This window comes from Caretta caretta, chromosome 1 (assembly GCF_965140235.1).
Source record: "Caretta caretta isolate rCarCar2 chromosome 1, rCarCar1.hap1, whole genome shotgun sequence".
Classification (NCBI taxonomy): domain Eukaryota; kingdom Metazoa; phylum Chordata; order Testudines; family Cheloniidae; genus Caretta; species Caretta caretta.
The window spans coordinates 55,056,407-55,312,311 of record NC_134206.1 but is presented as its reverse complement, the minus strand read 5'-3'; the positions used below and the strand labels follow the sequence as shown (position 1 = coordinate 55,312,311).

Below are 255,905 nucleotides of genomic sequence, written 5' to 3'. Positions count from 1 at the left end.
ATACAAATCACACAAGCACTCCGCATAGGGTTGCCAACAGTCCCATATTATAATGGATGTCAGTTTTTAAAATAAATAATCGCCTCTCCTGTACTTAATCAGTACTGAACATCTTTTATCTCTTGTTTCAACCAGAGGCTTTGAAATCCAGGCGTCCCATACCGATTTAGAGTGCTGACAGAGGGGCAGCTAGGCCAAATCTGAGTGGTATTGCAACCTGGTGCATGGGGTCACGCCACCACTCCAATTTGGTCCTGCTGCCCCTCCGTCATGCATGTCCTGTATTTCTGAAAGACAACATAGGCAATCCTAGCTCCGTATACTACAAATAGGTATCTGATCTGACATGCAGAAAATGGGCATGTGATTTATGAATTACGCTCTGTCAAATGACCAGACCCAGCAAATAAGATAATAGTATTTTGCAATACTGGCAGCTTGTGAGGCTCAATCTGTGCTTGTCAGGTACTTCAACATTCCTGTGAGGTAGATATCTATCAGATGCTTCAAAAGCCTGGGTGCCCAGGCAAGTAGAAATTTGCACTGGACCAGGAACAGAGTGCCTGGAGCCAATGACTCCTCACTCCTCTGGGCAAGCCAGAGAGCAGAACAGCCCAGAGACTGTCTTAAGTGGTGGGGAACAGGAGCCTGATGGAGGTGCATGTGGGCGGGTGCATGATGGTGAGGAGAAGGGAATCTCTTCAGTGGGTGAGAAAGGAGAAGAGCTTGAGGGGATCAATTTTAAAAGGAGGAATACGAGAGAGAGAGAGAGAGAGATGTAGAGAGAGAGGATAAAGGAGAGGAAGTAGAGAAAAAGAACACAATGTAGGGAAAGAAAGAGAAAAAGATACAAAGGGATGGAGGGAGAGAGAAGGAAACAAGGGAATAGCAGTCTCTGAACAATGCAGGGAAGATACTACATGATCTCTCACAGAAAACAGAGGGAGTGAAGCCAGGGAGGGAAAAGGTTGAACAACAAAAGCAAAAGGCACAGAATAAGTCACTTTTTTCTTTAAAGTTTATTAGTTAGAAAGTTGGTTGACAGTGCTACAGTTGCATACAATTCATACAGGCCCTGATGCTTTCAGATGTAGTGAAGAAGGGTATCCACAGGGATCTGGTTATGGCTTCCTGCCCCTCAGCTACCCAGCCCCTGGGGAAGTTAGGGCAGCAGGCTGCGTAGTCGACCTTATGGCAGAGGAGGATCATGCCCCCTCACCACAACCTTCCCCCAAAATGAACCTAATATGCCCCTTCCTTTCCTCACAAGCCTTCTGCCAGCAGAGAGTTCACCTGCACCAGGGGAATTTTCTACCAGCTGTCTCCAGCACTTTAAGGCCACTTTGTTTCATGAGCAGTCAGGAAAATCTGGCCCATAGTTAACCCCCCAATGCCCTGAAGTTTAAAGAAATAAAACAGTTTTGAGGCCTGGTGGCATAGAAATTCTTCATCTGCACTAGTTGTCATAGTCCATGGGCTAACAGGTCATAGAATCATAGAATCATAGAATATAAGGGTTGGAAGGGACCCCTGAAGGTCATCTAGTCCAACCCCCTGCTCGAAGCAGGACCAATTCCCAGTTAAATCATCCCAGCCAGGGCTTTGTCAAGCCTGACCTTAAAAACCTCTAAGGAAGGAGATTCTACCACCTCCCTAGGTAACGCATTCCAGTGTTTCACCACCCTCCTAGTGAAAAAGTTTTTCCTAATATCCAATCTAAACCTCCCCCACTGCAACTTGAGACCATTACTCCTCGTTCTGTCATCTGCTACCATTGAGAACAGTCTAGAGCCATCCTCTTTGGAACCCCCTTTCAGGTAGTTGAAAGCAGCTATCAAATCCCCCCTCATTCTTCTCTTCTGCAGGCTAAACAATCCCAGCTCCCTCAGCCTCTCCTCATAACTCATGTGTTCCAGTCCCCTAATCATTTTTGTTGCCCTTCGCTGGACTCTCTCCAATTTATCCACATCCTTCTTGAAGTGTGGGGCCCAAAACTGGACACAGTACTCCAGATGAGGCCTCACCAATGTCGAATAGAGGGGAACGATCACGTCCCTTGATCTGCTCGCTATGCCCCTACTTATACATCCCAAAATGCCATTGGCCTTCTTGGCAACAAGGGCACACTGCTGACTCATATCCAGCTTCTCGTCCACTGTCACCCCTAGGTCCTTTTCCGCAGAACTGCTGCCTAGCCATTCGGTCCCTAGTCTGTAGCGGTGCATTGGATTCTTCCATCCTAAGTGCAGGACCCTGCACTTATCCTTATTGAACCTCATCAGATTTCTTTTGGCCCAATCCTCCAATTTGTCTAGGTCTTTCTGTATCCTATCCCTCCCCTCCAGCGTATCTACCATTCCTCCCAGTTTAGTATCATCCGCAAATTTGCTGAGAGTGCAATCCACACCATCCTCCAGATCATTTATGAAGATATTGAACAAAACCGGCCCCAGGACCGACCCTTGGGGTACTCCACTTGATACCGGCTGCCAACTAGATATGGAGCCATTGATCACTACCCGTTGAGCCCGACAATCTAGCCAGCTTTCTACCCACCTTGTAGTGCATTCATCCAGCCCATACTTCCTTAACTTGCTGACAAGAATACTGTGGGAGACCGTGTCAAAAGCTTTGCTAAAGTCAAGAAACAATACATCCACTGCTTTCCCTTCATCCACAGAACCAGTAATCTCATCATAAAAGGCGATTAGATTAGTCAGGCATGACCTTCCCTTGGTGAATCCATGCTGGCTGTTCCTGATCACTTTCCTCTCATGCAAGTGCTTCAGGATTGATTCTTTGAGGACCTGCTCCATGATTTTTCCAGGGACTGAAGTGAGGCTGACTGGCCTGTAGTTCCCAGGATCCTCCTTCTTCCCTTTTTTAAAGATTGGCACTACATTAGCCTTTTTCCAGTCATCCAGGACTTCCCCGGTTCGCCACGAGTTTTCAAAGATAATGGCCAATGGCTCTGCAATCACAGCCGCCAATTCCTTCAGCACTCTCGGGTGCAACTCGTCCGGCCCCATGGACTTGTGCACGTCCAGCTTTTCTAAATAGTCCCTAACCACCTCTATCTCCACAGAGGGCTGGCCATCTCTTCCCCATTTTGTGATGCCCAGCGCAGCAGTCTGGGAGCTGACCTTGTTAGTGAAAACAGAGGCAAAAAAAGCATTGAGTACATTAGCTTTTTCCACATCCTCTGTCACTAGGTTGCCTCCCTCATTCAGTAAGGGGCCCACACATTCCTTGGCTTTCTTCTTGTTGCCAACATACCTGAAGAAACCCTTCTTGTTACTCTTGACATCTCTGGCTAGCTGCAGCTCCAGGTGCGATTTGGCCCTCCTGATAACATTCCTACATGCCCGAGCAATATTTTTATACTCTTCCCTGGTCATTTGTCCAACCTTACACTTCTTGTAAGCTTCTTTTTTATGTTTAAGATCCGCTAGGATTTCACCATTAAGCCAAGCTGGTCGCCTGCCATATTTACTATTCTTTCGACTCATTGGTCAATTTTTCAAGTTCTGGTAAGTATTGTCTCCATTTTACAAATCGGCAAAGTGAGGCACAGAGGTTAAATGATTTGCTAAAGGTCACACCGGGAATCTGTTGCAGTTTTGGGAACAGGACACAAGATCTTGCTCTTGCCATTAATCATGTGACAAAGCATCATTTTGCACAATCCAGTTTACGAAGAATGCCATGTTCTCTGGGACTTGAGAGAGCATGAGCTTAACTACACCTGAAGATTTATGGTCATGCCTGGGAATCAGCAACATGAAAGATCAAATATATAACGCTGAGTCAGCCACCTGGCCCAGGAGCTGGAAAACACGTGTATGTTATGGCTGACTGAAAACATAACAGATAACAAGACAATACATAATCCAGCTCATACCAAACCCATGAAGGGCCAGATCCTGTTTGCCTCATTCTAGCAAAATGCCTATTGACAACAGGGTCGTACAGTGCCAGCAAAGTGAACAGGATTCTGTCTAAAGTATATTTTTCATTAGATTTCTAGCAAACAGTGATAGTTGAGTTAACTACCAATGGTATAATGCAGACTACAGTATATTGCTGAAATCCTGGCCCCATCAAAGTGAATGGGAATTCACTCTGTTAGCTTAAAAAGGAGGATGCATTTTGGTTTAGTGGACAGGGTCCAGAAGTTGGAGTCAAGATAACTAGATTCTGTTCCTGGCTCTTCCACTGACAGCCTGTATGACCTTGGGCATGACACTTTACCTCCTTGTACCTCAGTTTCTCCATCAGTAAATGGAGATTATAATGCTCAGCCTTCTTTGTAAAGCTCACTGGGTATATGGCTAAAAATGCTACATAACAGATTATTATTACTATTTATCATTATTGTGTAACATTTAAGAATTTTTGCAGAAAGAGTAGATTCAGGACACTAATAATATGACATACCCTAATGGATATATCTTAGACTTAAAATTCTAATCTATGTTTGCACAGTGCCTAGCGTAATGGGGTCCTGATCTCACCTAGGGTTCCTAGTAGCAACAAAAACAACAATAATATTTAAATTGCTGTGCAGTTTCTTTACCTCGTCTGATCTGTACAAGATTACATATGTCAGATAATAAGAGATCAAAAGTAAATCAAATATATTTTATAACATACTGAGATCTGGTGTGGGGTCTGATCAACCACTTGAGCTTGAATTTGAAATCAGAATGGAAAAATTCCTTTTAAGGGCATAAGTTAACAGCACTTTTAACACACTTTAAAGACATTCACTAACCAACAGCTCCCATTAGTGTAAAGCAGCATGTCAGTATCCTACAATGGGAAAACTTTCAAAATCACTGTTCATATAGATGGTCCTATGTCAAATACACTAAAAGCTATGAATGCAACTCAGGTTACTTTCATTCAATGAGATCATGTTGGCGTAACAAGTCATACACATATTGCCAAAGACCAAGGAAAACTCAGACCCCTCAGACATCTGTCAGGGTGGATACAACCCGCCCAGGATGGGACTACCTAGTTATAGAGCTTGATTCCCTGTGTCCATTGGTCATTACTGTCCATTCCTTATCTGATGGCAGGGTGCTATGTATGGGTGCAATGCCATCTCCCCCATTTCTCTCAGGCACTGTTTTTCTATTGGTCTTTTTGGATATCTTTTATGATTCCTGATAATTTGAGGAAATATGTTTCTTGTCCCGTCTCTCATCTGGGATACGGGAGAGAAAGTGTCTCTTTGTCTCCATCTTTCCTCTGTCCCACTGGGCTGCACAGTGGCTCCTCTCTGTATTTAGACTGCACTTGGCGCCTCCCAGTTTCCATCTTTAGTTTGTGATTCTGTGTTTGGTGAGAGTCTGCCTTAGTGTTGCACATTTCATTGAGGTGAGATCTGCTAGATGACAGTTCTGTACAAGGATCTGTAGTAATTTAGCTGGTTGCTTACACTGGGGTATAATGCAACATCAGCTGATTTGAGAACAACTGTATGTTCTCTGGCAGTGATGAAAGAAACTCTCACAGCATCTACAGATACAATATTAATAACAAGAGAATTTCTAGCTCCAAAAGATGGATCGGAAACTTTCCTATATATTGCAAAATAGCAAGCTCCATATTGTTCAGTTCAGTTTGAATTGTCCCAAAATATCATAGTTCTGTTTATACAACACATACCACTGTCAGCTTTGCTTAAACAATGACATTTTTGAAGTTCAGTTGTGCATACATAATATGTATCTTGGAAAAAGTGAAGGTCAAGGTGAACAAATTGCTAGTTTGATTTCTTACTATTTCAATGTTAATTTTAGATATTGAGGGTGCCCTGCCTGTCCCTGTCCTATGTATGTCCCTTTACATGAAGAAGCTGTGTCCTCTAATAAGGTAGGTGTAGTCAACATCATCAAGGAGCAAAACCAGCCACAACAACCGAGGTAGCAGCTGCTTCAAATACCAGCAGCCCTAGGGGTTGGGGTAAAGAGCCTGTACTTCCCCTACCTGTATTAGAAAATATGGTGGGTAAAGGATAGAGCAAAGAGCATCTGTCCCCTTCCTTCACTGCCCTGCTTCATTGCCTTGGGAAGCTGCAGGCAGGAAATATTAGAATTCAAATCCAGTTATGGAGCTGGTGTTTCCTTGCATTGATCATAAAAAATAAAGCTGGATATTGTGTTTCTGCAATGACATAAGGAAAAGTATTCATAACTAGGTAAAATATTACCCAAGCAGTGCCAGTAGGTACATGACACCATCACCCAAATGCATATCAGTTTGGGTAATAATATCATACACTTGCAAGTTACACAGGTTAGAACTGCCTAACGGCTAATTTAACTTGCGAACCTGACTTCAAAACACCTTTCCAGTTTTTCATTCAAAAATCAGTGGCGCTGCCTAGTTCACAGCTGCTTTCCCATTTTCTTCATCTTCTTCTTCACCATCTCTTTTTTTAAACCTGTGCCTCCAAGTCTTCCCATTTTCTTCCTCCCATTCAAATCCACATATCGGGAGACATCTCACTCTGTGCCAAGTCACTCGTGCTGCTGAATAACAACATTTGCATACATTCTTCTTCTGTATGATGGGATTTAGCCTCAGGTCTTATTAGTGATAATGAGAATAATAATGTTACCTCTCCTTTTGACCTGAGTGGGTTGTTCCACTCCGGAGGAGAAATGGATGAAAGAGTCAGGTATTTCTATGATGCAGTTTTGTTTATTTACAAAGATTATATATAACATTTGGTTTCTCTGAAAACAGGAAGAATCTAACAGCAGGGAGACAGTTCCTTTGCTCGCTGATCCAAACATGCCTTTCCAGCTAGCTATCTTAAATGCTTTCCCTTTCATTGCCTTCCAGCCAGCTATCTTAATGAGAGGTGGGCGATCACACCCAACAGCTCCAACAAGGTTTAACCCAATTCACAGCAATATATATGAGTACCTGCAGAACAGTATAAGAATATAGAGCTTGAGTCTAATCCCTTGAAGTTAATGGTTGTTGACTTCAATGAAGTAGGTCCCCAGAGCTCAGTCCTGCAAAATGCTGAGCTGTATGGTCCCAATCCAGTAAAGCATGTGACCTCAACTGGATTACTCACATGCTTAAAGTTTAAATTTGTGCTTTAGTGCTTTGCTGGATCAGAGCCAGAGTGCTCAGCACTTTACAGAACGGAGGCCGCAATCTCTTATTTTTCACCCACCAAAATTACAAAGAAGTGTTCATGGCTTGATGTTCTTGTGTAAGTTACATTTTAAGCAATAGTTAAAGGGGATTGACGCAGAATCAGGAGCTCTCACAGCATCAACCAAAGAGGAGTGAAAGGATTCGGAGAACACTGCTTACCCAAGCTAGAGAGAAGAGAGGGAGCAGAGGGGCTCAGCTTCTTACCCCCATTCCCCTATGTAAACTCCAGATTTGAAATGCACATGGGATGCATACATTATTCATGATATGGTTTCTGAATATAAAGATGCCAATGGATTTTTCTCTCTTCAAACAAGCAATCAAAAATGGTTTAGCTGATATCTAACTTATTTTAAAGGTCATAAGTGGATATTTTGAAAAGAAAGCCCTCAGGTTCAATGGGTAATTTTCCTTGAAAATAATAAACTCCAAATTAAATGGCAAAAAGCAATTAATGATTGAAGTGATAATATACTCTGAAACCTTCTAAAGGTTAAGAGGTAATTTAAACTAAGTACCTACAAGCATATTAACTGAGTTACTATCTTCTCCCTTATAAATGATAACATTAATGACCTCATTAGTTAGCTTTTACATTGGGAAAGAAAAATACTGAAAAATGCAAATATACAGGAGAAGCACAATACATGTATATGTGATTTTGCTGCAGCATAGTGTGTAGTGAAAACTATTTCAATGATACACAATCAAATGTCCTTTTAAAGAGCACAGAAATTTAAGTACAAATGGGAACGAATGTATCAAAATGCCATTTGGAGAATGATTAAAATTTTCAAGGACAATGTTGGCCAACCCCAAATGTCATTGCAGATATTCAGTGACTCCATGAATAAACCCTATAACAAGAACTTACCACTGTGTTTATGTAATAATCCTTTATAATTATTATTACTGAGACATTGATAAAGTGCTCTTCATCTAAAAACTTTTCAAAGGGCATTATAAACTAGGAGTTTTGTGCTCTCCTATGTGAAACTACCCGTATAAGGCAGTAACTTAGTTTCCACATCAAGAAATGGGAATGACTTGAGTTTCAAATCAGTTACCTGGATTTTTTTTCCACTAAGAGTGGGGCCATGGAAGATTTCAGGGGTTTCAATTTCATAGATTTCCTGAGATCCATGCAGATCTCAGGGGAAATAGTGAAGGCAAGAAGCTTCCCCTTTTTAACAGAAACATCCTTTGTCCCCATCAAGAGGATTTTCATCTTTCCTTTTTTAAAATGGCACTCTCTAGCCGTTTTCCTTGAAGATGGCCTTGAAAATGTGAACCAAGATGACCCAGTGCAAATATTACTACGACTCCAGGGAACATGCAGCTTGGCTTCACTGCAGCAAGAGGCTGCAGGCGAGGAAACCTAAAGATTCCATTTATCCCATCTTTCACACACTTACACACCCCTTTTATGCATAATAAATCAATCAAGTCTGGGGTATATCCCACACTATCAGCTCGTTGACCAGCCTTCAAAAATCTTAGAAAAGCCCTAAACATGAGAATGGGATCAGGATTGTCAATAATTGGTTATATTTTATGTGTTGTTTTTTTTAAACCCTGTACCACAGGCCCATCCAAAATATTAAGGCAATTAAAATATTAACTTCTGAGTCTAAGACTGAGCTGGCTGCTGCTCATTCAAGGACTTGGCTGCATTTCTCCATTTCTGTAAAATCTAGGGTCTGAGCAGCAGGGACTACAAGGCATCTCTATGCCTGCAAAAAGGCCCTGTTTTCCCCTTTACATAGATGTCACCTCTCTTGATAGATACACCATCCATTACCACAATTCTCCAGCATCGGATCTGAGTTAATAGCATTAGTGACTGTCCAGTAGATGACAGGTTTCAGAGGAACAGCCGTGTTAGTCTGTATTCGCAAAAAGAAAAGGAGTACTTGTGGCACCTTAGAGACTAACCAATTTATTTGAGCATGAGCTTTCGTGAGCTACAGCTCACTTCATCAGATGCATACCGTGGAAACTGCAGCAGACTTTATATACACACAGAGAATATGAAACAATACCTCCTCCCACCCCACTGTCCTGCTGGTAATAGCTCATCTAAACTGACCACTCATGAGCTATTACCAGCAGGAGAGTGAGTTTGTGTGTGTATGGGGGTGGGGGGGATGTGAGAAAACCTGGATCTATGCAGGAAATAGCCCGACTTGATTATGTAAAGAGTTGTCACTTTGGATGGGCTAGCACCAGCAGGAGAGTGAATTTGTGTGGGGGGGTGGAGGGTGAGAAAACCTGGATTTGTGCTGGAAATGGCCCACCTGTTGATCACTTTAGATAAGCTATTACCAGCAGGACAGTGGGGTGGGAGGAGGTATTGTTTCATATTCTCTGTGTGTATATAAAGTCTGCTGCAGTTTCCACAGTATGCATCTGATGAAGTGAGCTGTAGCTCACGAAAGCTCATGCTCAAATAAATTGGTTAGTCTCTAAGGTGCCACAAGTACTCCTTTTCTTTTTGTCCAGTAGATGTCACTGTTCAGTAATGCAAGCCATAACCACAGGCTCCTGAGCAAAACACAGCCTCTCTCCTGTGCTTTGATAACCTGGGGAACAAGACACATCAGTCTATGATTCTAAAACAAGTCTCCCACTTAGGAGCCAACCTCTGATTGAAAATTCTAAATTTTAAACAAAAGATGCATTACTTCATAAGGTATGTGATGTTTCATTCATTAAACTACCGTATTTTTCTAGACATGGGCTCTCACAAAGCATATAAAAAAATCATTGCAAAAACTGAACTTTGTTATATCAAGTGGAATTTTTTTACACTGGCATCAATGTAGTATTGATGATTTATATGTATGTTACTCTGATGAACCTGAAACTTTGAATGAATGAACTAACTGTCCTGGGTTCGCTATAAGCAGAGAAACAATAGAACAGTTTTTACAGAAAAAAACACTCCATTTCTAATCCAACCATTCCTGTTTTAAAAGAGAATTTTTAAATGCAGTTGTCAACAATGGAAATCTTGCTGTCATGAGTTTCTGGCCACATTCAAACTAGAAAATACACACCTTCCATTTTCAGTTCTGACCTGGCAGCAAAACTATCTGGGTGTACTTGGATCTAGCAATTCAAATTTGGCTTTCTACCTTGCCCTGGCTCTGAAATTTGTAGGGGTTTGAATTCAAGGGTCTGATTTTGTCCTATTGCTATATAATTGGTTGAATATATTAACAGTAATTTATATGAACCAACCAATATAGTTTAGGATAAACATATTTGATGAACTACTAAAATAACTATCAACATTCTTTTTTTCTTAACTATAATCCGATTTCTTGTATATCTATATATTTAGCTATCATTTTACAATTAAGGTGAGGTTTTATTTGAATAATAGTGTATTATCTTTATCATGCCTTGAGTATATAACATCAAATCAATGGCTCCGTCTATACAGTTCTGTTGAACCTAGTTTTAATTCAAGTACAGGCCTGGCCTAAAGATCCAGTTCTGTGAAGTGCTGAGCATGTCCTCAAGGGGCTCAGAACCACACCAGATCATGCTCTAACACATGCTCAAGAGAAAACCAGATGAAGGTCTGCGAAGGAAAGACACTCCTTTATTTCCTGTTGTAGTTAAAAAGAGCGAACAGTCAGATACAGGTTTGTTGGAGACTTCATTTTGCTCTAAATTCTTGAACATATACTCCCTCTGTGGCACCTAATCTGACGGTGTAATATCTTTTGTTGTATGTTTTGACTAGACAACTAATCTGTCATTGAGTCTGTGATGTTTGTCCTGGCTTGGGTTCATTTACTATAAAGAAAGCTACAATTACATGATTTTCTCTGTTGGTTCTGCTGTGCCGATTAGCACAAAATAGTCTTTAATATGTCTCAGCCCTGCTGTTATGTATCATGAAAATCAGTTATGGTGAGAACTATTCTCATCTTGTCCCTTCCCCTACCAGTAAAGAATTGTTTCTTATAGTATACTTTTGAGTGTTTTGTCCAATCCTGCCTTTAACAACTCCAGCAATGGGGCTTTCATGTTGTGATTTGCCTATTCTTTGCCTTACTGGTGTTCTTTTACTGGCCTTCTCAGCCCAGGGGATATTTTCTCAAAATTCCAAACAAGCAGAACTGATTTTAAAACCAGCTGGAGCTTCAGTGTAGACAAGGCTTTGGAGATAAGAACTGTTGTTATAACTAGTTTAGTTAAATCTGCTTTGAGCAGGTCTTACTAAGCACGTTATAAGAATGGCGCCTGCTGCTGGAGACTTGTGTACCCTGTGCTTCCAAATACTTTTGAAATGGATTTGAATATTTTGATGAATTTCCCCCATGTAGACAAGAGTGGCAGTCATTCTAAAAATTGTGGAAAGAGCAGCAAATGTTGCCATTACAGTAGCATGTGTTGAAACATGAAAATGGAGCAAAAGTTTGCATATTAACTTATCAAAAGTGGTTTGTTTAAATTTAATTCAGGTCAAACCAAGACTCACTCTTCTCTAACAAAAAATGGATGGTGAAATATAGCTCATTTCCTGCAAGTGAAAATGCTTGGTGCACGCCTAGCTTAAGGAAATTCAGAGACAGTAGGCAAGATGATATGCTTCAGTATGGATGCAAAATCCTGGTGATTGTGGAGTCTTCATGAATGGAAGGTTGTATTGCAGCAGCTACCTCATGTGTACTTGGATATAAATGCTCCCTTCAGATAGAACATATAATGAAGGAGACTACATGCTGTTGAGACATGAGTAGCATACTAAGCAAAGATTTAGGGACCTTGGTGTAAAGGAGACAATTTCAGAGAAACCACTCAATTTCTAATCCAGACACTCCTGTTTTAAAAGAGAATTTTTAAATCCATCTAGGAACAATGGAAATCTTACTGTTTCCACAGTGAAGGGGAGAGACTACAAATGGGCTGCTCTAATAAATAAATGTTTGCGTACTTGTCCCCTGAAAGCTCTTTTATCTCCACCAGTTTTAACTAAAAATCGCCCTATATATGGGAGTTTAAAGGTTTTCTATTGACATTCTAACAATTTTTATGCATGTCTAATTCCATCATAGACATAATTTAGACACATTTATCACTGCATTACTCTTAGACCCAAACCTTGAGGTCAGTGGGAATTTTGACTGAGCAAGGAGTGCAGGGTCAGGCCGTAAACAATGGGAATTTAACAATAATGCCCTATAATAATAATAATTTGCATTTACAGAAGCTTTCAAACAATAATCTCAAAGCACTTTGCAAATGTTAAACCTCACATCTCCCCTATGGGAGTTGACCATCATCATCATTTCCTGGATAGGAAAAGCGAAGAACAGATAGATCAAAAACCTACATGTGCAAAGTGCTAACTGGACTGATGTCAGTAATATGGAGATACACCTATCTCATAGAACTGGAAGGGACCTTGAAAGGTCATTGAGTCCAGTCCCACAGCCGCCTGACCCCTCCGAGCCAAGCGCCTGGACTGAACCCGAGTCTTTGGGCTTGGTTGTTAAACCTTTACTTGTGACTGTAACATATGAAAGGTGGGCACCGAGGAGGACTGCCCCGGCAGGGCGGGCTGACAAAAAGAGAGACCTGTGGGGCCCCCCCCATCTTCACACCAAGACCAAGTACTGTCCCTTATTTTTGCCCCAGATCCCTAAATGGCCCTGTCAAGGATTGAACTCACAACCCCAGGTTTAACGGGCCAGCACTCAAACCACTGAACTATCCCTCCTCCCAGTTGTTGTGGAGATTTTCCTTGCTTGTCAGGAATTGCTCTATCAACTCATTGAAGGAATGCATTTGAACTGACTGGTGCAGTGTCACAAAGAAAGTCAGCGGCAGAGCCAGGGCTAGAACCAAAAGGCAGGATGGTCTTGCCCATAAGACACTGGACTGGGATTCTGCATTTCTGGATTCAACTCCTGGCTCTGCCACAGACATCCTGGAAAAGTCATCTGATCTCTTTGTGCATCAGTTCACTCTCTGTAAAATGAGAGTAACAACATTTCCTTTGCCTCTCTTGTCTAGTTAGCAAAGCACTTAAGCAGATGCTTAAACTTAAGCATGTGTCTGTGTTCTTCTGAAATCGAGGCTCACAGTTTAAGGCCAAAAGGGGCCTGTATATCATCTAGTCTGACCTCCTGTATATCAGACTGAACACTCTTTGGGTCAGAGACAGTCTGTACCATGCCTAGAACAAAAGAATCCTGCTCTTGGTCAAGGTCTCTTAATCATAGAATATCAGGACTGGAAGGGACCTCGGAAGGTCATCTAGTCCAACCCCCTGCTCAAAGCAGGACCAATCCAGATCCCTAAATAGTCCCCTCAAGGATTGAACTCACAACCCTGGGTGTAGCAAGCCCATGCTCAAACCACTGAACTATTCCTCCCCCGATGGTACTACTGTAATACAAATAACACATTAAAAAAAGAATAGCCCTGATTTCCAGTATCTTGTTCTTACCCACTAAACCGACTCCTCCTATTTCTCCTTGATACAATGTCCCTTACAAAATGCACTTTTGAATTGTATGATGAAAGGCCATTATTTCCATACATATTAAAGCTTGCTTTTATCTCTCTTGAGAAATAAACAAGCTTGACACTACTCTGATTTTAAAACTTTGCTGTTTGTAAAAAGAGTCTTACCAAAAAAAATTTTAAAAAAAAATTGCCAGCATAGCAGGTCTGTGATCTAATTCTGAACATGGCATTTCTTTCATTTAACATCAATAATATTCATGATTAGTACTTAGATCCCAAGCCGTGTTCCAGGATTGAAAAAGAAACGCTAGGAGGGAAATTTTGCATTTCTGCTGCAGATGTGATTTAATCCTGGCATCGAAGTTTCTTCTGTCTGAAAAAAACTTACTCAAGCTAGGAAAAAACAAAACAAAGCAGGAATTTTTTTATTCTCAGTGAATTAAAAAAAAGAAAAAAAAGTTTGCAAAAACCCCTTCCCCCTGGAGACACTTTAGGAAAATGTTGCTACCCCAGCCCTTGGCATAACCTATCCCAGCCCTGTGAGGCTGCTGCAGCACCATTAGCTAAACTCCCACCCTGCCTCCTCCGGTGGCTCCTCACGCCCTTGCCACATTTCTCCTCCCTGCAAAGCAGCTCCCAAACTGCCCTGATCAACATGCTGGAGCCTCGGCTGCACCCCCTCTCCCCACCACCATACAGCTGTCCTCAGCCCATCTTCTTCCATTTAAGGACTGCAGCCTTTACCCCTCTCCGATCCTTTCCTCCTCTCTGCGGCTGGCTTGTGCGCCTCCAGCTCTCCCTGTCCGCCTCCCTGTTGGGAACAAGCCTCCCCCCGGAAGAGACACAATCCAAGGCACCCAGGCAGCAGCAGGCCCCACTGCAATGTAACTTTCTCTGCTATTCCTCAGCTCACGTATCCATCCCCTTCTCCCCGCTCATCGTCCCCCCTCCCCCTTGAAGGGTCTTTGGGAGGGCGGAGCCTGGGCGGGGCTGATGCTTCAAGGGGGAGTTTGACACCCCCTTGCCTGTGCCGCCTCCCCCCCCCCACAAGCCTCTCAGGCTCCAAGAATGTCCCGGCCAGCCCCGCAATTGCTGAGCCTGCGGCGGGGTCCCGCCCGGTGAGCAGGAGGCGGTGGGAGGGGAAAGCAGCCGCGCGCCCTGCCCGCCTTGAAGCCCATTGCGTGGCAGCGCCAGCCGGCCGCCTCCCTGCGCCCACACAGCCCCCTGCCGGCAGCGCCCGGGCGCGGGGGGCCGGAGCAGGGGCCACGCGAGCCTCCCTGCCCCGCACCGCCCCCGCCTGGCTCCGCCAGCCCCGTCCGCCCTGCGCCGCTGCCGGAGGGGGAGTTCCCCGCGCGTCTGGGAGCCGGAGGATCCGAGCGAGCCCTTGGCACAGCGGGTCAGGACCCGCCTCTCCCGGCCCGCGGGCTGCCCCCCTCCCCGCTGCTGAGCGCTGCTGGCTGGCCGGTGCCTTTCCAGCCCCGCGGAGCATCGCCGCGGCTGCCTGCCCCGCTGCAGCTGGGAGCGGCGCGGCTGGCTGAGCGCCTCCGCCGGACTGGGAGTTGGCCGTCGGGCGGCTGCCTTGTGCCCGGCACCTTCTCACCTGACAAGGGCAACTTCCCCCGGCAGGCAGACCGGACCTGGCTCATCCCTGCCTCCAGCTCGCCCGGGCTTCGCCGCGCTGCCACGTGAACCAGGTAACGGGGGTCTTCTCAACGCGGGGGCTCCGCTACAGGAACTCGTGCTGGCAAGTTTCGCGGGGCAGCGTGCGTGGGAATGGGAGAGCGGTTCTGCCAAACCCCCCGGAGCAGAAAGGGCTTCGGAGACTTTGTAGCTTCTTGCAGGCTGGACGGGGTCAGATTTCAAGTTGACACTGACATGTTGGGTACATTGTTCCGCACGCAAAAAGTACAGTGCAACATAGGTTTGTTTTTTTAAACTAGCGAGTCAGGCTATGAATGAAAGCAGACCTTCCTAGGGCGAGATCCTGCTCCCGTTGAAGTCAATGGGAGCTTTGCTGTTCACTTCACAGGGAGTAGCATCTGGCACTTTACCACCAAAGTCTCCATATTGTCCTTTATTTTAAAGCACGTGATCTTTCCTAATAATCGGGGGGGGGGGGGAATTAAGCACTGTGATCTACCTGTATGTTGTTAATTATCATCATCGAGCTAGTGTGATGTGGACTGCATCAGCCACAAAGAAAGGACAACCTCTGGTCCAAAGAGCCTACCACCTAAAGAGACACAGAGGAGACAGGATACCTTGTGCACCACTTTCTAGGTTTTCCTCCTACGTTTTTGGTCTTTTGTAGGTCAGAGGTGATGTGAATACATTCAGATGATGGGTACAAATACATACAGACATACTCTTCTGCCAGAAAATAAGCTTCATGGCAGAGGATTATTTTTCTTAAATAAATTAAAAAAGTAAACAAACTTTAATGTGGTCTGCATGGTTCATTTCATTTTAAGACCGTTTCCTACATTCCCTGCTGGTAAAAATGCAGTATTAATTTTATTGCCTGAACATGAAGTGAATTCACTGACTTGGCATGTAGCCAAAAAAAAAAAGTAAATAGCTGTCAGAATTCATTTGGCAGCAACTGTGAGAAATGATCATAACCATACAAATGCTATTGGATTCAGACTTAATGATCCATTGTGGATTTAAAAAAATATTCCTCTAACTTTTGGAGAGTAGTGATTAGTTCTGTACTGTAATCGGAAGTGGGAGGATGCTACAGTGCTAGGTTAGAAATATGTAATTGTCAGAGAAGGAGGCTGGGAGCCAGGCTGTGTTCCTCAGGTCTTGCTGAGTGATCTTTAGCAAGTCACTTGCAAGCAAAATTTTAAATGTGGCTGCTTCTTTTAAGCAGCACAGATTTTGGGTACTCAATTTGGGATTATTTGGTACTAATATGTCTGCAGCTGTCATTGACTATAGTTGGAATTGTGGATGCTTAGCATCTCTGTAAATCAGGCACAAGGTGTCTCCTTTCGGGCACCTGAGCACTGATGCACCAAAAATCCCTGGCCATTTTTGACAAAATTTTAACCTCTTGATGTCTCATTTTACTCATCTGTTAATTAGATGTTTCAATACTACTTATGTAACTTCCCAAGGGCCTCAATCCTGCAAAGACTTATTCAGATACTTAACTTTAATGTGAGTTGTCCCACTGAATGCATAAACTTAAGCATGTGTAAGTCTTTGCAGGATCAGGGAACCAACTGGTAAGGATTAAATACATGTTTTCCTTTCCCCTGTTGCTGCTGTGTGAAAGACCAACACAAACAACAGAGGAAAATGATTGACTAACTTACTACATGGGGTGGGGGGGGGGAGAGGGACATTGAAACTGGCTATACAGTGCTGGCAAATGAACATAGTAAACAAAATGGAATATTTATTCTCTCATCTGTCCATTGTGGCAATTCTAGATACTATTTGTAATATTAATAGGGAAAACATTTTGAGGTAGAAGTGTGATTTATGTGAACAGTGTCTCATTGCTTTGAGATTCTTGGAAGAAAAGCACTACAGAGAGTGAAACTGATTATTATTTATTTTATTAGTTTAATATTATTGAATTTTTATTTTCCTCCTTGTTATGATTTAACCAGGGACCTTCATCTTCATGACAGAAGAGAGCGTCATGGCCTTTAGGATTCAAGTTTTTACTAGGCTGAGGATTGACCGGGACTGAAAGATTCTGGGTTACTCATAAATCTCCCCAAACTAACGCATACACACACACACGCAGTCCCTCTCTCCTTATTGCTACCGTTATTGGTTGTGAGTAAAAAAAATGGCATCCAGCCTTACTTGCACTGGGATGATATGGGCACTTCTCTCCTTCCTCTGCGCTGCTGCCTCCTGCATAGGATTCTTTATGCCCTACTGGCTGTTGGGGTCTCAGCTGGAGAAGTCAGTGTCCTTTGGCACTTTCCGGAGGTGTTCCTATCCAGTGCGGGATGAGAGCCGCCAGACTACAGTGATGGTAGAGCAGTGTGGTCGCTACGCATCCTTCCAGGCCATCCCAAGTGCTGAGTGGAGGATCTGCACCGTGGTGACAGGGCTGGGCTGTGGCCTCCTCCTTTTGGTGGCGCTGACTGCACTCATGGGCTGCTGTGTGTCCGAGCTCATCTCCAGAACTGTGGGCCGGGTAGCAGGGGGCATCCAGTTCCTGGGAGGTAAGTCACAAACTTCTGATTCCTGTACTGTGCTTGTACAGTGACTGCATTATTTTCTCCATTCTTACGATAGCACCTCTGCAAGTTGCAGTCAACCTTGTTCATTCTCATGTACTGAAGTTCCTGCCAGGCTGGCATTTAACCTTTCAGAAAGTATGCTGCATTAAATCACTTAAAACTATTATTAGGTTGTGAGAGTACAATTAAATTGTAAGCCCCCACTGCATCAGGACATGGGTGTACCCACTTGGATCCAACTGCAGGGTCAAACCCCAGATTCCAACTGGAGAATCTTTATTTCAGAATAAAGTGATCCAAAGCCAGAAAGAATACAGCTTGACTCTCAGGTTCTAGGTGGAGTTTGCAGTGCTGACAGTTAAGGGGAAATTTTTTTTCTTATAGATTGAGATCAAATTTGACCTCAAAGTTCCTGAGATATTAAACTTGGAACCCCACAATGCTATGCTTATAGAGTCATTTTTCAGAGTAAATCATCACTGTATTGTTGTAAGTGGTGCTGGAGCATTGCATATGTTTCAGCAACACTTTCCTCTTGAATAACCATTCAGATGAATGAGATTTTAGGCTGTACTATTTATAGTGAGGTTGTGTATTTCAGTGGCATTCAGTGCAGAAACCGTCACAGCTGCAATGTTTCACATGTCCTGTGATAGCCATTTCTAGGAGTGCAAATTCAGAAAGCATAGTTGTGTGCTTCATTGGGACTTGTAATTCCCTCCCCTCCAAACAGGGCTCACACAATAACGAAGTGGAAATAAATTTTTAAGTGTATCACTGCAAACAAGACTGCACTACACAGTTTAAAGTTGAAAATCAGGGGAAAGGAAAGGAAGACTATCTGGGCCTTGGCCTCAGCTAGTGTAAGTTATAGCTTCATTAAGGAGCTCATTTACCTCAGCTGAGAATCTGACCCAAAGCTTTGAAGTAATTTCTATACTCAGAAATAAACTGACACTGTTACTTCAGCCTTCTGTCTGCTGGTTGACCTACAGGCATTTCTGTATTTAATATGGCTCACAATCTGGAAGAAAATAGCAACGCCTTGAGAGAGAATTGTGACGCTAACGTACGGTTCCAAAAGCCCACTTTGTCATGAAATTCCACCCTCTCCCCCACCCGCAGGCAGAAAGATGGAGAGATATTTGATTAAATAATTAATATGTGTGATCCCACTCAGACTGGTTATTTTCACTTCCACCCACCACAAAGGCTTCACTCCTGCTTGCTTTTTAGCCACTGTTTTCTGTTTTCAATTTGTCTCTGATCAGATGATTTTAATTTTAGTTGATCCATTTTTTGTGGCAGCACTCCCCCTTTCTGCAGGCTTGCCGGCCGGGCTGCTCCTGCGTCTGATTACAACCATGCTAGTGAAATATGACAACCTCCACTGTCAATATTGAGGGAAGGGGAACAGGAGGAGTGGAAAACTCACAAATCTTTGTGGCTTTGTCTTGTGCTGTAAGTATGCCACCCCTCTCTGACTGCTGATGGAGACTTGGAATCAAATGTGATGAGGGAAGAGGCATCCTTAAGGTTACAGTGCAAGCCAACGGAATTTTCCAGCATAGACTGCAATACAGTTTTCCACGGAGGGGTGGACATAAGTGTTCAGAGTTTATTTTCAGTCGGTGCAATCCAAAAGATCAGTGAACTTGTGATACGAAACGAAAATCACAGAGAGCTTTACTTATGGTTCAGAAATTATTTACACAGCATGTGTAATTTCCTCCTCTACTGGGTTTTAGGGTTATCCCTAATATCGCGCAGCAATGCTGTAAAATGCGCAAGAAATGAACTAATTGAGAAACCATAACTTCTGAAGGTACATAAAACAACTTAAGACATTAGGGGTGGGGGAGGGTGTGGTGGGTCAGTAACTTAGACAAGTTAAAGGGACGCTGTCAAGGTAAAGAACATGGGTCAGATCCTTAGCTGGTGTAAAGCTGCATAGCTTCATAGTCTTAAGGACAATGGAGCTATGCTGATTTACACCAGCTGAAGATTTATCCCAATTTCCTCCCCCAAAACTTTACTATTACTCTACATATATATTACTAATCAAAACCTAGATTATTGAAAGGAAAAGTATGTTAACAGTTTTATGCTGTTTGATTATTTTTTGCTGTTCACTCAGTTTGGCAGTAATTCTAGGTCAGTCAGTTTCACTTTCTGTTTATAGATGCTTTCACCTTCTGATTCTCCTGCATCAGCACACTTGTTGTGTCTACTGTCAACAACTCAGGGGGAGTGTTTGAATGTAAAAGAATTTTAACTGACGTTAAACACAAACATAAAAACAATAGATTTTCTAGCTCATGGGTTTTGATAGGTACGACAGTTATGGGCACTAAGTGTTTTAAAATGCACTAACTTGGGTGAATAAACTAACTGGCCAAATGTCTTGTAGTGGGAGACATAAGGGCAGGTGAGAACACTATACAGTTCGGATACAGAGGTTGGGAGGGGGCCAATATTGACAAATTGATCTGATTGTCCTGCTCTGGTATTAGAGGCTTTTTCTCTGCTATTGAGATGATGTGGGTGGGCACTCGTAGACACAGGGCCTGATTCTCCTCTCACCTGAGTGCAAATCAGGAGTAACTCCAGGGAGGTCAGTGGAGTAACCCCTGCGTAAAACCAGCTAAGCCTTCCCTAGTGAAATGGTGCTAAGGTTTTACAGGTGGGGTTTCACAGAGTTGTTGCTGTTTGTGGAAACCAAGAGTCAGTTACTCATGGGTGCTTATTGTAAACCAAGTCCTCTCCTAAAAAATGAATGGTAGAACTTGTATGAAACTGCAAACGCCACAGACTAGGAACAGCTGTTTAGAAATTGGTTTGTTAGGCATTAAAGAGGCTCATTTACGGTTTCAGAGGATCCTGAGAGTGGGGTCTGTATATATTTTAAAACAATACTAGGATACTATGCTCTGGGGTTCTTTAACTTTTTCAGTCTTAACACAGAGATTGCCTTGTGGACTCTTCCCTCCCATTCTCAATCACATGAACCACTTTCCATCCTATTTACGATATCACTGCAGCAATTACAACAATTGCTTACATGGAAAAGTAACATTAGGAAAGTGTTTAATGTATATTTAGTTTCTTCTTATGCAATTAGCTGCCAGAAACAAGGAAAAGGAGCCAGCACCATTTGGCCAGCCAGTTCTCTGTTGACCATCAGTGGCCCATAGACCATAGTTTGAGAGCTGCTACTGCTGTAGCCCAGTGGTTCTCCAAGCTGGTCCGCTGCTTGTGCAGGGAAAGCCCCTGGCGGGCCAGGCCGGTTTGTTTACCTGCTGCGTCCGCAGGTTCGGCTGATCGTGGCTCCCACTGGCCGCGGTTCGCCGCTCCAGGCCAATGGGAGCTGCAGGAAGGGCGGCCAGCACGTCCCTTGGCCCGCGCCGCTTCCCGCAGCCCCCGTTGGCCTGGAACGGTGAACCGCGGCCACTGGGAGCTGCGATCGGCTGAACCTGCGGACGCGGCAGGTAAACCGGTCTGGCCCGCCAGGGGCTTTCCCTGAACAAGCGGCGGACCAGCTTGGAGAACCACTGCTGTAGCTGATACTTTACAAGCACTTTTGCTGTATTGCTTCTGAGTACTGATAACCAATGTGAAAGTTATACTGTTTATAACCTCTTGAGGGCACAGTTATGTAGATGCATACAGTCTTCACTGAGAACAGTAAGTGCAATGTATCTAGCTGGTTTACTGTGAATGTTTGGAAGATTGAGAAACATATCATGTACCTATAATAGACTGTATTGAAAGGTATGACTTGATTGGCAAAAAGTAAAGAGCATGATTGGCAAAAAGTAAAGTTTAACAAGTCTACAGCAAACTGTACTCTAATTATCGATCCTCTTTTCTTTTCTTCGCAATTTGGTAGATATGACATACTAATGTGATGAATAATTTCACTCTTTGAATGAAGAGCAATCAAATTAAAAGGAAAATGAACTGAAAGGTTACCCAGTGTTATTACAAGCAGTGTAGCAAAAGATACAAGTATTTCACATACTGTAAATTTAAAGACCATTATGCTAGCAAGGTGACTTCATAAAAAGGGTTGGCACACAAAAGAGAAGGACTGAAATCGGCTCTTACTTAAGCAAAACTCTCTTTGACTCTATGTTGAGCCATATTCAGGAGTGAGTGAAATGATTACCCACCATCTTTGACATATCTCTGAATTAAATCCATTGGTCTTAATTGATGCATGTTGTCACAGGTCCTGGCGAGCAACCCTTTTTGGCTGTCCACTAGGAATGCCAAAGGGACTCCAAGCCTTTGAACTCTGAATTGCCAAAGGTGTTTCAAGCTCCTGGAGCCTGAACGGAGTCCAGCCACGGCCCCAACCTTACGCATGCTCACAGGGCCCGGACCTTCTATCTGGCATTCCCCCTCTGCTGTCCAACCACCTACCCCTGCTGGCTGACCCTTCAGATTCCCAGTACTCAAACACACCCTCCCCCAGAACTCCACCCCCAAGGTATGATGCTTCTGGTTTACCATTTGAACTCCCTCAGGGGCACACGTATTTGTGAAGGTCTCTCTCTCTCAGTCACTCACTCTTACTTTGTTCAATTTATCAAACTTTATGCTCTTTATATTTCATCATGTAAAGCACAGGAGAATACAGATCACACCAAACAATAAAACCTTCTGCACACAATGTCCCTCATTAGCTCATCCTTCCCTTGAGAAATCATCTGTATTCTGGCAGGCGGGCAGAGTCCTCCACCCCGTTGCCTACCTTGCCCCTGCAGCAGCTACCTGCATCTTAATGTTTGTAGTGCAAGATGGCTCTGTCTCCTCTCATTCCCCCTTGTGAGTCCCTTTATAGACTCCTGGTGGGGTCACCTACTTCTTTTGTTCTGCCTTTTGGTAATTTTCCATTACTTTCAACCCGCCCATTCCTTCAGAAAAGAGGAGAAAGTGTCTTCTTCCAGGCAGAGCAAACCTATTATCCCAAGGTGTTTTACTTTGAATAACTGATCACTGAATAGTGATCATTCACCATTGTCTTGGGCCTGGAAGAGACATGACACAAGCCTGCTAACTCATGGGGGATCCACATACATATAGGCTTTCATGACATAGTAATTTCATAAAATCAAAATTCAGAAGTGGTCAGTAGAACCTCCCAGTTTGTTATGCATCTGAAAAGTGAGTTGATTTTCTGTAGGTAAATCTGATGTAACTGACTAGGTTGCACTGTCTTGATTCTCCAGTAGTTTTTACACCAGAATTCCATAAGTTCCGACAGGAATTCCTTTTGGCAATGGGAGGAGCCAAATGAGCAGGCCTTGCAGACCTGCTCTTGCCCCTATTTCTCTCTCTTCATTCCTTTGTGTCTACACCAGCAGCTACTGTAACCCATGAACTGATAGCCCTTTTATTGTAGCTTGGGGAATTTGGAACATTTGGCTATATGGAAAACAGGCTGAAGCAGTTTCTAAGGTAAATTCTGAAAACATCTTCAGAAGAAAAATAACCCTCTGGAAAAGCCACTGTAAAGTTCCTCATACCTTGTGCTGGGGCAATAGTCATGTATTAGCCTGCACAGATCCTTGCCTGCTCTTGACAAGCATTGGCTGGATGTGGAGGATAGAGCTGTTTGGGAATTTTCCACCGTAATTATTGTCTGATTGAAAACACTCTTTTTTCAAAATCAAAATTTTCAATGGGAACATTTTAATTAAAAAAAAAAAATTTAAAGTTTTCCATCAGCAAAATTGAAATAGTGGCTCTCAGGCTGCCTAGCTGGAAGGCTCTTGTCCACTTCAGTCTCTGCCTGCTGGGATACAGTGAAATTGACAAGAGGCTTCCAGATAAGAAGATGGCAAGCCAAAAAAATCCATTTCACTTGTCTCTAAGTGGAATTTTTCTGGAAATCCCTTTGTGCAATACATTTTTGCATTTTTGACTTTTTGGCACAATCTGCAATTCTCCCCACCCCTTCCAAAAAACCGTGACAATTTTTGACAGGAAGGGATTTCCATATTATGGCCTGCTCTAGTTGAGAACCCTACAGACAATAATCACAGAAGGTGTTTTGCCACTTTTTCCTCTCTCCCATTTTCTGTCAGATAGGAGACCTCAGTGACTTTCTCATGGGTTTGGGTGATCATCCTTGTTACACAAAGACAAACTACATCTTTTACACCCCCTTCCCCCCACCGTACAAAGACGAAAGCATGGAAAGGAACTTGTGCCTCCCCAGAAGACATAGGTGCTGACTGCGTGAGTGCCCAGCACCCACTGGTGGCCTTGTGGATCAGCTCTTTCCCCTCCCTCCCAGCACCTCCCAACTGCCACAGATCAGCAGTTCAGCAGTGGGCAGGAGGCGCTGAGGGGGAGGAGGCGGAGCGAGGGTGGGGCATGCTCGGGGGAGTGGAAGGGAGTAGAGCAGGGCAGGAAGAGGCAGGGCAGGGGTGGAAAGAGGTAGGGTGGTGGCAGGACCTGGGGCGGAGCAGAGTTTGAGCACCCCCAGGGAAATGAGAAAGTTGGCGCCTGTGCCAGAAGACATCAACATTGAGGCAAACGAGAAGTGTGGCATTGGTTGATGTTACCAAGTAGAATGTCTGTACAGTAGCTTTATGCTTCAATTAAGAGTGGCCTCACAGCTGCTCCAGTTCATTCCAGCTGCCCCACCTGTTTTATATAGGCAGCCATCCAGAGACAGAGTGCAGTGTATATTTGTGCAGACCACACCCCTTTTTAGCTTTGCTTCAGAACTCCTGGCTATTACGTCTCGGCTTGCAGAGCCAGCCACTTTGGTCACTAGTGGTAATGTTTAATGCCCATTTTACGCCAACTTTACACAGGTGCAGCTGCCTACAATAATGGAACACAGTACAGAACAAAACCCATTGACTGCAATGAGAGTTTTGCCTTTACAGGCAATGCAGGATCAGTCAGGCCATAAGTAAGGTGGTTGTTGTGGAAAGACATGATAAAAGGAAAGACACAAAAGGCAATGCCATCCTGAGCAGATTTTGCAGCCCATATGGTAGAACATTAGGTAATAAGATCCCCTGCTGTATGCTTGCAAAAGTGACAATTTAAGGACAGTTGGACAAATCCAGAAGCAAGTCTAAGATGATGTAATTTACAACTTGTGGGCTCCCTTAGTGTGTAGATTACATCAATTTCACCTCTCTTACACACACACACACCCTTAGCCAAGTGTAATTCTCCCCTCTTAATATTACCTCTGAGCCTGGCCCACTGAATATGCCTGTAAGGGAGTCTAAGTTAACATACACTTATATGGGTCAGAAAAAAATATAAATGTAGACTCTCCAGTTGTCACTTAGACTCACACTCCCCTCTAAATTTGATCCATTTTGTTGGCCTAAACCTTCTGTCTTCCTGCTTTAGTCAGCTGAAAGAGAAAGGAGCAGATCCTCAGCTGCTGTAAATTGTCCTCACTCCGTTGAAGCCAGTGGAATTATGACAGTTTACACCAGCTGTCCCAAAGTGTTGAGGCTGTTTAGTTGGAATACTCACCTAAATTGAGAATGGTTCCAAAGATGAATGTAACTGAAAGAGATGTTAATGGGTATCAGAGTGACAGCCGTGTTAGTCTGTATTCGCAAAAAGAAAAGGAGTACTAGTGGCACCTTAGAGACTAACAAATTTATTTGAGCATAAGCTTTCGTGAGCTACAGCTCACTTCATCGGATGCATTCAGTGGCCACTGAATGCATCCGATGAAGTGAGCTGTAGCTCATGAAAGCTTATGCTCAAATAAATTTTAGTCTCTAAGGTGCCACAAGTACTCCTTTTCTTTTTCTTAATGGGTATGTATTCATTTGTTTACAGTGAAGTGTGCTATTTTTGCAGCAATTTCTACTACTACAGTAAGCTTCAGCTAAGTAAGGAGAAAAATTCCATGCATGCCAAATTTCAGCCTGGAGCAAATTTTTAAAAGTCAGATTATAAGCCTCTGGAAAGCATGCATATAATGGAAATGCTGACACGCACAAAAAACGAAACAAAAAACCCTCCAAAAAAGAATGATGCTGCTAAAATATTGGGAAGAGTTGCTTTCCTTCTCCTTTCTTTGCTGTTGATGTTGAATATAAAAGTACTGTGTGATGTTTTGATTATTGTTGCAGCTGCTTGGAGTTTAAGCAGAATTTTGCATTAAGACCAGACTTTTTAATCTAAAGAAAACTCTGAGTGCTGTTTTATTTATATATAGAAATGCTTGTTTTTCTCATTTTTTAGCTCCTTTTTCATACTGGAGAGTAACAATACTTAGAACTTGCATGGGGCTTTACATTTCAAAGGGTTTTACAAACATTAACTAATTAATCTTCAGGAGAACTGAGGTTCATAAGGATGTATTATTTCCATTTTACAGATGGAGAAGCTGAGTCACTGATATGCCAAGTGACTTGTTCAAAGCCAAAAGGGCATCAGACCAAGAATCAGGAGTTCTTAGCACACAATGAATCTCATGCTCAGCCCATCACTAGGCCTTGCTGTCTTGTAAAACGAAGTCAAATGAAAGGGCTCATTTGTCATACTTATGAAAACCTTTGAGCGAGACACTGATTCACATTAATGGAGACTGGGGGCCGGATACTCAGCTGGCATAGATCAGCATTGCTCCATTGAAGTCAGGCCCAAGTTTGAGTTATGCCAAGAGAATTTGGCCCAGTGATTCTATCAAGAGGGGTCTCTGTAAATTTTGTCAATCTGGGACATAATCACATTTATAGGTATTATAGTACCGTTCTTTTTGGAGGTTACATTCCAGCCCTAGAACCCCATCCAGCAAAGCGCTTAGGACCAGATTTTGAACCCCTTACTCACAATGGTGCACAGTTACTCACCTGAATAGCCCCACTCACTCATGAGTTAATGCTTTGCTGGCCTGGGGTTGTAAGAACTTTGGTGGGCTGTGCAAGCCCATAGTATAGAAGCTAGACAGGGTCCTGGAAGGGTTGGCCTACTGCAGACCCAGCATTCAAAGCTTGATTGGAGCTTACGTTGTTCAGAAAGCTACCAAAATATTCTGCTGGATCAAGCCCCAAGAGCAATGATAGAGAATTACATGGTAAGAAAATTTATTCTGAAATAAAGATTATAGAAAATATTCCATGTTCAAGCTTTTAAAATCTCAACCGTTTAAATTAAAATTAATTGGAAGGAGTTGGGAAAATTCTATGCTCCTGTGCTGTGGTGTAAATCTGGAGCAATTCCAGTTAAATCAGTGGAATTACTCTGCATTTGTGTTGGAGTAAATGAGAGAAGAAATTTGGCCCAGAGTTAGTAATTTTGTTTCTGTGTGGAAAGACTCAGCTCGTTTTGCTTCCTGAACACATTTAGGTGTTTGAATGTTATTGGAAATTTCACTTAGTCACTGAAATGTTGCAGTATTTTCCAATTAGCAATGAGATCATGTGCCCAAGTCCTACAGACAGTGCAGGATTGTTCCCGACAGCACATTTTCCAGGGCTTTGTCCAATCCAGTTTTAAATGACTTCTTAATGGGACTTTTCTCACTTCCTTTGGGAGACAGTCTAATAGGAATTCCATTAGAAATGTTTTTTTCTGATATTTAGCCTACATTTTCCTTTACTTAATGTCCTCCTATTACTTCTCTGTATATACCTCCTTTTACCATCTGAGCTGGGGGCTTTGGTTTTCACAGGTCTCATGAAAACCTCTTCTACCTCCTTAATCATGAAGGTGAGGTCAGACACATGGCTTGCAGACTAGCAGTGCAGTTGTTTTCATATGGCTTGGCAAATAAGGAAGGGGTTTGACCTCATTTAGAAACTAGAAGTCACACAGGAAGGAAGGGCTAACTTTGCAGTCATGTGACCTCGCAGACCAGAGTGACAATGTTGCCATAATGGTCTATGACAGTCCCCTACCAGTCACTTCACATAGTTTTGTTTCTTTAGCTTAGGCATGAAAAGTTGCACACAATCAACAAACCTGACATTGTCAGATTATGCCATGGGCTTCCCATGATGCCATGGACTTGAGTCTGATCTCATTTACATTGCTTATACTGATGTAACTCCTTTTACTTCAGAGGAGTTGCCACTAACTTGCACTGGTGTAACAGAGCAGAACTAGGCTCTCTCCCGCCCACCCCCCCAACTGTGCTTTCCTTTGATACATCACTCAGGGTGGGCTCCTGTTGAAGTCAATGACAAAATTCTTCAACTTCAGTGGAAGAAGGAGGAGGCCTTATGGTTCAAACCTGGCAGTTCCTCAACATTGTCAATTCCTACTGAAGGTAATGAGACTCAAGGGTGCTCAGCTTCTTCGAGATGGTGCACAGAATTTTTCAGGATAGACCCTTAGACCCTGATCCTGCATGCTCATGTGCTTAACTTTAACTTCAGTGGGACCATTCATGTACTTAGCATGTGCTTAAGTGCTTTGCTGGTTCAAGGCCAGAGTGCTGGGCGCCTTGCAGGATTGAGCAGTAGATGCCTGAAAGTGTTTTTTTTATTATAACTGACTATTTTGAATATTGATTTGTAAGTAAAATTTACTGCTGGGCTGACAGAGAAAATCTTTAACTGAACTTACTACTAGTTTGTAGGAATTTCATGGAAATCTCATAAATATATAATATATAAACTTAAAAAAAATTATTATAAGACACTCTTATTTCTTGTTACATGAACCAAAATCCTCAAGAGAGAATGCAAAAGAAATGCACTGCCCCAATAAACATTCTGTATCGTTGCTGTGGTAATGTAAAGATTTGACCTTTCCTTTGCAATCTGACAGTTCAGTTGTCTGGTATTGTCCCTGAATAAAGATGCCTTTGTACTATAAAGTGGCATTGTTAATTCCAGAAGAATGGTTTTCTAATCAATGCAAAGGGATATGGAGTTTCTCCCTTGCTCTAAGGATAAAGGATTTGAGATAAAGCCATGAATGATCAGTCTGGAATGATAAAAGCTGCTTCCAAAATAAAGCTCTCAGTGAAAGGGTATGAAACCTGCTTATGCAGTAGAGTACAAGAAATAGCCCTGAGGTTTCCAAAGAAAGTGTGCTTTCTGACTTCTTCACAAGTTTGGGCTTTTGTCTGTGGCTGGAGCTACTGAAAGCCAATTTGGGACTAAGGTTTTTTAAAAGAGAATGAACTTGATATTTAGAACACCATGGGCAACTCAGTTTGGCCACAATATAGTGGAACTCCTATTATCCAAAGTGTTTTTTAAAAGCATTCAGATTAAAAGGGTTGCAGATACTTTGGGTAGCAATGCATTCTGCTAGGGGACCTTCGTGAGTATGTGTGAGTGAATTTGACGGTACTTTGGTTTACTCAGGACATAAAGGAGGTTAAACCCTATGTTTAATAGGCACCCCCCAAACACTGTAATACTTTTACAAGCTTTAAAAGTCATGAAGTGATGTTTGGAGGTTTATACATCTGCCTATGCAAATTTGCAGTTCAGTCCACAGTTATTTATTTTTATATTATTAATTTATCTCACAGTACAACCTAGGTGCTCCAACTGAGATCAGGGCCCCATTGTGCAAGGCACTGCACATAGAGTAAGAGACAGTCACTGCCCCAGAAATGTTGCAGTTAAAAGACAAAACAGGTAAAAGGTGGTGGAAAGGGATATGCAAGATAGCTTGCAAATGTTATGTTAGTTTTATGATTTTGATTTGTGTGGTTTAGATTTTTTTTTTTTAAATCTATCATGTTGGGGCAGGTTTATATAGTTTAATGTATTATAAATATAAGTAACCAGGCACTTCCAGCCACTATGTTCAGTGCAAGGTGGACTCCTGATACTGTTGTAGTACAATAATAATTATAAGTTTTCAAGTCTTTTAAATCATTTGTAGTGTGCAGTTTTAGTCCTACATCTGCTCAGATCTTAGCTCTCATGGCAGTCATTAGCTTTGCTCCCCATTCCTGGGGACTCATTATCTCACACATCACTCGAAATAAAGCAATACTTGTGTAAAGGTCTGTATTGCCAATCCCAAGCATTCAAAACCATTAAATTGGCCCCTCAAGATTACAGGATTGTCTTAAAAAATGGTAAATTGGGGTTCTTTATATTTGCCTTCTGGATTTTGAGCCTGTAGGATTCATGTTTTTCGCTATAACTCCGAGGGCTGGAAATTTAGAGGTTGCACGAAAAGGCTGAGATTTTCATGCAAACCCCTGACTTCAGGGCAGGGACTGTAAGGCAAACACTAAATCTCATGAGAGGTGGCTGCACTGAAGATTGGTGTGACAAATGAACTAATCCTATCTGTAGAGTTTTACAGAGCCATTCAGAAACACATGCTTTCAGCTTGACTTCAGATGAGTTACTCCAGATTTACACCAGTGTCACTGCCAGCAGAATCTGAGTTACTGGGCTATGAGCTCACACTGGTGGAAACCCCAGTGGAGTAACACTAGTATAAACTAGAATCAGGCCTTGCGGCCGAATTCTCAGATATGGCCAAGCTATGAAGGGTGAGGCAAAATAGGATGTATGTCACCTTTGTGCTCCCCTGATTTCCAGCACTGCTACAGGCCAGCTCATTCCCCTAGAGTAAATCAGAGCAGCCTTGGGGATGCTCTAAGAAGTTACACCAGCAAATAACACTACCCAAAGGACTGTACAGCTTTTCTGCCCCTTTGTGCCATTGGTGTTCAATGGGACTGCTCCCTTGAATAAAGTTCTACACCGGTGTAAGTGTTCGCAGGCCTGGGCCCTTACTTTTTAATATGTTTCAGTCTCCTTTGAGATGAAAGATCCTATCTACTGAACATACAGTAGAATTATTTATTAATGTTTTATAATGGAGCGCTGCTTTGCAAATCACTCATTTTGTGAGCAATGAGCCCTCCCTTGAATGGCGGCCATTAGTTTCTGATTATCTTATTTTATTTTTTATGCTTCGCTGGCAGTAACGCAGTCTGAATTCACTCACCACGTCAGCACATTTGAGTGTGGGGCTGCAGCTAACTTGTGCTGAACTGTCAAGAACTCCGGTTTGTTCGTCTTTTCCATAACAGAATGAAATAAAAATTATGTCAGGAAGGAGCGCTTCTGTGGTGCATTCAGTGACCTGAAAGAGCTGTGACAAACCTTAAACTAGGCAAGGCAAATTCTATATTGTGCACTAAGCCCTGGGATCTGATCTATGAACACAGGAAGTCTGGAGGATATTTTAACTTTTCATCTCATGCATAAGAATTACATTCTGTTTTGATCTCACGGCAGAGAAAAGTTACTCTGCTTATCTCATCTACCCTAGTGGCTAGTTTGATTATAGAGCCCCCCTTCCTGACACCTTTTTAAATTCAGTTTGGCTGCCTGTGTCCTTGGTACTCAGTGGGTTTCATTAAGTTTCACAGCAGTTAGTTTTCATTCCGTGTGTGGCACTTTTTTTTTAATCAATATTTGACTCTAGTGTAATTTCAGGCAATTGTGCTTTTTACAAAGCACTTGCACAATAATAATTTTGCTGAGCAGGTTTGGAAAGCAGATTCAGCTATGATTGCATCACTGTGTAAAAACGAATGAATAGGAAGTTGTTTCAGCTTCCAAAGAGTTTTTTTGCTTGTGATGGTAAAATAAAATATAAAGAAGCTTCTGCTTTTTTCAGTAACTGAGCATCTTGTCCCTTATTTCAAGGGGCGTAGATAAATAAACGGCCTAAAGGTTGATATCATTGATTTTGAACACTTGTTTGAACACTGAACACTTTGTCATACTTGCAGAGTAAAGTACTATACGGAGTCTGAAAATTTTATTTCCTTAGGGATAATGGCATTTTTTCTTTCAAGTGGAATAGAATATACTGAGCCAACACATTTCTTTGTTATTGTGGGTCAGACTTTTCTGAAACTGTAACCTGCGGTTTTGCTGGATGGCGACTGGATATGAGCTTCTTTAGCAAGACATAGGTCCAAGTTTTCAAAAATGTATGCTTAAGGTTAGGCTCCTGGTCTTACATTAGCCAAAGCGATTAGTGATTTGGGGATAACTTACTGGAGACAATATAAAGGGTCCTCATTTTCAGTGGGTAAATTGGGAGCTGCAGGCGGCCGTGCCTGTGGATGGTCAATGTAAACACTGTCTTGCGGGCCCGCCAGCGGATTATCCTGACCGCAGGTTGCCCACCACTGATGTAAATCCATGAGGTAAGCCTCCTGGGGTTTACTGCAGGAAAGGGCCACTCAGCTCTGCGTGTGGGAGACCGTTTTGAGTGTGGTTTGGGATGATTACATTTACTCTGCATGCAATAGCTGCAGTTCATGAGAAAGGAGCAGCTTGAGGTGTTCCAAAGAAGAAAGGAAGAATTTTACTATGATTGCCACAGAAACTAGGCCACTTTGAAACAAGGTACCCCAGATGCTCAGCTACTGAAAATCGGCATAGACTGAAATCTGTGGAGCTGTGTTGATTTACACTAGCTGAAGTTCTGGCCCAAATGCTTTTTTTCAGCCACTTCAGCTTTCTGAACCAGGGTTTTGATGGGCAGGCTTTTGGCTGCAGATTGAAATAGATGAGCTAGAAATACTCTGTTTACAGATTGACTACGTGTGACATCAGTATGAATTCAGACACAGCTAACAGGCACTATACCTCTCCTGCTAAACAGAAAGTAGGGACATAGAAAGTGTCATATTGGGTCATAGTAATTCCCACCGGTGCCGACTCCACAGGAAAAAAATAATGGGTGCTCAGCACCCCGCAGCCACTCGTGGACCAGTTGCTGGGTGGGTCAAGCCGATCAGCTGCTTGATGGTGGGTGGGAAGTGCTGGGGGGAGGGAGTGGGAGTGGGGATGGGATGAGGCAGGGCGGGGGCAGGGCCTCAGGGAGGGGGCAGAGTGGGGACGGGAAGAGGCAGAGCGAGGGTGGGGCTTTGGGAGAAGGGGCGGAGTAGGGGCAAAGCGGGGATGGAGCATCCACTCACAAAGAAACAAGCTGGTGCCTAAGGTAATACTCTTCTCTGGCATTGTCAATACCAGATGCTTCAGAGTAAGGTGTAGATCCTGCACAGCAGACAGTTTTGCAATAATACAGCGATGGAGGAAGGTTCTTCTTAGCTTGTGTCGTTAACGATTGGTTTATGTCCTGGAACATGAGTCTTGATCTTTATGTATTTCACAGCTAGTATAATTTTGGATGCTTTATTAAAAAGGGACCGCAAGGGATCATCTCGTACTTGCGTTCAATTAGGCAGTGTAACTGGAGGGCTGAAGCCCTGTAGCACCCTCTGGCAGTCTGCTGCAGAACTGCAGTTTTCCCTGCCTCGGTTTCCCTGAGTTGGTTCAGGGATGGAACCTATATCCATCAGATTTCATCTGTAACTTCAGTCCTGTGGCTAGGTTACTTGTGTCTCTCCTCTTTCAGGACTGAAAGGAGTCTGGCCCCAACCAAAGTTCTGCCTGCCCCTTTAGAGGGCCTTCATTCAATAGTGCCAGGAGTTTGGGCCTTTGGCTCCGGGCCTCTCCTAAACCACTTTCTGGTGCTGCCTCCTTTACAGGTTTCTTCCCTTTTTTCTTTAACAGGGCAGAAATAAAGTAAGTTAAAGCAGGAACACAAAGGCAATGTCCAGTATTCCTGTTATTGTTCCCAGCCAGGGACAGGGTTCTTCGCAGCCTCTACCTCATCCCTACAGGAGGTGCTAGAGGGACCCAGGCCCACCTTCTCCTTTGGTTCCCTGCTCAGGGACCCTGGGTGGAGAAATGAGGGAGTTTGTTTAAATCTGCTCTTTCCCTGGGCTGTTGCCTGTCTCAGGGGCTTATAAGTACCTCCTGCCTGGTAATCTTCTCCAGTCCCTTCTGGTGGACAAGTGGTTTCTCCAGGCAACTTCCTCCACTCTTACCTTATGGCACTTCCTCACTGTGGCTTTCTGTCTTCCAGCAGCCACCCTGGTCTAGCTGGGCTGCAGCCTTTTATCCTTGCTGTCCTTAGCCTGCCTCTAGGCTACAGCTGGGGAGATGATTGCTCCCCTTTTTAACCCTTTAGTATCCATTCCCTTGAAGGATCTATTCACCTCATCACAGGCAGCTTTATCATAGACAGCTAATCCTTTCTATAAGGTATATAAAATGTTTTACACTTGTGCTTGGTGACAGCCCTGTAAGAACCAATAATATAAGGGGATATTTGAAAATGCAGAAATTATGCTGCATATACCTTATAATTCTAGTACAAGTTTAGTAGAGGCTTTGTATTGTTCCAAGATGATCTCGGTCCTTATTGTTTTTCAGGAAAGACAAAAAGAACAGTTAGGTTACGGACTGTGACAGGCTGTGTGTTTGATGCATGTGCACATACACACATCCATATACAGATGGTGATTAATATTTTGGAATCGAAATACAGGTTAATACTTGACATTTCTATAGGTGTCAAGGTGAAATGAATCAGAACTCAAAGCTGTGTAGCCTTGTTATCATGCTGATAAAGGTGAACATATAACCAACCCATTTAGAAATAGCCCACTGAAATACAGAATGTAATTTGGCTTTGAAAGAGGGGTCTGTCAAACTAACTGCTCTGTGGATCAAACTCCCGGCTGGCGTTAATCAGAGTAGCGGATTTACACCATTTTAGAATCTGGCCCAAATGGGTGCAATACTCCATTCACTTAATAAGTTGCTTGGAAACCTTCTCACTTTAAAATGTTAATATTTTATACTCTATATTTTAAAGATGTAAAATAATCTCTTGAAACAGTTCAGATAAGCAGCCTCCTTCAAATATACAAACTCAGAATATTCTTAGTCAATGAAGCTTAGCGTGCAAATGCTTTCACTTCAATTGCCTTCACAAGGATAGTCAAAATTTACACTTGGTTGTGATTTTAGACTTTTCAGTCTCTCTTTGTAATAAAGATAAGATACCTGAATAAGTTTCTGTAAAAAATAAATTAAAAAAGCCAATGGTAATCTTTACACATTTCAAAAGATTGTAAATTCAGAGTGATTGAGAGGCTGTTTGAATACAATTCATGGCAAATCTACTGTGCAGTCAGATAAAGTGGGATGAGTTTTTTAAGAAATTGTGCTTTTATTTGTTCTTATAAAATGAAACCCTAAAGCAGGAATAAAATGCAGCATTGTTAAATCACTCCTCCTGGTCTCCAAGGGAAGACCCGATAGTGTATGTCTGTAAATAGATCATAATTGTCCCTGGTGGACATGTAAATTACACATTCTTTGTGTGATTCAATGGAGAGCTAACAGAAAGCCAGCTGTAGTTTTCAGGTGGTATTATACTTTGTGATTATTTTTATTTTAGTTTATTTTTTGGATCTGAGTGTCCTTGTGGACCTTTTCAAAATGGAGGACACCTCCTAGTAATTAAGCAATTCTAAATGAGGGCACCTGAATGCAAAGTCCTCCATTCCCAATCTGCAAGGATGGTAGATCATTTGTGGATATCAAAGTGCTGCAAAGTGCTTAGAAACTTCGCTCAGATTTTTTTTTTTTCTTGGCTTGTGTCAAGGTTCCTCCCCCACTCTGAACTCTAGGGTACAGATGTGGGGACCTGCATGAAAAACCTCCTAAGCTTATCTTTACCAGCTTAGGTCAAAACTTCCCCAAGGTACAAAATATTACACCCGTTATCCTTGGAATGGCCGCTACCACCACCAAACTAATACTGGTTACTGGGGAAGAGCTGTTTGGACGCGTCTTTCCCCCCAAAATACTTCCCAAAACCTTGCACCCCACTTCCTGGACAAGGTTTGGTAAAAAGCCTCACCAATTTGCCTAGGTGACTACAGACCCAGACCCTTGGATCTTAAGAACAATGAACAATCCTCCCAACACTTGCACCCCCCCTTTCCTGGGAAATGTTGGATAAAAAGCCTCACCAATTTGCATAGGTGACCACAGACCCAAACCCTTGGATCTGAGAACAATGAAAAAGCATTCAGTTTTTTACAAGAAGACTTTTAATAAAAATAGAAGTAAATAGAAATAAAGAAATCCCCCCTGTAAAACCAGGATGGTAGATATCTTACAGGGTAATTAGATTCAAAAACATAGAGAACCCCTCTAGACAAAACCTTAAGTTACAAAAAAGATACACAGACAAAAATAGTTATTCTATTCAGCACAATTCTTTTCTCAGCCATTTAAAGAAATCATAATCTAACACATACCTAGCTAGATTACTTACTAAAAGTTCTAAGACTCCATTCCTGGTCTATCCCTGGCAGAAACCAGCATACAGACAGACACAGACCCTTTGTTTCTCTCCCTCCTCCCAGCTTTTGAAAGTATCTTGTCTCCTCATTGGTCATTTTGGTCAGGTGCAGGCGAGGTTACCTTTAGCTTCTTAACCCTTTACAGGTGAGAGGAGCTTTCCCCTGGCCAGGAGGGATTTCAAAGGGGTTTACCCTTCCCTTTATATTTATGACACGCCCCCCAAATCTCAGCTAGGGTGAAACACTGGCTGGGATTTCTTCCTGGAGCTCTAGGAAAAACAGAGTTAATAAGACACATGCATCTCTAAATATACTACCAAGTACATAAAGATTAACAATATTTTCCACATCTCAAGGACGATTTTAACCAGTTGATTCTGGGAAACTTTCACGGGAGAGTGCATCAGCCACTTTGTTAGAAGCTCCTGAGATGTGTCGGATGTCGAAATCAAAATCTTGGAGAGCTAAACTCCACCGAAGAAGTTTTTTGTTAGTTTCCTTGACGGTGTGAAGCCACTTTAGTGCAGCATGGTCGGTTTGCAGGTGGAAACGCCGTCCCCAAACATATGGGCGTAGCTTTTCCAGAGCATAGACAATGGCATAACATTCTTTTTCAGTGACTGACCAGTTGCTTTCCCTCTCAGATAGTTTTTTGCTGAGAAACACTACAGGGTGGAATTCTTGATCAGGTCCTTTCTGCATTAAAACTGCTCCCACACCATGCTCGGACGCATCTGTGGTTACTAGGAACGGTTTGTCAAAGTCTGGGGCCCTTAGTACAGGGTCAGACATGAGTGTCGCTTTAAGCTTGTTAAAGGCCTTCTGACACTTTCCGGTCCACTGAACAGCATTTGGCTGTTTCTTTTTGGTTAGGTCTGTCAGTGGGGGAGCGATTTGGCTGTAGTGCGGTACAAATCGTCTGTAATAACCAGCCAAGCCTAAGAAGGATTGAACCTGTTTCTTTGACTTTGGGACAGGCCACTTTTGGATAGCATCCACTTTGGCCTGTAGGGGGCTGATAGTTCCTTGACCCACCTGGTGTCCAAGGGAAGTCACTCTGTTTAGGCCTATTTGACACTTCTTAGCCTTAACAGTTAGTCCTGCCTCCCTTATGCGCTCAAGGACTTTTTGTAGATGTTCCAGGTGGTCTGCCCAGGAATCCGAAAATATGGCCACGTCATCAAGGTAGGCGACTGCATATTCTCCTAATCCCGCTAGGAGACCATCTACAAGTCTTTGGAAAGTGGCGGGTGCATTTTGCAGCCCGAAAGGGAGTACATTAATTTCATACAGCCCGAGATGTGTGATGAAGGCTGACCTTTCCTTGGCAGATTCATCTAGCGGTACCTGCCAGTACCCCTTGGTTAAGTCCAAGGTAGAGATGAACTGGGCCCGTCCCAGTTTCTCTAATAGTTCATCTGTGCGTGGCATTGGATAGTTGTCTGGGCGAGTTACAGCATTTAGCTTACGGTAGTCCACGCAAAAACGTATTTCCCCATCTGGTTTGGGAACTAGAACCACTGGAGATGCCCATGCACTTTCAGAGGGGCGGATTACACCCATCTGTAACATATCCTGGATCTCCCGTTCTATAGCAGTTTTAGCTTGAGGAGACACCCGGTAAGGTTGGACCCTAATTGGGTGAGCATTACCTGTGTCAATGGAGTGGTATGCCCGTTCAGTCAGTCCTGGGGTGGCTGAGAACGTTGGCGCGTAGCTAGTGCACAGCTCCTGGATCTGCTGTCGCTGCATACGCCCAAGGGTCATGGAGAGGTTCACCTCTTCCACACCACCAGCACTTTTCCCTTCGTAGTAGACACCTTCAGGCCACTCAGCGTCGTCTCCTCCCTGGGCTGTAAACTGACAAACCTTTAATTCTCTGGAATAAAAGGGCTTTAGAGAATTAATATGGTACACCTTAGGCTTTCGGTTGGAGGTGGGGAATGCTATGAGATAATTAACAGCTCCCAGGCGCTCCTGGACCATGAATGGCCCTTCCCACGATGCTTCCATTTTATGGGCCTGGAGCGCCTTTAAGACCATGACCTGGTCTCCTACTTTGAAGGAACGCTCTCTGGCATGTTTATCATACCAGGCTTTTTGCTCTTTTTGAGCATCCTGTAAGTTTTCTCTAGCAAGGGCTAAAGAGGTTCGGAGGGTGTTTTGTAGGTTGGTTACAAAGTCCAGAATGTTAGTTCCTGGAGACAGTGTAAATCCCTCCCATTGCTGCTTCACCAACTGCAATGGCCCCTTAACCTCACGGCTATATACAAGTTCAAATGGGTAAAACCCTAAACTGGGATGTGGTACAGCTATGTAGGCAAAGAGCAACTGCTGCAACACTAGGTCCCAATCATTGGAGTGCTCATTTACAAATTTACGTATCATGGCCCCCAAAGTTCCATTAAACTTCTCCACCATGCCATTTGTTTAATGGTGGTAAGGAGTGGCAACCAAGTGATTTACCCCATGAGCTTCCCAAAGGTTTTTCATAGTTCCTGCCAGGAAATTAGTCCCTGCATTTGTGAGGATGTCGGAGGGCCAACCTACCCTGGCAAAAATGTCTGGTAGTGCCTGGCACACACTTTTAGCCCTGGTGTTGCTTAGAGCTACTGCTTCTGGCCATCGGGTGGCAAAATCCATGAAAGTCAGTATGTACTGCTTTCCTCTGGGTGTCTTTTTCGGAAAAGGACCCAGAATATCCAGAGCTACTCGCTGAAATGGAACTTCAATGATGGGGAGGGGTTGTAGAGGGGCTTTGACCTGGTCTTGGGGTTTTCCCACTCTTTGGCACACCTCACAAGACTGGACATAGGTAGAAACATCCTTGCCCATTCCCTCCCAGTGGAATGACCCCCCCAAACGGTCTTTGGTCCTGTTCACACCAGCATGGCCACTAGGGTGATCATGGGCTAAGCTCAAGAGCTTGGCCCGGTATTTAGTTGGAACTACCAACTGTCTCTGAGGATGCCAGTCTTCCTGGTGTCCACCAGAAAGAGTTTCCTTGTATAAAAGTCCTCTTTCTATAACAAACCTGGATCGATTAGAAGAGCTGAGAGGCGGTGGGTTGCTCCGTGCCGCCGTCCAAGCTCTCTGGAGGCTTTCATCTGCTTCCTGTTCGGTCTGGAATTGTTCCCTTGATGCTGGAGACATCAGTTCCTCATGGGATTGTGGACCTAGGCTTGGTCCCTCTGGAAGCGATATAGGGGATGGAGCTGTTTCTGTTGACTGTGAACCGCTCTCCGCTGGTGCACTATGTTGGGATTCAGGCTCTGGCTGAGCCTCTTGTGTAGGGTTATCGGCTGCTGCCAGTTCAGGTTCGGTGGGGCCCTCTGGTGTTGAGGTTGCAAGTACTGGATTCAGTGCTGACACGGGGTCTGGTGGTGGTTGTTCGGCTGGTTCCGGTTCTAGGACTGGTTCCGTCTCGGTCTCTGGGACTGGATCCACTACTGCTGTTGCAGACATTGGCCTGGGGTCCGGGTCCATCACCTCTGACTGGGTCCTGATAGAAGTTTCCGGAACAGAGCTAGGCCTCACGGCTTGTTTAGCCTGGCTGCGGGTGACCATTCCCACCCTCTTGGCCTGCTTCACATGATTGGCCAAGTCTTCCCCCAGCAGCATGGGGATGGGATAATCATCATAGACTGCAAAAGTCCACATTCCTGACCAGCCCTTGTACTGGACAGGCAACTTGGCTGTAGGCAAATTGAAAGAGTTGGACTTGAAGGGTTGAATCGTCACTTGGATCTCTGGGTTGATTAAATTGGGGTCCACTAAGGAAGCATGGATAGCTGACACTTGTGCTCCGGTGTCCCTCCACGCGGTGACCTTCTTCCCGCCCACACTCACAGTTTCCCTCCGCTCCAAGGGTATCTGGGAGGTATCTGGGCCTGTGGACCTCTGGTGTGATTCCGGTGCAATGAACTGTAATCTGTTGGGGTTCTTGGGGCAGTTGGCCTTTACATGCCCCAGCTCGTTACACTTAAAACATCGTCCAGCTGACGGGTCACTGGGGCGAGGAGGGTTGCTGGAGAACGGGGTGGTGGGACGATAAGGGGTCTGGAGGGTTCTTTGGGAGGTAGGTGGGGCTTTGGGCGGCCCCCAGTAATAGGGTGTGGTCTGGGGTGGTCCCTTCTGGTCTCCGCTCCAACTGCGACCAGTTTTCTTCTTCTCTGCCACCTCCACCCATCTGGCTCCAATCTCTCCTGCCTCGATTACAGTTTTGGGCTTCCCGTCTAGGATGTATCTTTCTATTTCCTCAGGAACACCCTCTAAGAATTGTTCCATTTGCATTAGGAAGGGCAAATTTACTGGAGATTCAACACTTGCTCCTGATATCCAGGCATCCCAATGTTTCACAATGTGGTAGGCATGTCGGGTAAATGACATGTCTGGTTTCCACCTTAGGGCTCTGAACCTCCGACGAGACTGCTCGGGTGTTATCCCCATTCTGACTCTCGCCTTGGATTTAAACAGTTCATACTTGTTCATGTGTTCTTTAGGCATTTCAGCTGCCACCTCAGCTAAGGGTCCACTGAGCTGCAGCCTCAGCTCTACCATGTATTGGTCAGTAGAGATGTTGTACCCAAGGTAGGCCCTTTCGAAGTTTTCTAAGAAGGCCTCAGTATCATCACCTGCCTTGTAGGTGGGGAACTTTCTGGGATGGGAAGTGGTACCTGGAGAAGGATTGCTAGGGTTTGTTGGTATATTCTGCTGAGCCTTTATCCTCTCCACCTCCTCCACATGCTTCCTCTCTTTTTCCTTCTCCTCCTCCACATGCTTCCTCTCTTTTTCCTTCTCCTCCTCCACATGCTTCCTTGCCTCCATTTCCCTCTTGTGGGCAGCCTCCTGTATCTCCTTCTCCAGCCGCATGAGTTCTATCTGTCTTTCATGTTCCCTTTGTTTTTCCTCAGCCTGAAATTTGACTAATTCCAGCTGTAGTCGAGCTGAGGATTTGGTCATTCTAACCTCTGTTTTTAACTAACTTTACACCCGAGGTTTAGAAATAAACAAACAAAACATGGCTGTAAAATTTTGCTGTGCTGGAATAGAATACCTATTCTCTGATAGTGACTGTCAGCCTACAGAAAAAGACAATTCCCTTGTCTCTGCTCTGGGCCCAAATTAAAGCAAAAAACCTCCAACTACTTGGAAACCTGCTTACCCAGCCCAAAGAAAAAGCAAATGGGTAGAACACACACCCCCTATTTACTTTTAGGAAGAAAAGAAAAAAAACCCTCTGGGTTGGAAGACTGTGAATTTCCCTGCAGGAGTTAAGTACCCTGCCTCCAGGCAAAGAAAACCTGCAATTCACAAGATAATCCCCTTTTGTCTCTGCTTGGCCACAAAGCAGAGAGAAACCAAGCTGCTTTCAGTTTCAAAGCTGCTTTCTGGACTTCCTAAAAATTCCTTTTTAAAATCTGTATTCCTAGTTCAAAAAATCTCAACTGGATCTCAAAATGATTTCAGGTTAATCCCACCACTGTGCCACCATGTCAAGGTTCCTCCCACACTCTGAACTCTAGGGTACAGATGTGGGGACCTGCATGAAAAACCTCCTAAGCTTATCTTTACCAGCTTAGGACAAAACTTCCCCAAGGTACAAAATATTACACCCGTTATCCTTGGAATGGCCGCTACCACCACCAAACTAATACTGGTTACTGGGGAAGAGCTGTTTGGACGCGTCTTTCCCCCCAAAATACTTCCCAAAACCTTGCACCCCACTTCCTGGACAAGGTTTGGTAAAAAGCCTCACCAATTTGCCTAGGTGACTACAGACCCAGACCCTTGGATCTTAAGAACAATGAACAATCCTCCCAACACTTGCACCCCCCCTTTCCTGGGAAATGTTGGATAAAAAGCCTCACCAATTTGCATAGGTGACCACAGACCCAAACCCTTGGATCTGAGAACAATGAAAAAGCATTCAGTTTTTTACAAGAAGACTTTTAATAAAAATAGAAGTAAATAGAAATAAAGAAATCCCCCCTGTAAAACCAGGATGGTAGATATCTTACAGGGTAATTAGATTCAAAAACATAGAGAACCCCTCTAGACAAAACCTTAAGTTACAAAAAAGATACACAGACAAAAATAGTTATTCTATTCAGCACAATTCTTTTCTCAGCCATTTAAAGAAATCATAATCTAACACATACCTAGCTAGATTACTTACTAAAAGTTCTAAGACTCCATTCCTGGTCTATCCCTGGCAGAAACCAGCATACAGACAGACACAGACCCTTTGTTTCTCTCCCTCCTCCCAGCTTTTGAAAGTATCTTGTCTCCTCATTGGTCATTTTGGTCAGGTGCCAGCGAGGTTACCTTTAGCTTCTTAACCCTTTACAGGTGAGAGGAGCTTTCCCCTGGCCAGGAGGGATTTCAAAGGGGTTTACCCTTCCCTTTATATTTATGACAGCTTGGCAACTAGTTCCTCCAAATCAGTCTGAAACATGGAATTCTGTGCTTGTTTCTGGAATTTTAAAATCAAGATTTCTACAGAGCAACGAGGTAAAGCAATTGATAGGAGAGTGCAAGGATTGGGTTATATTAGCCCCTCTTCTCCAGCTTCACTTTAACTTGTACCTTTTTCTAGCTTCTTGATGTGAAGATTACACTGGTTGAGACTTCTTTGACAGATGTTTATCTTTTGCCACTGTTTACATCACCTCTGAATTTGGTCCAATATGAGCTAAATCCTGGTTCATTGAAACCATTGGCTTTATTGAGACCAGGATTTTACTCTGTCTGGAAATCTTCTCATTTGAATTAATCCCTGATTTACACACTTCCAAATTGTGCCTCTTGCATTCTTCACAGAAGAATTTTTATTAAAGCAGTCATTACTATCACACATTCTTTTTTATTAGGCCTACACTACAAAGGTAGGTAGACCTATGTCAACTTGCAACTAGTTGTGCATGTGTCTACACCAAAATTTGTGTCCCACCGACATAAGCAACCCGTTACAATGATGCCACCTCCCTGAGTGACACAGAGCCATGGTGGAACTTCCTTGGGTTAGTGCGGTGTGAGTGTAGACACTACAATTACCTGTGTCAATCCTAACATTCCTCCAGCAGCTGTCCCACAATACTCCTGTCCCCACGACAGTGGTTGCTCCGGTCACAGTTTTGAATCAATTTTCCAGGGGCCACAGAGACTGGAAGCCTGCATCCCCCTCCCCTTTAAAGCCCCGTGTGTGTTTTTCAAATGCCTTTTCCTGATTGCCCACTTTAGTGAGCTCACCTTTGTTAGCCATGCCAGCTCCATGTGCACAGACAGCTATGAGACACACTGCTGCTTGGAGTAAGCAAAAAGTCTTGAATCTTCTCAGTGTGTGTGGAGAAGAGGCTATGCAAGCATTTTATATCGATACCACTACTTGTGGTGAGTATACAAAGTGCTGACACAAACATTCCAGCAGGCATGCGCCTGAGTGTTATACAGAAGTCGGAGGCTCTATGCCAATGTAGCTTGTGTTGACTGAACTTAGTAGGGTAGACATAGTCTTAGGCATAGTGCTAGTGCAGAGATTGGCAATGTTTGGCACGTGGCCCATCAGAGTAAGCCCCCTGGCGGGCTGGGCTGGTTTGTTTACCTACCATGTCCACAGGTTCGGCCGATCGCGGCTCCCACTGGCCGCGGTTTGTCACTCCAGGCCAATGGGGGCTGCGGGAAGCGGTGCGGGATGAGGGATGTTCTGGCCACCGCTTCCTGCAGCCCCCATTGGCCTGCAGCGGCGAACCGTGGCCAGTGGGAGCTGTGATCAGCCAAACCTGCAGACGCGGCAGGTAAACAAACCGGCCCAGTCCACCAGGGGGCTTACCCTGGTAGGCTGTGTGCCAAATGTTGCCGATCCCTGTGCTAGTGTTTGGTTTTATTGAAATCCAGACGGTGTGGACTGTTTTAAATGTCACAGAGATTACATAGACAAGGCGTGTGATAAAAGACAAAAACACCACATCACCTGTGGGTGAATGCTTTTCACAAAATGATCGCTCCATTGTGGACCTGTTAGTCCTCGTACTCAAAGGAAACCTGCACAAAACCTTCAAAAGATGAGGGTGGGAGCTTAAATTCTTGTTTTTAGTAGATACTAAAAATCATGGACTCAGTAAAGACACTGGATTTATGGCTCATTACAACAATCTGAAACCCATTAACCCTCCTTTGTCCTATGACTGTGGAGGTGTTAATTGCCCTCTTCACCTTGAATTGTCTTTTGCAACATGTGCTAACTCCTTATGATAAACAAGCTGTTCCACCTTGTATTTAGCTGTGGAACTCCAAGTACCTTTCCCAGACCTGAAGAAGAACTGTATTAAGCCTGAAAGCTTGTCTCTTTCACCAACAAAAATTGGTCCAATAAAATAATATATTTCACTCACCTTGTCTCTCTAATATCCTGGGACCAACATGGCTACAACAATACTGCAAACAGAGATTAGAGATTATTTTTAATTTTATACAGAGGATACAGAATTGAAAAAGGACATCTGAAAGCTCTTCTGTCCCATGAACCATAGGCACGGGAACTAGAAGTGCAGGGGGTGCTGCATCACTCCGGGCTCCTGGCCCTGCGTGCCCGGGTCCCGGCTGCCAGCCCCATGCACCTGGGGTCCCGGCTGCTGCTCCGCGCCCCGAGCTTTGCTCTTGGCCTCAGCTCTGGGGAGGGAGCGGTGGACAGGGGTAAGAGGGTTGGCTTTCAGCACCCCCACTATTAAAAATGTTCCAGCCCCACTGCCATGACTAGGTGGGACAGGTGTTTGCTTTGAGATCTCAAATACAATTTCACTTTTAAGACACACAAATTGTTTCTGTAACCTCCACTTTCAGGATTTGATGTAATCCGATGACACTTTTGAGCCAATGATAGCAAGGTAAAAAAGGAAGAAACTGGTAGATTACAGACCGATTAAGTACCAACTATCTGTTTTGGTATTCATATAGCCGCCGTTACTGTAGTATCTGAGCACCTCACAGTCTTTAGTGTCTTTATCTTCACAACACCCTTGTGAGGATATTGAAGTGCTATTGCAGCTGGGGAAACTAAGACACAGAGAGACTAAATGGTCACAGCCACGCAAGGAAACCTGTGGCAGAACAGGTTTAAACTCAGGTCTCCAACTCCTAGGTTAGTGCTCTAACCACCTGAACGTCCTTTCTATGAGTCAATACATGTACGTGCATCAGTTGTATTTGTCTGAGTGTATCCCTCTACAATGCCACTTGTCTTCTTAGAGCTAGAATATGACTAGCGCTAATGTGGTAGCACTGGGGAGTAGCATGGGGGATTAAAGATTTCCCAATATCCCCATTCTGTGACTGTAATAGAGCTTGCTGGATTATGGGGAACAAGGAGATGGTGGGTAGATTGAATCATGTCTCTGCTCCTCTTCTGTACACAGGAGGGAAAAACCTGCACTTTAGACTGGCTGTTATTCACCCGTCTACCCAGAGTGGCTCTGCTGTCCTGGGATGCGTTATGACTGACTGCGGCAATTATTCAGGGATATGCATAAAATGCATAATCGAACCCTTAGAGTGTATGTCCTTTGGGGTGGGGATTCTGCTCTTCATGTGTGTTTGTAACAAACCTAGCACAGTGGGTCCTGGACAGGATCTTTGGATGCTACTGCTTTAGGAATATAAACAAATAATATATGTAAAAAACGATATTTCAGTGTGTAAAAGAGAGAGTGTGGTAAGAGTATAAATTATACACTTGATAGAGGCAAATCCTCCTCTTTGTTCTGTATGATGGAGTCAGATTCTACGGCCAGAAGGGACCAGTGTTATCATCTAGTCTGACTTCCTGTATAGTACAGGCCATAGAACTTCCCCAGATTAATTCCTAGAGCAGAATTTACAGGACCACTGTAGTGCTTAGTGAAGATGCTACTATGCTGATGTGAGAGCGGCTCCCATTGGTGTAGGTACTCCACCTTCCCAAGAGACAATAGTTATGGTGGCAGGAGAAACCCTCCTGGATTTTCCACACCCTTGAGCGACATCACGTAGTTCTACCAGCATTAGCTGGGAGGGTAGACCAAGCCTGAATTTGTCTACCTTCAACTTCTAGCTATTGGATCATGTTAAACTTTCTTCTGCTAGATTGAAAAGCCCATTCTTAAATCTCTGTTCCCCATGTAGATACTTATAGATGGTAATCAACTTAGCCCTTAACTGTTTCTTTGTTAAGCTAAATAGATTGCACTCCTTGAGTCTAGTAGTATAAGGTATGCTTTCTGATCCTTTATTCATTCTTGTAGCTCTTCTCTGAACTCTCTCTAATTTATCTTCTTGAATTGTTGACACCAGACCCAGACACTCTGTTCTAGCAGCCGTCACATCAGTGTCAAATACAGAGGTCAAATAACCTCTCTACTCTTACTCGAGATTCCCCTGTTTACGCGTCCCAGGATCGCATTAGCTCTTTTGGCCATAGCATCATGCTGGAAGGTCCTGTTCAGCTGATTATCCATCATGACCCCCCACATTTTTTTCAGAGTCACTGCTTCTTAGGGCTTGTCTATACTGTCAACGCTAAAGCGCTGCCGTAGGAGTGCTTTAATGTTGCTTGTGTAGTCGTGGCAGAGCGCTGGGAGAGAGTCTCACCCACCTCCAGGAAAGAACCCACCTCCAGGAGGGGCATAGCTACCAGCGCTGGGACACCCCTGAGCGAGAAAGTTGCAGCCCTGTAAAGTGCCAGTGAAGACAAGCCCTTAGATAGAGTTTCCATCCTGTAAGTGTGGCCTACATTCTTTGTTCCCAGATGTATACATTTACATTTAGCCATATTAAAATGAATATTGCTTGTTTACAACCCATTTGCCAAGTGATCTCAGTCAGTCTGAATCAGTGACCTAGTTTCTTCATTTTTTGCACTCCTCCAATTTTTGTGTCAGCTGTAAACTTTATGAGTGTTGATTTTATGTTTTCTTCCAGGTCATTGGTAAAGGTGTTAGATAGTGTAGGGCCAAGCACCAATTCCTGTGGGAGCCGACTGGGAACAGACCTGTTCGATGACAATTCCCCACTTACACTTACTTTTTGAGACCTATCAATTAGCCAGTTTTTAATCCATTTAATGTGTGCCATGTTAATTTTACATTGTTCTCATTTTTAAATTAAAATGCCATGTGGTAACAAGTCAAATGCCTTACAGAAGTCCAAGTATATTACATCAATACTATTATCTTTATCAACTAAACTTGTAATTTCATCAAAAAAATGACATCAGATTAGTTTGACAGGATCTGTTTTCCATAAAACCATGTTGATTTGCATTAATTACATTACCCTTTTTTAGTTCTTTGTTAATCAAGTCCCATATCAGCCGCTCCATTATCTTGCCTGCGATCAATGTCAGACTAATCTCTGGATATCTGGATCTCTTCAAGGGGATTCTACTCTCCCCACATGCTGAGAACAATTTATGAAGAGCATAGACTAGATCTAACATGCAGATTGGAGAGAAGATTTTAGCTCATAGATCTCATGGACTGTAATAACCTTCAAAGCCATTATGCATTAATCTGTTGGGTAAATACACATTCAAAAGATTAATGTAATGTGGATTATTTGCCCATTTCAAAGGAGCCGTTAGTATGTGTGGTGTAAACTCATATTCAACCACACTTTTAAAAAATGTATCTTTGATCCCAGAAACTAATAGCTCCATGGATTACATGTCATTTAACATATAATGCTTTGCAGCAATCCATAATATACAATGTTAAGACAGAATGACGTGTTTTAAAAAGTTGTAATTGTGCATGAATAGTGGATGATTTTCAGTTTGGCATTCCAGCTAAAAGAAAGCCCCCAAAGCTTAACAGCCCCCCTCCGCCCCATCCTGGAACCTTCTTTCTTTCTTCATTGTGAACTCCAGACTTCCAAGAATTTGAGGTTTTTTTCCTTTTATGGTAGCAGTAGAGGTTCAAGAAATGAGTGATAGCCTCTATTTCAGTTAGCTGAGTTTATGTGTGCTCATCAAAATACAGAACTGTGAATTACCTGGTTCCTGTCCCCGAATCCCTCCCCTTGCAGTCTCCTGAGCACTCCCATGCCCTAACACTGGGGTTATTGTTGCACTTCTCCTCTTGAGCCCTAAGGACTCCAAGATAGGCAAAGTGCAAATAATCTGTAACAAAGGTCCGAAGCCATATCACCCCCAGTGCATTTAGTCCTTAGAATGCCACAACATTTAGCCCATCAGCGTAGCACATACCACACTCTAGCATCTTCCACCACATCTGGGCTTGTCTTTGGTCCTCTTCTGCTATTCTGCCAGGACAGCCACCCCAGCCCTTCCAGCCAGAGTGAAACCTCACTCTTGCTGGTGGGGAACCCCTCCTCAGCCTCTCTGTTGGGAATTAATCTTCACCAGGAGAGCATCTGTCGCTGGCCACATGTCCCATTGTCCTCTAAGCTTAGAGAGGCCAACAGGTAGGCCTTCCACTCTTCCCCTGGCCCTCAGCCTCTTGTTCCCGCTCTCCGATATGGAGATATCAGCAGGTAAGCCTATAGTCCTCTCCATCCCTAGCTCAGGAAGGTTGGCCAGCACATACCTCTGCTACTTTTCTGCCTTCCCCCAGGGACCTCCTACAGCTTCCTTCAGGTATCTCCTCCCTCCTTGAGTTGCCCTGATCCGTAATAGGCCCATATGCAGCCCCATCCTTAATTGGCCAAATGGGGAGCACCTGTTCTGGCATAAGAGATCTGGACCTGCTTCATTTAAAAAGGACCAACAACCCCCGGAAAATAACCTGTTTATCTCTTGCACAATGGCTGTATCACTCCATCAGTGCAAGGAGGTTGTAAAGCTGGCATATCTTCTCATCATGGACTTTCTCCAGTGTACAGGGAATGTCCGGGTGATACTGAATCTGTGCGAGAGCTCTACACTACCCCTGGCATTTTCCAGGGGAGGAAAGATCTGGTACGAGCACTGCTCCAGCATTGCAGATACTCCTGGCTGCTTGAGCATCTTTTTGTGGCCATTGGTAGCCAGACACAAGTTAGAGCAGCTATAGCTTGTGCTGAGATCTGAACTGATCCCTGGCATGTCTCAGAATAGGGGGAGTACAAAGTGGCTTTAATTAGAATTAGATACGTAGTGTGCTACCAAATGACACAAATTGATGCTTCACGGCTGTTTTCACAAATATACATGTGTGTTTACAAACCCAATTTGTACATGCAGTTATCAGAAAGTGCATACAAATAGAGGATTTGTATGTGCAAATGGCTAGTTAAAATGTTTCTTCATTTTTGAAAGTTATTCATATTTTCCCTTTTGTAAGTTTGCTGTACATATTTTGTCTTTTATAAAGCATTATTGATTATTTTAAGTTTCTAGACTTACTTTTTATTTAAAGCATTTGCATGAAAACATATTACAGTAGATGCTGGTACTCCTTTATTTATGCTGTAAGACAGTTACATTATACTCGTGAATTTTCAATAGCAATTGTTCAATGCCTCTTCCATCCTCTGATTTAATTATGACTTTATAGCTGTCTGTAGGCAGCAGTCACAGAAATAAGTCTCTTCAGGTTGCTCTATTGCGTGGAGCTTCTTCTGCATTTGTATAATGAGCTTGGTTGACATCTGACAATGACATAAAATAGACTTTTTGTCTCTACAGTTCAATGGAATTGTTGTGATAATAGGCATCAGGTGATGTAGCTCACTTCTTGCTTATGTGGCAGGCGGTCCATGGCATTATGAAAAAGAGCAGGTGAAATAAATGATAGAGGTACCACCTACTTTTAACATTCCTCTTCCAGCTTCATACCCAATCATTTCAGGCTGTGCTATTGCATGCATTTTTATCATGGAAACCTTCTCCAGCCTTTTCAACTGCTGCCAGACCAAAATGCTTACTGACCCTATTACAATTTAAAATTCAAGTATGCTTTCAGCTTTCAGTAAAAAAGGATTTTTTTACACAATAGAGATATTTCTTACAACATTGCTTTATTTAATGCCTCTTTGTTGCTCTGAGGACTGAATTCAGTCGCTGGAGTCCGTATTCCTCTCAGTGCAAATTCTGTTCTTACACCTATTTAACTCCATTGATTTCAAAGGAAATACTCCAGGCTCACATTGGGGAAACTGAGATCAGAGTCTGGCCCCTTGTAGTATGCCACTCTTAAATCGCTAAAGGGTATGCAGGCACAACTCCATTGACCTAGATGGAATTCATCCACTTACTCTGGTGTGAACTTGGCCCACCGTATACAGCTTTTTCTCCCCTTGCTCAGATTTGTTTGCTTTCTAATATTTAGCAGACTTGACTTTGATCTATATAGTTTTTAGCCCACTGAGGATTACTGATCTCATACTGGGATTTAAGTCACAATCCATAAAAGGCAACATTTTCAGCAGTGCCTAAACCTCAGATCCTAAATGATATTTTTATACACTTGACTCCCACTGATTTCAGTGGGGTTTAGACACCTAAATATGTTTGAGGATCTGGGCTGAAGTGATTTAGGAGCTTAAGTCCCACTGACTTGCAAAGACTAGACACTCCATATTCCCATTTATACTGAATGGGCTAGATTCTGCCACACCTACATACACCTTTTGAGTAACCTCACTGAAATCAGTGGTACTACTTTGAGCGAATGAAGATTTCCAAAGATGAGGTTAGATTTTCATTTAAACAAAAAACATTCTGATTAATTTAACAGCTGGTTAAACTAACCATTAAATTAGCTGAAGTCATTAAGGCAACAACAAACACAGAATTTACCTTGAAACAGTGAAGGACCTGTCTGTTTTTTTTAGTCGTCTCCAATGTGAATTTTTTCAGTCCTAATCTGCCTCATGAAACTCAGTTTCCCACTGGGAAGTAAAATGCTTTATCATTAAAGTTGTTGTTCCCAGAGAGAGAGAGAGAGAGAGAGGGAGAGAGAGAGAGAGAGAACAATCTTCTTTACTGACCCAAAATACTGAAACAATGAAAGGGAGTTCTAAGGCCTCTCTGGAATTAATATTTTAATACATATTTCCTACCTGATAAATATTTATTTGGGCTCTAACAAATCACTGCTTTTTTTTATCTGTAATAAGACAACTCTTAGCACTTACATAGGACTCAATCTCTTAAAAGCTTTGGACGACATTGATCCTGACCAAAGCAGACTGTGAAGGACTTCAGAAAGATCTCACAAAACTAAGTGATCGGGCAACAAAATGGCAAATGAAATTTAATGTGGATAAATGTAAAGTAATGCACATTGGAAAAAATAACCGCAATTATACATTATGATGGGGGCTAATTTAGCTACAACTAATCAGGAGAAAGATCTTGGTGTCATCGTGGATAGTTCACACAGTGTGCAGCGGCAGCCAAAAAAGCAAACAGGATGTTAGGAATCATTAAAAAAGGGATAGAGAATAAGACGGAGAATATCTTATTGCCCTTATATAAATCCATGGTATGCCCACATCTTGAATACTGCGTACAGATGTGGTCCCCTCATCTCAAAAAGGATATACTGGCATTAGAAAAGGTTCACAAAAGGGCAACTAAAATGATTAGGGCTTTGGAACGGGTCCCATATGAGGAGAGATTAAAGAGGCTAGGACTTTTCAGCTTGGAAAAGAGGAGACGGGGGGCGGGAGATGATAGAGGTATTTTAAATCATGAGTGGTGTGGAGAAAGTGAATAAGGAAAAATTATTTACTTATTCCCATAATGTAAGAACTAGGGGCCACCAAATGAAATTAATGGGCAGCAGGTTTAAAACAAATAAAAGGAAGTTCTTCTTCACACAGCGCACAGTCAACTTGTGGAACTCCTTGCCTGAGGAGGTTGTGAAGGCTAGGACTATACCAGGGTTGAAAAGAGAACTGGATAAATTCATGGAGGCTAAGTCCATTAACCAGGATGGGTAAGGAATGGTGTCCCTAGCCTCTCTTTGTGAGAGGGTGGAGATGGATGGCAGGAGAGAGATCACTGATCATTACCTGTTAGAGTCACTCCCTCTGGGGCACCTGGGATTGGCCACTGTCGGTAGACAGGATACTGGGCTGGTCTGATCCAGTATGGCCATTCTTATGTTCTTATCCTCACAATCATCCTGTATAGATAAGTGTTATCATAATTTCACAGATTGGGAGGTTGAGGCAAAGAGGGAGTAAGTGGCAGAATTGTGTTAGGAACTCAGGAATTTTTGATTCCCATTGTCTTGATCAACCAACTGAGTATGCATGTCATATGTATAAGTATAAAAGTCACCTTATTTTTAAATATGTACAAAGATGGACAGATCAGGCAGCTTTCCTTGGAATCCAGTACTTGCAGAGACGTCTTTTTAATATATTACATTTGTTTTTATAACCTTTCAATCAAAAAATATTCCTGCTTAAGCAGATTCTGTCTGGTTCTGACCAACAGCACAGTAGTGGTGGAAGGCGTATGGAGCCTACTTCCCTTGTGCAGCCCCCACAATTGCAGTCCCTGCATTTTCCCTACCCCTACTCCCATGGGCATGCACAGCACACTGTGGGTGTAATCCAAAGTCAACTGAAGATCAAGGAAGAATGGAGCTGGCTGCAAAGGAATCAGTGAGAGAGGAAGTCAGAGAGGAGGCCTGGCACCAGAGGCAAGAAGTCATGGCAGCATTCTGCATGGTTGGAGACAGGTGAGGATAGGCAAACTGTGGCCACCAGAGAGAAGAGAAGCAGGAGGAATCCCACACAGCTAGATGTTTCAAATCGATACCAGGACCTCAATGTGGAAACTATGGAAGATAACTGTGAAGATCCAGCAGGTTCACGGAAATGGAGAGATGTATAGGACACATGTGGATGGCAGCTTGGCCCAATCTGTAAGACAATCAGGCTTGCCCACAAAGAGTTCTTCAGACATCCAAGGAAGACGCATAATCTTTGCTGGAGACTCAGTTCTCAGAAGAATTGAAAGAATATTCTACAAGGGACAGACAGACAACAGGACAGTGTGCTGCCTTTCGAGAGCCAAGACATGAGACTTCACTCTAAGATTGCACAGGCTGCTGAGGTCTATGGGCAAAGATCCATTGCTTATGGTTCATATAATCACTAATGGCACTGCGTTGTGGAACATCTCACAGACAGTAGATGACTTCAGGGAACTCAGAAGCATACTGAAAAAGAAAAATGTCCAAGCAGGTTTTGATTTTGTGGAACATTGGTCCACTTCTCTGGGGAGAAAGGGTTATATAGGTAGAATGGCCCCCAGCTCAATAGAGCGGGGACCAATCTTCTTGGGGACAGGCTGGCTAGAGTAGACAGGAGGGGGTTAAGCTAATAGCAAAAGGGCAAGGTAAAAAGAGGGAAGATACGAGCACTCAGCACAAAATTGAGATGTTGACAACAAAATTAACCAAGGAACTAAAGGACATGGAGAAGACATTATTAAATTGCCTATACAGTAATGCTAGTAGCCTGACTAACAAACAGGAGGAATTGGAATTGCTCATTTAGGAGCATAAACTTGACCTAGTTGGTATTAATGAAACCTTGTGGGATGATTCACACAATTGGAATGTTAAAATCAAGGGTTATAACCTATTTAGGAAGGATCGAGTGGCAAAAGGGGAGAGTGAGTGGCACTCTATGTCAAAAATGGCATTACTTGTTTCCAAGTCACTGATCAGTCAGAAGAAAATGATCTTGAAAGCTTATTTATCAATGTCCTAACAGATAGAGCACATATTTGGGTATTAGTTGGTGTCTGACCACCAAACCACACTAGGGAACAGAATTACCTCCTCCTTATAAACCTGTCTATGTTGTGTAGGAAAAAAGGCTGTGTGATCCTGGGGGACATCAGTTTGAATGACGTATGCTGGAGGTCTTGTGCTGCCAGGACTAAAACTTCCTTGGAATTTCTAAACATTATAGATGACAATTTCCTAACTTAAAAAGTGTTGTAGCTAACATGGGGGAATTCTTTATTAGATTTTGTCCTAACAGATAAAGGGAACTGATCATAGAACTAAAAATTAATGGTAACTTAAGTACAAATGATCATGACTTGATCACATTTATACTGTGTAAGCAGACTAAAGTCCAGACCAGTAACATACATACTTGGTGCTTTAATAGGGTCAATTTCACAAAGCTGAAAACAAATATAAGCCAGATCAGCTGGGAGGAAGAATTTAATCAGAAAAATGTGAATAATAGTTGGCAATCATTTAAGAACAACTTACTAGGTGCCCCAAAAGCCACAATTGCAAAATTGAGGAAGAAGACCTGATGGCTAAAAAAACAACCTGCTTTAGAGCGGAGGTGAAGGCAACTGTAATATGTATATAAAATATATATGGAAACAAATGGAAGAAAGGGGAAGTTGGTACTAATGAATATAAATCAGAAGTTAGGAATTGTATAAGAATGAAAAGGGAAGCCAAGGGACCCAAGGAGAAATCTATAGCTAGCAGAGTTAAGGACAGTAAGGAATTTTTAAAATATATTAGGAACAAAAACAATCCTGACATTGGTATTGCTACATTACTATTACTAGATGAAAATGATAGAATTATCAATAGTAATGCAGAAAAGTTCAATAAATATTTCTGTTCTGTACTTGGGGAAAAATAGATGATGCAGGTTCTTCATATGGTAATAAGACTCTTTCCATTCCACTAGTTTTGGCTGGAGGATATTAAAAGAAGCTACTGAAGTTAGACATTTTTAGATCAGAAGGGCCAGATAACTTTCATCCAAAAGCTTTAAAAGAGCTGACTGAGAAGCTTGCTAGATCATTAATGTTGATTATCAATAAATCTTGGGGTGCCGGGGAAGTTCCAGAAGACTGGAAGAAAGCTAATGTGCCAATTTTTAAAAAGGGTAAATGGGATGACCTGGGCAATTACGGGCCTGTCAGCCCGACATCAATCACAGGCAAGATATGGAGCAGCTGATATGGGACTCAATTAATAAAGAACTAAAGGAAGGTAATGAAATTAATGCAAATCAATATAGGTTCATGGAAAATTGATATTTTTTTAAATTACAGGATCTAATTAGTCTGAGATTACAAGGTTTTGGTTAATAAAGGTAATAGTGTTGAGGTAATATATTTAGACTTCTGTAAGTCATTTGACTTGGTACCACACAACTTTTTGATTAAAAAGCTAGAACAATATAAAATTAACATGGCACACATTTGCATGGATTAAAACTGGCTAACTGATAGGTCTCAAAATGTAACTGTAAACAGGATGTGGTGGAGTATTCCATACTTGCCCTAAAAGGGTGAAGGTAGGCTAAGAAGGGGGCCAATTAACTAGACAGGCCACAGTTGGAGGGAATCAGGTGGCTTAAGTAATCCCCTGACTGAATGATGGAGTCAAGTTGAGGAGGAACAAGCTTTGTCTGGATTTATAAAGGCAGGAAGCTGATAGCAGAGGGGGCTGCTGGGAAGTAATCTGCAGTCACTCCCTGTCAGAAGGGACTTGTGTTTGGGGCTATACAGGCAGATAGCCTATAGTTACTCCCTGGGAGAAGGAAGCTATGAGGCTGGCAAACCCAGAGAAAGCCCCCAGAAGGTAAGAAAAGGCTCATGGAAAAGGCAGCAATGTTCAGGAGGGTGCTGATCGAGAGTCCCTAAGCTGGAACCTGAAGTAGAGTGCAGGCCTGGGTTTCTCTACCAGCCACAAGGGAGGTGGCACAGGCTGGACAGTGAATGGGAACACTGCCTGAGCCTGTTTGTAAGAAGAGAATTTGATACACCAGAAGGGGGAAACACATACTGTGACCTGGCTGGAGGGCCAAGCCACGAAGAAGGAGCACCCGGAGTCAGAGAGAAAGTGGCAGTAGGGTGTGCAGCGAGCAGCAGAAGGGGGGCCCTGGATGTAGCTAATCCCTAGGATGACCAGGAGGAGGTGCCCTAGTGGTGAGTGGACCCTGTGACACAGGGAATCATCATCTAGTGGGGTCCAGCAGCGATTGGTTCTTGGCCCTGAGTTACCAATGACTTGGAAGAAAACATAAAATCAGCACTGAAAAAGTTTGCAGATGACACAAAAATTGGAGGAGTGGTAAAAATGAAGAGGCTAGGTCAGTGATTCAGAGTTATCTAAATCACTTGGTAAACTGGGTGCAAGCAAACAATATGTGTTTTACTATAGCTAAATGTAAATGTATACATCTGGGAACAAAGAATCAAGGCCATACCTGCAGGATGGGGGACACTATTTTGGGAAGCAGTGACTCTGAAAAAGATTTGGGGGTCATGGTTGATAATCATCTGAATGAGTTCCAGTGTGATGCTGTGGCCAAAAGAGCTAATGCAATCCTGGGATGCATAAAGGGAGGAATCTCAAGTGGGAGTAGAGAGATTATCATACTTCTGTATTTGGCACTGGTACGACCACAGCTAGAATACTGTGTCCAGTTTTGGTGCCCATAATTCAAGAAGAATGTTGATAAATTGGAGAGGGTTCAGAGAAGAGCCACAAGAATGATGAAATGATTAGAAGACATGCTTTATAGCAATAAGCTAAATAAATATTTAAATCCAGAAGTACCTACATGGACAACAAATATTTAAGAATGGGTTCTTCAATATAGCTGAAAAAGGTAAAATACAATCCAATGGCTGAAGTTCAAGGTAGACAAATTCAGATTGGAAATCAGGCTTACATTTTTAACCTTGGTAAATTGTTCCAATCGTAAATTACTCCCAAGGACTGTGGTGGATTCTTCATCACTAACCATTAAAGTCAAGATTGGCTGTTTTTCTAAAAGATCTGCTCTATGAATTATTTTGGGGAAGTTCTATGGTGTGTGCTATACAGGATGTCAGACTAGATGATCACAATGGTCCCATCTGGCCTTAAAATCTATGAAGCTAGTACAAGTCTTTCCATGGATTTCAGTGGTCTTTGGATCAGGCTCCAAATGGTTTTGGGCCATGTGTACTCCACACCCCAATCCCTGGAGCAGGACTGATGTGCATGGGGACTCTCTAAAGCAGTGTGATAATGGACACACTCCCCTGGGCTATCAGGCTATTGAGTATTCTCCTGGGTCAGTGTGGCTCTGCACAGGCCCTGACCCTGAGCTGTGTATAAGTGGCTTGATCTAGTCCTATATCATTATTATTACTCTGTGCCATCACTGTTGTAATTACCATTCTAGTAAAGGTTTTAATTGCCTTTATGGGATCTTTTCTCCACCTCATGTTGTACAGTCCGTAACTCTGCAATGGGACTCTTCACAGAATAAGGTATTCCTCAGTGCAAGGGTGGCCCTTTGTGGTTTTGACCTTGGGATGAGCTGAACAGACTCCATACCATATTGGGTGGAAAGAGGGTTAAAACCCTGTGCCTGGCCAAAGGAATAACAAGTGTAAGCCTTAACATCTGGGATTGCAGAGAAACCCAGTCTGGTTGGGAGGCAGAAGGCCTCCTCCTGAGTCCTGATGATGATTTTCCCTTTTAGGAAGAAAGAATCTGGCACTGAACTGGAAATGGGCAGACTGTCATTGAGTAAGAGACTACTGACAGATGCTGGCTGCAGAAGCCTTATGCACAAATGAAAAATCAGCTGCAGGAGGCTTGCTTTTAGCTTGTTGCAGATGGACAATAAGCATGGGTCATTTATTTCCCACTGAGGCTGGATGGGGGACTGGTCATGCTGTAACATGAACCGCTTTCAAAGACTAAGATGTGTTAAACTGACAAGACATGCACACAGAAACACTGTGCTGCAGCTTGTGTGTGCAGCGAAACAGCCTAGAATAAGTAGATTTGAGAAACATATTTCAAATTATGTGCAGCCTAGGTTCCATTAGGTTTGCATTCATCAGACTATTTGCTGTATGTCCATGGTATTCTTCAAGCGCTTTGGGTCTTAATGGAAGATAGAATAGTCTGAGTAGCCGTGAGCAGAGGTATAGAGTAAGGAGTTACATGATCTCAGTATAACCATGACTTGACATTTGTGAGGAATTCTTTAGTATGTAGTACAGTATCATTATGACCTTAGTAAGCTGCCAGTGGACAGAAAAGTACTCTTGAACAATTGTACGGACCTTCTGCAGACTCTGACACATGGGGAATGTTCGGATGTCATTGATAATGACCTCTATGTCAAACTGGACAACGTCCATCACATTTTGCCACATGGGAAGCACTCTCCAAGTTCTCCAGTTCATTCATGATGCAGAGCTGAAGGACACTTTTCCTAATGTGTGAATAGCTTTGAGGCTTTTGCTCATGTTGTGAGTCACAGTCACCAAGATGAGCGCAGCTTTTCAAAGCTCAGGCTCATTAAAACATATCTTCGGTTGACAATGGCCAATGAAAGACTGACATCGCTTGTTATTTTATTGCTTGAAAATGCCACTGGCCAGTGTTTGGATCTCTCTGATGCTGTGCTTCTGTTCATGAGGGCAAAGGCAAGAAAAGCGATCTTTTGAACTAAAGGACGTGGGTTAACATCCTCAGGCGGTCACCTGCTGTAACACTATTTAGTACTGGTCCACCTAATGTTGGTGCACAGTTCAATTTCTTGATGTGAGTATGTTTCAGTTATTCTTTAAATTAAAAAGTTTCTGTAAGCTTAGAGAAAATGAATTTTTCTATTTGTTTATGTATGGTGTGAATAAATATAGATTTACAGATCTTAGCATGCAAGTTTATCATCTTATATGACAGGGATAAATCATGCATGCAAATTGTGCAACCAAGTCATGAAATGGGCTACAAATTCAATAAAAAAATAAGTTATTCAGAAGATTAAAAAATGAAGGGAGGGCGCCGAAGACGCTCTTTGCCTGGGGCGCTATTCGGTGTAAGGCCGACCCTGATGCCACCTCACTTTCCCAGTACACTCACCAGTCTTTTCAGACTATATTGTTTCACCTTGAGGCATCTCAGTTCCTCATAAAGAATTTTTTTTCCTGTGTAATTCTCCTTGCATTGCCACAGCAGAAGCTCAACTGTTTCTTGGACTTTGCATGTGTTGCGCAATCCATCTTTATGCTTGTTTAGTAAATATAAATTACCATTCAGGTCACAGTGATCTGTTAGCATTCAAAATATTGTCACTTCACTTCTTCTATCAGAGCTATTAAGTATACCATTACCCTTAAGTTTAGGACACATTTCATAGAGCCTTCATCCTTTTTTCTTTGTGGACCATAGTTCTCGCCATTCCTTCTTAACTTCTCTCTGAATCAAACATCTGAAGTCCTGGATCTTTTTATCAACCTTCTCATTGTTTAAGGCATTTTCTCCTGCTTTATCTGCCATTTTATTGCAGTATCCCAACATGCTCTGGAATCCACAGTATTAACATATATTATATCCTATTTTATTATTTCCGTAGTTAAGAACAATATTTCAATGACTAAGTCATTCCTGCTTTCTGAGGCTCCCTTCCTGATCACCCTTATACCCGATAAAGAGTCAGATAGGGTAACAGTCATAGCTGGGCGTACATCCCTTATCCAGGTCAGTGCCAACAGTATGCTCATGAATTTGGCTGTCATATTGGCCACAAAATTGGATAGTTTCATGCATCTCTTTATTCCAAATTCAAGGATACAAAAGGCCTTCCCACTCTACCTGTGTTGTCATCTCTCAAGAGCCATCAGTATATACATTTATATATTTGCCATGTATAAACTCATAAATCTTAGTTGTCATATTTGACAGTCCTGGTCTTCCCTTTGTTTTATTGTATAATTCCAAATCCATACCAGGAGAGACAACGCTCCAGCAATAGTTTGATTTCCCATGACTAAAGATTTTAATTTCTTCCAGCCTTCCTTTCCCCCAAGTCATTTACCAACCTTTTGACCCTGTTAGCCTATATGAGTTTGTGGCACCGAGTTACTTCTTGTGTACTTAATTCCCAACCGTCCTCGTATATTCATATAGTGCTCTTACATTTACTATTTCGTTTAACTGTAGCCCAAAAGTTTAAATCTAACAATTTCATCCTTACATTTATAGACATTTCTCCAGTTGCTACCTGCAGCACACACGACGGAGTCATAATACTCACACCCCATGTGATTCACAGAGTTTGGGTGTGGATCAACTCTAATTTTTTTAGTGTTGATTTAGAAGCTGCATTAGAGGCTTGACATCCATAATCTATAACTGGTCTTATTAATGCCCTATGCAGCGTCAGCAGTGTGTTCTTATCTGCACCCCATTTGTTCCCAGCAATACTTTTAAGCAGATTCATCCCATCTTTACACTGAGTCTTGATATTATCTATATGACCCTTCAAAGTTAGTTTGTTATTGAACACAACTCTTAAGAATGTAAAACGCTCAACTACCTTTATTTTGTCTATAGGGATATGGGTCCCAATCTTCCTTTGTGTGAAGATCATTCCCTTTGTTTTACCAAGTGAGAACTTCAATCCCCAAATAGCTCCCCATTCTGAAATCCCCCTGAGCATCTCATTGGTTCTCTCTGCAGCTATCCTAAGTCTTCTGTGTTTGGCCTTTAAAGCACCATCGTCTGCAAATAGAGTAATATGTATTCCTGCCCATACACTCTCTGGGAGATCATTAATCAGAACGTTTAACAGTGGTGAGCTGATAATGCTCCCCTGTGGAGTACCATTAGTAAGTTTATAAATATTTGACAATACTGCTCCCACCCTGACTTATATGGTTCTATTACTTGAAAAGTCTCTTATCGACCAGAATTGTCTTCCTCTTATTCCAGTTGTGGCTAGTTTATAAAGCAAACCTTCCTTCCAGAGCATGTCATTCTCTTTTTTTCAGTGTCCAAAAAGACAGCTATCAAACGCTATTTTTTTTTGTATTTCTGTTTCTAGTCTTAGAATATGATCACTGTGCATCTTCCTTTCCTGAAACCACTTTATACACAGTTTATAATTTCGTTTTTTCCAGGTATGCTACTAATCTCTCATTTATCATTCTTTCCATAATTTCGCCTATATATATTGTGAGGGCAGTAAGTCTATACGCATCAGGTCTTGTGTGTAATAAACCAGGTTTTCCTTTTGGTATAAATATTGCTTGCTTCCATTCTGCTGGTGGTATTCCTTTCCTCATATATTTTATATAATTTCAGTAAAACTCAAACTCCCTTCCAGTTGGTGCTTAACATTGCATTACATATGCAGGCTTTACCTGGGGCTATATTTTTACTTTTGTGTCTAGCTTTTTTGAGTTCCTGTATGCTAAAATTTTCATTCAGAACTCCATCTTTGTATTCTACCCAGCCATGTAAGAGCTCAGTTTTCTTCAGCAAACATTGTCTTTTTTGTGCACAAAACTCTTTACCTTGATTTGTGTCACTACTAACTTTTTGGAACTCTTTTGCTAAAATGTTCGTTTTTCCTAAGTTAGAACTTTCAACTTTATCATTTACTGTAAAACCAGGTATAAATTTGTTTTTACTCCGTATCCCTTTCATTCTTTTAACTTGTTCGTATGTCTCTGAAACCTGGGAATCTTTGTTCATTTTCCCACAATACTTTCTCCAACTCTCATTTTAGTCATTCCTTGTTCCACTGCTTTACATCTTTTTATAGTTCATTAAGTCCTTGCTATTCATTGTGCTTTTTGCTTGTTTGTATGCCTTACTACTTTCCTTATTTGCTGCTTTGCAATCTTCTTTACACCAGGGAACTGGAATTCTCAGTTCATGGCAATTCAATGTCTTACATATAGCTACATTGGCTGCTGTTGCAACTCCCTTTATTATATTATCATGAAATTCCTCTAGATGATCACTTACACAACTGGTACTTAGATACTCAGCACGTTTCCTCTTAAAGAGTCCCCAGTTTGCTTTTCAAAGGCTCCAGGTAGGAATTTTGTCAGTGTTTTCAACATTGCCTTGGTATGTAATTAGCATAGGGAAAAAGAAAAGGAGGACTTGTGGCACCTTAGAGACTAACAAGTTTATTTGAGCATAAGCTTTTGTGAGCTACAGCTAAAAAAATTGTGAGTCTCTCTGTGCCACAAGTACTCCTTTTCTTTTTGCGGATACAGACTAACATGGCAGCTACTCTGAAACCTAGCATAGGAAAGTGATTACTTCCCTTACATTATCTTTATAGATTTCTGAGCTGCATTTATTTGCTATATTGCTTGTTGCAATTCCCAGATCTAAATATGATAAGGTTCTATACACCAAATTAAACCTAGCAGGTGCACCAGTATTGAGCAATACCAGGTTTTACATGTCAATGAACCGTTCCAGGCATTTGCCATTATAATCAGTTTTCCTGCTTTCCCATAATTCATTATGGCTATTAAGATCTCCACAAATAATACATGGGCTTTTGACATCCTTAACTAAATTTTCCAATTCTAGATTTGTCTAGGCTTTTATATGGTTGTAAATGTTATAGATTCATATAAAGGTGCTGTTATTCTGCAGAGGAATGTCAATATACTCAAAACTTTAGTTCTCTACATCTATGTCAATGTAAGACCTTCCTTTGTAAATATACACATCCTTCCTCCTCTTGTTGTTTCTCTGTTATGTCTGATTACATCATATCCTGGAAGTCTAAACTTAAGTTCTCACAAACCACGTTTCTTGTACACATCAGGGTTGTCTTCCATTTAAAAAAAAAACAGTTGTCTTTAATTCGACCATGTGCTATTAAACTAGGTGCATTCCAACAAAACACTGTTAGAACTGTGTTGTTTAAGTACATTATTTCCTTCATTTAAAATCACATGAATTCAGTCTATCGAGAAATTGCCTATATGCAAATAGCTCCATTTCTGCTACAAACTTTCTCTCTTTATACTAATCCCCAGCTGGGATTCATCAATTATCGGGTGCAGGTGCCTAAATTGAGCTCTCTGTCTCATTAAGCCTTTTCTTGCTAGTACAGGGTGTACAACCCATCACACAGATTATAATGTATATATGTTTTCAACAGCAGTCTTCAGACTCTCTTGCCTTATAATATTTATGTCTGAATCCACCTTTCTGAGTCACTGCTCAAGACTGTGGAACATTGTCGTTATGCAATAGATAATGCAGAGGATTTCACTAATCCTTTTTTATTTATTTAAATGAACAGCCATCCTGCAGATGGGGTTCCGAAAGCCAGACTTTACGTACTGTATGTTTAGTGAGTACAACTAGAACAACTGCTTTGGTTCTTTCTGTGATGGTATCAAGCTTGTACTCTGGGTTGGCTGTCAACGCCACCATGGATATCCTATAACTGACAATTAAACTCTGCTGTCTGGAGGAAAGAGGAGGAAAGAAAATGGATTTGAAATTTCAAAATGAGGGCTCTTTCTAATACAGTTTTCCCAATTTAATTTTGCATGTAATCATGATGCAGGCTGGCTTCAGCTGTGATGCCTAATGCCATGCTACTTCATGCTGGTTTTGCCTAAAAACTGGTTGTTAGTAAAGGCTTGAGACCAGATTGAGAAAATTTGCACTTTTTCCATGTAAACCCATACAGTAGTAATGAAAGAACTCGTCAGACCATCATCAGTTAAAAAGTGTCGTTATTATGCTTAAATGCCCTTTGATGCTAGTAATATCCTAATTACATACGGTACTAAAATGAGCCATCATGTCACTTTTGTATCTTCACCACTTCTTACTTTGTCTGACAGTATGGAAGTAGGCATGTCGCATTTTAATTTCACACGTGCATTTCCAGATTATAGGAGCCTTCTGTTTTCAGCTGTAAAGCAAAGAGCAACCTTCCTTAAGACTAGTGTACCCTGTAATGATGCAGAAACCATCTTAAAATAGACACAGACCTATATTTTACAAGAGAAGAAACTGCAGAGATGCCTCCTCTGGAATGTGCTGCCAATGACTTTGACCTATTATAAGACTGTTAGTCCCAAACCTCCGTGCAGAAACAGTCAGAGACTCCAGAAATCTTACCAAATTGCACAGGGTTTTGTAAGGCACTCACCTGTCCATTAGTACTGAACTGAGTTCATCCAACATATTTCATTTAGGATTAGCTCGTGACTGTCCAGTGGTGAAAATGGGAGCCCGGTTTACAAGTAGCCAATCGGCTTCTAGTGAGACATTTTTTCTTTTGAAGCATACTGTATTTGTATTCATTTATTGACTCCTCTTTTTAGCCTGCAGTATATTTTCTGGCTTCTGATCTATTACAATGGTGCCAAGGTTTTAACAAGTACATAAATATCAAAACCACAGCACCAAAATTATAGTTCAGTTTGCACTATTTTAGCCCAGCCTTGTCATCTCAAATTTGTGACAGATGTAGAACAAAGAGAACCCCCCCACGTGTGTGTGTGTGTGTACACAAAGTCATTCTGATACAGTAGCATTTTGTAATGTATGGGTGACTTTTTTTTTAATTATCAAAGTCAGAACAGACACCTGCAAATGCATTCCTGTTTATTAGACATGGTAAGAATCACATTTTAATTCACCTTCTTATTAGTACATCCAGTTTACAGTACATTATATTCATAGCCAAATTTGTTAGCAGCTAGATTGAAAATACCCCGATTTCCCCCCTTCCACCCCCAATTCTTTGGAAACTAAACTTTTCAGATATCCATTATCTTTTTAAGAACATAGTGGCCTGACTGGCAAGGATAATGAAAATTCACATATTGGGGAAATATCTCTGAAATCATGAAAATTACGTTCTTTCCCAAGATTTCTCCAGAATTTGACCCTTTGTTTAAAAATCAGTTAAGTCTCTACTCTTTTTGGTTGCATATGTAGCCTTTATCTTATAAATATGGTTGCGTCTCATGACACAGTGATTGAAACAACAGCACCTGAGAACAGCAAATGTCCATATCCATCTTAAGGGAGTATTAATTCTATTGCCATTTATATAGTGCCACTGGAGTGCAAAGTGAAACTTGTAATCTAAATGAGCATGAAAACGATAGAAAAATAGATCATGATATGTAGGGAAGTTGGGGGCAGAAATTTGGAAACTAAATCAAAAGTTTTACATCTAAAACCTAAATTTGAACCTCAGTGCTAAATTATTATTAAAAAACCTCTTAAGATTAGAGTTAGTGTCATTTTCGACATCCACACAACTTCTCACGTTGTGGTAGCTCACCTATAGTATCTGGTTTAAAATATTTAGCGGGCTTTTCTAGCTCCTATTCTGCACCACCTTGCATCCTGACCGGGAGCAACTTAAGTTTTGGAACTAGGGGTGCTTGGATTGCTGCTGCATCCCCTGGCTTGCAGAGGTTTCCATCATAGACAGGGTTTACCGTTTGGTTCAATGGCTCTCAGCACCCCCACTATATACATTGTTCCAGCGCCCCCAAGTATTGCTGGTCCATCAAGGAATGATAAGGGGCAGTGGAATTGATTTTAAAGACATCCCCGCACAATCCTCCATCATGAGTTATGCTTTGATGCACTGAGTTTATTCCCTAGGACAAACTTTTGAAGGTAAAATTTGTGTCTTCTCAATGTTGAAGAGTCTCAGTGTTTCAATGATAATGATGGAGTATCCAACTGTGTTTCACTCTTCGGATAATCTGTGTGAATAACTATACTATATACTGTAGGCTGCATGCTTACTCAGCTTTAGGTCCTGAATTAGTAATTGGTTTACAGAGGATACTTTTGTGACAGACATGGAAATTTCTTGCAATATCTTTTGGAGATCTTCCTATATTATGTTTACGTATGATTGTGGGCCAGGGATTGTATGAAATTCCATGAGTGAAGGTCACCAGGAACTAAGAACTGGGTGTGTGTGTGTGAGTGTGTGTGTGTGTGTTGGGGGCGGGGAAGGGAGGGAGGGAGGGCGGGCGAAGGGCGTGATTAGGCAAATTCACTCCGTTTGTAACACATCCAGAGAGATATTGCCATCTGGAGAGGCTGGCTCAAACTGGATTCTTCAGAGACCAACAGACAAAGAAAGGACTTTTTTAGCTAAATAGTCTGAGTTCAAATTGCTTTCTGATCCATCAAACAGAGAGGATCTTCTTTCTTAGGGTGACCTGAATCCTTCCTGGGAAGCATTGGAAGGAGTTTGGCCTCTTGAAGCTACATAAGACTGATGGGTGGGTGACCTCTCAAAAGCTTGTAGCATGCATATAGGTTCTTCTGTTGTTTTTAATGTTTTCTTTCTAATGGTTTCACGTTAAGAATAAATGTGCTTGCTTAGAAAGAGCTTTGTGGTAATTTATAACAGGAGGCCATTACGTTGTTCATAGCCTTCAAAAAGTAAGCAAAGTGCAGATGCTGGCCTGGTTAGGCAGTCTGGCTTGCTGGGAATAACATAATGTAAGAAAGGAACTGTGGAGCCTGGAAAAACCCAGGTTAGCTGGGAGAGGAGACTAGGTCTCTGCCCAAGAGAGGTGACGGCAAAGGAGCTGGGAGCCTAGACTGGGTGCCCTTGATGGACCATGGAGGAGGAATACAGATATAGTTGCCCTGAATTGTGACAACTGTATCTTCATTGGACTCCTCCTTGTTTCCTGAATTTAGAGGAGGGAGACTCGGTGTAAAATCCCTAATTCACACTGATGACATGGGAGACTTAGTTAATCATCCAAGTTTACCAATTAAGGGTGAAAATCCGCCCTGTGCAGAGATCCCGCACAAAGCCTGTGCACCACTTAGGTCTCTGAGGAACAGCCGTGTTAGTCTGTATTCGCAAAAAGAAAAGGAGTACTTGTGGCACCTTAGAGACTAACCAATTTATTTGAGCTCACGAAAGCTCATGCTCAAATAAATTGGTTAGTCTCTAAGGTGCCACAAGTACTCCTTTTCTTTTTACTTAGGTCTCTGTTTCAAGTGGTGCATTGACCTCATGCTGGCCCACTGCACAGGGTGCATTTCACCCCTAAATGTGAAAAATAAAAACGGTCAAGTCTAGCTCGTCACCAAATGTACTCTGTTAATGTACTTGGATAAGTGTAGTTGAGTTTTAATTATTTATGATAACATCTTCTAGCCTGTCAATAAACATACCGTCCATCATAGGTTTTCTAAAAGTAATGAAGTCCTAAAAATGAGTCGTTACTCCTAAACTAATTACATCTGTGCCAAGAAGTGAAATGAAGCCACTAGGGTTTTGGGTGTGATTTTTTTAAAAAAATGTGTGTGGATTAGCAAAGTGAGACTTTAATGAGCTGTTATTTATAGAGGCAGCATCTGAGCAGTCTTTTCACCATAATTTACACCTCGCCCCCCGCCCCCCGAAAAAATCCCAAAGAACCAAAAAAAACCCTGGACACATTTTGCTTGCCCTCAGCTAGAGACTTTCAACTCAGTGGTATGTTTCCTGTGGAATAAAAATTTAACAGTACTTCAAATGTGGTCTTCCTACTGCCTCATTTTGTGCCAGAATACCTATGATTGATTTATGTCCTCTTTGTATAAAATAGTTTTCTATAATGGGCCACAGCCTCAGCTAAATGGTGTAGCTCCATTGACTTCGATGGAGTTACACTGGTTTGCTCCTGTTCAGAGGCAGCATGGTGCAGTGGTTAAGGTACTAGCCAACAATTTGAAAGACCTGAGTTCAGTTTCCTGGTCTATCACAGACTTCCTATTTACCCTTGATCAAGTCAGTTCCCCATCAGTAAAATAGGGATACTAGTGCTAATAATAACTACTTTAAAGATTGTGAGGTGCTCACATACTGTGGTGATGGGGAGCCATCTAAGTAAGTACTTAAGGTAGACTGCGGATATGACCCAAGCTTACAAGACATGGGACATGTTATTTAGTAGCATTCTATGTTGTGCTGTGGTATTTAGAAGCCATTTTGTATAGGAGCATAGGCATTGCCATACTGGCTCTGACCAGTGGTCTCTTTACCCTTGGATCCTGCCACTAACAGTAGTCCGTACGAGGTGCTTCAGAAGAAGGTGTAACACACCCCATATAGAACAATTACGCCCTTAGAGGAAGTTTCTTCCTCACTCCCCATTAGTTACTGGTTGACTATGCCCTGAAGCATATATACCCCTTATACATTTTTATCCTGTCTGCTGTAACCATTGATATTCTCATTATCTATACAAATGTCTAATCCTGTTTTCTGAATAGAATTAAGTTCATGGCCTGAATGACATCTTGTGTCAGTGAGTTCCACAAATTAACTGTGTGTTGGGTTAAAAAAACAAAACTTCCCTTTATCAGTTTTGAGGCCTCACTACTAAATTAAATTGCATCTCTCCTGAGAGAAGGTAAATCATGATTTCCTTATTCCTTTCTTCCATGACCTAAAAGTTCAAATATTTTGTTTCTGTCTGCAGGGCTGGCCTTACCAGGAGGTGAACTAAGGTGGCCGCCTCAGGTGCCAGACTTGGGGGGGGGGGCGCCACTAGGATCCAGAGTGTAGAAAATTGTGTCTGCTGCTGTTTCATATGTATTCTCTCTGCTCTAGATGCACAGAGATGGTGGAGTACTGTGCTGGAGGAAGGAGGGCACAAGAGACAAAACAGGCAGGCAGGAGAAAAGGTGAGAGAGAATAACAGAAAGCAGCAGGAGCTGCAGGGAGAGAGAGGAGGAGGAGCCTCTTATGTACCTCTCTAGCACCCCCAGGAACCTGGACTGATTAACACCAGCTTCTCAGGGAGCTTCCTGTTACCTGCTGCTTCCCTGAACCCACTTGAGGAGAACAGGCAGTCAACCGAAGTAGTAAGAGCCAGTTAGTCCCTTAAGATGCTGATATCTTCCCTCACTCAGGCCCTGCTACCAGCCTGCTTATTTGTCCCCTTCAATTGAGTGTTGAGAGCCACTATAGCTGGCACAGAACAGCAGTCATGAGTGAAAGAAGAAATTGCCTCTCTGGGGCAGCATTCAGAAAAAGAAAGAAAGCAAAGAAAGCTTTTCTATCTAAGCAGGAAGGAGATCTCCTGAGATACATAGACACAAATGTTCATGGTGAGCCTTCCAGCCCCATTGAGGATGTGAGTGGTGAGGAGATGCCTGATCTTCCAGTTAGTCAGAGTGCAGGGGACCTGGCAGCTACTGCAGCATCCATATCTCCATCTCAAATGGATGTAACCATGCACATTCCTGACGAAAAGTGTAGATCGGAGAAGAGTGTGGTGGAGGCGCAAGAAACAGATGCTGCTGAGTTTAGTTCCTTAAGTCTAGATGATCCAGGACTGTGGACCCACTTGAGCAGTAGCCTGAGGGACTTCCTTGGACTGCATGGGCCACAGCAAGTGAAAAACTTTGTGTTCCCCAAAGACAATGAAAATAGAAGTTTCCATCCAACACATTACTGGTGTGAAATCCGCAATGGTGACAAAGTGGAGAAGCCATGGCTTATGTACTCAAAAACCCAGAATGCTGCATACTGTTTTTGTTGCAAACTCTTCCAGTCTAATGTTTCAACCACACTGGGTTCTACGGGAACAAAGCACTGAAAGAATCTGGCTAGAAATCTGGCATGTCATGAGAAGGCAGCAAATCACCAGAGAGCATTCCATAGGTGGAAAGAGCTTGAGATGAGACTAAGGTTAAAGGCCAACATAGACGATCAGCATCAAGAGAAGATTGCATCAGAGTCTCTTTACTGGCAAAATGTTCTGAAAAGGCTCATTGCCATTGTGAGAATGCTTGCTACCCAAAACCTAGCACTGCGTGGCACTTCAGATCAGCTGTATGTGCCAAACAATGGAAATATCCTTAAAATTGTAGAGCTGATGGCTGCGTTTGATGATGTACTCCAGGAGCATCTAAGAAGAGTCACCACCCAAGAAATGTACACATACCGCTAGCTTGGAAAAATAATTCAAAATGAGATCACACAGTTACTGGCAACAAAAGTCGAACAGATGATTGTGGCAGAGCTGAAGTCAGCAGGATATTATTCTATTATTCTGGACTGCACACATGAAATCAGCCATACGGAACAAATGACTTTAATGGTGCGTTTTGTAACAACAACAGAACCTAGTGAAAATGTCCCTGCAATGGTGACTGTCAGAGTTTTTTCTAGAATTTATTGATATTGATGATACTACAGGTAGGACAAATTAATGATACTACAGGTAGGACAAATGTGCTTCTTAAAAAGCTGGAAGATATGGGAATTGCGATAGCTGACATGAGAGGTCAGGACTACGATAATGGTACCAACATGAGAGGAAAGAACGGAGGAGTGCAGACATGGATCTGAGAGTTAAACCCTCAAGCTTTTTTTGCCCCATGCAGTTCTTATTCATTGAACTTGGTGGTCAGTGATGCAGAGTCAGCTTCTAGTGAGGCTGCTACATCTATGACATGCATCCGACGAAGTGGGTATTCACCCACGAAAGCTTATGCTCCAATACATCTGTTAGTTTATAAGGTGCCACAGGACTCTTTGCCGAATTTTTTTAATGTAATTCAAAGCGTCTATGTATTTTTTCTCTGCATCAACTCATCAATGGCAAATTTTGAAGCAACATCCGGGAACATCATCTCTGACACTGAAACCACTGAGTGCCACACGATGGGAAAGTTGAGTGGAGATGATAAAGCCTATTAAACACCAAACTGGGAAGATAGATGATGCCATAGTTGCATTATGGAGGATAATGCTATGACAGGAACTGTTTGTGGGAGAACAGTGGCAGAGGGAAATGGAATCACCAGAAAAATACATAACTTCAAATTTCTGTGTGGCTTAGTGTTGTGGCATGACATACTGTTTGAAATAAATGTTGTAAGCAAGAGACTCCAAGGTGTTAATCTTGATATATCTGGAGCAATGGAACAATTGGACAAAGCGAAGTCATACCTACAGTCTTACCTGTGAGGGATTTCAAAGTATTCTGAAGAATGCACAGAAGTTGGCAGAGGAACTTTGCACTGAAGCTATTTCCCACCCATTCAAGAATACAAGAGTCACCGAAGAAGAAGACATTTTGATTACGAGGCACGGGATAATACCATAAGAGACCCCAAACAACAATTCAAAGTTGAATTCTTTAACCAGGTGCTAGATTGTGCAATACAGTCAGTTGTATATAGAAGATCATCTCCCTACTCCCACTCACTACTCCTGTTTCTACATCCATGGATCATATTAGCCTTTTTTGCCACAACATCTCAGTGGGAGCTCATGTTCTGTTGTTTGTCCACTATGACCCCTAAGTCCTTTGCAGAGTCATTGCTTTCCAGGATGCTGTCCTCCATTCTTTGTTGCTAGATGTATAAAACTTTTTGTGTGGCTGCATGAAGACACATTTTGTGAAAAAAGGGCCCAGGCTACCAAGCAATCCAGAGCTCTCTATATGACTGCCCCACCGTCATCATTATTTGCCACTCTGCTCGTTTTTGTGCCGTCTTCAAATTTTATCATCATTGACTTTATATTTAATTTCCAGATGATGAAAACCTTGAACAGCTTTGGGCCTAGTCCGATTTCTGCATAAACCCAGTAGAAGCACACCCACTGGATGATGATTTGCCATTGACAACTACTTTGTCAGTTAGCCAGTTTTTAATCCATTTAGCATGTGATTTATTGGTATTGTTTAGCACTAGTTTTTTTTAAATCAGAGTCAGAACTGTAGTATCTGAGTGCCATGTTTTTTCAATGCTGTTGTGCAATTTTCTTTGGCTATATTTGGATCCTTTTGCTGTGTTTTCTGTTTCTTAGTCCATTCCTAATCCATTGCAGAACTTTAACACTCACCCATGACTACTTAGTAACTGCACTATACCCATGATCTCCCAAGGTGGAAATGCAATACAAAATTACACATAACTGTACCTGCTGTGTTAATGATCATGTTATATATATATTTTTAAAACACACACACACACACACGTATTTTAAAATGCCTGATGAACAAAAAATGCCACTGTGACTGACACCCTCCTCTGGAAACAGAAGGTTGTATACCTCCTCTTCTGGGAACAACAGATTGTATGGCATCATATATATGATGTATGCCCGTCTGCACCATGTAAGGCCATCCCTGTGCTGTGCCTGTCTTTTTCCATTTTTCTGAGCCAGCAGGTTTTTAAAAATCACCAGAATTCTGCACTTGAGAGTACCCCTTTAATGCTGTTTTGTAAGCTTTAGCCTCTATGATTATTTCTGGTCCCCAATCTCAATACATAAACACATTTATTGAATGGTCTGAGTCCCTTATCAGCCCATAAACCTAATTTATTCCAGTCACTTTTGAATGTGTTTGCTCTCCTCCTTTGAAGGATGGGAATACCTATGTGCCTTTTGTCCCCAGTTTCAAAACAACAGCATGTTTAACTATATTTTTCAAGTGTCAGGGTCCGCTTGAGTTTCCCCATCCTTTTTCCTCAGATGGGTGGTTGCTGCTTTCATAGCTGAAAACATTCTTAATGTTTTTTCACTCCCTCTTTTGATTTTATTCCAAGTGTTAATTCAGGCTTTTCTTTGCCTGAATTTTGAGTAATGTTTTTGTCATCTCCTCCTGAAGTGAGATTTAATTGTTCAATAGATGGTTTCTTTCCCCAGATCATACTGAAAACCCCCTTACTCAGACAAGTAGGTTTCTTTCATTATTTTTACTATTATGCCTACTGCATTCATTACAAACTGGCAGCCACAAACTTTGTGCATAAAATATTTTCCCCTTTAATACTCTCTCCCCTCTGAAGTTTATTTTTCTTTCAGAACATGGGATAAATTAAATGCATAGCTGCTATTAATGGGAACCGCAAGTGTAAATCTCTCATGGGTCAACAGGAGAGTAGACCTCTGTGTCTTCATCTAATATCTCATCCTATTGAATTTTGCTCTGTACTTTTCTCCTATTGGATTTGGGATTCCACTCCTCTCCCCTCACCCCCCCGCCCCAAAACAAAACAAAAATGAACAACAAAAAGCAAGTTACTGGGAATTATGGGATACAGCAAGTTACAGTACACCAGATATCAAAATCCATATTGAAAAATGGATAAGCTAGAGCTAGAAAGTATAACATACAGACATTCACGGAGGAGGGGTGCTGAAGGTAGGCCATGCAGTGCATAATTAAATGAAACATAAATAAAGTGGTGTCATGATTTGTTTTCCCAGTTACCTCATGATATGGCCTGGAAATGCTGGCTGACTCTTCTCACATATGCCAGTTTATGGCAACAGGGGATGGATCACTTGAAGATTACCTGCTCTGTTCATTCCCTCTGAAGCACATGGCATCGGCTTCTGTCAGAAGACAGGATACTGGGCTAAATGGACTTTTGGTCTGACCCAACATGGCCGTTCTTATGTACAGTAGGAAACTGAGCTGACTTCAGTGGCATCATTCCTGGTCTGAAAAGATGAAAGGGAGAGGAAAATTGGGCTTATTTTTGATGATGACACACAGCAATCCTGTTGAGTGAAATGAAGCTACTGGGCCTCCCATCTGAAGTCTCCAATTATAACCTTGTGTATCTCTGGGCATAAACTCATGCTACCACCATCTGAGCAATTAGTATTTATCCTGGAATGGATATATCCTGTGGTATCTGTGTGTCTTGTGGGCAGGATGGGAGAAAGAACCATGAAGAAAAGAGAAATCAAAGGGAATTTAGCCATTTGGTATAATACAGGCGGCTGTATTGTGGAGGGTACCTGGATTTAATATAAAAGGATAGTGATTCTTAGGGTATATCTATGCTAGCAATGCGAGAGCTGCACAGCTTTAGTGCTGCTTTAGTGCTGTTGTGTAGACACTTACTACAGCGACAGAAGGGGTTCTTCCATTTACTATAGTAAATCCATGTCTCCGAGAGGCGCTAGCTAGGTTGGTGGAAGAATTCTTCCATCGACCTAGCAGTGTTGACACCGGGGCTTCGGTTGGCTTAATTACATTGCATAGGGAATGAATTTTTTCCTAGTCTTGAGCCAGATAGATAAGCTGACCTAACTTTGTAGTGCAGACCAGCGCTTAGGTAGTAAGCATCACCACGTGAGGAGTGCACTGATGTCCTTTAGTACACTAAACATTCTACTTTTTAAAAAATAAATGGGATGGATTAAAGGGATATAATGTAGTTATTTTACTTTTTAAAATGTATGAAAACTGCATAACTGGTGATTATTTTTGTATTTTAAAATAAAAACTAGAACCGTATGTTTACAGAAAATGGTCAGTGACATGAGCATTGTATAAAACACACTGTGGGCTTGAGCCAGCTCCCATTGAAGACTATGGCAAAACTCTCACTGACTTCATTAGAGCAGGATCAAACCACATGTGCTGGCTTTCTATGAAAGCATTATTCTTATTACTACTTGGCTATTTATTAATTTGTATAGCATCCTAACGGGCACTTTACAGACAGCTAAGAGAATGTTTTTACCCTTTAAAGATTGATTTCAGTGAGACTGTGGTGTCAAGGTTTTTATTTTGTCTATTGGGCTAAATTCTGTCCTGCAGCTTCCAGGGAAATCTCTGAGTCAAACTTAACAATGACTTTAATATTGGGGTGAGATATACGTCGGCTATTAGCTGTTTATAAAATAGGTGCACATAAATGTAAGTAGGTTTTGATTCTGCTCTCACTGGTTTTACACTGTTGTAGCTCCATTGACTTCACTGGAGCCATTCTCAATGTACACTGGTGTAAATCAGTGGAAAGTTAGGCCTGGAGATTACATTGTCAATTACAGGGATTATTGCCACTTCCCTTTTCTTCTGACCAAGTTAGCCCATGGCCATGTGATCCTTGTATTTTACTTGTGTAAAGAAATCGGTGACAGTGTTAGAGAAACCAAGACATACATTACTGTACTTGAAACTAGTTTAGCCAACTCTTGATCCTGGGAATTAAACTATTTTAAAGAGAACGATTAACATTACATACTACATTAAAACTTGTAAATAATGATGATAACAATATCCAGATTTTATATAGCCAGTATCTATTTATTAATGGTATTTTCCAGCTATGATAAGACTGTGTGAAGTCTTCTATGAATTCATGTTCTTGCTGTGAAAATATCCAGTTCAACCAGTAGTCTTTAATGAACACTTCGTTATAAGAAATCTTTATGGAAAATGGTCACTTGGGTAGCAATTATTAATAATTACAGAATCCTTCATCACTGCTTTTGATCTCCTACATGCATAGATCTTCACTCCTAATATTCATGTTGCTGACAGAACAGCACAATTCAACAATACGCTTTGATGCCAATAAGAACAAAGGGGCTTTTTAGAAATATTGAGTTCAGCAATTACTGTCATAGTCCCACTCTTCAAATAGAGTGTTGTATGTGTGTTCTTCGCAATTAATTAATTCATACTACTCTCATAAGTTAATACCGGGTTCTCAGTCCCTTGCAGTTTTCAAATGAGAATTGTTGAATAATAAAATCTACCATCACTAGGTGTTCGGGGTGTGTGTGTGATGTATACAATTACTTCTGAATCACAGACAAGATAATCGCTGGGTCATTTCCTGCCCCAGGCAGGGGATATCTGCCAAGCATATATTGTACCCTGCCAATAACACTGCAGCCTTCCACATCCCCACAAAATTAATTTTTCCCAAGGCTTTGGATAATTTGTCTTGTCTAATGAAAGTACAGTCATTTCACAAGCTACAGGCAAAATTATTCTAGAAACTTGCACTGTAGCAAGCATATGCCATTTTTTTAAACGTGGAAAGGAAAAGTTCATTCACTGAGTTGATAATAGTTGTTGTCAGTTTAATTTGCTTGAGAAGCTTGAGAAGGGAAAAGAAAATCTATGGTGGGGCAAATCCCCACACTAAGACCAGGGGTATTTGGAAGAGGCCTTGAAGTCAGAGAGGCAAAAAAATTTCTTTATCCATTGTTCACTCTGCTTGTGTTTTATATTCTTTTGCCCTATCTGGTGTCTGTCTTGTCTATTTTCACTGTAAGATCTTTGGGGCAGGGATTGTCTTCTATTCTGTGTTTGCACAACTCCTATCACCATGAGGCCCTGATCTTAGTTCATCCCTTGGCATTACAATATTACATTATTATTATTATTATTTATTAGCTGCTAACCAATAAGAGAAACTGCTCTTTAGCTGCTTTGCCTTTGACTCCATTGGCTGGTTTGGCTGGTTGATCCACCAATCCCAACCATGCTTGAGTCTGTCCAGGCCCAAAACGTCCACATTGGAATGTCCCTGAAAAGCCTGTATGTTGGCCCCCCATATCCACTTCCCTCTACTATAGGCAGGCCATGCTGGTTCTGCTGAATTCAGTGTTTTCTGTGGATGGAGTGGGATTTGCGCCCCAGTTTACTGTTTACTATAGATTAAACCACGAGTGTGGGTGTGCATGCATACCTGCCTAATACCTGAATCCCAAGGAAGCAGGGTTCATGGAAACCCTCTTTGGTCCTCATTGAAGCATAGGTTTGTTTTTGTTTTCTAGTCAAAGACTTTTGTTATCTTATATTTATATCAGTATAATTACAATGTCCAAAGGCCTCTGTCTGTCTAATCACCTGATTCATAAAATAAGGAAGACAAAAGTCACATTTGTAGTTCTTGTGTGAAGCAAACTAGCTGGTTAGTATAGCCTGAGACAATATAAAAACTGTAGGATTTGCCATACCAGATCACGCTATTGTTGTATCAGTTCCAGTATCCTGCATTTGGCAGTAACCGATGTCTGATTCTTCAGAGAAAATAGAACCTGCTCCTCACCCAGTACTATAATGCACTAAACAGTTTTGCTGCCTTTGGTGACATAGGAGGGTGGGATTCCTTTGTGATTAGTTTATGCTGTGGGGTATCATGATTTGATTTCCCATATCTTAGCAAATATAACCATAAATGTTCATTCAGTCATCTGGCTCATTGTATAATCCATCTTCAGTTTGAGGTGGAAGATAGTTAGCTGTGTGACTTCTCATACTGAAGACTGGTGTATGAGACAGAGGCTGTCTGTTGTGCATAGATGTATTTGTATTCACCTCACTGGCTCTTATCTTAGCTTGATCAATCTCTTTTTGGGACTGACTGTGTCTTAAATGAGAGTGCATCTGATATGCACAGAATACAGATGGGGTGTGTGTACAAAAGAGGTCGAGAAATGAACCTTTGAACTCCCCTGAATGTGATTCTCTGTCTAACTCCACACCAGGAGAGTGGTCCTAGGGTAGCCCTGAGTTTGCTCTAAATTATGACAGATGCAAATGGCCACATGGGATTAAAACCAGAGCTGAAGATCAGCATAGCATGGGAACATCCCAGCAACAAATTCTTCCCACACGATGCTGGCATCAGGAAGAGGGGAATGGGAAGAGCCCTAAAGCCGGCTCTACAGTTTGGGAGGTTGTCTCTTTGATTGGGTAGTCTCCCTCCCCTTCAGGGGGGTAAAATTGCTTTTGGGCTGGCTTGTGGTGGTGATGTGAAATAATGCAACTGTATTGCACTATAGAATCTGGCTCAAGGATGGCTGATACATCAATCTTTTCCAAATTCTGAAATTGTTTAGCATTATCTCGTATGGACAATATCTATCTTTTGGTCTCATTTGCTGAGTAACTGGAATACACATCACAGGGTGCACATCTTGCCAAGAAGGCCAATGGCATTTTGGGATGTATAGGTAGGGGCATAGCGAGCAGATCGAGGGACGTGATCGTTCCCCTCTATTCGACATTGGTGAGGCCTCATCTGGAGTACTGTGTCCAGTTTTGGGCCCCACACTTCAAGAAGGATGTGGATAAATTGGAGAGAGTCCAGCGAAGGGCAACAAAAATGATTAGGGGACTGGAACACATGAGTTATGAGGAGAGGCTGAGGGAGCTGGGATTGTTTAGCCTGCGGAAGAGAAGAATGAGGGGGGATTTGATAGCTGCTTTCAACTACCTGAAAGGGGGTTCCAAAGAGGATGGCTCTAGACTGTTCTCAATGGTAGCAGATGACAGAACGAGGAGTAATGGTCTCAAGTTGCAGTGGGGGAGGTTTAGATTGGATATTAGGAAAAACTTTTTCACTAAGAGGGTGGTGAAACACTGGAATGCGTTACCTAGGGAAGTGGTAGAATCTCCTTCCTTAGAGGTTTTTAAGGTCAGGCTTGACAAAGCCCTGGCTGGGATGATTTAACTGGGAATTGGTCCTGCTTTGAACAGGGGGTTGGACTAGATGACCTTCTGGGGTCCCTTCCAACCCTGATATTCTATGATTCTATGATCTTAAAGCCCAACTCTGAACATATGTGTTTCTAACTTTCATAGAAAATCAGTAGGAACTTTGCATCTTCAAGAACTGCAGGGTTGGGCCCTGAGTGCTGTCTTGCTTATATGTACTTTCTGCTGCTTTGTAGCAGTTTATTTCTCGAGGATTATTTTGAATGCCTGCAATTGCATGCTGGAAGTTTGCCACCATTGTTCTGTGTCCATATTCTCCAGGGATTTGATAATTGTTTTGGTTGAGTTAACTCCCATTTTAAATACACTTCCAATTTTAAAATGTGATCCCAGTAGCAGATTCAATTGTAACGACATAAGCAACCTCCATTTCCTCTCACTGAGCTCCTGTGCATGAACTTCTGGTACACCGTCTAAGTGTGAGGTGGCTGTGGAGTTTCAATGAACTAGTTTATCTTTCTGTCAACTTAAACAAGAAGAAACTCCTCAGTAAATCATGTAATTACAAGGTGCACAGAGATATAGCCTGCAGCCTGCTAGATTAGGGAAGATCTACCTATAGTTAGCTTCCTTTGTTTTGGTTATTTTGTTTTCCTTAAAGCCTTTACAGTGGGCTTGTGGATTTGCTTTCACATTAATCAACATGATTCTTAGCCCATACATGAATCACCTTTTTTATATAATGTGTCCTTCCCACTGTATTGAAAACTATACCTTCGTTTCTGTCTGGAAATGCCTAACACATTGTGGACATTGCCAGAGATGAGGTGTGTGGGTTGTTTTTTTTTCTTCAAACTTTAAAATTCCATATATTATTTTTATTCATAAAACTGATTCTTATTTTATAAATATAATTTCACGTTTTAAACAATATTTGTTGGCTTTTGCTGCTGATTAAAGAGGTTGCATCTAAGTTTTATATTCCCCCTTCATAGAGTATGCTGATAGTCATTTAAGACAATTGCTTGTAGTTTTTATGATCTCATGCCTTTTGGACAAGTGTTTCTAGGACAGGGAGAAAGCAAAATAAGACAGAGTATGGAAGGAATGGAGGATTTGGGATTTTAAAAATAACTGTATACATACACACTGTAGCGTGTTTGATATATCAACAGCCTGTAGGTCTGATCCTTCACCCTTTGCAATAGGAGGTTTTTGAGTCCATATGGTTTGCAGGAGCAGGCCCTGGACAGGTTATGGAGCAGCTGCTACTTTCTTGGTGGTTAAGATTGCAGCTAAATTCCTGTCTGACTGACTGACTCACACACACGCGCGTGCGCATGCGCTGTTGTTTTGGAAACTATGGCATGGAATGCTTGCAGTGTAGTAACAGGTTTCAGAGTAACAGCATGTTAGTCTGTATTCGCAAAAAGAAAAGGAGTACTTGTGGCACCTTAGAGACTAACCAATTTATTTGAGCATGAGCTTTCGTGAGCTACAGCTCACTTCATCGGATGAAGTGAGCTGTAGCTCACGAAAGCTCATGCTCAAATAAATTGGTTAGTCTCTAAGGTGCCACAAGTACTCCTTTTCTTTTTGCAGTGTAGTAATAGATCATGGTACTTCTGAGAGAGACCTTCCCCATAAAATATCCCGTAGGGAAGAGTGAGGTACATTGGACTGAAAAGACATGAATTCTAGGCTGACCTCTTTCACTGAAAGTGTTAGTATTTAATATTAAGGGTTCTTTTCCCGTGCTCATAGCCATGCTATCTGAGTGCCTACAGGAACTATGCTTGCCTCTTTTCACAAACTCCAGCAAAGAGTGGATTAATGTAATGTTCTGTTCCTCTCATTTGCTTCGGGCACCAATAAAGTTGGCAATAAGAGCAACAGTCAACTTTCAACCAACAAATACATTCCTCGATCCCTAAACTCATTGTTCAACCCCCAGTCAGAACAAAAGTCTGGATCTACCAAGAGTGAGAAATGCAAACCATATTAAAACAAAGGTGTGCAAACACAATAGTCTTCTTTCCTGGCAAAGGGAAATAACCAAACAAACTTTTGCAAACTTCACTCAGTACTAGAAACTGCTCCCTCTTTGCCCTCGCTCTCCAGCGCCAGTTTAAAACAGATGCATCCATCTCTCACTCTCTCTTTTCCTCAGTTTCATTAAGAGCACTGGCTCCAAATTCATAGTAACCCCTTTTTGAAGCAGAAGAATCTTTGAAAATTTTGCCAAACAGTGAGAATATAGTGTTATGTTACTGCTATTAAAATGACTGAAGAATATTAAACTGTGATTACAGGGAGCACAGCATTTTATATTGTATACTTCATTATGGGACATTTGATCTCCAGCATTTTGTCTTGAGAGATTTGCTCAAGGTAACGTTCCATCACCCATGAATGTTACAATGAGAAGGCTCCAAAAGATTGTGTGTTTTAGCTACATTACGTGTCCTTTATGTGACAATTTGAGTAACAATTTGCATTATATTAACTTTTATGATAATATGTTTACATTTTAAATAATTATGACATTTTGTAGAACAGCAAATATCAAGACAAAATTGATGCCCAGATTAAATATTGATGATGAAATGTGTAGGACAAGCTGTCATGAATCTGTATGTTATAACTAGGGTCCATGGAATACTGCAGCATCCTAGGGCCTGGATTCCTCTAGCATATTAAAGGGACAGCTGAGTTTTCCTCTTTCCATACATTGAACAAAGAGTCACTAACAGCTTAGCATCTGCAACATACCAAAATTTCTGATTTGCAACAGCAACATTTATAGGGCCAAATTCTAGCCTCGGATTGATTTTTAATGGAACCTCTACACATTCATCCAAGGGCAGTTGTTCTGCACCTTTCAATGCAAGAGTCTCCTGACTGCTGCAGGGCAGAGCTGGCAATTCAGTATAGCTGTTACAGAGGCAGGCCCACTGGCCGCTCTCACCCAGGGACACGTGTGTTTGTTTTCTGGTATACGTTTTGTGTCTTCTATATGGAATACACAATACCCTCGACTCTGGTATCCACCCCTACACACTTGATCTGTCAGAGCCTGAGTTTGTTGACTTGCCAGGCATGCCTATCTGTTTACCAAGGCTTTTTCTGAGGGAGCTGGTTGAGGGTAGTCCTTGTTTACATTCACTTTGAGGGGCTGGCCTATGTATTGTGTTTTCTTTTTACGGTTTCTGTTTGTATACGTGCCTCAGGGTTGATGAGAGGGGTCCCTCACCCATTTAAAAGTAATTAAATAAAATGTATCATCACTTTAGTAAGCTGAGGAGGCCTTTTGATCTTTGGGCTAAACACTTCCAGAAATAAAATAAAGTGTCCGGACACTAGAGGAATTAACTATATCACCAAGTCTAGCTGGAACAAAGCCAGCCTCTCAGACAGAGGGCACTGGATTCTCGCACTGATGGAAAATGATACCAAAGTAAAACTCATGAGCTGCTGTGTCACAGGAATCTGTTTGCCTATCATCACTACTTGAGCCTTGGTGCACCCACAATAAAAATAAATAATCATAACCAATCCTCCTAGTCATGCACAGGGGCCAAAATAGTCAAATCTGGGTGCCTAAACCCATACGTATTTGTTTAGATTTAAAATAATAAAGACATCTGTCCAGGCCTGGAGGTGCTGGGACAAAATTAATTATATAATCAGTACAATTAAATTATATCTCAGCAGCATTATAATGATCAGTTCCACAGGAACTCAGCCAGCCACCTACTGCCTTCATTCTCTAGGAAGCATCCTCAGTGCTCTTATTTAGATACCTAAGTAAGAGAGGCCTGACTTTTTTCCGAAGTTCTGTGCAGTTGGGGATGCTCAGGATTGCTGAAGATCAGGTATCTTGTATTCAGGGTCTAACTTTAGATAGCAAAGTTTGAAAGTTTTAACCTATAATTCCCATAATAGAATCAACACAGTCCCAACTCCCCTCAGAAGAACTCGTGGTGAAATCCTGGCCCCACTGAAATCAGCTGGATTTTTCCCATTGACTTCATTGGAGCCATAATTTCACCCGATGTGTAGAAGTCTCCAGTGGAGCAATGTGATAATACAATGCTGTGTGAGCAGAGAGAAGAGTGCAATGAGAATCCTTAAGGCTCTATTTCAGAGGGAGCAGGGCCTTACTTTTCAAACAGGCTTTAGTAAGGATGGAGACAGGTATAACTGGGAAAGAAATGAGCCTGTTCTCCATTTTAATGAAACCTTGGCTCCTCTCTTCCCTCTCCCCTGACCCCCTCCCCAAAATATATCAGGAGATACAGTGGCTCTGCTCCACTTCCTCATGTGTACAGGTTGAGGGATTTATAACTTTAAGAGTATACACACAGTTCAGTTCCTGGCTAGCTCGGAATCGTACATAGTAAGTAGCGGCCATCATTCTCTGTGTTTATATCCCGCAGTGAAGTGCAGCATTAGCTGATATATATTCCCTGGCCATACTAAAGCTGATTGTTGGTGTTCCAAGGGTACAGGAAGAAGCAAACAGGACATAAATTCTCCTTCTCTGCAAACAAATGCTCTAAGTGCCATGACTCATCTATAGGAACGGCATTCTCATTTCACCGGCTTTTGACGGTGCATGTTAAATGGCTACAATGCATAGAGGTCTTAAAAAATCTTATTTGATCTTCTTGGATATGCAACTATACTATGTTTTCTAAAACACCCTGAAGAAAATGGATTACCAAAAACATGTGAAAGGGAATAGAATTGAGGCCAAATTGCTCATTAGCCTATAGAACTAATCAGAATACTGATTCTCATTTGCTTATCTCACTAGTTCCCTCTTGGACTGTGTTCTGTCCATTTGGCATAGTAATACTCATTACTGAAGAATTATAATCCCTATGTGCTACCTTGAAGCCGCACACAGCCATTTTGCCCTAATCCATAGCAGTTTACATTTTCCAAGCACTTAAACATTAATTAGATAATCACCAGGACACCTCTATCAGACTCAGGGCCTAGTTTTCATTTTAGAGAAACAGGGCCTAGTTTTCAGAGGGGAGGGTGAGCACACACCTCCCCTGTTGGAGCCAAGGGAACCTGTGGTTCTTTGGCTCTAAGTGGTTTGTATAAGGCCACATAGCAAGTCAGTAATGAAAGTAGGATCAGAATTCAGGAATTCATGGCTCCCGGCTCACACTCACTCTGTTTTAACCTTGAACCTTTGACATTCCAAATACTGTACCTCTACTCAGACATATTTTTTTAACCAATTTTTTTTTTCAATATGCAGGAAGGCAGAAACTTGATTTTCCCCTCTCCCCTCAATCACCATCTCCATGAGTCTCAGTCAGGAGCCGAGCCTGTTTAAGTCTTATATAACGATGGATATTGTAAAAGTTTATTACAAAAATAATGCAATGGCTAGGAAGTAAAAGTCTGCAGGCTGAAGCATTTCATTAAAGGTAACCTTTTAATAGAAAATTTTGTAGCGGTGGTAAATTTAATCAGACTTTTAACTATCTTATTCTTCGCAGTGTCTTCCACAGATCTATGTGAGGTGGGGAGAAAACAAGCCTGACTCCCCACTGCCTTGCTTAGTCATTTATACTGGTGCAAGCGGGATAGAGAGTGCTCCTAAATACCAGTGGTAGCACTGTACACCCACTCGGCACAGATGCAAACAACTACACAAGGAGTGAGGCAATGGCAAATCAAGGCCAGTGTGAGTGATCTCCCCAGTTTTCCTCTTAGGGTATAAACTTCAACGGTATCATTCTCTGTTGGATGTCAGAGCTGGTCCCCTACGTTTCCATGGTTCTGTGGTCGAGCAAATCGATGACCAAGGACTAGCCTTTTCTTCTCCGGGCTTCGCAAGGAATCTGATGAGGTTCAATAAGGATAAGTGCAGGGTCCTGCACTTAGGACAGAAGAACCCAATGCACAGCTACAGACTAGGGACCGAATGGCTAGGCAGCAGTTCTGCGGAAAAGGACCTAGGGGTGACAGTGGACGAGAAGCTGGATATGAGTCAGCAGTGTGCCCTTGTTGCCAAGAAGGCCAATGGCATTTTGGGATGTATAAGTAGGGGCATAGCGAGCAGATCGAGGGACGTGATCGTTCCCCTCTATTCGACATTGGTGAGGCCTCATCTGGAGTACTGTGTCCAGTTTTGGGCCCCACACTACAAGAAGGATGTGGATAAATTGGAGAGAGTCCAGCGAAGGGCAACAAAAATGATTAGGGGTCTGGAACACATGACTTATGAGGAGAGGCTGAGGGAGCTGGGATTGTTTAGCCTGCAGAAGAGAAGAATGAGGGGGGATTTGATAGCTGCTTTCAACTACCTGAAAGGGGGTTCCAAAGAGGATGGCTCTAGACTGTTCTTAATGGTAGCAGATGACAGAACGAGGAGTAATGGTCTCAAGTTGCAGTGGGGGAGGTTTAGATTGGATATTAGGAAAAACTTTTTCACTAAGAGGGTGGTGAAACACTGGGATGCGTTACCTAGGGAGGTGGTAGAATCTCCTTCCTTAGAGGTTTTTAAGGTCAGGCTTGACAAAGCCCTGGCTGGGATGATTTAACTGGGAATTGGTCCTGCTTCGAGCAGGGGGTTGGACTAGATGACCTTCTGGGGTCCCTTCCAACCCTGATATTCTATGATTCTATGATCTTTACTCTCAAAACCTTTTTGCCATGTTTAGGTCAAAACCTCAACTGGCTGTGTTTTAAAAATGCAAATGAAATATTCCTGCAAAGTGCTGAATGCCTTCTTTGAGGTTTTGAGCATTCAGGATGTCCATTAAAAGCAATTTTCCCCATCGGGCTGCATCAGCATTGGATGCCCCTACTCTTTAATGGAAGGAAGAACAGCTAATCTCCATCACCAAAGATGAACCCTTTTAACTATTAAGGGTGCTTTATGGCATCCCTTGCACATGCCCACTGAATTAAATGGCAGTTTTGGGTACATAATGAAGGCAGGATCTGATGAGATCCTTAAAAGCTTAGTGAAGACATAAGAACCTAGGAATGGCAATACTGGGTCAGACCAAATGTTCATCTAGCCTAGTATCCTGTCTTCCGACAGTGGCCAGTGCCAGGTGCCCCAGGGGGAATGAACAGAACAGGTAATCATCAAGTAATCCATCCCCTGTTGTCCATTCCCAGCTTTTGGCAAACAGAAGCTAGGGACACCATCCCTGCACATCCTGGCTAATAGCCATTGATGGACCTATCCTTCATGAGCTTATTTAGTTCTTTTTTGAACCCTGTTATAGTCTTGGTCTTCACAACATCCTCTGGCAAAGAGGTCCACAGGTTGACTGTGCATTGTGTGAAAAAATATTTCCTTTTCTTTGTTTTAAACCTGCTGCCTGTTAATTTCATTTGGTGACTCCTTGCTCAAATTCTTCTCCAATTCCACACTATTTACTGTTGGAGGTGGTTAGCAATGATGAGTCACTGGCCTTACTTAGTTTGTGAGGTCTTTGGGGCAGGGACCATCTTGTCATTTTATGTTTATACAGTGCCTACCACAATGGGGCACTGATCCTGGATAGACACTACTCTAATATAAACAATCAAGCAATAATATCCTTGCGAAGGCCAGACTGGTAGGTGTCGGAGGGCATGCCTGCCCTTTAGCACCCTCTGTTGAGTAAGTATAGAGTTGTAAGTACTCCCTGACTCAGTTTCCCTCCTCTCAAAGCCAGTAATTCCATATCAGGCACTCTTGACATTTCTTTCAATAATATTCTTCTTAGATCTTATTTATTACAAAACCCCTTACGAAACAGCCATAATAGGAAGTCCCAAATAAACAAAAGGTATTTCTGGCTTTCAGAGTTTCTCTGACACCTGCCTTCTAAGCTCTGTTCCCAGTCCCCTCAGGGTCTTTAAGTCTCTGCTCATGGCTGGATCCTCAGCTCTCCTCCTGGAGCTGTGTGGAATTTTATCTCACTGGGCTGCCCCCACTTAGTCCATAGGCTTAGAGGGTTTCACAGACTTCTGATCTCTGCTTCCTGCTAACTCAGGGCCCTGCAGGAGCCTCCTTACTCCTTTCCGTATCTGCAGGAATCTGCCCCACTAAGAAGGAGGAGGCAGCGTTTATGCTGGCCCCTTCTCCCAGCTCATGCCTTGCTCGCTGGGTGAGAGGGGAGCCTTGCCAGGTGATGAGGAGGACTGACCAGTTGGCACTACTGCCCTTGAGGGGTCAACTACCCTGTCACAGTAGGTTTTAAAAAAAAGCTTTCTTTGCTTTTTGTTTAACATTTATTGTTGTTTTTTTTGCAGTGGCAACACATTATAGACAACATCTTACACACCAGCAAGAGGTCTGAGAATTTATTTTTCTGTGATGCTATTTAACAAACTTGTTTCATGAAACATCTGTCCCCTCCCATTGTAATGTAAAGAGGCTGTATACTTGTCCTGTTGGGAAATTCCCCATCTAAAAGGGGAATACTCATTACCAGTGCCACTTAGTGGTCAGGCAGAAGTGCAGCAGGTTGTTGCCCCTTTTCAGCTATTGTGCTGTCCTTCAGCTCCCCCAAGGGCATTACGGCTTTCACCTTAGTACGGCGACTTTGGGGTCTTGGTCCTTGAACAGTCCAGGTCTTCCGCAGGACTCTACCAAGGTGAAGGCTTCTGTTCATGTCCCATCTTTTATGTGTGGGTAGGGAGCCTGGACCCACCAGGCTGTGATCCCGGGTTCAATTCTGGGCAACTTTGTTCTACACCTTGGGGTGCTACACAACTGCCCCTCAGACCACTTCCCACTCATATTTCCCTTTTTCCCCTGGAGTAAATTACAGAATCGCAAATAAAGTTTCTGACCTTCCCAATCAGTCACCATTCTCTCCTTTGTAGGTCCTTTCAGGTCTGTTTTCCCAGTTCTCAGGCCCCAAGAGTCCTTGGCAGTGCTTCCCGAGACCAGAGGTCTGCTTCCTTCCACTGCCTGTCCCCTTCTGAGCTGCTCTGTTTCCCAATTTCAGCCTGGCCTCCAGCTTGTGTAGGCTTTGCAGGTGTGGCTGGGTGGGACCGCCTGGATCCAGGGCTGCTCCTTATCCCCTTGTTCGCTAGTGTGGGGTTTTGTACATCCCATCACACCCATGTAGAAGTAAGACTGCATGTGGTTTAACTTTCCCAGTGGAGAAGTCTTTCAGGATACTGCTGCGAGACATGTTTTAGTCTTAAAATCTGATTTAACAACGAAATGCTACGTAGTGATATCTTGAGAATATAATCATAACAGATAACTGTAAGGTAGAAAAGGAAAAGAAACAAAACCTTTGCTCTGTGGAATTTTCTGAGACAACATTTCAGGCTCCTACCCCCAGTACAAAAATTATGGGCCAAATCTTCAGCTGGTGTAAACTGGTATAGCTCTATTGACACATTTGACCATCACTAGTAGTTTCATTTTCCGTGTGTGGCTTTTAATTCAGTCCAGCGCTTTATTACTTTTCATAGACTTCTCCCACTCCTTGGTTATCCTTGGAACCTGTTCTGTGTATCCCATTACTGTGATGATACCTTCTGTTGAGAGCTGTTGTGATCCACTGCAGACATCTCCCTATCTCTGCGTGACAAATCCCCTTCGATTTGAGCCTGAGATATCACAAGGCCAAGCAAATGCAAATTATATAGTCCAAGAGCAAACAAGAACATTGGCCCTTGCCACCATCTTAAACAGTCACCACACACAGGACAGGATTCAGTTAAAAAAATTCAGCTGGCTTCCACACACAATTTGCCTGTGCTTCTTTCTGGAAGTCTTATAGAATTTCATAGGGATGAAACCAACAGTATTCCACAGCAAGATAATAGAGTTCTATAGACATTACTCTAAAATCTGTAGAATTTAATAAAAGGCGAGGTCCTTTCAATAGGTGCTTTGAACCATCCTATTTAATTCTGCAGAGGGGATATAAATCTATTCTATTCAATAGAATTTATTCAGAATAAAAGTAGCCTTAAGGTTTAGTTTAATTCACTTCCAAAGTGAATTAAGATACAGCCATTTTTATTCCAAATAGAGTGTCCACACATGGGTTTAATCCAGTTTAAATTCACAATTTCAGTTAATTCAAATTAATTTTCTTGAGTGTCCCAGGTAGGTGTCCCAGGTAGTCCCTGAGGGGAATCTAATCACAGTATGGGCATGCCTGAAGGGTCAAACAAGGACCTATGCAAAGACTTAGTCCGGCTTCAGGAAAAGAAGCAGACTGTGTGGTACTAACTTGAAGTTAAGGGGAAGACGGGTTCAGATCAGAAAGCAGGAGAGGTTTCTTCTCCCAGGTGGTTATAGTAATTTAGAATAGTACGGCTATGCATAGTGCAAGGACCTAGCAGTACTGAACAATTTATTGCAAGTATAGACATTCACTTCGTGGGCTATGCTTGGGTGAAAAAGAAGGGTCAGCAGCTAAGAGGCAGTGGAATGGACTGGGTGACCGTCTCTTCTCTCCTTAAATATTTGTGGAGTATATCTGTATATAATACATGCCATGTGTTTATACAGCACATTGCACAATGGGGCTTTGATTTATGATTTGGGTCCCTAGGGCACTAATGCAACACAAGTAATAACAACATCATCATGTTGGTAGACTCTACTGCACATTCAGTAAAACTTTCCTAGCGTAGGTTTCAGAGTAACAGCCGTGTTAGTCTGTATTCGCAAAAAGAAAAGGAGTACTTGTGGCACCTTAGAGACTAACCAATTTATTTGAGCATGAGCTTTTGTGAGCTACAGCTCACTTCAAGCTCACAAAAGCTCATGCTCAAATAAATTGGTTAGTCTCTAAGGTGCCACAAGTACTCCTTTTCTTTTTCCTAGCGTAGTCATTTGGCATGAAAAAAAAATCAGTGTATCATAGAGAACTCATTATACCAGAAGATAAGAACTGGACTGATAGCCACCTCCTACAATGTAGTAATGTTATGTATTTATGATAAAAGGAATATAATTAATTATTATATGCTCTTGTGAGAGATGTGATATTCTGCAAGTGAACAGGGCTCCATTTAGCTACCGTATAAACGCTTTATTTGCCGTGCCAATGGAAGGTCCTATCCAGCAGGGAACACATGTTCAGAACACATGTACATGGAACTCTACTTCATTTCCTACTTAGCCTGCAAAGCACATAATGTATCTGATAAGAACTGGTGCCCCTTGAGGGATTCCTTATCTTAATGTCACAAGTAGGGCTAAATTGAGTTTTCTGTTTGGGAGGCTTTTCATTCAAAGTGAACAGCTTGAAATGCGCTGCAGCTCTGAGTGGAGAGTGAACCCAGGTACCATAGGTTAAAAATTGATCCTGCTTAACAGGAATGAGCAGGAGGAACCCTAGAGGCACACTGTACAGAATTGTTGCTTGAAAACAAAGCATAATTTTTTCCCCAAGACTACATAAAACAATCGTCTTACACTTGTGCCATTTGGTAGCTGAGGAAGGACAAACAACAGTCAGATCACAATAAAATAAACAACAGTTAACAGTCTGGGCTCTGACCCCCGGGGAGGGGGGGGCAGATAAATAAGTAATTGTTAACCCTGACAGGTTTCAGAGTAACAGCCGTGTTAGTCTATATTCGCAAAAAGAAAAGGAGTACTAGTGGCACCTTAGAGACTAACCAATTTATCTGAGCATAAGCTTTAGTGAGCTACAGCTCACTTCATCGATGAGCTGTAGCTCACGAAAGCTCATGCTCAGATAAATTGGTTAGTCTCTAAGGTGCCACTAGTACTCCTTTTCTTTTTGTTAACCCTGAGTTTCCAGACTAGGGCTGACAGTAAGTAACAGCCTAGGCTCTAGCACTCTGGACGGGGCAGAGCAAGCATCCTGGCTAGAGCAGGCAGTGATATAACAGTCTATAGAAGGCCTTCTGATCTCAGGTGAGTAGGCCGCCACCCCAGGTGTGGGGTTGGCAGCAGAGGGGTAGAGGGACCCAGGCCCATCCTACTCCACCAAGTTCCAGCCCAGGGCCCTATCTGTGGTGGGTGGTCCTGCCACGCGTCAGTGGGGAAATCACTCTGCCTCGTCTCCCAGCAGCACAACAGAACCGAAGTCTGGTTGCCCTGAGCTACTTTCTACCCCACTTCGTTTGTGTTGCTCCATTGAGTGCTGCCTCTCAATCAGACAACAGCTACTTGCTGCCACTCCTCAGCGTCCTCTATCTCTTTGATCAGTAGGGCGCTGGTTGGCTCGGCTGTTGGTCTGGGGTCCTGCAGGGGTAGCAGCTCCTGGGAAGAGACATCTGCTCCCTCCGGTGGTCCAGCACCAACTGAGCTCCAGGGCTCTCCTCTGATACTTTCTGTCCCACCCTGGTATTTCCAGCGAGGGGATGGGGTGATTTGGCTCCACCCACCAGGGGGCGGGGTCTGGTCCCTCATTATCCAGTCTGGAGGGAGGCCCCTCTGCCTCACTAAACAGTAATATTCATATTTCAAATGCCCATTCATGAGTGTAGAGCCCGGTTTTCAAAGGTGCTGAAAACTCACTATTCCAGGTGAAGTTAAACAAACCTGCAGGTGATCAGCACCTTTGAAAACTGAAACGCTGAAATACAGTGTCACGAAAAAGTAGATATTTGTGTATATTAGAGTGAGGCCATGCTGTGAAGTGATCAGCCAAGTTCTCTAAATGGTTCTGTGATTGATTCAGGTGACCTGCTTTTCTCACACTTTTTCTGACTCTAGTGCACTCATGTCAAAAAGGATGAATTATGAGATTAAGTTCTGGAAAATCTTATTTGCACAGCAGAAGTTATTTACCCTTCCCTTGAATGTCTTGCTCTATTGATGCAGTCTTTGATCTTTACTTCCAGAGGTTTAAAAGCAGCAGTGCCACACAGTCTCTGGCAGGTTGGTGGCTGCGGCACTTTGTGAATAATCTACTTTCATGCCAACTTGCTTTGGCTGCCTTGGAGCTCAAGGTCTGAGGATTCCGAATTTAAATGGACAATTTTGTGGGGAGTACCTTTCCATTTTAATCTACGTTTTTAGCATACACCTTGCAAATCCATTTCAGCGGCCCGAATTCCTGGCATTGCCACAGAAGCCCAGTGTGTGATTTATCTTTCTTGAGTAAGACTTTCCCCAGTGCAGATTTAGTTTTAAAATTCTGCCTATCACAAGCAGAACAAAAGCAAACACAGCTATCTACACACAGTTAATACTTCACATCCCATTTGCTTTGTGCATTAAATCTGAATGAGCCACTGAATGAATGCCCAGAAACACTTCCATAAACATATCCACCCATGCTATAAAGAATATACTGTAATTATTTAGAAAAATGAAAATGCTGTAGGGTCCAATAACAGCCAATTAATTCCTCCTCTTCCCCCCTCAAGACAGATCATGCCTCAAGATCTATTTTAATACCTGCTGACACATTATTTCTGTACTTTTTTCTTCCTGCATACAACTTTGGACAGTTAAGAAACAATCTGAGTTACCATTCCTTTGCTCTAATGTCTTAGCATTACATGAGTTAACATTGAGTAACTTGCAAATAATTGCCCTGACAGGAGAGCCAGCCAGGTAAGTGTATTATTCCTAACAGTACAACGAGAGGCTTCATGAATGCTGCCCTTGTAACAATTTTTAATTAACTTAATATCTTCCCTATCTGCAGCGAGAAGCAGGCAGGTGTTTCAGTGGGAGTTATTGCCTCTGTGCTTTATCCCTCCCAAACAACAATCCTGGACTGGAAAGAGTTTGAAGATGCTCCTTTTAAAGGCCTCATATTGTTAGGAATGTCAGCTACACTGGCTCTTTTGCCATTCCCTTTCTACTGTCAGCATGTGTTTATGCAGCATTACTGATTTACCTTGACAGTTGTCACTTGTTATGTTTCCAGCAAAGAAATGTGTAGTGCCATGGATGACTTAGCAATTCTGGGTTTTCCGGGGGAGCAAAGGGAATTGACATATGCGTTGCCGTATGACCCCCTCGGGCTATGTCTACACTACGAACCTTCCAGTGGCACAGCTGTACCGCTGCAGTTGCGCTGCGGTAAGGTCTCTTGTATAGAAGCTCTATGCCGGTGGGAGGGAGCTCTCCTGCCGGCATAATTCAACAACTCCCAACTATCGGTGGTAGCTGTGTCAGCAGGAGAGCATCTCTCGCCGACATAGTGCTGTCCATACCGATGCTTTAGTTGGTGAAACTTATGTCGGTCGGGGGTGTTTTTTCACACCCCTGATTGACAAAAGTTTTCCTGACAAAAGTGCTCGTGTAGACATAGCCTCCTTAGGTATTGCATCTGTTCTGGCCGGGTGCTGAAAGAGGAGCCTATTCCGATTTTGCCATCTGCCTTAAATTGTCATAATCCTTCAAAGCTGGAGTCACGTTTTATTCCAGTCAATGTAATTTATGTGTTTAATTTGTCAACTGCTGCTGCTTGGAAAACGAGTCCAGAATATCTTAAATAAGAGAAGAACTCCCCTCTCCGCACCCCCAAACAAAGACTCTGAAACGCAATCTAATCCAGGTGGGTGGACTGTTGTACCTGCATTAATTCCCACTGAAGTCATTTCTAGTGGGACTCGGCATGTGCAGGGATCCAACCATGCCATTCTGAGTGCTGAATTAGACTGCATTAACTCTGCTCATCTCACTATTATGATTAATGATTAATTGTATTACAGTAGCACCCAGAGTCCTGAGTTGAGATTGGGAACTCATTGTGCTAAACACTGTACAAACACTAAGACTAACTTGCAGGGCTGGATCTTGGAGATATCTATATCTATATATATGAAATTAATAATAAATACATAACTAAACCTTCTTTACCCTGTTATGCTGTGTTGTAACCTCTTTATCTTGCTGATGACACTCCTGCCTTTCTTCCCGAGCCACTTCCTGTTTTCCTGTAACCTGCTTGTTTTGCAGTGTCTGAAACGAGTCAGGGGCAGCGATCCCGGGTTGTGAGCTGCAAAATCCAGCTCTAATTATGGCCTGTGCACTATCCTGGTTCCACCCCCAGCCCTGGCATTGACATCAATGGGAGTTGTCTGCAAAGCTTCTTAAATTAAATCTGCATGTATCCCTGCCCCTGGAAAGGAGAAGCCTTGACAAAAACAGCTCTCATGCTGATACCAGCTACAAGCAGTTCAAGTATTCAGTGTATGAAGTGAAACTGGAATCAATCTGTTCTCACCTTGGAGTGCTGTATTGTTTCTGTCTTTGGAAACATGATGGCTTCCTGTGGAGTGGAGCCATATTAGGCAGCACCTACTGTATCTGTACAAATCTAGGGGAGGGCGAAATGAAAGAAGTGCTGGACTTGTCAACAGCAATGAGACAAAGAGTATTTTTATTACTAACAACATCAAGAAAATCTTTACTACACAACCGACAGCACTGCGTGTGTCCAAACTGCCAATAACACAGACACAAGAAAGAAACCTTTTATCTACATTAGTTTGTCCCAGGAGGAATCCCATTTATTTGTCTTCTTGCTTGCTACTATATCAATGTGCCACAGCATTCCCCTCACTTATTGCCTGATATTATCTGGTGGCAGCTCTTCTGAGCAGGCTATCTGCAGCATGGAAAGCCGGTCACAGGCCGACATGATTTGGGGCTAGAAAGGGGAGACGGGGATTAATGTTGTGCTACCAAAAAAAAAAAAAAAAAATCATGTTTGCTCAATGGTATTGCTGGGATTTTTGTTTGGTCTCTATCCTGTTTGAATATTCATTCTTGTGAGTTTAGCATAAGGTGGAATTCTGGTTCCCCTGTTAGAGTTAGATGTCAGGTGACAAAAGAAGAAACCCGGAAAGGAGCTAAATTGTGCAGAACAATGGAACACAATAAAAGGACACTGCCAGGGTATTTTTCAACCCCCCACCCCTTTTTTTTTACTCCCTGCTTATAGTAACTTCTTGGGAACTTGAAAATGAAATCCCTCCATAATAGGGATGTGATCCTGCACGTGCCTGAGCACATGCTTAAGTGTTTTGACACAGTATAGAATCCTCTGGGCCTTGAGTGATAGAATCCTCTGGGCCTAGTCCCACATATCCTTATGCACATGAGTAGTTCATATGCAAATAAATCCCACTGGGATATATCCTGGGAGTAAGTGTAACGCCGACTTATTGGCGGTCACTGGCGGGCGGGATCGAACCTGGGACCTCTGGAGCTTAGTGCATGAGCCTTTACTACATGAGCTAAAAGCCAACGGGCTGTTAGCTAAGGCTGTAGAGCAAACTCATTAATCTCTTTTTTTAAATCGGGTGGGCAGACTATGGCCTGGGGGCCACATCTGGCCCTTCAGACATTTTAATCTGGCCCTTGAGCTCCTGCTGGGGAGCAGGGTCCAGGGCTTGCCCCGCTCCATGTGTGCCATAGCTCCCGGAAACAGAGGCATGTCCACCCACTGCCTCCTATGCGGAGGCACAGCCAGGAGGCTCTGTACATTGCCCCCACCCCAAGTGCCACCCCCGCAGTGCCCATTGGCTGGAAATCACAGCCAATGGGAGCTGCAGGGGAGGCACTTGGGGAGGGGGCAGCATGCAGAGCCTCCTGGCTGTACCTCCGCATAGGAGGCAGAGGGTGGACATGCTGCTGCTTCCGAGAGCTGCTTGAGGTAAGTGCTGCCTGGAGTCTGCACCCTTGATCCTCTCCCGTGGCCCAACCCCCAGCCCTGATCCCCCTCCCACCCTCTGAACCCCTCAGTCCTAGCCCAGAGCACCCTCCTGCACCCCCAACCCCTCATCCCCAGCCCCACCCCAGAGCCCGCACCCCCAGCTAGAGCCCTCACTCTCCCCACACCCCAACCTGCTGCCCCAGCCTGGAGCCACCTCCTGCACCATGAACTCCTAATTTCTGGCCCCACCCCAGAGCCCACACCCCCAGCTGGAGCCCTCACCCCCTCCTGCACCCCAACCCCCAGTTTTGTGAGCATTCATGCCACCATACAATTTCCATACCTAGATGTGGCCCTCGGGCTAAAAAGTTTGCTCACCTCTGCTCTAAGTGGTCTCAGTGCAACGTGATGGGACAGAACACCACACCCAGGAGGTGTGTGAGTTACATAAGGACTACTCATGAGAGTAAAGGTTTGCAGCATCAGCTCTTGTGGACGTAAGGAACATCAGTGGGAGCTGCACGCTAATACAGGGTGCAGAATATTCAGTACAGATTTGTACTGTAGATATGAGCGCAAAATATTGGCCTGCGTTTGTTTCTCCCTCATCCCCTTTTACACTCCCTTGTTAGTGGATGGTTGCTGATGAAGTAGCTGTGGGCATTATAGTTTTTTAAAATTTATTTTTAACAATGGGATCTTCTTCTTCTTCTTCTCTTCCCCTTCCTCCCCCCAAAATACATGCAAGCAATTATGTGGAATTTATTGTGGTAGGGCAAACTTTGGGACAGTATTTTAAGTATCCATTATTCATGCTAGATAAATTAGAAATACATATTTGGGAAGTTGCAAAAAGTTGACATGCATGTGAGGTAGTAATACAGAAGCCTGAGAGTAGGGGATGAACTGAGAGGCCCAGATCAGTCCTTCCCATCAGAAAATCCATGGCAGGATTGCAGGGAAAGGAAAACAAGCCTCAGTTTCCTCCTGAATTCTTCTGGCAGGGAAGAGCTGGGGATCTGACAGGGAGAGATGCCCTCCTTGAAAGAAGCAGAGGATTTGCCTCCCGAGAGCATATAGGTCTCCCAAAATCCACACTCCATCTGCGTGTGTGCTCTGTTCTTCCAAACTGGCTCTAGGGCCTCCTGATGCCTTGGCTCCTTGTCAACAAGCAGGAGTCGGCACAAATGATCTCAGGCAGTGCGACAATGCACACAGTGTAACCATTCCCTCTTGGACCCATTCCTAGCTTTGACCCTTCTCCTCTGTAGGATTCAGGGACTAGGGGGGATAATGCTCTGGAGAAACTCACTTTCTTTTCCACACGGGGGCAAAGAGTTCTGTGGAACCTTGTAGACTAACAGATGTATTGGAGCATAAGCTTTCGTGGGTGAATGCCCATTTCGTCGGATGCATGAAACTCTTCCCATACCTGGATCCTGCAGGGATGCATCCCCTCTCCTTCCCCCCCACCCCCTATTTATTATGGGTTGTCACCGAAGAAGACAGAGATAGAAGTTGACATAGCCATAGACCATTTGGAAACATTTGCAAATGACCTTTTTGCTCCCAAAGCTAAGTGCTAATTTGCCTGATGCATTTCATTTCACATTAATGTTTACTGTCAGCAATGCTGACTTAAGATGCCAAGAGGTGAAAGCACTGGACATGGCATTGTATGCAAAGATATTTAGGAAAGCTACCCAGGCTCTATTAATAGGACAAGACGGCTAAAAAAAACCCAACCCATAAACCCACAACTCTGATTAGAGGTGACATCATTTTCTTTAATATATTTTTTTAAAGCTTTCAAAGGGAGCAGCACAATACAACTCAGGGGTTCTCTGCTTCTTAAACCCAAGATGTTAACTGCCCCTCCCCCATGGATCGTACATTATAGATTCATAGGGTATGTCTACATTGCCCACAGATTGCCCATGAGAGAGAGCCTTCCAGCCTGGGTCAAGATACTTGGGCTAGCAGACCTCGCGCTAGGGCTGTAAAAACAACTGTGTAGACAGCACTCTGCAGTTGGGCTAGGGCTGGAGCTCGAGCTCTGAAACCCACCCACGCCCAGAGCTTCAGAGCCCTGTCTGCAGCGTCTACACAGCTATTTGTAGTGCTGTAGTATGAGCCCCACTAGCCCCAGTTTCTCAACTCAGACTGGGACCCTTGCTGCCATGGGCAGCGTAGATGTACCTATAGATTCCGAGGCCAGAAAGGGCCATTGTGATCATCCAGTCAAGTGACTCAACCTTTCCAGACTATTGTGCCCCTTTCAGGAGTCTGATTTGTCTTTTGCGTCCCCAAGTTACATCTCACTTAAAAACCACTTGCTTACAAAATCAGACATAAAAATACAAAAGTGTCACAGTCACACTATTAGCGAAAAATTGCTGACTTTCTCCTTTTTACCATATAATTAGAATATAAATATTGTACTTAAGTTTCAGTGTATAGTGTATATAAAGCAGTATAAACCAGTCATTGTCTATATGAAATGTTAGTTTGTACTGACTTAGCTAGTGCTTTTTATGTAACCTGTTATAAAACTAGGCAAATATCTAGATGAGTTGATGTATCCCTGGGAAGACCTCTGCATACCCCCAGGGGTTCTCAGACCCCTAGTTGAGAACCACTGATCTAGTCTGATCCCTTGTGTAACACAGGCCATAGGACTTCCCCGAAACAATCCATTTGAACCAGAGCATATCTCCTAGAAAAACATTGAAGCTTCACTTTGAAATGGTCAGTGATGGAAAATCCACCATGGCCATTGGTAAACTGTTCAAATGACTAGATAACCGTTGGTGTTAAAAAGTTCTGCCCTATTTCTAGTCTGAAGTCATTTAACTTCAGTTTCCAGCCATTGGATCTTGTTATGCCTTGCTAGACTGAAGAGCCCATTAGCCAATATTTGTTCTCTGTGTAGGTACTTACAGGCTATCATCAAATCGCTCCTTAACCTTCTCTTTGTGCCTAGCAGGATTTTCACAAGTTCCTTAGTGTGATGACTGGTGAGTGTGTGTTACCTTCCTGCTCCCTGTTCCTGGCTCCTGTTTGTTTTCTGCTCCCTGAACTCAGTGTTCCAGTTCCTATTCCTCTGTGCGAGCGTGTGTGCTGCATTTGCATTGTGTGAGGTCTGTGCAGCTACATAGGGCCTGCTGCTACGTATCTGCTGTTTGGACTTCATGATGTTTTGTTCAGACTGCTGCTGTTCTAAATGGTTCCTGGTTAGTGCATGTTTTGATTGACAACCCACCTGCATGTTTTGCTTAATTTTGTGTGTGTGTTTTTAGGATTGCTGTTTTGTGGTGCATTAGAGCGCAATGTTTTGGCAACGACGGCTTCTGTTCTGCAACCCAAGCTGCCGGCGCATCCTTCGGCTGTTGACTGATGATACTTTATTCAGAATTTCCAGAACTTTGTGCAGATCATGTAACTCTCCCATGCTAGTTACGCTTGCTGCAGATTTCAGAGGAACAGCCGTGTTAGTCTGTATTCGCAAAAAGAAAAGGAGTACTTGTGGCACCTTAGAGACTAACCAATTTATTTGAGCATGAGCTTTCGTGAGCTACAGCTCACTTGTCTCTAAGGTGCCACAAGTACTCCTTTTCTGCTTGCTGCAGAGCAGCTTAGGTTGCCATGGCTTTGATATTTATGATGGACTCCCCAAGCCCAACTCCTCCTTTGATGTGGCCATGCAGCACCTCAACGAGTATTTTTGGCATTGGAGAGTCTGTTCTATTAAAGAGGAAAAAGTTGTTTGAAGCTCGCCAGGAGCCCAATGAAACCATACATGAGTCTGTGTGGCATTTGCAGTGGTAGATTGAGGACTGTGAATTTGGGGGGGTTATGATAATCATGCTCAGGGATGTTTTTGTGACAGGCATAGCCAATGACCTCCTGGGCAAATGGTTACTAGCTGAAGGTGCTAGAATGCTAACTTTTGATGCTGTGGTTGCTAAGAATGAGGCACATGAGAGGGCTCGGGCAGAAAAGGCTTCTATGTCTCAGACTGCTGCAAATTTGTGTCTATGCTTAACCTGTCAGCTGCTCCTCCTGCTTCCCTCTCCCAGAGTCACATGACACTACTGACTCCCACTCCCCGGCCTGGTCAGTGAAAGTTTCCAGTTCCTCACTGTTTCTGCTGCGGTAGTACAGGCCCCTTGGCCAACCTCCCTGCCTGCCTGGCTAGTGCTGGCTTGTGGGAAGGAAGACATTTCAAGTGAGTGTGATGCAGTACACTAGTTCACAAAGCGTGCATACTGAAGTGCATATAGTGACTATGGGCTGCATGAGACCACCTTTACCAGGGACACTAGTATCTCCTTTGGTAAGATCTCATGTAGCAAGATGCTGGAGCTGGTATCTCATATCATGGAAATTAATGGTACTCCCTTAGTGGCTATGGGTGCTGAAGTGAACTTCTAGGTTAGTTCACAATCTGGACATTGGCCTAACTGCAGGGGTTATAAAAGCTTGGAATTTGTATGCTTGGCAAATGGGGTGAAGCTGTATACTCTGTTCTCTACAAAGGCATAGCCTTGACTACCAAGTTTAATACTGTTAAAGGTGCTGCTGCAAATGCTGCTCCATTATTTTCTTATGATTTGTGCCTACAGCTTGGTATTATGCATGAACTTGCACAGGATACTTCAGGTGTGGTGGTAGTAGCTAGAATAGAAGGGGATACCCAATGTATGGGTCAGAGACACCGTGATGTGTTCAGAACTGCAGCACATGAAAGATAATGGTATCATTCGGGAGGGGGAAGGGCCTACGGATTGTAGCTCACCCATGGTGATTGTATTCAAGAAGAGTGGCAACATTCAACTATGTGTAGACTTTAAGGCACATAATAAATATGTGACCAATGAGCAGTTCCAATTGCCAACCTTCAAAAAGATGACATGCCGGGTAAGTGGACCCCAGATTTTCTGTGTGTTGGATTACCAATTCGGTTATTGACAAATACCTGTGGCTGGAAGTTCACAGATGTTACTGACTTTCGGCACCCCATTTGCGAGGTATGGTTATCAACAACCCCCTTTTGGTTTAGTCTCTACTCCTGAGGTATTTCAGAGTGTGGTTTCTCAGCTCCTTGAGAATATCCAGGGTGCATGTTGCTATTTCAGATGACTTTCTCATCTTTTCTAAGACCCTTCCTGAGCATAATGCTATCCTAGACAAGGTGTTAAGTAGCCTCTAAAAATCTGGCATAAAGCTGCATGTGGCAAAGTGCAGTTTTGTAAAAGATGCTATAGAGTTTCTAGGGCATTCTTTGTTGGCCAGTGGTGTGAACCTGCCACTTGAACAGCTACAAGCTGTTTGTACTCTACCATTAACCACTGATCATAGCAGTTTACATTCATTCCTTGGCCTACCTCAGTACATAGGTGGCCATGTTCTGCCCCATTTTAGTACCCTTGCCAAGCTGCTGTGAGATTTAACCCAGGGCCAAGGACAGCTGGTTTGAACTAAAGAGGCAAAGCAGGCTTTTGAAACCCTGTGTCAAGCCGTCTGTCCAATCCAATCTGTTGCTTATTTAGATCCAAGGAAGCCCATAATGATTCAAACTATGTCTGGGTCAAACTGGTGCAATCAGGGTCTGGATGCAGTTCTACTCTAGGAGGGATAGCCATTTATATTTGCGTTCCATCCTCTCACCCCAATGGAAGCAAAGTATTCCCTAGTTGATCTAGAGTTCTTGGTGATGGCTTTTGCTATTGTACTCTTCAAAGTCTACTTAGTGGGAAGACATTTTACATTAGAAACTGGTCATTTGCCTATTCTGGGCTTCTTTTATAAGGCCATTGACCTGCTGAGCGTGAGGTTGCAGTGGTGGATTATTCAGTCATAGCAGTATGACTTTAATTGGATATATCTCAAAGAAAGAAGTAATTTACTTGCTGATGCTCTTTTTAGTAATTCTGCTGAGTTAGCACCCTTGTCTGCAGAAAAGGCAGAGTATACTGTATGCTTTTTTGCTGAAAGATAAGCCAGTTGACTTAGGGCAGATCGCTGACGTCACTCTTCAAGATGCTGAACTGTGCAAGCTGATAACGTATTGTACAAGCAAGTTGGATGGACGTGGTCTTTTAGAGAACTTTGTCTACATTCTGCAAAATTGGTTCTGAGCTCACAGTGAAGACATGTTCTACTTGGCATATCTTATGCAGATGTGCCCAAGGGATCATTCCAGCAGCATTGTGACAAGAAGTCCTGGATGTGGCTCAGGAAAGGCATGTGGGAGTTATGTAGATGATGGAATTTCTGCATAGTTATGCTTGGTGGCCAAGGCTGCACTCAGACTTTGAATAACGTGGGAAGGCATGCTCAGCCCACCCAAAGCATGGACTGATTGGTTCTCTGGCCCCTTTGAAACCAGTAGTCATAGACTTGGCAAAGAATTGCAGTGGATATTACTGGCCCCTCGATTGCACTGTGTGCACATTGTTGACTGTTATGGACTATTAGTCACATTACTGCTTTGCATTCATAATTTCACAAGGCCCCTCAAAGACCCTTATTAGCGACTTCATTTGTGATGTTTGGCCTACTAGAAAGCTTTGTTTCAGATAATGGAACACCTTTTGTATCAAGAGAGTTTGAATGTTTTCTGATGAGTATTGGTACAGTACACTATAAATCTGGTGTGTACCATCCCCAAGGAAACGGTATAGTGGAAAGACTGCATGGGTCTCTGGGATTGCTGCTCTGGGGTGCCTCAAAGCGTAACACTTAGGCACCTGGGTGCTTTTGAAAATCCTACGGGGCACCTCTTTGCATCTTTAGACACTTAAATACCTTTGAAAATTTGGCCCTTAGTTGCCTAGTTTACACAGTGTTACCATCTCCATAATTTTATTGCGAGCCTCATGAGAAGTTTCATGAGAAGTTTCTAGACTGTGATGGTGGACAAAAGCAGGAAGACATGACCTCTAATGGCTCCAACCACAGAAGGCCAATAAAAAAATCACAACACTTACTCTTGTCAAAAGTCTTGTTATTTTTCAGCCAATCCAATTAATTTGGGTGGGAGGCGGCGTGGGGGGCTGACACAGATTTTTTGAATGCTTGGGATGGGTAATACTGCTTTTGGCACCCACGTTTGAAAATTTTGGGTCAGATAATTGATACGTCTATTTACATTTCATTTTGGGATTACTTTAGCAAATGTATGGAAATACTGAGTATCAAGTGTGCATGCAACGAGCATATGTCAATGTTCTTACTGGAAACTGTTCGGTTGTTGCAGTCAGTAAAACTACAGTTCAGTTAGAAACTTCCTTTCCATTCTGCTAGCTTTGTTCTCCTTTCCTTTCCATCCATAATAATGCACACACACACAGAATAGAAAGCAAGATAATGATGGAACTTGATGTGACATAATATAAGGGAGTTGCAGAAAACTTTTTAAGTCCCACTTGCCATGTTTCTATTCAGGATGAAGGGATCATGCAGTCAGCACAACACATGGCAGTGGATTGCTTAAAAATAGAGTACTTGTGTCAAATGTGGAGGAAGTATTGCTTGAAGCCTGAGGAGGAGTTAGTGCTTCCTTCAGTGTTTCTAATCTGGCTAAATGACCCACACAAAGAAAACAGCTGCAGATTTCTTACATTGGCTCTCACCTGCAAGTGCAAGAGAGGAAAAGGAAATCAAAGGAATGGCAGGTGTACTGTGTAACTGGGTCAATGCACAGCAAATGGAATTTAATGTAGAAATGTAAAGAAAACAGCAGACTAAAAATGTGAAATGAATGGAACTAGCAAGAACAGCTTGGAAAAGGCCCCCAGAATAGCAGTGTCCTGGCTTACCAAAAGGCTTGAACTACTGAAAAATCAATTTTCAAACAGTAAATGAAAAGCTGGGAAATTGCTAACTTCTTTGCCTGGAGCAGTGAGATACTAGGTATAGGGGCATAGTTCTCAACAAGTGCATTATGATTTCCAAACTCTCTTTGTCAGGGTATGGAACCTTCTCCCATTTCCTGTCTCTAGGTTTCTTTGGCACTTGCAACTAGTCTTCTTAATGACAGGTTTCAGAGTGGCAGCCGTGTTAGTCTGTATTCGCAAAAAGAAAAGGAGTACTTGTGGCACCTTAGAGACTAACAAATTTATTTGCGCATAAGCTCAGCTCACGAAAGCTTATGCTCAAATAAATTTGTTAGTCTCTAAGGTACCACAAGTACTCCTAGTCTTCTTAATGTGCCAGAAGAACTCCATAAAGCACTCCACCAATTTCCATTGCATCTCATGTGAAGGGCTGCGGAATCCCGTGTCTCTTTAGAATAGGAGGAAAGAACTCTGGGGTGTATCTGAAGAAGATAGTTGTTAGTTAGTTGATAGTTGCAAGTTGTTGGATGTGGGGTATTGAAAACCCCTGTTTTTAGATATTCTGGTGATACTTAACATAATGCATAATTAAATTGTGAAACTAATTGCTACAAAATATCAACTGCTTGAAGTGAACCGAATAGGGCAACAAGCCAATTCTTATACAAAATGATTTAACTGGTGTGTTAGGAAAGACTAGTCTCCAGGAAAGAAAAGCTTGAGGATGCTGAATACAAACCCTTATATGGTAAGAAGAGGCAGTTGCAGGCCAAGTAACTGTTTCTGATTTGACAAAGGAGAGGGTGTGTAAAAGTTATTGCAAAGTCAATTTAGATGGGAGATTATGGATCATTTTTTTTCTGTTCTTCCCTGCACACCATTCAGGCGTAGGTAGTAGACCAGCACAATCAAAGCCTAAAGTCCAGGAGTTACCTCAGGACTCTTTCTCCTTCTTCCAGCCACACAGTGAAGGTAATATACTAGTTTCCAAAAGGTAATGAGAGGCTAGAGCAAGGATTGTGCCTACTGCATTGCTGTGAAATCACGCACTGCTAAGTGACTGCCAGGTTTGTATGGATACTGATGTTGATTCCAGTGAAAGTGCATATCCTCCTCTCTTGGCAAGGAGTACAATGTCAGGATAGAAGGTGGAAAAAGAAAGAGGCTACATGGCACAGACTGGCAGCAAAGAAAGGGGCACGTACGGAATGGGTAGAAAGACTTTGCTCAGGGGGTCCTTTACTGGCAAACCTAAGTCACTCCCCTTACAATACAATCAGAGTAAAACATGTATTCAGTTGGCTGTCTGCGCAAAGCCACTGACGTAGAGGAGGGGTTCTCAAACTTCATTGCACTGCGACCCCCTTCTGACAACAACAATTACTTCACGACCCCAGGAGGGAGGACTGAAGCCTGAGCTTGCCCAAGCCCCACTGCTCTGGGTGGGGGGCCAAAGCCCGAGCTCCACCGCTCTGGGTAGGGGGGCCAAAGCTGAAGCTCAAGGGCTTCAGCCCCAGGCAGGGGGCCTGTAACCTGAGTCCCGCCACCCAGGGCTGCAGCCCTCAGGCTTTGGATTTGGCTTTGAACCTGTGTAGTGGGGCTCAGGTTTCAGCCCCAGGCCACAACAAGTCTAAGTCAGCCCTGGCAACCCCATTGTAAGGGTGTCATGACATATTTTGGGGTCCCAACCCACAGTTTGAGAACCACTGAGGTAGAGCAGCACTGAGGTCATTCAATAAATCATAAGCTACCTTCTTAGGGGAAATAGAGCATTAAATAGAAAAGTTCAGTGAGCTTTGATGAACCAAATGGCTATTCTTGTTCCATCAGTTTTTAGTAATTACATCAGGTGGATTTCTCTGTGTTTGTGTTTATATTTGGATGCTGTGTTTTGTCTCCAGAAAATCACCTGGACTCTAACTTCAGAGAAACTTAAGGTAGCTGTCACAAATGGTCCTCCCAGGAGTGTACTTTGCCCTGGAGAGGTAAATGGAGAAGAAGGAACACCATAGACTATAAAGGTGTTCTACTAGGAATACAGGAAATCAAACCAGGATTTGCCAATGAATAGGAATGAAACCAGTAGGGAATAATCAGTATTTTAAAATATAAAACAGTTCTTCCAATAAATGATGGTGTGTATCGCTCAAGGGGCATGAATTACTCGCCCTTGGCCATCCCTTGCTGTGTTGTCTCTTCCCGAGGACTGTTACCTTTTACACAGATTCCTTGTGAGGAGTGGGGCGGAAGGATAATGAGTGTCATTCTCTCACCCAACCCCAGACTCAGTCTGCCCCCTTTTTAAGAAGTGGTCTTTTTGGCAGCTGGTTTTTCTTTGTACCCCCTGTTCCTACGTTACAGTAATCACAAAAGCCACTGAGGAGCTGAAAAGATGACAATTTGTCATATCGTGGTCTTTTGGTAGTGAATGTCAGCTTCCACTGGAAAATATTGATTTCTGCTGATCACTGATGAGTAGGTTGAACCTTAACCTTCCACAGAGAAATTGAGCTGATTCAGCCTGTTGAAACGGTCAGTTGGGTGGGTGGAATTTCTCCAGCTAGTGATTATCTGTAAGGTTAACCTGCAAAGGAAAATCCCCACCTCCTCTTTCTCTTCAACTGGACTCCAACACACTTTCTCCTGAGACAGCTGCCTCACCCCAGCAGAGTGAAAGCTGCTTGCGGACTGCACCATTTTCTTTAAGGGCATAACGAGTAGTCCTTAAATCAGGAGGTGAGCCTGGATGATCGTGAACATTTTTGAATGTCGCTACTTTTGGAATGGCTGAAGATCAGCAGCCTGGATGAGAGACCTCTGGCATGGGCAATGTCATGTACCTACAGTGTGAAGCAGTCAGCCAGACGGAGAACAATTTACTAAATAAAATTCAACTGTCGAACCTTCCTGCCCATCTCTGGGGATGTTTTATGTGTGCACATTGTTATCCTTTAAATCCTGACCGTCTTGTAAGAAAACATTACTGATAGGTTTTAAAAATTGTTCACAATTTTTATGAGGACCAATTTATGGGGGGACCCCCCCTCCAAAATGCCCCCCAACCCTCAACGCTAGGAAGAGTAGAAATCCATATATATATAGATATAAAAATGTTATAAGCTATGCTTTCTCTGCCACTCCCTGAGATTTATTCAGCTGAGGTTTGATATTTTTGATGTATCTACTTCATACGTTGTTACATTTTTCTCCAAGTCAGCAAGTCACACCTTAAGCACTGTCACATTTTTAGCAATTAACTATCATTTTGAAGAGTCACAATTCTCATTCCTCCCCCCCGCCCAACCCAAATCTTACCCAGTATTATTCTTGCAAAATCACTGGTAGCTGGAGAGCTAGTCCCTTTAACCTCAATGTCCAATTTCTGAAATTCACTTTCTAGGAAGGTAGTTCACTTTGTACTGCATATTGAGACTTCAAAATGACTCAGTCTCCTCTAGCTACAGCGCTTTGATATCCCAGTGACGTGTGCTGTATAAAACTTAAAACAGGTCCTAATATTAATAGCATAGATTACTTCAAAAATAATACATGGACATGGGAATTGCTATACTGGAGAAGACCAATGTTTCATCTAATTCAGTATCCTGTTTCCAACAGCAGCTAAGAAACCACCCTGCAAGAGTCAGTTAAGAGAAAGCTTCCTCTGAACCCACAACACCTAGAGGTTTGAGGTGTAGGCCTCAGTGCTTGAGGGTTTCTATCCCTTCCAAATCTCATGTTTATTATGTTTAATATTGACTGGTATAACTCTGTATATTCTTGTTATCCATATATTTTTTTGCTACCAAATACAATACCAAAAAGGGGATAGCCGAATAGCACATTAATTTTAAGACCTCTGCATGATGGGGTAGACAGCTGAACAGTCGTGCCACATATTGGGTCTAGGTACTTTTCATATGAGCTGTGTTATGTTGTCTATTGTATTGAGGAGATTAAATTGCCCTGGAAAGCCCGTGTGAATAAAATTAGCTGCAGCATTTTCTTTACAGTGAGGTCCTTCTTTTAGCCCATTTCATAGTTCGGTTAGCAGAGCCATAAGGAGGTCAAGTGACTTTGCCAAGGGCACGCAATGAGTCAACGTGTTAGCCTTGGAGAGATCTCTGGTCCCTCCAGCTCTCACTCCTTGCTTTACAGCTTTTTCAATCTGTTAATTAACACCCAACCCGCACGTGCTATCCTCCTGAAGAACGGGCTGCATTTAAGAGACGTTGTCACAAATAGGGGGGTTATGGAAGCTCAGTCTGGGTGTGCTGTATTTTTTTTAAACAAGAAAGTAAGAAACAGCTACAAATCAGAGGCGATGGTTTCTAGTGTGATAGATATCAAAATCAAAGGATGCGTAACCTTGTGCTTGTGAAATCAAGTCACTGCGTGGTCCAGCATACACACAAAGCATGTAGCTGAATTGATAAGTTGTCTGCTGTCTGGTATCTGAGGCATGAGCTGCAGAATGTGGGGTGGCTTGTAAATAAATTACCTCATTTCAGTGGTATGAAAGCTTTGCTGGACTGGAAATGTTTTGTAATCATTTCTTGGATGTACGGAATCGCTGTTGAGGTTCTTTGTGTTGTGTTGTTGCTCTAGGGCCTTTGCTTTGTTGATAACATATGTTAAGTGTGACTTACAGGAACAGAACAAGGAAGATGCACCAAAGGATTAAACAACATGAAAACATAATTAAACCTCCATAGAATTTGGTCTTTGGGGGGCATGTAGCAAAAAGAAAATGGTATGAATTTAATTTAAATATACATACAGTGGATAAAGCAATGCATATAATTAATTCCACAGGAGCCTCTGCATTGTGTAACTTGTTTTGTTTCTAATCTATGATTACATCATACAGCAGGGATACCTGATTGAGTGAAAGCAGCGAAGGTGTGTGTCGTGGGGAAAGCTTTGAACCTGCAGTGGTCTGTTTCTTTTAAAAAAACAGTCTTGGGTCACAGCTCGTTTAAACATTTCTTAGCTGGCTGACATCCCATTCTTTAACCAAGCCAAGAAAGAGTGCGCTCAATGGTAAGATTCCCTTAGCATTCACCATGGAGCCATGGGAGTGGAAGGAGCTACAGTGCAGAGCATTCATCAGGGAATAGGGGTGAACTGGTACCGCATCCCCTCTCCCCCACATACAGTTCTGTAGCATTCTTCCAACCCATCTGCCATGTCAGGTGCTGAAAAACATGTTGTGGTGGAGTCCTGGAACATGCTAAATTAAAATACCTGGCCACGGATGTGGATAGAAGGGGGCTTAAACTGCTGAATCACATGGAAGTGCTTCAATTTATGAGCGAAGGAGGCTCAGGGAAAGAGCCTGCCGTGGCCATCAGATGTGCAGCTCATTCATTATTGAATTTGGCCCTTAATAATCCCTGGGTAACTCATTTTTTCCCCTTCTATGTGTAGCACAGCAACAAGGAAGCCGTGGTGAGCCTGATGTTAACACACAGATAATCAGTGAACTAATTAATCATTCTGCATTGATAGCTCTGAGGCTGCTTTGCTTGCTGACAGAGATAAATAGAGAGGAGAGTGATGATATAAAACAATATTTTTAAATTATTACAAAAGCAAGGCTGGTGTTTACATATTTGCTGTTTTAGTTGCAACATTTGCAGAAGGTGGGGGGGAACAAAAAGGGACACAGTATTTTCCAGTCCTTGTGTATAGTTAGTAAGTAAATACTTGGTATTTGGTATATCAATAAAGGTGACTAAAGGCTAATTTGACCCCAAAATACATCTGTTCATTAACTGTAAAGTATGTAGTCCTGTTCTTTGCAACTGCTTTGTTGCTCAGTAGAACAAAGAACCTGAGTCTTGAAAAGGGATTTAATACTTCAGTATAGTGATGTTTTCTAGTAACACTTGAGTTTGTTGGAGATATGTCACATCTGGGTGAAACCACAGTTCAGATCCTTGTAGAATTCTTTTGTGAGTTTTTCTTAGTGGGACAGGCATCGTTATAGCCAGTGAAACTTGTCAGTACAAGAATAGAATCAAATAATTGGGGGTTTCAAAAGAATCTAACAGAGCTAGGGACCCAATCCCATGAAAAACTAATGGTTACTGAAATCCCAGCCAAAATCCTTTGTGGATTGAACTGTGCAATGGATTTTGTTAACTGTGAGGCTACTCCATCATATGGCAATGATGTCAGTATTAGTAAAGAACAGAGATTCTCCAGGAGAAAGGGAGTCTTGGTTCCTTGTTGGTGTTTAGACATCCAAATCATTCAGTGGTTGGATTTGTATCTCCGGGTACTCACTGGAGGTGAAATTCAAATCAAAGCTCCTTTCACTAGCATGTGCCAGTGGCTTCCTAGCTAGGAATTAGTCCATTGATCCAATTGACTAATTGATCCAATTAGTCCATGGATCCAATTGTCCATTGTCACATACTCTGTGTGTGAAATTCACCCCTGTGCAAAGGGCCAGAACAAAGCCTACGCACAACATAAGGCACTCTTGCACACACAGACAATCCTAGTGCTTCAGTGGGCTCAATTCACCTCATGCCAAGGTCGAAGCACACAGCCTATAAATCAGTAAGACCTACTCCGCATCTTTGGGTGTGATGTGTAGACTTCAGTACTCTGCACAGGTGTGAATTTCACACACAGTGTGCCTGACAGTGGAGGGGAACAAATACAAAAGCACACCTCAATTAAAACATTTTCTTAGTAGGACACTTGTAGAAAAGCTGCCAGACTTCAAAATATTGAATTCTTTATTTTCCTTGTTTTCAGAGCACTTGCAGTAAAAGGGTTTGTTTTCAGAATCGACAGGAGGCATCGTGGTCTAATCCAGGTGGATCAATGGACTTTTTCATAGCTCGAGAGCCACTGGCACATGCTAGCAAAGGAGCTTTGATGAGCTAGCTAGATGATTCCTGGGTAGATTAGCTTTTGCCTCTCATACCGTGCTCCTTGTTATATAGAACTGATGAAAACTGTACTTTTAAAAGGACTGGTGGCTTTAAAAAATAAAGACCTTGAAAGCACACAAGTCAGGAGCTATGAAAGAATTGATTTCTGGCAGCTCTGTGCCAACTTCTCATCTTCTGTGCTGGCCAGGCTATTGCTGCTAGGTCAGGGTGAAAGCTAAATTGATCTCACTTCCAGCCCAGGCCAGACAATCATTTACCTTTTCCATGCATTTACCTTTATTCTGTCTCCTGGTGCTCATATTGCTGTTGGGGGGGGGGGGTGGGTTGAGGTTGGGGTGTGTGTGTGTGTGTGTAGGAACATTGTAGATTGGTGTATGTGGAAGTAGGTAGGTTTAATTGCTACTATTAGAAAAAGAGCTAAGAAAATTGGGGCAGCCTCCATCACCTTTTCTTCCTCAGCTTGAACACTCAAGGAGCTTTGATTAGTTTTTCATACTCTCCAGCAGAAAGACTGAGAATTGAGGTCACCACTCTAATTTCACATAGGTGATTCTCATGTTGGAGGTGAACCTTGGGTCCCAATTAGTGTTATATAAAAGTCAGCCCCTACCTATTAGATGACTTATTTTAATTCCAAACTTTTTGGTCTTTTTAACCTTATATGCATGCAAGTCCCTCCTCTTCTGATCTTTTCCCCAAAATATGAGCATTTTAGTTTTTACAGTACACAGGAAAGAGACCAACCAAAACTGAGCAGGCATTAGCTGCTACGATGCTACCACCATGTAGACGAGCTCAGATTTGAAAGGTGGATGCAAGATTCCCATTGTTTGCTAAGACGATGGAATCCCCATTGTTTGACCATGGAGCATTGCAGGTCATAGGTTCCAAAGCGTCTGTTTCAGTTTTTAGGTCTTATTGGGCACAATCCTGAAACGCTGATTCAGGTTTTACTCAGGCAGAACTCCCTTTGACTTCAGTGGGAGTTTTTCTGGATTAGAGACTGAATAAAAACTGAGTAGGCCTCGAGGAAGTATGACTTGGATCTGCTGTGGTCTGGAACCTTCCAACAACCAGTTCTAGCAGTGCTGAAAAATTACACCATTCTCACAAATGACAGCTTTCTTGGTGACCTGATTATAAACCATAGGCTTGCTTAATGCCTACGAAGGGAGTTGGTGTGGTGTATATATGTATGGTATATAAAGAGGGTGAAGAACCTTGTTTATTTATGTCAAGACTTTAGAACACCAATTGTTTTATATCACCATTCCCTTCCTCCTTCAAAACACCATCAAAAGGGAAACTTAGGAAAAATTCTGGCGTGATGAAACTACAGAGTACCAGGTATGCTTAAAAATGAGAGATACTCAGTAATTTTAATGAGGCCTTAGTTATGTTACCAAATATCCCAGCCACTAGGCCCTTTACAGTCCCAGTGACTAATAAATGCTTTAAAACGGCCACATTTAGACTCATGACCTTTGAGATTCTTTTCAGAGTGGTTCATTTGCTACATTGCAGTCTCAGGAGATATCCTAAAAATCTCTCCATGGGGGACCAGAATAGCACCCTTAGAAATGTATGATTGTTTGAAGGGATTATAAAGATTAAAGAGTGTTCAGGGGTCTCTTTAGGCAGAAGCTGATTTGCAAATCTGAACAAAAAGCAGATTTTGAAGTAAGTAATTTTGGAAGCTTAATGTTGCCTTCCAAACTGTGTTCCTCTAGTGCTGCTGTTAATTAGTTTATAATCTTCTGTAAGGTTCTGTGCTTCTGAATGTGTCTATAAGGGCCTGATCCAAAGCCTTTTGAAGTCAACGGCAGTCTTTCCATTGACTTCAGTGGGCTTTGGATGAGGCCCAAATGCATATAATATTGGATTACATGGTACCTGTGCATTTTCCATAGTACTTAGCAACAACAAAGCCGCCTCCCACGGTGTGCTGTAGACTAAAGTGGGCTTCAAAGAAGAATGTGAGAGAAATGCCTCAGAAGCAGTTTGCTCATTCTTAGGCTCCGGCTGCTTCTGTTTCCCAAGAACTGCTCCCTTCACATTTCATGCTGCCAGTATCACCCCCTCACACTCGCTTACCTCATGATGTGCTGTTTTTAATAACCACGTGACAAAAGCAGGACAGAAATTTCGAATGTTTACTTTGACATTAGAGTCTTGCGGGCAGTTCTGAACTAAAGTGGAGTTTGGAATCATGTTACTGCGAGATGTGACTGGGTCAGGCTTATAGGGCAGAGAAATGCCCACATTTTCCCCCCAGCTGAAGGATGCATTACTTATTTGCAAGGAGCCTGGTGGGTTGTGCCTCAGCTACATAACAATTTGCATCATACTCATTGCAAATGTTCAGCCAGTAGCGCTCCTCCTAATAGGTAAGATATCATTATAATTATGATAGGTAAGAGTCAATTATGATGAATACAAAGGAGATTCTTTATTGAAGTTCTGGACCCAGACAAACCCACTGCGTCTCTGTGGCTCTTTTGCTTTCAGAGTAACCAAACACAGCCTTGTTTCATCACACAGAAGGTCTCCCCAAGCCCTGCCCCAGATCTTGCAGTCACAGAAAGGACCCTGTTGACTGCGCAATAGGACTACCAAGGACTACAGATTGCAGAATACAATGTTCTGTTTTGATGTGAGTGGAAGCTGCTCAGATCAAGCTGATACAATGCATATTGGGACCTGTAGTCTTTGGGCCTGTGATGGCTCATGTAGTAGGGTGGGCATTTGAGGCTGAATTATGGCCACTTCCATAAAGGGCAACCGCACACATAGTTGGGTAATGCGATTTTCCATGTCTTGCCAACAATAGATATGTCTGTTCAGGAAACAAAGAGGCATAACAGAACTTAAGTGTATAAATGAGACTGTATCTCTCCTCCTTATATTTACAGACTGGGTGCTCTGTCATCTTTGATAATACCAAAGGGACTGTTTGCTCAGAAAACAGTCTTGCATTGTTCAGGAAATTACCATTTCAATTTATTTTAATTTATTGAACATCTACTATTTGGCTACTCACAGCATGGGAGCATCAGAATGTATACAAAGCAACGAGCATGCTGAAGTCTAAATCAGACTGTAATAAGGGAATGTCATGTTTCATTAAAAAGCCTCTCCTCACCTTCCTTTTTTGTGCTGTCGAGTGAAAATAAAATGAGGGTTATAATTACATGGCTGCCTCCACTCTGCATTGTCTGTGAGATCTCTCATGTTTTTTCTCCCACACCTTTTCCCCAACTTTCTGACTTTGCCACTTACTTAAGAATCTGTCAGAGTCCGACCCAGCGCTCTGTTGAACAGGCAATTGACTACCTGTGGCCCTTGTTCATCAAGGGGTGACAAGCCGAAGGAATAAATGAGTACTCTGTGGAAAGTACCCTGGTAATCATCCTGACCTGGTTGGGTAGAAAATGAGGAGGTGGCTTTCGCTTCCCACCTTGCGCTCGAGCGTGAAATCAGACTGAGATGAACGCTGACAGATGCTCACACTCTTCCTTTGTGGAGCTTATTGCTGCTCTCAGCTCCACACTGCCACTTTGAGTTTGCCATATTACAGCCTACACAGCTCAAGCCTTGCTCCTCCTTAAACTGCTAAGCAAAGGTCAGGTGTAATTAGCAGCCATACTCTTTTTATATAGCCCCCCTGAGCCCCACACTCTTTTCATTCCCATTCCTCCATATTATCCCCTTTCTTCCTGCTTCTTCCCTTCTTTCTTCCACTTCCTTTGCACTCTTACTGCTATCCCTTCTTTCCTACTCCTTTTGCCCCTTAGTACCCTCCCCATGAGTAGCCCCCTCCCCAAATATCTGTTGCATCCATTTCCTCCCATCTTTGTCTGTCTTGGCTATCTAGGACCCCTGAGCCTGCACTGAGAACTACACAAGCAAACTCTTACACCCACGTGCTGTGCCTTTGACTTCAGTGGAGCCCACTGCAGGTGCAGGAATTGACTCTCACTGGTCTCAGTGCAGTTTCAGGACCTGAGATTGTAAGTGGTTTGGGACAGGGAATATCTGACTGTGTGAGTTTGGACACCACCTAGCACAGTGAAGTCCCAATCCTCACTGAGGCATCTAGGCACTACTATAATACAAATAAGTAATCATAATAAAAGATTGCACAAAATTTTGGAGATTTCTTTTGGCAAACATTTTTACCTCATGACACTCATTCAGGTACATTGCTGAGGGTGTTATGTCCACCATGGATTTTCCTTTTGAACATTAGAAATACCACTATGATGCTTAAGTCTTCACACTTAGGGGTGGAAATGAGCATAGCTTTTGACCCCAGAACACTTTTTGCTGTGTTTCGTCATCTGATGTAGCTTCTTCCCAAGACAAGGAGCACCAGGGCTGCTCTGGGTGGAGGGGGGCTGCAATTTAATGTGGAAAACAGTGGCTGATGGCCTGACCCAAAGCCCGCTGTAGTGAGTGGAATGACTCCCATTGACTTCAGTGGGTTTTAGATTGAGCCCAAAGAATGCACAGGTGCATAAGAGCTATATAACTCCATTTTGGGGGCTTTCGTACTCAGGAGCACTGTAATGTTACAGATATCCCCAGTCTCTTGAGAGTATAACTGTGACAAACAAACCACTTACCGTATACTGCATTTGCCTAGTGAAGTTAGAGATTTGTCATGTCCAAAATCTTCACCAGGATTTGTCAGAGATTTGTAATGGTTGTATTTGACTGGAGACCCAGAGAGCTAAAATAACTGCATCTGGTTGATAGCTACAGTAGCATTAGCTCCTGGATGCTCATATTTGCCTGAATTTCTTTGTGGGTGGGGGAGATCTGACCAAAAGCAAACTATACTTCAGTAGGGCTAGAATTTCACCCTACATTGGTTGATAAGGCACAAAGCTGGGGTGATACCAGCAAAAAATGACCAATAGAATAGCACAAAATATAGGATAGAGCAGTCTCCACTTCATCTTACAGTACATCAGTTGGTAAATTTTCCTGATATAACTTCATTCTTCCACCTATAACATATACTGATTTGCTGTCTTGACATTTATACCACCCTTTATATCACCTGTGAATTTACCCTTCCAAGTTTTCTCAAATGATTTAAAATCCAGGCACCACTTTTCAGATTCAAATTCTGGGAACTAAACCAATATAGGATGTAGCAGATAAGAACCAGTTCATTATTATTCCCTCGTATGAAGAAATACGAGTGCTAGATGTGACAGTTCCTGTTTTGAGTTATCAATTCTTCCCACAGACATTTTATGTCCCATGCAATGCATTGTGATTTTTTTTTCAGTTCATTTCCTGTGTGCACGTTTTTAATTGGCTAGCACTAGATATGAGTCAGTTTAGCACTGGAGGTTGAATGGAACGTGAAAACACAGTTGCCTGGTGGCACCAAACATAAAACTCATCATTCTTGGATCTAAATTTATGGATATTTGAAGCAAGTTCATACTATTCCATGTAGGTATATAATATGCAAATAGGTCAAGGTAGGTTTTAAACACATGATCAAAAGCAATATAACAAGTTTTTCTTGTCAGTATGTATGTGTGTTTTGGTCTTTTAATGTCCTTGTCTGGAGGATCATCACTTAGTATTGTTTTCTCCTTACTTATGTCTTTGAATAATAAATACAAGTTTTATTAACATAAATCCTGGTAGTTAGTTTTATTAAGCAAAATTGTTTCCGAAGTGTCAGTCAATGTGTTGCTGGTTGTCAAGGTTCCTCCCCCACTCTGAACTCTAGGGTACAGATGTGGGGACCTGCATGAAAAACCTCCTAAGCTTATCTTTACCAGCTTAGGTCAAAACTTCCCCAAGGTACAAAATATTCCACCCGTTGTCCTTGGACTGGCCGCTACCACCACCAAACTAATACTGGTTACTGGGGAAGAGCTGTTTGGACGCGTCCTTCCCCCCAAAATACTTCCCAAAACCTTGCACCCCACTTCCTGGACAAGGTTTGGTAAAAAGCCTCACCAATTTGCCTAGGTGACTACAGACCCAGACCCTTGGATCTTAAGAACAATGAACAATCCTCCCAACACTTGCACCCCTCCTTTCCTGGGAAATGTTGGATGAAAAGCCTCACCAATTTGCATAGGTGACCACAGACCCAAACCCTTGGATCTAAGAACAATGAAAAAGCATTCAGTTTCTTACAAGAAGACTTTTAATAAAAATAGAAGTAAATAGAAATGAAGAAATCCCCCCTGTAAAATCAGGATGGTAGATATCTTACAGGGTAATTAGATTCAAAAACATAGAGAACCCCTCTAGGCAAAACCTTAAGTTACAAAAAAGATACACAGACAGAAATAGTTATTCTATTCAGCACAATTCTTTTCTCAGCCATTTAAAGAAATCATAATCTAACACATACCTAGCTAGATTACTTACTAAAAGTTCTAAGACTCCATTCCTGGTCTATCCCCGACAAAGACCAGCATATAGACAGACTATAGACAGACACACAGACCCTTTGTTTCTCTCCCTTCTCCCAGCTTTTGAAAGTATCTTGTCTCCTCATTGGTCATTTTGGTCAGGTGCCAGCGAGGTTACCTTTAGCTTCTTAACCCTTTACAGGTGAGAGGAGCTTTCCCCTGGCCAGGAGGGATTTCAAAGGGGTTTACCCTTCCCTTTATATTTATGACACTGGTCCACAAAATGTTAAAAGTCTGTTCTTTCATTTCAAATTTCCGGAGCCCTTTAATGTCAAAGTTAAGGCCTGGAGCTTGGGCTGAGCATCTGCAGTAAAAGTTTGTTCCCTGCTGTGGAACTGCTAGCCAGGGTGGCCTACTCTGCTGTCTCCTAGTGAAATCAACAAGTCCAAATCCCCTTTTGATCTGTTTCAATTACAGTGGAGCATGAAAGCCCTGTTAATTGCTCAGCTTCTGACTCCTTTCCCCCTCCCTGCCCCCCGCTCCTCTTAGCAATATGTTTCTCCTCCCTTATTGACTTTGTGCATGCAAACAGATACGCCTTTGAACCAGTGGATAATATCCTTGCTAGGGATCTGTGACCATACTTGGAGCAACAATCCATTCTGCACACTCCATGTGGTCAATGGCATAGGAGCAGGCTGCAGAGATTTGGGTTTTCTTCCTGTTGGGTGGGAAATTTGTACAAATAACTCTCCTCTCCTAAGAGAAAGCTTATATTGTTTGCTGACTGTTGATTTTTTTCTGTCGATGTGAATATGTCTATTATGGACAATATTAATAATTGACAGAGGTCAGGAAATACAAACAATTTTAATCTGAGCTTCATACATTTATTTAATACAATGTATTCATTTTTAATGGTGTTATGGATTTTTAAGTGGAAAAAAGCATTCATTCTATCACCAGGCTGTGATCAAGGTCTTACATTCCTACCTGGGAGAAACAGTTCAGAGGTGACTTTGAGGCCTTTAAACACAATCTTAAATACTTATGACACTTCTGGAACTTACATGAACTTGTAAAAACTTTTTTTCAACGGCGGCTCCCATAGATGGGATTGCTAGAATGAATTCACACAGGTCTGTGACTTGCTGCTGTGTCCTCCATAAACAAAAAAAGAAAGAACTCCTCAGATGACCTTTATTAAATTATTAATTATGTGGAAGATTACAGAATTTGCTGCAATTTAACCTATTAATAGCCTTAATGGGATTATACTAAAAAATTTTTTTAAAAATCCCCTAAACCCAGGACCAGTAGGAGAGGAATGACAATCATAAGCCAAACCACTTCTGCCAGGGCCTAAATAATGACCTAGGGACCCAGGTTCAGGCACTTCTGTTTGAAAATTTTAGCCAAGACTTCTCTGTGGAATCTGTAAAATGGAGAGAATAATAAATACTTCCCTACCTCCAAGGAGCGTTGTGAGGATAAAATTGTCCATGATTGTAAATTTGAGATTCTCCGATGGAAGGTGAGAGAGTGCTCCAATGTATTGTTATCATAGAATTATAGAATGATTAGGCTAGATTGCCCTTCTAATTCTAGTAAGAGCAGGTCTGTTTTTTAAGGGCAGCCAGCATATTTGCATGGTGAGGGGCAGGGAGCAATTGGGTGTCCTCCTTTTTACAGGAAAACCTGAAAATGAGTAGGGAATGTATATAATGTTTAATGCAGGGGGCTGGGACTTGGAACTTTTGGGATCTCTGGCTCTGTCACTGACTTGCATTGTAACCATAGGGCAGTCACTTAGGACCAGATTTGCAATGGGAATTAGCACCTAGTGGGATTCTCAAAAGCTCTAAAGATGCTTTGGAGCCTATCTTCATCTTTCGGTGCCTAAATACTTTGAAAATCTGGCCTGTAGGACCCATTCTTACAAGGTTCCTTAATGCCTGCTCAAAGATTCTGAGTGCCCTCGACTCTTAGGGTGCTCAGCACCAATCGGGGTCGTGCCCCTAACCTCTCTGGATTTGTTGTCATTAGTATATTAGATCATGTTAGAACACCAGCTCTAGATGTCGTCTGTACTAACATGATGTTAAACACAACAACTCCAGTCAGTGTAGCCAGAGACAAGGTGTGTTTAACATCGTGCCAGCTGGTCGTGGTTAAACCTATGGCTCCACTGGGGTTCAACCATGACCTGACTTGATGTGAAACAGGGAAATCCCTGTCTTCAATGACTGCAGAGTCCTGTTTGACACCATGCTAGTTAACATGACTCTTCAAGACTGTGTTCCAATATGACCGAACTTTCTAGTGGGGGTAAACTCTGCTTGTGTCTCAGTTGCCTCATTTATTAAGTGTGTGTAATAGCATCTACCTACCTCTCGGGGGTGAGGCATAGTTAATATTGGTCTATGGATAAAAGGTGATACAGAAGTGCAAAGTATGATGATTGAAATGGCAAAATGTACTCAGCCGGCCACTGATTTTTCTTGATTAACTTCATCCAAGTGAGGTGTAATAAATGAATTTAATACGTAAGTGTTCTGAATTGGAAACATGTTCATGCATGTGGGCACAGGCTGCTGTAATGTCAGTGTGGTTCACTGCAGAGACATCCCTTGCTTATTTTGCATGGGATGCCTTAGAATTTAAAATCCATTGTGAATCAGATACTTTCCTAATTAGAGGATTAATTTTAATCAATTGTATGTGTGGGAATGCAATTTAACAACGTGCCAGGGAAGTTGCCAAGGTGACATGAAAGGTCTTATCCTTATTGCTCTGAGTAATCTTTCCTCATGCAAATAGTCCCATGGGGTTTCAGTGAAAGAGTGAGGATTACTCACTGGAGGAAGGTTTTTCAGGACCAGACTCAGAGTTATTAACCTACAAGATTGGCATTCAAATCCAATAGCAAAATACCGTTAGTCAAAGTACTATTCAAGGGAAGAAACCTAAATATAACAGTAGAAGTTATTTTTTCCTGGAATCGCTGCCCCATTAGTTACATGGTTGATATTATTCAAAATTGGTAAGAACAAGTGTATGTTAACTGGTGAATAGGTCTTACTCTCACCAAAGTAGTTCACTGCTGTATCTTCACATGAAATAGTGGGGATCCGGCCAACAATGGGGAACCACTTAAAAAAAGTTATATCATTGTTCCCAAAAAGAATTAGTTTGCCCAATCCTGGCTTTGCCAAAGAAAAGATTTCAAAGGGAGGAGCAAAAGAAAGAAAAGAAACCATTATCAGCATGGAAAGCATCCCTTCTCTTCATAAAAAGAAAAGGAGTACTTGTGGCACCTTAGAGGTGCCACAAGTACTCCTTTTCTTTTTGCGAATACAGACTAACACGGCTGTTCCTCTGAAACCTTCTCTTCATGCAACCCACTGAAATCCATGGAGCCATGCACACATATTTGATGGGAGAATTGGGTCTTATCATTTGTCACCTTTGTGTCTTTTTTCATTTTGAACTCTTCTAGTCATTTCAGCTTTTGAACGAAGCTGGTCTCACAATGTTAGGTAATAGAGTAGCAGCCATGTTAGTCTGTATTCGCAAAAAGAAAAGGAGTACTTGTGGCACCTTAGAGACTAACAAATTTATTTGAGCATAAGCTTTCGTGAGCTACAGCTCACTTCATCTGATGAAGGCACCTGTATTTTCTCTGTCTCCCCTTACCTCCATAACCACTGAATGAAAGTTATTTATCCTGACCTCTACCTATATCCCAGCCCAAAGTTTAAATAGGGCATTGACTGAAAGCACTTTTAGGCGTATTTGGTGGCAATTTACTTCTGTGGTGTGACGTTCAAACTGATATATGGCTCAATCTACACTTCCCACGAAAGGTGATTGTTCAATTTTATTTTTATGGTACTTCAATTTATAGCCGGTAGTTAGATTTTGTATAGGCTTATACATTTTAGATGGCAAAACCCTGTGATTTTAGTGTGAGGGTTTCACGTAACCCACCTGCGGACTGTATATTAAAGAGACTGGCAATTTTTTGTACTGTGTCTCTCGACAACTTTGTAGTACCTGTGGTTTAATATTCTAGAGTATTAATCATAATTTATAGGCTGCACCACATATTTCTCCATTACCTGCCAAATAAATACCTATAGGTGTCCAAGGCACTGAGAGGGAAAACATTATCTACATTGTTATTAGTTTACTACTTTTCAGCAATAGGTTAATCATGACTATCCCCTAAAGATTTTGCAGCTTTGGAAGCTGCATGTAAATTTCTCATAGGAAAGGTCTATTTTATTTGTAAAAATTATTTTCATGGGTTCTGAAGCACATTATGAATTTTAGAGAATAAGACATACAAATGTCGCAGCATGTCATGTGTTATTTTATTTACAATACATAAACATTATAACAAAGAAGATACTGGTTGTAATGAGTGCCGTGGACAACAGACTCCTGATTCTCTCTTTCCACACCTCTATTTCCCGACCAGTTGGCAAACAAAGAAATAGTGAGTTAGGCCTATAAAAGGAACAAAGCTGACCAGATTTTCGAAGTGCAGCACTTTGTGCAAATGTCTATTGCCGCCTGCCATCATAGTGCTGGGGCGTACAGGATATTTATGGTGGGGGTCATAGATTTTAAGGCCACAAGGGACCATTATGATCATCTAGTCTGACCTGCATAACACAGGCCAATGAAACTCACTGAATAATTTCTGCTTCAAGCCCATAACAGGAGATTTTATGTACGATACATGACCCCATCACCATAGTATCTGAGCACTTCACAGTCTTTAATGTATTGATCTTCATAACAACCCTGTGAGGTAGGGAACTATGGTTGTCCCCATTTTAGAGACTGGGATCTGAGGCTAAGAGAGGCTAAAAAGTTGCCCAAGGCCATACAGGAAGTCTAAGGCCAAGCAAGGAACTGAACCTGGGTCTCCCACATCCCAGGCTGGCACCCTGACCACTGGATTGCCTCTCAGTTCAGGGGGGTGCACACTGGAGGATTTTACCACCTGTGGTATTCTTCCTCACCACCCTCTCTCCTTTCAGGATAAAAGCTGGGACACGGTACAGTAAAGAGTGGATGTGAGAAAATAATATTTACCTCTTTTGATTGTGTTCTCCCTCTCCCGACCCCATTACTCCATTATCTACTCTCTATCTTCAGGCCCCACCTATTTTTAACATTTTAAATCTCTGAAGCACTGGGTCCTAACACATTTCTTCTTTTACTGACCCAGTGTGGCATTTAAATGGTTACATCAAAGCACATGAATTACCATGGTGGATAGGACCCGTCAGTCTAGTCCAGTGTCCTGTCACCAATGGTGGCCAATGCCAGAGGCTTCAGAGAAGAGGCGCTAGAATCCCTGTAATGAAGAATGATGTAATGACCTAGCCAGAGGGGAAAGCTCTTCCTAGCCCCTAGTAGTTAGTACTAGATTTATACCATGATGAAGCCTGAGAGTTTGTGGCCCTTATATATATGTTTAACCTTCCAAATTCTGGGTGCTGCTTTAAAGTTCATCTTAAATAATTTAGTCATTTGAAAATGTTACCACCTTGCTGCTCACCCTCTTTTCAAAATCATTAATAAATCTATTAAACAACACCAATTTTAACACAAAACTATGGGGCACCCCCAGTGTTAGCCTTTTGTCATACTAAAAATACACCATCTGCCCACTCTGTGGTTTCAGCCTCAGCCTCTTCCTAATGCATAACAGAATTTTACCGTTCACCCCTTAGCTACTTAGTCTCCATAGCAGTTTCTTGTGAGCGACTGTGTCAAAGGCTTTTTGAAAGTGTATACAAGTATCTCTACCAGTTACTGTGGGCCAGTGTGTTTCCAGTTCACAATGCTGGTCTGGCTTGAGTCATGTGAAGCACTTGGAGACTGTATGTTTCATATTTGAAGCCCAGTTTTATAGTGGATATACTTTCCCACCAAATTTTCCCCAAACATGTTTGTTCTATTTAGAGACGGGCCTATACCCCCCCACCCCAAAAAGGGGATCCAAATACCCCAAAGTGTTAGGAACTTGGGTACTGAATCCAACATTGTGGTGCAAGAGTAGCTACAAAAGGACACAAAATGAATAACTATGGTCTTCCTTGAAACATTGTGCCCGACAGCCTGCTTGTGCTAGCTAGGTTGCTGCAAAGGGGCTGTAGAGTAGGCCTAAGACTCACTGGGGAATATCCCCAACCCAGGGAGCCTGTATGCCATGCACAAAGCTGGTTCTGGCAGCTTTGAACTGCCTCCACAGATGCTTGTGACAATCTGGGGTAGGGATAGGTTAAAGGAGGAAGGGAGCAGGAGGTGGTGGGGGTTGGGGTGGGTGACGTGGCACAAAGGAGCCATGGAAGCAGGGATGCAAGTTAGGCTAGCTCTGAGGGCTGCCCTATCATACGTCAGGGGCTGACCTGCTAGCCCCCAAACAGGGAAGGCACAGACAAAACACCTCGTGGCTATACTAGCACAGGGAAGATTGTGCCTATATTGTTGAAATAGCTTTGTTTTTATTTGGGAGGCCTTATGTAATGCACATAAAGCAGCAAGGAACAGGGAACCATATCCAGCAATCTCTCCACCGCCTTCTTTATTCCCTCCAAGTGGATTTATGAAGTCGATGAGACAGCTAAGGGCTGAAAGAAGATGTATTAGAAACTAAGGGCCATATACAATACGCACCCTGTGGCAGTGTTTCCTTTGCTGGCAATGAGATACGGTCCGAATGCACTGTACAATTGTCCCAAATGTATTTGAGACCCAGAGTATGGCAATTATAAGAGGCTGCCCTTACGAGTTCTGAGGGCTCATTAGGTATTTCCCACAATATATCTGACTTAGTTACCTCAGTCCATAGCTCCAGCCAAGCATCTGCAATGATGCTATGCTTGGAAATATCAGCCAATTACTCTAATTTCCTGCTTCTAGTTCATTTAAGCAGTGAGTCAATGAGGGTATAATAAATAACATGGTAGTTTGGTATGCTCATATGCTTAGCCACTTATTTTAAAATAATGCAGGTAGCCAGAGAGAGCTATCCATTATTTATTAGTAGCACTTAAGAAGGCGTACACTATAGTAAATACTCTTGCAAAGCACTTGTGGCCATCTCACACGACTGTGGAATTAAACTCAGTAGGTGAAACTTTCAAAAGGTTGTGCCCAGAAAAGGAAGGACAGGGCAAGTTTCCTGTTTCAGTTCTGGGTGCGCCAATGCTTGCAGAGAGGCTGCTTTGCAAGTGCTTCCAGTGTTGCTGCCGATGGCTGCTCTAGGGTGGGACCAAGCTGCAAGCTTTATGTGTGACGATGTGGACGCTGGGCCCATACATACTCATTCTGGGCATATTGCTTCTAATATGGGATGGGAATGGCCAGAATATAGCCAATACTATAATACTAGAGTTTTAGGACAGGGCCAGCCAATATGGCCCAGGGGGTTTTGTGCATACTCATCCTGACCCAGCACGGCCCATGGCCCCACTTCTCTGTACTACCATGGGTATGCCTAGCTCCCCCAGAGGCTCTCCCACAAAACAGTCCCTCTACACAGACAGTCAGGGGCTGCAGATGTGGCAGATCACTATCTGGGGAAGATCCAAGAAGTGGAATTTCTTGTGCCTTCCCCCTGAAGATCCCCATAGGCGCTAGCCACAATCTAGCCTTTATTAAGCACCTGTTTTCTTGCCAAACCCAAAGAACACCAGAATTTGGCCCATGATTTGTGCTGTGATGACATAACCCAACTTCCAGGGTTTCTTTCTTATACTCCATGTTGCTAATGTCAAGAGGAGGTGGAGTGTACCATGTGTTATAAGAGGGGGCTCAAACACTGGACATAGACAGTGCTCGGTACAGTATAACCAGTCAGATCTTGTGGCTGGTATATTAGGATGTTAAGCATACTCTAGCTGTGGTACAGTAGTATTTTGCAAGTATACTGCTTTTCTGTGAGGGGAAAGTCAGGCTCTGTTGTAGCAATCTGACTGCTCCAACTCCAACCCAACAAGTGCAATAAATATTTGAACTCAGCTGCCTGACAGGAAATGAGAGAATTAGTATGTGGTTGGAGGAAGAACAGAAAGGGGACATTTTATTGCTTTAAAAGCACCTAGCCAAACTTAAAACAGCTGGGCTTTGGTCGAGGCTCCTAGAAAATAGGAACCGTCTGTTATTCCTAGGAGCATTTCACTGAAAGAATGATCTTATGGCCAGATAAGAGGTGGTACCCAAACTTGGTAAGCATGAAAAAAATCACTTTCTCTTTTCCAAAAAAAATAGCCAATGAATGAAGAGCTATGAGAATATTATAACCAGAGATGGGCCTGAATCGTGATGTTTAAAGCCGAGCCTTTACTTCCCCAAAGTGTGGGTCTTTCCAAAGGAGAATTCTTAGTTTGGGTCCATCTTTAATAATATAAAAAGGAAAAAAATAATTACCTTTCTCCCCATCTCTTTTCTTTTCTTTCCTTTTTTATTTTTTTCCTGTCCCTGGAAGTGCTGGGATCCCTGACTCCCAGGCAATCTGCATATCTGGCTGCCACAGAGCTCAGCAGGTGAGCTGGGAGGCAGCCAGGCAGTGTTCCATTGGAACTTCATCAGAATTGAAATGTCTCCATGAAATGTTGTGTGGAGTGTTGTTGTAGCCATGTCAGTCCCAGGATATTAGAGAGACAAGGTGGGTGAGATAATATCTTTTATTGGGCCGATTTCTGTTGGTGAGAAACACAAGCTTTCAGGCTACACAGAGCTCTTCTTCAGGGCTGGGAAACGTATTCAGAGTGTCACAGCTAAATACAAGATGGAACAGATTGTTTTGAATAAGTAGTTAATGTATTTCAAGGGACTTTTCAAGGTGAAGTGATCCAATAACACCCCTCTAGTCATAGGGAGGAAAGGAATGTGGGTGTATGAAAGCAGCTGCAAGGGGATGGTGAGTGGGTTATAGATGGTTGTAATAAGCCATACATCCTGTGTCTCTATTCAGTCCCATGATTTTTAGTATCTAGAAAAGTTGTGAATTTAAGCGCCCAGGCTCATCTTTTGAAGGTGTTGTGCAAGTTACCTTTGAGAATGAGGACTGTGAGGTCAGATACAGAGCGATCGCTTTGTCTTTTATCATTTTCCTGTATGAGTTCATTTGAGGGTGTAGTGATTTTCTGTTTCATTCACATAGTCGCTACTGGGACGTTTAGTGCACTGGATGAGTTACATCACATGTTGTGATAGGCATGTATCAGACCCATGGATCTTGAAAAGTGTGGTGTGTGTGCGGTGGGGAGGGGGGGCGTATTCATCACTGTAGCAGTGAAGATATGTCTTCAGGTTTTGCATCTGTTGTTCTGCAGGGTCTGGTGTTGCTTTGAGCTGGTACAAGCGTTCACCTTGAATGGTCCCTTGAAATATGTAACTATTTATGCTAAACATCTTCCGTCAGCAGAGTGTCTTCACCAGACACACTACAGCTGGGTGGGATGCAGCTGCACTGATGTATTGCCTCTAGTGTAGGCCTGCCCTGAGTGAGTTTCCCAGACCTGAAGAAGAGCTCTGTGTAAGGCTGAAAGCTTGTATCACCACCGGAAGTTGGCCCAATAAAAGATATTATCTTAACCATCTTGTCTCTCCATGAAATGTTTTGGCGTTGATGAATCAGCACGTTCCTATGGAAAAAATGTTTAGTTGGAATTTTTCCAGCCAGTTCTACTTTCTAGACTTTTCTGCCTCCTCCAGGCCCCCGGAATGTATGGCAAAATCCTGGGCCCATCAAAGTCAATGGCAAAACTTCTATTTACTTCATTCAGTGGAACCAAGATTTTCTCCATATTCTTGTTATTGGCATTGTAGTTTTGCTGGATTAACTTGCTATGAATGTTTCTAATGTGATAACTCTCATTTCCTCCCTCATTAATTTTGTAGGAAAAAGACCCTCAAGCATCCTGAACTGTGGTACAGCAGGTCAGTGAAATCGCTTTTAAAAGACGTTCCAGGCCTGTCATTGCCTGCTCATGTAATTAGGGCTTAAATAGTGCATTGCAGTGACCCCCTAGGAAGTGGAAAGGGAAGTGTTTATTAATAGGAACCAGTGGAAACAGAGTAGATTCCAAGGCAAAGTGGTGTGAATTTGCTAATCTGGAAGCTAATCACGGCTGCATCAGGCTTTCGGAGGTTATGACTGCGGGCGTCCCAAGTGATTCAGTGGAGTGTGATGCTCCACAATATTGCATTGCAAATGGCAAAATTGCATTGCACAGCCATTCCAAACTTGGACAACAAACCAAGATAATCCCACATGGATTGTTTCCAACCTGAAAGGCATAAAGCATTGATTCCCAGGATGTTTGTCCAAGGACCACACAATGTGCATTACTGCACCATGGCTAGTAGTATGGTGTCCTGGGAAGGAAACAGATTCAGGAGGTGGATGAAGATTGTCTTTGTGGCATTCTTGATTTAACTGGAGGAGCATAAACTGAAACTTGTCTGTGTCACCACCCAAACCAGCAGCCAACCCATCTCAGAATAAGTGTCTTATTGTTTGCTTGTACTCCTCTGCCTGTCAGTCTCTAGCCGCCTATTTTTTCTTGCTTTATACGTAGTAGATCTACATTAGAGACCTTACAGTGGCACAGCGGTGGCAATGCAGCTGCGCTGCTGTAAAATCTCTCATGCGGCTGCTCTATGCCGACGGTAGGAGAGAGCTCTCCTGTTGACATCATAAAACCACCTCGAATGAGTGGCGGTAGTTACGTTGGCAGGAGAGGCTTTCCTGCCGACATCGTGCTGTGCACACGAACACTTATGTTGGCAAAACGTATGTCGCTCTGGGGTGTGTTTTTTCACACCCCTGAGCGACATACATTTTGCCGACATAAATGGTCATGTGGACATGGCCCAAGATTGTAAGCTCTCTGGGGCACGGACTGTCTTTTTTGTTCTGTGTTCGTACAGTGCTTAGCACAACGGGGTCCTGGTCCATGACTGGGGATCCTAGGCACTATGATAAAACAAATAAATAATAAATAATAATAATAACAATAATAAACTCTGCAACCCAGCCCATGTCGAGCTTTAGCTGTCTTAGCAAGTCGATGCTTCATTTGTAACATAAATCACAAAAGTTTCCTCAACACCATTGCATGGTCTTGTTTTAAGCATTCACATATTAATAATTGGTGTAGGATGCTAAGGTTTCCAGGTACATTGAGACAGCTCTAGCACTAATACTTCTAAGACAGGCTTTCAATGATTATATGTGTGTTGCCTTGCTGAACACTGAAGCAGACAAGCCATGCCTTTGAGAGAAGAATGAGCTGGCCTGATAGAGAACCCACTCTAAGAAATACTTGCCATCAGATGGATGGTTCTATAAGTATTGCTGTTTATTCTCCTAGTACAGGAAAATGTCATGTGTATGCCAAAGTCTGCTTTATTGCTCTCAAATAATGTGTGTTTTGTGTTTCTATAACTGAACTTGCTTTGCAACCTTGAGATTGTGGTGTTGTCTTTCTTTTGCTACAAAGTTGTCCTCTGTACATTTATTTTATAGTTGTTGAAGCTTAAGGAGGATTTGGAAGGAATCATTTTCTTCCTACTGAATAAATATTGGCCTGCAATAGACAGAGTTTGTTAACCCTTCAGCTTAGACTGCAAGGCCAGTCATTTCTCCCTCCCTGAATAACAAGGTGGGCAGTGAGAAGGGCTGGGAACAGCGACTGTGGAAATCTAGTGAGGGCTTGTTGGATAAGGTTACAGCCATTCATTTATTTGAGTATTTTTCAGAGATGATCAAGTGTGCCCAGAGCTGCGGTTGGCAGCTCCTTTATTGCCAGATAGTACACATCTAAATAATTAAATAAAGACGAGATTTGCCCCAAGGACAGAGGCCATAGTATGAGATGGCAGGCAGCTATGGCACTCCAGGAGCAAGGGACTGTGACTTTCCCCCTTTGCTCCTAGGGGACAGTAGTTTGCAGCGTTGTTGAACCAGCAGTAAATACTTACCCTATTCTGCTGGCCACTAGTGGGGGTGGATTCAAGGCTCCAGTCCCAGCCCCTCTCCACCCACCTGATCTGAGGAGGGAGTTTGAGGATATGTAGCCCTAGGCCCTAGACCAAGCTCCAGGTAAACCCAGGGAGAGGCATAAGTGGGAGGTTGTTGCTCTGACCTCCATGCTTGAGTGTGTGGTCCGGTCACAATCAAACCCTATGTAAATACATTTTAATTGAGTTTTAACGCTGGAATTTGCTAATGAACTTGGTTAAGGATCTAGGCCACCTGTTTCCAAATTCCGTGTTAGTTTCTAGACTGTTTTTAGCCTATTATTTCTGTGATTGTTCAACTTTCTTTTGTGTATCAATGGGAGGCTGTGTAACAGAAACCTCAGCACAAGCCATGGAAGATGGGACCAGCCATAATTAAAATGTGCTATTTACCAACAATTAAATAAAGACAGGAAATAAATGATCTCATTTTTGGTATTTGGATCTAATTTGGCTGAGCACATTACTCAGTTTTGGGGAATTCATTGTATTCCCAAGGTGGATGGCACATACATTTATCACTATTAACAGCTTTGGGATGAACTGCATTCCAATAGCCTCTTCTTTTCTCTGTGAGATTAACTTGTTTTCAAGATTATAAACCCAGTGTGTGAAAAACAATTCCATACCCAGTCATTGGACAGCTAAAAGCATCTCTCCTTTGCACAGAAACACATATTGCACTTGCCATTTGAACCATATGATCTTCATATGTTACTGTTATTCTTTACTTATTTTCTAATAGCATAAAGGTGCATCAGGCTTGACATACAAAGGAAAACAAGGTCCTTATCCCAAGGAGCTGAAATGGCAATGCCTCTGCTATTGGATCTATCCTGGTTGTCAGTGGGAAGCATATGTCTGCAGAGCTTGCAGGCTGATGCCAAAATTTTCGTATCTCGTACCTACACTTTGGAATCCAAATCTGTATTTAGACACCCAAATAAAAGCTACTGAGCTTTTATATTTTATATAAAGCTATTGAGCTATATATCAGAGCTGCAGAGCATCCTCAGCTCCACAGCACCGCTGCAAATCAGGGCTCTTTAATTTTGGTGCCTAAATATGGATTTCAATGCCTGATCTCAGGCCCCCACTTCTAAAAAAGAATCTGGTTTACCCCAAAGGGAGAAAGCAGGGAGAAGAGAGGGAAAGGAGTAGAATTAATGAAAAAAGAGAGGTGAGCCAGGGTGAGCATTTATTCTGCTTTGTCCGGTGCGATGCTATGGCTGAGTTCTTATGTTAGATGGTTAAAAAGAGAGTCCAGCGGAGAGTCCCTAATAGCCAGGCCTGAGAGTGGCAGTGCGGAGACCCAATCAGGAGGTAGCAATGAAAAGCTAGCTGAAAGAATGGAGTCTGATTGGCATTTTAGACCCAATTCTGCACCATTGAAATCAAAAGGAAATTCACTATTGACTTCAGTGGTGCTGTATCAAACTCTTAGTATGGTTATTATTTTATTACTGATATTGCAGTCACACTGAGCTCTAGTCATGGACTAGGACCCCACCGTGCTAGGCACTGTACAAACACAGAACAGACAGTCCTTGACCCAAGAAGTTTATTATCGAAGTATAAGACAAGAGACAACAGATGAGACAGACAAACTGATGGTGGAGTACAAGGAAACAATGAGACAGTATTGGTGATAGGCGGTGGTCACACTACACCAGCAGCCTAATGAGGAAAGGAACATTCAGCTAACTACCTGAAGCAGTCAAACACTTTTGCAGTTATCTGTCTCTATGATTTTCCAGTGCCCACATCACTGTGATAACTAGTAACCACTTAGTGCCTTAGTAGCAGCTTCACATTAACTCCCGATGGTGGAAGGTTGTTTTTTGGCAAAATCTAGGTTCCTCCTGGAAACCTCTCTGATTTTTACTCCTGCTGCAATAAACAGTTTCCCTCAGCGATATGATAGTGCTGGTCTGCTGCTGCTGTGAATAGGGCACTGAGATTCCTGCTTCCCTCACTGAGCACCCTGTCTTCCACATGGGTGACAAACCTGTCCTCCAAGTGGGGAGGCCAGGTGATGGCTGCTTTACAGCTAGAATGCCTTCTGCCAGCTAAGGGACATGTTGTCCTTCCTATTGAAATTGATGAGCCAAAATCATGGGGCTTATGAAATATACATAGCAGCCAATGTGTGAAAACAATAAGAAAAGGAGAGAAAATCATTGCAGTATGCTAAAAGAGAAAAGTCCATTTTTTAAAAGAAAACATTAAATCAATTAAAAAGGAGGTAGTTGTTTTATCTCAGCAAAATCCAAAGGGCTTAGAGAATCCACTTTCATAATTAAGTCAGTTATTTGATCCTACGATGTGTTTTTTTTCCAATAGGTTTTATATAACAGCAGTCCCAGAAATAAGCCTATAGCTGCTCACAAGTGAGGAATCTCTAGCTCATAAAAGTGGAATGACTGTGGAATGCTTGTTTAATTGTCCTCTTCTAAATGAACATCATTAAACTGAAAAGAATACCTCATTATGCAGCCAGGAAGATAACTGACACTACTTGTTGCTTTGATCAGTCATTATGCCCATTATAGAGAGCAGGAGTTTTAGCTATCTTATGCTTAAATAACTCATTATAAACATTAACAGGAAAGTTAAATTGAAGTATTCAGCAGAAGCCTTGTTCCAGATCAAGTGATGGTCAAGCACAGGTACAGAAAGAAAATAGTTGTTAAATATTTTAGCCACCTCAGAGTCCTCAGTCAATACCCACTTTTCATTTTCAGCTTATTCTGCTTTTTTGGTCACTGTGCATTGATTAGTCCACAATTTTCCATAATGGCATGAAGCTGCTTCTACAAATTTCCATATATTTGTGTCTGGACCAAATATACTTTTGGCTGCTTCTCATTTTTTGGAGTGTTGAAATATTAAGGGGGGCCCAAGACTCTGAGGGTTAGTTTGGAATGTTCTGTAGCATTGCGTGCCAGATGTTTTCCTGGCTGCTTCTGATCAGGGCACTCTGAGCCAGCGTCTCTGCCCACTCCTCTAATGTGAAATGGATGAGGTATGGTGTACATTAAACTGACGGATGGTAAGTTCAGGCATGGATGTGGCATGAAACACTTTTAAGATTTTTGTTTTTACTTTAATGCTGTGTTAAGAGAAATTTTGTATCTTTAGCTAAATCATTTCTCACTGCTAAATATCAGTGACTTTAAACTAAACAAAATACAGTAAGAATTTAAATTTTTATCTTCTCTTGTAAATAACTATAATGGGCCAGAACTTTGCTATGATGGACAGATCTCAATGGGCTCCATTTCTGTCTACCAGCACCAGCTCAGGACACTTCAAATGCCCCTGCCCAGTGGTCTGTATGGAAGAGACTCCAAGGGTGTTGAAGGTCTAAGGCAAAGGAAGGAAGAAGTGGACCATGCAGATAGCTTAGTAGGAGTTAAGGCAACATGCAGCTGTATTAATTCTTCCTGGGTCCCTCCCATAGCTGCTACCGAGCAGGGCCTTCAGCCAGCGGAGGAGCCATATAATTATGAGGAAGGGGGCCTGTGCAGCCTGCTTGTGCCAGGAGACATCCTTGGAGAAGGATTGTGCCTCTGCAGACCTGGGATTGCCCTTCTTCAGAAGTCCAAGGATCCAGACTTCTCCCCTTCACAATCTGGAAGCCTCTCCAGTCTCTGCTATTTTAGGGGATACTTCATGGACATGTTGTGAAGGGCAGCTCGGAGGTAATTTGTTGGTCCCCCACATGGAATATTGCTGGTTAATGATTTATCCCCCCATGGTGCACACAAGCATCGCCACAGTCCAGGGAATGCCTGAAAAGTTGACTTGCAGAATGGAACAAAATTCTGTGCTAATTCTTGTAAATAAATGTTGGGAACTTTTCTTTCTTCTCTTTTAACTTCCCCTTTCCATGAAAAATACTATCAACTCGCTGCTGGCACTTGGTGAGCTAAGCATACTGAGCCTAATTCTCATCTACTCTGTTCCTGTGCTTGGGGCAGGGATGCAGTAGGAGGGAAGTAAAGGTATGTTTAAGCCACCTTGCAAATTCTGTGGCTGTGCAGGGGCCTGCTGGCTCCTCGTGTAAGTTAGGCAGCCTCAAGGCTGCTCTAATTTATGCTCAGCTTCCCATGCCCCCCTAGGAGCTCTGTGAAACAGAAGAGCCATCATGTAGTGCACTTCAGTTATGCCCCGGACCCATTCCCTATGCTGGAGGATAGAAGCAGGGCCATTACACCCTTATGCTATCTCTGCTTCACCTGGGGGGACAGCTCTGCACAGGTGGCATTTTCAGGGGACCCTTTCTGCTCACTTTAAGGCCCCTTTATGCTGCCTGAGTGGAATAAAAATCCTTGGTGTAAATGAGACTCAGACCCACTAGATTCCTGAAAGCAAATCAAGCCTCTTGTTTAGGACTTCCCAGACTCTTAGAATTCCTCCTCCACCACCACCGCTGCTGCTGCCTCCTCCCCATCTCCTCTTTATCATCATCCATGATCCTCATCCTCACTGTTATATCCAGCGTGGACTTTGCTAACTGATTAGCTGGTATGGTGTGTCCTCCCCAAACAGAATAAAAACAGGGGAACACAATGTAGTGGGTGTGGGGTTGTTTTTCTTTCAGAAATATAGTCATAGTTCTCCTTCATTCTGAGCCAGGGTGCAGGGAGAAGGCATTAAGTGCTCTGTCTTTAAATGATTAGTCTGTAAGTCAGGGAGGGCAAAGGGGTGGTCTCCTTAGCACAGTTGGGAATCGTTACTCCAGGTTAAATACCACGATATTTATATAGCAAGCATCAGTCAACTCTTTGGCTTGTGGGATCCTGTTGTAAAAACTGGCCTTTGTCCAAACAGCACGAAAAGACTTTTGTCTTACTATAGGTTATTTTGTCACCTCAAAAAAATATATATATATATATCCACTGGATGGAATGCTTAAGCAAAAATGTCAAAATGTTCCAGAATTCGGAATGGGGGTTAGTTTATGAAACAGAGTGAACTTGAGCTGCTAGGGGCTAGTCGTAGATAATAACAATTTGGCAGCGATGGGAGAGTCGGTTAGTAATGGATTATAACACATTTCCCTTGTTTAGGGTTACTGAATCATGTCAGAGAGTGATCCAGAAAAGGATCCAGAAAAGGATCCATGAGCCAGTTTTGCTAGTGGGAGTGAGGGAATGCATCAAACAAAAGCTGGTTTGTGGGCTAGTATTTTCTCTGTCAAAATAGAAGCTATTTCTAAACACTTTGTGAAGAACCAATTGAGGCTTCTCTCCTGGGACCGACCCTTTCAAAACTCAGTGTTGGCCAAGTGAAAAAAGCTCAGGCTGGAACATTAATAAATGCTGGTTTTAACCTTTATATAAAGGAAAGGAAAGCAATGGAGAAAAAACAATCAGTGGGAACTGTTAAGAAAAAGCCTTCATCTCTTTAAGACCGGACCTTGGACAAAGGATTTAAGGGCCAAGTCTTCAGGCCCAGATCATCCTTCACCCTCCAAAACATGCTCAAGGAAGGGACCCTTCACATGTAGATCTCCCACTTATATGCAAGGGATGGCTTCAGTTGCTTTCATGATCCGATCCACATAGCCCTGTGGAGGGCTCTCCATACAGTCCGGGGTTAGAACAGGGAATTAAGACTGACTGAGTGGGGAGGAGTGGATAGGAATGTGCATCATCCCACTTTGGCTCTGCAAAAACTAGTCAGGAAGAGAGTCCCAGGCCGTAGTTTCTTTCCCAAAGGCCCTCTCAGCCCCTGTTGGGACTCCTAGGGGGCAATGGTGCTCTGAGGGGCAAATCTGGTGTAGAGGCTTTGGGTCTTCCATAATGATGGCCCCTGATCTGCTGTGGTTCTGAAAGGTTGGGGCTGGGACCAGGGGCGCTGGAACAATTTGTATAGTGGGGGCCCTTTTTTTACTTCGGCCTTACTACTCAGGTAAATCTCTCATACAAGTGAATGTGAGTTTGGTCTGAGTCAAGGCCCGAGGGTTTCTGAAACCAAGTGAAAAGAATTGAATGACAACTGAAGTCTCTCTAAAAAACTGAAGAAGAATTTACAGCTGAATAGTTATATTGACCAAATGTGTTTAGAAAAAGAAAAGAAAGCCTCTAAGGCTATAAAAGAGGTTCACAATCACATCCTTTACCTTTAAAAACTATATTATTTAAACTTTTTATAGCATTTCCACAGCCCACAAGATGAAGAGTGCACAATAGCAGAGTCATAAAAAAGCATTGAGTGTACATAAAACATCAGCAAGCACAGGCTTTGTGACAGCAATTGCTTCATGCTATTGTGCTTTTATACAAGTCGATAAAACATCCAACATTTAGACTGTCCACTCCCAATCAATGAGTCCATACTGACAATCTGCATTCCACCAGCTCCATGTTCCAACGCTGCCAGCAGCCCAGAACAGAAAAGCTGCTAAATGTCTGTCTAGTTCAATAAGGTTTTCTTTTTAACATTCTTTCACTGGAAACCTTAAGGAAGTGGTACATATCCAGTGGGGGTGTAGGAGAGAGGAACAGACTCACATTATCTCCATAAGCAGAATGCATTCTCCAGCCCTGATCTGTGATGGTGGTGATATTTCCAGCATGCTGGGCCATGCCATCACAAGGATAGATCAACTGTTGGGTAGTAGGGAGATGAGCAGAGGAAGAACAACAGGGAAAGAGAGAAAGAAGAGTGTGGGATGGGAAAAGACAGACAAGGGGAATGCAAAATATTAAGAGGAGGCAGAGATAAGAGGGCCAGTTCACAGCTCATTTACACCAGGAAACATAGTGATTCCAGTGGAACTACTCATAATTTGAAAGTCAGTAGGGACAGGAATGTTGTATGTGAGACACAGAAGGTAATTGTCCCACTCTACCCGGCACTGGTGAGGCCTCAGCTGGAGAACTGTCCAGTTCTGGGCTTCACACTTCAGGAAAGATGTGGACAAATTGGAAAGTCCAGAGGAGAGCGACAAAAATGAGAAAAGGTTTAGAAAACTTGAGCTATAAAGAAAGGTTAAAAATACTGGGCATGTTTAATCTTGAGAAAAGACGACTGAGAGGGGACCTCATAACAGTTGCTAAGTGTTGTTACAAAGAAGCCTGTTGTTCTCCATTGTTCTCCATGTCCACTGAAGGTAGGACAAGAAGTAACTGGCTTAATCTGCAACAAGGAATATTTTGGTTAGATATTAGGAAAAACTTTCTAACTATAGGGTAGTTAAGCTCTGGAATAGGCTTCCCAAGGGAGGTTGTGGAATCCCTGTCACTGGAGGTTTTAAAGAACAGGTTGGACAAACACCAGCCAGAGATGGTCTAGGTTTACTTGATTCTGCGTCAGCTCAAGGGGATGGACTTGATGACTTGTCGAGGTCCCTTCCACCCCATTTCTATTATTACTATTACCACATCCTAATGTAGTAGTGAGAACCTCCAAAGTCATTAAGACAGCTCTGATGAGAGAAGACTGGGGCTTAAAACAAAGTATTGAGTCCTATAGGGATACAGGTGCAGTGGATGATGTGGGGTGGCCAAGTTGCTGCATCTTGTCCTAGACCTTAGGAAGAGAGAGAACTGAAGCTGCTGAAGTATTACACTGGAGTTATGCAGTGAATCCTCCCGTATTCAGAGAAAGGAAATGATGAGGTAGCTACTTGAATTGCTGGTGTTATGAGAAGTTGGATGCTTCACTGTCCTTGCTGATGAATCTACCATTTACTATTTCATATCACTATTGGTGAGAAGGAAAAACTAAACTACTGAAGTAGGTTCAAAGAGAACTGTAGGATCGTCTTTCGCTGGGTGTCTTGAGTTCTATAGGGAGGAATTTAGGCTGGGATCCTCAAGAAGGCCCGAGGGAGTTAAAGGCCCCACTCTCAGTGACTTTCAATGGGAGTTTTGCACCTAACTGTCTTAGGTTTCTTTGAAAATCTCACCCTCAATTACTGTGGGCCAACTCATCCCCTCTACTCTGCAACATGAGGGAGATCTAGATCAAGTGGATATGGTCTGGAGAAGAAGGGAGTGGGATAGTGTTGACTATTCTTCACTGTGCTCCAGGGGCCTAGCTGTGTGGGTTGGAAGGACTGACCCCTTCAGAGACATTTAGGTCTCCCTGCAGGGGGTTTACAGATATTGGCAGGCAAGAACTGCACAGAAGACCTACAGGAGCTGGGCAGCAATGAGTGCCACTGGCAGTGATGCGCCTCTGTGGATGTCCTGAGATCTGTAGGCTTGGGGCCAAATTCGCTGCCTGTTCCTTAGAGGGAGGAAAACTCCCCCTAACCTCATTACAACAATTCAGAAGAAACTCTGCAAGTTGAAACTCAGCTTTCTGTTCCAAAATGTCCCCCTGCCACCACCTCAAGTTGGGAATTACCTAACCTCATATGAACAAATATATTTACGCCCAATGCTTTGATTAGGGTAGGAAAAGAAATAGAGCAGACAAAGGTTTTTTACAATAAAGATGCTTATTATTAAAATGAAGTCGCTGTTCTGTAGCTCTGTCTTAGATCTGTTGTACTTAAAAAAACTGAATAAGCACATTGGGGACTTTTTCTCTGGCAATGAAAAATGACTCCACTAGTGGATATGGCGCTATGAATTGATTGTAGAGCTATAGGGCTACATTCGCTGGGGCAATGTGGCTGCTTTGCACCACACCACTGGAGTGATCAGACCCTAAATCCAGTGTAACTGGCCCAAGGAAGCTCACCCTAGTGCTGCGGTGACCCTTCAGTGGTACAGAACCAGTGTATGTGCTCCTATGCCACCACCCCTCTTGTTGATGGAGTAGCAGAGGAAAGGCGGTCTGGCTGGAAGAACAGGGTGTGGTTGGGCCTCCCCTGCACCCTCGTGACCCACAGCTGCATTTTTCAGCATTCTGGGGCTATTGCAGTCTGGTGCAAGCGAGAGCATTACTCAAGCTGCTCTAACATGGTGCAGAGGGACCAGCCTCGCACAGAGGTGTAAGCAGGATCATAGCAATGCAAAGGTGAGCTTTAAGCTTCTCCCACCCATCCCAGCTTCTTCTGAGTTCAATTCATCTGTAGCCAAGGATCTGAACCATTTCCCCTCATTCGATTTTTCTCTATAAAACTTAATCAAGATCTTTAACCATGTTGTGATTTTTGCCACAGTGGACAAGCAACATTTAAATACAATTTTAATATAATATTTTAAGACTGAATCCACAAATAGCCAAACAAACCCCAGATGGGTAAACTACATTTAGATGAAAGTGATCCATAATTTATTATTTCACTTTTTGTTACTCCACAGTTATGGTCGTAACATACGTGGCAATGGTTTTGTCCCAGAACATATGTGCAGGCTTCCTTAGTCTTCATACGATATGATTACTAATGTAATTAAGATAAAATCTTAATTAAAAACTGAAGAAAGGCGTTCTTCAATATTTTCCAGAAAGTAAGGCTGGTTTTTGATCTAGCTCTTTGTTAGGTCTGTGCAGAATATCTGATGCTTTTTGTTTGGGAGCAATATCAGTTTTGACTAAAACGTATCCACTTTTACACAACCACAACCCTGTTTTCACACCAACCCTTTATTGTTTTGAAAAAGATCAGTTTTTGCATAGAAACACAAGAAATTTTCACATTTCAAATGTTCCAGTGTGAAAACCACTGTTTCACAAAGTCAAATTTACTGGCTGATGAAGAGAACTGGACTGAAATTGAAGCCATTTTTGGTGAAATTTTTTCCAAAAACATTTGCTGCTTTCAAACAGCTGTAATATTTGCCCTTACTCTTCACAAAAATATGTTAATAAAATGCATCAGCTGAGTTCCAACCTGGTGATGGGTAAAGAAATCATCTGGATCTTATTCTGCTTCCAGTGTTGGTTGTGTAAAACTGGAATAACTTCACTGATTTTCCATTGAAGTCAATTGAAACTGAGCAGAAATTGGGAGTAAAATGGCTCAGTAGCTCAAACATTATGGGCCACATCCTCAGCTGGTGGAAATCATCATGGCTCAGTGGAGCGACTCTGATTTACACCAGAGAAGGATCTGGCCCTGTTTTTCTGCCAGATTCTGAAGTGGCTTTTGATGGAGTAAAATGCACGCATCAAATTCCTTTCAGAAATACGTAAAATGAATGAAGATGGCAGCAAGCGAAAAAACCTGTGTGATAGATACCCACTCATCTGAAGCTGGAAATAAAGTGATTGATATGTTGGGGTTGTAGGACAACAATGGGGCTCATAAAAAGGGTTTGGGATATGAAATGTCCTCACTGATGTTAGTGTCCCCCTTCACCATTATCTCAGAGCCTGGACCCAAATGTTTACCCAAATTATATTCTTAGCCTTGCCATGCGAGCCTAAGTCTTGCTGCCATGGGGTTTTGGTTTTTTTGGCTGTGTAGACATACCCTGTGTTAAGGTTCCTTCCCCACTCTGAACTCTAGGGCACAGATGTGGGGACCTGCATGAAAGACCCCCTAAGCTTATTCCAACCAGCTGAGGTTAGAAACTTCCCCAAAGTACAAACTTTGCCTTGTCCTTGACCAGTATGCTGCCACCACCAAATGTTTTAAACAAAGAACAGGGAAAGAGATGACTTGGAGACGTCTTCTCCCAAAATATCCCCCCAAACCCTACACCCCCTTTCCTGGGGAAGGCTTGATAATAATTCTCACCAATTGGTACAGGTGAACACAGACCCAAACGCTTGGATCTTAAGAGCAGTGAAAAATCAATAAGGTTCTTAAAAGAAGAATTTTAATTAAAGAAAAGGTAAAAGAATCACCTTTGTAAAATTAGGATGGTAAATACCTGACAGGGTAATCAGATTCAAAACATAGAGAATCCCTCTAGGCAAAACCTTAAGTTACAAAAAGACACAAAAACAGGAATATATATTCCCTTCAGCACAGCTTATTTTACCAGCCATTAAACAAAAGAAAATCTAACGCAATTTCTAGCTAGATTACTTACTAACTTAACAGGAGTTGGAAGGCTTGCATTTCTGATCTGTTCCCGGCAAAAGCATCACACAGACAGACAGAACCCTTTGTTCCTCCTCCCCTCCAGATGTGAAAGTATCTTGTCTCCTCATTGGTCATTTTGGGTCAGGTGCCAGTGAGGTTACCTTAGCTTCTTAACCATTTACAAATGAAAGGGTTTTGCCTCTGGCCAGGAGGGATTTTATAGCATTGTATGCAGAAAGGTGGGGTTACCCTTCCCTTAATATTTATGACATGCTCCCCAAATCACAGATAGGGTGAATCACAGATAGGGTGATTTCTTCCTGGAGCTCTGGGAGAAAACAGAGTTAATAAGACATATGCACCTCTAAATATACTACTAACTGTATAAAGACTAACAATATTTTCCACATCTCAAGGACAATTTTAACCAGTTGATTTTAGGAAACTTTCATGGGAGAGTGCATTAGCCACTTTGTTAGAAGTTCCTGAAACTTGTTGTATGTTGAAATCAAAATTTTGGAGAGCTAAACTCCACCGAATAAGTGTTTTGTTATTTCCCTTGGTGGTATGAAGCCACTGTAGCGCAGCATGGTCGGTTTGCAGGTGGAAACAGCGTCCCTAAATGTATGGGCGTAGCTTTTCCAGAGCATAGACAATGGTGTAACATTCCTTTTCACTGATTGACCAGTGGCTTTCCCTCTCAGACAGCTTCTTGCTGAGAAACACGAAAGTATGGAATTCTTGATTCGGTCCTTGCTGCATTAAGACTGCTCCCACACCACGCTCGGACGCATCTGTGGTTACTAGGATCGGTTTGTCAAAGTCTGGGACCCTTAGCGCAGGGTCAGACATGAGTGTTGCTTTAACCTGGTTAAAGGCCTTCTGACACTCTTCAGTCCACTGAACTGCATTTGGCTGTTTCTTTTTGGTTAGGTCTGTCAGTGGGGCGGCGATTTGGCTGTAGTGCGGTACAAATCGCCTGTAATATCCAGCCAAGCCTAAGAAGGATTGGACCTGTTTCTTTGACTTCGGGACAGGCCACTTTTGGATAGCATCCACTTTGGCCTGTACGGGGTTGATAGTTCCTTGACCCACCTGGTGTCCAAGGTAAGTCAATCTGTTTAGGCCTATTTGACACTTTTTAGCTTTAACAGTTAGTCCTGCCTCCCTTGTGCGCTCAAAGACTTTTTGTAGATGTTCCAGGTGTTCTGCCCAGGAATCCAAAAATATGGCCTCATCGTCAAGGTAGGTGACTGCATATTCTCCCAATCCCACTAGGAGACCATCTACAAGTTTTTGAAAGGTGGCGGGTGCATTCCGCAGCCTGAAAGGGAGCACATTAAATTCATACAGCCCGACATGTGTGGTAAAGGCTGATCTTTCCTTGGCGGATTTATCTAGCAGAACCTGCCAGTACCCCTTGGTTAAGTCCAAGGTAGAGATGAACTGGGCCCATCCCCATTTCTCCAATAGTTCATCTGTGCGTGGCATTGGATAGTTGTCTGGGCGAGTTACAGCTTTTAGCTTATGGTAGTGCACGCAAAAACGTATTTCCCCATCTGGTTTGGGAACTAGAACCACTGGAGATGGCCATGCACTGCCAGAGGGGCAGATTACACCCATCTGTATTACACCCATCCCCATAGCAGTTTTAGCTTGAGGAGACACCCGGTAAGGTTGGGCTCTAATTGGGTGAGCATTACCTGTGTCAATGGAGTGGTATGCCCATTCAGTCAGTCCTGGGGTGGCTGAGAACGTCGGCATATAGCTAGTGCACAGCTCCTTGATCTGCTGTCGCTGCATACGCCCAAGGGTCATGGAGAGGTTCACCTCTTCCATGCCACCCGCACTTTTCCCTTCATAGTAGACACCTTCAGGCCACTCAGCGTCGTCACCTCCCTGGGCTGTAAACTGACAAACCTTTAATTCTCTGGAATAAAAGGGCTTTAGAGAATCAATATGGTACACCTTAGGTTTTCGGTTGGAGGTGGGGAATGCTATGAGATAATTAACAGCTCCCAGGCGCTCTTGGACCATGAATGGTCCTTCCCACGACGCTTCCATTTTATGGGCCTGGAGCGCCTTTAAGACCATGACCTGGTCCCCGAATTTGAAGGAACACTCTCTGGCAAATTTATCATACCAGGCTTTTTGCTCTTTTTGAACATCCTGTAGGTTTTCTTTAGCAAGGGCTAAAGAGGTTCGGAGGGTGTTTTGTAGGTTGGTTACGAAGTCCAGAATGTTAGTTCCTGGAGAAGGTGTAAATCCCTCCCATTGCTGCTTCACCAACTGCAATGGCTCCTTAACCTTGCGGCCATATACAAGTTCAAATGGTGAAAACCCTAAACTGGGATGTGGTACAGCTCTGTAAGCAAAGAGCAACTGCTGCAACACTAGGCCCCAATCATTGAAGTGCTCATTTATGAATTTACGTTTCATGGCCCCCAAAGTTCCATTAAACTTCTCCACCATGCCATTTGTTTGATGGTGGTAAGGAGTGGCAACCAAGTGATTTACCCCATGAGCTTCGCAAAGGCTTTCCATAGTTCCTGCCAGGAAATTAGTTCCTGCATCTGTGAGGATGTCGGAGGGCCAACCTACCCTGGCAAAAATGTCTGTTAGTGCCTGGCACACATTTTTAGCCCTGGTGTTGCTTAGAGCTACTGCTTCCGGCCATCAGGTGGCAAAATCCATGAAAGTCAGTATGTACTGCTTTCCTCTGGGTGTCTTTTTTGGAAAAGGACCCAGAATATCCACAGCTACTCACTGAAATGGAACTTCAATGATGGGTAGTGGCTGGAGAGGGGCTTTGACCTGGTCTTGGGGTTTTCCCACTCTTTGGCACACCTCACAAGACCGGACATAGGTAGAAACATCCTTGCCCATTCCCTCCCAGTGGAACAACTTTCCCAAATGGTCTTTGGTTCTGTTCACCCCAGCATGGCCACTAGGATGATCGTGGGCTAAGCTTAATAGCTTTACCCGGTACTTAGTTGGAACTACCAACTGTTTCTGAGGATGCCAGTCTTTCTGGTATCCACCAGAAAGAGTTTCCGTGTATAAAAGTCCTCTTTTTACAACAAACTTGGATCAATTGGAAGAGCTGAGAGGCGGTGGGTTGCTCCGTGCCACCGTCCAAGCTCTCTGGAGGCTTTCATCTGCTTCCTGTTCGGTCTGGAACTGTTCCCTTGATGCTAGAGAATCAGTTCCTCATTGGATTGTGGACCTGGGCTTGGTCCCTCTGGAAGTGATGCAGGTGACGGGGCTGTTTCCGTTGACTGTAAACCGCTCTCCGCTGGTGTACTATGTTAGGGTTCATGCTGAGCCTCTTGTGTAGGGTTATCGGCTGCTGCCAGTGCTGGTTCGGTGGGGCCCTCTGATGTTGGGGTTGCAAGTACTGGATTCAATGCTGGCAATGGTTTTGGTGCTGGTTGTTCCTCTGGTTCCGGTTCTGGGTCTCTGTGACTGGATCCACTACTGCTGTTGCAGATGTTGGCCTGGGGTCCGGTTCCATCACCTTTGACTGGGTCCTGGTAGAAGTTTCCGAAACAGAGCTAGGTGTGACAGCTTGCTTAGCCTGGCTGCGGGTGACCATTCCCACCATCTTGGCTAGCTTCATATGATTGGCCAAGTCTTCCCCCAACAGCATGGGGATGGGATAATCATCATAGACTGCAAAAGTCCATGTTCCTGACCAGCCCTTGTACTGGACAGGCAACTTGGCTGTAGGCAAATTGAAAGAGTTGGACTTGATGGGTTGAATTGTCACTTGGATCTCTGGGTAGATTAAATTGGGGTCCACTAAGGAAGCATGGATAGCCGACACTTGTGCTCCGGTGTCCCTCCACGCTGTGACCTTCTTCCCCCCCACACTCACAGTTTCCCTCTGCTCTGAGGGTATCTGGGAGGCATCTGGGGTGATTCCGGTGCAATGATCTGTAGTCTGTTGGGGTTCTTGGGGCAGTTGGCCTTTACATGCCCTGGCTCGTTACATTTAAAACATCGCCCAGCTGACGGGTTACTGGGGCGAGGTAGGTTGCTGGAGAATGGTGTGGCGGGACGATAAGGTGTCTGGAGTGTTCCTTGGGGTGTAGTTGGGGCCTTGGGCTGCCCCCAGTAGTAAGGTGTGGTCTGAGGTTGTCCCTTGTGGTATCCGCTCCAACTGCGACCAGGGTTGTTTCTCTCTCCTCCCTCTACCTGTTTTGTTCTGGTTTGCCCCGCCTCTCTGGTGGTCTGGGACTGCTTGTATTGATCAGCATAAGAAGCAAGACTTTCTGCTGAGTTGGAAGGCTTGCATTTCTGATCTGTTCCCGGCAAAAGCATCACACAGACAGACAGAACCCTTTGTTCTCCCCCCCCCCCCGCCTCCAGATTTGAAAGTATCTTTTCCCCTCATTGGTCATTTTGGGTCAGGTGCCAGCGAGGTTACCTTAGCTTCGTAACCCTTTACAGGTGAAAGGGTTTTGCCTCTGGCCAGGAGGGATTTTATAGCACTGTATGCAGAAAGGTGGTTACCCTTCCCTTTCTATTTATGACACCCTGTAAAAATAGTATATAGTCAGAACTAGCTGCACTCTGGAGGCTAGGGTGATACATAGTAGGTATTTCTTCCAGCTGATATAATAGTTAAGCCATTACAAGGCAATCTGGGCATCTTTTAATATATTTTTGGACTTCAGCTGATGAAATCTCCAGAGGATCGTGAGCCTCAAGGTGATCAGGGGTTTGACCTTTCTTTTATTACCATAGCAACCAAATCTATCTTTAGTGTTTAAATTAATCAATTGTGGTGCCTGATTCACGGTAGTTGGCAGCCGCCATCTCTGAAAACTACTGACTCATTGTTCTTTCTTGACTAATATATGCCTCTATTACAGGAGGGTATTCCCGGAGATAAATTGAATAAAACTATCTGATAGAAGAATTCATTCGTCGTGTAAACCTAACATCTCATGCAGGGCTAATTAGCTTGAATAACTACTATGGCCATGTTTCTTTTTCCTACACTCAGTCTTTATTCTGGTTTTCAGCCACAGGGTGGAGGGAGGGGGTGCATCATTTAACGGCAAAGAGCGTGTTCCCCAGGGGCGGCTCTACCAATTTCGCCGCCCTAAGCAGTCGCCACAGAATTGCCACCTCCGCAAAAGCCACCGTGGTGGGAAGAGCAGCGGAGCTGCCGCCGAATTGCCGCTGCGGGACACAGCTGCCGCCCCATTCTGAATGCCGCCCCAAGCGCCTGCTTGGAAAGCTGGTGCCTGGAGCTGGCCCTGATGTTCCCTAATTACTTTAAGAAAAGAGGAAGATGCTCCACCTTTGAACTGCCAGCCTATGGCAAATTAGATTAACATGCACGAACAAATTATGCACTTAAAAGAGCTATTTTAAATGAAATCAAAATATGAACCATTTTGTGCCTAATAGGCATGTTCTCTTGATCCACTCTCTTCCTCTGAAAAGCAGTGTGAGATAATGGGTTGGGGACAGGGCCAATATCCAGGATACTTTAAGATCTAATCCCGACAGGCCACAGATTTACTCTATGGGCTTGGATAAAATAATTCACTTCTATGTGCCTCAGTTTCCCCTTCGTAAAGTGTGGATAGGAATACCTACCTTCCTGTAGTGTTGGAGGGCTAATTAGTTAATGTTTGTTCTAATTATTTAAAATGACAAGTAATTCGTCTTCTTCTCTAGTTCTTTTTCTCTATAAACTAACAAATTAAAGACTTGGAGTCATCCCTTCTACTGAAACAGCAATATATTAAAGTACATTCCAAATCTTTTTAGAGCTAAGACTTGTGATTAGTATTCTTCTTTCTTCTGCCACAGTTGATGTTGATATCCCTAACAATGACAAGTTTGGCATAGGGGTGGAAACATCCCGATGAACTGCCAAAAGGCAAAATACAGTTCCACAGAATTTTGTAACTTGGGCCAAGGTCTTCAAAGATATTTGCGCTCAATTTGAAATCAGTGGAAGGTAGGAGCCTAAATACCTTTGAGAATCTGAACCTTGGCTAATATGTTGCTGTTTTTCCTGTTCTCATTTTCCAAAATTCTGGATCTCAAATGCTGCCACCATATTTAATTGATACAGTGTATTTTCTCTTTCCTGTCATGCTTATTGACTTAAATAGGCTTTGGATCAGGCCCTACAAGAATATGGTACCTTAATGTAATGCTAAGACATAGATACTGATTCCTGAAAGAGCCTCACTGACTTCTTGCACTGAGGCAAAGGGAAGTGTGCCTTTTGAGAATAAATAATAGGACTGAAGCATTGGAGATGGGACACTGAATAGGGTGGGCCATGGCTCTAAGGAGGCACAGAGCATTTACTCTCTCAGCTTCTTGGCTGGCCGGTTCTTGCTAACATGTTCAAGGTCTAACTCAGTGGTTCTGAACCTATTTACCATTGTGGGCCGCATATGCAGCTTTCTAGGTGTTATGTGGGCTACATCCACACAAAATATATACTACCTGTATGTCCTTGAGGATGTCACATGGGCCACAGCTGTGTGCTGATTGGGCCATTGGTTGAGACCCACTCCTGATTGCCATATGTGGGGTTGGGGAGGAATTTTCCCCCAGGTCAGAGTGCCAGTGACCTTGGGGTTTTTTGCCTTCCTTTACAGTGTGTGGGTGCGGGTCGCTTGCCAGGATTATGTGGGTATATCTCACTTAATCATTTCCCTCCCACTACCAGGGCCTCAGGCCCTGGTGCACCTTGGACCCTCCTACTCTCTGCCTGTGGCACATAATAGTCTAGTCTCCTGTGGGCTGTAATACTTTGGTCTCATTTCCATTGCTGGGTTTAGTGCAGGGTGCTGCTGGTGGCCTGTGCTATACAGGAGGTCAGACTAGATGATCTGGGGGTCCCTTCTGGCCTTAAATTCTAGGACTCTATGAGTGAAGGCACTTGGTGGTTTAAAAAAATTCCCTGCAGTTCAACATGTTGATCTTTGTTGTTGCCTACTATGATGCCCTTAGGGATATGTTCTTCTGAGCTAGATGTTGGTGACATGACTTCATAATTATGCTAAATCCATGTTCTTCATGGCTTTACACAAACAGACTTGCAATGCAAATGAGAACACTCTCAGTTATTTTAAGGAGCTGCTGGTACCAAAGTGAATCATTTTTCTTTTGACAGGTTTCAGAGTAACAGCCGTGTTAGTCTGTATTCGCAAAAAGAAAAGGAGTACTTGTGGCACCTTAGAGACTAACCAATTTATTTGAGCATAAGCTTTCGTGAGCTACAGCTCACTTCATCGGATGCATATTGTGGAAACTGCAGAAGACATTATATACACAGAGACGATGAAACAATACCTCCTCCCACCCCACTACCAGCAGGAGAGTGGGGTGAGGTATTGTTTCATAGTCTCTGTGTATATAATGTCTTCTGCAGTTTCCACAGTATGCATCCGATGAAGTGAGCTGTAGCTCACGAAAGCTTATGCTCAAATAAATTGGTTAGTCTCTAAGGTGCCACAAGTACTCCTTTTCATTTTTCTTTTGATTAGCATTTTCAGAGAGTAACCTTCTTGCATTCTCCAAGGGGGCTGCGGCTGCTGCATGTCACGTATGGTCACATTTAAATCCTTTAATGTTCTCGGCCTCAAAATGCTGCTTTCACTGGGACTCCTCAAGACATTCACTTTTGCTACACAATGGCAAGCTGAGATTGTCCTTTTCAGCTTCTTAAATGAAAGTCTATGCATAGTCTGCGAGATACAATCCTCATTTTACATTCCTCATTCAGTGCCAACAAGGCAATTGTCAAGGGGGAGGTGACCTAGGGGGACAGGCATCTTGATAATTTAAAATGGCAGCCCATCTGTGAAGAACAAGGGATTGAGTTGCAGCTAAGAGAATCAATTAGATCTGAGTGATTTTCATATTCTTACTTAGATCCTTGAACCTATTTCCACTCTAGCACTAATAGGGTTTTCATTTGGGTAAATGATGGGAGCTTTGATCATGATGTTGAGCCTTTGCCACGTGCATGGAGGGCTATCAAAGGAGTTGACAAGCTCCATATCTGAAGTTCGACTGAACGTCACTGCCAATTTTCAGAGGGATTAATTAGTCATGATGCTCAGCGAGAGAATTTCAATAGCAACTCAAGGAATGTATTGCTTAATGTAAAATAAATGTGGTGGGGGATTGGGATGTGTCTGATTTTTTACTTCCATATTCTGTAGTGTTTAAGCTGATAGCAGGAATTTCAGAGTTCAAAAATAGCTTTGGCACAGGTTGGCACCAGCATGGGGACTTTAAATCTTGTCTTGTTGTCCAATTTGATGCTGTTGCAGACAGGCACACATCAAACCCTTTGTGAAAATAAGAAAATAAGACAAATCATTACAGCAGCATGCCAGTTTCCAAGAGATTAACTGCTGCAAGTGATCCTTGGTGTACTAACACCATTAACAGTTGCAACATGACTTTGGTTGAAGTAGTAGGGGCTCCATGTGGCCCTTAGGCAGTCCTGGCAGCATTTGAAAAGTAACTATAAAAACAGAAAGACATGGGCTTTGGTAGTCTCTGTACAAATAAGAGTGAACCAGAAAGATGTACAAGACAGGTTACCATTTGTTCATACTAAATCATATTTTAGAGGTAGTTTGTGTTTGACTCGCAGTCCTGCTCTTTGGCCTGAGAGCAATTGTGACAGATTCTGGGGTAAGAAAATATCATGGATATTGGGGGGGCAAAATACTCAGCTCTGGGGAACAAAGGGAGGCCTTTACATCACTTCCTGGCAGCCCCAGTGCAATAGGAACTTATGTGCATGAAACCTATGTGAAAAGGAAAGTCGGGTGGGAGGACTCAGTGGGGTAGGAGAAATCAATCCCCTCAGAAAGGGAAAATATTAGCAAGGTGCAGTGATCTTGCCCAGACTGCCATTTTAGATGGACAGTAGTGAAGCTAGGGATTTCATCTGAATGGTCAGAATAGTGAAGTGACATCAAATGAAAAGGATTGGGTAACAAATGCATGTGAAAGGAAATAAACTGGGGTGTGCTTGTGGGGCCCATGTTGTTCATGTAGAATATTTTAATTTGTGTGCAGATCAGGTAGATGATCAGGGAAGATTTTCTTACATGTTATTTCATATTCTAATACTATCCTTTCACTTCCTTTCTTCCTGTTTTCTCTGTTTATTTTTCTCTTTCTTCATATTTCTGCAGCTGCCTTTCCCTTGCCTTCTCTGCTTGTTTCTTTAAACTTGTTCTTTTTTTAAAAAAAGAAACAGTTTCCCTGTCTGCCTCACCATCTGCTCTCTCCCCTCTGAGGGTTTCCTGCTAGATGGCTGTGATTGGAAATACATTGCAGGTATAAACTGTTCCTGCAATATTTCAGTGTAAATACTACAAGAACAGCTGTTCCCACAGTGATAAAATAAACTCCAAAATAATGAAAATGGTACCGAACTGGACACAGCATATTTTAAAGCAAGATCCAGTCATACCAAAATCCCTCATTTTAAGATCTGGGGATCTAATGTAGAAGGTATCTAACTATTAGAGGAGTGAGGGTCTGGAACAGCCTTACAATAGGAGTAGTGGGGCTACCAAACTGACTTTAAGATGGATCTTGATAAGTATATGAATGGGATTATATTATTGCCTGCAATAGCAAGGGACTGGACTCAGTGACCCAGGAGGTCCCCTTAACCTCTCTGTTCCTAATTTTAGATGCCAAAACTTGTCTCTGCACAGTATTTCTCTCCATTTCTCTTCCATCTTTTCCTTTCCTCTGACATCACTTCACCTGCCAGTCAGCACACAGCAACATCCACAAAGTGCGTCCACTCCTTCAAGTGACATCACCAGATCATTCCAAACCAATCTACATTCCCAACAGCCTTGGAGACCCATCCACCACATGAATTTCTCTGAACTGGAGGTACTCAGTCTGTGCTTTGTGGTTCAGCAAGATCTGTATGTTCTGAGGAATGTTTAATGGATGCTCTGTGGCCATAGGAGAAGCGACTGCTGGGAAAACAGCACATAGGAGTCCTCTTTTTTGGCTAGCTAGAAAAAATGTCAGGAAAGTGACAAAGAAGCAATAGTGATGGAGACTGGGAGAGAATCAGAACAGAATAAAATGCAATAGAATACAATGATGTTTACTTTTGTAAAAGTTTTCACTTAAATATATTAACAAGGAACTCCCTTAGTGTTTGGCATCTCATTTGCAGGTACCTTCGGAGAGCTTATTATTCTGATTCACTTTAGTCATTCTGAATTCTCCAGCAAGGGCCCTTTCTACTCATGCAAACTTTAGAAAAGATCAATTTCTCCAAGGCCAAAGTGAGTTGAGAACAATTTTGTCCCAGAGCTAAAAACCAACCCAGGGTCAAAAAACATGTGTGAATAAGAACATTAAATTCATGCTAGCCACCACATTGAATAACATGCTCACACTCCTTCTCTCTTTGCTGAATGTATAAAAGTGTCTGCTAAAAACAAGAGAGGGAAATGCAAAGTCCTTCTTCCCTGTAAATACAGTAGCCAAGTTGTTTAATAATATATTTCACTTTGTATTTAATTTCCTTGATTTCTGCACTTTTCAACTGTGTTTTGCTCATTTGATAGAAGCTTTCATTTCATAACTCAACACCAGTAAAAATACTTTCATCTGCTTTCTCATTTTGTAATGCTGTTTGCCACTAATAACTCATGCAGATAATGTACACACTTCATAACATACAATAAATACCACTGGGTTTGCTAGAAGAAAGGTAATACAATATTTGACAGCCTCGCTCTCTGGAGGAAAGAAATTATAACTGTTTTCATAATGTGTTTGCTTTATTACTTTTGAGCTGTTGCTGTCTGTGGTGCTACATTCTTTCCACCCACTATTTGTACACAGTAGGCTAAATTCTACTCTGTGTAAATCTGGATTAACACCATGTATAGCAATAAACTACTTCAGATTTACACTGGTGTAAGTGAAAGAAGAATTCAGTTGAGCCTGGTCTTGTTTGTGGGGTGTGAGATAGGCATACCTGCTCAGGAGCTGGGGACAGTCACAGTCCTTTCACTGGGAGAGTAAAGACTACACAGCAGTAGCAATGCTGCTGGCCCAGAGGAGTAGGGAGATGAGAGCTCACCCCACAAAGGGAGGAAGTACACTCCGTACGTCAGTGGTGGGCAACCTGCGGGCTGCAGGACTGCTGTACGCTGTCAGACAGTGGAACTGTGTGGCCGCACTTGTCAAGCGCTTGGAGTCATTGGGTGGGATTCCTTGTGGTACCTCTAAGAGAACTCGCAGACAGTGGGAGCAGGCCAAGGTGATTTTAAGCTACCTTTGCACCCTCCCCAATGCTATGCTGCTGTTGCAGATGGAGAGGCCTCGGACATAACTTAGATGGCCCTGGGGGCCTAAATTATGGCAGCATCCTGGGTATGTCCTGTGGACTGCAAAGGCAATCTTACAGCTATCCTCCACAGTGCTTGAGCCGGGGGGAACAGGGGAGGAAAACCTCCCCCAGTTGGGTATACAGCTTCTACAGCCCCTTTGCCCATCCCTTTTACCTGATGTAAAGGGGCTAGACCAGGGGTGAGGATCACACACACACTGAGCCTGCTTGTGATTCCAGCACCATGCTGTAACTTAAAGGAGTAATTTGGCCCAAGGCTCCGTGATGCATAGAGTCTTTCCAGACTGTGTTTTATGGTTTCTAAGCCTACTTTAACCATAATTTGCACTCATAAAGATGAAAACAAAACCAAAAGCACCGCTGTTTTCAGCGAGGGACTCTCCTCATCATCAAAAAAAGGGAAGTGTGGTGCGTGACAAACCTGAAATTGCCTTTCACACAACAATATGTCAGTCCTTTTCTTCCATATCATTTTGTTCACTATGTTGTAAAAATAGCAACTGCAGTTTTATTCCCAAAATCTGGAAGTCTTGAACAATGGCTTACACATTTTCAAAAGGGGCCAGTGATTTTGGGTTCTGATTTTCAGACGGTGGATACTCAACACTTTCCAATAATCGGGCACCTTTAAGAGGTCGTGTAGAGGGGTGGCTGTTTATAATGTTCATGGCTAGGTATCACTTTGCAGACACCCTGATTCATTTAGCTCTTAAGAACTGCACACAGCCTTTCATGTGACTAACCACACAGCCTTTCATGTGACTAACCACACACCCTGCATAGGGCTCATCTTACAACAGAAACAACGCTTAACAAAGTCCATCACCAGACAACAGTCTGTACTTAGCACTAGTGATTTCTCTCCCAAGCCAGAGTGCTTCTTCCATCCCAGTCTGGTCTCACAGCCCATCTTCCCAGCTCTTCCTAGGTGGAGCGGAGCCTTCTGGCGAAGGCCTGTAGGCCCCAAATTTCTAGGCCCAAATGCCATCCAGATTTCTCCACAGGAGACTTCTGTTCCCTGGGCTCCCTTAGTCTCAGGGTCTTCCCTGCAGGAGTCCTTCCAACTACCTGCAGTCTCTCTACACTTCGTCCCTTCATTTCATCCTCCTGCTGCTTTTCATAGAGCAGTCACCCTGATGTCTCCCAGATGTGGCTCATACTGTAATCAGGTTGGCTAGCTTCGGCCCTTAAGGGCAAGCCAACCTCGTATAGGTCTTAAGTTATGCCCCAAAAACTGTTGCACCTAAATGACTAGTCACTTTAGAAAATGTTGACCTATAGTTACATAGGCCATTTCATTCTCTTTATTGAAAATTCTTTTTTCTCCCTACTTTGTGCATTTTCACAAATTGCTAAATCAGCTTCCAGCTAAAGATAAATAGTTTTCCAGTAATAACTGGAGATACTAAAAGCTATGTTTTAGGATGTCATAAAGCCTGCTGTCTGTGCTGTACTGCTTAATCCTGATGACACATCCAAGAGAGACAGGCAAGGAACAGAAGGGATGTAAAAATGTCTCATTCAGTATAAAGACAAATAACATTCGTTCCCTTTTTGCAGATCTTTTTGGAGGGTTAAAATTATAGCTACAATTAGATTAAGCAACATTTGAACCAAAATATTAGCTGTGGGTCCTTCAAACAGTGAGTCATTTGATGGATGGAGATAATTTAATAATACACCTACTCAGACTTCTTCATTTCCAAAAGGTGATCTTTAGATGTTTAACAACTCTCCAGCTTGTGCTGAAACTGAATGCTAAAAGAATGGTATATCAATTAGAGAGCAAGTGCTAATGTAGTCCTTTCTGTATTAGTAGCAAATTATCATCTAAAGATTACCTCGGTTTTTAAAATTTTACATTTAAAAAAAATGTAAAACTACATTTTTAGATGTACTGGACAATTTTCATCATCTGCATTTGACTGTGACGTTACTCTTGCCATGGATTCCATTCCTAAACCTCATTAACTAGGTCATGTGGCTTACTACTCATAGCAAACTATTGGGGGAGTCTGTGCGAGCTGATTCCTAACCTTGTCAGGGCCACTGATTTAGTATGTGTCTGGTCCCTTTTAACAAGTCATTGACACCTCTTGGTGCCTCAGTCAGCCCAGATGGAAAATTGAATGAAGCACAGGAATGCTGAAAACTGTATGCTATCTCTCAGCTGAGTTCTGCTGGGCAGAGGCTTTACATGAGAGAGAAATCTGCCTCTTACATGAAACTCCAGGTGATGCTAACCACTCTATTGTTGTAACTACAAGACCTTCTGTATATGACTCTTCATGGAAGCCAAAGTCTTTGTGTGATATAAAGAAATGACTTATAGAGGACTCCAAAAAAGCTGAGAACCATGTAGAAGACAAAACCCCTTAATAAAGACCCTTGTAGTGAGGAAGCCACTCACTAGCTAAGGGATTGTCTACACAGGACGATACTGTGCAGCAAGCCAGGGTGTGACTCTACAGTGCACCAGTGTGCCCGGAAGTATCATACCATGTGGACACTGTTACAGGGCAGTGAAGGTATCAGAGTGTGCTTTGACGTATTCCTGGTTGCAACTGGAAGGACTAGGAATAGAGGTTTGACTTGAAGCGCATTTATAAAACAACGAGGAGGTGTAATTCCCAGCTCGGGTGGATGGAAATGTGCTGGCTCTGCTCTAGTTAGTGCCTAAAAATAGAAGTGTGGCTTCAGCAGCATAGGTTTCGGCTTGGGCTAGCCACCTGTGGATGTACCTAGGCAGTCAGGTGGGATTGTACTCGGGCAGCTAGTCTGAGCTGCCACCTGTGCTATTTTTAGAGCTAGCGTGTGTACGTCTACTTGGTCTGGGAATTGCACCTCCCAGCTGCTACGCAGATGGACCCGTAGTGTCACTAAAGTGAAGAGGGGGCTTTGTATTAAATATCAGGGTAGAAGATTTTGGTCTGTTTAATTGTCTCTTCTTAAATTCACTCAGTGGCGTTGCAAGGCCTGAACCTAGAAGGAACACCTCCTGTGAGGAATGGCATGCACTCAACACTGGAGAGTTGCTGGGCTGGGTCCCCACTATATACTTTGCTGAAGCTAACCTGAAACAACTAACTCATTTTAGCATGGTAGATTCATTTATTAGCCGTAGGACAGGAGCTCAGGCTTGTAGGCTTTAGATCTTCTCTGGCAGCACAAAGCACCTGGAAAGATTTAACTGATCCCCTGAAGAATCCTCTTATTTAAAAGGAACACAGGGGGAAGGACTGTAGATGCTGTGTGCTAGCCCCTCCTCCTGGCCCAAGGCACGGGGGTATTCTGAGGACAAAGGGGTCCTCGGAATACCCCCGTTTTAGATTTAGTTGATTTAGTTGGGGATTGGTCCTGCTTTGAGCAGGGGGTTGGACTAGATGACCTCCTGAGGTCCCTTCCAACCCTGATATTCTGTGATTCTATGATCCCTATACTCCAATGATCCTCAGGTACTGGACCAGCCTTTGGGGCCAATGAGCAGCCAGGTGTAACAGAGTAACTGAGAGTTATTTTCACTCCCCCTGTCTCCACGGCTTCACTGAATGTGTACCAGGATCTAGAACAGGGGTGGGCAAACATTTTGGCCCGAGGGACACATCGGGGTTGCGAAATGGTATGGAGGGCCTATCCCAATTCCCGCCCCTTGACTGCCCCCCTCAGAATCTCCAACCCATCCAACCCCTGCCCCCTGCTCCTTGTCCCCTGACCGCCCCTGTCAAGGTTCCTCCCCCACTCTGAACTCTAGGGTACAGATGTGGGGACCTGCATGAAAAATCTCCTAAGCTTATCTTTACCAGCTTAGGTCAAAACTTCCCCAAGGTACAAAATATTCCACCCGTTGTCCTTGGACTGGCCGCTACCACCACCAAACTAATACTGGTTACTGGGGAAGAGCTGTTTGGACGCGTCCTTCCCCCCAAAATACTTCCCAAAACCTTGCACCCCACTTCCTGGACAAGGTTTGGTAAAAAGCCTCACCAATTTGCCTAGGTGACTACAGACCCAGACCCTTGGATCTTAAGAACAATGAACAATCCTCCCAACTCTTGCACCCCCCTTTCCTGGGAAATGTTGGATAAAAAGCCTCACCAATTTGCATAGGTGACCACAGACCCAAATCCTTGGATCTGAGAACAATGAAAAAGCATTCAGCTTTCTTACAAGAAGACTTTTAATAAAAATAGAAGTAAATAGAAATAAAGAAATCCCCCCTGTAAAATCAGGATGGTAGATATCTTGCAGGGTAATTAGATTCAAAAACATAGAGAACCCCTCTAGGCAAAACCTTAAGTTACAAAAAAGATACACAGACAGAAATAGTTATTCTATTCAGCACAATTCTTTTCTCAGCCATTTAAAGAAATCATAATCTAACACATACCTAGCTAGATTACTTACTAAAAGTTCTAAGACTCCATTCCTGGTCTATCCCCGGTAAAGACCAGCATATAGACAGACACACAGACCCTTTGTTTCTCTCCCTCCTCCCAGCTTTTGAAAGTATCTTGTCTTCTCATTGGTCATTTTGGTCAGGTGCCAGCGAGGTTACCTTTAGCTTCTTAACCCTTTACAGGTGAGAGGAGCTTTCCCCTGGCCAGGAAGGATTTCAAAGGGGTTTACCCTTCCCTTTATATTTATGACAGCCCCTTTCTGGGGCCCTCCGCCCCTAACCGCCCCCCGGGACCCTGCCCCCATCCAGCCTCCCCTGCTCCCTGTCCCCTGACTGCCCTGACCCCTATCCACACCCCTGCCCCCTGACAGGCCCGCCCGACCCATCCAACCCCTACGCTCCTTGTCCCCTCACCACCCTTTCCAGGACCCCCGTCCCTAACTGCCTCCCCAGGACCCCACCCCTTATCCAACCCCCCCGCTCCCTGTCTCCTGACCATCACCACCCCCGAACCTCCGCCCCATCCAACAACCCCGTCTGCCCCCCCGGGACCTCCCGCCCCTTATCCAACCCTCCCTACCCCCGCCCTCTTACCATGCCACTCAGAGTGGCAGGATAGGCTTAATTGGAAAGCCTGGGAGGTGGGAGAGTGCAAGCGTGCCTGCGGGGGATCTCAGGGGCCAAGCAGGACAGTCCCATGGGCCGGACGTGGCCCGCAGGCTGTAGTTTGCCCACCTCTGATCTAGAACTAAGTATAGTCACAAATGCTGGTGTTATTAATTATTATCATTATATGGTTTAAGTAGCTGACTTCACAGATGAGAAGTTCGTCAGGTGTTATTTACATCCCGCTGTATTTCACGTAATTGTCCAAGAGAATGGGGATACACAATGGAAGGCCAGAGTACAAAAGATGGAAGTCACAACTGCCGCATGCCAACATGTGCTGTGACTTTGGAATATATGTTCCAGGTTCTTATTTGAACAACCATCAGCAGAAAGAGTCACGGTACAAGTAAACAGACTTCCTAGTACTCCCCAGAATGAGCTGTTCATGTACACTCCAACGAGATTTAGGAAGGAATTAATTTAGCCTAGAGTACAGTAGTATGTAGATCATTAATGATGCCAACCTATTGTATGGTTGTTCTATCACACGTTTATTCATCCTCTTTATTTTTCTTGACATGTTGAGGTTGGTTTATTTCTGACCTTAGCATAGGCTTTGTGGGCCAGATTGGAAAACCTTTACTTATACCAGTGAACACTTACTCACCCAAGTAGTCCCACTGACTTCAGCAGGATTACTCAAGTGTGTAAATTCTCACAGTCAGGCCCTATGAAATCTGGCCACCACCTCAGTACCTTTGGAACCTTAAAAACAACACATTTGGCTTGCAAAGGATACTGATTTATGTAGCACATCTGGAAGAGTTGCAGAGTCTGACGTGTTTCCATGGCTAATAAATGTCTTGCTGTCATTGGAGAGTGTCCCACTCTTATTACCCAAACAAAATAATGCACAGAATCACTTCCTTCCTCAAACAATTATTTTAGTTTCATTGATCCTCCTAAAAGATTTTAACTTGCCCTTCCAGAGAGAAAGCCAAAGGGAAAATCAGCAGCAAGCAAGCATCTGTTTTCCTGTATTGCAGCCAGATCTGTGCCATGTTTCCAAAACAGAGCACTTTCAATTCAGTTTGTTTAAATGCAGTTTCCAGTGTAGTTTGTCAATTGGCTGTAAAATGTCAAAAAAAAGTTGGTTGAACTTTAGAGCATTGGATGACATGTGGTTAGTAAATCTGGGGCATTTCATTAGCTGCAAGTCAAACCATCCGAGTGTTACTAGCACACAGAGACCCAGGAACCCGCAAGGTAAGCTTCTTGGAGGTTTACAAAGGGAGAATGTCAGAAGAAGCATTTTAATTTCACTGTTCCATTCATATCCAAATATTTATACAGGTTTGCTGTGGGGGTGAAATCCTGGACCCACCAAAGACCATGGGAGTTTTGCCACTGACTTTGATGGAGCCAGGATTTCACCCCAGGTACTTTGTTGTTGCCTCTCAAAGTCCAGCTGTGTATTGGCTCCTTTTTGCTATCTCCATCCAACTGTGAGTGGTTAGGGGAAGGTAGAGGCAAAGGAAAGAGAGAATGAGAAAGAAGGATAGATGGTATTGATCTCATTGGAGACAGATTGTGGCAGTCCCTCATTCAGGCGTGTGGACAGAGCAAGGGGCAGCGAATGGCACGAGAAGCCTTCTTGCCTTTGCATAGACTGAGTGAGGGCCAGGCCTGACTGCCTTTTCTCCTTCTGTGTGCATTTGGGGGCTCACAGTGACACAAATGAGGGGGGGGGGGAGGGCATGAGGCCAGGTTCACTCACCTACACTCCAGCCCCAGCGCGGAGTAGAACAGAGCATGCTGCTCAGGGAGCCCCCCATAGGGAATTCTGGGTTAGTGCTATATATTTTGTTCAGGAGTGAGTCTTAAAGGCATGATCCAGCTTCCCTATATCACAGTGAGGACATAATGGCTATGGCTATGTTTTCTACTTCAGGAGATGTATTACAGTAGAACCTCAGCGTTACGAACACCTCGGGAATGGAGGTTGTTCGTAACTCTGAACAAAACGTTATGGTTGTTCTTTCAAAAGTTTACAACTGAACATTGACTTAATACAGCTTTGAAACTTTACTATGTAAAAGAAAAATGCTGCTTTTAACCATCTTAATCTAAATTAAACAAGCACAGAAACAGTTTTCTTACCTTGTCAAATCTCTTTTTAAACTTTCCCTTCATTTTTTAGTAGTTTATGTTTAACACAGTACTGTTACAATACTGTCTTTGCTTTTTTTTTTTTTTTTTTTTGGTCTCTGCTGCCTAACTGCATACTTCTGGTTCCAAATGAGGTGTGTGGTTGACCTGTCAGTTCATAACTCTGGTGTTCTTAACTCTGAGGTTCTACTGTACTCTGTCTTGAAAAGTTCTGAGATATATTGTCTATTCTTTGCTAATGTTCATTCAATTGACAGTACCTCCTTATTATCTCATATCTTTTCCAAGCACTTATATGAAAGATTTGTGGAACACCCTCACGAGTGCACATTCCTCCTTCAAAAAGTTCTCATTCAAAATAGCTGAATTCATTTTAAAAGCGACAGATGGAGGGAAAAAATATCACAATACTCAGCTAATTTCCCCTGTTAAGCTTAGTAATGGCTGATTGGCTGCCATTTTTCCTTGTTCCTTGGCCACGGAAAAGATGCGTCATTGTTGTATCCTAAGTCCTTGTATAAAATAAAATAATTAGGATCCAAAAGATAATCTTCTTGATCTATGCCTCGAAATAAAATCAGGAATAAAAACACTGAGATAAAACTCAGTCTTTGGTGCCTCCTTCTTTTTAACCCTACAATTTTAGAACTTGATATCAACATTTTTGTGGCCCAGGAAATTTCTTTCATTTAATTGGTCCTCCTGCTTTAACAAAGCATTTCCTTCATAATGTACTGGAGCTTAACAAAAAAGAAAAAGAGAACAACTTTGCTGTGTTTTAAACATAGCCCCATTGCTCTGCCAATACGATGGTTATCTTTATTTTCGCTAACTAGAACACTGAATTCCCTCACAAAATTGGCAATACAATTTCTGAGCTAAAACTGCAGCTACATCTTTCAGACTTTAGTAATCTTCTGTATATTGGGTCCATACTTCTTGTTCATGCTTTTAAGGCCCTACATTGCTCAAGCCTGACCTTTACAGACGACAGTCTCTCCAGAGCCAGTGAAAAAAATTTAGAATTCACAATTGCAAGTCGGGTTTTTTTTTTTTAATATAAATTTCAATTTTAAACAAACGTTTGAAATTTTCACCAAAAATTTCCACGATTTCAGCCTGTTTTTTCTGGCTAGATACAGGATTTGTCAAAAAAACCAAACAACCCCAAAATTCAAAATTTCAATTAAATTTCACCCAGGAAAGAGACATTTTTGCGAACGTAACCTTGAACATTACATCCCATTTTTTTGACCACCATTACATCTCCTTCCATGCTTCCCCCCACCTCTGAGCTGTGCGAGTGATGCTAGCCATGCTACCCCTTTCATATCCTCTTCTTCCTTCTATAGAGCTCCCCCATTCATGGTTACTCCCCACCCCCACCCCAAAACTTGTACATCAGGCCATTCATTGTCCTCCTTCTTGTTCCAAGAGCTCCTAAACAGTCACTTCTCCCATGCTGCCTACAGGGAGCGAACTCACTTAGTCATAAATAACAGGCCATCAAAGTGGATATAGTGAGTGTGAGATCTGATTATTGTAACAGTTCTCTTCCTTCTCCTCTTCCTTGCCTTTTGTTTGTTGATAGCCCTCAATTGTTCAATAAAGTAAACAGTAAATTCTTCTGGACCATGGAATCATCTCAGCTGGTGTAAATCAAAATAAACCAATTGAAATCAATGAATCTACGCTGTAGCTCCATTTACAATCAGTGGATTGATGCCAATTTATACCAGCTGAAGAGTTTTGCCCCATGTCTTTATTTGTTTCTGGAAAGCCCCAGTCACACTTTGGGTGTTCAATAATAAACGGGAACTTCTATGTTATACCCTTTTCACTAACACATATCTTGTAAGTTGATCTTGTAAGTTTGGCTCCTTTTCATTTTTGATAAGCCTAATTCTGACCTCAGGAGGGGTTAGTGGTTACTTTTCAAATGTGGGAGAAAGACAATTATCTGTAATTCATTATTTCTTGTATCCTGATCATTCTAAAAGGATCAATCATGGCATATTAGCATGATGGTTTCACTCATCTAAAAATGGGACCTTTGGCTGGCTACAATAGAAAGGGACATGTGTGTTTCACAGCAGAAATTCAGCAAGGCTCAGTAAAGTAAATAGAGTGTTTAAACAGCTGAGAGAAGGTTACATACGTTATTTGAAGACATGTAAAATCTTCTCTCTAATGATGATCTTGCCATTCCTTTCAAATTTCTCGGTGGAAAAATAACGGCAGGGCCAAAGTTTATATCTGTTTTGAAGTATGAAGAGCCATATATCACTTTCTCTCCACGTGCACTAGTCCCAGTGATGTCAGTGTGAATTTTTGCATATGGAGGAAGGGCAGTGCATAGTCTTAAGACTCACTAACATTGTGGAACTACAGGTTCCACATTTACTCATTAAGATGATTCTTGCTTTTCTTATCTTTGGCTATCTGTAAATGAAATGCTAATTATATAGAGCCATCTGTTGTATTTAAAGAATTCATGTTCAAAGCTGTTCTGTAGAAGTTTATTTTTCAAGACCTACTTTTCTGAGTAGGTCTTGTGTTTGTGTTCAGAACAAAGTTCAGGAATCCAGTGAAGTCTATGGGTTTCCTGTCATATGGTTTGAACCAGATCTTTTCTCTCTTTTGAGAATCTGTGACAAAGAATTTCACCCACCTTTGCCACAAATACTAGCATTCTTTGACATCTGCTACAAGCATATGGAATGTACATTCATTGGACATTGATAGGTCCTGCTTTCCCTCTCCCAAGTAAATTATAGCAACTGGTCTGGTAACCACTCACTCTGAGCGTTTCTACAGATTTATTTGCCACAAGTGATTTTCAGAGTATTTTGTGACATTCTCTGGCACTTTTGAAAGGTGGGGAAAAGGAAAGGAACATAGTTTGAAAGGGATCATATTCCAACCTGGAAGTAAGGCGATCTTTCTGGAAGTCTTTCCTGTACATCTGGACTTAGATGGAGTGAGAGGTTAGATTAAGCCATGATACAGTAGGAAATTTTTTTCATATTTTGAGCCTGAATTCCTGACACGGAAAAAAGGAGCCTGACGTGGAGAAGGATCCTGGACAGTCAATACTACTCAAAGAGGGAAGATATAAATCTTTAGAAATGTATATGTAACAAATAGGAACAATAAAACAGGATTTGGACTGCAAATCAGAGTAGTTTTTACCATCCTTATAATTTCTTCTAGCCAGTTGAAAAGCTAAGTAATGCTGGTTGGGTTGTTTCTCATGAATTCACTATTCCTAAGATATTTTTTGAATGCCACTGCTACTTCCATCTTCCTTTCAGTGAACTTGTCAAAGTTCAATATTTGGGCCAAACCCTGACATTGAAGGGAATGTTGACTAAGTTAAAACACAGAGCTTATCGGAACTTAGCACTACATAATTTTTAATAGGTAGTATCAGGGTCCACATGGCCAGTTAGTGCATGGCAGGCTAGTGCACTGTAGAGTCACACCCTGGCTTGCCACTCACCAAATCACTGTGTAGACAAGGACTTAGTTAAAATTCAGGATTTGACCCTTGAATGTTATCTTCTGCTGCACAAACTTCAAGAAAACTCACCCATCCGCTGACCCATTATGCACAAGTGAGATGCAAGGGGAGTTCCCCAGTTCTTTTCTTATTCTTTGCTGTTGTTTCATGAGCTGGTGGGTACGTCCCAAATTCTTGATCCTTGAGAAATATTTCCTGTTGGAGGTCAGCACGCAACAAGGTTCTATAGTTCTCAGTGGAGGCTGGCAACACCTGAGACAGCGTATACGCAAATCTGTCATATAAACAACTCAGAGCCAGGTTAGAGTGGTGGGTGAAGATGTGATACAGGGTAGGCCTACCAGAAGGACCCTCCTCTGCCTGCCCTACTGCATCCTAGTGCTCTCAAGAATGTATAACCAGGTCTGAACAGCTTCACTTTGTTAGGCAACAGCTATTACAGACTTGAAGGAATGCAATCAATTTGTATTTGCATATTGGCTGCCACATTTTCCAAGATGTACCTTTCAGTATTGATGCTGTCACAATCTATATTCCATCAGTGGTAAGACCTTCAGATCCTCTTCTGATAGATGAAGTACTGGATTTGTAGCAAAGGCTGGCTCACATATTCTGAAAGGTTTATCAGAGATTTTTTCCTCCTCCAGACTGGGATTTTATATAGAAGAATTTTTTTTAATATTAAAATATTTCCTCTTTTCTATTCTGTCTTTAAAATAAAACCTTTGGGGCTGTTAATATCTCTGATGTTATTGCTTTGAAGTCTGCATAAAAAAGATTCCAAAGGAGAAAAAAGCTTTTTAAGGACTCATTCAGAACATTCACAATCAGTCTGTGACTTTGTAGCTCTAAATATAAGTGGAACCTTTGACATAACAGAGATTCAAGGCTTAAGCTTTTGCATGACAGTTTGAGCAGATGTGCATTTCTGAGAGTTGAATTTTCATGTATTAAGATTTCATTTATTCAAGGATATTCAAAACTCCTCTATAAAACTCTCTGCAACTGTTTTTTCCCTGTGCATTTGACTATAGATTACTAAATGCATAAATGTGTCCTGCTGCCTTTTATATAGATAATTTGACAAAGAAAAAATAATTTTACATTCCCCTTTTTAGTAGTGAAGAATATTTCAGATGATTGACCCCTTCATTCATCATGCAGCACCTCTGAGCCTCAGTCACAGGCTAGGACCATGTTGTGCTGAGCACTCTACAAGCACAGACAGTCCCTGACCCCCAAGAGTTTCCAATTTGCCTACTTCTCTTTGGCTTGGAAGGAAAAACTCAGTGATGTCCTCATTAGGAAGCCTTTATTCAAATCAGTCTGTAGAGGCTAGTTTAGAGTCCCTGTCAAGGTTCCTCCCCCACTCTGAACTCTAGGGTACAGATGTGGGGACCTGCATGAAAACCTCCTAAGCTTACTTTTACCAGCTTAGGTTAAAACTTTCCCAAGGTACAAATTAATTTTATCCTTTGTCCTTGGAATATCCACTGCCACCACCAAACTCTAACTGGGTTTACTGGGAAACGTAGTTTGGACACGTCTTTCCCCCCAAAATCCTCCCAATCCTTGCACCCCACTTCCTGGGAAAGATTTGGTAAAAATCCTCACCAATTTGCATAGGTGACCACAGACCCAAACCCTTGGATCTGAGAACAATGAAAAAGTATTCAGTTTTCTTACAAGAAGACTTTTAATAGAAATAGAAGTAAATAGAAGTAAAGGAATCACCTCTGTAAAATCAGGATGGTAGATACCTTACAGGGTAATTAGATTCAAAACATAGAGAATCCCTCTAGGCAAAACCTCAAATTACAAAAAAGACACACAGACAGAAATAGTCATTCTATTCAGCACAGTTCTTTTCTCAGCCATTTAAAGAAATCATAATCTAACACATACCTAGCTAGATTACTTACTAAAAGTTCTAAGACTCCATTCCTGGTCTATCCCCAGCAAAAGCAGCATACCGACAGACACAGACCCTTTGTTTTTCTCCCTCCTCCCAGCTTTTGAAAGTATCTTGTCTCCTCATTGGTCATTTTGGTCAGGTGCCAGCGAGGTTACCTTTAGCTTCTTAACCCTTTACAGGTGAGAGGATTTTTCCTCTGGCCAGGAGGGATTTTAAAGGGGTTTACCCTTCCCTTTATATTTATGACAGTCCCACATCTTGTTCTGGCAACAGCTTTGTCATAATCACCTAAGATATAATGATTGTCTTCCTAGGTCAAAAAACAATATGTACTTTTGTTATTACTGAAGTAACATCACTAACTCTGCTCCTCTAGTCTTAAGCTCCATTTTTCAAAGTTCTACCTATCCACCTAAGGTGATCACATTTAAGAGTTGCTTCTCCTTTGAGAGATATCAGTAATAGAACCAGTTTTACCCATTTTAAGTACATGCAGGTGATAGAATCTTTCCAAGTGGAAGAAACATTTTAGTGAGCCCACTTTATCTATCTATGGCCTGTTGTGATAATTGGGCTTACAAATTTACCCTAACTGTGGGCTCCACTGTAAGAAGTACGTGAAAGTTCATAAGATGTCACAGTAACCTATAAAGCCAGGTATTGTTGGGGAAAGGTATGAAAGGGAGACAGACTGAATTAGTCCAAGTAAAAATGCCTACTGATGTAGCTCAAGGACTGTGTTAGAATTCATGCTTGATAAACAAGAAAAGTGTGGAACCAGAAATTAGTGAGCCAAAATTGGTATGTTGTAAAGTAGGCCCACCTGGTGGACAAAATAATGAGGGGATGGTCTATTTCACCCACCGTTCCCTCTGTTTGTCCTAGTAAAGGAGACTTTCAGGAGAAAAACTGAATCAAGCTTCACCATCTCCTGGGTACCCAAGCTTTCGTTATCCTGATTCTGAGAGATGTCCTGACCAGACCGCGCCAGAGAGAGGAACTCAGATGACATATCCACCTCAGCTGGCTGGCTCCAGCTGAACTCCAAACAGCATCTGGAATGAAATGGGATCAGATTTTAACAACAGTAACAGCAGCAGCTCTAGCCTATCTCAATTAACTACTCTTTCCCCCAAAAGGACAGATATAACCATCATTGATACCATCTAAGAGACTGTCAAACAAGAAGTTTTTTCCATCTAAAAACCTTCTCCAGCAAAAGGGAAAGGGAACAAGGGATGCTGTTAACATGAAAGCCTTACTTAGTACTTTACATTTCAAATGTTTTCATTGTTTTGCCTTCTTTTCTTTATCTTTAATAAAAGGTTAAAATTATTTTTAATTATATGTTTGCCATGGTACTAAGCAAGCTGAGGTCTCTGTGTCCCAATCCCTGATTTTGTTTAATACTGCTTATTATTGGACGGTGACTGGGTCATGTTATATCTTTAGCCCATATGTTCTATCTAACTTAATACAGCCCCATTATCTTAGTATTTGAGATTACTTTCTTTTTTCATGTGACTTGCCACATCTGTTTGGAGTTCTTCTTTCCTCCACCCATGTCTTTGAGTCACTTGCTCTTACACCCCTCCTTTCCCATTTAGCGTATGAGAGACTTTTTCTAAAATGCTCTCTGATGGTGTGTCTAAGGAAGGCAATATACTGCATGAATTCATTGTATTGTAATCTGAAAATTAATACACTGAAAAAAATGCCGAAATGCACTATGCAGGCTTTCTGGCTTCGAACAATTGACTAGCTAGTGTGCTCTACTTACTTGGTATCTCAGAAATTCAAACTCATAATTTATGCGTGAATGGTATGAGCATGAAATCTAGCTATATCTTGATCCATTATGCAAGCCTCCATTGTGCTATGGTCTTACTGCTGAATTTTTTAATTCTTTATAAATCCGATTTCAAGAGGAACTATTAATGTGGCTGCTACTATAACTAGTCCCTTAGAAAGGCAAGATATCCTTCTGAATCTACAATATATTTTAATTGTATTATAACAGTCTCACTAAGGAATTACTTCCACTAAAATATTAAGAAAACGCTGATTTGTGGTCACCATCAATGTGATATTATCCACTTAACCAATGTCACATGTACCTGGTCCATTTGAAAGGCCTGCATTCCTGCTGAATGCAGAGTTTGTAGTACAGCCTTACATTTTGTTCACTTCAAGGCAGCATCCACTGAACACCATATGGTGCATATAAGAGAAGGATCTAACTTTTAAAGACGTTGAGACTTTTAATAAAGAGTGTGTGTGTGTTTGTTTTTTAGGGGCAATGCTTCATCAGTGTCTGGGATACAAGTGGCGCAAAAGGCCAGTGGAAATAGAAAATAGAATTCCTAATGACATTTGCAAAAAGGAAAGGAGTACTAGTGGCACCTTAGAGACTAACCAATTTATTTGAGCATAAGCTTTCGTGAGCTACAGCTCACTTCATCGGATGCATTCAGTGGAAAATACAGTGAGGAGATTTATATACACACAGAACATGAAACAATGGGTGTTACCATACACACTGTAAGGAGAGTGATCACTTAAGATGAGCTATTACAAGCAGGAGAGCGGGGGGCGGGGAGGAAGAAAACCTTTTGTAGTGATAATCAAGGTGGGCCATTTCCCGGAGTTAACAGGAATGTCTGAGGAGCAATGGGGGGGAATAAACATGGGGAAGTAGTTTTACTTTGTGTAATGACACATCCACTCTCAGTCTCTATTCAAGCCTAAGTTAATCGTATCCAGTTTGCAAATTAATTCCAATTCAGCAGGCTCTCGTTGGAGTCTGTTTTTGAAGATTTTTTGTTGAAGAATTGCCACTTTTAGGTCTATAATCGAGTGACCAGAGAGATCGAAGTGTTCTCCAACTGGTTTTTGAATGTTATAATTCTTGACATCTGATTTGTGTCCATTGATTCCTTTATGTAGAGACTGTCCGGTTTGACCAATGTAATGGCAGAGGGGCATTGCTCGCACATGATGGCATATATCACATTGGTAGATGTGCAGGTGAACAAGCCTCTGATAGTATGGCTGATGTGATTAGGCCCTAGGATGGTGTCCCCTGAATAGATATGTGGACACAGTTGGCAACGGGCTTTGTTGCAAGGATAGGTTCCTGGATTAGGGGTTCTGTTGTGTGGTGTGTGGTTGCTGGTGAGTATTTGCTTCAGGGTGGGGGGCTGTCTGTAGGTAAGGACTGGCCTGTCTCCCAAGATTTGTGAGAGTGACGGGTCGTCTTTCAGGATAGGTTGTAGATCCTTAATGATGCGTTGGAGAGGTTTTAGTTGGGGGCTGAAGGTGATGGCTAGTGGCGTTCTGTTATTATCTTTGTTGGGCCTGTCCTGTAGTAGGTGACATCTGGGTACTCTTCTGGCTCTGTCTATCTGTTTCTTCACTTCAGCAGGTGGGTATTGTAGTTGTAAGAATGGCTTGATAGAGATCTTGTAGGTATTTGTCTCTGTCTGAGGGGTTGGAGCAAATGCGGTTGTATCGCAGAGCTTGGCTATAGACGATGGATCGTGTGGTGTGGTCTGGGTGAAAGCTGGAGGCATGTAGGTAGGAATAGCGATCAGTAGGTTTCCGGTATAAGGTGGTGTTTATGTGACTATCGCTTATTAGCATTTGGATCACTAGGTCAGCCTTCTTCAGAACTGATGTGTTTAAAAAAAGATAGAGGCCAGATTCTGTCAGCCTGACGTAGAGTAGTACTTTATTACTTGAACCTGGCCCACAGTTAGTGCCTGTGTTCAGACTGCTGTCTTTCCGCTCAGCGAGGGCTACGTTCTGAAATCCTCACTCACACTGAGCAGCCCTTACCTGTTTGAATGTTCCCCTGGACTCCAATGGGATTGCACACGGAGGTGCTGCATTTCATGAGTAGGAATTACAGAACTGGACCCAGTGTTGAGGACAAGTATGGGCAGGGTAACAAGCAAGAGACCAGCCCCCACTCGCCTTGTATGGCCCACACAAGGCTCTGTGGCAGTTACAGTTCCTGCTCCGGAGGGTGTCTGACATCCCAAAGGCAACAGAGAGGAAGCCCTGGCCCTGTCTATTACAGCCATTTTCCACACGTTACACTCATTCCAGTTACGTTTAATGATGATGATGATTAACTTTATAGATTCCTATCACATCCGCTAAACAAGCACAAACTGTAGTTTACTGTATGTACTACAAATTCAATCATGTTCTTAAGATTTTCTTCTACATAACTTACCTCCAGGGTATCATAATCCGAAATTTAAAGTGGCTGCAAAGAAAGATTTATTGAACATCAAGTCCTCTGTTCCCTTAATGTTCATTCTCTCCCCATTCATTGTATAGGAGCTTAGGCGCCTAACTCATACTTTATGCATTGCTGTGATCTTCTAGGCTACTATCTCCCTTTGTGCATTCAGGCCATTGTTTGAATAACAACGTCCTCAAAAGAAACTAGATGAAATTAGTACACTAAAAAAGAAAGTTGATAAAACAAACGTACATCTCAATATACCATTCCTATCTATGCAGAAATTAGAATTATGAAAAACAATGGCTGCCCCTGGATAACTCAGTTTTCGAAGGAGCATATGGAGAATGACCAATGATTTTAGCCTTTTGTTGTCATTTTCTTTCCTAGTTATCATTTCAGCTGCCCAGTGTTGATTGAAACATTGGAAATCCTTGATTTGTTATGAGAAAATCTGTGAGAAGAAGAGCATTAGAAGAGACTACATTCCAGAGATTAAAAATGGCAATTCTTTCATGGTTTATCTGCCTATTAAAGGCTGAGCAAAGAGCTGAAATAGAAAATGTAATGTCTCCTTCAGCCCTGAATAGTCATATGATTTGTTTAAAAAAGGAATACTTGTGGCACCTTAGAGACTAACAAATTTATTTGAGCATAGGCTTTCGTGAGCTACAGCTCACTTCATCGGATGCATGAAGCTCACGAAAGCTTATGCTCAAATAAATTTGTTAGTCTCTAAGGTGCCACAAGTACTCCTTTTCTTTTTGCGAATACAGACTAACACGGCTGCTACTCTGAAACCTATGATTTGTTTAGTGTCTGTCTGCCAAGTGAGAAAATGACACATTAATACCTTCCTTTGTCTGAAATACTAATGTTTGCACTGCTGTTTTTCAGACACCTGATCAGGGTGTACTGTACCAAAAATATCTGACTGGACTTTTTCAGTTTAATCAGAAACAGAGGCTATCTCTGTGTTTTCCAGACCAGCTGGCTCATTCTCTGTTCACTGATGTAAATGAACTTTGAGCCTGTTCAGTCATTCACCTACGGATGGAGCAAGGTTAATGTTCTGATGGAAATGAAAATAATTATGATTTTTGTGGATCAAATTTCTTGGAATATGAAATAAAATACTGAACAAAAGCTATAATTCACCTAGCAGAGTCATCCTGTAATGAAATTTCTGGGTTGTTTCCTAATTATTTCAAGATACTATGCCATCAAATCTTAATACATTTTATTAGAATAAGCATGTGTTTTATATGACATGAGCAGACAGCCTGAGGGAATGAGTGAAGCACTCTGGGGCTTTTCTTGCAGGGCATTCTTTCATTGTATGACTTATTGGGTCTTAAAATTATTTTTAAGAATCTGCTTCTTTGTGTTTTTTCATCCTGGAAATATGGTAGGAAACAAAAGCCATGCAGGAAAATAATATACATTGGTACCGTGCATGCACAGTTAAGATAATGTTACAAAAAATGTGCTCTCCAAACGACATTAATTACTTTCACAATATGAAACTGCTCAAGATGCCAACTGACCTTACACAAAGAGAATCCTATTGACAAAGGTTTTGATTGTTCTTGGATAAACTAAAGACATTCTATAAGGACTTTATAAAGGAATTCGTAATGTTGTTCTCTGAGGAAACTCTGGACCTGATTCTTGTTTACATTAAGACCATTTTGCACCACAGAGTAAAGTGGTTTTAGTGTAACAGACCTATGGGTCTATACACCTCCTAGAGTTGTGCGCAATTAGGAATAATGGGGGCTAGACATCTATGACGAATGGAGATAAAGCCCTAAAATATTCACATGTTTATCTGAACCACTTCAATTTTCAGAATTGGGATGGCAATTCTGGGACAGAGGGGGCAGGCTTTCATGTGAGATTTCCTGTACCTCCTGCTTCAGTCAGGCCACAAATGCACTAATAAGTCCTCTTCTCATGGTGTTTTTGACACTGAACCTTCCACAGACTCTTCCACAACAGACAAGAACCAAGAACATCAGGGGCCTGTGAAAATGAAAAGATAATGATGGTTACACATTACTAAATAGCAGACTAGATTTTCCATAGGTATTCCTCTGCTTTGGCAAGCCCAGATATTAACATAAAGTGGACACCCCAAAATGTTTGTTTTTTCCTTCATCAGGAATTAAACATGAATGAAGATTTGTGCAAATATATTCTCTGGCTGCTATTCTAATAGGGTGAATGTCACATGCACCACCTCTGCGCCCTCAAACAAATTAACAGGTTTTGTATAGGAAACAATCCAGGGCTGAGAGATAGAATCCATCCTACATCTATGTGCAGGAGATAGGACAGCTCTGCCAATCTGGTTTCATAATTGCTGTTTCAGCCCCTGTGCTGGAGTGGCAATTTCAGCCTCTGTTCATCTCCTACAGTGGCAGTTATGGAGTTGTAACTACTGCATCCATGTAACTGTTGAATCCAGTGCACCAGCCCTACCTTAAATGAACCCTCTGTGTCAGCCCCTATGGAGCTGGTCTGGAGCCTTGCTCTGGCACTCAGGGTGGGTAAGAAGTTCTGTGTGACCACTATGGTCATCATTCCTTGCACAGTGGAACTGCCCAACTTCCACTGCATTGAGAGCCTGTCACTGGGTGGCTCTGGCCCTGTAAGAGGGAAGAGACCAGCGGACTGTGACTTGTAGTTGACCTCAGTTGGGCTTAAAAGAGGGCTTCTGGGCCCTAGAGGGAGGAGAGACCAGGTGAGTCACAGCTGCCTGGGCCAGTCAGGAAAGAACAGGTGAGGGTTGCCTGGGAGTGAGAGTGTCAGATTGGCAGGTGAGAGCTGCCAGAGACCAGGAGGATGGAGGAGGTCCCTGAAGATGGTTGTGAGGGAACGCTGAAGGCAGGAGAGCAGGAAGAGGGGGTTCCTGGCTGACTCCTCGAGCCAGACAGCCGGTGCTGGAGGATGGAGAGCAGCAGAGGGAACTGCCTGCTGACTTCAAGCTGAAGAGCCAGAGCCAAAGGCCAGAGAGGGCTGAAAGTAGGGAAACGTAGGGAAAAGTAGGGAAACAGTGAGAGCTGGGCTCAGGGGAACATTGAGAGGGCTGGGGAATGAGGGCTGCTCCCTTGGTGAGGGTGATCTCCCTGCAGAGAGGCTGGCAGCGTGGGGCAGATTTCCTGCTGGGAAGAGCGGGGCTGTACTCCAGCTGGAAGGTCTGGGTGGCTGTTCTGACAGAAAAGGACTGACGAGGAGCCTAGGTGTGGAAGCAAATGTTGGAGTGTGACGTGCTGTATCAGTGGAGAAGAGGATGTCTCAGTTTAGGAACTACATGCACAGGGGGTGATAAATGGTCTGTGTTTGAGGGGGGGGTCTTTTGTTAGGACTATTTGCACTATGTTTTGGGTAATAAACCAGCATCAAGGAGGGGAACTGTTAGGCAAGAGAGCTGTCTTGGAGTTACTGGAGACTCTGACAGAGGGAATGAGGCCGGCATGCCTGTTCTGCTGTAGCCTGCCACTGGAGGGCACTCCAGGTGAGCTGCCCTGTGACAGGGCCTTCTATGGCCCCAGAATGGATGGGAGAATTTCATTCATAGCTGTTATGGGCCTGATTCTGATCTCACACTGCTTGTGCCCAAACATCATTTGCTTCTGGGGAGTTTTTCCTGATTTCTACCAGTATAAATGAGGGCATAGTTAGCTCCATATTACAGTGTTGTCAATTCCCACAATTTTCTCAGGAAACTTGGTGTTTCTGTTAAAGTTCTAGCTCCTGAAGTCAGATGATAAAGTTGAGATTATCACATAAGGGTTCCATCCCTTACAGTTGTGGAGAAAACCTTGAAAACCTGGATCTTAAAGGCTCAAAATCCAGAGAACAGATACCCCTACTCCCCCTGCATTTATTATGTGATAAACTCATCATTTTGCAAGCTAATCTCATGAATCATGACGGCCTCACTCATGATTTATGATTCAACTTGAGGTTGGCTGTACTACCGATATGTTTTGTCCAGCTCATTAAGGGCCTGCTCCAAATCCTATTGAAGTTAGTAGATGCCTTTCCACTGACTTCAATGAGGCTTGGTCAGGCTCTATCTGTCCTTTCTGAGACTGTTTACTGAAACAAATGTAGAAAAATCTAAAATAAAATGCATTTTAGAACTACAGTGTTCCACAAAACCTGCCAATTTTGGAAAGACAGGAAATGTGTTCTCAAGTGGAGTATTTCTGTTACGGTGAAGATGGCTCTGAAATCCATTCCCCCTAAGATCTATTTCATTGCCTATCAACCAGATGGGCCATAACCCCAGTCAGACCTTTACAATAATAATAATGTAGTTATTATTGATGGAATTTGATATTTCATGGGCAAATCAACTTCCTATCAAAATAAGCACATCACATCCCTGTAATAAAGCTGAATCTATGTGCTGGTGATTGTGGAATATCATGATCTAATTAAATCATATTTTGCATCTTTTTGCTCATTCATGTTAATCTCCCACAGAGCTCCGGATTAACTGGACTGTTTACATGCTGTAATCCCCACAGTGGGTTTTGCCATTGTGGGATTTTGATGTTAATGCCAAGGAATCAGTGAACACTGAAAAGCCAAAGCTGTTTAATTTTTACTTAGCTAAGACAATATTGTGAGGTTTCTGTGGCTAAATGAGATATTTGATTTAGATAACTCAAGAAAATTCACAGCTGTTATTTGGCGCTTCAAAAACTCCTGCATTAACAAAAGATTTGCAGATGTCTGTCATTCAAAGCATTGGATAATAATCAGTGTCTTGACAAATTCAAACTGATATTAGCTTCTGGTGTTTTTAATATGCAATTTCCACTTACCCCATCTGCCACTTGCGTTACAAAGAGGAGATGCTTTGATAAAAGAAGAGATTTACATGCTGTCTGAAAAAAAACATCAGCAATCAGTTTCCAGAGCCGGGGAAAGTGAGACCACAAGTCCTCTTACTTCTATAGGTGATCACTTAGGGCTTCATTCAGAGTTCACTGAAATCAACGGAAAGACTTGCACTGATTTCAGTGGACTTTGGATCATATCCTTGCCTTTAAACATCCAAACATGTCTCTCTTTTTCAGTTTTTGTGGGGAGAGAGTCCAATCTTTAAAGATTCTCCATTCTTATAGACAAGTTCTAGGTTATTGAAACCAATGGAAGTATTCCATCTTAAATGTATCTCTGTATCTCAGGTACTTACCACACTGGTGGGCAGCTGTATATCTGAGTGCTTCACAAGCATTCATAGATTCTAAGGCCAGAAGAAACCATTGTGATCATCAAGTCTGATCTCCTGTATAACACAGGCCATAGAACTTCCCCAAAATAATTCCTAGAGCATATCTTTTAGAAAAACATACCATCTTGATTTAAAAATTGTCAATCATGGAGAATCCACCACAACCCTTGGCAAATTGTTCCAATAGTTAATTATTCTCATCTTTCAAATCTCGACCTTATTTTCAGTCTGAATTTGTCTAGCTTCAACTTCCAGTCATTGGATTGAGTTATGCCTTCCTTTGCTACACTGAAGAGCCCATTATTAAATAATTGTTCCCCACATAGATCCTTATAGACTGTAATCAAGTCCCCCTTTAACCATCTCTTTGTTAAGCTAAATAGACTGAGCTCCTTGAGTCTGTCACTCAAAGGCATGTTTTATAATCTTTTAATCATTCTCATGGCTCTTCTCTGAACCTTCTCCAATTTACCAACATCCTTCTTGAATTGTGGGCACCAGAACCGGGCAGACCAGTGTCAAATACAGAGATAAAATAACCTCTCTACTTCTACTCTATTAATGTACTTCTCTTCACAACATCCCCAGGAGGTAAATTCTATTATTCCCATTTTACAGATGGGAGACTGAGGCAAAGAAACTAAATGACTCACCCAAGTCTCACATGAAGTCTGTGTCAGAATAGGAAATGGAACCCACATCTCCTGATCCCCAAATGAGCAACCTAACCACTGGGAATAAGGCCCATCCTTTCTCTTTCCCCTGTAATAATCTGGATTTTGATACCATTGGTTTGTATCTGAAATTGCATGTGTAAATTAGGCTACATAAATGAGTTTTTAATTTAATTTTGTTGAATTTTAAGTACCCCTCACAGCATTTTAAAATTCTATAAAAGGAAATTAGCATCTGGTTCAATTAATTAATGACCTTTAAATGTTCAGAGGGGAAAAAATAAACCACATTAATAAGACTCTTCAGTGTCACATAAATAAGGGAATTCATGCTTCTTCCCACAGCTGTGGAGCCAAAGTATCGAATGGCATTATCTGTGTATGATACAGAGGTGCCCTACATGCAAAGGAACACCAGTTACTCACGCTCTCTCTTCTGGTAATGCTTTCAATCTTCGAACGATACCATCACAATGACTCCAAATTTCTAACCCTTTTTTTTATGCTGTAGCGCTATCAATCATATTCAAATATGAGACCTATTTTACAGCATCGGGGCCTGATCCCACAACCTTTCAGCATCCCACTGTCTTTAGTAGGATTTCTGGCATAATAAAGGATTGCAAGATTTGGCCCTCTGTGGGTGTGGGTGGGGTGGAGGAGGGGGAAGTGTCTTCAGAATTGGAATGCAGTCCACATGAGAGCTCCTCTGCACCAGTTCTCTAGGCTGCTTGGCAGAGTTATAGTTCATTGACGTACTCAGTAATAACAAAGACGTGATTCTGTGTTGAAAAAAGTGGGGGAGGGAAGAAAAAGAATGAAGATGAGGACTGTTTAGAACAACTCATTCAACTAATGAACTTCTGCAGAAGGACTAACAAGCTTTGCTGTGCTGGTTTAAAACAAGGAAAGTTCTTCCTCTTCCACTTCTCAGCATGTTGGACATCTTGATTAAAGTATATCAAGATTTCAAATTAATAAGTAGCATTTTTCAGAGGTTAGACAGTTAGTGAAGTAAAAACGCCTTTTACCTTCCAATAAAATCTTTCCGAAATTTACTGCATCTCATTAACAGCATTTTCCCTGTCCAGCCTTTGCCTGGTTTTATGTAGCTTTCATGACCTAATTTAGCTCTGTCACTCAAACAGCTCCACACTAGTTAACAAGGCAGAGAACTGTATGGTTAAGTTACCCAGTTTCTTTTCCATAGCCATGACTGCCGGCAGACCTGTGCCCTTTAGGAAAGGTGCTTCAGTGCTCCCACATTCATAAGAGGATCACACTAATCTCCCTGCCTATGAACTGGATGGCATGGAAAGCAGTAGCGTTAATTCTTTTTTCCTGAGGGCCGGGGAAGGGACCCCAGTAAAAATAATTGTTAAATGGTTTTGAATTTTTTTCCGGAATAACGTTTACAGCAAAGACTGAGATAATATATCCTGTATATTAATGTATTATTGTTTGCCTGCAGCCTCTTCCATCTGTATCAAATAAAAAACGTCAAACAAGGTCCCCCTGCTCTGAGATCCAGAAGATGCTGACCTGGTTAAAATAAATAAATGGGGGGAGGGAGAGAGAACTGTGACCAAAAGCATCCCTGTATTAACACCCTATACATGAATGTAATAATCTTGTGGAAAATAAGCCTTGTGAGGGATCATTTTAAAACTATTAACACACTGATCATTAATATTCTCGTGTCCTGTCTGTTCGAAATGCATATTAAGAGTTATGAACATAAGCTGAAATTATGACTACGGTGTGTTTACGAGACAAGTCTGGGGAGCGGGTAAGCTGTTTCTCAAAGACAAAGGACAAACTGACACCTCTGGCCAGGTATCATCAAAGTTGATTGGCAATCACCTGTCAAATGGCCATTCTTTGGCAACGAAGGGGGGCAGGAGCAAATCGGTCTGCATTTTAGCAAACAGCAGCATGGAACCTCTTTCACCACGAGACTCCATGTCTCCATCCTTGCACTTGGAATGAACTTTATCTAGGGATAAACCTCAGAAAAATCTATTTCAGAGGTGACTGGACTATAGAAGTGAGGGGCAAAAACACCCCAAGAGTATATTGACCCTTTACAAGGGCAATGAACCTCTAATATCAGACCTGCCCAGGAGAGGGCTGGACAGTGCAGAACACACATTTTGTGGAAAATCCAGGAGTGGGAGTGTGTTTGGGCCACCCTGCAAGTGGTAACCAAGGATGATGGAAGCCAGAGTGACTGGAGTGTTGCTGACAGACTGCTGGGGTTAGAGCTGCTGGGGCAGGGCTGCAGCTATACACAGACACTCAGGGTGTGACCTGCATGCTGTTAGGCTGTTTGTGAGCGGCCCTGGTTGGGAGCTACAACCGCAAAGAATTGTGAGGCACAAGACTGGTGGGAAGACAATCTCTCATTGGTCTGGTTTGCACCCCGGAATGTGACAAGAACCCTGTGATAATTTTTTCTTACTATGATCAAAAATCCAGTCTACTTCCTGCAACTCTGTTACTCAGAGGGGTAACTGTTCCATTTTTTCTTCCAGGCTTTCAGAGGCAAATGTTGTTTCTGATCCTGTGAAAGGCAAAGACTGGTTCAGACTGTTTCTGGAAATCTCATCAGATGTCATCATGGGAAAGGGTTCATCTAGTTCTGTCTCACCTTTAACAGCTGATGAGTGTCTGTGAAAGCAGAGCAGATAGCCCCACAGTTAGAACCGCAGGGACATAGAAACTGTTCTTGTTTTCTGTTTGATCAGTATGTGTTAAAATCTTTCTAATGGGCTATCTCAGCACCTTGATAATGCAATGATGGACTCTTTAGAAAAACCCAGGACAGACAGACAGATCCCTCTACTTTAGAACTGTGTGAACTATTCATGGTGAACAATTTATCAGTTCAGCTCTTTCTTCTGTATCCAAATGATCTGCTAACAGACTTGGATTTTCACAAAGGTTCTCCTCCCCACCACCAAACAGCCACCATCTTTTTGGATGATGAGGTTAGGGATAGGATTTTCTTTCAATGTTTATGGCACCCAAGCAAAATGAAGGGCTCCCTGTGCTCAAAAGGCTGAAAAAGACCTGTCTTGTACAACATTTGCTAATCAAGAAAGAGAGAAACTAAGGGCACAAATCAATTTCAGGGTGATTATAGAACAAAACACAAAGCCCACCTACCATTCCCAGTCCGTACTTACTGGAGCACAGAGAGGGAACTATATCTTTACCATTACTTTATAATAATAACAATATTACTCTGGGAGGCATGTTAACACTATGGTGCTATACTGGAATCTAGAGAAACACAAAAAGAGACAGTCAGATGCAGTGACTGGCCCACACAGATAAAAATCCAACCTGACAACCTTTATAAGCTGCAATGATTATTATCGTTTATGATTTGTATTCACTAGTGCCTTAGGCCTAAACCAGATTTGGAGTCACATTGTGTTAGCAGGATACAGACAGGGTAAAAGACTCCCTGTTGCAAAGAATTTAAAACCTATGGGTTACATTGTGCTATTTGTACACACTGCATAGGTACATCATTCCAAACAGAGCACTGGGAAGCACTGAGACTGAAATACATGCCATAGAGAGACAGTTCCTCATGGTGCTCCTTGATAGTACTGGGGAGGAGGGATAAAATTCATCTTTATGGTGGCAAATTTATATTGTGCATTTACTTTCTGATATGAAAAACTTGTAAAGAGTATTGTTGTTGTTCCTAAGTAGTTCTGGCTTTGGAAAATGTCCAAAAGTCACTGTATTTGTGTCAGCTAAAGGGCACGGTAGTGATGGGAGAGTCCTTAAAAGGCCTGTCTCCTTCTAGTTCATAAACCATTAGACATGTTCCCATTGGCATAACTTAGCAGAGGACCTTTTTTATGGCACTTTTTTTAGGCACTAAGATGCAATGAATCCATTTCATGATTGCCAGCAGCCCGTTTTCAGATAATACTGATAGTTGGAAGAGCCTCCACAAAAACGGGATTTGGAGGGATTCTTAACTCTTGATCAGAGTAACGAGTTCTGTGTTGTGAAGATGTTCTTTGTGAGTGCAGTGCTTGTGTTCAAAAGGATTATTGTATGAAGACCAGCTGCATGAAGAGAGTTAAGCTCTCTTCAGTAGTATACATCACTCATCATGGCAATGGGAATTGAATTTTCTGCTTCCTGAGCTCTTCTGGTTACCTAAGCCAGCCTCATAGAACTGTAGCATTTGAAGGGACCTTGAGAGGTCATCTAGTCCAGACCCCTGCACTCATGGCAGGACTAAGTATTATCTAGACCATACCTGACAGGTGTTTGTCTAACCTGCTCTTAAAAATTTCCAAAGGTGGAGATTCCACAACCTCCTGAGGCAATTTATTCCAGTGCTTAACCACTCGGACAGTTAGGAAGTTTTTCCTAATGTCCAACCTAAACCTTCCTTGCTGCAAATTAAGCCCATTGCTTCTTGTCCTATCATCAGAGGTTAAGGGAGGAATTTTTCTCCCCTCCTTGTAACAACCTTTTATGTACTTGAAAACTGTTATCATGTCCCCCCCTCAGTCTTCTCTTCTCCAGACTAAAACAAACCTAATTTTTTCAATCTTCCCTCATAGGTCATGTTTTCTAGACCTTTAATCATTTTTGTTGCTCTCGTGTGGACTTTCTCCAATTTGTCCACATTTTTCCTGAAATGTGGTGTCCAGAACTGGACACAATACTCCAGCTGAAATCTAATCAGTGTGGAGTAGAGCAGAAGAATTACTTCTCGTATCTTGCTTACAACACTCCTGCTGATACATCCCAGAATGATGTTTGCTTTTTTTGAAACAGTGTTACACTGTTGACTTATATTTAGCTTGTGATTTACTTTCTGTAGTACTCCTTCCTAGGCAGTCATTTCCCATTTCCCATGTGTGCAACTGATTGTTCCTTGTTAAGTGGAGGGCTTTGCATTTGTCCTTACTGAATTTCATCCTATTTATTTCAGACCATTTCTCCCATTTGTCCAGATCATTTTGAATTTTAATCCTATCCTCCAAAGCACTTGCAACCCCTCCTAGCTTGGTTTGTCCACAGACTTTATAAGTGTACTCTCTATGCCATTATCTAAATTACTGATGAAGATATTGAACAGAACCAGACCCAGAACTGATCACTGTGGGATCCTACTTGATATGCCCTTCCAGCTTGACTGTTAACCACTGATAACTACTCTCTGGGAATGGTTTTCCAACCAATTGTGCGCCCACCTTATAGTAGCTCCATCTAGGTTGTATTCCCTAGTTTGTTTATGAGAAAGTCATGTGAGACAGTATGAAAAGCCTTACTAAAGTCAACGTATACCACATATACTGCTTCCCCCTTCCACAAGACTTGTTACCCTGTCAAAGAAACTTATTAAGTTAGTTTGACACAATTTGTTCTTGACAAATCCATGCTGACTGTTACTTACCTTATTATCTTCTAGGTGTTTGAAAATTGATTGCTTAATTATTTGCTCCATTATCTTTCTGGGCACTGAAGTTAAGCTGTCTAGTCTGTAATTCCCCAGATTGTCCTTACTTCCCTTTTTATAGATGGGCATTATATTTGCCCTTTTCCAACCCTCTGGAATCTCTCTCATCTTCCATGACTTTTCAAAGATAATCGCTAATGGCTCAGATATCTCCTCAGTGAGCTCCTTGAGTATTCTAGAATATATCTCATCAAGCCCTGAGTTGAAGACATCTAACTTGTCTAAGTAATTTTTACTTGTTTTTTCCTTATTTTAGCCTCCGATCCTACCTCATTTTCAGTGGCATTCACTATGTTAGATGTCCAATCGCCACCAACCTTTTTGGTGAAAACTAAAACAAAAAAGTAATTTAGCACTTCTGCCATTTCAACATTTTTTGTTGTTTCCCCCTCTTCACCCTGTCCTTCGTCTTCCTCTTGCTTCTAATGTATTTGTAGAATGTTTTCTTGTTACCCTTTATGTCTCTAGCTAGTTTAATCTCATTTTGTGCCTTGGCCTTTCTAATATTTTCCCTACATACTTGTGTTATTCATCCTTATAGATTCATAATTCATAGATATTTAAGTCAGAAGGGACCATTATGATCATCTAGTCTGACCTGCTGCACAACGCAGGCCACAGAATTTCATCCACCACTACTACAAAAAAAAACCCCTCACACCTGTATCTGTGCTATTGAAGTCCTCAAATCATAGTTTAAAGACTTCAAGGAGCAGAGAATCCTCCAGCAAGTGACCCGTGCCCCATGCTACAGAGGAAGGTGAAAAACCTCCAAGGCCTCTTCCAATTTGCCCTGGAGGAAAATTCCTTCCCGACCCCAAATATAGCGATCAGCTAAACTCTGAGCATATGGGCAAGATTCACCAGCCAGATACTACAGAAAATTCTTTCCTGGTAACTCAGATCTCACCCCATCTAGTAGCCCATCACAGGCCATTGGGCCTATTTACCATGAATATTTAATTACCAGAACCATGTTATCCCATCATACCATCTCCTCCACAAACTTATCGAGTTTAATCTTAAAGCCAGACAGATCTTTTGCCCCCACTGCTTCCCTTGGAAGGCTATTCCAAAACTTCACTCCTCTGATGGTTAAAAACCTTCATCTAATTTCTAGTCTAAATTTCCTAGTGGCCAGTTTATATCCATTTGTTCTTGTGTCCACATTGGTACTGAGCTTAAATAATTCCTCTCCCTCTCCGGTATTTATCCGCCTGATATATTTATAGAGAGCAATCATATCTCCCCTCAACCTTCTTTTAGTTAGGCTAAACAAGCCAAGCTCCCTGAGTCTCCTTTCATAAGACAAGTTTTCCATTCCTCGGATCATCCTAGTAGCCCTTCTCTGTACCTGTTCCAGTTTGAATTCATCCTTCTTAAACAAGGGAGACCAGAACTGCACACAGTATTCCAGGTGAGGTCTCACCAGTGCCTTGTATAACGGTACTAAAACCTCCTTATCCCTACTGGAAATACCTCTCCTGATGCATCCCAAGGCCGCATTAGCTTTTCTCACAGCCATATCACATTGGCGGCTCATAGTCATCCTAGGATCAACCAATACTCCAAGGTCCTTTTCCTCCTCCGTTACTTCTAATTGATGCGTCCCTAGCTTATAACTAAAATTCTTGTTATTAATCCCTAAATACATGACCTTACCCTTCTCACTATTAAATTTCATCCTATTACTCCAGTTTATAAGGTCATCCAGATCCTTCTGTAGAGTATCCCTATCCTTCTCTAAATTGGCAATACCTCCCAGCTTTGTATCATCCGCAAACTTTATTAGCACACTCCCACTTTTTGTGCCAAGGTCAGTAATAAAAAGATTAAATAAGATTGGTCCCAAAACCGATCCTTGAGGAACTCCACTGGTAACCTCCCTCCAGCCTGACAGTTCACCTTTCAGTAGGACCCGTTGTAGTCTCCCCTTTAACCAATTCCTTATCCACCTTTCAATTTTTCTATTGATCCCCATCTTATCCAATTTAACTAATAATTCCCCATGTGGCATGGTATCAAATGCCTTACTAAAATCTAGGTAAATTAGATCCACTGCGTTTCTTTTGTCTAAAAAATCTGTTACTTTCTCAAAAAAGGAGATCAGGTTGGTTTGGCATGATCTACCTTTTGTAAAACCATGTTGTATTTTGTCCCATTTACCATTGACTTCAATGTCCGTAACTACCTTCTCCTTCAAAATTTTTTCCAAGACCTTGCAGACTACAGATGTCAAACTAACAGGCCTATAATTACCCGGATCACTTTTTTTCCCTTTCTTAAAAATAGGAAGTATGTTAGCAATTCTCCAATCATACGGTACAACCCCTGAGTTTACAGATTCATTAAAAATTCTTGCTAATGGGCTTGCAATTTCATGTGCCAATTCCTTTAATATTCTTGGATGAAGATTATCTGGGCCCCCCGATTTAGTCCCATTAAGCTGTTTGAGTTTCGCTTCTACCTCAAATATGGTAATGTCTACCTCCATATCCTCATTCCCATTTGTCATGCTACCATTATCCCTAAGATCCTCTTTAGTCTTTGTAATTGGACCTAGTTTCCACTTTTTGTAAGACTCTTTTTTGAGTTTCAAATCATTGAAGATCTCCTGGTTAAGCCAGGGTGGTCTCTTGCCACACTTCCTATCTTTCCTCCTCAGTGAACTAGTTTGTTTTTGTGCCCTCAGTAAAACCTCTCTGAAAAACTGCCAACTCTTGAACTATTTTCCCCTTAGACGTGCTTCCCCTGGGATCTTACCTACCAATTCCCAAAGTTTGCAAAAATCTGCCTTCTTGAAATCCGTTGTCTTTATTGTGCCATTTTCCCTCTTATCATTCGTTTGAATCATGAACTCCACCATTTCATGATCACTTTAATCTAAGCTGTCTTCCACGTTCAAATTCTCAACCAGTTCCTCCCTATTTGTCAAAATCAGATCTAGGACAGCCTTTCCCCTAGTAACTTTCTCCACATTCTGAAATAAAAAAAATTGTCTCCAATACCTTCCAAGAACTTGTTGGGTAATCTATGCCCTGCTGTGTTATTTTCTCAGTGGATGTCTGGGTAGTTGAAGTCCTCCATCATTACCAAGTCCTGTGCTTTGGACGATTTTGTTAGTTGTTTAACAAAAGCCTCGTCCTTCTCTTCTTCCTGATTAGTTGGTCTGTAGTAGACCCCTACCATGACATCACCCTTGTTTTTACCCCTTTTATCCTTACCCAGAAACTTTCAACAAGTCTGTCTCCTATTTCCATCTCAACCTCAGTCCAAGTGTATACATTTTTAATATATAATTCAACAACTCCCCTCCTTTCCCCCTGCCTTTCCTTCCTGAGCAAGCAATATTTATACCAATATTCATGTAATATTATTGTGGACAATGTCATTGTGTCATTGAAATCTAAATGAATGAATAAATTAAAGCAAAGGCATTTTGGACTGTTGAATTGCATGCAAGTTTTTTATCAAAATCATGAACTTCTTTTCTGATGACAGATGTAATGATTTGTATTAGGCAGTGAAGCAGGCAATTATAATAAATGTATGTGAGAAGTACAATAGCTACCCTGTACATGAGAGAACTGAGAAAGAATTATCTCTTAAGAAATATCTTTCAACACCAATTGCCTTTTGACTGGAGAGCCTCCTCATAATACAAAACAGTTTATTCTTCCTTGGTTATGCAACTTTGGTCTCTATCCCACCCTTTTCCTCCTTGACCTTTTGGCTGCCTTTAACACAGCCAGTCACACCATTCTTCTTGAATTCTTTCCCTCCTTTTCATCCTCTCCTGGTTTCCTGCCTCTTTGGCCAGGCCTTCAGCATTGCTTTTGGAGGGTTTATCCTTTCCCCTACCACTTTTCATCATTGTCCCTGTGACAGATATGGCAATTTCCTTCAATAACCTTGAAAAACCTTATTGAATTAAGTTTAATTATCTTTGGAGTGCATTGTATTAAATGCAAAGGTTGTGTCGTATCGTGGGCCTGGATAATCAAAGGACTATATTGAACAATGTGGCAGACAAGAATGGTCTTTTGGGACAATACATGTAAAGTGGATTTCCTGGGAATTATCTAGAGAGAGATGAATGTTAATTCCCTGCCCCTGGATATTCAAAAACCCAGCCTTTTAAAGCTACACCCTGAAGAGTGGGCCTGCAACTGCTGGTCAGCTGTTACTTGAGGCCAGGATTAAAGGTGCAAGGTGCATAAAGGAAAGACTGAACTATTCATGGTTGCTCTGGTTCTGAGCTAAGGCTGCTGTGAACTTGTAACCACAGAAAAACCCCTTTGTGGGGTTTGAAGGACTGACTTCTAATAGAGCCCATGTTGAAGTTGCGGGGGGCAGGAGCTCTCTGGTATGCTTCTTTAGCATACATGTAGATTCTTTCATTGTTTTTAATATGTTTTCTGTAGCACTTTCACCTTAAGAATAAATGTGCTTGCTTATAAAGGGCTGTGTGGTAACGTAAAACTGCTGGCAATTACAGCTGTTCATAGCCTTCAGAAAGAAAGCAAAGCACTGGCACTGGGCCGTTTAGGCAGTCTGGCTTGCTGGGAATATTGCAGTGTAGCCAGGAAACCATGTAGCCTGGAAAACCCTGGTCAGGAGGGAGAGAGACATGGGTTTCCACTCAAGAGAGGTGATGACTAAGGAGCTGGGAGCCTACCATCTCTGTGTTGATGATTCAGAATCTGTTTCCCCACCTCTAAACCTGTTTCCCACCATCTAATCCAAATCTCTGACCACCATTCTGTCATCACATCATGGTTGTTTCTCCATCAGCTTAAACTTGGCATGTCCAAAACTGGACTCATGTGCCATTAAGGCAGTTTTCTGCTGCTCTGGTGGTATAAAGCAGTCTTAAAAGTTGGCTTAACCAGCTACCGGTTCGTTCCCCTGGCACAGGAGAATGCCTAGGTGACCCAGAGTTGTTTCCCTACACTGATACAGGGGATGTGCTGGGGCATGGCCAGAGAAAGTGGGCAATTCCTAGCTGCCAGCACATGTGTTGCAAATAGAGCTCTTGCAAGGTGCTGAGTGTCTCCTGAAGCCAAGGTGCTTGAGGCCAGTGGGACCTGACCTCTCAGGAAGTACCTCCGAAGATAAAGCTGTAAATCAGCTGTATAATCAGGTCAGATTACTCTGTGCTGATGTTAGTCATATCACTTAATGCATCATTGCTTGATGCTCTGACACCAGGATGATGGGCTTGACATAAGAATCCAGATAGCGTCACATCTCTGTTTTGACTCACAGCCAGAGCCATTTCATTTAGATGCTGGTCCATATGACTGGTTAAAATGCAGCCAGTTCCGGAATAAAGGGCTAACAGGGGTCGAACATAGAGATATCACGTAGGAATAGGGACGTGATATTATCTCTATCTGCAACATTAGTGAGACTGACTCTGGAGGACTGGGACTCAGTCCAGTTTAGGTGTCCACACTTTCAAAATGATTTTGAAAAATTGAAGGGACTCAGTGAGACGCTCCAAGGATTATTCTTGTTCTGCATATAGACCTATTCAAAATGTTGTGGCTTTGGGACAGATTAAATTAGACAAACTGCTCGTCAATTTGAGTAAGGTATTTATAACCTAGCCCTTTGTTTTAGCTTTGCACAATGAGATTAGGAATTGGAAGATATTAAGAAAAGTTTAGGCTAAGTATAATGAAACACCTCTTGGCTGGGGCCTTGATTCAGAAAAGAAACCCTTTTGAGGAAACCACTTATGCACCTTCTTAAAGTTAAGCATGTGCTTAAGTACATCCCTGTATAGGGATGGATTTAAGCAAGTGCTTAACTGTTTTCCTGAACTGGGCCCAGGGTGAATGATCCCAGAGGTGGTAAAACCTGTTTGCTTGGAAACTTTTAAAATTAGACTGTACAAAGCATAATGTTTAGTACAGATAGGAACAATCTACTGCAGGGGACAGCGTACTGTAAAGTGCTGGGATACAAGATTCCCCTGGTGGGGGAGTGGACTGGTTACAAATAAATGTTTTTCCATTTGTATTTTGATTGGTTTTATTGGCTTTTTTTGGTTGCTGTTGCCTGAGAGTTGCAAAAAGCACCTCCCATGGTACTTGTGGTTTCAGATGGGTTTTTCCTTCAATAAAAAACACAAATGTGCACATAGACTTGGAGGGTATGCTCTGAGTTGGGTTATCAGATCCTTAAAGGATACATACCATCACACTTCTACCTAGAAATTTGTTACCTGCTACTGTTACAGATAGAGTTTAAGATTACTGTAACAGAAGTGGTTACAGAAAACAAAAAACATATTTCCCTATTTTTGTCTGTGTTTGTTGTTTTTTTAAAAGAATGTTGGATTGTCACATTGGACCAGCCCATTGGTTGGTCAAGTCCAATATCCTGCTGGCAGGGGCCAGTATCTGATATGAAGCTAGTGCAAAGCATTTTCAGTCGTAGCTAACTTTTACCCTCATCTCTGCCATGCTTCAGACACAGTTGTGGCACAGAGGCAGTTTTAGTTACAATGGCAGATGATCTTTCCATAGCTATGGACAGTGGCAAGTCATATTTGATTTTCCTATTTGATCTATTTGCAGCATGTCACACATGAATGATCACTGGCCTGTCTGTAAAACCTTGCAGGACTCAATGGTACAGTGTCCACTCAAACAGAACTCAGAGGTTTGTTTCTCCTCTCCTTGATCCTCATCTGATGAGTCAGCCTGACAGGGCTCGGTCCTTTCTCCTCTCCTGTTCAACATATATATTTATCCCCTGGTGGTTTTAGTAGAACGCAACAAGGCCAACTGACAACTATATGCTAAGGATAAACACCTGGATGATTAACAGCTGGCTGAGTCTTAACCTGAGCAAAATGGAGAGAGCCCTGCTAGGCAAGGAGAAGTATTTCAAAGACCTAGCAGAATCTATCACCACTCACTTATCTGAGGACATTCAGGCACCAGTTGTCAGGCAGATGTGTAGTCTGAGAGTCATACTGAACTTGGGTCTCTCATCCTATATACTCAGGTTGTGTTAGAGCTCCAGAATGTCCTTTTCTGCCTCTGAATTGGTGAAAAAACAGTGCTTGCTCCTCATGGATGAAGTCCAGGCCAAAGTGGTGCACTCCTGTGTTGGATTACAGCATGTTTTGTACTTTAATGGGTTGCTCGCTCTCTTATATATATATTTTGCTTTTAAAACTGGATGGAAGGAAATGGAGTCCTAGATATTTTGTCAAGTCGATGGGAATTTGGGTTCAACCTGCAATAAAAGCCCAGTCTCCAGTGAATTGTTCTGTTCTGTTGTTGTGCCCTAGTCCGGTGAAGCAACAATTCATATTTTGCTTAATTAGCACCTTGCACCAAAAGATCTCAAAGCATCTTTCAGACCTGTATTAAGCCTGATACACCCCCATGACTTTCAGAAATATTATCCCTATTCCTCAGATGGGGAAGTAAAGGCCCAGAGAGACTAAATGACTCACATATGGTTACACAGAAAGACAGAGTACAGGCAGACCCAGGAGTAAATCCCAGGCCTCTTGATTCCCAAGCCCTGGGGATTGGCTGCAAGAACACCCTCACCCCCCTTGCAGCTGGGCCTTATCTTTTGTGAAATGTTATCCCTGGTGTAGCATACTGCTCAAAAGAAAATACTGTATTTAAATAGTTCACTGTGAAGCAATATGTTATTCTTTATTCCGTGTTTTCTCCAAGGCATTCCCTGCGCCTTTTGAGTTAAAGCAACGTTGCTTTTTTCCAGATCACCTTGGCTAGTGCAACAGCACTGTCTGAAAACTCAGAAACAGGAACCCAGAGGAGGGAGGGTGAAAAATGCTGTTTGGGGCTAGGCCATTTCTGCTTCATTACCCCTTAAAAGTAGGCCACTGCCTGTCTGTCTATTTGCATTCAACCTGTTAGTCCTGCTTCCAGGCCTTCCCTCTTTTCTGAAGCTGACAGGATGTCATAAGGAAGTGACAGGTTTGTCTGTCATGGTCCATGCTTATTTGAACTCGATTTTTGCCTAGCAATGAATCAAGCCACAGGAGACCAGTCTGAGAATAAAAATCATTTCAAAGAAGGAAACTAAAGCTGAATGGTTTTCAGCCCACTTGGAAATATGAACATGTTAAAACTCCACCCCTTCTTTCTTTCTAAAGGTAGAATGGGTATAAAAGGGGGTTTGCATTATTTATTACAGTGTCTCTGGTGCACATAATAAGGGCTATAAAGTATGTAAGAGTTTTTAATTGACTATCTGAAAGAAGTAAACCCATGGGGCCTGTGTAAGGATCAAATAAATTATGTTTAATGAAAGTGGTTATGCCAGGAATATTAGAAGATTGCTTTTGGTTGGAAGAAGAAAGGAAACCCTCATTACCACACTTTCTTCTGCCACAGATTTTACAGTTTTCAGCAAGATTTCTGCTGCCCCGCTTAAGATTCCAGACTTGTTCAAGTTGCAAAGTAAGCCGTTACCAAGATACTTATACAAATAGAAGCATAAATGGAGTTTATCTAAATTGCTTTATTAATCAGCTTTGCTAGAACCCTTCCATCCTATGTCATTTTGCTTTTAAATGGGGATCCCAGAGCTTCACTCTCCACCATTGATGCCTCAGCTTTCAAAAATAAAACCTTTAGTTTTTCTTCTTGGGGGATACAAAGCCATTTCCCCCTGAATCAAATTACTGGTCTGCTAAGGATTCAGTGATGATAAAATGTAACGAAAACAATGAATGCTGGACCTAAAAGCTGAGCTGGGATCACTTTAAAATGAACATGTATGTTCCAGAAAAGCCTTCATCAGGATGAGCTCTATGCTCCTGACTTGCTCTCCTGATGCTTCTGTGCATAATTTGTGCTACAACAAAGGTGCCCAGTGTGCAGTCCATAGGACAACTCTCTGAGTCACATAAGGCGCAGGTGGAAAAGACCTATCAGAACACGCAGTCGGGAGGAATTATTGGACTCATTCTACAGTCTGTGTCATGCAGGAAGTCAAACTAGGTCAGTGTCTCCCAGTGTGTGAGGCGGGCACTTTGATTTGAATAGAATTGGATCTGGCTCCTTATGTACACAAGAAGCCCCACTGAAGTCATTGGGTGAAGTCCTAGCTCCATTGAAGTCACTGGGGACAGGATTTCACCCATTTTGACGACTACTGTCACAGTTGCAGCAACTCCATAGGCTCCTGGAGGACTTAGTCTTGTTGGTAGCCTGGCTTGAACAAAGGAGATTCAATGTGCTGATGACTCCAGCAGGGGGCAGAGAAGGCCTGATAGACCTCATCACATCTGCTCTCATGAGTAAGAGCTGCAAGATCAGGCTCATCACTTGCATACATTGTACACTAATTTCCAGATTTTAGGAAGACTAGAAATATGTCATATGTTTTCTGGTATTTTCTCCTATTGATAAAAAGAAAAGGAGTACTTGTGGCACCTTAGAGACTAACAAATTTATTTGAGCATACGCTTTCGTGAGCTACAGCTCACTTCATCTGATGCATTCAGTGGAAAATACAGTGGGGAGATTTATATACATAGAGAACATGAAACAATGAGTGTTACCATACACACTGTAAGGAGAGTGATCATGTAAGGTGAGCTAGTACCAGCAGGAGAGCGGGGGGAGGAACGGGAACCTTTTGTAGTGATAATCAATGTGGGCCATTTCCAGCAATTGACAAGAACGTCTGAGGAACAGTGTGTGTGTGTGGGGGAAATAAACACGGGGGAAATAGTTTTACTTTGTGTAATGACCCATCCACTCCCAGTCTCTATTCAAGCCTAAGTTAATTGTATCAAGATTGCAAATTAATTCCAATTCAGCAGGCTCTCGTTGGAGTCTGTTTTTGAAGTTTTTTTGTTGAAGAATTACCACTTTTAGGTCTGTAATCGAGTGACCAGGGAGATCAAAGTGTTCTCCGACTGGTTTTTGAATATTATAATTCTTGACATCTGATTTGTGTCCATTGATTCTTTTATGTAGAGACTGTCCGGTTTGACCAATGTACATGGCAGAGGGGCATTGCTGGCACATGATGGCATATATCACATTGGTAGATGTGCAGGTGAACAAGCCTCTGATAGTGTGGCTGATGTGATTAGGCCCTAGGATGGTGTCCCCTGAATAGATATGTGGACACAGTTGGCAACGGGCTTTGTTGCAAGGATAGGTTCCTGGGTTAGTGGTTCTGTTGTGTGGTGTGTGGTTGCTGGTATTTGCTTCAGGTTGGGGGGCTGTCTGTAAGCAAGGACTGGCCTGTCTCCCAAGATCTGTGAGAGTAACGGGTCGTCCTTCAGGATAGGTTGTAGATCCTTGATGATACGTTGGAGAGGTTTTAGTTGGGGGCTGAAGGTGATGGCTAGTGGCGTTCTGTTATTTTCTTTGTTGGGCCTGTCCTGTAGTAGGTGACTTCTGGGTACTCTTCTGGCTCTGTCTATCTGTTTCTTCACTTCAGCAGGTGGGTATTGTAGTTGTAAGAATGCTTGATAGAGATCTTGTAGGTATTTGTCTCTGTCTGAGGGATTGGAGCAAATGCGGTTGTATCGTAGAGCTTGGCTGTAGATGATGGATCGTGTGGTGTGGTCTGGGTGAAAGCTGGAGGCATGTAGATAGGAATAGCGGTCAGTAGGTTTCCGGTATAGGGTGGTGTTTATGTGACCATCGCTTATTAGCACCATAGTGTCCAGGAAGTGGATCTCTTGTGTGGACTGGTCCAGGCTGAGGTTGATGGTGGGATGGAAATTGTTGAACTCATGGTAGAATTCCTCAAGGGCTTCTTTTTCATGGGTCCAGATGACAAAGATGTCATCAATGTAGCTCAAGTAGAGTAGGGGCATTAGGGGACGAGAGCTGAGGTAGTGTTGTTCTAAGTCAGCCATAAAAATGTTGGCATACTGTGGGGCCATACGGGTACCCATAGCAGTGCCGCTGATTTGAAGGTATACATTGTCTCCAAATGTGAAATAGTTGTGGGTGAGGACAAAGTCACAAAGTTCAGCCACCAGGTTTGCCATGACATTATCGGGGATACTGTTCCTGACGGCTTGTAGTCCATCTTTGTGTGGAATGTTGGTGTAGAGGGCTTCTACCTCCATAGTGGCTAGGATGGTGTTTTCAGGAAGATCACCGATGGATTGTAGTTTCCTCAGGAAGTCAGTGGTGTCTCGAAGGTAGCTGGGAGTGCTGGTAGCGTAGGGCCTGAGGAGGGAATCTACATAGCCAGACTGCTGTCAGGGTGCCAATGCCTGAGATGATGGGGCATCCAGGATTTCCAGGTTTATGGATCTTGGGTAGTAGATAGAATACCCCAGGTCGGGGTTCCAGGGGTGTGTCTGTGCGGATTTGTTCTTGTGCTTTTTCAGGGAGTTTCTTGAGCAAATGCTGTAGTTTCTTTTGATAAATCTTAGTGGGATCAGAGGGTAATGGCTTGTAGAAAGTGGTGTTGGAGAGCTGCCTAGCAGCCTCTTGTTCATATTCCGATCTATTCATGATGATGACAGCACCTCCTTTGTCAGCCTTTTTGATTATGATGTCAGAGTTGTTTCTGAGGCTGTGGATGGCATTGTATTCTGCACAGCTGAGGTTATGGGGCAAGTGATGCTGCTTTTCCACAATTTCAGCCCGTGCACGTCGGCGGAAGCACTCTATGCAGAAGTCCAGTCTGTTGTTTCGACCTTCAGGAGGAGTCCACCCAGAATCCTTCTTTTTGTAGTGTTGGTAGGAAGGTCTCTGTGGGTCAGTATGTTGGAAATATTCCCTGAGTCCAAAAATAGGATTCTGGGTCACCACAGAACTGTATCATGTTCGTGGGGGTGGAGGGGCAGAAGGAGAGGCGCCGAGATAGGACAGATTCTTCTGCTGGGCTAAGAGTATAGTTGGATATTTTAACAATATTGCTGAGTGGGTTAAGGGAACCACTGTTGTGGCCCCTTGTGGCATGTAGTAGTTTAGATAGTTTAGTGTCCTTTTTCTTTTGTAGAGAAGCAAAGTGTGTGTTGTAAATGGCTTGTCTAGTTTTTGTAAAGTCCAGCCATGAGGAAGTTTGTGTGGAAGGTTGTTTTTTTATGAGAGTATCCAGTTTTGAGAGCTCATTCTTAATCTTTCCCTGTTTGCTGTATAGGATGTTGATCAGGTGATTCCGCAGTTTCTTTGAGATCATGTGGCACAAGCTGTCAGCATAGTCTGTGTGGTATGTAGATTCTAATGGATTTTTTACCTTCAGTCCTTTTGGTATGATGTCCATCTGTTTGCATTTGGAAAGGAAGATGATGTCTGTCTGTGTCTGTACGAGTTTTTTCATGAAGTTGATAGATTTCCACTCCATACGGCTAAATTCAGTGCCTTGCATAATGACAGGTTTCAGAGTAGCAGCCGTGTTCGTCTATATTCGCAAAAAGAAAAGGAGTACTTGTGGCACCTTAGAGACTAACCAATTTATTTGAGCATAAGCTTTCGTGAGCTCCAGCTCACTTCATCGGATGCATTCAGTGGAAAATACAGTGGGGAGATTTATATACATAGAGAACATGAAACAATGGGTGTTACCATACACACTGTAAGGAGAGCAATCACGTAAGGTGAGCTATTGCAGCAGGAGAGCGGGGCATGGGGGAAACCTTTTGTAGTGATAATCAAGGTGGGCCATTTCCAGCAGTTGACAAGAACGTCTGAGGAACAGTAGGGGGGGGGGAATAAACACGGGGAAATAGTTTTACTTTGTGTAATGACCCATCCACTCCCAGTCTCTATTCAAGCCTAAGTTAATTGTATCCAGTTTGCAAATTAATTCCAAATCAGCAGGCTCTCGTTGGCGTCTGTTTTTGAAGTATTTTTGTTGAAGAATTGCCACTTTTAGGTTTGTAATCGAGTGACCAGGGAGACTGAAGTGTTCTCCGACTGGTTTATGAATGTTATAATTCTTGACGCCTGATTTGTGTCCATTGATTCTTTTACGTAGAGACTGTCCAGTTTGGCCAATGTACATGGCAGAGGGGCATTGCTGGCACATGATGGCATATATCACATTGGTAGATGTGCAGGTGAACGAGCCTATGATAGTGTGGCTGATGTGATTAGGCCCTATGATGGTGTCCCCTGAATAGATATGTGGGCACAGTTGGCAATGGGCTTTATTGCAAGGATAGGTTCCTGGGTTAGTGGTTCTATTGATGGATTTTCTAGATTGCTACTTCCATAGAAATGCATATAATAGCTTTGAAACAAGGTATAGGTGGCATTGTACCCTCAGTATTTCCAGTGCAATTCATCTTTTCATTATTGTTATCATTAAACATTCATATTACAGTACAGTTTAGAGGCCCCACTCACGGTGGGGCCCCATTGTGCTAGCTGCTGTACACACACACAGGATGAATTCAGTGTGCTTAGTTCATATTTTGAGGTGCATTAATAATAATTGTTGCAACTGGGGTAGAATCAATTTATATTTGCAGTACTCTAGGATCAAGTGGCAGGTAAATATTTGGCACACACTGAGAGGATCAGAAAAGACTGAGGAGAAAAATCTCAGAAGCATTTCTACTCAGCCAGAATTGTGAAAAGCCTAGGAAGTGGGAGCCAAATGCACTGATGAAGATAAATGGAGGCTTTGTGTCTGAACTTCTGGAAGTAAATCAAGGAGAGTCAGCACAGCCTGCTCACTGAAAGCCTTGTTCCACTGCTGGGCCTGGGCTAGCTGCACAATGCATGATTTTCTCAAATGTCACTGACATGAGACCATTTGCAGATGGTATGCATTTGCATCACAGTAAACACAGTGCCATGCACAAAAGCACCCATTTCAGATTTTAAGTATAAAAATGATGGGATTCATATTCGAGCAGAGATCAACAGCACAAGCAGCCAGTGAGCAGCTGGTACATAGCAGAGAAATCTGTGGGGTTTTTTGAGTGGAGAGGTTTTATAACACTACAGATAATGTTTACTAAATAAGAGGAGATAAAAGCCTAGTTTTTCCTCTGGAGGTTTCAAGGCCCAGATCATCAAAAGGTATTTAGGCTCCTAATTGCTACTGAACTCAATGGGAGTTTGGCACCTACGTACCTTTGTAGATCTGGGCCCAAGGCACTTACCAACACTTAGAACTCCATTACTAGGGGCCTCTAAGCTGATCTTAGAATCATAGAATATCAGGGTTGGAAGGGACCTCAGGAGGTCATCTAGTCCAACCCCCTGCTCAAAGCAGGACCAATCCCCAATTTTTGCCCCAGATCCCTAAATGGCCCCCTCAAGGATTGAACTCACAACCCTGGGTTTAGCAGGCCAAAGCTCAAACCACTGAGCCATCCCTCCCTCCGCTTAGTTTCATTTTACGGCTTATTATTTCAGGAATCAATCTGTCTTCTCTGTATGTCCTTTTTGAAGGACTAACTACTACTACTACTTTTTAACACTTGCTTGTTCAAATAATCTACAAATATTAACTAATTAAGACAATGATTTGTATATTGAAGGGTTTATTCATTGTTCATAAAGCATCATTTCTGAGAGGCTTGTAGGAAGCGAGAATAACAATGAGCGGTTGGAGCCACACACAGGAGCATACTGTCAACCAGCTGGATTAGTCACCAGCGTAAATGTTGGAGGTTGCACTAATAGGTCTACAAAATATCCCAACGTTCAGCTTCAGGGGCCGCATCACTGCCACTGCTGCTATGTGCTTTTTTGGAAGTCAATGAGATAACTCTCTGTGAGTGAAGTTAAGCATGTGCTGAAGACATTGCAGGGCCTGCAGTGGAACGTAATCTGAAATAGTGGGAATAGGAAAGGTGGGCTAGAACCTCAAATACTCTAAATTGGCACAACTTCATTGACTTCCATGGAGTTACACGGCAATTTACAACAGGTGAGGATCTAGCCCATTATAACTTCCTCCCGAGTCTTAGACATATTCCTGGACTATAGACAGACATGCACCATTGTCTGTTTGTACCTGTCTTTAGTTTCTGGATAGCTCCATCCTGAAACAAAATAAACCAATGCCAGTCAGACAGAGCAGGTTCTGGGTAATGTTCCCCATTGGTTATATAATTTGGACCAGAGTTCCAGTTCCACCATCATGAAAATGAGCTGACAGTCACATCAAAGTGAAGGACGTAAATAAGGAAAAGTTCTGCTGTGTAACTTCGGATGTGTAATGTGCCTTATACCCACCCCCTACTCTTCCGTCTGATCACCTTAGTGTAGCTTTGGTGTATGACAGATAAAGGAACCTAAGTGATGACTGGGACTGCCTACAATGGCATGTGGCCCGTCGGCGACTTCTAGGAGCAAAAATCTTCAACAGCCAGAGGCGGGACACTGGATGGGGAGGGCTCTTAGTTACTACAGAGAATTCTTTGCCAGGTATCTGCCTGGTGGGTCTTGCCCACATGCTCAGAGTCTAACTAATCACCATATTTGGGGCCAAGAAGGAATTTCCCCCCGGGTCAGATTGGCAGGGACCTGCTGTAGCAGGCATCTCAGACTATTGTTGCTCATAAATCATTTTGGGTAATCTCATGCAGTTGTCACTGTGAAATACCTTGGAACATCTTTAGGTTAAATATGTGGTATGGCAAGGTAATTCCAAGGGATAGTCTTAATCAGTGTCTGAAAACTTGAAGAATCAGGATGCTCTCTAGTAGTTAAGGAACTGGACTGGGATTCAGGAGATCTGTGTTAAATTTATGGCTCTGTAACAGACTTTTCCTTTGTGTCACTGGAGAAGTCACTAAGAGTATGTCTACACTGCTCACTAATCCTGGGCTCTGACTCAGGTCAGTAAGCACCCAAGACCTGGGTCCTAGGACCCAGCTAGGGGGATGGTGGAGAGCCCAAGTCCCACTAGACTCAGGTCCAAGCCCTGTCATTTTGCAGTGTGGATACAGCTGAAGCCACAGACCCAAATTAGAAGGTCTATGTCAGGGGTGGCCAACCTTTGGCTCCGGAGCCACATGCGGCTCTTCAGAAGTTAATATGCGGCTCCTTGTAGAGGCACCGGCTCCGGGGCTGGAGCTACAGGCGCCAACTTTCCAATGTGCCAGGGGTGCTCACTGCTCAACCCCTGGCTCTGCCACAGGCCCTGTCCCCACTCCACCCCTTCCTTCCCCGTCCCCTGAGCCTGCCATGACCTTGCTCCTCCCCCGCCCCGAGCCTCCTGCATGCCACGAAACAGCTGATCGGGAGGGAAGGGGAGGCACTGATTGGCAGGGCTGCCAGTGAGTGGGAGGCGATGGGAGTGGGGGTGGGAGCTGATAGGCGGGGCTGCTGACATATTACTGTGGCTCTTTGGCAATGTACATTGGTAAATTCTGGCTCCTTCTCAGGCTCAGGTTGGCCACCTCTGGTCTATGTAGTGCAGGATGGACACATTAGCACAGCTTTCGGACCTGGATCCAGGAATTGTAAACCTAGGTTTACAAGGCGGTGTGGATACTCAAACATGAGCCTGTCTCTAAAATGGGGATAATAATCCTTCCTTTAGTCTGCCTTTTCTACTTAGGCCCCTTATTGACTTCAATCAGGCTCCATACAGATGTAGGGGTCTGCCCTCATGGTCCTCTTTTCAGGATCAGGGCCTTAAATTGGAGCATCTTTGGAGGAGAGTCTGTGTCATACTATGTATAAGCACATGGGCACCCCAACCTCAATTGTGGCCTCTAGTTGCCATTGCAATTCAAATAAATAATGATAATAAATCTGCCTTTTTTACTTTCAAAAGTAGAACATGTTTTTTTTAAGGATTATGTTTTTTATATAAGGGAAAATATCTTATAGTTTGGCTCCATGAAGTTAGCTGTGAAACTTCTGTTATATCAGTGTTCATAATTATCCTCGTGAATTAAAACCCCTCCATTAATGTAAATACACTATGCCACATGCCTTATGCAGCTCTAAGCCTGTTTGAACTGTCAGCAATCTGGGTTTGAGCCACAGAATGTTGGGGAAAGCACACAGATGGGTTGTCACATAAAGAAGTCTGATGCCATGTGAAAACTTGCTGTATTTTTTCACAAGGCTAAGATTGTACAAGTGGTGAGCATGGCTCGCTGTACAAAATGAACTCCCCAGTCAAATTCCAGATTCCATCTGAGCATTCTTCATGAATTTTGGTTCCAATCTGCAACTCACCTTGTTGTTCCCATCCTAGCCCTTTTTAAAGCAAACCCTGCCAGTCGGACACAATTGCATGTTCATTTTGTAGCAGAGGAAACCTTTGCTGGGAACTAGCCAGAGAGACAGTTTGGCATGGATCCCTAGGGCCACGGCAGAGGCTGCTTTGAGAAGGCAATGCGATCTTGTTTCCTCAGCAATGACGCCCTCCTCAGATTTGATATACAGATCCAAAGTGGCACACAGGACTCTGACTGAAGCTGATTTGATCTGCTCTCATCCCCCAACAGTCACATCCTCCTGTGTGAGAATGGGTAAGATTCCTGGGAGATGCTGGAGCAGCTGCAGCATTTGGGCATAATGGCAGTATCTCCTTACTATAAAAGATAAAGCACAAAATAAAGTTTATTTTGTTTAAAAATCTGGGCGTTGGAAGAAGGGACAGCAATATAATGGAACTGGTGAGGGAAAGCTCAGCGTTAATACTGTATTTTCTTCTAATGCCCGCATGGTTTATTGAGTAATTTTTCTGAGTAAATAGTCTGTTGGTTTTTCCAAAGAGAAACCCAAAGCCCCACATACAACACAGATCAGTTCACTCCCATCTCTCGCCCCCTATGTCCTACCCACTGCTCTCACCCTGCGATTTCATTTGTCTCCTTCTCCCAGTAAGGCCTTTTTTCATGCTGCCCCTAGGCCTGGTAAAGCCTCCCTGGACCCAGGCACCGAGCAACCTCACTCTCCAAGTCCCTCCTCAGAACCTGCTTTGACGTAGCTTTGCTGACTTGCACTCCAGCTCCACCTGGTTCCTGTGCTTGTGCCCGACCTAACCCCCACCTCACATTCCCAAATTGGTAACTAACAGGGTGTATGTACAACAAAACAAAGCAAATCACATGGGCAGAGATCTGTCTTGGGAGATTTCTATAAAAAGGCCCACAGGCACCTATTGTGCTGTATAACAAATAATTCTGTCATGTAATGGATAATATACGATGATGTCATTTTATTTAAAGATCGCATAACGTCTCCTACTAGGGTTCTATTCTGGTGCTTAAGGTGATGCTTTGTAGTACCTGGAATCTGTTTACTGCTGATTTGTAGTTATAGGGCCTGATTTTCAAAGGTGCGGGACACCAGGGTGGAGGCTATGGGAGGTGCAGGTTCTCAGAACCTCTGAAAGTCAGGCCCCTAATGCACAGCGTTTTGAAAATTATGCTGGCTTTTTTAATCACCTTTCTGCATCAGCAGCTGCCTCTACCCCGGGAGTTTTACTTTTATTAAGTAGTAATCCAGCCGTTTACTAACTCCTATTCCATGTATTAGCATAACTGGGCTTTAATTCCCCTCCCCCGTCACAATATCTGAAGTATTTAATATTATTTTAGAAGCTGTCAGGAACAATTAGAGCAAAGGGGGCTGCTATCCCATAGGTAACAAGATAGCCTTATGAGGGAATTCCCTCCAGGAGCCTGGAGCTCCTCTGCAGTAATGAACATGCCACCTTTGATCAAGTGAAAATCAAAGTGAAATGAAGATTCTTCCACATCCTATGTCACAGACTGTGCATTTGTTTCCCACAGGCAGTTCAAAAGTTATGGTTAGGATTTTGAAAACTACATTTGATTCTCTTTTGATACACTCAGGCTACAGCTAAAGCTGCTGGCGAGGATCGCAGCTTTTTGCTGTGCGGGATGCTTGCATCTAAGAGGCATTTATAATGCCTTTCCTGTCTGCACCTCTTTATTCTTGCTGCCAGTGGCCTTCTTTCATATACTTTCTGAAAAGGGGGAGGGAGGGAAGAGGGAGCTACTCTTCCATCAGTAATCATTCTCTGAGATTTTCTCGCATCTGCTGCAAAAGGAAACTTGTGCTCACAATGTGAAAATGGCTCAGAACAAGAGGGAAAGTGTCCTTTGCAGGCAGGACACTGATGAAACAAAAGGAGGAAAGCTAACAAAGCTGGAGGCCTGCATGTATTTGTATGGAACCTGGGGATCTGGGCTTTGAGTGAAAACCTGGGCAGTTTGTGCTTTCTTTGAAAATCTGATAAGCTATTACCAGCAGGACAGTGGGGTGGGAGGAGGTATTATTTCATATTCTCTGTGTATATATAAAGTCTGCTGCAGTTTCCACGGTATGCATCCGATGAAGTGAGCTGTAGCTCATGAAAGCTCATGCTCAAATAAATTGGTTAGTCTCTAAGGTGCCACAAGTACTCCTTTTCTTTTTGCGAATACAGACTAACACGGCTGTTACTCTGAAACCTTTGAAAACCTGGGGACTAATGGGCCAAAAGAGAGAGCAGAATGTTGGAGGCAAGATCCCTGCAGAAACTAACAGCTTTTTTAATTTTGCCCCCCCCCTCCCCCGCTATCTGCGTGTTTAAGTTGAGGATCCTTCCAACATTCTGCTTGACTGTTTGGAAGAAAAATCCTGACCAGGCATGTTGTTTTTATTTCAAGGGTTTCAGTGGCACCAGGCAGGCACTGAGTGGCGTGGAGCTGCCCCACCTTATGAGGAGGGCTGGGAGGAACTCTGGAATTTGTGACGATTGCGACATCTCTTGAGGGAGTGCTGCATATTCCCCAGTGTGTGTGTCTGGCTCCTGTGCCATAACTCTACCCGTTAACATCCCCTCCCTATGTAGGGTGTTTTGCTAGGAGGGAACAGTTGCTGTGCTCAGGGGAACACAAGGGTGGTGCTGGGGTGTCTCGTGTCCTCACCGCCCCTTGTTGGAGTAGCACAGCACACTTGGCCCTTTAGTGGCCAGACCTGTCGGAGTCTGCAATAGAAACCACTGAACTATGTGTCAGTGCAATCTTCTCTGAGGTTCTCAAACACAGATTTTAACCCATAGTCCCTTAATGGGGGTCTGCAGACTCTCTGGGGAAATGGGAGGGGGCTGCTAAATTGTCCTTGTAATGGTTTGTGAATGTACACAAGAATGGAGATCACAAGTGCACTGTTGGGGGCTGCTCTGATCCTCCCTCCAGCCCCCCCCCAAATAATTAGAAAAGTTAGAGCTCTTGATCAAAAAGTTTGAAAACTTTCTATCCTGAGGCACAGTTTTATCTGTTGTCCAACAAGGCAGATACCAGAGATCACACTTGCAAACCTTACCCTTTTCTTATCTGGTGGAAAAAAACCTCCCGATTCACAGTTAAGGAAAAGTGGTTGAATTTCTGTGTGGGAGATCACAGGCAAAACTGGATGTTAGAACTTCTGCCTGAAGAGGAGTCCCTGGGGAACTACATACAAGAGGAGGGAGAATAGGAGTTCTAACTGTAACACCATAAAAGGAGAATTCTATGAGTGCCTGCAGATCCATATTTATAGGAGAACTGTTTCGAATGAGCCTGCATGACTAGTTATGCCAAAAACAGCAATGGAAGAATAACATAGTTTGGTGATCTGTCCTTATTTTTATGCATCCCTTGAATTCAGGGACAGTGCATACAATTTATAACATCAAGTGATCAGCAGTTATCCTCAAATCCACTTTGATTAAAATTGCATTTGTCTGAAGTATTTTAAATTTATTGTATGTAGTTGAGCCCTACTCTAAAATCATTATTCAGGCACTCCTCCCACTGAAGTCAATGGGAGTTTTGCCTGAGCAGAATTTGGCTACTCTGTCATATAGGATTTCACTTTAAATCCAGTTTAGTTGCAAGAGCACATCTCTAAGCCAATGACACAACAATCCACATCCTTTAGCTCAATCTCACTTTCATGCTGTAAGCTTCCTTTTATAATGGATAAATGCTTTGGAAACATTATGTCAAGGAGATTTTTCAAACTGCATGAAACCGAGAGTCAAACTCTGTGTTGCATTTGAACCTTGTTTTGGAAAGTACTGTAGCTCAAAGTGACAGATGGGAATGTGAAAACTTTGTCATCCTTGAAGTTTCAGAATGGCTTACAGACAAAATATGTGCAAGGGAACAATCATAATTAAAATGGTCTTGAAAGGAATGAGTTTCTTTCAGGTACAGTAGATGACCTGAATATTTGTCAATGGAGCAATGTTTGTTAGAATTGCCCAGAAAAAAAAACTTAAAGGATTTCTTTTTGATAATGTCCCAAACTATGACTTAAGGGGAAAAAAGCAGGAGATAGAAAAAAGACAAGGACATATTTAAAGGGGGGTTATTCTCTGAAAAAATTACTATAAAAATGGTATCATGCAGTTCAGTTTTTATTTTCTCTCAGTGACTTGCACATCAAATTTGCTCAAGTCAAGATGTTTTTTTCTCTTTACCCTGCAAGTTCAACCTAGGATCTTAAAAGTCAAGGTGGGTTCCTTTCATCTCATGCTTCACTGTCACTGATAAAGGTTTTTTGGGCCCTCAGTTACATCTGTGCAATCTGTTTGCTGTTGCCTTCAGAGTATGCCCTTAGTGACACCTGTGCAGTCCCACTGCTATCAGTGGGTTTGTGGTGTGTAACTGATTGGAATTTAGGAAACAATTCAACGTAGGATGCACAAAAGGAATAAAATCCCCTAACACCGCTGTGAAAGGTGTTATGCTCTTCAGTGACCACAAGTGGTATAGCACCATTGGCTGTGTATCCCGTTTGGAAAGCAAAGCCTGTTTCAAGAAGACAGAGTAAAAGGATAAGTCTGAAGTTAAGCACTCTCTCTGCTATCAGTACCACTTTCTTTCCCCAGTGATCACCATTAGTTTTTCCATTATACTCCATTGAATCCTGTACTGTGTTTAGGCTTCTCCTTTTAAAGAGATGGGATAAAGTAGTTAAAGATTTGGCTTTTCTTTACAGGCCTTAAATAAGACAACAATCAAATGGACCGACATCCTGCCACGTGTGTGCAACATAATAAGAGGGGGCTTCAAGGAGTATGATGATGGATCTGAGTTTATAACATAGTCAGAGCTAGTTAATGTCTCTCGGCTTATTAATCCACTCTATGTATTGTTTCAGACTTGTCCAGACCCAGACAATTCTCCACGATTTTAATAGATGTTAATATTTTACCTCTTAGTGGCGGTCTGGTTGCTTAATGCCACAAATCATCACTTTATAATTTCGTGATGAAACTTAGTTCTGTGTAAAGATGCTAGTGTAATTCCTGTCTGCCTTTTCCCTGCTTAGCAGTATCAGCCATAAGCAGCAACTATTTGTAAGTTAATTGGTTTTGAGTCACAAACTCCAGTCCATACGAACATAAAGCACTTTTAAAGTTCAAAGTGGGAGTTAAAGACAAGTGCTAGTCATGCCTACAACATGAGCAATAGTGATGCTTATTGTCTGTTTTGTAGCAATGTGTCTATAATGGGGGTGGATGAAGCTCACTCACTGTCACTCATCATTCTACCACCTATCACCCTGATAACTCGGTTTACTGCCATGTCAATTGTAGGACCCTTGATTGTGATCCAGGGGTCTGCCAGTCCATTCATCTCAAATTTTACTTGTGTATTTTTTATGTAGTTTTACAAGAAAAAGCAAATGAGGAACTTGCCAGCTTAAAGACCAACGAAAGGGCAAACCACAAGGAGCTATTGGGTTTGGAGTACCAGGGTAGTGAGGCTTGTTTAGGTTGAATAAAATGGGTAACTGTTGGAGTGGTGATGGAAATGGATTAGGAGCTTTCTAAAGCTTAACAGGCAGCATCATGTGTTTCTAGAATTAGATTTTTTTATAGCGATAGGTTGTTGGCCTATCGCTTAACCCCAACCTGGAAGACGAGTGGGTTGCTTTATGTCTGGTCCCTACCCTTTGACCTGTCTAGCTTAGGTGACCCTACAAAGAACTAAAAATGACATAGCTCACAGGGTCATTGGAACACACAAGCCTTCCCACCCCATCAAGGTGCACTCCCCCAGGAAGGGCCTAAGTGGGAAAGATTCACATTCCGGGCTCATCTGTCTGACCCACCTTCCCTTCTCCATTCCAGTCTGAGAATTTGGTAATACACTGAATCCTGTGCTAAGGAGCACTGCTATGAAACAGCCTAGCCTTAAGCAACCACTTAAAGTATCCCCAAAGTCCAGTACAATTTTATTCTACCTTTAATTAAGAAGTCATTGAAAAAATTCCTATTGATGTCAGTGGGGACAGGATTTCACCCCAGGATTCTAGTTTCTACCATAGCAAACAAGGAACTCCCACTGAGGTACTCGCATCCTATGGCAGGAGAAGGGATGCCTAGAAGACCCTGGGGCCCCAATCTCTTCTCTGGTTCCTTAAGGCCAATTTAACTGTATTAGGTTCTGCACCAAACAATGCATAGATTATATTCTAGGAACCAGATGACCTGATTGACTCATTGATGTGCAGCTGGAGAGGCTGGTTAACCATCCTAGCAAACTCAAGTACAAATGCTATCAAGAGGCCCTGCCTTCTGATTTGCAGGTGAAGGAAGGAAAGCAATCAGGCTAGGCCTCTCTACAGTCCTGCTTCTGGCATGAGAGAGTGTGTCAAGCCAGGAACTGCAGAGCTCACATGGTGAGTGTGGCCACCAAAAGAGGAGGGCCTAGGTGGCTGCTTGCTTTGCTTGTGTTTAAAGCTAGTGGTGACTATCAGAATGAAAGAAGTGATTCAGAGATTCCCGGCCTGTGCACAGAGTAAGAAGCCCTTCACTTCCAGTTGTGAAATCACTCCAGAGGGCTGCTTATACTGCCAGCTCATCCTCCATGACCCAGCATGTCATCCAAAATGGATTTAGATATGCTCATTACTCCACGGGTTTTGCAGTGACAAGCTAGACCTCTCTACTGACTGATCCCATCACATCTGAAAGCTGTGACTCTCCTTTTATCAATCTGCATTTTATGGACACATCTGCATGCTTCCTGTTCCTTTTTTAAATTTTCTTTTGATGATTGTAATGGGTACAAAAGATGAAAGATGATGGTAATTACAACTGGATGCTTTTTTCTAGAGAATGCCACAGGCATTCTAAGCATGTTAAGCAGCTGCATGGCTGGGTGTGGAGAGTTGGAAAGCATTGCAGGCTAAATACTCTAACTATTGGGCAGACCAGGATGTGCATGCTGGAATTAAATCAGTGTTGGCTCGCCACTGAACTTTCCAAATTAGGTTAGGGTTTTTCATTGCTTTCAGGGCAGTTTGATTTAACTTAGCTCTTAAGTGGAGGCTGAAGCCTTTCAGCACAACCAATATTCCTTGTGACTAGCTGAATTATCTGCAAACTTTTATGTTAAAATATCAGGGTTGAAAATAACTGGAGATTATAGTAAACAGGCTTGATGCTCATACAGCTCCTGATCCAGGTGAATGCTTACAACTATGCAGAGTCCCACTGAAGTCAATGGGGCTTCACTGGTGCCAGTCAGATTACAGGACAGGCGCCATAGGGCTGATCCAAAATCTATTGAACTCAATGAGAGTCTTTCCATTGACTTCAGCGGGCTTTGAATCAGACCCGTAATCTTCTTGGAAGTGTTACATTAAAAGGAGAGACAGAGATTTTCAAAGGAATCTAGAGGATTTAGACACCTACCTCCCATTAAAAATAATGGGCTCTGAGTCTAACTCTTCTTGACTACTTTGAAAATGTCAAGAAGACACCATCTGTATGTATGTTTGTAATTAAACCCCCTTCATCTTACTGTCATGTGGCTCCATGCACTGACCAGTCCATTTGGGCTCGGGTTGTTTCAGTATTCACTGAAAAGAGTGCACAAAGAACCTCTGTGCACCAAGCTGGCACATACATCTCTGCCTGTTACATCTTCCTCGCTCTCTGCACTCAAGCAGTTGCTGTCTGTGCTTCTGGGTCTCATCGTAAGCTTGATGTCTCAGAAAAGCTAATCCTATTTTGATTTTACAGAGTCTGTCAGGAAATGTGGAAAGCTCTGCAATATTGGTTGTTCTGGATGAATAAAAAAAATCAGTTCTTGGCTGAGAGGGGCCAATTTAGCTACATCAGTTTTTCACTAGGGAAGCCATGAAGTTAGGTGGCAGCTTCCTGACTGATCTCATTGTCACTGCCTGGAGTCAGAAGTCAGTGCAGATTTATAGATAAAGGAAACCACAGTGGCTTGCTTATACTCCACAAAAGAAACTGAATGTTTGCTTGTTGCTGAAAATATAACAGCTCATTGGGAGTGGGGGAGAGTGTGTCTCTTTGGAATGGGGAGTTGATCTGGTCTTCACACAATTATTTGCCATTTTCATTTTGGCTTATTAGTTCCTGGGTGACAAAAATAGTAAGAATCAGAAATCAGTGCAACGGGTTAGTTATTGGAAAATGTGAACTATTTAACACGGTGCAATCATTTGCAAGAGCACTGCTTGCTCCTGCTGCACGTCCTTTGGAGCAGCTTAACATTTCAAGGGTCATGCCAGCCATACCTTAGATTTTTTATCAATTAGTACCAGATTACAAGTACTGCGTGTACATGATGGGCTTTGTTTCTGATCTCACACTGGCTTCATGGTGTTTTCTTCCCATTAAGTTCAATAGAATTCCTCCAGATTTACATAAATAACTGAGAACAGAACCAGACCCAATGCCTTTGACTGTGTAGTCCTTCGCCATGGCAAGATGCTTCTTTTGATTTGTGATGTTTTGACTCTGCCAGGCCCCAGAATTTTCTAGTTTGTTGAAAGAACCAAAAAGGAAGCTGAAACACAGAAGCGGTATTAATTATATTATTCATTTATGTTGCTAGTGGTCTCATCTAGGTCAGTGTACTTTTGTGTAGGTAATTTACAAACACATAGTAAATGACAGTAGCTGACTTATACCAGGAAAAACTTATACCAGGAAAACTGAGGAGAGAGATATCCGCATACTATGAGCCACACTGGGCCCTCAAAAAGAAAAGGAGTACTTGTGGCACCTTAGAGACTAACCAATTTATTTGAGCATGAGCTTTCGTGAGCCACAGCTGTGGCTCACGAAAGCTCATGCTCAAATAAATTGGTTAGTCTCTAAGGTGCCACAAGTACTCCTTTTCTTTTTGCGAATACAGACTAACACGGCTGTTCCTCTGAAACTGGGCCCTCAGATATACAAATGGGGACGTTAAATACTTTAGTGAGAGATACATGCAGTATCTGAGAACAGAATATGTCCCTTTTTTCTAATGAATATATGGGAGGTGTTTTGACACATTTATAATAATAATAATAAACAAATAAAACTTTGAACTTGTATAGCCCTATCTATCTGAGGATCCCAAAATATTTTACAAACATCATTATTTTAGATTCACAACATGCCTGTAATATAAACTAGAATTATTATCCTCATTTTACAGGTAAGGAGGCTGAAGTGAAGAAATTAGTGTCACAAAGGGGTCTGTGACAGACCCAGGAGTAGAATACAGATAGCCTGGGAATATTTGAAAAGGTTGCTGTGGACTTGTGTAGGCTCAGAAATGCGGCTTGCTTGCCCTGGAATGTCCCTTAGGCTACAGATGTAAGGTTTATTTAAATCCACTGCTCTGTCAGAGGAATTAAAAGCCATCACACCAAAGTCAATAAATGAGTTCTGCCTGGTGCTCTGCAATACCTGTCTTATAGCCATGCACATGATGTCCAACATGTTGTGCAGAGACAAAAAACAGACAAAAAGAAGCCCATTTGGGCTTTTGCTGTATTAGGCATCCAGCAAAACATAATCCTTGTCAACTCAAGGACAAAAAGACCCAATCCTGGGTCTTTTGCCATCGACTTCATTAGGAACGGCATAAGCTCAAAATTAATAGGCAATATTCTTCCTTCTAGGAAGCTACTACAATTGAGAGACAAAATAAAGTTAAGAAATTAATTTATATATATATATACACACACATACTGGTTAACTTTGTTTTGTCTCTCAATTGTAATATATAAAAATATGTAATATATAAAATGATAGTATGTTCCAGAGCGGACACTTCAATAGTCAGCTTTCTGTAGCTGAGCTAGGAGTGTCGTTTTCCAGGTCACTGGTCCGTGAGAATTTTGCAAATATAAAATATTTGTGAATGCTGTTGATACAGAAAGCTGGCAGCACCGCTTATATAGTGTTCCCATCTGGCCAGTAGAGAATGTTATCTAGGTGACCCTCCAGAGAAAGCCATTCCCCCACCCTCTGTGTTGCAGTTAAGTTATGTGGGGAAATCTGGGTGAGGAAAAAACATTAGCTCCCCAAAGGCACAGAGTCACGGTATCCAAATGTGCGGTTGGAGAGAATACTCAGAACAGGACGTTCGGAAGAGGTTGGCCTATAAAAGGGGGTGGGTGGGAAATGTTTGGAGCAGTATTTGTGGAAAAAACACTGTCAACGAAACAAAACCTAAATTGAACTGGAAACAAACAGCCCTTTATGAGTTTAACAGGCAGCCTGTACGTTTTTACCACCTGATGAGAGTAACTGGCAAGGGCTGTCTAACAGTTTGTTATGCATTCTTGGCAGGAATAACATTGTTATGTTAATATTCCTTTCACTTGAATGCCAGGATGCTGAGCTGGCTTTGAATAGAAGGAGTTTTGAAGGAGGAGAAATTCCCAGGACCCATTTTGCTGCTTAGGGCTTTCTTTAGTATCTTGGTGCTTTCCCAGTCTCTTGTAGCTATCTGTTTTTTGAGAGGTGAGGTGCTTTCATTGACCTCACTCACAGCTATGGCTGCTCAGAACCTTTGGCAATCAGGCCATAAATGTTACAAAATGATTGGAAGACCTTTGTCTCTAAACTTTTATATATGTTGTAAATATTCAGTCCTAGTCTGAGAGGCCCTGTTTGGGCCTACATTACGACTGCGACTGCTTGGGGAACAACCTCTACTCACTACATGTTTAAAATTGACTGAGAACATAATTCAAAGTGGCTATTGTTTATGTCAGTCTACCTGCTCCTGCTAGCTCTGCAGCCTTGGATAAATATCAAACAATATCCCTAGAGCAGGCTGCCTGGGGCAGCGGGGGCAGGCTCATGTGATATGCTGAGCTTATCCGCTACTATATGTTGGAGGAAGCAAACAAAACTAGGTTAATTTTATGCTCCCACTATTAAAGTTGAAGTTTTCAAAAAAAAAAAATGGTCAGGAAGAGAAAATTGCTTCTCTTGTTCCCCCAACTATGTCTTCCCCTCTTCTAGGCCCTTCACTTGCTCCCTAGCGCTTTCTGTTCAAACTCCTTATTCCAGGTTCTGCCCAGCTCTCCCCCATCACATACCCCTGATGATGTTTTAGTCATTGCTTCAACAGCACCAGAACATGACTGATGTTCTAGTCCTTTGTTTCCTTCTTCCGCTCATCATTCTGTGACTTTTTTTTCCAGACTGTCCCATATCCCCAGAACAGCCTCCCTTCTCCTAGGTACCAAAGAACCACCTTTTTTTCCTTCAGATCTTACCTTAGAACACCCCTCCCCTTCCTTTGTTAATCTTCTGCCCATGCTAACCACTCCCTCTCTCACACCTGATATAATTGTTTAAAAACAACAGCACAAAACTTACAAATAAAAATCTGGAACGACAGTGAAAGAAAGAAAAACACAAAGGGCCAAATTCAGCCCTGTTGTAAACAGATGCATCTCCATTGATACCAGTAAAACTGTGCCTGCATGCACCAGAGCTGAATTTGGCCCATAACCGTGGGTCACACCTGATCTGAATGCTTATGTTCCAACAGTGCGGACTGTCCTCCCCCTTTATTGTCTATTGCCTCCTCTACCCCACCTCCATCATCTATTGTCGTCCTTTGTTTATGACGATGTGCCTTATTTAGGGCCTTTGTGCCTGGCTGCCCCAGGTTTATGCAAGAGGATGGAAAGACTCAAGAAACTTTGTGCCCTGAGCAGTGGCCAGGTACATCTGCAGCTTATGTGTTTTTTTCAGCACAGGTACTGCTCCCTCCTAGTGTGAAATCCTGGCCCAGGTGATGTCCAAAGTAAAATTTCCATTGACTTCAGTGGGGCCAGGATTTCACTCCTCGTGTGCCACAGGAAGTATCATGGCACTTCACAGAGGGCAAGCTAGGAAGGCTACAGCAGCTGTGTCCCTCTGTACCCACCTCACAGGAAGTAATGGAGCTCTGGGCTCATGGATGTGACGTAGTCTCAGGAGTTAGCTGAGACAAAGTAACCTGATTAGCAAACCTGACTGCTTTTCTGATCATTTGCCCTAAGGGGAGGAAAGAGGGTCTTGGAGCTAAGGCATGAAACTGGAATTCAGGAGATCCTGGTTTTATCCCAAACTTCCTGTGCGTTCTTGGGCAAGTCACTTCATACCTCAGTTCCCCAGCTGTAAAATGAGGATAACACTCTTTCCTTATCTCCCAGGGGTGTTGTAAGGCTACATTCCGAGGAGCTCAGATGCTAGGGTGATGTGATGAAACAAGTACCTCCTAGATAGACAAATAACTCCAAGGGGATCCTGAGTGAGAGTTCCTCCCAGAGCTTCCCGTGAATTAGTATAGCTCTGCACTGCCCCAACAGGAGCCAATGCCTATATATTAATAATACCTAGCACTTATATAGCACTTTTCATCGGTAGATCTCAAAGTGCTTTCTAAAGGGGATCAGTATCAGTATCTTCACTTCACAGATGAGGAAACTGAGGCAGCGGAAGGGCGAGTGACTTGCCCACGGTCACCCAGCAAGCCAGTGGCAGAGCTGGGAATAGAACCCAGGTCTCCTTAATCTTGGCCCAGTGCTCCATGCGCTAGGTAAAAGACATGATTACACCTCTAGATTGCAAGCTCTGTAATGATCTTGTTGACCTATAAATCTGCAAAGTGCCATGTGCCCCTGGGTTTATGTAAGTCGTAATCAATTATCAAGCTTCTACAAGGCCATTATCAAAATGAAGTTAAAAAATAAAACTATGCAGTATATTTTTAAATGCCCTGTAGAGTCTCCCCTTGTAAAGCTGCAACCAAAAGTTTACCATCACTAGCTAGACCAGGGGCAGGCAAACTTTTTGGCCTGAGGGCTGCATCGTGTTTCTGAAATTGCATAGAGGGCTGGTTAGGGGAGGCTGTGCCTCCCCAAACAGCCAGGCATGACCTGGCCCCCGCCCCCTATCCGACCCCTACTTCTGGCCACCCCGGGACCCCCACCCCATCCACCACCACCCCACACACATCCCCTGACCACCCCCTGGACCTCCTGCCCCATCCAACCCCCCTATTCCCCACCCTCTGACCACCCCGACCCCTATCCACACCCCCGGCCTCCCCTGCCCTCTATCCAACCCCTCCCCGCTTACCGCACTGCCTGGAGTACCGGTGGCTGGCAGCACGGCTGCACCAGGACAGGCAGCCTCACCGTGCAGCACAGAGCACCACCGGGTCAGGCCCGGCTCTGCAGTTGTGCTGCCCCAGGAGCTCGCAGCCCAGAGCATTGCGTTGGCAGCACAGTGAGCTGAGGCTGCAGGAGACGGGGAACAGCAGGGGAGGGGCTGGGGGCTAGCCTCCCGGGCCAGGAACTCAGGGGCCGGGTAGGACAGTCCCGCGGGCTGGATGCGGCCCGCAGGCTGCCCACCTCTGAGTTAGACGCTGCCCTTTCAGCAGCGGGGGCAGCAACAGCGGAGAAGAAAGTTTGATAAAAATGTTACATCTTTGCAATGATCATGACCTTGTGACGATCTTATGAAGAGATGGACTCTGGCAAAATACACATCCATTCTGGGTGGCATGAGGGGCTGACAAATCAGCACAGGTGAATGTTAAGCTTCCAGCATAGGTTCAAAAGTTCACTTGCTTTTGCCGAAATGGTTCATGAAAATCGTATGTTCTAGGTTCCGGAGATACGAATTCATAGACTTTAAATCAGTCTATTTTGGCCCTAGACTACGTGAAAGCGAGAAAAGCAATGAAGGATTAGAATGGTTAGGCTTGATGGTTGGTTTACTTTTTCATGTTGGAACAATTATAGAGCATGACTGATTGTTGCATTAATTAATCAGAAGCAGTCATCTTTTAAATGCTGTGATTAACGTGGCACCTGTTTAACCGTATGCTGAATTTTCCAAACAAAATATGTAGCAGTTTTGAAGCATAAAAAGGAAAAGTTAAATCCAAGCTAGCTACAGAGTTTCTTTTCCACTGGACTGACAGCGTATGTCTACAGAGCAATGTAAGCACAGGCGAGAGCCTGGGCTCTAGCCTAATCCGCCTTGCATCCACACACCAATTGTGTTAATCTGAGGCTTGAACCTAGGGATCCAGGACCATGAAGAGCTGGAGGGTGCGAGCCCATGTTAAGATGGGACCTAGGGTCTGAGCCCTATTGCTTTCCTGCCTGCACACAGCCCTGGATTGACTTGGGTCCTGTAAATTCTATGGATGTATCCCAGAGTTCCCTGGGGCAACTTTCTTAGTCTTCTCTATGCAACAATCTGTGGTGCAGTCTATTAAGGGCAGCAGCTCAGGTCAGCGTTAACCCATTGTCTGCTGAGCACCAGTCTGCAAGGGCACTATCAGAGAGCCTGCAGGGTTTTCAGTGGAGACAGATCAGAAGAAGCGTTTTGCAAAGAGAGCTACTTCCTGGTCAGAAGAGCACAGCCAGATTTTGGTGCACGCTGCCTGGGCACCCCTGAACATGCAGACCCAGGGAGCACGGTGTGGGGCCGAGAGTGGAGCAGGCACTAAGTGGTGCCCTGCAGGGATGGGGAGCAGCAGAGTTCCCAGCTCAGCATGGTTGGGGGAGGGAAGACCCCCAACATCCTGGCTGCTCCCCTTCCCTGCAGGGAGCCGCTGAGTCCCTGCTCTGCTCTCAGGCCCTCCCTGGGGCTGTGTGTGCAGGGACGCATGGGCAGCATGCACAGTCAGGGCAGCAAGCGAGAGCCAGCCTGAAACTTCCCCACAGCCTCCTGCAGCTCCAGCTCCTCCTCGCTGCTGCACAGAGTTTGCCTGCAACAGGGAGCAAAGCTGACAGGCAGGAGGTGGCTGCCAGGATGTTGGAGGTCATCTCTCCCCATGCCAAGCTGAGATGGAGGCTCTGCCGCTTCCCAGCCCTGCAGGGCAGCCACTTGGTCCTGCTCCACTCTGTCGCTTGCTCCCAGGTCTCCCTGCCCTCCCTGGGGCTGCACGTGCAGGGGCACCCACGCCCTGTGAGGGCCATGAATGGGAGCCGGCCCCAAAACTTCCCCAGCCTCCAAGGGAGCCTTATCTCTGGCTCCAGGGCTGAAAAGGGGGCAGGGAGGAGGGATCCCCAAGGGGTGCTAGAGAAAGAGAGAGAGTGTGATTTTCCTCTGAAAGCTACATTTTATGTCAAAGTTCAAAACAAACAGACAAAAATAAATAAAAAACCCAACCAAACACAAATACCTTAATTGAACGTCCCATTTTAAAAATGAAGAATTGCAAAGTTTCACTTTAATAGTTTAATAGTTTGACAGCCCTGGAGACTGATGTCCTGGTTAGCCTCAGAACAGGTGCACATGGGCATTTTCCTGCCCATGTGACTCAGCCTAGAGGCAGAGTGCCCACTTCTCAGATTAGATGGTAGTTTAGTATAAAACAGGGGTGGGCAAACTACGGCGCAGGGGCAGCATCTGGCCCTTCAGATGTTTTAATCTGGCCCTCGAGCTCCTGCCAGGGAGCAGGGTCTGGGGTTTGCCCCGCTCCATGCATGCTGTGTCTCTGCTCGGCTCCCGGAAGCAGCAGCATGGGCCCGCCTCTGGCGTCTACATGCAAGGGCAGCCAGGGGGCTCCACATGCTGCTCCTGCCCGAAGCATCGCCCCCACATCTCCCATTGGCTGGCAACCATGGCCCATAGATGCTGCCCCTGCAGCTCCCGTTGATGGGGCAGTGCACAGAGCCGCCTGGCTATGCTTCCGTATAGGAGTCAGAGGTAGGACATGCCACTGCTTCCGGGAGGTGCTTGAGGTAAGTGCCACCAGGAGCCTGCTCCCCTGACCCCGTCCAGCGCCCTAACCCCCTGCCCCAGCCCTGATCCCCCTCCCACACTCTGAACTCCTAATTTCTGGCCCCACCCCAAAGCCCGCACCCCCAGCCGGAGCCCTCACCCCTTCCTGCACCCCAACTCCCAATTTCATAAACATTCATGGCCCACCAGACAATTTCCATACCCAGATGTGGCCCTCAGGCCAAAAAGTTTACCCACCCTAGTGTAAAGCCTTCTCAAACTGCAGTCAGCCTACTGAGACAGCCACCAAAGGAGCTAATGATGCAGTTTACGTACCCATGCTCTGTATGGGTCCTGGAGTCCCATCAATGCACCGTCACAGTTAGGGCAGTAGAGTTTTCCCACAATGCAACACATTCATAGGACTAGAGTGTCCACCCCAGGGGAGGAAGGGCATTAGGCACTCTGACAGTTACTTTGACTCAGGTCTGTGCACTGTAGTGTGGACCTCAGAGCCCAAGGTTCAAGCATGGGTCCAAAAATCCTTACCTAGGGTTAAAAGGCAGTGTAGACGCTCAAGGTTCCCAGACACAGGTTAGCTGACTTAGGTCCCACTAACCCTAGGCTTACATTGCTGTGTAGACATACCCACAGTACAAGGTGTAGTAGAGAAAGCGATACATGCTTTGCCAGTGGTCCCAGCATAGGTAGCCTCATGATAAGAAGTTAATGTGACCCTTTCATGTAATTCCAAGTATTGATTTTACCTGCAGGCCTTAGTTACGGTAACGGTCGTGGATTGTATTAAGTCTTGTTTTCCTTTCTCTCCATAGGCTTGTTGATTGGCTCTGGCTGTGCTCTCTATCCTTTGGGTTGGGACAGTGAAGAAGTTAGACAGACCTGTGGTAACCTTTCCAACCAGTTTGAATTGGGTAAGTGATTGTCAATGGATCGGAGTTCCTTTAAATTCGAGCTCATTTATTGTCTCTGAATGTAGAGAGGGGCCTGGAGAACATGCTTACTGAGAGCAATCCTTGCATATTTGCCGGCTGCTACTGTGTATATTATTCTATTGCTTAATGTAGTGTGCTAGGGCATGGGACTCCTTAAATCTTTACTATTGATATTTTCCCCATGGAAAATCACAAATATCATCAAAAGGAAAACCTCTTTTTGAAAGCAGAATTTCTGAAGAGAAATTAGAAGCAGTTACATCAAAAGAGACTGAGGGATGACAGGAGACAGCAGATTAGATGTGAATTTGGCATATGGCAGCAAAAACATCAGTGGAAGTTTTAGCTGCATGTGTGTGTGGACGGGGGAATCCATGGTTTACATCTGAGAGGTATAAAGGGGCCAATCGTGGAGAGATGCCATTGGCTGCTCAGGTACATTGAACTCAAATGTCTAAATAAATGTGCAGGAACTTCTTCACTTCCAACTCCTTTAAGCAAATCAGCGGGGTCACTCTGTAAATTCTTTCATGACCGGCACTTGGTGGAGCTCGTAATTCCCTGACAACAGTTCCTCTCTAAAGGACTCTGGCATACTTATCAATCTCTTCTTGCCCGCGGGGGTAAGGACAAAACTAGAATGTTTCTTAATTTTGCACAAATATTTTAACCAGGTCTACAGCCAAACCATCCCTACCCGAGAGATGTTTGTCCTTGGCTCATAAAGCTTACTTAGGAACCTCTGCAAAGTTTTGACCTTGGGATGCAACAGATTGCCCTTAATGTCATAGATGGAAGAAAATATGCACTAAACATAGTAATAGCCAAGAATATTTGAATTAAGAAATTCATTTCAAGACAGGATAATGTTTTCAGAGGGTAGACTGAGGTATCCAGGCCAAGAGACTATTTTTGGCCTGGATACCTCAGTCTACCCTCTAAAAACATTATCCTGTCTTGAAATGAATTTCTTAATTCAAATATTCTTGGCTATTACTATGTTTAGTACATATTTTCTTCCAATGAAATATAAAAATTCCTTCAATTATTCTACGAATATTTGCTGTATGCAAACATTAAGGACAGAGAGGAATTTAAAAAAAGGAATACGTAGGTTAACAATGAGGGCAAAGTTCCTGAGAGCGAAATCAATCATACTGTGGAATGGTCTCTCAAAGGAAGTAGAGGAACTCCATTGCAGGTTAAGATGAGACAGAACACTAGAAAGTAGATTGCAGGGAACAATCCTAACAGGTCTTGTGCATCTCTGATTTCAATTATTTCATTCTAAGTACCACCAAGTACTTCTTGCCAAAGTACAGCAAACAGCTACATGTCTATGCTCTTTCTTGGGAAAAGACTATATAGATTGTTGTGTGGTAACTTGAGTTCTTTTTGATGGCAGTGGCTACAAGAAGTTCCTAGAATAATTTTATGTTTAAATAACTCCTTGGTGGGAGAGCTGTGAATTCAGCGAGTTTAGAAGCACCCTCTGCCCTTTCTTGTCTCCTTGATCATGACTCATGAGCCTGGCATGCGAATAAGTCAAGCTATTGTAACAATACATTCAATAAAAGAACCCTTCTGAAAATTCGACTGTCAGCTTTTTCTTCCAGGAATGCATACGGAATATGAACGGGGGACATAATAATAATTGTGATGCTTGATACTCTGACCATATTTTCTGGATTTCAAGGCTATTAGGCACCTATTATGCATACCTAAGTTTGACTAAGGTCCTGGTTGTGCTGACTGTTAGAATCTTATGTTACCATAGTAATTAACAGATTATAACGAGACCAGAAATCTGCTAAAAGTCTCTCGTCAGTATACCTTGCCTGAATTTAAATGCTTGGTTTTGTATTTTTATATTTAAATTGGCCAGCGGTGGTGCGGAGTTACCCAGGACATTGGCAGGGGAGAGGTGGAGTACTGGACCTGCAGATTAGCCAGGTTGCTCATTTCTTTTCATTTAAGCCTTACAATTACTGGTAACCCAAGCCTAGGCTTTAGTTAATCATTAGAGACTGGTGTTCTCATGATAGCTTTAGGGCCAAAGCCAGCGTTTCACAGAATCCGTCTCACTAAGTCTCAAGATGCATTTGAGTAATCATTGCTTTCATTTGAATACTTAATTGGATCAATCAGCATTCATTTGATTTTTCCTTTTGAATCAGTGGGACCAGTTGCCTTCAGAATTGCACACAAATTGCATTTAAACGCTATGCACAGAAAGAGGAGCAGTGAGTGCGGTGGGACAGAGGCTTATCAGCTTCTCATGGTGGGTGTGTATGCAGTTCCTGCTGTCACCTCTTCACCCTTGTGCAGGAGCTAGCTAGAATCACGTTGGAGCATAACTCCTGCTCCAGGCTCATACTCTCACAGGTGCTAGCTGTCTGCAAGGGCAGAAAGCTGGCCAGGCACTGAGCAGGAGAGCATGCTGCATCGTCTTCAAGCATGCTGCTCTAGTATGGGCACCCTAGGAGCACCTGAAAGACAGATGGATGGTCCAAAGGGGTGGCAGAATGGAACCCCACTGGACTCTGTATAAGATGAGCCAAGAGAACTCGGAGACCCTTCAGAAAGGAAAGTGTGGAACTGGGCAACAAAATCATCCACCCACAACAAATCACACAGACAAATCAGCAACATCATAGCAAAGACTACTGATAGCTCCAATAAAATGGACAGACACCTGGCATTCATCCTTCACTAGTAGCCATCAGCCAAGGTGGTTAACTTCATTTCTAGGACTGGAACTAGACTGACAGGGATTCAGGAAGTCAGATAGTTCTAGATGAACCCAGCATTACCCCAGCACAATCTTCTGGGTTACCTTCCCCCAAAAGAGAAAGCTAGAGGCAAAATGGTATTTGGCAAACTTGTCTTAGTTACACCAAGTGATGATTTCTTAGGCATAACCACCACTTATAAAATGGCTAACAGGCCAGTTCTGCTGGTTTGACGGGGCCAAGAATAAGCTATTTTTGGCCTCCACTACAGTAACATGTTAGGAATGTAAACTTCTCTGTGCTACATTTGAATGGGTTTTGAGTAAATTTTCTGCCACTGACCCATTAGTCTGTAACAAATTAACTAGCCAGGGAGGAGGCTATCTGTATACCTCTGAGGACGGTGAAGAGAAAGGTGGTGACAGGGACAGTATATGAGAAACCAAATAGAGAAACGAACGAGGAATTGAGTCAACACCCAATGGTGGCAGAAAACAACTGGAGCACTCTAGACTCTCCAGAGAACCTGCTAGGACTGACAGAATTGACATGGAGCTGCTGCAAGAAGCATGGGCCAGGAGATGAGCTGCAGGAAGCAGCAAAGGCCAAGAAGGATCTGTTGTGACCTTAGGGAGCCCCAGTTTCAGTCAAAGCCAGGACAGCAAATGGGTTAACTGGAAAGGGAGCTGGGAACTACATGGTGGAAGAAGGACTGGGGCAGTTTGGAGAAAGATGACAACTGTCCTGGTGCTGGATCTTTAGGATGGGTGTATGAGAAGAATGGGCTGGTGAGTCTGGGATTTCAAGTAATGAGATTAAAAAAAGTGGCTGAATTTTGCATCATATAAGACAAGGCTAGCCAGAAATCTTCAGGAATTAACAGTTGAATGTAGTGGGCTTAAAAAAAGAAACGCAACGCCCCAATTACAAAATGATATAGATGTACTTTGCAGACAGATAGGGAAAATAGTAACAGTGTATGATCCTTAGTGGGTGTGTAACCCACACACCTCCTGGGTGTGGTGTTCTGGCCTATCTAGTGACACCGAGACCACAGAAAGAGAGATAAAATGAATCTGCTCAATAGCCTTAGCTAACAGTGCGTTGGCTTTTAGCTCATGCAGTAGAGGCTCATGCACTAAGCTCCAGAGGTCCCCGGTTCGATCCTGCCCGACAATGCCTGGGGTCTGTCAGCGTTACAGGTACATTTGAGAAGTGCTTCTCCATGTCTGCAGGAACATTGACAAAGGCATCAGGCTAATTAGACACTCCAACTACAGCCAAGATAGGCCATATTGTGAAGGGACAACAAAACCCCACTTATATGTACATTTCAAAGTGGCATTTAATGTGGCTGCAGGAAAACTATTCATGCTTTTAATCTACATACAAGTGGATTTTTGTATACTTTTCCAGAAACCCTGACTTGGCACTATTTAGCATGCCCCATAGTTTGATGCTTTCCTTGAAATTTATTTAAAAGTGAACTGTGCATTTTATTCAGTTGGGTTTGACTGGTAACACAATGTACAACATCTACATTTTTAATCAAAAGAAAATATTGGTACAGATCAAGGCATACACAAATGGAGTTGTGTTTTAGCTGAATATATACGGCCAAGTAGAATTCATATAGTCCTATCACGGATCAAACATCCATATCGATAGAAGACCCTGCAATATACTAGACTCATGCACTAATGCTTTTTTTTGCCTGTCAGAAAGAAAGCTACAATAATAAATTATCTAAATTAGCATTTGGTTGCAGGCTAACGCAGTTGGCACAGATGATATGCCAGTCATAAGCAAGGAGCATAAGTACCAAGGGATTCTTATTCTTCCACAAATATATAGGGAAGGATCAAAGTCATTCCCATCTCCTGTTACAGCATATGCTGCTATTTATTCATTATTTATATTGTGGAGCTGCCCAAAGGCCCCAATCAAGATCAGAGCTCCATTGTGGTTCTGAGCTGCTAGTTGAAAGAAGTTAAGTTGATTCAGATATACAGGATCATATTTACAGCAAGAGTAATTAGCAAGTCATTTTCTCTAAATGGATCTCATCCAAACAGTTGTAGAACACATTTAATTTGGTCTGGGCTAGATGCAGTACTTCAAAAACACACCACCACATCACGCAGAAGTAACAGCTGAAAAGTGAAGTTCCCAGCAGAGAAAGGTTTGACAGGTTGGTGAGAGCTTGTCAAGAACCAAAAGGAATTTGCATCAGAATTAGGACTGTGCAAAAGACTTGCGACAGCTTTTAGATTTTGCAAAATCTGAGCCACCATTATGAAAAGTTTCTGAAATGCTGCCGCTTTACTTAAAAGCCGGGGGAATCTGTGTGGGTCAGAGGAGACTTTCAGAGACAAAAATAGGAGTAAGACGCCCAACTTCTTTTGCTGTTCAAGGAGAGTTGGGCCCCTTGAATAGCACACTGGATGGTGACTTAAGAGATGTGGGTTCTGTTCCCAATTCTACCACCTCCCTGCTGGATCACCTTGTCTCCGTGCAGTTTCCCCATCTGTAAAACGGTGGTGGTAATTCTGACCCTCCTTTGTAAAGCACTTTGAGATCTACTGATGAAAAGTGCTAGGTATTATCGTTATTAATTGCCTTGTGTGTTTGACAATCACCTTCAAGACCATTTCTGAACTGAATCTCTAGAGAAATATCTATAATTATTTATACAAATCCAGAGATGCCACCAAAATGTTTTTTACATCAGTTCTAAATGACTTTAAAATAAACATCACATATTAAGTTTGACTTACAAAACTGAGCCTTAGCTGGCATTTAGTGGGATAGTCCTGAAATGATAGGGTGACACCTAGAAAGTATATTTCTACAGGTCAGTATGTTATCAAAGGCTTAGTCCACTGTAGTTTTCATTTTTTCCAGACATGGGGCTCTCACCACTTTCCTTGGAAGATTACTGTACAATTGGCTCAATTTCATGGTTTCTTCCTGTGCTCAACTTTTTTCTGGTCTGTGATCATAGATATTAGAGCATCCTGCAGACACTCTTCTCCCATTCATTGAGGTTTGCTTGTATTTTACTACACCATGGACTCTAGTGTAACTTTTTGTTTTTAAATGTGCGAGGTTTAGCCTTTACATATAAAGGCAACAGTGATCTCAAACCTGCTGTGCTCCATTGCTTTGAGCATTCAGAGATTTAACTAAAAGAAACAGATCTTGAGGAGATGTTCTTAGCATCTTCTCTCTCTATTAGTACTCTGAGATATATCAGAGCCTCTACTTTTTGCTCACTTTGCTTTGGCAGATTGAACTCTTCAGACACAGGCATTTCCTTTTTGCGAGCCATATTCTGGAAGCTGCATGCTGCTGCAAAGGCTTGACGGGCTTTCAATGGAGAGTGTTACAATATGACCCAGTCCCCTTCCCCACCCCCGCAGAGTTTGTTGTGACTGGACCCAGTCACTGGGTTCCACATGCTTCCAAGCAAGTTGGGTGTGGGATAGAAGCTAGTCACTGTTTCTAGCTCTGGGACTCTTAAGGCATACTCCTGGGCTCAGACAGCTTATCTAACACCCTTCCTTCTGATGTGGGATGTTGCCATCAAGCTTTCCTAGACCCTGAAACTGTAGTCAGACCTCCTGAGCCCCTAGTCACTGACAGATTCTCCCCCTGAGTTCTACCTAGGTTGTGGGTTCTCTGGACTTACCAGTTTAACCCCTTTGTAGCAGGACAAGACTCACCAGTGCAGCACCTCCTGCTGGTCATCCTGGGAATTTGCTTTTTTCCCCCAAGTGTTGGAGCACCCTCTGCAGGCCGGTGTCTTGCCTGCTGCTGGCCCCATGTCCCTCCCAGACCCCAGACCCCCTTTCCCTCAGGGTTCTGCCCCAGCAGGACCCCCACTCTGGGTCTCCCTTCCCAGGGAGCCCCCAACCCGCTAGACCCACCTCACCTCAGTGGCTACTGCCAGTCATCATCTAGCCCCCACTCATTGGGACAGATGTCAGTCTAATGACCACTCATCATAGGCAAGGGGTTAGGACCAGCTGCCTCTGCCTACTCCCAGGCTGCCCCTCTGCAGCCCCAGTACCTTTCATAGTCCTTCAACAATGCCTGCAGCCTGGGGGTTTACCAGGCAGGAGCTCCCTTTTGCCCTTCCCCAGCACTGCTCTGTTTCAGGTACCTTACTCTCAGGCAGCTAGCCCTTCCCACTCCAGGACTAGAGTGAGACTCCTTAGCTTCTGGCCCTCAGCCCTCTTATAGGGCCAGCTGGACCCTGATTGAGCTGGCCACAGCTGCAGTCAGCAACTCAGTCAGCTTCCCCCAGCTGTTCTTAATTCCTTCCCCTGCTGCAGCCCTCTCCAGGGCTGCTTTTAACCCCTTTTCTGTAGGATTGGGGCAGCCACCCCACTACACCCTTTGAGGACAACATGTAGGAAAGCTTAGCAAAGGAATTTCTTAACGTGAGTTACAGATCTTTGAAAACAAGATAAGTCCTGAGGTGCCCCCTTCCCCAGTCTGGTCTCACCCCTCTTGTGAGTCTATCTGTCATCAGTGTTTCAGGCTGGGCAGAGTCTCTCCTTCCCTCTCTGTCCCCAAAGTCCTCCTTACATGTGGTGATGGTCTGCCCCCTGCAAAGAGCAGAAACCTATTCCCAAATAGGGCCTCCATCTCCAGGTCACGTGCTCAAACTGTCACCGCCAGTCATTGTTGCTTGCTCACTTGCAGGCCACTGTCTAGAAAGAGTCTGGTACCATGGGGGTGGGCCAGTAGTTGAGTCAGTCAAAGTGGATAGCCCCAGATTGCAGCTTGATGGCTCTCTGTGATGGCCTTTCCACAATGTGCCATACACCTTTCCTAAGCAGGGCAGTTATCTGGAGGCTGCAAGTCCAAACGAATGTGGTCACACTGCCAATATTTCAACACAGGTATAATACAGACTTCAGAATTTGATAGTCATATCTCACCCCTCTCCATCATGTCCTGTGCTAGGCATACATCTAAACTTCATTCTAAATATCTCAACATTTCTTTCTGTCAAGGGATATGTTTGTCTAAAAGCTTTATTATAATTTCCCTTTGCTGCTTCCAGAGGTTTGGAAGAGAGGATCACAAGAGAACTATTTAACTGATAGGCACTATTGCCTTAAAATAATTATTATAATAAATTGCCTTTATAAACAGTACAGTTACTAAAGAACACAAAAGTCATCTCTTTGGGAAAACTGCAAATATAGAACAGCTTTGTCAAACAGCTAGGTGGCATTTCAGCATCCTGGCTGAGCATCGACATCCAAAGGATAAGACTGTGGAGAAGAGATTTAGAAACCAGGATGTTTTTTAGAACACTATTAACTATAAAAGATTTTTAAACTATTTGTCATGAACAGTCAGAAATCTGACTTCTGTTCACAAGTTATCTACAAACAGATGGAGATTTTTTTCCTGGGGTGTGGTAGGACCGCAGGGCCTTCTGGAGGGCCTCAATGGGCCTGGTACACCCCATCACACCAGACCACACACTAACAGAGAGTGTGTCTCAAGAACCATCTCCCTTCCCATTTGCTATTGCTTTCTTTGAGCAACAAAGCATCATAGCTCAAGTTTCAAATATTAAATAGGGTGTCATCTTGTTAAAAATAAGGGGAAAATGTTCAGATAATTTTGAGAAAATCATCAACGTTCTCTGGACAGAGAGGAGCACACTTCACCAAATACATCATTGGTTCCAAATTACTCACTCAGCTGTAGTTTGTACCTTCTCTGTCGTTGTCTTCTTCCATGTACCTATCTAACTCCTTTCTGTATGCATTTCAGGATGTAACTTCTACTGCTGCCTTTTGTAGCTTATTTTACATGTCAGAATCGCACTGTGTAAAGAAAAAGAATCTTCGGTTCTTGAACTCTTCTTGGTTTCCTTTCAAAATAATCAGATCCTCTTATCATAGAATCATAGAATATCAGGGTTGGAAGGGACCTCAGGAGGTCATCTAGTCCAACCCCCTGCTCAAAGCAGGACCAATCCCCAATTTTTGCCCCAGATCCCTAAATGGCCTCCTCAAGGATTGAACTCACAACCCTGGGTTTAGCAGGCCAATGCTCAAACTGCTGAGCTCTTCTTTATTAGCTGATTATCTTTTCCGTTAGCTTTGTGGCATTCAGACCTGCAATTCCTGTACTTATCTCTCTCTTCATTTTTAGTCTCTGATTTAAAAAAAAATACCCTGGTTCATTAAATTATTTCACATTCCCTCCTAGTATTGGACTCTCATGCAAAGCTGGTTACTAGAGTTGCTGCACAAGGTTTCTAAGTAGGAGGGGTTTTTAGATGTGTGGATTAATCAGTGATGTTTGCCATATGCTTTTTAGCACTGTATTTCTCAGTTGGAATAATTCTCAACCCTTTTTTTCTTGGTCTTAGAAAATGGATCCTACTTAAAGCTAAGTTATTAGCATTTGCCAGGTTCTCCAGGCTTCTAGCCCAGTGCAAGTTTTATTGATTTCAACAGTAATCTTATTTTAGGTCTTGCAATTAATGTAATAGGTTCATATCCCAGACACTCCTATATTCTGGAGTTTTCATACATTTCATTTATTGGATATTTTAGATAAAAATCACATGTATTTCCAGAAATGCTTTAAGTACTTGTGATTTTTTTATAGGATGGTATGAGTTGAAAGTATACTACTAAAGTCCCAGGATCTATGTAAACAGATCCCATGTGGAGCTCTGTGGTAGATCAAGGATTAGCCACTCCTCCAGCTGCCTAAATTAACTCTGCTTCATATTTGTCGTGCTAAATTTTGGGGAAATCCATGGCATTATGGGAACAATATCATGCCCATGGAAATCATAGCAGAAATTAAGCAAATGATGTCTGTACCCCCATTGACTCAGCCATTCACTCAGTCACTTGTGGATTCATTCACTTGACTGACCATGTATTCACTCATGCAAAAAGCATGGAGATTTATTTCAGAAAGCTGTTAAAGTGATGCACTCCGTAACTCTCACGACAGCTGGGACACACCCGCAGCTTTGTGTTGTGGTTGCTTTTCCTATTGTGGGCCAAATTATACTGCTGAGGCATAGCTCTGAGTAAGGAGCAGTGCAGAGAGAAAGACTGCCCCAGGGCAACCACCAGGAGGCACTATACACCATGTCACTCAGAGATCCTGGTTACTGCAGCTCCAAGTCCACCCCTAAGGAGGGGACAGTGTGTGCTCCCTCTATAGCCAGCCAGCTTCACTGACTGGATGTGACCCTGACTCCTTCTTACCCCTCCCTGCTCCCTACAAGGATCCTAGTCCTAGCAGCCTTTGCTTCTAATGGAGCTTGGGCTGTAATTGTTTTTACGTCCTGTACTGGGGACAGGTGGTATGGAGGGAAATGTTCCATGCACCCACTCTGCCCCCCCCCCACTTTGTTCACCTGCAGTATATGTTTAAGGGCTGTGACTTGAGAGTTAATCCCCAAACTGATTTCTAGCCGCCCCCCACCCAAATATCAGCAGCGTTAAACCCCATTTTAAAAAATGTCTCGCTGGCTGTCTCCAATCTTGCCTGGGCTGTTGGGGGATGCTGCTGCCCCACTGACCAATCAGAAGGCCCGTAGTTCCAATTATTTATGCTGCCTATAAACTTCCTTGCCAAGAAAACACCAACGAAACCAAAAGCTTTCAAATGGCCAGTGAGCATGCAACACCAGCAGAACGATGAGTCCCCAGCTCCTGTTACTGCCAGAGTCCCTTCTTCTGTCCTGCACTGGAAGGTAAATACTGGTGTATAAAAACTAGTGTAGGCCCTGAGCACAGTATCATTCCAGAACATGGAACTATGATGCATGACAACTTACTTAGATAGGAAAATATTTTAGGTATTTTTAGATCCTTGGAGAAATTCCATTATCATGAAACTTAAACCATGCCATCCCCACATGGATTTTTTTCTCTCTCTCCCCCACTCTCTCACACATTCACTCTCTCTCTCACACGCACACAAGGATTTTGAGCACTGCCTAGTTATGTAATCGTGGACTTTGCTGTGCCTTTTAGAGCTTTGATTTCAACAACAGAGCATCAAATAAAAAAGCAATATTTATCATGCTTAGCAAGTCAGAGTCCCTCAAGGCAAAATACTGTACCCGATGGATGAATTTAGGCCCCAATCCAGCAAAGCACTTAAGCACATGCTTAACTTTCAGCAGGTGAGTAGTCTCATTGAAGTCACTGCGATAAAAATGAAGTATGTGTTTAAGAGCTTTGCTGGATCAGGGCCCTGCTGTGCTAGCTGCTGTTATAACTGCTATACAAATATAAATCAGGAGAACTAAATGTTTTTGCTCTCAAGTGTATAATTTCTGCTTGTGTATTGCCATTTGATTTGGCCTCTAGCCTAATCATTTGAATATTCTCTATCCTGCCCTTTACAAAACTTTACCACCTTTCTAAATGAGAGAATTTAATGCAAAAGTCATTTCACAGGTTAAACTGCAGCTAAATTGCCCAATTATTGACAACCAACAATCTTTCCTTAGGGTGCAATGGACTAAAATAGCTGGTACATGCAGCAAAATGAAAACACTGGAGCAAAAACATAAACTAGAGCATCCCCTCCACCATGAAATACAAGATTACAAGGGGAGTACCATTGTTTCAGTGTAACACTTGGCCATTTGTGGTAGATGATCGTTAATTTCAGCAGGTAAATTTGAAACATTTTATTGTTGGCTTGAGAACTATAATTAGAACACTGCAGAGAACACTTCACCCTTTCCAACAGCAGGCTCTTCTTCAGTGTTACAGCTCTGAATGCTGCCCCATTCTGCAGCCTCCACGTATACATCAAGCTATTTTAGCAAGAGATTCCCACTGCTTCTGGCACTCAATGGAACTAATGAGCAGGTTGACTTTTGTGTCACTGTTGCTCTAAGGTCAGTGTCCCAGTGTTCTTTCAACCACCCTGCTGTACTTCCCTGTCCCTTTACTTGTTCCTCTTGACCTTGCTCCCTCTGGCAAGCTTGAAAGAGCAACAGACTGCCTGCCATTCCTTATATGATCAAAGGGGGTGACGGTGTTCCTTGGGGAAAATGGAGCACAGTGAGGGGGGAAACCATGGCTTGCCAAGTCCAAGGTTGAATGTGCATCCTGTATTTCTCAAGCAACGCTGTGACACTGATCTAGCAGCTGGCTCATCATCCATAAACACATTCCTCACTATACATCTCTCCCTTGTCCTCTGCCAAGATACAAAAGTTGAATTCACCCCATGCAGAAGTCAAGTCTCCTTATTCCTTCCTGTTTCCCTTAGGGCATGATTGAGACATTCTGAATGATCCCAGCAGGTGAATTTTTGGTCCCGGTTCTTTTAAAGTAGCATTTCAGCCAGAACTTTCTGTATTCGGGATCATCACAGGAAAAAGTGACATATCTCAAGGCAGTGGTAGAATTCTTATTTTGTTGTTTTAGAAGACACATCCTGGGAGTAGCTAGTGACCAAAAGGAACTGTTAGATGGAGTCCATCACCCTTCCAAGACAGACAGAAACCCCCTGAAAGATGTGTTATGAATACAGGGATTTTCAAACCAGCTTCAGAGATTTAGCCACCCATCTTCCTGAGGCTTTGTGAAGATGTCTGGAGTGGCTCGTGAATGTGAGTGCCAACCTCAGGGCAGACTGTTACAAACCAGGGCACAACCCCCCAAATTGGTTGTTTGTTCTATAATTAGATATCACCAACCAGGTGTCAAGTGTGACTTCTTAAGTACTATAACAGCCTTGAGATGGAGTCAGACAGTCCCCTTGGGCACTTCCAGGCAAGCCTGGCTTTGTGACAGATGGTCCCCTACACCAAAACTCACAACAATATTCAGGTTACTCCCAGTCCCAAAGGACCAGTCACTGACCCCAGGTCAATGGTACCTTAGATACCTCACCAAAGATAACGCTTGTAACCAACCCTGTAAGAAAGAAAATAAAGATTTATTAACTAGGAAAAAGTAGTAAGAGTTATTTACAGGGTTAAAGCAGGTAAACATAAACACACAAATGAGTCACAGTTGTAGGTTTCAAAAAGTAATAGAAGCTGCTGTAATGTGCAAGCTCTGTATGTCCTTTAGGGCTAACCCAAGCTAAACAGCTTGGGGATCCCTTGCTTATGCTTAGAAATATTGCCCTCTCCAAATTCCAAGCAGCATAGTGTTACAGAGCCTTCTGGTCAGGGATTTTTATTCCTTTCGCCCAGCATTCAAACAGTAATGGGATGAGAGTTTGTATACATCCTCTCTTCCTGGGTGTGGGGAGAGCAATCAATAGTCTTTTGTCCACTGGCCTTCTGTGGGCCTTCTTTTGTTGGGCAGGAGATGACACCCGTTGTGGTAAACTAGTATTTCACACTTGGTAATGCTTCTCTCCTGACTCGGGGGTGTTTCCAGTTTCATAGAAAACACTACTATAGTTACAAAGCAAACACTTAAATATTACCTTACAACATGGGGTACAAATATTGTAAGTGAGATTATTGCATATAGCAATTCACAAGCATTTCATACAGTCCACACACTAAATGTCTCTATAAATCTAATACCTATTTTAACAGTACTAACACACAGGTGAGCCCAATTAGTTTCCAGATATGCATTTGTCAGTGTTCAGTGAGGCCTGGGGCCCTTGGCATGACTTGACACCTGGTTTGCCAGCTTCTTTTGAAAATCCCAGCTGAAATTGTTGTTATGCTTGTGTAGAGGCAAAAAGAATGGATTTTTCCATGTACAAGAAATATTTATTAGATAAGAGTTCTCTGTTGTAAAATCCAGCTATCTGCACCAATCATCATCTCTGGGCATGTATCCCAGAGCTTAAAAACATAAAGTACTACAGCAGAATATAATATATATAAAAAAAGCTTCCCACTTCCTCAATAGCCTGAGAACATAGCCTGACCTTAGTGACTGCGTTCTGCTTGCCTGAATTCCACCTGAGCTTTCCATTGGTTAAAGGATTCTTCTTCACTAACTGTTTTGTGATGTTGCTGTGCATGATTATCAGGCAGTAGATTCTCCCTCCGACGTGGCAAATAAGCTTATTCTGGTGGGAAGGTAGATTGGAAAGGAATGTGGGATCCTTTAGGAAGAAAGGGGGTATATCGGTGTTATAAATTGCTGTCAATAGTCAGGAACACATACTGGAATATGTCCTATACATTAGAGCACCGGCAGGCTAAACTCTTACTTTTGGCTCTGCACCAGCCAGACTTGCCATGCTGTAGGGGAGTTGAAGGATCTCCACACCTGCTCCACAGTGGGACTCAGACCTTTTCTAGGATTGGGTGGCTAATGACATAAGGTCCTGAAGGTCCTCCTTCAGCCAAGCTTCCCACCCTTTGGCAACACTTGAAGGATTCTGGTCCTGCACAGGAGCCACAGAGGCCACCACCAAAGGTGGTATTAATCCTTATGGAGTAGCCACAAAAGTGGGACCTAGCAAGTCGCTAAGTCTGGCTGCCCTCCCAGGGCTGGACTAAGGCGTAGGCTATATAGGCCCATTCATAGAGCCCAGCTCCTCAAGTCATTTGATTGTGTCAGAGTCGCAGCTCTCTTTCTTTTTTTGAAAACAGTTTCCAGGCCTCAGGATTGTGAAGAAAACCCCGAAAACATGCAACAAGTTTAACAGTGCTGTGGTCCTGCAGACAGCCTGACATAATTGCTCTCAGAGGTGAGAGCTTCCCATTCATCTTCACAGGTTCTGAACTCCAATATCTGCTGCAGTGGGAATGCTGCCAACACCACCCAACAGAGAATGAGGTGTGCCCAGAACGCATATGGCAGGGCTGTGGCTTGACACCCCACCCCACCTCCCCGCCTCCGCTATACCCCAGTGCCTGGGGGTAAGCAGCTTCCAACTCTGCCTTTCTAGAGGGCACAGGGGACACTTGCTGTCACCCCTGCTGCTCCAGAGGGAAGGATGGCCCCTGCTGCTGCTCCTGGAGGGAGGAAGAGGGCCTCATGCTGCTGCTCTTGCCTCTATGGGAGGGAAGGGAGTCCTCTGCCAACCCCATTCAAAATGTGCCACGAAAACTGAGCCACAGGGGCCACTGTGTCATGGTGTGCTTAGGACCCAGGATTGCCTCAATCTGGCCCAAATAAAAATGACCTGTGGGATGGGTAGGTGTCTTGAGGTGGGAGAGCAGATGTCTCCTTTTTCTCCAATAGGGCAGTTTTTCCCAGATAGAGGCTGCACCTTCTCCCATTGACTATTCCATTTCTGAGCTGGTGGTGATCTCAGGCTGCGTGGTCTCCTTTAAATTCCTCTACACAATACAGGGAATCTGCCCCCACCCCTCTTCCCAACCCCTGCAACAGAGATGTGATGGCTCTGTACCTGCAGTGCCTCCTATCCCCAAGGGCATAAGGGAGTGGGCTCCTGGGCTCTATCCCCTGAACAGGGGGAGAGGTCTGGAGAAAGCAGTGGACGTGTTATTCCTTGACTTTAGCAAAGCTTTTGATACAGTCTCCCACAGTATTCTTGCCAGCAAGTTAAAGAACTATGGGCTGGATGAATGGACTGTTATGTGGATAGAACCCTGGCTAGATCATCAGGCTCAATGGGTAGTGATCAATGGTTCCATGTCTAGCTGGCAGCCGGTATCAAGCGGAGTGCCCCAAGGGTCAGTCCTGGGGACAGTTTTTGTTTATTAATGATCTGGAGGATGGCGTGGCTTGCACCCTCAGCAAGTTTGCAGATCATAGAATCATAGAATATAAGGGTTGGAAGGGACCCCAGAAGGTCATCTAGTCCAACCCCCTGCTCGAAGCAGGACCAATTCCCAGTTAAATCATCCCAGCCAGGGCTTTGTCAAGCCTGACCTTAAAAACCTCTAAGGAAGGAGATTCTACCACCTCCCTAGGTAACGCATTCCAGTGTTTCACCACCCTCTTAGTGAAAAAGTTTTTCCTAATATCCAATCTAAACCTCCCCCACTGCAGCTTGAGACCATTACTCCTCGTTCTGTCATCTGATACCATTGAGAACAGTCTAGAGCCATCCTCTTTGGAACCCCCTTTCAGGTAGTTGAAAGCAGCTATCAAATCCCCCCTCATTCTTCTCTTCTGCAGGCTAAACAATCCCAGCTCCCTCAGCCTCTCCTCATAACACATGTGTTCCAGACCCCTAATCATTTTTGTTGCCCTTCGCTGGACTCTCTCCAATTTATCCACATCCTTCTTGAAGTGTGGGGCCCAAAACTGGACACAGTACTCCAGATGAGGCCTCACCAATGTCGAATAGAGGGGAACGATCACGTCCCTCGATCTGCTCGCTATGCCCCTACTTATACATCCCAAAATGCCATTGGCCTTCTTGGCAACAAGGGCACACTGCTGACTCATATCCAGCTTCTCGTCCACTGTCACCCCTAGGTCCTTTTCCGCAGAACTGCTGCCTAGCCATTCGGTCCCTAGTCTGTAGCTGTGCATTGGGTTCTTCTGTCCTAAGTGCAGGACCCTGCACTTATCCTTATTGAACCTCATCAGATTTCTTTTGGCCCAATCCTCCAATTTGTCTAGGTCCTTCTGTATCCTATCCCTCCCCTCCAGCGTATCTACCACTCCTCCCAGTTTAGTATCATCCGCAAATTTGCTGAGAGTGCAATCCACACCATCCTCCAGATCATTTATGAAGATATTGAACAAAACCGGCCCCAGGACCGACCCTTGGGGCACTCCACTTGATACCGGCTGCCAACTAGACATGGAGCCATTGATAACTACCCGTTGAGCCCGACAATCTAGCCAGCTTTCTACCCACCTTGTAGTGCATTCATCCAGCCCATACTTCCTTAACTTGCTGACAAGAATACTGTGGGAGACCGTGTCAAAAGCTTTGCTAAAGTCAAGAAACAATACATCCACTGCTTTCCCTTCATCCACAGAACCAGTAATCTCATCATAGAAGGCGATTAGATTAGTCAGGCATGACCTTCCCTTGGTGAATCCATGCTGGCTGTTCCTGATCACTTTCCTCTCATGCAAGTGCTTCAGGATTGATTCTTTGAGGACCTGCTCCATGATTTTTCCAGGGACTGAAGTGAGGCTGACTGGCCTGTAGTTCCCAGGATCCTCCTTCTTCCCTTTTTTAAAGATGACACTACTCTGGGAAGAGTGGTAGATATGCTGGAGGGTAGGGATAGGATACAGCGGGACCTAGACAAATTAGAGGACTGGACCAAAAGAAATCTGTTGAGGTTCAACAAGGACAAGCGCAGAGTCCTGCACTTAGGACGGAAGAATCCCATGCACTGCTACAGACTAGGGACCGAATGGCTAAGCAGCAGTTCTGCAGAAAAGGACCTGGGGTGATAGTGGACGAGAAGCTGGATACGATTCAATAGTGTGCCCTTGTTGCCGAGAAGGCTAACGGCATTTTGGGCTGTATAAACAGGAGCATTGCCATCAGATCGAGGGATGTGGAAAAATTGGAGAGTCCAGCGGAGGGCAACAAAAATGATTAGGGAGCTGGAGCACATGACTTATGAGGAGAGGCTGCGGGAACTGAGATTATTTAGTCTGCAGAAGAGAAGAATAAGGGGGGATTTGATAGCTGCTTTCAACTACCTGAAAGGGGGTTCCAAAGAGGATGAATCTAGACTGTTCTCAGTGGTACCAGATGACAGAACAAGGAGTAATGGTCTCAAGTTGCAGTGGGGGAGGTTTAGGTTGGCTATTATGAAAAACTCTCTCACTAGGAGGGTGGTGAAGCACTGGAATGGGTTACCTAGGGAGGTGGTGGAATCTCCCTCCTGAGAAATTTTTAAGGTCAGGCTTGACAAAGCTCTGGCTGGGATGATTTAGTTGGGGATTGGTCCTGCAGGGGATGGACTCGATGACCTCCTGAGGTCCTTTCCAACCTTGATATTCTATGATTCTAGGACAAGAATAGCCACATGTGCGCCTTCCCCCCGATCAGACTTTTGGTTGTACTGTTCATCTGTGGAATCAAACTGGGTCCCTGGTCTCTACAGGCAGCCTATGCCGCACAGAGCAAATCAACATCCGGATTTGGCCCACTGAGTATTTCTCCTGTTTGACTGGCACGGGGAAAGGCTGCTTGCAATGGAACCCTGGGGGTAGTTTTGAGTAGCAGTTTAGAACTTTGTTACAATTTTCAGACCTGTTATGATAAGGGCAGAAGATGATTCGTGCAGTTATTTCCGAGGAGGCATGTGAAAGTTCCAGAACGGAGTTATGTGCAGTGGGATCCAGTGCTCTACTACAACACCACAGAGTGACTCAAAAGCTTCCTGTAGTGCAGAAAAAGACACCAAGAAAACAAAACAAAATAAAAAACATCGACCCTTCTGATTTGCGGTCGCTGTGGAAACCAGCCCCACAGCCTCTCTCTCTCTCTCTCTCTCTCTCTGGACTTGGCAGGGAGTGGGGCTGTCCGCTCCACTGCTAACCTATTTTCAATGCCAGCAACCTCTACTTTAACTGTCAAGTGTAGTTTTCCCCTGCATTGAAAACAGCTATCTGCCAACCAAGTAAGCTCGGAGGCTTGTCTGACGAACCATTATAGACAGCAGGGGAACAATTTAAATAGTTTTGCTTCTTTCGTTTCTTGAAAGGGTTGTAGGCAAACTAAATCCTCTGAGTGTTCCCGATTTAGGTGAATTAAATATAGGTAGACAGAACAGAAATCAGACATCAAGAATTATAACATTCAAAAACCAGTCGGAGAACACTTCAGTCTCTTTCGTCTCTCGATTACAGACCTAAAAGTGGCAATTCTTCAATAAAAAAACTTCAAAACCAGACTCCAATGAGAGACTGCTGAATTGGAATTAATTTGCAAACAGGATACAATTCACTTAGGCTTGAATAAAGACTGGGAGTGGATGGGTCATTACACAAAGTAAAACTATTTCCCCATGTTTATTAGCCCCCCGCCCCCGAACAGTTCCTCACACGTTCCTGTCAACTGCTGGAAATGGCCCAACTTGATTATCACTACAAAAGTCCCGTCCCCCGCCACTGATAATAGCTCACCTTACCTGATCACTCTGGTTATGGTGTGTTTCATGTTCTCTGTGTATATAAATCTCCCCACTGTATTTTCCACTGAATGCATCCGATGAAGTGAGCTGTAGCTCACGAAAGCTTGTGCTCAAATAAATTTGTTAGTCTCTAAGGTGCCACAAGTCCTCCTTTTCTTTTTGAGAACTCTAGAAGGAGCACTGCACCTCAGGTCAGTAAAGAGCAGCCAGCCTCTTAGTTGTATTTGGAACTCCTCTGAAACCCAGAGGAATCCGCTCTGATGATATTTTTCACTTTTTAAAGTCTCTCTTCACCAGCAGCCTAAAACACTCCTGCTCTTTCATTATGCAAAAAGGTAATAAAGGCCCAGTCATTCGCAGCTGCTTGTTTTATGCAGTTTAAGGCAATGTCCTCTCTATTTTAGTGGAACTGTCCAAAACTTGTTGAGTTTCCTTCTTTGGGGAAATGGTGAAGTAGACAGGACATTTTTGCAGTGTAAATTTCACAGTTTTATAAATGTTATTTTAGAAGCATTTTTTTAAAGAAAGGCCCAGAAGCCCTGCTTTTTGTTATGACAGACTTGTATAACTACACTAGAGAAAGGGGCGGGGTTCTGTATCTTCATAGATTCACCAGTTTTGCTTCAGGTGTGAAAATTTCTAACAGGCAGACTCCACAGCTCTGTCCCTTCCAGCAGATTGGCATCAGTCTGAGGAAAGAGGAGTAGTGTACAGTGAAGTCTAAATATCTTTATTCATTGAGGTTTGGAAATGTAGGCTACAATTCTGCAAGAAATGCATGCAGGCAATCCCTTTACACATGTGCAACTGTAACACCAACAGACCCCGGTCGCTGGCGGGCAGGATTGAATCTGGGACCTCTGGACCATCCATTCACAACTACTCAGGAGGAAAAAAAAGTTTCAGAATTTAATATTCCCTTGGCAATAACCCAGATTCCCTGTTGGATTTGACGCTGTTTAGATTGGTAAAAGGACCCTAGAGAACCTATTTGGCTCAAGTGTACATTCCAACACAGACTTTCTGTCCATATAAACACTATGTAATAAATCCATATTGTAAATATCTCTGAGATCCTGAAGTGCTTATGCCAATTTTCTAATTAGCCATACTATAGACAGGATTCTGTGGATCTGTATCATTTAATGACTTGTACCTTTTTCAGGTGGCCATGTTCAGTGTTTCACTCATTACAGTAGTGCTGAGAAGCACCAGTCAAGACAAGTGTGTTAAGCACTACATAAATGCATAAGATGACGCAGTCACTGCCCTGAGATATTTACAGCCTTCCAGTACCTCGCATTAGCATTACATTTAATACCAAAAAAAAAAAGAGCAAGAAAGTTCCTGTAAGCTCAGACACCAAATTCATGAGCACCTAGATAGATTAGATAGCACTGATATCTGGCTGCCTTCTACCATAATAGGAAGGCTTTGGATGGAGGTGTATAAATATAAGTTGCTTACAAGGAGAATGAAACCAATAAGCTGATACAGAAGATAAAATGCACAGCACCATAAGCTGTATTTGGTTACTTCTGTTTTCATTTGCCTCCAAAAGGAAAGAGCTTATAAAGTTATGGTGAAAGCAAACCTTTCTTCTTGAATAAAACATGGTTTCCTTGGTTTGTTTGTTCATTTTAGGTACTTGTGAAATTGGCTGGGCTTACTACTGCACCGGAGGAGGAGCAGCTGCCGCTATGTTAATCTGCACTTGGTTGGCCTGCTTCTCTGGCAAGAAACAGAAACAGTACCCTTACTGAGGCTGGCGGCCTGAGAGTCCAGTTTAGAGAATGAATGAGCTTCAAGAGGCCGAAGTGACTTGCAGACTTCTTCTGAAAAAAGTGCTTTAGCTCCTAACTGCAGAACAGTCAGTGTGAAATGAGAATGCACCTGGTCAAGGACATGAGGTGACACTGAATTGCGGGGAGGGTGGGGAGTCTGGAAAGCTGGACCAAACACTGCGAATCTTGGAAGGCATGGGCAGTTCTTGCTTGACAGAGTATATTTCTGATCTGTTCTGGAAGAATTCAATTTTACGAGCTAGGAATGCTCCCCTTTGGTAAATTGTGAAGGTATGGGTGTACCAATGAATTGAAAGACTGGTGAAAATAATATTTTGGGTAGGGTATAATCTTCCAAAGTTCCCCTTCAGCACAACACACACACACACGTATAGACCATGGCACAGAACAAATAAAATGCAAACTTACTGGTGCATTTTTTCTTTTTTTTAATTCATTGGATGGTTTAAAATTCAATGTTATACCACTTTTTAAACTACACGTGAAACCTAATAAATGGACCAATAAGCCACTTTAACAGTATTTTGTATATTCTCTCTACTCTTTTTCCCAAAACTTTTATTCACTGCTTATTCAGCCCTATAGAATTTTTATTTAGCTTCTGTGTTTTCAGCATTATTACAAAAATGCGACATTTTACTCAGCATATATAGGGGCTTTGCCTATAGTACTATTATGAAGGGCAGTAAATGGACATCTTTCAGTCCATGGAGAATTCCACTCATGGCACTGTAGGATATTGTTGGTTACGTAAGACTAATGGGAAACGTCTTCCAGATATAGATTTTGTCATCGTTACGTTTAGCTCGTTGTTGTATTGTGCTGTACCATGTTTATCATTTCAATATTCATTTTTGTAAAAAAAGTATATAAATGTGCTATTATGTTTGTATTTGAAAATCTCTGTAAATAAATTTCTCTCTGATCAGTACTGGAAATGCATTATAGTGTCATCGGATGAATCGGTTCATTTCTTAGATCTCCATAAAAATTTCTTGCAAATAATCACATCCTTCATACTCCTTTTGGGTACATTCTGCCCCTAACGTGTACACAATTTAACTCCCATAAGAACCTGTCACAGTTATAGAACACCTTTCCTTCAAAAGGATCATTAACCTCGCAGACTGATATACAAACTATTCACAAGTGACTTCATCAGTCTTTGGGCTGAAACATAGCAACAATTGACAGACATGGCCACCCTACACATTTTAGGTCAGGAAGTGAAGGATAGTTGATCCAACCAAAAATGAAGTTGCCAGTCTCAGCTAGGCAGTATGCCATTTTGGAAGGTCATGGTCATGTGAATAAATCTAAAGACTGAGTGTCTGAACACCTGGATTCTAATATCTGGCTTTGCCACTGACTTGCATTGTGACTGTGGGCCTGTCACTTATCCTCTCTGGGCCTATCTATGACATGGGGAGAATAATACCCATGATGTGTACATGTGAAATATTATTTTATTTATTACAAATGATTACCCAAGCTGGATTTTGGCCAGGATACCAGAGCTAATGCCTTGCAGATATGAAAAATGCTGCGGGATCTATAATGATCACCAGTGGGGTAAGGATCTTGGTTTTGCATGTCATCTGAAAGACAAAGAGTCAAATTCTTTCCTCATTTATTCCAGATTTACTTTGATTTGACTCCACTGACATCAGTCGAGTTACTTCAGCTGTATACTAGTGTAACTGAGCAGAATTTAGCCAAGCGCCTCCAACAGCAGTGTCCCCCTAACACCATGTTGGTCTAATGTGAGTTATGCAGACATCAGGGTGGAAATCCTAGCTCCATTGAATCACAGAATATCAGGGTTGGAAGGGACCTCGGGAGATCATCTAGTCCAACCCCCTGCTCAAAGCAGGACCAATCCGCAATTTAAATTATCCCAGCGAGGGCTTTGTCAAGCCTGACCTTTAAAACCTCTAAGGAAGGAGATTCCACCACCTCCCTAGGTAACCCATTCCAGTGCTTCACCACCCTCCTAGTGAAAAAGTTTTTCCTAATATCCAACCTAAATCTCCCCCACGGCAACTTGAGACCATTACTCCTTGTTCTGTCATCTGATATCACTGAGAACGGTCTAGATCCATCCTCTTTGGAACCCCCTTTCAGATAGTTGAAAGCAGCTATCAAATCCCCCCTCATTCTTCTCTTCTGCAGACTAAACAATCCCAGTTTCCTCAGCCTCTCCTCATAAGTCATGTTGTCCAGCCCCCTAATCATTTTTGTTGCCCTCCGCTGGACTCTTTCCAAATTTTTCCACATCCTTCTTGTAGTGTGGGGCCCAAAACTGGACACAGTACTCCAGATGAGGCCTCACCAATGCTGAATAGAAGGGAATGATCACATCTTGGATGTTTTGCCATTAACTTCAGTGGGCTAGGATTTTACCCCGAGTGTAGAAGAGACCCCATAATTTTAATACTCTCTTTAGAAATATATGGTTGCTTTCTAAACTATAATTATTCATTTTGCAATAGTGCCTAGAGACGCCATCTGAGATTTGGGCCTCATCTGTGCTAGGTACCGAACAAATAACCTAGTAAAAAACAGTCCTTTCCCAATCTCCAATAGACAAGACAAGCAAAAATCTCTCATTTATTTCAAGGAAAGCAGCATGATCGTAGAATGTAATTCAGCATTTCCCAACTGATGAACTTGAACGTTTATTAATCATAAAATTAACTGATATTACATTTCAAAACGTATTTTTCTGTTCGTATATTTCCAATTGGTTTTTTATATACAATTATGTATGCCAAGGTTATGATGTTTGTTCTAGTTACCACTTTGTGGCTTAATAACCTCGGAAAATTGTACAGTGGGGCTGGCCAAATAAATTGGACAGAGTTCCAGAGGTGTGGTTGCTGTGGGAAGAGTTATGTCAGTTTTGAATGATTAATTCCGATCTTCCTAAACAGATTTGTATTGGGTTTTACTCTAGGATGAGTAGTGTTTATCCACTTTACAGTACCATGTGCTGAGAAGTATATTGTACCCTGTACTTTCCAGATTAGCCCATAATAGCCATATCATGTTTGACCTCGAGTTTCCATTAAGAACCACATCAGCGATATTGTGGAGACTTAGCGCCATATACTGGCCTAGATCCTCACATGCTCTTCCATTGGTATTAATGAGAGTTGTGCACAGAATGCTAGGGCCCTTCATATTTCTGTTTTTGGGTTTTCAGAGCATTACATTCTCACTACAACATAGCACCAAATTCAGACCTAGCGTACCTGTGAAACACAATTGACTTCAGCGGAGTTCCACCGATTCACACTAAGGCTGAATTTGCCTAATAGAGGGGTTGAGTGCAGCCTTTTTAACATTAAAGCTAAATAGTCACATCTCCCTATGTGGTGGTGGCTCCCTGGGTCCTTTGCTCCACAAAGCGCTCACTCGAAATTGCCTGCCTCTGCACATCACACCGCCACCGAAACAATGTTGTGGGGCTTCCTCTTAAACAGCAGAGTGATTTACAACGTTCCAGAGACTTGATTATGAAAATGTAAGTACTCTTCTTCTAAATGTAAAGAACCTTGCACACCCCCATACTCTTGGACTCTAATTACGGTATGACTGAGTTCATCCGAATTAGCTTGCAATTTTTGTTTTATTTGGAGTTGAATAAAACAGCAGTTTTAAATAATCTAGTCAATGATGCAGGCTGCACTTGCTCTGTCACTGGTTAGCATATAACTTTCAGCTGCTGAGACATGAATAAACCAATCCCAGTTTAATTAGGTTTGCCTGTATTCATATGTTTTGGTTTTGACATCCATTATGTATTATAATATAAATGCTGTTTGTTGTTTGTAACCAAGGGACTCCTCGATGCTGAGAGGAAGAGGGCAACATAGGGTTACAAGGATCCATTGCATCTGGTATCTACATACTAGTTCAGCAAAGCATGTTATATAAGGTCTCTACCGGAAGCCTGTGTCACACGGATCATCATAATCATTGTGAAATGTATGTACGGATAACATGTAAGGAGTTACGTATGTATGCTGAAAATTATATTCTTACAGTCTGTGAATTGGGACCCATCACCAGAAGTTGAAAAACCAGTTTCTTTCAGGCAGAAGATGTTTATCTATCGGTCTGTTTCCATATAAATTGAGTAATGCATCCTTTACATGAATGCCTATTTACAGTCTGAACAAAATGCAAATCAAGACCAGCTGACTGCTCTTGCCAAAGCTTTTGGACTCAGCCAAGCATTGACAAATTCATTGCTGGAAACCAGTCTGGTTTACCTGTATGTTAGTAAGGTTACAATGGTATTGGACTTAGAGCATTTAATGTTTAGACTTTATGAAATGCTTGTAAATTGCTGCATGCATTAATCTCACTTATAGTATCTTTATCACATGCTATAAGGCAAAATGTAAGTTTTTGCTTTATGACTGTAAAAAATGTTTGCTCTGAAACTATGAACCTAGTCAGGAGGGATCGTTGCCTAACTGTCAAGAAGGCTAACAAAACTAAATGGGCCATTATGGGACATCACAATACAAAGACTTTATTAATTTTCCTTTCCCACCCATGAAGAGGCTACGTACAAAAGGGCTCATCCCATCAGCTTGAATTCTAGAAGAAGGAAATAAAAATAGCTGACAAGAAAATTTGTCACCTCTTTTTTGTTGTTTGCACCCTCACAGGGCTGGAGCTATGAAACAGAAGCAGAAATCCCCAGAGACAACCTGGTGTAGCCCTCAAAAAGACATTCAGAGCTGACAAATTACTGCAACTCTACCATTTTTTAAAATCATAGACTAACTCAGTTGTGTATATGTGCTTGCCTGCTTTAACCATATCATAACTCTTTCATTTATTTTTCCTAGTTAATACATCATTAGTTAATGCTTATAGCCAGTCCTGTAATAAACTGTTTTTGATGAGAGATCCAAGATGCAAGTTGACATGAGGTAAGTGACTAGTCTCTTGGGGCTGGGAGCAACCTGAATATTTTGTGATATTTGGTGTATAGCAACCAACTATCACTAAATCCAGCTTTCCTGGGTGGCAAGATAGACTGGAATGCACAAGGCAACTGTGAATCTATGGTAAGACTGTTACACTGCTTCAGGAGTTCACATTTGTTTCTGGGTTGGTGACATCTAATTATAAAACACACAATCAGTTTGGAGTCTCTTCCCTGTTTCTTGACAGGTTGGCACTCATGGTTGCGAACCACTCCAGACAGCGTGATTCTCCAGAGGAGATTCTAGAACAGGAAAGCACAAGCAGCAAGGATCATCATGTTTGCAAGAGAAGACAATGGATTTTTGGACTATAACTGTAGGGACACAGACAAACTCTGGATCTTTCCACTGAAGAGGCAAGAAGACAGCGTGACTTGTCTTGTGAATGTAAGATCACAGCCAAGCCTGGGTGTAATACTCTGGAAGGATTTTGGGTGAACTTTTGCTCTATATGACATGACAGTGTCTTGGCAGATAAGTTTAGTATGCATGTTATGAGTGTATTTTATATGCAACCCTTTGATTCCAATATTTCTACTTGCCATGATTTGAATTTCTGTTCTTTGTTAAATAAACTGATACTTGCTTTCTCTATAAGCAAATCTAAGTGCCGTGCATTAACCAGAGCTGTGTTCTATGGTGTGACCGGTAAGCTGTAGTGTGCTATTCCTTCAGGAACAAAGGATCTGGGAATTCTGTGAGTGTCCAGTGGACCAGGGGCTGGGCAATCTAGGGAGATGCTCAGAGGACTGAGAGATTGGAGTGTATCTGCCATTAACCTGTAAAGAGAGAGCAGGGCTTGCAGAGGCCTGGAAGGCATTTCTTGTGTTGACAGAGACTGGTGGTGTTGGAGAGCTGACCCACAGCAAGCACAGACAAGGTTTCCTCATGCTAAGGGAAGGTGGGGGTGAGCTGCCTGCATTCCTATCACATTGTTACAAACTGAGGTCCTGCTAACCAGCTCATCTGAGTTCGTAGTCTGAGAACTCAGCGTAACAAACGTTGCTTTGAATTTAACAGTTTAAAATGTAAATTAGATATTTATGGAAAACATACTTGAAAGGCATTTGTGTAAATGGTTATAATATTTATCCTGGTGAATTTCCTATTTAGTTTTTTTCTTTTTTTTTTGGTTATTATAGGCTCAATCTTGCAGCCATTACTCAAGCAAAATTTCCATTGACTTGAGTCAGGATTGACGGATCAGCCCCTATTTTTATGTTTTGAAAGTTTATTACAGAAGAATCTACATACGAAACATCTGTTTTAGGAAAGTCCATTTTGATTATGTGCCACATTGAGTCCTGAGACCATAACACTGTCTGTGGTTCACAGCACCTCCGTAACAGAAGGACACCAACAAGATAAACCAAAGTCTGTAATACTTTGGTCTAATTTCTGTGGTTGGGTTTAGCCTGTGGATGCTGGATGGCGTTGGTGGCTTGTGATGTACAGGAGTCAGACTAGATGATCTGGTGGTCCCATCTGCCCTTGAACTCTATGAGTGCCAAAATCAACAAAGGAGCTAAATATGAATAGCTTAGCTCATTGTGGTTTTGGTGACCCTCAGCCCAGACCAGCAAAAGTTTGACAAACCTGGGACTTGATTGCTCATCCATCTGGGAAGACTGAGAACTAGAGATGGTGAAATAAGGGACCATTTCTCACAAAAAGTTTTAACCCTCTTGGCTAAGAACTCAGGGTGGGATTCACAAAGGTATTTAGATATCTAACTCCCACTGAAATCAATGGGAGTAAGGCACCTAAATATTTTTGTGAATCCCACCCTCAGTGCTTGTCTGAGAACCCTTTCTCTCCACATTTTCCTTGCTATCAATCTCCTATCCAGAAGATCCTAGCACCTGGCCTCTCATTGAACCTTATCAAAGGTAAGAAGGAGGAATCACAGAGTTTGTTGGGCTGATAAGACAGAGACTTAATGGTTTAGGGAAGGCTCAATCATGAAGGTTTTCCTTGGAGATTCAAGTTCAATAACCTCCAGCCTTCAGATGTTGATTCATGATGTTGATTCTCTCCCTGGGAAACCACAATCCAGGGTTCAGTTCACGAGCTGCTTCATGAAGTGAGCCTGTTATACTTGCACAATCTTAACAAACATGAGAGAGAAAAAGAACATGATTTGGGGGCTACATGGATGAGGAAAAGGAACACTTAAGCCTTTGTTAGACTTTAAGAATTGTCTCCTGAGGAAAGCAGTGGAAGCTCCATCCCTTAGACATTTAAAGATGGACTGGACAAAGCACTATGCTGTCTGGAACAAATCCTGCCCTTCTAAGGAAACTGTCACAATTAGCTACCTGTAATTTTTATGAAAAGAACAGGAGTACTTGTGGCACCTTAGAGACTAACAAATTTATTTGAGCATAAGCTTTCGCGGGCTACAGCCCACTTCATCGGATGCATAGAATGGAACATATAGTAAGAAGATTATATATATACACACACACATATATATACACATAGAGAGAACATGAAAAGGTGGAAGTAGCCATACCAACTGTAAGAGGCTAATTAATTAAGATGAGCTATTATCAGCAGGAGAAAAAGAAACTTTTGTAGTGATAATCAAGATGGCCCATTTAGACAGTTGACAAGAAGGTGTGAGGATACTTAACATGGGGAAATAGATTCAATATGTGTAATGATCCAGTCTCTAGTCAAACCCAAGTTAATGGTATCTAGTTTGCATATTAATTCAAGCTCAGCAGTTTCTCATTGGAGTCTGTTTTTGAAGCTTTTATGTTGCAAAATTGCCACCTTTAAGTCTGTTACTGAGTGACCAGAGAGGTTGAAGTGTTCTACCAGTTTTTGAATGTTATGATTCCTGATGTCAGATTTGTGTCCATTTATTCTTTTGCATAGAGACTGTCTGGTTTGGCCAATGTACATGGCAGAGGGGCATTGCTGGCACATGATGGCATATATCACATTGGTAGATGTGCAGGTAAACGAGCCCCTGATGGCGTGGCTAATGTGATTAGGTCCTATGATGGTGTCACTTGAATAAATATGTGGACAGAGTTGGCATCGGGTTTTGTTGCAAGGATAGGTTCCTGGGTTAGTGTTTTTGTTGTGTGGCATGTGGTCGCTGGAGAGTATTTACTTCAGGTTGAGGGGCTGTCTGTAAGCAAGGACTGGTCATGGCTGCTACTCTGAAACCTGTAATTTTTATGGTTTCACGATAATTGTCATCTACTGTAAGTCTCCAGTCTCCATTCTGGCATGCTAATTATTCAGGGACCTACTATTGACTAAAACATAGCTTTTACATTGTTTGTATGTATTTGTTAAATGAAAATATGAATAAACATTATGTAGATTGCTCCCTAAAAAAAAACTCTGAAGACGTAAATCCATAGAAAAACCTTTTAAAATCTTGGACTATCAAAGAAGGGTAAAGAGTTCTTTACAACGCTTAATCCTCAATTTCTTTTTTTCTTCCCTAGGTACTGCACAGAAGTCACTGGCCACTACAATTTACATATCATTCTAGAGCTGAAAATGCTCCATTGTAAATACCAAATTGAATGACAGACAGACAATCTACGTGTCAACATAATCGTTGACTCTCCTGCACATACTTAACCTCTAAGAGTCACAATGGTGAAATTAGATATAAATGCAAAAAGCCTATGACATTTTAATGTTATGCTTTCAGCAGAGAGGATATAAAAGATATAATTTCTAGTAGGTATTATGCATTTTTATTATTATTATTATTATATTATTCAAATGATGATGGATCAGGGAGAACAAGGAAGAGTTTGAGACAATTAGTTTAAAGATTCAACCATTTGAGTATCTGGTGGGATGATTAATACATTAACCCCAAATACAGGGTCCCAGTCCCACATTCCTTACTGAGGAAGAGTATCCCTTTAAAATCAATAGGGAGTTTTAGAAGTGTAAAGACTGCAGGATCAGACCCCTTTTCAGAGAAAACTTTTCAGGACATTTCATGCCACTGGAGGGTACCTACTGGGGATATAGCTATGTTAAGAACACCCCCCAACATCAGGTTTACACATCCAATCTAACACTTTAAAGCAACAAGATGGGTGAGGTAATATCATTTATTGGACCAGCTTTTGTGGGTGAGAGGCACAGAGCTCTTTTTCAGGTTCTGGGAAAGGTGCTACTTTCAGTACCTTTTCCAGAACCTGAAGGAGAGTTCTGTGTAGCTCAAAAGTTTCTCTTTCTCACCAACAAAGTTGGTCCAATAAAATATATTAACTCAATCACAGAGCAAACTCACTAACAAATGAGAACTTGGATTTTTCACTTCTGGAACTAATGTTATATTAGAACAATCAGTGCTCCTAGCATACATTCCATCCAAGGATCTCAAAGCCCTTTGGAAGCATTGATGAATTTAGCCTTACATATCTGTGAGGTAGATAACTATCCTTGTTTTAGTAACATGGGATAGTTATCTCAAGTCTCTCTAATATCCTGGGACTGACACGGCTACATCAACACTGCGTACTTTAAAGCAAGTAATTATAAGGGAAATGATCATTCTAGTGTGGGGCACATGCAGCCGATTAGGAGTTAAAAGATGTGCCATCTACATGAGTGTTTTAGGCCCAGATCCATTGAAATCAATGGATGTTAGATCCCTAAATACCTTTGAGGATCTGGGGCTTAGGCACTTTTGAAAATCTCATTAGGCACCTATCTGCATCCTTTGGCGCCTCAATACCTTTAAAAATCTGATCTACAGGTGATAGAGCTCAATTTGACCCATCCACACTGGCCAACAAAACCATTTTAGTAACACTGTGTAGCCACCCAAGAGTTTAATTATGCTTAAGAATGTTGTGAAACAGCTTGTTGTCCTGGGTAGACGGGGTCACACCAGGGAAGAATTTTGGTCCAACCAATCATTAAAGAAATCCACTTAGCAATATAAGATGGCTCTTGCTTTAAAAAATTGTCTGAAGTGTATGGCACAACAGTCTCAGAATTGTAGGCTAGTCTATTTAAATATCCTTCCAACCCCTTCAATCCCAGACTTTTACTCTGGTTACAAAATCTCAATCAGGGATCCCAGATGAACCACTCATATGTGATGGGCCCATTGCAAATACAGTAGCTCGTTAATGGAAAGTAAGCTGTTCACATAAGTTCTGTGTTGTGCATTAAGATTCCCATAGACTTCAGTGGGCTTTGGATAAGATCTTAAGCACCTAATCCAGTTCCTGTTGGAGCAAATGGCAAAACTCCCAGTGACCTAAACTGAAGTTGGATCAGGCCTTAATTCAACAAGAGAAATGCTATAAATATCTCATATCCTACATTGTGCTGTATCATGGTTAATCTTCCACTAATCGTTTCTATAGGAAAAATATATTAAATATACATACATCTATAAAGTATCTCAAAATATCTCTTTGGGTCTATGTATCCATCCATATTCTCTATAAACAATACGTCATCTGAAAATGAACATTAAAAGATGTCAAAGTCAAAAGACATGACATAATATTGCAAACAGGTATTAATTTGGGGATCACATTTTCATTTATTAATGTAGATTAAGAGTGTATTGTTATAAACCACTTTAAAATATTTTGTATTCATTTTATAATCAGTACAAGCAGGTGGAGTTTGGTAACAGAGTACACTTTTTACAGTGCAGGCCAGGTGGTGAGTCAATAACATATCCTTATCTTGCTCATTCCAGAGGGAAAATGTGAAACATGCATTAATTAAAATAATGAGCAATTGTACAAAAGATAAAGTAGAATGTGCAGTGTGATGAAAGGCTTCATTTCTAAATAAGTGTCACTGGGACAGAGAAAGTGCAGTCGGATTTGGGATGGGTGTTTTTTTGTTTTTTGGTTTTTTTGCTTGCAAATGAAAAAGACAAAGAACAGAAATTAACAGCAGGACTAGAGATGCAGTAAGTGGGCATGCTACTATAATGCGGGGTTTTGGGGGAATGATACCGTATTCTAGTGGCTGAGAATAAGAACTGGGATCTAGATTCTATTCCTAGGTCTGTCCCTAACTTACTGTGTAGGTCGTTTAAATTCTCTGCACCACAGATTAGTCTTCTGGAAAATGTATCTAACGATAAACAGTCTTTTTATTCTGTGTCTGTACAATGGGGTCACGGTCCATGACTGGGGCTCCTAAGTTCTACCACAATACAAAAGAATAAATAATAATAATATTTACCACACAGGAATGAAGTGAGGTTTAAAGGATCTTTGTAAGCAATGTAAAATAACCTCAGTAAGTAAGGAGATATGAAAAGGAAATCGGAGTTTAAAAGCAAGATATAATTAGGACGGCATAGTTGAAAGGGTAAAATCTTTGCAATTGCCAGGAGATAAGTGACCAGCCAAAGAATTTTGAACATCAGACATTAACAGGCTTATTTGTTTTCAAATAGCTGTCAACACATCGTTTGTCCTCTATGACTCTGGGATTAATATCCAACCATGGTGCAAGCGGGAGTATTACAACAACAGTGCAGTTTAGAATATTTGCTTTCCTCTTTCTAAAAATCAGCTGTATTTTTGCAAAGAACTTGTGACATCCCGTGCCCTATTTGTTGAATCGCAAGGTTGCATTTCTTACAGATGTGCCAGGGACTCCCCTTTTCTATTTCTTTTCATAGAGCATTATCTCAACTGGAGTAGGGTATTTCCCACCATGCTCACTGCCTCTCTGGCTGTTAGTGCCACTGTAAAGTATTTCAGACCATCTCATGCTTAGGCAGAGTTTTAAGCTGAACTCTCACTTACCAGTTCGAGCTTTTTCCCTCAGGTTATTATGCCTCTTTATTGCACGAGAAAGGTTCCAGCAGTACCTTGCTATAAGTCCAGTGGTTAATAATAGCTATAAAATCAACTCCCGTCACTGCTGATGTGGTTGCTACATCAAATTACCTTGTAGCCTATTCAAAGCCATTAATACAGTGCTAGTTACTATGAACGGTCTGATTTCATGCCCCGTAAGTTATAATTTACCAGCAGGGTTTCCAGTGAATGGGACAATATCTGAGTGTGTGTATAAAACTAATTCTGTGATACACAGATGTGCAGTGACATTTTTAAAAAACATGCACTGATGTTTTAGAGCTATGCCAGATGACTAGTAAACAATCAGCTCCGTGTGCCATTGCCTAGAAGAAGCACTTCATTCTCCCTCTCTCTCACTAGGGAATTCTTTTTCTCAATGTACTGGAGAATGGTGTCATGGCACCTCAGACTATAAGATGTTATGCCTCTGGGTATTGTCAGTATCTGCTACTGTACATTATGAGGCTGTTCTCTGGCACAATTAGTCTCTCCAGGGGAATTCTGGTGGAATTTTAGCTAATAGTTTCAGATCACTGAGGCAGAAATGTTCAGTAACTTGTTTTTGTTCTGCCTCTAGCCAGTAGGATAGCTGTGCACAACTTACAACCATTAAGCAAGTCATAGAGGCAGGGGTTGGAAAGATCAGAGAGAAAATATAATGACAACTGAAAGTGTTGGAAAATTATTGGGGTTTGGCTGAGGAATGAGTTTAGAAAAATTAACACATTTTTTGAAAGAAGGCCATTTTCACCATTAAATAAAGACCCTTGGAATTCAAATTCTCCCTAACCCCCCTGCTTTAATTCACTCAATGGAAGCAAGATTGAGCCCTTAAATAACTGGTTACTAAGCTCTTTTTGTTCCTAACTGCACTGCAAATATTGCTATTCCTGTCAGAATGAACTTTATCCACTGAAAGAAATACTCTATCCTCTTGCACGGTGACGGAAAAGGGCCTAATTTCAGGGCTGGATTATTTCAATACAAATGCTTTCTATAAAGGACGCAGTGGACTCTGCATCCAATCAACAGGCCCTTGCCTTTGTGAACTACAGTAAATCGAAGATGAATGTGGCCCTCATGGTTGAGAAATCCACTGACCTTCATTGCTGGGAAGCACCAGAGCTGGCACAATGCAGATGGGCGATTTGAACAGTGATGGGCTAAGTGGTACTATGCTTTTCAAACGAGCACTACTTTTACATTCCTAAAACAACAGAACCATGCAGCTTCATCGTTTTTGAATGTTTTAAATCCTACTTTGCGCTATGTTATGCCATGTGAATAATTGATCTTTGCCATTAGCAATGCACTGCTTACACGTGGTTGCAGTGCAAAGCACTGTGGGTCTTTGAACATGTTGCTCAAGACTACAGTGCTAATACATCAGTTGACAGCACAGATTGTGTTCTGGGACAGCAGGCTGTGGGTTCAAGTTTGAAGACTGCAGGCAACATAGCTACTAACACCCAGTGCTGACTTTGCAGTAGTGGTTTAGGCAGATGCAGCATTGCTGGAGGAGCTGGGTGAAATCCTGGCCCCACTGAAGTCAGTGAGAGTTTTGCCATTGATTTCAGTGGGGGCCAGGATTTCACCTGATATCTTTTGGAAGGGACATTTCAGGGAAGTCCTTTCTGCCCATTGCTGCTGGCTGCTCATGTAGGAACCTGGGGGCCAGTGGATACCCTCAGGAATGGTAATAGCACAGTGAGGCTTACTCGTCCATGACACCAGCTCAGCAATCTGACTTATGAAAGTCATTGCAATCTGCCAGTTGTTCAGTGGCCTATACAAAATGAGCTAGTGATCTCAGTCATGATCCTTGTGGATAAATGTCCACATTACAAAGAAATAATTGGGCACCTTTGATCATCTCAGCAGGTGAGCCAAAAAGGGAATGGGCCTTGAGGCTGAGCTACACTTACACCCATAGAGATGAGTTGAGGTACTTGGGTAAGAGAGGTTTGGGAAGCTTGCTCTGCCATTACCTGTGCTGGAGAGGCAGTAGGTCCTGGTTACTGCTGTCAACTTTTTAGTCTGCTACAGCTGTCCAAAAAGTTTTGGAACTACTGTACTCAAACCAGAGTTAGTCTATAGGATACACTCAAAAATCACCAGTTTACACATAAGGACAACCTTTAGATCAAGGCTTAGAAAAACCACCACTCGGGGAGGCGCTGACTGTAGAGATCAGTTTGTTGGCTGCAATCCGAGTGCCTGCCAATGTGAATGAGAAAGTAACAGCTCATTAAAGAGAAGTGAAATTCCAGTATTTCTCAGGAGTAAAGCTCATGTCAGGTTAATGATATGAGCCATACCCTTTGCCATTGGATGTCATGCTTCAAGTTCCTAGGATGGATTGAAGGCAGAATCTGTCCATGTATGTTCTTCATGTGTTTTAAATAAAATGAAAGTGAAACAGATGCGTCATGCTGCACGCCTACAGATAGACTTCATTGTATACCCTCTTCTCCCACAAAACCAAGGAACGATGCCCACTGCCACAAAGATCCTTCTAATGCCTGCAGTGCATGAAGCTATTGTTTATACCATTTTACTGTCTCTTAAGTAATGGAACCTGTGATCAGAAATCCTTTCTGTGGGAAAACAATGTTACCTCCATTACCCGAAGGATATCATTAATGGCTTTATCCCGTTGTCAGAGTTCTGTTGTATTGCTTGGCAATCCTGTTGGCGTCTTATTATCACACCGTTACGGGGAAGAGTTAATGGAATGAAATCAGAGAATTGCTGAGCATCTGTTAAACAAATTGTTTTTCTCTTTGTGTGCATGAATTTTAGTGATTTAGCTGTTGACTTTTCCAGGATTATGACTGCCAAGAATCGGGCAGAAGCCCATAAATTTTGCATGGAATAACTGAACCATCTTTAGGATGACAAACATTGCTGCATTATTATTCCACAGTGTCTAGAGGGATTCTTTTCTGGGACCTGACAGAACTTGAGCCTTCCTTAGAATACATCGGATTACAGGCACAGCATGGGTTCCCTCTTGCCTTCTATGTCTAATGAGGAAAAGTCAAAGAATTTTCAACTGTCATTTGATCTTAGTTCAGACCTATCCTCCCCCCACCCCCCCCCATAAGCTCCATAATGCTATGAGATTCTACAACTTTGTTAGACTGGCTTTATGGTGGATCAGCTGCCTCTGGCGAAGCAGCATTCAAAAATAGCAAAGTGTTCTGAAGGGACACACTGGAAATCTCTTAGGATGCACAGGCAATCTCAGGGAGATAACAAGAGAATTGAATTATTTCACTGCTTTCCATGTTATTCATATTAGTGACAAAATGCCGCCACAGTCTCAACTTCTTAGTAAGGAGGAGGCCGGTGGCACCTTAAGGACTAACAGATTTATTTTACTGTTAGTCCTTAAGGTGCCACCGGACTCCTCGTTGTTTTTTGTGGATACAGACTAACACGACTACCCCTCTGATACTTAACTTCTTTGTAGTCAACATTGTGACTGTATGATCAGTGTGGGATCTGGAAAGAGTTTCTGAAAGGGCAACAAGAAGATGCCACACTGAGTACTGACATCATGTAAGTCTTGATTAATTAAAATAAAGGTGTAAAACAAACAATACCCAGATATCTTAGAACAGTGGCTCCCAGCCTTGTAATGTATACCAGTAATCGTCCTTCACTCTTTTGTAATCAGTACTCTAGGTTTCCCCTCCTCCCCTTCTTATGATGGATCTCTGTATCTAGTGTATTACTGCTACCTGTCTCTCCCTCTCTTGTGCATACTCTGACTGGCAATAGACTAGTCTTTCCAAAGTCCAGTCCTGCCTTCATTGCAGGTCAGAGCATGCAGAGTAAACTAGGAGTCTGCAGGCACATGCTGATACAGCCTTAATCAGTAGCAGCCCATATCAGTAGCACCTAGGAACTACTGCATTTTGGGGCTCTATAAATACCTTAGATAGATTAAACAGAGACCTGAGTTTTCTAGAAAGGCAGAATTGTACGAAAAGGTTGAGACCCTTTGTCCTATAATACCTAACTCAGCAGTAAATCTCAAAGTGCTTTACAAATGAGCTCACAGTTATTTTGTAGAGTGGGAGACTGAGGCACAGAGCAGTGAAGTGATTTAGCCACAGTCACCCCACAGGTCTGTGTGGCAGAGGTGGGAATAGAACTTAGGTCTCCTGACTTTGAGTCTAGTGCTGTACCTGGTAGACCATACTACCTTTCTGTAAGCAGAGCTTCCTATTAGTTGTATCCACCAACTTTAACTAAGCGAGTCCTCGGCCAAAGTATTGAAAACATTTTATTCTAGACAGTTTGTCTGGGTTTGGAAATTGCCTTTCAGATGGTGTCTGATACCAGTTGACTGCCTAAGTGCATTTGCTATGGCAGGTGTGGCTGGTTCTGACAATTCTCCACAAACACAACTATTGAATATATATTATTCTCTGGAAAATTAATGCACTTGTTTTATTCTTTTAATTTTCTCTTCACTTCATCTCCTTTCATTTGAAATCATGGTAATTAAAACAGTGATGTACTGCCAATAGTTTAAAAAGGGGCCCTTACAAAAAATTCCCACCTCAGCTTGTGACACATCCCAGCTGCCAAAGTTGCTTGTACTGCAGAGAAGTGAGACGCTATTTTTATGGTTTCCCATTTAAACAAAAACACTTCCCATAATAAAGAGGGAGTCAACACCACTTGGCAAATACATTTATTTTAAGTGCACTTAGCTAGAAATACTGACAAACCTTGTTCCTGAAAAATAAACTGAGTAGTTATATGATGATCAACTTGCATAATCTCAGGTTGTGGGCACGCATCTGTAATGGGAACTTTTGCAGGATGGCCATGACACAATTTGGTAGGTGCAAACTGAACCAGGCAATATCTAGTCTCTGGTTCTCCCCTGAAACCATTTTCTAGTACCCCATACCCAGTTCAAATCTGCCCATTCCTCCCATCCAATGGCCTTCGGCTCCTCTGCTGAACCCAACTGGCCTGGAGGGAGGAGGGCAACTGCTGCTCCTGGGCTTTGGGCTCTTGCTGCTGCTGCTGCAGCCCCAACTGCTCCCTTGGCTGGGCCAGACACCACCCACCCCCCTCCCTTCTCTGCTACCTGGTTGCTGGCTAGCTGCTGCTCCAACTACAGCCCTTGCGGGGGGGCTGCTGGCCCGCTCCCCAGAGGGGGGGAGTGAGGGACCCCTACCTCAGCCGTTGCTACTACTGCTGTGGACACCACCACCACCTGTGAGGGGTCCTCTCTGCCTACCTGGCCACCAGGTTGTTGCCTGGGGCTGCTGCTGCCTTTGCTGCCTGGGAGCTGCTGGACCCCGACGGAGGAGGGGACGAGGCCATCTGCTGCTGGGGGAGCGCACAAGGACTCTGCAGACCACTGTGGAGGGGGCCTGAAGGCTGAGTAACTTTTGAACTGTGCTCTTGTGGTGGGGGTTTTGACTGTGTGTGTGTGGGGGGGGGGACAGGGGGTGTGGCGTGGAGCCTGCCTCCAAATCCATCTGTGTGTCCCCCCCAACACCACCGTCGGCGCAGCTCCCTCCCACCACCCCCCAGTGGACACTTGCCTCGAGCTCCTGCCTCTGGGACTCTGCTGCTTGCTTGGCCTGCCGCCCCCTTTCACCACCTTTTTGGGCCTGAAGCAGCAGCCAGCCTATACTGACTCTTTACAAGCGCACGTGGGCACATGTGCCCCATCCTGGACTGACCCCCTTCAGCAAGCCCCGAGCTTTGTCCCTGGCTCCCTGCCCCATTTTGCCCCTTGCAGCCTTTTTGCTCTCCCCTTTACCCCAGCACCTCGCTGGCTTCAGTTTGTTTGCCTGCCTGCCCCACCCTTTTCCCTCTGCAGCCTTTGTTTGTTTGCCCCGCCCCGCCCCTGAAGCTAGCCCCTTGGTTCCCTGTCCTGCCTCCAGCCTGGTTCTCCCCCCTCCCCACGTGGTACCCCTGCCCTGATTGGCCCCTTACTCAGTGTGCCCAGGCCCCCTCCCATGCGCTTGTGCCCTTCCCCTGTTTGAGTTTGCCCCTATCTCACTGCACTTCCCGAACGTTGTTATGATCCCCCTTCCCCTAGTGCAGCTAGAGGAGCCAGATTCCTACCCTGAGTCGGTGACTGTCCCCCACAAGCCCTTGATAGCCCCCCCGTCCAGCCCGTCCCCTTTGGTGCCCTCCTCCCCTGCCTGCAGCCTAGCGGGGAGGAGTGGTTGACCTGCTTCCCCTTTCCCCTCCACTCTCTGGTGTTTTCCCCTCCCTCCCTGCTCATTATGGCGGGGGACATGACGGGTGGGGTCCCTCCAGCAGCCCTAGATACCCCTCCCCCGCCTTCCACTCCGTCACCCCCCCAAACCTGTACCTCAACCGCCGCTGCCAAACCACCTGTCACTGCCCCCTCCGGGGCACCGGCAGCGGCGGACACTGGGTGACCTCCACTGCTGCCATGTCCCTCCCCCCCTCAGATGCTGGGGGAGCCCCCCCAGCTGGCAGGAAGGGCCAGGGTAGGAAGAAGGGGAAGGGCCCCGCCAAAAAGACCAGGCCGTCCATGGAAGGGGCTGCCCCCACTGCCGCGGCTCCGCCGCCAGCTGCAGCATCCCTCCCCGCTGCTCCTTCCACCAGCTCTGCGGGTGTCCCTCCCCCGGCCCCCAGGGTGTACGCCCAGGTGGTGGCAGCCCCCCCGCCTGCTGCTACATCATCTCTCCCGCCCGCCGCCTCCGCTACCAGCTATAGCCATGACCAGGAAGCACGGCGTCCGTTGCCTCCTGGTGCCCGCCTCGCCCCACGTGGAGATGTACGTGCGGGCGTTGGCGAGGGCGGTGGGGCCCACAGCCATTGTGGCGGCCTCCAAAATGTACGGGAAGGTGATCTTCTTCCTGGCATCGGAGGCCGCCGCCCAGGAGGCGGTGGAGAAGGGCCTGGCGGCGGGGGGCGTGTTCGTCCCCCTGGAGCCGCTGGATAACCTGGGTATCCGCCTGGTCCTAACTTCCGTCCCTCCCTTCCTTCCCAATGCCACCCTATTACCTGCCCTTTCGACCCTGGGGAAGCCCATCTCTGACCAGAGCCCCCTCTCACTGGGCTGCAAGGACCCCACCCTCCGTCACGTCCTCTCGTTCCGCCGGCAAGTGCAGCTGCAACTGCCGCCAGCAGCGTAGGACGGAGAGGCGCTTGAGGGGTCATTTTTGATCCCCTACCAGGGGGCCCGTTACCGGGTGCACTATTCCACGGGGGAGGCCCGGTGCTACCTCTGCCGGGCGATGGGGCATGTCCGGAGGGACTGCCCCTTGGCCCGGCACGGAGAGGCATCCGGGATCCCCGAGCCCTGGCAGGGCGCCGGCCCCATCATCGCCGGCGCCCCTGGCTGCCCAGCGCCCAAAGCCGCCCCTCCTCCTACTCAGTCCATCACTGCTCCCGCTCGGGCCCAAGGGGCACTCCCCCCAGCACACCCAGACGAGTGGGAGAGCCCCGCCTTTGCTGCCTGCAATCCGGCGGGACCCCTAGAGGAGGGTGCGGCAGGGATACTGCCGAGCATGGGAGAGGGCCCGCCCCAGGGGGAATCTTCCCTCTCTCATTCCGCCCCACCGCTGCCTCCCACGGTCCCTGAGCCATCGTCCTTGCCCCCTGACCCGACCCCTGTTAGCTGGCCCCCCGATGATGCCATGGAGGGCTGGGCCCTAGTCCAGGGGAAGCGGGGCAAGCGGAAGGCTTGAGCTCCACTCCTTTCCACCGATGCGGAAGCCCCCCGGAAGACCAGAAAGGGGGACGCTGATGCCGAGCCCTCTGCCTTGCCCGTAGGTGCCTGCCATCCCCTGGTGTCGGCTGGGGAAAACGTGGCAGTACGAGAGGGCAGTACAGTCCCTCTGTTGGAGTCCCTTCCCTCCAAGGCCCCCGATGGAGACCCACCTGCCCCGTTACCATCCAGAGCCCCCGTGAGTCCCGGGGCGAGCGTCGCTTTGGGCACTGGCGGGGAGACCTCCGGGGTGGTGGAAGGAGAGCTCCCCTCCATTTACGAGGAGATCGAGGGCCTGGGTCTGACCCCACGCACCCAGGGGGAGGACAACCCTCTGCCAGCGGGCCTCAATCTGAGCGACCTCACCCCGGCCCCGCCTTCTCCATGCTCCCTCCCCCTAACCGCTGCTTCTGCTCCCGCCTCCGAGGGTTCCCTGGGCTCCATCTACCCGGCCGCGGGTGGCATCCTGCTGTTGGCCACCAAACCCACCAAGGCAAGCACCGGTGCTGTGCGGCTGGGACCCAAGCCCCACGGGCTGCCCTCGTGGGCATGGGGCGACCAACCTCCTTCCCAGGTGGGGACCCCACTGAAGATGCTGTGGCTACTACTCCAGCCATGGTGCCAGAGCCCAGCATCACAGAGGCCCCCTGCCCCGCCCCCAGCTCCCTGAGCCCGATCGAGAGGGGCCATTTCCCAATGGCTTGGCTCCTGGGGCCCAGGATCCTGCCTTTGCCCCTCTCCCTGACTCTGCACCCAACCCCTGTCTTGCTCCTACTCTGGATCCTTGCCCTGCCCCTGATGTCAACCCCGTCCCTGCCCCCTCCACCTCCCGTGTTATCATTGCCGCCCTGGGGCCGTCATCTCCTCATTCCTAGAGGATAGCCCCCAGGGAGTGGCTGCTGTATTTCCCAGTCCCGACTCACTAGGGGGCTGCTATCTTCCCTCCGTCGCCCCCAATCGAGCCAGGGGTTGAGGGGGGCTGCGTGGCGCCAGCCCATCGGGCGCCATGTTGGGGGTCTGCCCCTTGCCTGCCCATTTCGGTGGGCCACGGGGCTGTGTCAGTAGTCCCTCCAGAGGAAAGCCGGGGGCTAGTGACCCCGGCCCCCCATACCCTGCGAGAGAAGCTGCAGGAGTTCCTTGAGGACGTCCAGGGCTCCTGTAACAAGGTGCAGCTTGCCCTGCAGCGATGGGGGGACTTCCATCAAATCCTCTGGGCCACGAGGGCCCTCATGGGGGAGGGTAAAAGGACCGGGAAGCAGGCCACCGTGGCTTACCAGCGGGTCCGCCTCTTCCGTGACTCCCTACTCACCTATGGGGTAGGCCCATTGGGAACTGCGACCATCCCTGCCGGCGAGAATCCCCCCCAGCCTTCCTCATGGCACCTCTCACCATCACAACGTTAAACACCTGGGGCTGTAGGATGGGTCTCCGCACGTGCCAGGTGCTCTCCTTCCTTCGGGAGCGGGGGTACTCTGTGGTTTTCCTGCAGGAGACCCATACGGATCCAGCTGCTGAAGATAGCTGGCGGCTGGAATAGGGGGACAGGGTCTACTTTAGCCATCTCACGGTCTGTACAGCTGGAGTGGCGACCCTGTTCTCCCCTGACCTACGGCCCGAGGTGCTGGGGGTTGCCGAGGCTGTGCCAGGCCATCTGCTGCACCTCCGGGTCCGTATGGAGGGGCCCGTGGTCAATCTTGTCAATGTCTATGCCCTGATATCGGGCCCAGAGTGGCTGCATTTCTTTCAGCAGGCATCTGCCTTCCTCAGCGCTTTAGATCCTTGTGAGTGCCTGGTCCTGGGCGGGGACTTTAATACTACCCTCGAGGAGCGGGAGCCCAGCCACCATGGACGTCCTCCGGGAGATAGTTGAGCATCACTCCCTCGTGGACGTCTGGCGCGACCACCACCCGGACAATGTCTCGACATTCACTTTTGTCCGGGTGGACATCGGTCGCACCACTCCTGGTTGGACCACATCTATTAATCACGTTTCCACCTTTCATGGGCCCACCCCTCCAGCATCCGGCCAGCTCCATTCTCCGATCATCACTTAGCCACCGTGACGGTCTCTGTCTGTGCAGAGAGGCTGGGGCCGGCCTATTGGCACTTTAACAACAGCTTGTTAGAGGATGTGGGCTTCATGGCGTCCTTCCGGGAGTTCTGGCTGGCCTGGCGAGGGCAGCGGCGTGCCTTTCCCTCGGTGCGGTGGTGGTGGGACCTGGGGAAGGTGCGCGCCCAGCTCTTCTGCCGTGACTACACCCGGGGTGCCAGCCAACGGAGGGATGCGGCGATAAGGCAGTTGGAACAGGAGGTCTTAGAGCTGGAGAGGTGTCTGGCCGCCAGCCCTGAGGATCTATCCCTCTGCGGGGCATGCCGGGAGAAGTGGGAGGAGCTCCGGGCCCTCGAGGACCATCGCCCCAGGGTGCCTTTGTTCGATCCGCATCCGCCTCCTTCGGGAGATGGATTGCGGCTCCCGCTTCTTCTACACCCTGGAGAAAATGAGGGGGGCCAAGAAGCACGTCACCTGTCTCCTCGCAGAGGATGGCACCCCCCTCATGGATCCGGCGGAGATGTGCGGGAGAGCCAGGGCCTTCTACGCAGGCCTTTTCTCCCCAGATCCGACTGATCCTAACGCTTGCAGAGTGCTCTGGGACGAACTCCCGTCGGTCAGTGCAGGCGACCGAGACCGGCTAGAGCTGCCTCTCACTCTGGCCGAGTTCTCGGAAGCCCTCCGCCGCATGCCCACGAATAAATCTCTGGGCATGGACGGGTGACCATGTAGTTCTACCGCGTGTTCTGGGACGTCCTCAGCCCAGACCTAGTCACCGTCTAGGCAGAGTCTTTGCAGAGCGGGGTCCTCCCTCTTTCGTGCAGGTAAGCCATGCTTGCCTTATTGCCAAAGAAGGGGGACCTCCGCGATTTACGAAATTGGCGTCCCGTCTCGCTCCTCAGCACGAACTACAAGGTTATAGTGAAAGCCATCTCGCTGCAGCTAGGGTCCGTGCTGGCGGACGTGATCCACCCAGACCAAACCTACATCGTCCCGGGCCGCACCATCTTTGACAACTTGTATCTGGTTCGGGACCTTTTGGAACTCGGGTGTAGGGACGATCTGTCGTTCGCCCTCCTGTCCCTGGATCAGGAGAAGGCATTCGACAGGGTGGATCATGGGTATCTCCTGAGCACCCTGCGAGCATTTGGCTTCGGACCCCAGTTTGTGGGTTTTCTCCAGGTGCTGTATGCCTCCGCAGAGTGTCTGGTCAGGCTCAACTGGACCCTGACCGAACCGGTCAGCTTTGGGTGAGCAGTATGGCAGGGGTATCCCCTCTAGGGCCAGCTGTATGCTCTGGCGATCGAGCCCTTCCTCTGTCTCCTCCGCAGGAGGTTGATGGGGTTGGTGCTGAGGGAGCCGGAGCTGCGGCTGGTCCTGTCGGAGTACGCCGATGATGTGCTCCCC

The 255,905-nt window shown here is 43.3% G+C and overlaps 1 protein-coding gene across 1 annotated transcript; it reads left to right on the top strand.

The window, feature by feature from the left end:
- The first annotated feature begins 14,761 nt into the window (after positions 1-14,761).
- Positions 14,762-233,814, top strand: LHFPL6 (LHFPL tetraspan subfamily member 6). Its single transcript, XM_048848541.2, has 4 exons — positions 14,762-15,368; positions 17,298-17,867; positions 212,197-212,295; positions 232,723-233,814. Exons 2-4 carry the CDS (start codon positions 17,483-17,485, stop codon positions 232,839-232,841), a joined length of 603 nt encoding a protein of 200 aa, XP_048704498.1. The 5' UTR covers positions 14,762-15,368; positions 17,298-17,482; the 3' UTR covers positions 232,842-233,814.
- Positions 233,815-255,905: the final 22,091 nt, after the last annotated feature.

Excerpts from the sequence above, each read along its gene's own strand:
- LHFPL6 (XM_048848541.2), top strand. The coding sequence starts at position 17,483 with ATGGCATCCAGCCTTACTTGCACTGGGATGATATGGGCACTTCTCTCC. Across the intron at positions 17,868-212,196 it reads GGGCATCCAGTTCCTGGGAG|GCTTGTTGATTGGCTCTGGC; the intron begins GTAAGTCACAAA and ends TTCTCTCCATAG. Across the intron at positions 212,296-232,722 it reads TTCCAACCAGTTTGAATTGG|GTACTTGTGAAATTGGCTGG; the intron begins GTAAGTGATTGT and ends TGTTCATTTTAG.